At 49.3% G+C, this 256117-nt stretch overlaps 4 protein-coding genes across 5 annotated transcripts; 3 read left to right on the top strand and 1 right to left on the bottom strand.

Annotated features, from left to right (window-relative positions):
* The first annotated feature begins 15256 nt into the window (after positions 1 to 15256).
* NTN1 (netrin 1) lies at positions 15257 to 112425 on the top strand. The gene is made up of 6 exons (XM_005141423.3): positions 15257 to 16440; positions 67333 to 67521; positions 83283 to 83432; positions 86516 to 86569; positions 104649 to 104723; positions 112025 to 112425. The coding sequence occupies exons 1-6, from the start codon at positions 15417 to 15419 to the stop codon at positions 112351 to 112353; spliced, it is 1821 nt and encodes a 606-aa protein (XP_005141480.2). The 5' UTR covers positions 15257 to 15416; the 3' UTR covers positions 112354 to 112425.
* On the bottom strand, positions 96652 to 219087 carry STX8 (syntaxin 8). Of its 2 annotated transcripts, XR_004550123.1 has the most exons (9): positions 219025 to 219087; positions 218570 to 218669; positions 214894 to 214988; positions 213142 to 213252; positions 204192 to 204316; positions 202525 to 202617; positions 156940 to 157041; positions 100410 to 100595; positions 96652 to 96765 (listed from the first exon to the last, which is right to left on the bottom strand). XR_004550123.1 is itself a non-coding variant. In XM_005141422.4 (8 exons), exons 1-8 carry the CDS (start codon positions 219039 to 219041, stop codon positions 119421 to 119423), a joined length of 711 nt encoding a protein of 236 aa, XP_005141479.2. In that variant the 5' UTR covers positions 219042 to 219087; the 3' UTR covers positions 118523 to 119420. The 2 variants fall into 2 exon arrangements, 1 of the variants encoding a protein (XP_005141479.2); XM_005141422.4 differs by lacking the exons at positions 96652 to 96765; positions 100410 to 100595 and adding an exon at positions 118523 to 119488.
* A 3615-nt stretch (positions 219088 to 222702) lies between these two features.
* LOC101872706 (TBC1 domain family member 24-like) lies at positions 222703 to 230216 on the top strand. The gene is made up of 7 exons (XM_005141399.3): positions 222703 to 222796; positions 224228 to 225263; positions 225544 to 225702; positions 226924 to 226987; positions 227653 to 227748; positions 228418 to 228694; positions 229535 to 230216. The coding sequence occupies exons 1-7, from the start codon at positions 222703 to 222705 to the stop codon at positions 229678 to 229680; spliced, it is 1872 nt and encodes a 623-aa protein (XP_005141456.2). The 3' UTR covers positions 229681 to 230216.
* Positions 230217 to 231736: 1520 nt separating this feature from the next.
* CFAP52 (cilia and flagella associated protein 52) lies at positions 231737 to 251508 on the top strand. The gene is made up of 14 exons (XM_005141398.4): positions 231737 to 231797; positions 232731 to 232930; positions 233620 to 233756; positions 234395 to 234523; positions 235543 to 235642; positions 236105 to 236221; positions 243160 to 243260; positions 244404 to 244574; positions 246327 to 246475; positions 247164 to 247309; positions 249288 to 249439; positions 250023 to 250125; positions 250294 to 250405; positions 251187 to 251508. Exons 1-14 carry the CDS (start codon positions 231746 to 231748, stop codon positions 251360 to 251362), a joined length of 1845 nt encoding a protein of 614 aa, XP_005141455.1. The 5' UTR covers positions 231737 to 231745; the 3' UTR covers positions 251363 to 251508.
* Positions 251509 to 256117: the final 4609 nt, after the last annotated feature.

The raw sequence follows: 256117 nt of genomic DNA, 5'->3' as shown, positions 1-256117 counted from the left end.
CAACAAGTTGCTGAGTCAGGCCTGGCAGAGTGGAATATCTCCGTATTTCTGTGGTAAATACCTGGAAAACGGCTGTTCTGTCTCAGATCTTGCAGCACAGATTTCTGACCAGAGCACAGTATTTATAGGCCAAACACTGCATTGCTGAGGGTGAGAGGCCATCAGTCACACTGTTTAGCTACTTGGAAATGTCCTAGTGTCAAAAATGCTCAAAATTCAGTCAGAAAAACAAGTCTGTGTGTAAAGGCTCATCCCCCAGCTCATGGCTGGAGCTTCACCACCTCCTGCTCTGCATCTCTGCCTCCTCCACAGCAACACCAGGAAAAGCTTCAGTGCTGTGAGGTTACAAACCCAGCAACTGTTGCTTCCTGCAAAGGCTTCTTGTCAAAGATGGGGCTTTTTCCTCACCCCTTCCTGCAGCAGCTCCCTTCTGTGGGACAGAGGCTCAGGACAGCAGGGCTGGGGATGCACCTCCCCTGCAGCAGTTTCAAATGGGTTCCTGCAGGCAGGAGCTTAGTCTCTGCCCCGCTGACCTTCACGTGAGGGTCCCCTCTCCACACTTAATAACACTGGTTTCTCTAAGTCTCCTTGTGTGTGGCTGTGAGCTCCATTGGCCAGGTTCAGTTACACCCCCCTTGATCCACCTCTGCCCTGAATCTTCTCCAACCCAAACCCAGCCCAGCTGCTGCCCTCCCACTTCTTCAGGAGGCACAGAATCAATGCGAGAGCCTGTCAGCATCTTGGGATGCAGCAGGCAGTGGCATGCAGGACTTGGATACACATCCTGGAAACAAGCAAGAAGAAGGAACAAAACAAGACAGGTAGAGGCTGCCCTTTCAGCCAAAGAGGGGCTTGGGTGTCCTTGCTCAGCTCAGACCAAGCCACACACTGGAAATCCAATAACTCAGCTCCCCAAAAATGCCATGAATTCACCAGTTCTAGGTGTGGGCAGCAACTGCAGACCACAGCCAGCACATCCCCATAGGATGTGTTTGCTGCTGTCCAGACTGCACATTTCCACCATACCTGGGATGCCTCACATAGCTATCAAGGCCATTGCATGCTGCTGTGCCTGTGGCTGCAGAGGCTTGGCTGCCACAGCTCTAGGTGTGCTCATTACTTCCTCCTCCCTGCATTCACATAATGACAGAGCTTCACAGCCCCACACAGCTTCAGAGGGAAGGGGAAGCAGGATCCACTGAAAAGGGAACCTGGTTCCCCCCATGACTTGTGTTTTTCATTTCTCTGGTGCAACCCAAAGGATACTGAAAGATTGCTCAACACCACCTGAGTCCAGCCCCTGAGAAATGAAAACAAGCTATAGGCTTGGATGCCACCACAGCAGATCTGACCCCAGATGTTCCCCTTCCACCTCCCATGCAGGGGTGAAAATATAACCTTAAATGACCTGATTCGGCCAAGTTTCGAAGGCTTCCTGGCCAGCTCTGGGGAAGAAGGGCTCCAGAGCTGTCACACTTTGGGCAGGCAAACCCTTTTCTCCTCTGCCCTGTGCAAGGGCTTCAGGTGCCTGGAGCAAAGCCACGTTAGCTCCCAGCTCTCTTCCACCTCCTCTTTCAGGTGCCTTCTTCCACAAAGAAAGTCTGATCCTGGTCTTGGGAGATCATGGCTCAGCTCCCTGCACTGCCACTGATGCCCTGGGGCACATGAGCAGGTCCCTCTGCCCTCCGGGCCTCAGTTTCCCACCCATGATGCAGCAGGTCTCATCCTGTCTGGTCCATGATGCAGCAGGTCTCACCCTGTCTGGTCCATCCTGCAGCCCTCAGGACCATTTCTATTTTAGCCTTTGACTTCTGCATGCTTAAAACCACATAGATGCTTGCTGGAAGCCATTCACGCTTGTCACAGGGTAAAACAAGATGAGAAGTCTGTGTAAAACTCTGATGCAGTAAAACCAAACATAGTCCTCACTGTAATATTGATAATTATAGTGTGACTGTACGGGAAGGAGCCACAGACTCCTTTTGCCCCATGGCACACTGCACTGTGGTTTGGGTTTCCAAGTGAGCTGCACATTGCTGTGCAAGTGGCTGGTGCTCTGCCCAGGACCTAGTTTGTAGACTGCAGTGGGTGAGGCAGAGCTGTGAAAGAGAATGTAGTACTCTTCCTACAGGAGAATCAGGGAAGGACAAGAGAGCAATGCAGAAATACGAAATGGGACAGAAACAGAGGACTGCCAGGGGGACTGCAAGGGACCCTCCAACTGCACCAAGGCAGAACTGCTACATAGCCATCCCTGACAGGTGTTTGGAGCCTGCTGAGGCAGGGGCATCCCCAGCACCCCTAGCAATGCCAGTGTGGCCCTGTCCCTACTGCTGGAAAGCCTTTCCTACTGCCAGCCCCAATCTCCCTGTTGCTAATAGACCCCATGACTTCACCTATTGCAGGTGGCTCATGGAGGAGACTGTTTCATCTTGCTCCTTGACAGCCTTCTCTTTGTGTCACAGCCTTTACCTTGGCTCAGTCCTCCTGTGAAACCTGACCCCCATGCTCTGGGTTTCCCAGCCCTTTGCTCAGCTATCTCTGTCCAAGCCCCAGGCAGGATGCTGCACCACGGGTATGCTTCCCCAGCACGGAGCTGAGGGTTGGTTGGCACAATCTCTCCTCATTGCCCCCTTGCACAAGAGCACACTTTAGCTGGCAAAGCTGATCAGCTGCTGCCCTTTTGCCTGCTTCAGGTGCTATGTTCAGCCTTTGCTCCCTGAGCCCTTGAGGAAATGCCCTGCTACACAAAGTCCCCTCACACGCAGCGAGCTGGCCCTGCCCCAGCCTTGCCTGAACAAAATCCTCTCTCCCGAAGCGGGGATCCTCCCTTCCTCACATTTCAGAGCTTCCTCCTCTGCCTCAGTTTCCCCAGGGCTTCGCATCAGGGCGATTCCCGGCCTGAATGCGGGCAAGGCGGCAATGGGAAGGGTAGAGAGCCCTGGGAAGGAGCCGGGTGTCCCATGGGCTGAGGTCTCCACCCTGTGTCCTGCCGGAGAACTGCAGAGACGGACGGGGCTGGTGGGTACCGCGACAGCCATGACCGTGGGGAGCCTCAGCCCAGCACCCTCGGTCCCAGCCGCCTCCAGAGCCACCACCACCCTCCCGGCCCCTGAGCATTACAGCCCCTGGTGAGCTCCTCAGCCTGGCCCACGGCACTGGAATTCTCTATAAGTTAGAAGAAAAACAAGGGAGGCAACATCGGGATCGCAGTGACTTCAGAGGTGGACGGGGGGTGTTCCAGGCCAGGCTGGACAGGGCTTGGAGCAAGCTGCTCCAGTGGAAGGTGTCCCTGCCCGTGGCAGGGGTTGGAGCTGGATGAGATTTAGGGTCCCTTCCAACACAAATCACTCTGGGATTCTGTGGATTTGGGTGCTCACTCTGGGCACCACAGGTTGAAGTCATGACCGTAACCGGTTGCCTTTGCTCCATGGTGTGACGGAGCTGAAGAAACTTTTTGGGAAAGCACGAAAGCTGGTTGTGCATTGGCAATGCTCTGTGCTAGCCCCAAACCGGGGTCAGCTAGCCACGCTCCTGGGCAGCCCACGCATCCAGACATGGAGGTGGCAGCATGTAAAGGATGCTGTGAACCTGCTTCCTCCCTGGCTCACAGTCCTGACAATCAGGGGAGCCCTAGGGTCCTGGAGGCAGCGCCCACCCAGCCATGCCACATCCCTGTCACCCCTGTGGTCCAGCAGGAGAGGCACATTGGTCGCATATTTGATGACAGACAAGTGAGGCATGAGGTGTAGATCTGAAAATTAGACCAGTGAGTAGAAACCAGAGGTTCCTGTGTCTCTCAGGTCTGCACTTTGCCTCCCCAAATACAGCTGCCAGAACACTTCTGCAATCCCAGCCCAGAGGAGCTTGAGGTGCTTGGGGCTGTTGGAGCTTTCCAGAGGCTTTGCTCTCAAATGAGCCTGCAGCAGGAGAAGGCCAGATCCAGGACAGCAAGGACAGGGGCTTCAGCCCATTCCCAAGGCCCTGGAGGGGTTCCTCTGGCCCGAGCAGGATCCATCCCAGTGCCGGAGCTGGCTCAGGCGGCTCCGTGCTCAAACTCCGGTAGATGGCAGCAGGGCCTCAGGGTGGGTTCCATAGCGCTGCTTTCTCCTGTTTTAAATGCGAGTAAAGCCACTGCCGATACATCTCAGGATGAGCTGAACTCGGAGAAGAATATTGCCTGGATCCAGGTGACAAGCCCAATGTCCTCTGCAGACATCTGAGCTACTGGCCCAGATCAGGAGTGGGGAGAGGGTGGTGTTTGTGGACAGGGTTTATCTCACCATGGGGTAAATGACAGAAATGGGATCAAGATTTCACCTCTGGGCATGCAATCCTGTCCAACGCAGCCAAAAGAGGCTCAAAGCAGGATGGAGCCGGCCTCTGCTGTGCAGAGGTAGCTCTGGCTGCCTTCAGGGATGAATGAGCCAGGTGACACATGTAAAGGAGACACCAAGGAAGCACCAATGCCATCTGAGGTCACTGCTGTCTTCGATGGGAAAGCTTTGGGGCCATCTCACTTCATCATAATGCCAGCAAAGGTATGAGGAAGACCTGACATGACAGCAGCTGGGAATATACAAAGGCTTCAGGGGACAGGGAAATGCCAGTGCCCATCTCCTGAACAACCCCCAGCACAGGCCCTTGCCATGCAAATTCCCCAGGAGAAAGCTCCCACAGGGAGTGAGCCCTTTCCATGCCAGGAATTAAGCTCCAACTCCAGCACATGAGTCACTGCTGAAATCCCACTGACTTCAACCTGAGATTTGGAACAAGGTGATCTTTAACATCCCTTCCAACCCAAAACACTGTGTGAGTCTTTGATTCAGCCATGTACTTGATGCTATGCGTGTGCTCCAAGGTCTTTTTTGGAGCAGTGGAGGTGAAAAGATGCTGGAAGCTTTGGGAAAAGCAAGCTGATCATAACAGCACCTCACAACCCTTTTGGAGATCGCCACCAGCCTGCTTGCCTTCAGACCCCAAACTGGAGTAATTCCCAGGGAAGTACTGAAGGGCAGGGAATGGGATGTGACAGGAAGCCAAGTCCTCTGGGGATAGTGATTCGCATGTCTCAGGGTGGGAAAAGACGGATGTGCTGACCAGGAAGCTGGCAGCGGAGGATGCCTGAGAGTTGCCATGGCCAGTTTGGGTTCAGCAAGCCAGTCACCGGAATGGGGAGCTGCCTGCAAGCAGGCAGTGACACAGCAGGGCTGTCCCACGGAGACCTCCCTGCCCGGAGCAAGCAGCCCAAACCACAGCGTTTTTCTGAGCTCTGCTGGAAACCCCATGTAACATTTCTCTTGGGCTGCAAAACTGCACCATGTTCACCAAGGGAACACACAGCTTTGTGGAGCTTCATAACAAGGTATAAAGGATGTTGCCTCTGCCATGTGACTTGGCAAACCCCTGGGGCAGCCCCTCAGTTATCCTCCTTTGGAAGCAACAGGGCAGAAGGAGCAGGGCAAGGACAGAAGCAAAGCAAGTGCAGGATCTTTCCAGGCAGGAGGCCCTGACAGACACTGCTGCTCTTAAATCCTTACACTACAATCAACTTTGCATCCCTCTCAGTAGCTAGTTTCATCCTGATGCATTAATTCATATTTATGGTAAAGCCACTCCATGCTCAGGAAATCCTCCAAAGTCCCATCAGTGTTTCTAGGCTCAGAATTGCAAACTTAGGTGTTCCACGAAACGATCATAAAACTAAACCCACTGCTCTACCAGAGGCCAATGAGGGTGTACATGTTACAGATACCTCCATGCTGTCCAGGTCTCAAGTCTCAGCAGCACGGAGTTGTGCACCTTCATCTGCACATTTTGGGGTGGCACAGGGACAGCTTATACCATTTATAAACACTCACAGCAGTAACACTGTACTGCATCTGTCACTGTACACCTACCAATGCCACCAAGTGATCAGGAGACCTCTGTGAGGAACAGCAGGAGGGAGCAGTGATACAGGCAGTGAGGTCCCTGTGCAGCATTTGATGGATGTGAGGTGGTCACAGCTGGAATTCATCCTCTCATGGGCAGCATCTGTGTGAATTGGTGGAGGTGACGGGGACAGGCAGAACCCTGAAGATAAGGCTGTTTTCCAGCAGAATCAAAACCAGGCACTGTGCTGGGAGAATGGTTTTGCTTTTCTCTAGCACATGACAAACACTGAAAAACAATAGGGGATTATTGAAGCTATGGAGGGTAGGGATGGAACATTAGCGTGCCAGGACAGAAAAAGCAGCTTTTACCTCCTCCTACCCCTTGTTACTAAGGCATCTTGGAACATGGGATGAGAACTGCAACCATCACCTGGCACAAGTTTAGAGCAGCCTTTTCTGCTGCAGACAGCAAAGAGCTTTATAAAGGTCACGAGTGTCATTCTGCTGCTGAATGCTGGAGAAACTGAGGCCAACCCAGAGTCACCCACTTGCCTTCTCTCACCATTGCCTCAATCCCCTCCTTCGTGTTCCTCAGCCTCTCTCCCCTCCAGCATTGCCAGTGCTGGGGCACGCTGGGGTTTGCACTGCGGGGATCAGCTCGCAGGCAGGCGCCGGTGCCGCTGAGCAGCAGTCGACAGCAAGGAATTCAGCTCAGAAACAAGCACTCCCAGATGCTTTGCCCTTGAGGAGGAGCCGGATGAGACAAGGCAGTGGCCACCGCCAGGCACTGGCACCACCATGCTGGGACAGGGGCCTCCCGGGTGGGCTTGGGGTGGTGCAGACCCCCCAGATGTGAGGACATTGTGCTTGCTCTAATCATAGATTCGCAGAATCCCAGACGGGTTTGTGTTGGAAGGGACCTTAAAGCTCATCCAGCCCCAACCCCTGCCATGGGCAGGGACACCTTCCACTGGAGCAGCTTGCTCCAAGCCCCTGTGTCCAACCTGGCCTTGAACACTGCCAGGGATGGGGCAGCCACAGCTTCTCTGGGCACCCTGTGCCAGCGCCTCAGCACCCTCACAGGGAAGAATTCCTTCTTAAGATCCAACTTAAATCTCTCCTGATTTTGATGCATCCATCCCCAGTGGCCAAACTTTGTATGAATTCAACACCAGTTATTGACACTGATAATAGCTGAAAGTGTGGACACAGTCCCTAGATAAAACTCCACAGACACTGGGGTGAGCAGCCCTGTGTAGCCATGAACCCAGCCCTGGAATGGAGTGGTGCCCAGGGCTCTGTGTCCTCGGGAGGTAGACACAGGCAGGTTCCTCTGATGGAGCTGCTGGCCTTATCCCCATGGCTGGGGCTCACACGATGCCTTACTGCCTGGCCTGAGCCGTGCTTCCTCTGCCTTACCACAGGTTCCCCTATTAAAATGTTATAGCCACTCGAAGGCCACTTCATCCCAGCTTAATACATACTTAATTATAATTAGGTTAGGATGGCTGCCAAAAGGAGACCCAATGCTGCAAAAGCTCTCTGGGTAAGGCTCCTAAACCCATGTTTCCTGCTGTCCTGCCAGGGTGACCTGTCCTCACAGGGCTCACTCCCTTTGCAGAGGTGAGCAGAGGGTGCCAGGAAGCCCCTCAGCTCTCACCATGTCCCATCTCAAGTCAAGAGAACACTTTGCTTAAGGAAGGTATAAACCCAAAACCTGGATTGGTGTTTGCAGAACTCTTGTTGCCCAGCCCCATGGTTAAACCCAGCCTTGCTGGCTCAGGCTTGCTGACTCAGTCCCAACAAAACCCCCACCTTTTCCTTAAGGAAACAATGGCTTCTGGAATATATATTTCTTATGCATTTTTAAACAAAGATAAAACCCCAAACAACAAAACACCCTCTTCATGGGCAGTGTTAAACCAGACCCTGTCCCAGGACTGCAGCAACTGCAAATGGAGCTGAGCCCTGTGAGCCCACTCATCACAGCACAACAAATGCTGGAGAAGAGTTACTTATTTGACAAAGGGAGTCACTGGGTGCTGGAGCTCCAGAAGCCCTAGGGACCCACGTTTCAATAATCCTGCTCCTTAGGTAGCTGAAGTACGCCCAGTCCTGCCTGCACTAGCCTTGGCCATGCACCCTTCCCCCCGATGAAGCTCTGCCCAGATTCCATCTTTACCTTACACCAGCTTAAGAAGATCAAATTCCTTTTCACAGCTCTATTCTGAATCAATGGGGAGGAAAATTCCCCACAAGAAGATCAGTATTTCAGCTTCCCTGTCACAGGGCCTTATAAAATGATGATCTTCGGTTCTCCTGAATGGTCTCTGTCGAGGCAGAAAGTCTCTACATGGGCCATCTTCTTATGCCTGACTCAAAGCTCCCACACCAGACTGATACCAATAGCGTTCCTTGTGCCTAGCAAATATTTCTCCAATGCAGGTGAGGTACTGCTCGAACTAGAGAGCAGAGACTGAGGTCTCTGCTCAAATTAATTATTTGAAAGTAATATTAGTTATTTGAAAGGGACATTGCTCACTGCAATGTCCCTGCCCTGAGCAAGGCTGTGGTTTTACTGTCCTAGCTGCTTTGTCTTTCCTCTGGGTACCATTTGGCCATAACAGTGACCAGGTTCCCTGTCCCCCTGAGTTCCCTGGGCATAACTCTTGTGCTTGTGTTGCTGCTCAGATTTTGCTAAAGCAAGTCAACGCAATGAGTAAAAGGATCAACTTTCTTTGAGTAATTCTGGTCTGAACTCAAAAAGAAGAGACTTTGTTGTTTTCCTCCCAAAGGAGCAGCTCGTGCTGCCCAGGGCTCCTTGGAGCTGCCACATCAGGCAGGGAAGCGCTGCTTAGCTCTTGCCTTGGCTTTGCTCCTTCTCTGCAGGAAGTAAAGAAACTTTTCTTTGCTCCCTGCAGAGCCAAAGCGCTTGCAAGGAAAAGCAGAAATAATAAAAGAAGAGCTGTTGAGAATGATTGATGGCTGTGGAGGTCAGACTGCACCCAAGAATCCCACACTGGTGTCTTTCCTACTCCGTTTGCTGCCTATTGCCCGTAAATGAGAGCAGGGATTCCTGCCAGGCTCTTCCTCAGCGCTGGAAGACAGCAGTGTTAGGATGGAGACATCCCTGTACCCAAGGGACACCCAGGGTCAGCAGCTGCTCAGAAAGGTCTGATGTCCACTAAGCCTGGGCTGTCTCCAAACAGCACAGATGGGAATGTCAGAAAGCCATGAAGCCTTTTACTGTGGGGTGTAGAAAGTCCTTTGCAAAGTATGCATTTGCTCCCAGATCTCTTGAGATCTAGGGGGATGCTTTGGTCATTCAGAGTCAGGCTGGACGTGAGGAAGAAGTTCTTTACAATGAAGGTGGTAAAACACTGGCACAGGTTGCCCAGAGAGCTGGTGGATGCTCCATCCCTGGAGACATTCAAGGCCAGACTGGATGTGGTTCTGGGCAACCTGATCTAATTGAAGATGTCCCTCCTCATTGCAAGGGGTGGATGAGCTTTGAAGGTCCCTTCCACCCAAACTATTCTATGATCCTGTGATTCTATGATCATCTACAAATAAGATCTGCAGAATGGATTCTGCTGCACCCCTAAAGATGTGCAGGACAAACCCTGATCACTTTAGTCCTACAGTTTACTCTCTGGTGCCTTCCTGAAGCCCCACAAACTCGACAGAAGTTCCTCTGGATGGAACATTTTACTGAATAAATGCGGTGTCCCCATCCCCATGCAGCTGCCCACCAGCTTTTGTACAAGAATCTGTCTCCTCCAAGCCAAAACCTGGTTTCCTCACTCCACATCTCCCATATCTCAGCCTAACAGCAGAGTCCTCCAGACCCGTGAAATTGAGGTTATGCTGCTGTTGCCTGGAAACATCCAGGGTTTATTCCCTCCACCGCTGCAGGTGCTGCTACACCTCCATCAGCTCATTACAGTGAGGTTTCTTCAGCTGTTCTAGGGCATTGCCAGTGGACAGAGCTTCCAATCCACTTCTGGTACTTCTTCCAGTTGAGCTCAGAACGCTGCTGTAAGGTCACTGTGCTCCTCTTGTCCCTCTCCCTAGAATACATTGCTCAGAGAATTAACATGACTTTGGAAAGAACTTGAAAACGTAGGGTAGCCTTCTTTGGGATGACGAGCAGCTGAAGCCTGGAGGGTTCCTGTGCGTTCCTGGGCTATGCCATGTAACTTTCACTTTCCCCCCTTGCTGATACCTCGGTGTACGTCCAGCGTACAGAATACGGCAGCATCTTCCAGGCTAAGCTGCATTATTTTTTGTTCTGCTACATCTTTCCCCATCCAAACTAAACCATTGCTTCTGCAGACAAACACACACATAAATCACAGGCTTTAACAAGTTTGCCATCAGAAGTCTCTGTTTGCGTGGGTATCCTTGTCCCCCTTACTGCTGCGGTTCCCTGCAGTGGCTGAATCCACCTGTGAGTCCCCAGGAGTGGGTGAGCCCTCTGGGGACCTGTTTGGTACTCGGGAGCTCTCCGGGCTGGTGGGTGGCAGGGTGGTCTGCTGAAAATGAATCAGATATTACACACAGAGCTTTCTAGTCTGCCTGCCCTAAAGAAAACATTTTGCAAGAGAAAATATAGTATTCCAGAGGCTTATCTCACTTGGTGGCAATTCTGGGTGTATAATTGAAAACCGAGTTGATCATTAGAGGTTCACAGGGATGCTGAATAGCCCAGTGTTCAGTGGTCTCCGCCAGCCATGGCCAATTTACATTAAAGGCTCGATTCCTCCTACAGTGCACTTCTCAGCCCCTGGGAAACCTCTTCGTTGCTTATTCCTCCTCTGCAAGGACTGTCTAGAGTAAGGAGAAATCCTTCCCGGCTCTGCTCGCCCTGCTGCCAGCACTTTTGCCCAGGCTTTCAGGAGGCTGAACCGGGATCTCAAAGGCCATACGTTTGCTGCAGGAGATTCAGTATTACCCGCATGCCCACCTCTCCCCCATCAAAAAATTGATAGTAACGCTCGATTCACCATTCCCTAAATTTTCTTTTCTTATTTCATAAAATTTGCCTTTTGGAGGTTTGGGATTTTTTGGGGAGTCTTTTGGGGATTTTTTTTGGGGGGGGGGGGTTGATTGGTTTGGTTTGGTTTGGTTTTTTCTCTGCATGAGAGGAGGCAGATATGTGCTCTTCCGGGAACTGAAGGGAAAATTGGCTTACTAGCCGAGGATCTACAAAGCAATCGTGTGCTTATGCGCATATTACACTTGCTTGGGAGCAAAGCGTAAATATTAGAGCAACAATAATTACAATAACTGCCTGCCGAGAGCCAAAGAGCTTTAGAGCTGAGGATTAAATGTCATGTTCAAACGTTGTGGTCTGTGCTGGCAGAGGGACACCGGGCCTGGGAGAGCCAGCGCTGCCGCCTTGCCTCCAGTTGATCTCTTTCTTCCCTTTGGAACTCAGGGAATCGGGAATATCCCGGGAGCGGGAGAGCCCGGCCGGGTGCAGCAGGGCTGCTCCCTCCTCCGCCCCGGCGCCGAGAACGGGCTGTTCCTCCTGCCCCGGGAGCAGCCGAGCCAGGACGAGGGGCAGCGGCACCGGCTCAGCCCTGCCCGGAGCTCCTCGCCCTGGCGGAGGTCAGAGATGCGGGGCCGGAGAAAGGGAAATTGGATCGGGACGCCGCAGGGGCCCGGCCGCTGCCCCCCGCACCTGGGATGAGGCTGGTGGGGACGCGACACAACAGCCCGGGCTGTCCCCGGTGCCCGGGTTTGAAAGATAACGGAGATGTCTGAAAGATAGCGGAGATATTTTCACACCTCAAATAGCCACCCCACCCCACCCCACCCCCCCCCCCCCCCCCCCCCCCCCCGGCCTCCCTCCAGCCCCCATCGCCTTGATTTAGCCCTTGGTAATTAATTTGGCATTTCAGAATAGCTACTGGGCTGGATAATGGCCTCATTCATCTCCCCAGCCTAATCTGAACAGAATCTGGAAGAAAAGCTTTCAGAAAGACAGAAACTGCCATTCGGCAACTGCTCAAAAGAACTGTCACTCCAGGGGAATAAATCGCTCCTGATTATTTCAACCCGGGTCTTCTCTGCTTTTCCAGCCGCTCCCGGTCCCCTCCGGGGGAAAGGCCCCCAGATACTTGAGGAGGCAAAGATCTAGTCGGGTTTTCCCCCTCCCTCCTCCAAAACCCAAGGCCGGGCTGTGGCAGGGGGAGGTGGGCCGGGGGCAACGCATTGTTCCCGGGGAGGCGGACGAGCTCCGGCACCCGAAGCGATTTGACTTTTAAAACAGGCTCCGAGGGCTGGGGACGCCTTTCCCTCCGCCTCGCTCCTTCATCGAGGCTTCTCCCGGCCAAGCGCGGGGGAAAGGGCCGCTCCGCTTCTCCCCGGCAGTGCCCCGCTGCCGTTCAGCCCCTGTGCCCGCGCTGCGACCGGCCCTGCCCCGGGTCAGGCACTGGAGACGCCTTAGATGCTCCGTTCACAGCGTAGATAGCGGAGATGCTCCGGTCTCTCTGCTGGTACCAGTAATGCTCCGGTGTCTTTGCTGGTATCAGTGATGCTCCGGCTCCGTTGCAGGTACAAGAGATACTAAAGATGCTCCACTCCCAGTGCATGTACTGGAGATGCTCCGGTCTCTGTGCTGGTACCGTAGACAACAGCGATGCTGGTACAGTAGATACCGGAGATGCTGGTACCAGAATTATCGAACATGCTCTGCTCCCAGTGCGGGTACAAAAGATGCTCCAGCCGCGGTGCTGGTACCGGAGATATTGGAAATGCTCTGCTCCCAGTGCAGGCGCCAGAGATGCTCCAGCCCCAGTGGGAGCTAGAGTGCAGGGAGCTGTGGTCCCGCAGCCAGGGCAGGGCAGGGGAGAGCTGGTGCTTAACGTCAGGAAAATCAAACCCGAAGTGAGGAGCAAGCCTGGTGAGGGCCACAGTCCGGTTCCCGAGAGTCCCCTACTCCATCCTCCCGGAAAGGCCCCAGGCCCCTCTGACCGGCTGGGGAGGACAGACACGGGACCGGGCCTCGGGGAGCTGCGCCTCGGTCCCCGCAGAGCTGCTTACACGCATTTAATAGCTCGATGGCGAGGTAATTAGAGGAAAGCCTTCGTAAATCACGTTAATGGCCGCAAGAGCCATTACAAACCCCGGAGGTTGTGAAACACCGAACAAACCCAGCGAGAAGGGCAGGAGAGAAGCGAGAGCCTCAGCCCGCGCCCCGTCAGCACCGGCCCCTGGCTCGGCAGCTCCGGGCGGTTGTTAAATTAACACCCTGCTAATGGGATTAAGCAGCACCTCGGGTTTGTCTGGCAGTTTCGCGTGGGTCAGGTTTTCTTAGTGTCGTGTCGTCGTCCGTCCCGTTCCGTACCCGCCCCCCCCCCCCCCCATTATTTTGTTGTGAGGGACTGGGGGATCTTTAAAAGCCCTCCCGGATTTTGAAGCAACGCTAGAATTTCAGCCCTGCTGCCGGCGTCGTTCCGGGGCCTGCGAGAGGGTCCCGGGAGTCCTCTTCCCCCGAGGAGAACCGCCTCTTTCTCCGGGGACATCGCTGGTCCCGGCGCAGCACGGACACTCGTGGCCGCAGAAGTGCCGGAAGGGCAGAGCGGGGCTCAGAAGCGGCGAGAGGTGATGTTCATAGCAGGCCCCCGAGGTGCGGAGGGGGGTATGTACGGTTTCGGATCTGGGGCTCCCGCCTGGGCAGAGCGGGAGGCTCCGGGACTGGGCTATCCCGGGGGATCGGCCACCTCCAACGGGGTCACTCGGACACAGGCTCGGGGAAGTTCTCCGGGGCTGGGATACACCGGCACTATGCGCGTGTGTGTCCTGGGTGCGGCTGAGCCTCCGGGCGGCTCGGGTGAGACCAGAGGGACCGGGACGCCCCCAGTCCCGGACAGGCCTCATCCCCATACACTCCTCCATTCCGCCGGCGAAGGAGCAGCAAGGGCGTCGGGAGTAGGACAGAGGGGCTGTTTCCCGGGGAAGAGTTAACAAATCCCGGCAGTGGAGAGGCTGGGGAGCAGGTCCGGGAGGGGTCGATGGGGGCAGGGAGGCTGCGGAGCCCTGCTGCCCTGCAGGGAAGGCGGTTGCATTGCCAAAGACGCCCCGCTGGGCTAGCAGGCCCGGGAGCAGATTAATCAGGCACTAATTCAATTTACAACAACCACTTTTATTCAGCTCGGTGGCAAAGAATTCAAAGCGGGGAGAGAGACGGGCGGAGGGGAGGGGGCGGAGGCCGGCCTGGGGCTCGCCGCTGCCCGGGCCGTCGCCGTCCCCTCAGGCCGCCCCGCCGGGACTCGTCGTGGAGGGGACCGCGCCGCCGTGCCAGGGCCCGGCCGATTGAGTGACACGGAGCGGGCAGCGCTCCGAGCGAGGGCACCTCCGTTGGAAAAATAAAAGTGCCCTTTTAATGAAGGAGGGAGAGAAGGGGGGCGAGCAGGGCGGCCGGGAGCCGCGGCAGGGAAACTGCTCTGCTCCCTCCCGGCACCATCCTGCTACCGTCCCCCGCGGCCGGCATGTCGGGGTAGCGGGGATCGCGGGGAAAGAGCCGAGCCGGACGGAAGCAGCCGTCGGGCACTGGGGTCCGCTGGGGCTGGCGGGAAGGGGATCCCGGGGCTGGGGCACTGCCCTGTGCGGGACAAGTGCTGCCCTTTAACCCCTTTCTCGCTTTAACGGGAAAAGCTGCAAACCGACGCGGAGCGGTGAGAGGCGCCGCGCAGCCCCCGTGCCCGCTCTATCCCTGGGGGAAACCGCCTCTTCATCGTGATCAGACTGCTAAAATAACCTGCCGGGGCTCGCCAGGCCCCTTAGTCCCGTGTCATGCCCACGACTCCAGATTTCCCACAGCTAAACTTCCACGGCATCCGGTTGCCGTTCCCGGGGTAGAGGGTACCGGCGCCCTCGGAGCAGGCAGCTGCCTAGGCGGCTCCAGGCTCCGCAGAGGACTGGGGCTCTGCCCGCGCCCCTCCCGGCCCAGTCCCCTCTGGCCTGGTAAAGGGGAGGCCATCAGCAACCAGGTGTGATCGGGCCCGATCCTGTCCCTCTCGGCGTCCCCGCAGGTAGGCAGGAAGCTCCTCCCGGCGCTTCCCCCGTCCCCAGCTTCCACGAGGGGAGAACGAGGGTCTTTCCCCGGCTCCTCGGGGCAGCTCGGGATTCCCGCAGCGGCGCTGGCGCCCATCGTCGCTGTATCGGGCCAGGCTCCGTCCCGCTCCCATCCTCCCCACCCCCCCCTCCGCCCTCCCCGAGGCCTGTGCGTGTCTCTGGCTGAGCCGCCAGTGGATGTCGTTGTTCTGTTCCTTGAGCGCGATGTCACTCCTTTAGCATGACCTCAAACGCGGCGGGGGCTGGGACCGCCAGTCATCCTCCGTGCGAGGGCCGGGGCGGGCGCGGGCGGGACCCAGCCCCGCCGCCCGCCGCACTTTTGTGGTGCCGCCGCCGCCGCGGGCTCCCCTTTCTCGGCGGGGCTGGCCGCGGGGCGGGAGATGCTCCGCGCTCTCTGAGCCGCCGCACCGCGTCCGTCGTCCGTCCCTCCGTCCGTCCCCGCGGAGGCCGCGCAGGATGCCGCGGAGGGGCGCGGAGGCGGCGCTGGCCCTGCTGCTGGCGGCGGCGTGGCTGGCGCAGCCCCTGCGCGGCGGCTACCACGGCGGGAGCATGTTCGCCGTGCAGACGGGCCAGCCCGACCCCTGCTACGACGAGCACGGGCTGCCCCGCCGGTGCATCCCCGACTTCGTCAACTCGGCTTTTGGGAAGGAGGTGAAGGTGTCGAGCACCTGCGGGAAGCCGCCTTCGCGGTACTGTGTGGTGACGGAGAAGGGTGAGGAGCAGGTCCGCTCCTGCCACCTCTGCAACGCCTCCGACCCCAAGCGCGCCCACCCGCCCTCCTTCCTCACCGACCTCAACAACCCGCACAACCTGACCTGCTGGCAGTCCGACAGCTACGTCCAGTACCCCAACAACGTCACCCTCACCCTCTCCCTGGGCAAGAAATTCGAGGTGACCTACGTCAGCTTGCAGTTCTGCTCACCGCGGCCGGAGTCCATGGCCATTCACAAGTCCATGGACTACGGCAAGACCTGGGTGCCCTTCCAGTTCTACTCCACGCAGTGCCGCAAGATGTACAACAAGCCGAGCCGCGCCGCCATCACGAAGCAGAACGAGCAGGAGGCGGTCTGCACCGATTCGCACACCGACGTGCGTCCCCTCTCCGGCGGCCTCATCGCCTTCAGCACCCTGGACGGCCGCCCCACTGCCCACGACTTCGACAACTCGCCAGTGCTGCAGGACTGGGTGACGGCCACCGACATCAGGGTGACCTTCAGCCGCCTCCACACCTTCGGCGACGAGAGCGAGGATGACTCCGAGCTGGCCCGCGACTCCTACTTCTACGCCGTTTCCGACTTGCAGGTCGGCGGGCGATGCAAGTGTAACGGCCACGCGTCACGCTGTGTCCGTGACCGCGACGACAGCTTGGTGTGCGACTGCAAACACAACACGGCCGGCCCCGAGTGCGACCGCTGCAAGCCCTTTCACTACGACCGGCCCTGGCAGCGAGCGACGGCCCGGGAAGCCAACGAGTGTGTGGGTGAGTCCAACTCCGTGGGCGCGAACACGGCGGCAGACGCGGAACAGGGATGGGGAGAGGGCGCCGAGGTTCCCGGAAGAGCAGGGAGAGAGAGGGGAGAAGGAAGGACCCGATAAGGGACGGTGAGCGAAGGGCATGAGGACATTCAGGGAGCAGGTAAGGGACCTCCAGGGAACGGGGAGCGGGCACGAAAAGGCGAGAAAAAGCACCGAGGCATCCAGGACACGTCAGGGATGGTGAGGAAAAGGCATGGAGGCATCCAGGACCCGTCAGATACCGGGAGAGAAAGGCACGGGGACATCCAGGGGCACGGCAGCAACGGGATGGTAAAGGCATGGGGACACCCAGGGACACTGCGAGCAGTGAGGGGACATCCAGAGACGGGGAGCAGGACACGGACACGAAGGGGCATGAAAGGTAGGACAGGGCGAAGATACTGAGGTACTCGGGAGCTTAGGGCAAAGGAGGGAACAGCGAGGGATGCTGAAGAGAGGAGTAGGGGACATGAATGTGCTCGGAAGCGCAGCTAACGGGACACAGAGGCTCTCGGCAGCGTAGGCAGGGGACACCGAGGTACCCGGGATCGCACTAGTGATAACACCGAAGGACCCCGAGGTGCAGAGCTGGGGTCACGAGGAGCTGAAAACCATCGTCAGGGGACCGCGAGGTACTGGAATTTGGGGCAAGGGATACCGAGAGTCCCTGAGGCGTAGGACGGGGGACACCGGAGGAACCCGGGAACGCAGGACGGGAGCATCGGGTACCTATGCAGCGCAGAGCAGGGGACAGCGGGAGACTCGGAAGCACAGGGCAGAGGACACCAAGGAGCTCAGGAGAGAGGAGAAGGGACACTCAGGAGCCCGGGAAAACACCGCTCATGTTTTGGGAAGCATTGGATAGGGTCTCCCTCCCATCCCGGGCAGCTCCCGGCCGGGGATCCCGCGGCGCACAGAGCGGGGTCCGGTCCTGGATTCCGGAGCTCTCCGGAAACCGGCTTTCCGAGGACACAGGCTCACAGACCGCCGCTAAGCCTCCAACTCTCCCGAAGGGCTCCGGGCTGGGACGGGACGGGGACGGGCTCGGGCTCCGGTCTTTCCCGGCAGGGAAAGGCGGGCGGCTTCGGGAACTCTCCCATCGCTGCATCTTCAGGGCGTGCGGGCGGCCCCGGAGACCTGAAAGAGCCCCAGGAACAACTGAGAACAGGGGAACAGCCCGTTCGCTCCTTCTCGGGAGAGAACCTCGCGTCCTCCTGACTGTGGGCTAGCCGCATCCTTCGGGCTGTACCCGAAGGGAAACGGGGGTACCTCGCCTCTGCTAGAGGTGGGCAAGGGTGATGAGTTTGGGGTGCTCCTCTCCTCGAGTCCTCGCACAACCCGCCGAAAACTTCCCTCCGGTCTTTCACCCCCGGCTCCCCAGCGGGCCTCCCCTGCACCGCCGGTCCCCTCCTCGCCGCGGTTTACGGGGCCGGTGACAGCCCCGGGACCAGCCGGGTGCCCGTGGCCGTGGGTGACCCAGCATCGAGCCGCGGAGAACGGCCCCGGCACCCGCCGCCACCACCTTGTTTACACGGAAAACACGTCCCCGTCTTTCAAAATAATTGCAGCTCTGACGATAGGGGAAAAAAAAAACAACAACAAAACCTAAAAAAACTCAATCGAGAGGCTCGCACTGAGTTTTTCTTTTTTTTTTTTTCCCTTTTCTTTGTCTTTGTTTTGTTTTGTCCTTTTTTCCTCCTTTCCCTAAATCACAATCAGATGTGTTCCTTGCAAAGGGAGCAATGTCTTCGCCGGCCCCTTCAGCAGTGCGGCACGGCCAAGCCTGGGTTATCTGGAGGGAGAGGGGGACCCGATCCCACGGGTGGGAGAGATGCGGGGTCCCGGTCAGGAGCCTCCTCTCCCCGCCGGGCTGCGGCTCCATTCGGGGCCCCGGGGGGTAGTCGTATCTCGGTGAGTGCCTCTTGGGTGGGTCGATAGTGCCGAGCCGCAATTTATCCCCATGTTGGCTTTTCCTCCGCGCGGGCGGGGTCCTGCTGCCGGGATGGGGCTGCACGTCGGGCCCTGCGCTTCCTCTTCTTCAGCAGCAGGTCCGGGAGCAGGAGGGGCTCAGCTCCCGCACGGCTCGGTCCATCGCTCTCTGTGTGCACAGTTCCCGCTATCGCAGATGTCATATACATTTGGTAAAATCCCGGGGTGCTCTTGCACCCTCGGTCCACTCTACAGGGTCCTGAAGTGCTCCTCAGAATGTTCGGCTCTTAGGCTGGCGCGACGCACTTACCGTCGTCCTTCTCCCTTCCAATTGACTTCCAATAAAAAGGGAACAAGTTCCCAGTTTCCAGTAAAATGTGTCACTTTTGTGCCAGGCTTCGCAGCTCAGACCATGCACAGTCCTGGCTGCGGCAGACTTTGCAAACCAAAATCACTCCTTGTTTTTTTGGGTTTTTTTTTCCCCTTTCCAGCTGACTTTGCTGGGAAGTGAATGTTTTGCAAAGATGAAGCTACCGTAAAATAATTATCCCCAACCCGTTCCCCAGGGCCGTACCTGTCAGTCTGCAAAACCAAGCACGGCCGAACAACTGCGTGGCCCTGCCAAGCCCACACTGCCTAGAATAATCCCCCTAGATAAAGATCACAATAACCCTATTCAGCTCCCACCCACTTGCTCATGACCATCGGCCCACCCCGGTTTCTCTCCGAAATACAGAGACAAGGTTGGACTTCGCAGTCACCCGAGGGCTCAGGACATGGCTTCCGGTGGGCAGAGGCAGGGGATGAGCCGTGGGAAGGGGGGAATGTTGCCGACCAAATGTTGGAGGGATCTTCAGCCTCTTGAGAGGGAAGCCAGAGGATCACGGAATCATAGAATGGTTTGGGTGGAAGGGACCTTCAAGGCTCATTGAGTCCAGCTCCCTTGTGATGAGCAGGGACATCTTCAACTAGATGTAGAAGGCCAGAACCTCCTGAGCAGCTGTGGCCAGGGGGGTGGTGAATTATCCAAATGAGCTGAGTTTGCCACAAGAAGTGCTCTGAGAACTGATTGATTATTTGGATTTGGTTGTTTTGGTTTGGTTTTGTTTTTTTTTTTTTTCTCTGAATTTGCACTTCTTTTTTTTTTTTTTTTTTTTTTTTTTTAAAACTGGTCTTTGGGTTTTTTTCAGGCAGGGAGAAAAATGACAGAATGTGTTTGCTTTGCTTAAAAATTTGGGTGTTTTCTTTGGTAAGCCCCTTCCCACTGCCAAACCCGAATCTTTGTTCCTATTCATGCTTATTTGGGGCTGGGAAAGGAACGCACTGGGGTTTCTGACAAAAAGTCAAAATTTCCCACGGGAACGTTTTTTGCCAGCCAGATCTAATTTTTCTTTATCACTTCTTGCTGCCTGCAAGAACCCAGGCACCACACATGGAGGGGACAGGGCTGGCCCAAGATGCTCTCCAGGGACCTCTCATGCAGGACCCCAGCCAGCAGAGCTTTGCACAGATTCACATTCCCATCAAGTTTACCTGGCAAATAACTCATCCACGTAGAGCTTGGCCTTACAGTCCAGCTTTGGCTGGGTGCCTGGGAGCTAACATGCTCCAGGGAGGACACAGCTTGGAGACAAACTTGGAGGTCTGTTCTCCATCCTTCCTCTCCCCAGTGCTTGCTGGCTGGCTTCATTTGCTCAGTGTTGGTCCAACCCAAGCCCTGTGTCTCCAACCCAGTTTGTCCTGATGAAGTTTCCAGCTCCCCTTTGAGAGGAGATTGTAGCTGGAAAAGTCCTGAACTAAGATGCTGTCAGAGCTCAACTGCCGGTGAGCTGGTGTGGACACATGAAAACGCAGGCAGAGCTTTGGCCAGTTTTAGAGACGCCAATAAAATCGATCAACAGCATTCCACAGTTCCTCATGAACCACAGTGTTATTTAGAATGCTGCTTTTGGATACTCCCTTTGGCTTGCACAAAATACCTTTGCATTTGCCTTAGCTGGAGAAAGCGCTGTGAGACAAACCCAGGCTGCAGCCCACTGTGGCAAGCTGAGAATGACCTCCAGACTAGATTCCCAGTGCCGGTAGCTCTGGGGCTCCGCAGCCCTTTCCCCCATGGGGCCGGGAGATGCACCCAGCACCTGCACATGTGCGTGACATCAGCCGCGTCTGCAGGTGCTGGGTTCTGCTCGGATGTTAGCCCCTGTGTGATGCCCAGAGAGTGTTCAATGATCCCAAGTGCAACTGCAGTGAGAGAAAGGAAACACTGTGTGTTCACATATGGGATTTGGCACAAGCCATGCATGAAGTCTGGTGTTAGGCTCTGCTCCGCAGTGTGTGCTGCAATTGGGTTCCCAGGCTGGGATGTGGCTCATGTCAGAGCAACCCGCAAGCAAGTTTCTCCTCCAGCTAAAAGGAAACTTACCTCAGATAAGGAGGGGACCAGGAACTGCTAAGAACAGTGTGCCAAACACTTCCAATGAAAGACTTCCTTCCAGACAAACCTGGGGCTTTCTCATCTCAGTGGTGGCCCAGGGTATTTGAAGGGCAGAGCTTACAAAAACAGCTTGTGGGCTCCCTTCCATCCTCATCAAAACCAGGGAGATCAAATCCTTTCCCAGCTGTCGGCTCTTCTCATTCTGGTCCTGCAGAGGGATTTAAGGACTGTAGGATTTCATCTCTGGGGCTTCCTGGTGTCAGACAGACACTTAGGTAGCTTTGCAAATCCATTTGTGAGGGATGTGCGAGTGTCCCAAGTGCTTACCTTCTTCCAGAGGGAGGTGGAAGGATGCAAGTACTGTAAAGCAGCAACAGTCCTTGTCTGAGCAAAGAGGCTCCAAGTAGGATTTTCAAAGTGTCCCTGCAGGATTCCCAGTGTGCCAGTGAAGGACCCTCAGGGTGTAGCATCCTCTGCCAGTGGGATGAATCCTGCTGCCTGGGCTGGGCAGCACAGCATGACCATGTCTCTAGATTGAGACAGCCAGCTGCTAGGCAAATTTTGGAGGTGCTGTGTGGTGATAGTACCCATTACCTTCTGATAACATTAGGGATACTCATAATTTCTGATCTCCAGGTTTGCTTTGTGCCTCAGTTTCCCCATTTATTGAGAGTAAAGGGGAGCTGTGCAAAATGCTTTGGATTTGGGGTAAGGAATGTGTGAAGCAGTATCGTAACATCCTTATGTTAAGGGAAACATTGCAACAGGGGTAGTTTCACCAGCGGCGTGGCACCAGCCAGCACCCTGTGCAGGGGGTCTTCTTGTGGCACCATGTGACATCCGTGGAGCTGCAGGTCCTCTGCTCCCCAGTGCAGCTCCTGGTGGTTGTTCTGCATGGGGAATTGCATGAGCTGTGGGTAACGCTCTGTTGCTGAGCAGATGGGTGCTGTAGCCATAGAAATATGGGCCCATAAGCTGCTGAGACTCCTATTGTAGACTCCCAAGGGGGTCTTGCATGGGCAGAGCTTTCTCACAGGCTTTTATTCTCAGGAAGCTTAAAGTTAAACTGATTTCCAACAGAAAGGTTTTTACACCAACAAACAAACAAACAAAAAAGCACAGTTAAGGCTAAAACAAAACCAGGCTTGGCACTCTGGGTTGGACACTTGCCTTCCCTTGAGCTTGTCCACAGCTAATCTCTGCCCTCCTCTTTCTGGGCCAAAGCATGTCATCCTTATTCAGCCTATGCTGTCCTCCTTCAGCAAGCTCCCTGTGACCGCCCGGGGGGACGTGCTGCCGCTGCTCCCAGAACAGAGGAAGAACCATGTGAGGACTCTTGAATCTCTGGTGCCAGCAGGGATCCTGCTTGTAAAACACCCAGGGTTCTGGTTTTGAAGTGCGGGCAGCTGGGATGCATGAGCCTGACTCAATATTCTTAATGTATCTTCCCTTCATCCTCATTGATGGGGGATGGACTTTCTAAAGGTCGCTGCCTTCTTTGGCCTCAGGTCTCTCTGGTCTCCCTTTTGAGAAGCTCTGATTTTAGGTGCAGTTCCTTTGGAGGCTTCTGTGCTTATTAGGATCTATTGCGTGTGAGGGTTGGACTGTGCAAGCAAGCTTTTACTGGAGAACTTCTGGAGGATTTTGGGGTGCTGTGATGAGTTTGTTTCCCAGCCTGGGTCAGGGTGACTGGAACTAAACCATTACCCTTCATAACACTGCAGAGGTTGTACATCATTTCACCCTGTGCTGTTGTCTAACAGCAGAAAGAAACCCAAACCAGCCCCAGGACCCACTGAGAACATCCAGCCTTTCCTAGGAAGCACCAACAGAAGTGCCTGTACGCAGGACACATCGGCCCTCACTATGGCAGGGTGCTTCACAGTCCCCAGACTCATCCCCACCCTTTTCAGTACTTAAAAGGGGCCTATAAGAAAGATGGGGAGAGATTTTCTAGCCTCTGTGATAAGAAGATGGATGATGGATTTAAACTGAAAGAGGGAGATTCAGGCTGGACATGAGGAAGAAATTCTTTACAATTAGGGTACTAAAACACTGTCACAGGTTGTCCAGAGAGGTGGTGGATGTGTGATCTCTGGCGATGTTCAAGGCCAGGATGGATGTGGTTCTGGGCAACCTGGTCTAGTTGAAGGTGTCCCTGCTCATTGCAGGGGGTTGGACTGGATGAGCTTTGAAGGTCCCTTCCAACCCAAACTATTTTGTGATTCTGTGAGTTATTTGCAGCGTGTTCCTGATTGCACCAAGCAGATTGCCCAGTTTCTCAGGCAGCAGCAGGGGAGGTTGAGGTTTTGCTGCCAGGACCAGCCCGTGCAGGCAGCTTAGAGCTGGGGAAAGGGTTCTGCGGTGGCAGAGCCCAGCAGTCACATCTGCTCAGTCCCCAGGGTGTCTCCGGAGTGGTGGCTGCCGCTTGGCCTTTGCTGCTGCAATCAGCAGGGGACATTTCCTTTGCATAACCCAAGCTCCCATCCTGAGCATCCCTGCCAGATCCCTGCTGCTTCCCGCAAGGCAGAGTGGCAGAGCCAGGGAGCCTGGCACCAGTGTGGGGCTCAGCCTTGGCTCTGCAGCCCGGCGGTGCAGGAACACATCTCTGCAGTCCAGCAGGAATCGAAGCACAGTTCCTAAAGGAACAAGCCAGATCCTCACCCAGTGGGCACAAACCAGGCTCTGTCCAGTGGCAGCACCTCCTCCAAAAGCCATGCTTCAAAAAGTCCCTTGGCCAGGACTGGGCTGCCTGGATGAAGTGACAGGCAGGCTTTTAGAAAGATATCTGTGTAATAGCTTTCATTTACGGGGGATTAGGATGCCCTGGGGACTGATAAGGAGAGAGGGAGGCTTTTCCTACTCTGAGCCAGTGCAGCCGTGGAAGCTGTTGGGGGGTCTCGGCTGCTCCTGCTCCATTCCAGGCAGGAGCAGCCCCTGCTCACAGCCTTGATCCGCGGCACGAAGGGGCTGAGCCACACGCCGGTTGAGTTTGTGTTAGGCTCAGCTGAAGGCAGGGGATTAACTGGTGCGGAGGAGAAAATCCTGCCTTTTTTTGGGGGTAGATACTAAAGAAACAGGCTCTGCCCCAAGAGATCATGGGTCCCCACGCTGGCAGGGAGGCAGGGGCAGGAGCACACAGCTCAGCTGTGAGCCTGGTTTAGGGATTCATTTCGAGCAGCACTAGTTTTAGCTGAGACTGGAGTTTAAAAACTGATGAGACAGAGAGACTGCTTTATCCTGGAGCTCCACGGGGCTGGTGCAAGCTTGTTTCATGCCTAGTTTGTTCTTTGTGACCTGCTATGGGGAGCTGCTGGGATGGGGAATGCTTTCTGGTGATGGAGAGCTAGACACAGATCCAGCAACAGTGCATGATGGAGTGGGAAGAGCATTCCCCAGTTTCTCAGGGCACTAAGGAGTGGGGGGATTTCTTTCCCCCCTGTTCCAAATGGGAAGTAAAGAAGGAAATGCAGGAGGATGTTGCTGGCTCAGTGGTCTCCACTTCATGTGCCTGCTTTCTAGGTTGTGTGCCATGTCCATGATGGGTTGTCTGTGAGATCCCAGCTGCTCTGTCCCTGATCACCACCCTTACACATGCCTGCATACTCCAGGTTCACAGGTTTGGATGAGGAGATGGATAGCAGTCCATGCCATCTTCCCTAGTGTATTTCAGATCCCTACAAGGCTGCACTTTGTGGCTTAGTGTGAATCACTGTGATCTGCGCTTCCTTTTAAATAGAGTATGACAATTTTGATGGCAGCTCCATAGGGCAAATTAATGTCCCTTAATGTCAGTCATCTGGCTGCTTAGGTACCAGTCTTAGGCAGTCAGACCTCAGTGGAAGGAAAGAGCAAGGACAGTGCATCTGATCAGAAACAGGGTTTTTTTGTGCACCCCCTGGGGATTGCCCAGTGCCCAGTGCAGCACTTTGGTTTGCTCCCACAGCCCCAGAAGTACTTCACTTCAGGTTGTAGCTTGGTATTTCTGGTTGTTCAGGAGATGCTCCGGGAAGAACCAAGCCACACATGCAGGAAGGTGAGGAGGGGTGAGGGTGAGACAGAGTGGTCAGGCCAGACCTGAACATCCTTGCTCTCAGTCTCCTCTTTATGGCAGCTCTTCCCTACACCCTTCTCCTCATGCAGGGAGGCTCCTGCTCTTCCTGAACCACAGGCCCTGCAGCATGCAGTAATGCACAGAATCCACCAGGAGGTGGGAATGGGGCAGAAGGGATTGTAAAGGTCAAGTTGGCATCCCCAAAACAGAACCCAGCCTTTCAAGCTTGTGTGAAGAGCCCAAGCAGAGAGGAGTCTGTGGCACAAAGGCTGCTCCACCTGAACAGAATCATAGAATCCCAGACTGGTTTGTATTGGAAGGGACCTTAAAGCTCATCCAGCTCCAACCCCTGCCACAGGCAGGGACACCTTCCACTGGAGCAGCTTGCTCCGAGCCCCTGTGTCCAACCTGGCCTTGAACACTGCCAGGGATGGGGCAGCCACAGCTTCTCTGGGCAGCCTGTGCCAGCGCCTCAGCACCCTCACAGGCAGGTTCAAGCCATTCCCCTTGGCCTGTCCCTACAGGCCCTTGTGAAAAAAACAAACAAAAGAAGCCTGTCCCAGAAGCAAATTCAGTCCCGGGGGGCTGTGACTTAGGTATCAGGACACTGTGAATGGAACAGAAATATAAATGACTGGTAGGACTGCAGGTAGAAAAAAGTGTGGTTCTAAAAATCAGCCATCGTTGTACAGGAGATGAGCAGAAGAGATGAGCATCCTCAGGATGCCAAAGCCAGCTCTTCCCTCCTGGTGCTGGCGAGAGGCCGTTGCTTTCCAGCCTCATCTGATAAGAGGTACAGAATGAGCAGGCAGCTGTCGTGTGCCTTGCCTTCCTCTGGCGTTGCAGGCTGTCCCGAGCCAGGCTGTTTACTCCATCGTCTGCCCGCCCTTTTGCAATAGGGAGTCAGTTCTGGTTAATGTTGGAGATTGTAACGTGATTACCGAAAGTCTCATGAAATTAAATCACTTTGCTTCAAAGCGGCTGGGGAGGGGGGAGTGCCTCTGGCAGCAGGGATGGCCGAGCGGATATTGAAAGCAGACTGGTAGCCAGTATTGCACTGCACACAATTGAGCTCTGACAGTGTGAAGGCAAATACAAACAGCAGCTTGTGTTTGCACACAAAGGCTCTGTGCACCAGTATCACCAGCCCTGTACTTTACACCCTTGGCTCTTGGGCAAAATGTCCTGGGAGGGTAGGAAGGAGGGAAACTCCACTGAATATTTAGAAATGAATTGAACTGTGCAAACATGCCATTGGGAAGTTCTCAGTGTAATGCTTTGGATCAGCTGCCCACCGGGGTTGGAACATAACTGCTGGACTTGAAAGGGGCAACTTTCACGCTGAAGCAAAACTGGACAAAAGAAGATAAATGAAACGGGCTCCCGGCGGAGTTTGGTTTGTTTGTTTTTGTAACTCAGCTAATATTCCTGCATTGTTCAGCCCAGTGGCCCATGTCTGTCCTTCACACGCTGCTCGTAAATTGGGGCTGAGCAGGCAGCACAGGCAGCAGACAGCATGGGGCAGCGACACGCTGAGCTCCTCTGGCTCAGGGCCCTGGGGACCATGAGGTTGCCCTCTGTGGCCGTTGTGGGACAGGGAATCAGATGCTTTGCAATCTACGGGGTTGCAATTACGTGGACCTGTGCCAGGAATGTCTGAACCTGAGCGGTGATGCACAGCCCTGTTAATTCCCAGGTGAACCGGGATTTAGCCCCGGGCACTGCTGAGCATGGTGCATTGTCTTGCCTAGCAGAGGGAGGAGCAAGAGGACCTGTGGACTAACACGGCTTTACTCATTCTGCAGCTGAGCATGGCACATCCTAATGATTTCCATGGAGCTGGCAGCAAATCTGCTGAGATGTGCCCAAGTGCTCCGAGACAAACTGGTACCAGTGCTGATGTGTCAACCACCTCCACTCTGTGGTCCAGCAGCAGGGCAAGGAGCAGTGCTCATCCTCCCCACACCTTGTGTCTCTGTTGAGCTCAGAGCCTGCCTGGGGTGAGGGGGATACTGATTTTGTGAAATCACAGAACCATCGGGGTTGGAAGGGACATCTGGTCCAACACCCTGCAAGGTGTTGGCCATCTAGAGCAGGTTACACAGTAATGACTCCATGAATGGATCATGTGTGCAGCATCAGAGCATTGCAGGGGCATGAAACAGCTCCAGTGAACACAGCCTGGTTGATACAGGCACTCAATCTTAAGGCAAAAAGACCCCCAAATGAAAGCCTCTTGAAAATACACTTTTCCCCAGGATTTTAGGCAAAAAATACCCGGTCTAATACACATTTAATGTAGCAGTATTTATCTAGTTAGCACTGAGGAGGCAAAAAGCTTAATAACCAGCTGCATAATAATTCTGATTAGCTCAAACAGCAAAAATGATGTCTTTACAACATTAAATTGTGCTCCAGAAGATTCCCCTTTCACAAGTCTCTGCAAACCCCCCAAAGATTCAGCAAAATAGGCAAAGTGGCTCCTCGGAAATGCAGCCCCAGAGGAGCTGTTTGTGAGTCTCCACTTCACAAAGTTCCCCCCAGTCAAAAACAAAACCAAACAAACCCAACAAAACCCCAGACGTCTCATCACGTGCTTGGGGCGACCAAAGAAATCCCCTGATTTGGGTGACCAATGAATGTCCCCCGTGATGAAAAGCGAACAATTTGTCGGCAGCCCATGCACTTGAAAACGAATGATCCAAATTATTCAGCAAGTCTCCCTGGATAGTGAATCCATTGAAAGGGGATCGAGACAGAGTCATAAATTATTCATTACCCAAAAGAGAATGAAATGCATATAATCATCATCATAATAATAATAACAGTCGTAAGACTAATAATAGCAACAAGAATTCAACCAGCTCTGCTAAGAGAACCAGGGCAGCATGAAGACTCACAGACTTATTCTCCCCTTATTGCAGCACCCCTTTAGAGCAGCTGTGATACATAAAGGAATGTAAAGTGGGTCGACATTTGCAATAAATATATTTATTGCCAATAATTTGTCTCACTTGCCTTGAGGAGGGGTGATGTAGTGTTTGTACTCCGGTCCTTGGCAGTGAGAAGGTCCATGAATTCACACACATCACTGTTAATTGCAGGCTATAATGAATTTCTCAGGGTCCTGGCCTACTTTGAGGAGTTTGTGGAAGTGGCTGCAGCAGAAGCATGTACTGTACCACTGTCCCTGGAAAATTTATAGGTGTCCATGAACTGAAAGAATAGTGGAAAGTGCTGGCCTCATATCCCCGGGATTCGAGTCTTCCTGACTTGAATGGGACCTTGATTGCAGAGTCACCCAGGATCTATTGAGGCAGTAAGAGAGCTAAGGAGAGGCCACAACACTTGTCACACAGCCTGTGAGTTTCCTGTTGTCGCTGGCACGCATGGTTTTGGCTGAGAAAACCCCACTGCAGATACGCCGTGTGCCTGAATTTGGTGCGTTGCAGCTCTCCATCATTTTGCTGCCCTTGGGACCAGAGGTTTCCTTTGGGCATCTTTCATTTGGGACCCTCTTCTTCCAACCTCCCTGAAGGGATTTTCTCCAAGGGGAGCATGTTGCTGGGCAGTGCCTGGGTGATACGGAAGATCCAGATACATTGATATGCTCGCACCGTGTTGTAAAGCGCCCGACTACAACTTTGGCATGCAAATGAATTCCCATTTGCAGCGAAGGGGCTCAGCCGTGGCACTCAGCCATCTCCCAACGGTTTCCCACAGGTTGCCCCATGTTTGCAAGGGGGGGTTGGAAGGGCTGTAGGGTCCCATCACCACCATTTGGTTTCCTCAGAGTTTTCTCCACCTGCTGCATTCAGCAAGGAGATGGGAGGTGTTCTGCTGCTTCATGCAGGCAGGGAATACTGGCACTTCTAAGGCTGGGAAGCATCAGGTTGGGCCAGGAAGGAGCAAAGCTCTTAACCCATGGCACTATTAACTTCGGGTGCTAGGGACCATGCTCAGCATCCACATGGTTTAGGTTGAATAGGCCAATGCTGCAGCAAAATGGGGCAGGTTTGGCAGGACAGAGCTAGCCCATGGAGACCACTGTGCCTAAATCCATAGTTATAGAGCTGGATTTTCATGTTCTGGTTGAATGAATGTGAAATCCAGGCTCAGCCCTGCTCAGGTGGGAGAAGGTGTGAGAGGGTGGGTTGATGGGGGAGAGGCAGAGGAGGGTCAGGGCTGTCTGGGGCATGGTGGGATGCCTGTGACCTGAGCCTGGTGCCAGTGGCTTGGTGGTTCCTGTCCCCACGGCCATGGTGACGAGCAGCTGTAATGCAAGAAGGAGAAGAAAGAGTTCCTGCTGGCATTTTTGTTGGAAGTCAACTGTGGATTAAATAGAGCACGGTTTTCATTACCAGCTCCATTTTGGTACAATAAATCACAAACTAGAAAACACACTTCTGGCCTAGATTCTGCCCTCAGTTATGAGTGGCAGTAACTAGAGGCAAAATCTAGCTTTAGCATTGCAGCCCATATGTTCACCTTTTGGAATTAATTTCTTCTGGTAATTTCTGCGTAATTATATGGCATTGAAGGCTGATTATATGCTTCCTCTCATGGGCAATTAATATTACTGATCTAGTGCCAAGGGTGCACTTTGCACTGCACAAACCCATGACAAGGGACAAGCTCAGGCTCCAGTGCCTGCTGCAAGGTGACAATCTGGACCCTGTTACCCTCAGTGAGGGGATGCTGCACACCTCCCCCAGAGAGTCCTCGATGGAGATGGGGCCACCAGCTATAATTTAGCACAGACCCAAGCACTGGCTGTTCAGGCATAGAAAGAACATGGAGCATTTGTGCAGGGTCCAGCTACTGCTGGGAGGTCAGCTCTGCTGAGGAAAACCTGTAATTGCAAGAGCTGCTGTCCAAGGACGCAGCCCCGCGGGTGAGCAGAGCAGCTCCTCTCCCCGCAGCAACAATCTAATTTATATCTCATAAGACAGTTTTATTTATCTGAATTACCAATGCCGTTTCCCTGCCAGAGAACTGGCAGAGCTGTGCAAGCTCCCTGGGGCTTCGGCCGCAGCCCTTCTCCTGCTTGAGACAGAGGGAGTAGAGAGTCATAAAAGGAACTTCTCGCATTGGGTTATGGTGCCTATAAAATTAGCCCTGCTAGAAGCTGGCTGCCCATTTAAAGAAGCAATTTAAATGGATAATAAAGTCACCCCAACCCCCCATACCCCCCCTCCCAGCTTCTTTAAGAAAGCTGAGTTTAATGAAAGGGAAAGGAGAACAGCAATGGATTTACTTGAGTCAGGTTTCTGCCTGCCTCAGACGCTGTTGCTGTAGCGTTTGGGTTTGTTTGCTGCTTTCTGCATGCGAATGGCTTGAGTTCCAACAAGGTGGAGAGAGAGCAAGTGGGAGAAGGATCATTCCTCATGTCACTGCTGGTTTCCATGAGCTCTGGATGAAGCCGTGCTCCCCCTCGGTGCAATTTGTTCTCCCCACCTGGGTTTGTGCAGAAGGTTGGGCTTAGCCACCCGTGGGCTTTGTGCACACTGATGAGCTTGTGCTGCCAGATGCAACGGCATAACCTGGAACAGGAGAGCTTGGAACCGGGCAGGGAAGGTGCAGCCTGCAGAAGTGTGGGGAATGCAAGGTCACCCTTGCAACCCCTCCTCTGCAGAGGGAGGGCTCCCAGAGTCATCCCCCAGCATTTGCAGGGTGGTGGTGCACAGGTCACACAGCCACCAGCTCTCCCACAGCTCCAGCTGCTTTTGAGGGTCCTTAAATGGGAGAAACAGCAATTTCATCTCTCTTGCTGGTGCCTGGGGCCAGCTCTGCATCCCAGGCTGCAGGGAGACAAAACAGATCTTGGCCGTGGTGCCCGTTCTTCATGCCGGGCAGAAAGGGGAAATTAATAGGAAAGTGTGGAAAAAGGGGGATTTTTTTTCTGCATCTCCCATGTATGCAGCAAAGAGCAGTTCTGAGAATCAGATTCACGTCATCAAGGAAGTTCAGCCTCATTGTATGCACATTCCCCAGGTTGGATGAAGCCTTGGGTGATATGGTTTAGGTGTCCCTGCCCATGGCAGTGGGGTTGGAACTAGATGATCTTAAGGTCCTTTCCAACCCTACCTATTCTATGATTCTATGATTCCCACTTCTGTGCAAAGTATTTTGTATGTCCCTCCATCATGTCTGTGCTTGGGAACTTAAAATAAGCTCCATCCCAGGCTGAGATCCCAAGGAACAAAACACTCCCCAAACCAGAATTCGTCATTAGGTTTCAGAGTGAACACTCCATTGCAAAGCTGAGAGCAGCTTATCCCTGTTAGTGCCACTTGTTCGCTGTGACAGGATCATCTGTTCTCAGACAGCTTTCACCCACCTCCCCAAACCCCATCCCCAAGGCTCACAGGCTCACATTTTCCCTTACTCCACTCTTTCATGACAGCAGAGAGAAGGTAGGGAAAGCAGGGGCTGAAACCCACAGAGAGCAAACAGAAAAATGACCAAACCATCTCATAAGAGAGAAAAAAGCTGGTTTCACCCCACACCAGGACTGTGCAGATGGGTGCAAAGGCTTTGCATGGTCTGAGTGCTCTTGGGGGGGATGAAAGTAGTCTATCCATGCCTTGGGGCTTGCTGCTGGGGAAGCAGCCACATGCACTGAACATCTCCCCAGGCTCTCAGCCCCTGAGAAGCCTCCTCAGAGTTTAATTTTTGGGAAGCTTTAACATCCCAGCTTAGCAAATGCTGAAAGAAAGGTCAGCTAATCCTTCACAGTGTCTGAATGAATTCAGACCCAGGAGTGAGATTACTAAACAGGGGGGCAGGAGGCCGGGAGAGCCGCATGGATACAGGGACCCTTCCCATAGTCTGGCTTTCTAAAGAAATGGACCTTTTCTTTCAGTTCTCATTACCCATTAGGAGGGGACAGAGAGGGGACAGACATGGCAAAAGCACCCATCTCCCCTCCCCCAGCCACAGACCTGCAGGCCAGCAGGGCTTGGTGATGGAGCACCCCTAAAGAGAGCTGAGCAAGGGCCCCCGGCCATGGGGTGGGAAGCTGGAGTGCCCTGCGGACATTGAGCAGCATCTGTGGCCCTAGCATCCCCACTGGATACCCTACTCTTGGTCTCAGCTCAAGCATTTGTGAAGAAACCCCCCAGACCAGGGTCTTCATGTTGGCTGCCTTTGGTGGCTTTTTACCTATGTCTTTGGAAGTACCAAAGTTCCAGTGCTCCCTTTGCCAGGGCACCAGGCACTCAAAAGCTCCAAACATCCACAGGGTGATGCTAACTGAACCCATGGATGTAAAGCAATGCGGAAGTTTCTGTGCCCTCATCACTCATCACCATGCTTCAGGTCCCTTTTGTAGGACACACAGGGAACCCAAGGGACTGTGCTGTGCCCAAGCCCAGCTGAGCTGGGTGCCCCTGCACCATGTCCACAGGTGGCAGGTCCCTGGACCATGATGGGAGCTGTGGGCAGTGCGGGCAGCCCCATGCAGGGCTGCATCCACACTCCTTTGTGAGCCCCTGGGTGATGACATGACAGGACCACTGAGGTTTTGCTTTTCTCCTGCAAATCAACTGTCCTTCTCATTGTTGGAAGAGCAGAGCCCATTGAATGCAGGCAAGCAGCAGCCCCCTGCGGTGTGGATGCACTGTGGATGAGCCATGGTAACCTGGCTACAAGTGTGACAACACAGACACCCAGATCCCAAGCCTCCCTGGCAGGCTCCTGTGTCTCCACAGACTGGGTATTCAGGCCACAGGGTTTTTTCTCTATTGGCCCGTTCTGCATGGGGGGGATTTACTTTCTGTCTCCTTTGGTAACTGCAGAATCAAGCATTTGCAGTGTGCAACTTCCATCACCACAATGGCAAGCTGGTGATTTAGCCAGGAGCCCTTGCCTAGCAGTGGGCCTTCATCTTTGAAGTCCAGGGACCAGCTAGGAGAAAATGGAGAGGGTGCTTTTTTCAGGCAGTTTGTGATGACTCCAGCAAGGTGGGATATTCTATTACCATGAGCAGAGCACCCAATACCATCACATCATGCAGATCTGCCAGGTTCTGCCCCAGTCTTCTGCCTGTGATACAGATCCCTCACATGTGATACCTGTCAAAAACCATGGAGACAGCCTGGAGAGTCCAGAAGCATCCATGAGAACCTGCTGGGAGAAGTGCTTGCAGGCAGAAGGCAGAGGCTCAAGCAGAGGGAGAAAGGTGTGGGGCAATCATGAGCAATAGGGTTAAAAACAGCCCCAAGTGTCTTTTGGGAAGGTGTTTTGCACTTAAATTGTGGGGACCTTTCCAACTGTAGCTGTGATTTAGTGGCAGTGTCTGTCCTGGGGAAACTGAGGTGGGGGGAGGGACACAAACTGATCAATGAGGGCAACAGTGCAATCAATGAGTCTCCTAGTCCTCCTCTCTTCCCCAGTCCTGCACTGGTGTTACTCCACTTACTGGAGTTTGATAGAAGAGGAGAGCAGACTCATCCTCACTGTGCTGGGGATCATTAAATTGAAGGTTGAGGTGCACGGCACTTCAGGGGAATCACATTAGCTCAGCCTGATCTCAGACTGAGCTGGTTTTCAGGTACAGCTGAAAATTCCTGCCTGCATCTTGCTGTGCCTTAACAGCAATGAGTTCAACCACAGGCAACAACAGGAGGTACATAGTGAGTCCTCTATCCCGAGACAGAGGAAAGAGGTGAGGATGGGATTGAGAGGGGAAAAGGAGAAGAGGACATCACTGTCTTTGGCATGATCCAGGTCCAGGGTGAGCATCCCCTCCTGTTCAAGCCCTGTTCCTGCTCTGAGCTCATCTCTGCCTCCCTATTAATCCCCTATGCAGCTACAACGTTCTCTGCAGACGTTGCCCCCAGCTATTCAACTGCTCTCCGGATCATTAAACATATTGAGCAACACCAGTCCTGTGACTGGTTAATTAGTAAAGAATTGACTAATTAGTTAATCGTGTTTACTGAGGGCTTTGAAAGTGCTCACTGTTATTATTTTTAATTATGACTGCGCCCCGGGCCCTGTTCACCTCCCTGCATGCCAAGTCTCACAGGGTTCACACTTTGTCTCTGCTACCCAATGCTGGTTTTAAGATGGGAATTTGCCTCTTATCCTCTGGTTACCAGGTTTCCTTAACAGCCTCTTGTGAGGGATTTTAGAAGAGCCCCTCACAAAGTCTTCCTATACCCTGGCACACTTAATTCACTCTTTCACAGCCATCTTGTCCACTAAGGTGGCAGGATTTGCTCTTGTGAAGCCACACACAGCAGTGCTTTTGTGCACAGCTCATTCCTCATCCTTTCCTGACTTTAATCAAACATCAGCCAACATCCAGACTTGCTCTCCCATCCCATCCTGGGAGGCTCCAATCCACAAGGCCATGGACACTTCCAATTTGGAAGTCTCTCATCCTATGTGAGAGAAGCTAAAGTTTCCCAACAAAAGGAAAGCAAGATTCTTCCCACATCTGACTTCAAGCTGGACACATGGAGAGGACAATTCTGGTGGATGGCAGGAAGAGAAAGTCTATTGCAAGGATTTCATCTACTGAGAAGAAAGCGAATGGGTTGTTAGTGAGGGGAGGGTCCTGGCAGCTCTGGAAAATCAGCAAGATCATCTTGGAACTTTCTTCATCTGTAAAAATGTCATCAGCTTGTTAAGTAATGTCATAAAGAGCCCCAGTCACCTCTTATCACTGTGCAATCTGGAGAGGAGTCTTCTAGCACCAGCTGCAGAAATAAGATCCACCTCCACATAGTACTGAGATAGAAGAAAATCTGCCACTTGAGCAGACAATAAGCTATAAAAGTCACAGAGCGCTGCCAGGAGCAGGCTTTGGGAATACTCTTGTCCCCATTAGTTGAGTATGGGTAAGGTGGCCAGCCAAAATACATTGGATGGACATTACTCCAGGATTTGGCTGCTTGGTACTGCTGCCTTCACCCAGATCCCTGCAGTCCCCAGGTTACATGGCTTATGCTCTTCTATAAACCTTGTAGGGATGTGCTGTCAGGACATCTCTAGGTAAGCCCTTGATAACACTTCAGTGACCATAGCTATCCTTGACCTGTGCCTATGGTGATGTTGATGCAGAACCCTCTGGACATGTTGGTTGGGAAGTGGGAAGATATTTCCCCTTGCACTCTGAATTTGCTTCTTGGAAATTCTTCTTCCCTCATGGCTGCTAATGAAGAACAGAGCAATTAGGTGCCTAAAATGAGTATCAGTTAAAATGCCAGCAATAAGTGAGGATGAACCCCAGCCTCAGGTTCTGTACCTGACCCTTAGACCGGCCATACTGGTGAGAAGGACCTGTTTCCAGCCTGAGCAGTATCAGAGTCCCTTAGAGGGACAACAATGTGGCAAGAGCTGGATAGTGTATTTACTGCAATTGAGATGTTTCTGAACCAAAGATGACAGCCTTGTAATTAGTTTTAGTAGCATATTAGTAGTAATAGAAGTTTAACGGCTTCTTTTGCTTCTATGGATCACACACCTGGGTTATGATTTCAAGTTTTTTATATGAATTAACTAGTATGGGATAGGGGCTTAAAAGTGATTGAGACCATTTGAAGTCCAAACACTTGATCCTCAGTTGTGTTCCATTTTTTCTACTCCTTCTTAAATGTCAGAGGCTGTAAGGTCCCCTAGACTGTGTCTGTGCTAGGGCCCCAACTCGTTACATCCCTTAAGAGCAGCTGCCTGTAGGGCTGTGCATCAGGGACTGGACCAGGGGCTGCATGGGGTGCATGCAGGAAGGGCTGGAACTAAGTTTAGTGTCTGACCTGCTCTGCACTGTCCTCCTCTCACAAACCATGTCTCTACTCCACAAAGCTCTTCTTGCAGTCAGTGAGCATCAGAAAACCTTTCCCATCCTCCCCACTGCCTCTGTGGTGGGATGGGGAAAACTCCTTTCCTCTGGAGTCTTCCTGACAGGCAGGACTCCGGCTCCACTTCTCAGCCAGGATGGTTGATGGGGTGGCTGGAGTGGCACATTCAGACATTTCCCCTGGGTGCCAGAGGCATCCCTCTGGCCCAGCCCAGCGTTGCCTCAACGTTTCCATCCGGGAAGAGAGCCTGCTAAATCGCTTTCTCTTTGGAAAGAGAGAGAAGCCAAGGAAGTCTGGAGGGGAGGGGAGACAAACACATCTGCACCTGGGAGATGTCATGTTTGGTTTTTCAACTCAAAATGGGCAGTGACAGCAGCTCCGTGGGGGTGTAAGTAGAGGGAGCAGAACAGATTTATAGCTGTGGGTCATGCTCAAGCTGAGCCAAGTATTCTGCCTAGCATCAGTTTTATGAACAAGATGAAGTGCAGAACCTCAAGTGCAGGCGCCCTGTTAGAGAAGAAATACTGGGAGAGCAGGAACAGGGAGTGCACTGCGAGAGGCCATCCTGCCCTGCTCCCTGCTTTGGGTCTGTCCTTCCAAGGATGGATTTGAGCAGGTTGGGGATTTCAGTGACCAAGCATGACCAGGCCTCAGCAGGTCCTGGGTTTGATGCCACAAGCCTGTAGGAGTCATGTTGTGAGCCATGAGCACAGCAGCAGAGGCTGAAGCAAACAGGAGTCAAGTACCCCCTTGTTTCAAAACAAAATAAAATCCACAGCAATTCTTATCTCTGCAGGAGGGAATAACACTAGACAGAGAACTGAAACCTCTTAGACAGCTCCAAATTCAGCACCCTGTTGGGCATAAAATTACCAGTCCAAGGAGATGCGGTAGAGATTGGCACAACACCACAGAGCATAAGGATCCAAGTGATGCCAGGGTTTCCCTTTCTGGCCAGATACCCAGACTGAATCTCTTGTAAATTCAGAACCTCATATGAAAGATTAAGCAAAATATCCAGAGGCTCCCAGTTCTCACTAAGATAAATGTGGTACAGACCTTTCCATAGATGTGGGCAAAATTGTCACTTCATCACAGCCTGGTACTGAAAGCTTAGTTTCAGCTGGGCTTTGACACGTAATTGATGAATGATGCAATGGTGTGTTGCGACTGCAATGCCCCCAGATTGTCTTCTTTGGCAATACCTTTTGATGTACTTCTTCAAAGACTGAGGAAAATCATGCCCTTTCCCATATGAAGCAGTGACCAGTAAATATGAGAAAAGTACCTCTGGGTTCAAGGCTGATTCTCCTTCATCCTAAGTCTTTAAACTGAGGCAGGTGATGTGTTTTGACTGATACTGATTTTTGCTGTGATTCATTAGACCTCGTGGTGCTGATGTAGATATTGTTGTGGGAACTCTGCCTTTTGATTTAGTCCTAGAGTTCTTTTTGGTGTTTAACATCAGTGTGTGAACCTGTGAACAAGGCCTCAGCAGATGGAAAGGACAACACTTAGCAGGGTTAGTGTAGTGGTACACTTTGATCCTGTATTTTAGTAACTGGTTCAGAAGTTCCTGCCAGAAGAGCAGTATCTTGGTGCTACCACCAGAGACAGTACTAGAGCTCAAGGATTCACCCTGAAACAGCTACAGAAGGAGCAAATATCTTTAAAATGAGAAATACCTACTGAATACCTGCACAAAGCACAGAACACGTGGGGGTCCCACAGAATGCTAAAAGCACCCACTGAATTTTCAATAGCTAAAGCATGGCTTCTCACCCAGTGTGGTGGGGTCAGGAAGCTTCTGACAGTGTTTGACAGCTCTCAGTGACTTTTGGGGGTCTTTGCTCCCTGCAGCCTCTGTTTGGGTATTTGGAGTCAGAGGAAAGCAGTGGTGGCAAGGGCAGGAGGAAGCAATCTCACTGGCATTGTTGCATGTCAGTCTGTACCAGGGTGACATAGCTATGGTGTTTTCCACCCCTGCCTGTATAGGTGAGCCCCTTGGCCACATCCTTCCAAGCAAACCAAACCCCAGCCCAGAAGAAGGCATCTCAATGAAGTGTCTGTCTGTGGGTCTGTCAGCTTCATCCTTGCTGAAGATGCTGGGCAGAGGCCAGGAGCAACCTTTGTTCATTGACTCCTTCTCTCCTTTGCTCCCCTGGTTTTGTGGCTCTCCTGTTTTCAGCACTGCTCCTCTCACAGGGCTTTCCTTGGCCTTTCCCTTTACTGCCCTGTATCTGTTGGTGTGGCCTTCTGAACCCCACAACTTCCTGTAGAGATATTTCTAGTCCTGTAGATATCCTGAGATATTTCTAGTCCCTGGATCTTGGCTTTCCTAACTCCTCCCTATACCAGTTCTTCACGTAGCCAGCCTTGGGTCCAAGAGCTGCCTGGGGCTGTGTGTCCCCAGCACCCAAGCCACAGGAACCAAGCTGGGTGTTGAAGCTGCCTCAGAGATAATGTTTCTATAGATGCCCCATAACCCTGTGCCCTGGGCAGGGCTGAAGTTTCCCTGTGAATTGTGGCTCATCTCTGAGAGGTCAAAACTGGGGTCCTCTCTGTGTGGTCTCATTGTGGGAGTCACCCACAGCTTCCCACATGCAGAAGTGGCATCTCACCATGTAGAGTTGTGCAGCGATCAGCTTAGTTGTTTGCCATTGAGCGCTCTATACCCATGCAATATGCCAGGCAAACGAAGGGCATCTGTTGTTAATGAGTTAAAAATCCTACTAACTTTGATGCAAAACAATGTGAAACTGCCATTATTTATTTATGGGCTCTAAGGGCTTGTTGTGTGCTGGGTAAAGCTGATGACAGTGCTGATGGTAGGCTCTCCTCTGGAGTTAATTGAAGCATCCCCATTGATCACAGTAGGAGCAAGGCAGAGCCCTGAAGGGGAAATGCCAACACTGGGTTACCTGCACTGCTCTCACTGGACCAAGCACAAACAGACCGATGTGTCTGAGCAGGGCCTGCTGTACAGACCACAAGGCACACAGCTCCCCAGGTGGTCACAGAGGTTTCCAAGCCAGCTATAAGACTTGACAGAGTGGTTTTATTTTCCAAGGAAGCTTTAGTCAGACCTCAGTACTCTTCAGCTTCAGTAAAAGCTAAAGCTTTTACTCTCTGTACCACTGTGGTGCCTTATCAGTACCACTGACCTTCTGGCTCAGTGAGGCCAGCAAGAACCTTCATTCAGAGCCTGCCAACGTGTTCTGGGGCCAGCTGAGGAGGGCAACAATGCTTCTCCAGCCCAACCGAGGCAGGTGATGATGCTCCTTTGGTGGCTTGGGATAAGCCTCTTATCCTACCCTTGCAGTAGGAGTTGAATCTGGCTGGGGTGGGAGAGGTTTGCAGCCCCTGAACCCACTCATACAGGAAATGGGGCAGGTAGAGTCTGGTTGGGGATGCAGGGAGCTCACTTCTAAGCCTTTGAGCCACATCCTCTATCACCACTTGGAGTGGGACACAGGGATGGATGGATGCTGGTTGAGCATGATGCTCTGTGCGAACATGTGGGACTCTGTGCAGGAGGGGGTGACTGAAACTTGATCCAAGTCAAACAGAAGGAGGTAATTCCTCCACCACTGTGTGCAACCTATGGAGCTCCTTACCGTTGGATTCAGTGGATGATAGAGGGTATCAGGGCCTCAAGCTGAGACTGTGGAGACTGTGGGTTTAGGAGCTCTACTGACATCTGAGGCTAGTTTGACTTTTTCATTGCATTTGTGCTGTTAGGGAAAATTGAGCATTGTCCACACACCTTGGGGCTGCGGAAGGGGCCGGCCAGCTCTGTTTGTTCCTCAGGAGCAAAACCCAAAGAGGACCCTTACACAGAGGAAAGCAATAGCAAAGGGGGGATGTAATGCTAGATTGCATGGAACTCCTGGGGTGGCATTGAGCTGATCAGCTCAGGCATTAGTATGCATTGTGCTGCCCATTCCCTCCAGCTTCTGCCTCCCAGGAAAACCTGAGCTGCCCCTTCACCATAACCCTGGCATTTGTGCTGGTTTGGAGTCATTGACAGGTTGCCCTTTTATTCACACGGTCAGCTCCCCAGGAATCTTTCCATAGGCATTTTGATCCCATAGCATGTCAATGGTGGCCCGGAAAGGGATGGACACTGCCCTTGGATGCCCAAGGTCTCGGGGAGCTGAAGGTCTATTCAGCAGAAGAATACCCCAACCCAGCAGGCGGGACATGGGAACCCTTAATCCCAAATAATTTTTCTTGCTGGCATCCTTTTTTTGTTTGGAATTATTACTATTATGGGCAGCAGCAAGGCGTGGGCTCACCGCCTGGAGAACGATATTATTCACCTCCTTTTGTGCATGGTACCATGTTTGAATTGAGAAACAAAGCCAAGCAGCTTGTGCCTCCTGTTGGAAGCCTTCCTATCCCGCTGGGGATCCAGGACCTTTTCATCTCAGCCCATAGACTCCTTAGGCTTCAGCCTCTTCCCATCTTTAAGTCTTTAGTAAATATCATAAAAGAGAAAATAAAGGCAATCCCCAGGGCACAGGAGTTTTACCTTCCGACATTAAAAAGAGGAAAAAAAGAGAAAGCAGAGATTTAGTCTAGTTTTATCATTTTTCATGTAGCACTTGCAGTGGGTAAGCAGTATTTAGCCCCATTATGCAAGCTGGAGGCACTTTGGAACAGGGTCTCTTTTACTGTTTGTGTATGTACCCAGGCTTTCGGGGATCCAGACCCTGTGCCTGTGGCAACCATTGTCAGATGCAGCCATGAGCAGGAAAGCAAAGCACTGCCAGGAAAACACCAGCTTGGATGCCCCTGCCACAGCAATGCTGGGGCTGGAGGCAGGGTGAGAAAGGGGGAGATCATCCCTCCTGGAAACCAGCTGGTTGTGTCCCGATGCTGATGGGAAGGAGGTTACATTGCGGCTAATAAGGGAGCTCTTTAAAAACATTCAACTTCTTTTAATTTACTGTTTCAAATTGGATGTGAATGTTTGGAGGAAACTCTTCCCTTTCCATGAAGTTTTTGATTATCTGATGGAAGGCTATTCAAAACAGCACAGAAATATTTCCCTTTTTTGTTTTAAGTCCAAACTTTTGGCTTGGCTTTGCTTTCAAAACCCCAAATGAAACCATTTCAACCTGAACTAAACCCAAAAATGTTTTTACTACATTTAGATGATTTTCATTGGAAAAAGAAAATGCTTCCTCTACGAGTCTCAAACAAAAGGGTCACCCATGTGATTTCTGTCTGAGGCACATACACTGTGTCATCAGTTTAAGGTCTGACACCCAGGTAGGTTAGCAAAAGCCATAACTCCCCAGCTCTGGTTGTATGCTATGACAACAACAGCAGTTGCACAATTTCTTGTTTTTTTGCTATGCAGAAGAACTTCACGGCAGTAGGTTTCCTGGCACAGATTTTGGGGATGGCACTTCTTTGTATGAATAATGATATTCACATATGGCTGTTGGTCATTCTTCACTCTTTAACGCTTTCTTTTCCTTCAAAGACATTTCCAGGCCAGGCTTTCGGTTATGTTTTTCTGAGATGGAGAAAGAATCTGTCTGCAGAGCAGTTAGTACCCCCCATTCTGTTGTGCCTGGAGGGTGAAGGAGGTGCTGAGTGGCTCCAAAGTGGCTTAAAGGACCTTTGGAAGGTTCCTCACCCGCAATGCCATGTCCTCTTTGCAGAAACATGCCACCCAGGAGTTATTAATCTCCTCTCCAGCAGTGTCATTGAAGTGGGGACTGGACCCCCGCTGCCGGACAGTTTTCTGCAGGATATATGGGGTAGATTAGGGATGGAGCAACAGGTACAGACTGCACTGGGGAAGGCTGTGAAACACAGCAGCTGATGGAGATCATGGTCCCACAGCTCACCGATACGCAGACCTTGAAGTAGGCACACAGGGTACAACCCAGAAGCCAGAATTTGTCCATGCAAATAGCTGTGTAATTAGGAGCTCATAGAAAAACAACCCATTCCCAAGAAATCCCTGAGGAACTGAAGGGCTTAAACTCCCCATGACTTATTTTCAGTACCTTGCTCAGCTGGCGTAAACCCAGGTCTCCACTGCTGCAAATACAACTGGAAAAGAAATGAGTTTGATGCCCTGTTTGCTTAGAAAAGCTGCAAGAAAACACATCTTGGTCAGAACACGAGAGCAAATCAATGCTTGCTGTCTCCCATTATCTGGCACTCGCGACTGTGAGTGACGGACACCGTCAGCAGCACTGTCCTGCAGGACATCTGCAATGTGTGGTAGTGCTAATAACAAAAGAAGCTGTGGTTGCTGTAACTTAAGCAGTTTGCCTGGTATTGTTGGGCTGATTTAAAGCTTTTCACTCGGGGTGTGTGGGCGAGGGTTCGTGTGTGTGTTTACCAGTCCAGTGAGGAATGTAGTATGAATGGCTCCTCTGAAGGTTTGGATACAGCTCACTACAGCTCCGCAGGTTCCCCGAGGACTCCAATAATTGGTACATTTGGTTTGCTTTTCCTCATTATTTCTAAGTTTTCCAGCCCTAACGCCAAAGGAGCCTGTATTCTATGTAATCATTACTCAAAGCTTTGAAAACGTTAAGTAGGAAAAATAGACCGTTAAACAACTAAGAAGCAAAGTAACAAGTGTGAATTATGGCTCTGCCCTGTGGTTTGACTGTGATGGGTTTGTTCCACCCATGGAGAGATCTTGGAGAAGGATAGGCTGAGTGGGTTGTTTTGCTTAATCTCTCTGCTGTCAGAGTTGCAGTCCCCAGAGAACGCAGATCTATAGAGAAATGTGCCTACCCTTTGAAACACAGTGCACATGCCCAGCTCCCAGCAAAGGACTTTTGTTCTGCTCTGATTTATACAGTTCTCTGGGGCAAAGAGAAGTGGCTGTCATGGTTTCAAGGATTACTCGCTACTGGAGGGAAGGGTGGACTATGCAAGAATAATTTGTTCTCTTGATTGGGCATGGAATCCCACTTGCCCTTCCCCCGTCTCCATCCCTCTGCCCCTGCCCCTCACCTACAAGGGGTTGTTGGCTCCCAAGGTCCTGCATGCCACAGTTCTGCCCCAAGGTTGGCCAGAGCCAGCTCTTCTCCCTTCTGGCCTCAGGGTAGGGAAACACCTGACCCAGGGTGAGCCCCTTCCCCTTGTAATGCCAGCCCCAGGGAATGATAACCTGGGAAAGCTCCTGCCCTCAGCCAAGGCTGAAAAGGGGATATTGAGTCCCCGCATCTCACCAAGAGCAGTGCAGAATGGCTTCTGCAGACAGCAGCTCACTGCACCCCATGAGACACCTGCCCAAGGGCACAGTGCAGCCAGCCCGAGGTGGCTGGTTCACTCCTATGCCTCTGAAGGGGAATTTGGTGTGCCTCACTCAGATGTAACCCACACAGATACCAAAGCACAGGCTGCAAGGCTTTCACCACATCCACAGTTGGCTTATCCGCCTAGTGCGCTCAGCGCAAGCTCTCTGTGATGAGCATCTAACCATACACACAGTGCCTACCACAGTGCAGCTCAGCCTCCCTGAGGCTTCTTGCTGCTACTTCCATGCAAGGACAGCCTGTGGGTCTTCTCCCTGTGTATAGGGATGTCCTGGGGGACCCTGCAGGATTTGAGCCCCCGTGGCCACCCCACAGAGAACAGAAGCCTCAGAAGGCTCAGTTTATCTGTCCAAGGGTCACTTGACAACAGAGGCAACTCACTCATTCCAGCAAAGGACGTGACTTCACTTATGTGCTCCCAGGATTTTTGTGCTTGTTTGCTTTGTTTCCCTCCAAGGAGGAGGAGGAAGGTGGTGACTCCACATGCATGGGGCCAGGCACCTCTGAACCCCAGCACCAGGAGCCCTTTTCATGCTCTATAAACTTTAGTGGAAGATCTGCTTCGCTTAGGGGGGCTGTTATTTTTCTTCTCCCCCCGTTATGCACCATGAAAAGACTCATTAAAAAGTGAGCTCCTCATTCTGATTAATCCTTCCAAGCAGGCAGAGGTGACACATGCTAATGACATTTCCAGCCGGGCTTGTCCCCTGGGACGACTGCTGCTATTGCAGGCCTAGTACCGCTGAAGGAGACAGCATGTTGGACGCTGGAAAGGTTGCTCTTGGCTTCAGCATTCATTTGTAGTGGAGAAATGCCTGCAGGAGCCAGGCAATTGCTGTCTCTCTGGCAGGCCAAGAAGACTTTGTTCTCCAGATGCATCTCACAGACTGTCCTCCTGTGGACATAGGCTGCTCCCGGCCTCCGGAAGGGCTCAGGAAGACAAGGAATGGACATCCCTGGCACCAGCACAGATCCCCGCGGCACGTACGGAGCTGCTGACTGAGGACTTCTCCAAGGCACCGGCGCGCCTGTCTACACCAGGTTGTTTTGCTAACCTCAGACTGCTGCTTGGCCCCTGCCAAAGTGTGGATGTTCTTGGAAAACACCGGGCTAGAGAGACGCCTTTCCAAAACAACAGCTGACTTGAGGAACCGGCTGGCCATTGGCTTAGTAGGCACTGATTGATCCCCAGCAAATGGGGGCAAGGTGTTTCTCCTTGGATCGCATGTCATTCCCTCTTCCATCTTGGCCTGGATTTGGCAATGGGCAGTCCTACCTTTACTCCAAACCCCTTTCCACTACTTTCCCTACAAGCCAAATCTGTCTTCTTTTGGAGGTTGTTGGATGCAGGTCTAGTGTAAGTGTTGTGAGAACCCAAACTTGAAATCGTACTCTGTCCCATCCTGTTGGAAACCAAGATATCGCTATCCAGCCAGAGAAAGGAAGAACCAGGGAAGCTCCCAGGCTGGCTCAAGGGCATGCCTGGTACTACTCAAGGTGTGCTGGGTGGAGGGCAGACCCTACTCAGGAGGTGCTGAGCATCCTCAGCTGAGTTGACATTTCCGCTCTTGGACCCAGCTCCACAGCAGCACAAGGCAGAAAACTGTCAGAAGAAAGCTCTTGCATCATGCCAGCTTCCCTTGCCCTTAGCAAACAGCCAGCGCTTAGTGCAAGGAGTGTTTCACGTAAACCTTGACATGTTCCAGTGAGGTGCGGCCGGTCCTGACTCCAAACGGCTTTGCTTTTCCTCGGAGGGTCTTGGCTATTATGGCCAAGAAACATAAGGGCTCTGTAATGCTTTGTTAGGCCAGGCACAAGGTGAATTTGTTGAAAGAAGGTTACCATGTTATATAAGTAAGAAAAGGGGAGTTGTATTTAAACTGGCACGGGGCAGTTGTTTTCACTTAAACAGAGCTATGCACAGAACATTGCTCATGGCTGCTTCTTCAGTGAGGTCTTGTTCATTTTGGCCAAAGCAGCTCTGGGTCAGGGAGGCAAAGCTGAGGCCCATCCACAGGAAAGGCAGGGCAAGAGGAGAGATGCAAAGGGCAGGACAGAGCAGCCCATGTTGCTGGAGCTGGGAACTCTCCTGGCACGAGCAGGCTCCTGAGCTGCCAAGGCAGGGTCCTGCCAGGGCCAGTGCAGGGCTGAGTCCAGCAGCTGCCCTGATCTTCTCCCTCCTGATCCCAGTCACTCCCAGCTTGGTAGCTCTAAGGATCCCTTGCAGGCAAGCAAAGCTGGAGCATTCCCAGCACTGGCCTGGTGTGAGATTGAGACGAATTCAGGCTCCAGCACAGTTTTACTACATCAGGGCTTTCACCAGTGGAAGGTGTTGGAAATGAGTAGGAGCTGCACATGGAGGTGGCAGAGCATCCCTGGCTTGGCTGCTCGGCATCATGAGTCTTTGCGCACACATACCGTGGGCAGCAGAAAGGGGTTACCCCTAACACAGAGCCACAGTAGAGGGGTGCTTATAGATCCTTTCTGCTGCCACACTGAGGGGTTTCTATACAAGCAGGGCAGCTGCATACTGCTGGATTTGGTGGTGTAAGTGGCCATCTTCATAGTCAGCATCACCTTTCTGTGAGGCAGTTCTTGGGGCTGGGGCTTGGCTCCGCCTGCTTTGCTTCTGCATCCTCTGCCCGCCTTGTGAGAGTGAAGCCTCTTGGCCTCAGGCAGCATCTCATCTGCCAAGAGGCTTTCAGTCATGTTTGGGGTCTTGGGAGGGTGTGGAGCAGCAGATCCACAAACCAGATCAACCAATGAAGGATTATCGAGAGCTCACTTGCTAATATATTCATAGAAAACCTGAAGAAACGAGGCCTAAGTGCAATGCAAAGTGTATTGCATTCCGTGTGCAATACAAAGTGTATTGTCCCTAAGTGCAATGCAATGTGTGTTGCACTCCTTGTTTCAAAAGGTTTACCATTTACTTTCAAATTGCAAAGAGACCTGCAAAGAAGTCTGTCAAGCTCAGAGCCATGTGTCAATGTCTTTCAGATGAAGCCTACAAGGTGTCTCCCACGTATAGCCATGGAGATGCTATACTGTGCTAAAAGAAACATTTATAGTTAAATGGGGAATGTAACCAAAGATGGAAAAAAAGACCAGATTGAACTTTGCCAAAAAGAGTGGTGAAAGGCCCCAGTTGTGAGAGGGGATGGGGCAAGAGACATTTTTCTTGATGTAGTTGAGAAAGGGTGGCAAGAGCACTGACAGCTTTGCAGACAAAGCCCCCAAGGCCATGGGGATCTGTGCTGGACCTTTCCTACCTCTTCTTTTGGGGTCCTGGCACAGCGAACTGTGAGATCCTTGCCTGCTTTATCTTGGGTGGCTGAACGAGCCCATGTTAAAAGGGGATGAACATCATACAATAGAGTTCGACTTTGTTCCTGTGCTGTGCAGTTCATTCAGAGGGATTACAGGCGCTTTTCAGCCTGTTACCACCTGGAGAGACAAATACAAGGGAGCGCTGGTTGGAATAGGCTACCCACCGCGCAGCCTTCCTTCTGCCAGAGCCGGAGCTGCACAAGGTTAAAAATGATCCGGGCAGATCTAGGCTGAACAAGCGCTCGGAGCAGAGGGATGTGTTGGGAGCATGGGGACGCCAGCCAGCGCTGCCCAGGCCTGTTAGCAAAGGGTTTGGAGACAGCTGAAGGGGCAGCTTGGGGTTCAGGGTGAGATGTGGGCATGAAACTGAGCTTCACATCCCTCTCAAGGGAACTCTCTCCTGAATTTTTTAAGGAAAAGTGACTTGCCTGTGGAGCAGAGATGAAAGTTGATGGGGCTCAGTTAAAGACCTGTATGGTCAGGATAAGCTGCTCTAGTGGAAGGTGTCCCTGCCCATGGCAGGGGGTTGGAACCAGATTAGCTTTAAGGTCCCTTCCAACACAAACCAGTCTGGGGTTCTATGAAAAAGCCCCCTGTGCCCCTGTTCCCTGATGTGGGTATAATTATGGCTGCAGGGATAAATGTTGACAAGTATCAGGGCATAGGGGCAGGTATTATGGACCATGTCTCTTCTCTGTGCTGATGTGTCTCCAGATGCAGTATTGCTGTGTGCTAGAAGGCAGGATGGAATCGCACCTCCTGCACTGGGGTGGAGGTAGCAGGCAGTGCTCCTCCATTCCTGGTGTTGCTGGAACCAATGGAGAACACCCCAAAGGGCTGTCAGAGGGGGAAGCTAGAAGCCCCCTCTCTCATATTCCAACATATCCATGACAAACTTTCTCACATCCAGCCATTCTGGAAGTGGTGTTTTGTCCATCCAGGTGGAGTCGCTGAGCTGAAGTTTGAATCATGTTTATTTGGGGTTGGTTTGCCTGAAAGAATAAGCTTTTGGGTTTATTAAAAATGTGAGCTGAGTGTCAGTGAATATGAAGGCTGTTCTCAAGGACTTGTTGCTGATGAAGCTTCGCTAGAAGCATGCGCCCTTATGTCCTTAAGGAGATATACTTGCAATGTCCTTGTAGCTCTGTGCAGAGGGCAAAAGGGACAGGAAGCAGAGGAACCTACCCCCCAGGGCTGATGCTCCATAGTCCTTAATCCCATGAATGGCTCCTGAATGAAATGGCCTGGTTTGGATACCCTATTGCTTGAGCCTAGTGCTGAGGGTTGATGCTGCAGGGCAGCCTGCTCGCAGGAGGGAGGTTCCTGCTCCCCCCCTCAGCCAGGGCTGTGCAGGCTGCAGTTCCACACTGCTGGAATTTCTCCTGCCCACACACTGCTGGACACAGCCACAGAGAGTGGGTCCAGAAGTGGAAGCAGTGATAAATGACCAAGAAGAAGTGAAAAAAAAGGGAGAGAAAAGAGACCCAAAAATTGTTTCCCAGCTGGGATGCTCTCCATGCAGCTGTGCAGACAGAAAAGGACCCACCTGTGTCCATGCTGCTGCTGAAGATATAATTTCCATCACCTAGGAAGGCATTAGGATCATTGGTAGGACTTCTGCCTAGTCTTCAGCACACCATGAGAGTGCCCAAGCCCAGAACAGACACTAGGGGTATTCCAGCCCCTCTGCCTACAGTGCCAGCACTGTGCTGCAGTCACAGTGGACTGGTCCATCTGCAGGAGCAGCTCCTAGGATGAGCCATGTGGCTGGAGAGGTCTGCTGTCTCCCATCAGTTTCAGTCCAGGGAAAATCATGCCCCAGAGCCCAGCAGTTTGGAAGCCTGCCCAAGCAGCAGCCAGCAGTGAGTAGCTGTGCTGCAGCACACCCACTGCTGGTCCCCAGGCAGAAACCTCCCTACCCCATCCTTGGGGAAGGCTCTGAAGTTGCATTACAAATGTCATTTGAAAACCCCTCAATTCTCACACCTCCCTTTCACTGGCAAACCCAGCCCAAAGGACCTCGTGCGTGCTGCCAGCCCCAGCGCTGCTCACCAGGAGAAGGGAGAGATGTTCCCTGGGAAGGGCTGGGCGTGCTGGGCCGTACCCAGAGCCCAGCGCATGGCTCCAGTTCAGCTCTCACCCGCAGGCATCTCAGTGCCAGGCTGCAGGAGAGACTCCGATTTCAGATTACAAGTGTCAGTTTAGTTTAGCTTGTCAACAAAAGCAATAAATAAATCCCTCGCACTTGTACTCCCGAGATGGTGCAGCTGGAACGAATCTGCCTTGCTGCTTTCAAAGGGAGGAGAAGGGTTTTTTCCATCTGGGGGAACGTGCTGGGCCATAGGTGAAGAAGACTTGAACTCCCAAGGGGGACATCAGAGAGAGCTTTGGGCTGATTGTCCAAGCCTGGTTTTAAAAGCATCAGCGTTTGACCTGGTGAAGATAAGTTTGTTTCTCTGCTTGTGACTGGAGTTTCCCAGGTCTTTCAGGTGAAAACACATCTGCTTTCCAAGTGTAGTCAGCACTGCTGGCTGCCAGGACCTCAGTCCAATGCTCTGCATGGCAGCCAGGAAACGCTAATGGCCAAATTAATGGCCAACTTAAAAGAGCTTCAACCACTAACATAGGGCTGAGAGCCACATCCCCTTTACATCTCAGCCTCTCCTTGCTGTATCACTCTTGCTAGCTGGATTTGCTCCTGACTGCGCCTGTTCCTCTGTCTCTGACAGCAAGGTGATGTTCAGTGAGTGTCACGGGTTCGTTTTCCTCACCTCAACCCCAGAGTTCCCAGTTTTGTGGTTTCCAAAGACATTGTTTCCTAGTGTAGGAACATCCCTTTAGGCCCTGAGCATTCGCTGACATCAGCACGAGTGCAGTGCAGCCACCGGTTTACAAACCTCTGGGTTCCAAGGGAATGCCGCGTGTTCCTGCCCATGCTCTGCTGTCTGGTAATGCTTATAAAATTATGTGTATTTCCTGCCATGGGGATCAGGCTTCAGCTCAGGATTATTTCCAGGGCTGCAGCAAGCTTTGTGCCAGAGATACAAACTGTGGCAAACAAGTATTTAAAAGCCTTGTGCTCAGAAATGGGCAAGCCGCAGACACTTTGGAGGTTTGGCTTGGGAAACGGGTTGCCCAAAGGAAGGCAAGAGAATTAACATGCACATGAGAGCCCTGGGCTGCTCTAGGGTTGGGGGTGTGGGGGAATGTTCATCCTGCCTTGCTCCGAGTCTGTAGCTGGTGGTATGGTACCTGGTCCAGGTGGGACAGTGTCACCCATCACCCCTTCGGACATGGCTGGGCTTTCCCATGGACATAACTGGTGGTTTACATTGTAGCTGGCCCAGAAATGCAGCCAAAAACTTCCATGAGAGGCATCTTGAACATCAGTCGCTGCGGCAATCAGGCTTCTGGAGCTAACGTGTATCTGGGCTCCCTGGCACTTCAACGCTTGCTTTGGGATGAGCAAAACCAGAGGCAGGAGTTTACTACAGGCAGCTTTGGCTGTGGTGGGAAGGGAGGGTTTTGGCTGGTCACCTCTGCTCTGGAGGGATCCCCCATCCCAGGGTATAACTGTGCAGCCCAGCACCACTGGGAAGGGGAGAGTGGGCGAGCGCCTGCGGCTCCAGCCAAGCTGGGAACTGCAAAAGCTTCTCTGTCCGGAGGTGGGCTTGAGCTCAAACTTGTTTGCTTTTCGTTGCCAGAGCATCTGCTGTCCTGCACTTCCCTTCCCCCTCCCCTCCAGGGTTTCAGGCTATAGGAATGTTTCATCTGATCTCCCACCCCAAAACTCCCTTCAGTTTGATTGTCGGTGGCTTGATTTCCCTCCTCTGGTTGCCTTGAGGTGATGTTAGCTTTGCTGTGTCCATTCACAGTGGAAAACCGAAAAGCTGCATTTCCCAAATGCCGAGATGGGTATTTCCAATGACCTAACAGGAAAATGAGTGTCTCTTTACAGCTCAATCACTGTGACTTTATGAGCAGCTCCAGCTGGTCCCAAGCTGCTTTAATCAATTGATAATTTGTTTGGCTGGGAAATGCCCATAGCTGGGTTGGGATCAGGGTCTGGTTTGGGATTGGGGTCTGGGCTGGGATCAGGGTATGGGCTGGGATCTGGGTCTGGCTTAGGATGTGGGTCCAGATGCTGTGCCCATTGCTGGGGTTCAGCCAGGCAGCACTGCAAATTGGAACATGGGTCTGTAGCAGCTGTGAATGTGCAGTGCCCATTGAGGAGCCTGCTCACCAGGAGCACTCGTGAGGCTGCTGGGGCTCAGCAAGTCAGGCTGCTACAGGGAAAAACAGCTTTTACCTGGGCAAGGGCAGGACCAGATGTGCCTCTATAGGAAGTGGCTGTGAGATGCATCATCTGACTCCTGCCCAGCCGGCCACACCAGCACTACATAACACTTTCTGCTGAGCTCAGGGATGGAAATGGAAGGTGACCGCAAAATTCCTACTTCCCAAGTCAGACATGGGTTTAAACACTGGTCTGTGTCTGCACTAGTACATTAAACCTCTGTCATTGTGTAGCCTTGGGCTGCTGGTGGCAGAGCTTGCTGCAGGGTGGAGGACACATCCAGCCCCAGGGGTGGCATGGGAGGCTTCAGGCTCCCCTTTCCCTTACTGCCCCACCATAAACTCTCCTTGAGCTGCATGGTTCATCAGGAAGACATTTGGGAGCTCTCTCCTCCTGCTTCTGCCACCTACAGCTGGCTTGGGCCATGAGGAGCCCATAGCCCACACAAGAAACGCTCCTCAGTCTAAACTGCTCACAGGGACTTCGGGACAAAGGACAAGCAGGAATGTCCTCAAGGATGGAGACTTTGGGGGAAAAGGAAGCAGCTGAAGTAACACAGCCCCAGCTCTCGAGGTGCTCAGCATCCTCAGCCCCTAGCAAAACCAAGGTTGTTCCCATCTGCCAGGATCAGGCCCTTCACTAACTGTGTTCTTATGGAAAGCCTCTTGCTGGGCCCTGTGAAGTCATTCAGGCTCATTTTGTGGCCATGCTGGAATGCACTAACCAGGAGTTGTTTTGAGGTCAGAAAGGAATAAGTCTTTTGCAGACAATTGATGTTGTTATTAAAAACATCCATGAGAGAGAGGAGGGGGGGAGGTCTCTTTCCTGTTTGGGAAAGAGTTTCTCACTGCATCCATCAGGCAGAAGAATTCCGTATGAAAAATTAACCTAAAAAAAAGAGTTTCTGGGGCACACGCGCCTGAGAATGAACCACAGCAGGATCAGAGGTTTGGCTCAGAGCAGCATCCAAGATTCAAGCAGAGTCCAGATTAAAGCACAGGGCTCCTCTCTCCAGCCGGTTGCTGTGACTAGAGGAAATGCAGTTTCCTTAAAGGAAATGCAATTTACTCTCTGCACACTTGGGCAAAACTCACCCTTCAGCTGAGGCCCCAAGCAGGTCTCACACCAAGACAGGCTTGGTCTGAGCCTTGCACAGCCACTGGGACTGCAAGGAATGTGGGGATCGCTCCAACAAAGGGAGGAAAACTCCCTCAGGATGACAGGATTAGGCCTGTCACCCTCCACAGCATTCATGTCCCAGCCCAGGGCAAGCAGCTTTGCCAGCCCCATCCCACAGCAGTCGGATGTCGCCCAACTGTGACTTAAAAAGCACCCACACTTCTGTGGCCCAGGGGAAGCTGCAGCCACCCTCTCACCCTAAGAGCCAAGCCTGGCTGCCCACAGCATTAGCATGACATGGCCCCTGGCACGGGGCTGGCCTGGACCCGTTTTCCCTGCGTTTTCAGCCACAATGACGGGTCGTACATCCAGAGACCCTCCCATGGGGCCTTGTGATGGACAGGAGGGAGGACAGTCTGGGCATGAGCTGACAAGTGTCCCTAGCACGTTGGATTTAAGCTATAGGCATAACTTCAGGGTGATTTATGTTCATGGCTGACTTAAGGATTTGTGGGAACTTGGCTCCATTCCTGCCCATGCCCAGGCTATTCCATGTCCATGTAAAGCACCTAGTCATGCCTCCTCCTTGTTGTCACTGGTCAGGGACCAAGCTGATATCCAGGACAGGATGAAGCCATCGAGGTGGTGGGATGGGCAGCTGTAGGGTAAAGTGGCCCATCCCCAGGCTCGAGTGGCACAAGGACATCTATTTAAACCATGACATAGTCTCAGTGCATTCTCTTCACCATCACCAGCTCTACCACTGCCCGGTGGTTTCCTGGGGATGTCTACACATCCGCAGCTCCCATCTGAAGGGATCCAGATGTGCAGCCTGTGCCAGGGGCAGTCTGAGTGTGGAGCTAATTGCCCGTGATAAGCTAATTAAAGAGCTCTGATACAATCTGCCTGGCAGGTGTAGAAGCATGGGATGGTCCCAGCCCTCCGCGGGACAAGGGGAAAAGCGGCTGCTGGGACACCCCAGGCTCCATCACCCCCCTGCACTGGCCCCCGTCCCCTCCTCCCCTGCCCTCAAGAGGCTGTCAACACCTTTGCATGGCCATGGGCTGTCTCGTTGTCATTGCTCAGTCTCTCCTCTGTCCCAGTGTGGTTTTTGGCAGTGACCCTGGGGTTACGGGTGTGAGTGCTGGATGTGGCAGGAGCTTCATGGCAACAGCTCACTGGAGAGCAGAGAGCGGGTGTTGTGGTGTTAGGAAAGTGGGGACCCCAGTATCTTCCTCCCACCCCCAGGGAACCCACTGCCGGACACATCCATTCCTCAAGTCTTGACTAAAATGAAAAGCAAAGTTTCCAGAGCTGAAAACAGCTTTTGCTGCCCTGAAGCACATGTGGCTTCATGTGTTCAGGCGTTCACATTAAGATCTTCTCCAAAGACTTGTCCAGTTGCCATGAATGCTGTCATGTTTGGGGATTAATCATCCTCTTCAAACAGTTCTGGCCTTTCCTGGGCCCCCTGCCCGGGTGAAAGGAGCAGCCAGGCTGGCCGAGGCCATGTCTCAGGACCACGACATGCATGGGAGGCTCACCCCAGCAGAAAAGCTGGGAAATCCCTGTGTTTGACTAGCTTTGATCTGGATTAAATCCCTCAGAAAGAAACAGAGGAACAGCTCCAGGAAGGCCGGGCTGTGTGTTTTGATTTTACACCATCAAAGTTTGCCCTAAGTGACCCTTAAAAGTGTGCAGGTAGCCACAGGCTCTGAGCTGGGCGGTGAAGCACTGGTGTATTTCCAGGTGCATCATCCTTGCCCGAGGGGGCCTGTAGGGCCAGACCTGATGTCTTTGCTTCAGGTTTGTGTAGATGTCTGCCTGCTTCATCCTTGGTGATGCTAGGTCAATGGGATCGCTCCCAGCCCCACACCACCTCTGAGTGGGCTGAGCTGTGCTGAGCCAGGAGCTGAGCACGGGGTGTCCCCTGGTGCTGGCAGTGTGTCAGTGTTCATACCCACCTATTCCCTTTGTCCCGTACCACCAGGCATTTTTGCCATCCGTGCCCCCAGGACGATGCTCAAGCACTGACTTAAGGAAGAGGAGATTTGACTAAGTCCTTGCTTTACATTCAGAGAATCACAGAATCCCAGCCTGGTTTGTGTTGAAAGGGACCTTAAAGCTCCTCCAGCTCCAACCCCTGCCACAGGCAGGGACCCCTTCCACTGGAGCAGCTTGCTCCAAGCCCCTGTGTCCAACCTGGCCTTGAACACTACCAGGGATGGGGCAGCCACAGCTTCTCTGGTCACCCTGTGCCAGCGCCTCAGCACCCTCCCAGGGAAGAGCTTCTGCCTAAGAGCTCATCTCAGTCTCCCCTGTTCTGGCAGATTCAAGCCATTCCCCTTGGCCTGTCCCTACAGGACCTTGTCCAAAGCCCAGCTCCAGGTACCACCCCGTTTAGGTACATTGCCCAGTAGGTCCCATGACCACAAAGATACTTGTATTTTCAGTATTCTTTCTGTAAGAAGCCTAACACCTCTGCAATCCAACACTCTAATCTTTCCGTGCCTTGATTTTGTCATTTATAAAAGTGGATAGCAGCTGCTTGTGAGGACAGGCACATGCAAACCATGAAGGTCCTTGAGATGTTGGCATCTCAGGAGCACAAGGGCTGTTGAACAATCAGGTGACAGCCTATCACTTACAGCAGCACAGCCCCATCTCTGGGGTGAGCTTTCAGCCAGCACAGACTATCACTAGTCAGCTGTGAAGCAGGCAAAAGGAAAAATAACACATCCCATGGCAATCAGAGGGAAAGTGAGAAGGTGAAATACCATGTTCCAGATGGATATGTGTGTGGGACACCCGAGCTGACAGTCCTTCCTTTGCAGAGGGTGGGATATGAACTTTCAGTGCTCACAGGTGCTGAGGTCTTGATGTTAAACAGTGCAGGACAAGGCAGGACGGTCCCATTCACACACGGGACCGCAGTGCTGCCTTCTGCAGGGACCCCCACAGCAGGCAGAGGATGCTGTGCTCATACCCCCCTGACCCAGGAGCCCAGGCAGCAATCAACACTCCTGCCCAGAGCCTGTTACAGAAAACCATTAGCAGTAGCACTGCTGCCCTGATAAGGCAGGATGAGCCTGTCAGCTTTTGATAAGCCCCCATCTCCAGGAAAACAAATCACCAGTGCCTTGCAGGGGAGCCCTGGGACTGCCCAGCCTGGCTGGGAGCACCCAGCAGGGATCTGCCATCCCACAGTGGTAGCAGTAGCAGGCCAGACAAGCGTGTCCCAACACCTCTGTGAAATACTTTCATGTCCTTGCGGATGATAACGCTGATTGGGAGGTCAGGCACATGAACTGAGGTTTTCAGATCCCCCGGTAACATCCCAGTGATAAGATAGCTCTGTTTACCGTGGTGCAGCCGCGGGCACAAAGCAGAGCTCTGTCCACAGCCCTGGAGGTGTGAGTCTCGTTGAGCAAACACCGGCCCCCCAGCTCTTCACACCTGCCTGGCCTTTGGAGCCCTGCCCAGAGCCGGTGCGGTGTCCAGGTTCATGTGGGATGGATGCTCGCCACATCAGCCACCAGGATTCGTGTTCAGGACTGTGTGGCTGCGGGGTTAGTTCAGGTTTTGGGAGACTTGGAAGCAGAATTAAAATCTCTGTTGAGGTTTCCCAGGTAGAGCTGAACTCTTGTAACTCTTCTGACATCTTTTCTGCAGCCCCACAACAATTCTGGCTCTTGTTACCAAGAGCTCTCAGCCTTTCCCACAATAAAACCCCTCCAAGCACACACCTGCTTCCAGAAAGGGAAACTGAGGCACAGTGGTGTTAGGCAGCTTGGCCAGGATTATGCTCGGCTCAGTCTCAGGGCCATGGCAGGACCTTCTCTGCATCTGGTGGAGTTAATCTGTGTGCCAGAGTGCAGGGAAGGGGATGGTGCCGCTGTGTTTGTCACATGGGAAGTGTGTGCGCATGTGCTGGTGGAACATGCTGCACTGGGGGATGTGGTGGTGGCAGAAAGGAAGAGCTGACTCTGCTGCCTTAGCATTGACAGCTACTGAATTTTGGGGTGTTTGTGAAGCAGGAACAAGGGCAGAGGAGAGGGAACAAATACATGTGCCAGTGGTCAGCTTCACACCTTCCTCCAGCCTAGGGACGGATGGCCCCTGGTTTCATAGTCACTGCAAGACTGATTGAATAGGAATTAATTTGCAGCAATCATCTACTGCATTTTATTAGCATAAAGGGGCGTTGTGTTGGTGCCTAGCCTCAGGCTCCTGGAATTGTGTTTCCCATGTACACACCTGCCTCACCAGAGCACTTTGCATATTTCCAGGGGCTCAGGCCCTTGTCAGGGCTGTTTGCTGATGAACCAAGCCAGCCCCCAGTGATTAGGGAGCCTCATTGCCAGAAAAACAGAGATCCACCATGAAGCATCCACTTATTTTGGACCAGTGGTGTTTGAAGATGCTGATTCTTCAGTGCAAAGCACCTGATGCAAGAAACCAGTCATCCAAAGCACTCATCTGTTTTAGAATCATAGAATCATGGAATGGTTTGGGCTGGAAGGGACCTTAAAGCTCATCCAGCTCCAACCCCCTCATCTAGTTCAGGGTCACCTTCCACTGGAGCAGCTTGCTCCAAGCCCCTGTGTCCAACCTGGCCTTGAACACTGCCAGGGATGGGGCAGCCACAGCTTCTCTGGGCACCCTGTGCCAGTGCCTCAGCACCCTCACAGGGAAGAACTTCTGCCTTAGATCTAAGCTGAACTTCCCCTGTTTCAGTTTGAACCCATCACCCCATGTTCTATTGCTCCAGTCCCTGATGAAGAGTCCCTCTCCAGCACCCTTGTATCCCCCTTCAGGCACTGGAAGCTGCTCTGAGGTCTCCACGCAGCTTCTCTTCTCCAGGCTGAACAGCACCAATGTTCTCAACCTGTCTTCATACAGGAGGTGCTCCAGTCCCTGAGCATCCTTGTGGCCTCCTTTGGACTTGCTCCAACAGTTCCATGTCCTTTTTATGCTGAGGACACCAGAACTGCACGTAGTGCTCCAAGTGGGATCTCATGAGAACAGAGGGACAGGATCACCTCCTTCGACCTGCTGCCCACACTCCTTTTTGATCAATTTTGAAATGCATTATTTCATATATCATGTCGAGAAATGGGTGACTCTCAGTCTCAGCTCCAGCAGTGTCGAGTGGCTCATGGCTCTGGTCTCTTGCCTGTGTGTCCTTTTTGACAGAGCCATGGCTTTGCAGCTGGGGACAGCATGGGTAGAGGCAAGTTTTCTGCCCTTCCTGGTCTGACCTGGCTGGGCAGGAGCACTGTGCCTGGGAGCATGTCCTGGCCAGGGAAGGAGCCGCAGAGCAGAAGAGGCTCAGCACAGGCTGTTGCCCTCATGGACAGCCCCTCCACAGCAGCATGGATGCTCGGCCCCACTTTGCTGTGTGGAAACGAATGTGCTGAGCTGCCAACTGCTCCCCTGAGCCAGCTCAGCCTCAGAGAGAAACCAAAACCCTTCCCAAGAGCCATCATCTGCCAAGCTTGTGTTACTGTCTTACATGTCAAGTGGCCAGGCTGAGGTTTGTAATTCATGGGGAAGGGGAGGAGGCCACAGCAACCTCTACCAAAGCCACCCCGTGCTCCATCTCCCAGGGCTGGAGCACCATCTGAAGACACTGGCAGGACCATCCCCTTGGAGAGACCCTCTCCCTAGGGCTTTTGTCCACACTGTAACACAGCAGCTCTGTGGGTCACTAGTGGCAGCATCCGTTCCTGGCCCCAGTAAGGACACTGTCTTCTGGGCAAGGGTCCCCTTTTCCTTGCTAGCACAGAGCTGGAGAAGTCTGAGGTTGTAAATACACAGGTGCAGCCACTGGTACTGCCCAGGGAGATATGCAATGTGATCCTGGCAGAGAGGAGGGAAGGCAGCATCAAACCAATGGCCAGGAAAGGATAAAAGGATCATTAAAGGGGAAAGCAGCAGGAGAAAGCAGTGCTCACAGCTTCCACAGGGAAATCCTGTGGGATCTGGTCTTCAGAGTGGTGTTTCTGGTGCAGCAGCACAGGGACCTGGACTCCGTGTCACCTCAAAGCAGATGGTGCTGGGTTTGTGGGGAGATGAGTGTCCATGGGTTATGCACAGTTTCGTGATGGGCTCTGGTGGCAGCCCATAGCGGGTCTGGCTGGGGCCAGTTTAACAATTCCCCTGGCCCTTCTCCAGACAAGATTGGGAAATGATCAAGGGTTAAAAACACAATTTGTTCCTGAACACGCTTTGTTTGTTTTAAACAGCCCGACCTCACAGCTTGAATTAGCACAACCAGAGGGGCACTGACACACGAGTACCCAGTCATTTTAAAGCTTGGTCTGCCCTGGAGGAATCACAGCCTGAGAGAGTTTGAAACTGTTTCATGTTGCTTCCACCCCTTGGGTGTCAGGGCACCACGGTCAAGCTTCCCAGTTCCTTGGGGCAGTGATGGAAGCAGAGTTAAGGCTGTTTGTATCCCTGGTCCTTTTAGGCTGAGCAGTTTTAATACAGATTTTAAAAGCTCATGACTATTTGCTGGTTCGTTGCATTATCAGGCCTTTTGCATTGTGAGCAACCTTTGCTCTGAATGTGAAAGTTCTTTCAATATCTGTTTCTGCTCTGGCATTAACCCTCAAGTGGCTGATAGACTCCTGTATCAGAAATATAGCAAAACATACAGGAATATGTGCTGGGCTGGGGCAGTGATGGCCTCTGCACCATGTGTGCACTAGATGTACTGGCTCCTGTCCTGGGCTGATGCTGGAGCATCACTTTGAGGTTTGCAGTGCTCAGATCCCTGTCACCATGTGCCCTCCTCTTGAGCTGCAGAGCTCTGGTTTTACAGAAGCACAAAAGTATTGGTGAGACCAAACACTTGTTCTGGGATGCTGCTTTTGGCATCTTGAAAAGCATCTGCTCAACATGCTGCAGTTCATAATTCACTGAGGTTAACATACTGGGCAGGTAGGAGGTAAGCACCATGGCATGGGATAGAAAGGAAAAAGGTCTTCTTGGAAGTACAAGCGTTGCAGCAGTTGGAGGAAAGCTGCTGCTGAGATCTGCACCAGATAAGAGGGAAACCACAAGGCCAGAGCCTAAGTGGATGAATTGTTCCCAAGTGGATTCCCCTCAGACTCTAAACAAACATCGACACTTAACTCACACCTCAGAGCTCGTCGGGGTGGTCAGAGGGGGGCTCTGGGCTTCCCCTGGTAACCCAGAGGTTACCGGGTGAGCTCTGCCCTGAGCTCCTGCTTTCGGATGGTATCTGGATGAATTACCGGATGCAAACAACTCATTTCAAAGTATTTACAACTTTAGGAGGCTGGATTTGGATGGTGAAATTGAATAAAGCAAGCTGATGACAGCCTGGTATAATCTCCAGGGCTGAAATAAAGAGTTCACTTCTCGACTTTTTCTTTCTTAAAGGAATGAAACATTTAGCTCTTCCCAGGCTGAAGCTTAACTGTGAACTTCCTGCACAACCTGATTTGCAAAGGAAATCTGATCAAATCCCACAGCTCCTAAAGAAAAGGGAGCTCTTCCTACATCACCCAGGATGTACCTGTGAGCACCACTGCTCCATGGGCCATACTGGGACCTCACCAGTGGAGCCTGGCACATGCTCTGCCTGTGTTCTTTCCAGCCACTGATCAACCGCCAGGTGAGATCCACTGGGAGCTCCCACTCCACATTCAGAGTCCTTGAGGCAGGCTCATGATGTAGACTACAAGGCTGAAGCCCTCATCTCCAGACAGCTTTCAGAGGGACTCTAAATGGAAGAAGGCTTGAGTCTGCACTTAAGAGAAGCCCATGTCCCTTCCCAGCACACTCGCTGGAGGAAACAAGAATGATTTACAGCACATCTCCAGGCACTTTGAGTACAACCACGTGTGCTGCACCAGGGGCTAGGCTTGCTTTGTGATTTTCATCCTGTATTGAGTAAGACTGCTTTTGTCTTGGTATAAAATGCCTTGGATGAGAGGCTGTCACAAATCTCAGCATTTCAATGCAAACTGGCCCACAGGTTTCCCATCTCTCCTCATTGTCAGTCAGCTGCCTGGTGGCTTTCAAGGAGCCATCACAGGTCACTGGAGATGCTTTTGAGGGTTCAAGGCAGGAATACAGGAATCAGTGGGACCCAAGCAGCTGTTTGCCACGTGTGCCTGCGAGCAATGGAGAGATCACCACTGCTCAGAGACTGTTAAAATCTGGCTCATAATGAACATCTCAGAGCTGTAAATCTCCCTGGAGTAAGTCTTGCTCTTGCTCCTGTGAGGTTTCCTGCAGGGTCAGAAATCCCATGTGGACAGGCAGGGAATACCTAGTGAGATTTTGGTGCTCCAGTCCAGTCTGGAATTAATAAATGTGGAAGGGGATGTATCCATCAACCTCTGCTGTTTTGCATTTGCTTCTCCTACCTGCTCCTTGCATCTGCTACCAGTTTACCCTTCCTGCTGATGGTCTGCTGATGACCATGGCAGGGAAAGAGTCCACTGAGGAGATCTGATGTACAGAGGTGAATCTCCTACTGCAGGCCAGAAGGAGCACTGGCAGTTGGCACTGCCACACTCAGCACCTGAGAGACCACATCAGGCCAGGCATCTACTGTCCTGTCTCCACAGCTGTGGTGTTGAGCTTGGTTTGGTCAGTGAAAATCAGATCTTAGAGAATTTAGCTGCAGAATTTCACCAGCTGTGACCAAACATGTCCCCTATTTTCAGTGACTTAGAAACTTGGCCAAGCTTGAGCAGTTCTTAAGAGAGACAAAAAGACACATCCCTACCAGGGAGCAATGTTTTTCTTTTTAAGCCTTGGCTTCAGATATAAGAGCAATAGATTTTTCTTTAAGGGAAGTCATCCCCAGATTTGTTAGCATTGGCACAGGACTATTTTTCACAAGCCTTGTTTCTCATTAACAGCTGAATCATTTGAGCAGGAACTTTTCTAGAAGCATTCAGCCTGACACGGACAGTCGCTCCCAGACATTTCAGCCCAAACAGGCACTTTGGCATTTTTTGGTGTGAAAGAAAGCAAGGATCTTACCATTGGAAATCTTGGGAGGTGTAAATGTTGCCGTTACAAACTTGGGCTTCAGCATTGCAGAACGTTGTTATACTTCGCTGGACCAGTGTTGACATGGGGACATCTCCAATCCCTGGGGCACACAAGGGTTTGGGAACTGAACAAAGTGGGACGTGAAGGGCACTTGAGGTGTGCAGTATCCACAGGGATGTCCTGTGTCACCATGAAGCCACCTTGTCCAGAGCTTTTCTGCAGAATTGCCATTCCTCAGGTTTTTCACACATGGAAAAGCCTCATTTTCCCAACCCCTGTTTCGTGCCACCAGGAGGATTTTCTGAGTGTCTCTCCTTCAGGATCCCTCTCTCTCTCTCTTCACCTCCACTTGCAGTCTGCCCTTTCCTTGCTTTCAGGGGAGTTTCTTGTGTGTGGAGAGGGGTGAGAACCATTTGGCCTCTTGGGGAGCAGGTCAAAGTGAGGGGGGCTGCCCAGAAGGCTTTCAGCTCCAACAGAGGGAGGTCTCTGGGATGGACCACCAAGAATGGGGCTTTCCTTTCCACCCCTTCCAGTGTACACGTGCTTTTGGTGCAGCCAGGTTTGCAGCTCTGGTTTCATGGACAATACCAGCCACAGCTGCCTATTTTGTGCTGTGTCCACACTTTCCTTCGTTTTTTTGCTCTGACTGTCAGGAAAACCTGGGCCCTGGAACAGACCCTGCATGTCCCCCTCACAGCACAGCACCAGGGTGGCTTTCCCCTTCAGTGGGTTAGCTTGAGCAAACCAAACCCATTTTGACCCTGCTCCTTACCCAGACTCATCAGTGCACACAAAGGAATCTCCCCAGCTCGGGCAGTGTCCATGCGCCCCAGGGGACATCCCTGCAGGGCTGCACTGCCCAGGATCACTCATAGGGCATAGTCCTGGCAGCCTATGTGGGACCCAAGGGGTCCGGCAGCTTGCAGCTGTGTGGGACTCATCCAGCAGCTCTAGGTTCGTGCCAGCTGATCCCAAACCTCAAACCAGCCAGTGTGAAGAAACGTGATGCTGTGGGGGACCTGGGACACCCTCCTGCTGTCTCCTTCAGGGCTTTCTCTTCACCTCTCAGTCCAGCAAGCAGACGGGGCTCTGCTGGCTCTGGCTGCTCATCTCCATTATCCTCTCTCTTTGATTTAAGGGTAACTGTTTCCTTAACCAATATGGCCCTCACAAATACTGTTCCTGCGGATATTTTTCTCCCCTGGGAGCAAAGCCCTTTCCCACATGGGCACGGGCAGGGTGCCCCTCTCAGCAGCTGGGACGATGCACTTGAGGCTTGCTCAGGCAGAAGGGAAATGATGGCTCAGGCTGAACTAGCAATTTCCTGACAGAAAAACTTATCTGAGAAAAAGACAGTTTTAAAGAGACTGAGGTTCCTTGTAAATTCAAGTCAAATTTAGAGATCTCTTTCAGCCCCTGGCTTCTTCGATCCTCCCCTTTCCCTTCCCCCCTCCCCTGAATTATTGTTCACAAAAATTAAAACAGAATGTTTTGGGGTTTTTTGTTTCTTTAAAAAGCAATTTGCATCTTCAAAATTGCCAAAATATAAGTTTTGGAAGGGTGGGGTCCTTTGAAAAGGCAGCATTGTCATTGCTGAATGAAAACCACTGAGAGGAATGTGTCCTGGGAGACTCAGGGCACTGGGATGTGAGGCCTGGGGGACAGGACAGCAGCACAAAAGACCACAACTACGGTTCCCACCGCACAGCTCCACCAGCTCCCATTCACATATCTCCATTAGTTCTCCCAGATGGAAAATCCTGCCTGCCTTGACCTTCTTCGACAGATTCATTTGGCCGAGCCACAGTTTTTAATGTGGAGATGCTTCTGCTGTGGTTTCTTCACCCATATTGAATCCACAGCTTTCCTCCTTTCCGCCCCAGCCTTCTCCAGGTTCCTAAACATCTGCATTTAAGTGATATCTGGTTATTTATATCATAGCCTGGCGGCCCAGGTAGAGACTGTTTGATGAAGCTCTCTACATCTGTGTGCAATAAAGTTAGTGAACAAAAGGCTTGTGAGGTCCTTGGCAAAATAAGAGAAAGAAGAGAGCAGGAGACAGCAGCACCGGGCTGATCCAAGCTTTTGGAGCCAAAACCTTTTATTGGAGAGGTCTCAGCAGCTGGCACATGCTCTTCCCGTAGCTGGGGCTGCAGCCCATGCAGGGGTGTCCTCTCCACTGGCTGATAGCAAAGCATGGGGAGCATAGGAGATGCCAGTACTGGGAGGTGATTTTTATTGCAGCTGGCGCAGGCATTCATAGAAAGAAAAGATGGGTTGCTAAAGAGCCACTTACTGTGGCAGAGAAATTCAAACCAAGAAGCAATGGCTGGAAATTAAAGCCAGGCAAATTCATGTTAGGAAGGAGGCAAAATGCTTTAGCACAGCAGGGGATTAACCACTGGGCAAGGCAGAGGGTGGGCGGGAGCCGCATTTCCTGAGCTACTCTGTCCAGGGAAACGTGGCTGGGAGAGCCGCACACCCTGCCTGCGGCACCAGCACCACATGCAGATCTGGAGCTGGGATCCATAAGCATCACGGTCTGCTGATTGGTTCCCGTCGTTCCTAACAGCCAGCTCCAGGCAACAGTGGTGTGACCGGGCATTGTCCACATAAGCATCTCTGGGCCCCCACTGCCGGTTTTCTCTGAGGGGGCAGGACCAGCGTGATGGATCCCATCATGACGTGTACCAGCATCGTCCCCAGCAAGGACTTTCTGACGCGGAGATGGGACATTAAATTCATTGCCTTAATTATTTCATTCCTATGTCCTATTGTCAGGAAAAAATAGGATGGCCATTTTCCTTCTGTTGGACCAAGCCTCTTCCACTGGGCATCTGCAAACACACCAGGCTACATACAGACTGAGCTGCCAGCTAGCCCTGGCTGGTAGCCAGCAGTGCACAGCACTGGCTACTCAGCACCCAGGCATTCAGGGTGAGTCCAGGAGACAGTAATTTCAACTAAAACCGCTCTCTTTTAGCTGGTTTGGCACCTTCTGTCTGCACGAACAGGTGGATTAGGAGGGGGTGAATGATGGAAAAGCATCATGTGATAGGGTTATTAGGCAGTTGTTGCCCAGCGGATGTCCTCAGAGCCCTGTGAGTGCAGCTGGAAGGAAGGGACAGAGCCAAGGCTAAGCTAACCGAGCCAAACAAATCTGAGCAGTCACAATGAAGAAGTGGCCATCACTGCCTGGCTCCTTGGGGTGCTTGTGGGGAGCTCACAGGAAGGCCACGTGCAGGGATCCTGGCTATGGAGAGGGGCTTTACCAGCCTATACTTTCTCCCAGCTAACTCACTTGCTCCTGAGGCTGCACAGATGAGGTCCTCTTCTCTGGATGAGGACAGGGACAGCTGTTTTGGGGAGCAAAGTGTGGCTTCTTGTGAGGTTCAGCTTATTCTCTTCCCCAGACACTGGATTTTCCCATCCCTGGAAGATCAATGTAAAACGGATCCCAGGAGCAGGGCTGCAGGAAGCTCTGCACACTCTACTTACTCCTCCACATTCCTGCACAGCTTCGGCCTGGTGGGACCAGTGGAAATAGTTGCAAGGATCTTGAGAAAACCCCAGGAGTTTTGCTTTCTTGGCTTTGAGAAAGCATTTCTGCTTATCAAGCAGCCCAGGGAAATGTGAAGATTTTCACTGACTCTTCGGGTGGGCTCAGCTTTGAATGTTAAAAAGGGATTTGCCAATGCAGTCTTGCAAAACACTCAAGTATCAAGTCCAGCGCTCCTAAAAAAAAGAGTTTTAGGAGGAAGTGAGCTTTCCTGCTCTTTGGAAAACATGCGTTTCTACCAGATTTAAGGAAGAATGAGGTCTTCTGTGAGGCCATGCCACCCCCTGGAGAAATGCCTTCTCATGCTGGTCAACAGGGACTAAATCCTGTGATTTGCAGCACCAAAGGCAGAGCTGTTAGTGAGCCTTGAGGTTTTGAACGATGGAGATGTGGTCACAGGCTACAGCAGGGAGGACAGACCCTCAGGCTGAGGGACTTAAATCTTCCTTTCCTCTGCTTGAGCTGAGCCCTGAGGCAGAGCCATTGATACAGGTGTTGCTTTGGTGTTTAGCTGCATCCAAGAGGACATCCTTCGTGCTGCAGGCCTGATGCAGTTGGTCTGTGCCTGAGGGAAGGCTCTGTAGGGAGCCCTGACGCCTTTCTGTAAAACAAGTATTGGGACTCCAGAAATGCCACCTCCTTTCCAAAAGATCAGCTCATGTGTTCTGCAGGGCAAAAATCACCTTCAATCCCCCATTAACCTGCAAGAGGAGAGACTGAGATGAGCTCTTAGGCAGAAGCTCTTCCCTGGGAGGGTGCTGAGGCGCTGGCACAGGGTGCCCAGAGAAGCTGTGGCTGCCCCATCCCTGGCAGTGTTCAAGGCCAGGTTGGACACAGGGGCTTGGAGCAGCTGCTCCAGTGGAAGGGGTCCCTGCCTGTGGGAGGGGTTGGAGCTGGAGGAGCTTTAAGGTCCCTTTCAACACAAACCAGGCTGGGATTCTATAATTCGATGTTCTGTACAATGCTGTCTGTGGTGCAGCCATCGTGGTGACAGGGTCTCCTTAGCATGCCATGAGAAAACAAGAGCAGAGCTGAGCACTCCTGGCAAAGCACAATGTGCTTTTCCTGAGAGTGAGATGGAAGGGGAAGAATCTACAAGGGGGTTGCAGAAAGCACCTTGTGCATGCTCCTGCACTTGTTTTAGCTGCAAACAGGGTATTCACAGCATCAGCTAATGCATCTGGGTCTAAACTGCAGTAATTCCCTCTGCACGCAGGAGCTGTGTCTCCAGTCTCCTTGATGGCTCACTCCTGCTCTGGGAGATGACAAGTGCACCCACGGGCTGGTGGGCTCGTCTAAGGCAAGGCAAACCACAGCACAAAGTCCTGCCCCTGCTCACTGTCAGGAATCTCACTTTCTCACGGCAGGCAAACTGCTCCCAGGCCTCTCTTCTCACCGTTAGCTCACTGATGGCTGCTTCTTCTGCTCTGCCAGCATTTGGTGGGGACATGAGTTGGGCCTCACTGTGTTAGCCAGAGGAATTCCAGTAGCAAAGCACAGAGGAAACAGCCTCCATCCTACTGGTCGGACGTGCCCAGAGGATTTTGCTCTCCCTTTTGCTTTCATGTCGTGAGTTAGCTGGGGATTGTTCCTGATAAATAATCCGGAACTGCACTGTAATTTTCTGGTCTGAAATTTGATAATTAAGCAAATATAACATGTCTTTGTCTTGGGTAAGCACCATAAGGTAAACAGGAAGGAATGAGGGATTAAGACGTCTGTACTCTAAAGGAAGGTGACAAGCCCAGAGCCATGACACCTTTGTGCTGAGCCGAAGAGGCCCAGCTGTGGGTTGGCATTGCACAGTTGCATTGTTAGGGGGTGAAGAGCAAATAAAAGCAAAGGGAAAAGAAAACAAGCTATAAAATTCTCAGCAAAGCACAGAGCCACAGCCTCTGCCTCTTGATGTTCCAGTGACAGCTCTGGGGAGAGGCAGGCGAGGGGTCGAGCTTTTGAAGTCCTGTCCTTTGCAAAGGCCCCCTGTTAAAACAGTCCTTGTGTTGACATTAGGTTGCATATGGTGGGGACTCTCCAGGCAGGTTCAGTCACAGCACATGCAATCAATGCAGAGGGGAATGTTTTGGTGTTTGATGAACTGGGCGTCAGGCCTGCCCTGTCCCAGTGGTGGGGTGAGAGCTGTAGAGCCAGAGGTGAGGCTTTATCAGGCTGTTCAGGGATGTAGATATGTAACAGAACCTGTGCTATGTGTACCAAGCACAGGAAGGAAAGACAGGGAAGAAGTTACCTAGGAAGGCCTTGAAATTATACCTGGGGTTCAGACACACACTTGTCAGGACTGGTGAGAGAGGGAATACTGGGAACATCTGCTATGAAGGGGTTTCACAGATGTTTGGAGGGGATTGTGCCAACAGTAGCATGGTGGAAGTGTTCAAGACCAGGTTGGATGGGGCCTGGAGCAAGCTGCTCTAGTGGAAGGTGTCCCTGCCCATGGCAGGGGTTGGAATTGGGTGAGCTTTAAGGTCCATTCCAACCCAAACCATTCCATGCATCTACGATTCTATGAAGCACCAGAGTGCAAGAGCAGATGAGAAGGAAGATGAGCAGTGCTTGCATGGGAAAAAGCGCTTGCCACAAAGCTGAAGGAGCAGTTGAGGGCTTGTGCACTGCCATTTCCTAATCACAGATAGGCTCCTTGCTCTCACAGCTCTGCCTGCACACAGCTTTTAATCCACAGTAAGAATGGGGAAAGGCAAAAGGTGTATTTGTCACAAGTCACAGTGGTGAAACGAGGTCTCAGCAACCTCAGCTTCCCCTCGAAAAAGCTGGACTCACCACAGAACTGACGAAGGAGGGATGTGGGTTAGCAGTTGGCTTCCCATAGACAGAGGTGCTACCAGTGCATCCCATCCTTTGACATCCCAGTAGGAGCCTGAGGGTGCCCAGCCCCATGCACACAGGCTCTCCTGGGGCTGGCACCTCCATGGCAGGTGCAGATGCTGATGGTCTCCTCTCTTTGCCTCTTTCAGCCTGCAACTGCAACCTGCATGCCCGGCGGTGCCGCTTCAACATGGAGCTCTACAAGCTGTCCGGGCGCAAGAGCGGCGGCGTGTGCCTCAACTGCCGGCACAACACTGCTGGCCGGCACTGCCACTACTGCAAGGAGGGCTTCTACCGCGACCTCAGCAAGCCCATCTCCCACCGCAAGGCCTGCAAAGGTACTGGGTTGGCGGTGGGTTGGCTGGGACCACACAGCTCCTTCTTCTTCAGCCACTTCCTGCTGCTCCTGCTTCGACAGCTCCTGCTCTCACCAAACTCCTCCTGCTCCTCCCTCTCTCAAACCAGTCCCTTGAAAGAACTTTTCTCACCACCGTGTTCCTTGCCATCACCTCCCCCTGGTGTTCCCATCCTCCTAGTGAGGACAAGGCTACCAATACACAAGAAGTCCTCACTGCTAAGGATGACTTCAAATTTTTTCAGGTTTTATCATTTAAAACTTGTGCTACATCCACTCCAATAACCACAGATAACTTGGTCATCACCCATGTAAGGGCAGAGTTTCATAAATTCCGAGGTATGGGGTTAGATGTAGTGCCTGTAAATCCACCCATCTCCTGCTCCTATCCTCCGCTCTCATCCCAGTGCTGCTCGGGGACAGGCAGCGCTTAACCCATGCATACAACATCCCACAGTGAATGGGGGGAAAGATGAGAACAGGAATCAATTTCACTTTGAGCTCCACAAATGGAGTTCTTTGGTGCTTCCTCTTCTCCTGCTATGGCCATCAGGGTGAGTGGGGCTTCAGCTGGGGCTGGAGCTGCAATAAGAGCAAATTCTGCAAGTGAACTCTTGTAAATCTCGGATGTCTGCTGGAAGAGATTTAAATCCTGAACCTGAGACACAGCTAAAAGAATCAAGCAAACATTAAAAAACCAGATTAGAAGATGCTGGGGCTTCCTGCAGAAAGCTTCATCTCTTTTCTCTCTAAAGACTCGTTTCAATGAGAAATGGAAAGCTTTTTGTCCTGAGCTGGGTATTTTGGACTGGAAAGCTTTGGGTCTTCAGCATTCCCAATTTTTTAATGAGAACACTTCTTCATATGTTCATTTAGCTTTGGGGTATTTTTTGGTTTATTTTGGGTTGGGTTTTTTTCCACTGAGAACAAACACACTCTGCCAAAGCAGCAAAAGGAATCACAGCTTTAGATGGACCAACTTCCCCCTTTTCACCTTATAAAGACTATCTCAGTGAGCCCTTTTCAACCTGCCCTGTATGGAGGCTACTGACAGCTCCAGCTCCAGCCAACAAGGCTGGTGGGATGTGAACCCAGCCTATGGCTCTGGAGGATGACAGGAGCTGCCCTTTGGGAAGAGCTGCTTCCTAGGCCAGCCCCAACATCCATATCCCATCCGGATTCCACTCTGGAGCAAGCTGCCAGCCACTCCCGAGTGGATTCGTGTCCTAATAACATTCATGTTTGTGCTTTCCCGGCCAGGCTGCAGCTGAAGGAACAGTGCATTAGACTGAGGCAAACAAAAGGAGATTGTGAAGGCTTCCCTGGAATGGGCCAGGCAGTGCTGCAGGAGGGCATCCATCACCCTGGGCAGCAGCATGCTCACACTGGCGCTTGCTGATGACCAGAGCTTGATTCTCATTGACCTTCCTGCTCCCCAGAAAGGGTTTTGAGGTGGTGGTGGTAATTCCCTGCCCTCCACAAGCACAGCTCACTTCTTCCCAGGGCTCTGGTTTATCCTGGCTGCCTCCTCAGCATGGGAGCTCCTGGGGATCTGGTGGGATTTGTGGGAGAAAAGTGCTTCTTCCTAGCCACCAGATCACTGTGCATCAGTAGGGATCTGCACCGGGGCACAGTCCAGGGAAGGGATGCTCAGCTGGAAGGTAGGGCAGATCCCATCTCCTGTCCATCACCAGCCTTTTTAACCTGGGAAAGGCAATCCCTGTCCTGTGTTGGCAGTGATGACCACAGGTACCCATCTCTGTCTCATTGACTTCAGCATTTCCTAGGACCTTCCTTGCTCCTGCTTTTTCCAGCTCTCCTCTTCAGCTAGGCAGCCCATTACCCATCTCCTGCCCATTTATCCTTGCTGTTTCCTGGCTGGTAGTACAGTGGTTGTACCCAAAAACCACAGCCGGGTGCAGGTGGTACCTGTGGGTGGGAGACCTCAGGGCCATGTTGTGCCTCGGTTTCCCCAAACAAGCATGCAGGAAGGTGTGCGCTGGCCTTCAGGAGACACTCGGCACTGCTGGAAGGGTGAATTTCCCAGTTGCTGGGTCATTCGCTCCATTAAATGCTCCTTGCAATTGTCCTTTTCCCATCTCCTGCCTCCTGCTCTTGAAATCTGAGACCGCCAAATTTAAATAGCTCTCCAGCCCCCCATGGTTTCTAACAAAAATGTGGCTATTGGAGCTAACAGATACAAAGGTATGTAATAAATATGCTGATGCATGAGCAGCTCCCCGACCCACAGCCTATTAGCACGATTTCACAGTAGCTGGAATGGTTTATTGTTGGCGTAATCCATCGTCCTATACAAAAGCGAGCGAAATGAAGTTTCCTGCAGCAAAGGCATTCCTTTGAAACTTCATTTTCCTGGGCTCTGCTCTGACACAGGGGATTTCATGTTCCCTGTTTTGCTTCCCGGATTGAGGGTTTGTTCTGAAATAATTGTTGGAAACAATCTTTTAAAAGTTGTTTTTAAAGACATTTCTAAAAAAAATCTTTTAAAACCCAAACCCTGCCATGTAACAACCTCACCATTTCCCCATTGATAACAGTATTAATCCATCATCTCACCGAGCCATCTGCCGATGGGCAAACTTCTCCCAGAGTCTCATCTTGACCAAATGTGTTTAGAATTAAGGAATTAACCATCCTGTAGCATCTGCCATCTCCTCACAGTTGCCTCATGTCTCCTCTCACACAGCAGACTGTGTTTTCTCTGTAAGACTTGATTCTTTCAACCATTGCATTGCTCCATTCGTGTCCCACATTTAAACAAATGCATCTCCTAGAGCCCTGGTGCCTCACGTGCCGATCAGGAGCTGCCAAGGAAGCATGCAGCATGCTTACCCCACCGGCAAGCATGCACAAGCTCAGGTGAACTTACTGCAAATGGTCCATGAAAGAACTGCCAAACATATTTTGGTATTAATTCAGCCTAACAGACACATCCAGCTAAACTGCCTTTCCTCTCATCTGTGCTTCCCATCTCTCATCCCATCCTATGCACTGGGTTATGTACCTCAATTCATAAAGCATCTAACATCAGAAAATCACAGAGGCATGACTCGCATTATTTCCAACAGTTGGGTTTGTTATTTGTGCAAAACTAGCAGAAATGTTTGCACAAAGTCAACTTTTCTTTTTTTCTTTTGACTTGGGGAAAAAGAAAACGCTACAGAATTTTGTGTGTGTCACAGGGCACAGTGTGAGGCTCAGGCAGCAAAGGGGGAGCAGAAATAGGAGCTGAGCAGTGTCCTCCTGCCCTGACAGAGGGCTGGGGGCTTTTCTAATGGCCAAAAGTATAATAATTTTTAATTAAAAGATTTTTTTTTTATGATCAAGGGTTGTCTCAGCAGCACAGGTGAGGGATTTATGGATTACTGTCACCCTGATGGTTACAAGCACTGGGGCCGTGCCATGTTCCTCCCCTGTTCCATTTATTTCCTTGCAAGCCTGATAAACTGTTGACAGTCCCCAGCAATGCCCTGTTGCAGAGCCAGCAACAGGCAGAGCAGGGCATGGAGTCTGCAAACCACATGCAAAGGAATTGATGACAGATGGAGCGGAGATATTGCATGAAGTGGCAATGCTTGGAATGTGCCAGCGCCTGCCAGGCTGGAACTGGGAGCTGAGGGAGGACTGTGCCTGTTGCGGGTGGGTGGTCAGATGAGCCCAGGGACACCAGTTACTCAAGCAAGGGCTCAGGGGTTTTGTGGTCAGACCGCACAACTGATCTCTGCATGGCCCCGGATGGGGACGCTGGGGCTGGAAGACTCCAGTAGTGGTGCCGCTCCTCCACCGAAGAGCATGGATGGGCTCATCCCAACAGAATGCCCTCTCCTCTGGCAGAGCCATCAAATCCAAAGCCCAGCTAGATGAAACTTTGCATGTTCACCTTCTAGAACTCATAACAAGGGTGGATTCCTCTTTTCTTGATGATTTTTTGTGGGAGTGTGAAGAGTTCACAGAATGCTGAAGCCCTGCTTTCCATTCCTTCTACTTTCCCTCTGCTCCAAATGATGTTGTGAATGAAATTCCACATCTGAGTCCTGAAAACCCCTGACTGCTCCGCTCTGTCGTGGGCCGCTGGGAATCAGGGCCCCAGTGTTAGTTCTTTTGATTAAATTCACCCTGATATTTGCCAGATTATTGGCACTAATGTCATTCTGTTGGAAAAGAGACTGCAGGATTTTATAGCCTGGCTGTGAAACAGCTCTGCACTTGGGGGAAAGGATTTACACACTTTTTGATGAAAAGATGACAAATGATATGTGTTATGAATTCATTTGTGCTGAGGCTGCCAAAGCAAACGCCGTGTGGAGGGGCAGGATTTGGCACCTGGAGAGGTCACATTTGTTAGTGCTCAATGTTTTGGTAGAGAATAGGGTCTCCAGTCTCCCCAGTGCTGAGCCTGGCACCTTTCCATCAGCGTTGGAGGATTATTTAATGGCTTGTGCAAAGAAAAAAGGAAAGCACCCCCAGCCTACCTGCCTGTTTGTCATATCCCAGAAAGGATTAAGATTTGACATTTGCTTTTTGAGACAGTTTGGGTTCAAGCAGAGACAGTTGAGTGCTGTCTCCATGGGCTCAGTCTCCGGCCCTTGATTTCAAGGGTGCAGATGCAGGTTTTCTTCAGGCACCTGGGAGGTGGTGGGTGGAACTGGTGCAGCTGAGCTCCTTTGGCTGCTTGTGCTGCCTGGAGAGCAGAGCCCTGGTGACAAGGACAGTGGGACGAGTCCCCCGTCTCTCTCACTGACTATAGAGGGAGCTGCGTGACCAGCTTAGAGCAGAGAGCTCATTTCCACGAGGCTGAAGCCAGGGGAGATGTGATTTCTTCCCGCTGCCTGGAGCCCCGCTGAGAAGTTGGGGTGCAGAAGGCAGCCGGGGTAAAACTCGCATTAGACAGCAGAGTCTGAGGACGGGCTCGCTGCCACCAGCATCCTGGTGTCCCGCTGTTGGTGTCCCACGGGGCATGTCCCAATATATAACAGGAAGATGAGCCTGTCCGTGATGCATGTCTGCAGGTTTTAGTTGTGGTCAGCATCCCTCCAGCCTCAGAGGTGTTCCCTGCCACCACAGTCCCCAGTCCACAGTTAGATGACAGGTAGGTAACCTTACATCCCAAAGACATTGGGTGGCCTGGCTGAAACCCCTTAACCAGGGGTCCCTGGGCCAGCACGGCCACCAGTGGTGGCTCCTGGTAGAACTCCTGACCTCAGTCTTTCCTTGTCTGCAGCAAATACCAGCTCCCACAGGCTTCCTCCTGTCACTACAGGGACCCTATCACTGCTGGGCGTCATTGCAGGAGACCTACCCTTGGTGTCCACCTTAGGAGGAGGTAAAGTGCATCCTAAGAGAGATGTCCTCTCCCCAAAGAGGCGTCATTTGAGTGCCCATCTCTAGTCCAGCTCGTCTGTGGTTTCACAAGGCAATACTTTCTATTAATTCATCCCAGGGAGTTGTCCTGAATTATTAAACTTCCCTTCCTCTTCTCCTTTTCTTCCTCTTGAAGATCAGACAAAGTTACTGTTTAGATGAGAGATGAGCCAGCTTGTAGTGCTGGCAGGGCTTGTATCCAGTTCTTGTGTCAAGTCTTGGTCACTTCTGAAGAGAGTTCAAACTTTCAAGGCATTGACCTGTCAGACACAGACTTTCTTTTCTCCACAGGACATGGCTCTGTGAGAACAGTTTTTTAGCTGTATTTCCATACCGCATTTGTTAGTGGCTATGCCTTAGTTACCCCCTTCCCCAAGGCCCTGTATTTCTTTGTATTGACATTATTACAAGTGCTAAGCACTGATTTATGGTTTCTACACCTGAAACTTGTCATCAGCAGCCTCTGGGCACACAAACTGGCTGAAGAAAGTTTCTAGAACCGCAGCTTTACACTGTCCCATGCACACAAGTTGCTGGTGGAAGTGTCCTCAGGCAGCACAAGAGGCTTGAGTGCCACTGCCATAAAGTGCCACCACCTCCATTGCACCTCCAGGACCTAGAGCAGAGCTTCACCATTCACCCACTTGGGCTGGAAGAGTCCCAAAGCAAAGAAGGGACATGGTTATTACAGAAACTCTTGAACTGTTTAGAGTTTGTAATGTGAAAACTTGGAAAAGGACTGGTTTAGGGTTTTTTAACTGAAGACTTTTGCTCAGCACAAGACATATACATGCCCGTGACAGCTTTTAAAAATCCATGACTTTAGTGACATATGAGCAGCAACATCAAATTAAGCAGCCACTTCTGTATGAGCTGGAGTGGGAAGAATTTGCAGTGTTGCAGCAGTGGAATATTCCTGTGGCAAATCCAGCAACTGAGATACTTTCTAACAGTTTCAGTCCAGATGAGGCTCCATGTGCCAGCCTTCATCATGCTCTTCCTTGCACACACGCCTTCCTGTTCCAGGGGCTTTATAATTAAGTCTGATCCATGTGAGCCGTCAGTGAGGACCCAACCAAAAGTTGGATCCATGTGCAGTCCTTTCCCCCAGCCCAGGGAAGCTACACCAATCTCCACACAGCACACAGGGATGATGCCATGCACTGGGGAGCACATTTAGGGACCACAGATATCATGTTCCAGCTTCATGTTTGTAGCCACTGGTGAGCTGAAGCAATCAACTTTCTGCTCCTCCATGTATCTGCACCTGGAAGTGATCCAGTATTGGGGCTGGCCTCTATTTTGGTGCAAATTAACTGGGACAAGGCTAAAATCCTGATGTCCAGTCCTGCTAGAAACTTACCACTGATTTCTTCCTTGCTCTGGTTTTACAAATAGAGCCACCTCCCACAGTACAACAGCATTTAAACAGACAATGCGTTTCTGTGGAATATATTCAGGCAGTCTGGGATTGAAGCCTGGATGCTCAAAGGAAGCACAGAGGACTGGTGCAGGGACCCTGCCCTGGGGACTGGCAGAGCACCAAGAGACATTGCTGTGGAGATAGGTTTGCCTGTGCCTGGGGATAAGATCAGCGCTGAGGCAGGGGTGCTGCTTGGCCTGGCACTCTGTTCTCCTCCGAAAAGCCACTTGGGCACTTTCAGAGTCCTCAGCAAAGCTTCCTCTGACAGAGGAGCGTCCTTTGGGCAGTGCCAAACCAGGAGAGACAAACTTGTAGTTAAAGGCAAATTTGAACCAGGGAATGGGAGCTGAGGAAGGGGCTTCTGAGAAACCTTCAAAGAGGCTGGGAAGGCATCTGGATGTAAATGAGACAGCATCTCACCAGGCAGGGGCTTGACCTCTGTTCTGGAGCCAGGCTGAGAGAGCTGGGCTGGGGCAGCCTGGACAAGAGAAGGCTCCTGAAGGGGAGACCTGAGAGCAGCTCCAGTGCCTAAAGGGGCTGCAGGAAAACTAGAGAGGAGCTTGGGACAAGGGCCTGTAGGGACAGGCCAAGGGGAATGGCTTGAACCTGCCAGAACAGGGGAGACTGAGATGAGCTCTTAGGCAGAAGCTCTTCCCTGGGAGGGTGCTGGGGCGCTGGTACAGGGTGCGCAGAGAAGCTGTGGCTGCCCCATCCCTGGCAGTGTTCAAGGCCAGGTTGGACACAGGGGCTTGGAGCAGCTGCTCCAGTGGAAGGTGTCCCTGCCCGTGGCAGGGGTTGGAACTGGAGGAGCTTTAAGGTCCCTTCCAACGCAAACTAGTCTGGGATTTTATGACCTGCAGCACAAACCCCAGAGCACAGCTCTGGTGTGTCTGCTCGGCACTCCCAGAGCAGCCAGGAGCACTCGTTCCCATGAGAGATGCACCCAGGGTCCCAGCGATGCCCCATGTGTAGCACTCCTGCACATGCTCTTCCTCAAAGACACCCACCAGTCGCTTGTCTGTGCACATGAGTAAGACCAAGACTCAGACCCCACCTCCCAGGAGAAGGACAACAGTGGGTGATCTAGTTTAGAGATGCATCTCCACTGAACGGGAAACCTTCATCACTTTTAGCAAGGGAGGGAGGAACAGCCCTTCAAATGGGTGAGCTGAAAAAGCACACAGAAAGGGTAAAAGTCATATCAGAAACAGCCAACACTGTGTTGAGAGGTTAGAAACAGACACTCTGCTGACTTCAGGGACTCAAGACATGATCAAGGAGGTTCAGCCATAGACCCTCTGAAGGACCTTGAACTCTCCATTGCAGCCTGGGAACTTTTCCCCCAGCACCTTTAGAGGAGAGATGGACCTCGTATCTGAGTCCCAAACCCCCAAACCCAGGTTAGAGACATGGATGATCCAGCTCATTACAAAAATGTAGACAGTGTTAATCCCATGACAGGAGCTCTGCATTGTCCTTGCAATGATGGTGCCGTAGAGGAGATTTACTGGCTAAATCTGGGGCTGACCACCTTCAAAACTGTGGTTTCAGACTGGTTTTTCAGCAGAAACATTCCATAAGCAATCCTGAGGGGCAGGTTTGGACAGTGGTTTCTCAGAAGTGTCAGGGTGCGACACAGCAGAGGAGAATTTGCACCCTATTAAAAAAACCCCAAACAACAAACAGATATAGCACAGTTCTCCATCACAAGTCTCAGACTAAGAACAAAAGTTGCTAAATTCATTTGCGCAGCCAAACCTTCACAGATCTCCAAGACACAGGAGGGAAAAGGAATAATTTGTCTTTCCCTAAATGTTTTCAATCTGTTGAGATAATTTCCTGTCTCAGATCAGCTCTTGACAGTGAAAAGTTCTCCAGGCTCTCTCCTGAACATTAAACCAAAGTTCAGTCTTGCTCATCCGCACACACTCTTCTGATTTTAAGTCTCCTAAAACAAAAAGGATATTTTTCTGATAGAAAAAGGGATCTTTTCCAGTTAAACGCACACTTCCCAGATTATCACAGTCCAGTGCCCCAGGAGCTCCCACTGCAATCTTTCCTGAGCGCGTGGAGTGCTGCGGGTGGCTTTCTCTACTGTGGATGCTCTAGTGTTTCATAAGGGCAGTGCACACTGGAGGGATCCCCCCTTCTCTCTCACATCTACCCAGTGGTCTCATTTTGTGAGGCTTGTGGCAACCTCATTATCTCTGAGATTTTTTTCTCTGCTGACAGATTTTATTGAAATATTATTAGTGGTAGAATATGCCCATAGGAACCTCATTCCTCAGAAGCCAGCCTAAAAATGCATCAGGAGGAGAAAACTTTTGTCTTTCCCCACCCCCTCAATAAGAGCATTTTCCAGCCCACTCTTTCTCATGCACTGTCTCCCATGAGGGCAAGTTGAGCCTTAGTTTGCTTTAGAGCCACAAAAAACACTATGCCCAGGAAATATGCCTCTCTAAGCTCCTCTCTGATTGGGCAGAGCTGCCCTGGTGGGTTTTGACATTTTTTGATGGAAAAATAAAAGCAATGACATCCTCCACAGCAAAAGCCAAGTCCTATCAGCAAAGCAGGAAGAAGGAAGCCCCAGTACTTCACCCCTGGGTGTCTCGGCATCCCCACCATCTTCTCCTGCAATCACCTGAAAGGTGGAGCTCTGAGACGACAGGAGAAACTTTAGCACTTTCTCAACAAGAGAATATTCAAGCCTTCTGGAAAGCACTGTCATAACTGTCTGAGTCTGTATCACTAATGCCTGCCCATAATGCGCCTGCCCAAAAAGTGGATTTATTGTGGTTCAAAGCCCTCTCCGGATTAGCGGCGACTCTTGCTCACTGGAGGCATTGTGGGCCCCGTCTGTTACTTGTTACGGAGAAGACAAAGGCAAGGTCTAATCTGTGAAATTTGGCCCAAACTACAGGGCGCCAAAGCCCTTGGCTTCCCTGAGTGCCAGTTCAGGAGGAAGAAATGGGAGAGCCCTGAGAAGCGGCGCAGGAGGAGGGACACTGTGAAACACCAAGAGATTATTTGGCTTTGCCTGATAAAAGGGGGAATTCATTTTCTGCTGGCAAAGAAACCTTTAAATCTCCAAGAGAATGTGCCGAGGGACATTGTGCGTGAACATGATCCTCTGGAGAACTAAATACAGTTCACAATATCACAGACAAGCTGACGATCTCATTGCAAAGCAGTTAACAGTTAATATTGTAAGCCATTATTAGTATTCAGAGTTAACACAGAGACATTTCAACCTCTGCTTCTGGTTAGCAAACTAGCTGGGGCCAGGCTGGGTGGGTACACACTGAATACCACCGTTTCTCTTCCCCATGACACAGGCCTCTGGGATTTGTGGGATGTGCCAGTTGTAGCGGTGAGCTCTGTCATTGAATATGGTCTTGCCCATCCCTGCAGGATCCTATCCCCAGAGGCAGCACAAACCTCTCCGCACCACTCAGATGCACAGATATCAGACCATAACCCTTCCTGCCCACAGACAGATAACCAGGGTAGGTCTCCAAAGGAAGGAGCACCTCTTGCTTTAAATTGTTTCTCTAAAGGCAGGAGCCAAACAAAATCTGCTAAAGAAACCCTGCCCAGATTCAGTCTTTGGGACATCTTCAAGCCTGGGATCACCTTAGACATGGATTGCAGGTACAGGAGGGCAACTGAACTCACCCCAGCAGTTCCACACACCTTGCATTCCCCAGGGTGATGTGTTCACTGGAACCAGGATTTAAAGTATCCAAGTTACTAAAGAAAGCAAAGCAAGAGAAAATAATTCTACAACTACACAAAAGCTTGCTTAAGTAATAATGTCTGAACCAACCTCTAAATACTAAAGCATAAGACTAAGTGAAATATATTTACTGCAGCAGGGTTACATGGGCTGAGTTATTGAAGTGACAGGAAAATTTAAATTCAGTTGTTTTGACATTTTGCTGCATCAAAGCATCCACACCAGAAGCTTGATTTTGGTGCTTTTTTTTTCCAGTAGAAAGCTTCTGAACCACATTTTTTGCTCCAGTTGGAGTCTTTGGATGAAAGAAGGAAAGCAATCAAAGGGAGGCAGTTTGGCCTTGATTTTGGAAAAGCATTTAAAAGCATGGTTAAATATAAACACATACCTAAGGCACATTTGCTATAGGGTACTTATTTTCATACTTGAAACTGACTGTGATTTCCTGAAGAAGGTTCCTTCTCAGAACAGGAACCTTCACCGATGACTACTGCAAATTAAGGTATTTTTTTCTGGTTTAATGCATTGCTGGTTTACTGCTTCATGCACGGCACAACATAAAGCAGTCATGCTTTGGGCTTTTAAATCTGTAAGCCCTGGAGTTATCATTGCAGATACTGCGTGACAGGAGGGAATCTGGGCATCCCGTGATATCAAGAGTTTTTCTGTTGTTCAGATGGGTTTTTCATCATTCTGAAGACCTCCCAAGGAAGCAGCTTCCCCAAAATAGGAAGATGCTAATTCTCCAAAAATGCAGATCCTTTTAGGTACATTCTCCAAAAAGGTCACACTTGAAGAGAGCTAAGCCAGGAGATTTAGCCCACTGTTTACCTTTCAGCACACGTGTGTGTGGGCAGATCAGCAGCCGGGAATACCTCCGATCAAAACTCAGGGATGGAAAAACATTTGCATTTTTGTCATGCTATTTGTCAACCTTCAGCGGCCCAGACACACCAGGGCATTTCGCACCCATCCATGCATGGTCCTAAGACTTCCTTTCAGATAGTTTTTAGTCCCAAACCAGCCAAATCTCAGCTGAGGCACAGAAATGCACCATGGCCTCTGCTCGAGCGGACGATGGCCTGCCTCAGCAGATTTGTACATATAATAGTGGCTTGTCTTAGAAGCTTCAGACAGAGTTATAAAACTCAATGACAGACAGTTTTGCAATAGCATGCCCCCAGGGGAAATCTCTTCCTAACTGCAGGCAGTTAGTAGCTGGCTTGGAGTGGTTATATCCGTATATATATTAATCCCAGCTAATGTAACTACAGATGTTCTCATTCATAGGCCTATCTAATCCTGTTGGGCCTTTGCCATGGTGTCTCGTAGCATGAGTTCTACGAGTTAATTACGTGCAGTGCAAAGAAGCATTTCCTTTTATCATTGAAAAAGGTTGCCTTTTAAATGCATTGAATGTCCCTTTGTTCCTGTGTTTTAAGGACCAGTGAAGAGGAGCACCTGTCTGACCTTCTCGGCGCTGTGCATTACTTGGCATCCCTCCATCGTCTCTTGGCAAGGCATTCCTAATCTTTTCCATCTCCCTCAGATGGGTGCCTCTCCGTGCCTTTTACTCTGGTTTCCCAGCTGAGGACGTACTATTGATTTCTATAGTGTCATGATATTACATTCAGCGGTACTCTCTACCCTTTTCATAATACAACCTACCATCTTGTTGCTCTTCTGAGCTCTGTTGCAATCAGCCAGATGTTTCATTGACTCCTAGATCTTTTCCTGGAGTGGCTGTAGTTAATTGGGATCCTTCAGCATGCATAAGCCATCCTGTTTCCTCCTTCCAATTATGTATCCTTCTGCACACTGGTTTTTTTTCTGCTATCCTCTCACCCAGTCGGCCACCTTGTGTCAGTCTCACAGACCTACATGGTCTCCTCACATTTGGACGAGCCAAGTTGAAGATTTTACCTCCCTTCTTTCCAGGTCATGGCTATTGTATAAGAAAAATCACATTTTCTGGACACAGGCACCCCCACCACTGCCCTCATTCCTCATTAAAGCCTCACTATATATTCCCATTCTTTGTTTTGTCCTCCACAGCCAGGTTTTTAAGCAGGAAATAACTTCATTTTCCACCAGTAATTCCTAGTCATCTCTGCCACAGGCACTCATCACAGATTTTTTCTTAAAGTTTTTATGAAAGAACTAAATCCTGACAGTTATTTCCCTTCCCCCTCATTCTGTGCAAACTACCAGACTAAAGTTACACCATTTTCTTGCAACATCATTCCTGTTTGTTCCTCTCAAATCTCACTCTCTGCACCATTGCATTGTCCTCTATGGGGTGATCCGTTTAAGCAAAGCGTGAGGAAACAGAGGACAAATCAGCTGATATCCACCTTATTAGCTCTAAGGGTGGCCCAGGCACCCTCCTTTGGTCGTCAGTGAGGTTTTTCTCAGCTCTGCCTCACAGTCTCCTCTCTGTTTAATGCAGGGGACTGCTGATACTTTGTATCACAGTGAGTGATGAACAAACACTTGCACCCAGGAAGTCCAGGCATGAAAACATGTTTTGTGAATCTAAAGGTGTCTATCAGAAAGGCAGTGAGGATGTCAAAGGGGTGTTTGTACCACCTTTGTGACTCCAGGGCAGTCTTTCCTTAGTTTGGGGTTACAACGCAAAGGAATTTGAGCTGTGCTGGAAAAATCAGCATTAACCACCAGCAGCCCATGGCTGGGGAAGAAGGAAGAGCCTGTAATTGCTGGTTGCAAGTGTTTGCACTGGCCAGGGAACTGCAAATTGCCTTTAATTGTTCCTAATTGCTGGCACTGGTTCAGTTCCTCCAGGATAGAGACCGAAAATGTGCATCTGCAGACACTGCTTAGATCCTCTCCTGCCTCCCCATGCCAGGAGGGCTGAGCTACTGCTGCTTCAGAGAGTTTTCTGGAAGATGGAGAAGTCAACATGGGGTCAGGCATTGAAGGGGTCGGAGTGGCACTGCCCAAAATACTTGTCCCAGCCTCGCAGAGTCCTGTGCTGCAGTGAGGAGCTGGGAACCAGTGTCAGAAAGCACATCCCTCCACCCAGAGCAGGTTTAGCACATGGTGTGTTGGAAGGACAGCAGCCTTCAAGGAGGGGTTTCTCTTGGTGAGGTCCTGGACCAAGGGCCAGTGATTCCCAGCTGCTCTGCCACTTGTCTGCCTTTGGCCATATCACAGGTGCCCATGGGGACGTGGCCAACATCCGTGCTGCAGACCCCTTGCAGGAGCCCAGCCTGGGGAGAGAGTAGACAACCTCAGACAGATACGTCTGTAAAAATAACCATGGCAGCTTTGGACAAGCTGTGCTGAGGCATTACCTCATGAGGGAAGGAAGCAGCAGCATTGCTATTTATTTATGTGGTGTCCAAAGACTACTCTGTGCTCTGCAGCCCGTCCTCCAAGAGCCTGATTCTGTAAATCTTACTCATCACAAAGGCTTTTTTTCCCCTTTTCTCCTCCTTTTTCCCCCTCTCTCACCCATGTGGTCCCACTGAAGTCACTGCAATCCGTTCACATGGGGGAGGATTACTCACAGGATGGGGGTTTGCAGGCGATGCCTGAAACCAGCACGCGCAGCCCCAGTGGGGACGTCTGAAACATGAGGCATGTTCCTCCCCATCCTCCTGCCCTTTGCCTCTTCTTGTGTAACCCTTCCCTGATTTGCTTATTTTTGTGTTAACTCCTGCCTCTCTGCTCTTCTTTAACCCTTTTCTGTCCCGTTCCTTCTTCAGGCTCTTGATTAAGGTATTTTTATTTCCTCTCCCCCAGTAATACTGAAGCCATCCCCTGGGGCTGCAGTGTGCAGGCTTTCCCACCCAAACATCCTCTGCTCTCTGTGCCCATCACCAGCCACACTGATTCAATGTTGACACTTTTCCAATCAAAACTGGATTTGATAGAAAAGTTTTCCACTACCGACAGGTTTGAAGTGCCTGGCTCCAGGGCCAGCTCCAGGGCCAGCTCCAGGCAGGGGGTAAGAGCAGGACTTTTACTCAAAAACCCCAAATCAGAAGTGCTCAAAAACCCCAAATCAGAGCTCCCCTGAGGGGCAGGAGGAGAGCAGGAGCAGTGCTCCCCCGGCAGGGTTCTGGCTGGCTCATTCCCGAGGATGCTGTACAAGAAAAGGAAAGCTTTCCTGCCTTTCCCTGCCACCGCTCAGCAGGGGCAGACCACAGTCTGGCATGGCGCTTGCAGCTCTTAGAAATAAGGGCTGTTAACAAATGTGCAAGGCCATAATCCTTTTGGAGCAGTGATGATAACAAGCCCTGATGGGGTTTTTTAGCTTCTTTTTTTTCCCTGTAACAAACAGCTGCGCCGGTAAGTCCCACTGTGGGAAATGAGATGGTGAATGTTTTCAAGTGCAGTATTTACATCTCCTGCCAAACCCTTCACATCTGCCCAGCTCTGCTGTCAAGCCTCCATCCATCTGGCCGGGAACAGCAGGTCCTCCAGCCCGCCTGCATCCCACAAGGGCATTTCCTTCCTGCACACACAGTGCCAGCTGCCAGGGATGCTGCTCAGCGGGGAAGGGCTCAAGCAAGAGCACTGAAAGGAGGGTGGTTTTGTGGGTTTTTTTCTGCAGCGCACGTGAAATGAATTCCCAACATCTCTAAAAACAGTTGTTTTCTGCCTGAGGTCTCGTGTGTGGAGGGGTGATGAAATGCTCCTTGATTTTGTACCTCTTCCTTACAGCCCCACCATAGCTCCAGGGACCCCAAGGGAGTTTGAAGTGACCGGGGTGTGGGCAGCGGGTGTTGTGGCTCCCCAAGCCTTGCCTGCTCCCCTCCTCAAGTCCCTCACACTGTTGATCACAGCACCCGTGGGACACAGCCGTTGCAGTGTGCAGGGGTGGGGATCCTGAAGCGGGTCCATGCCGTGCTGCCTCCCGGCAACCGCCCTCATTGCCCTGGGAAGGATGTCTTGGCTGTGGTTCCATCTTTGCAGTGGGACCAGCTGCGGCTCAGCTGCCCCCTCTCTGGCACTTTTCCCTCTGCACCAAGTGATGACCACACACACCCCTCTGCCAGATGCCACCTCTGTTTCAGATCGGCACAGTCCTGGCTGGACACGACATTTGCTGGAGCTCTGCACCACTGAGGAGAAGGCGGAGCCGTGCCAGGAGCACTGTGGCAGCCCTGTTCCCTCCAACACCACCTGCACCCGTGCTCTTCCTCCCTGACTGTCTTGTTGTGTGTTCCCCCCACAGAGTGCGATTGCCATCCCGTGGGTGCTGCTGGCCAAACCTGTAACCAAACCACAGGCCAATGTCCCTGTAAAGACGGTGTCACCGGCATCACGTGCAATCGATGTGCCAAAGGCTACCAGCAAAGCCGATCTCCCATTGCCCCCTGCATAAGTAGGTGGAATTGCTCTTTCCGTCTCTGTAGATTAGAGATATTAACCTGTATAAATCCACAGGAGCCACTGCCCGGGCTGGACAGCTACTAACCCACCACATCTGTGCCATCAGGCAGTGCTCAGGGGGGGATGATGGGCCTGTGACCCCTGACCAGCTCTACTGCCCATAGGGCATATCATCCAAAATTCACCCCTAGCTTCCAAGTAGCTCATCTGCCTTCTGTGTGGGTTGTGTGAGGGAATCTACAGCCAAATTGCCAGTAATCTGATTTTGCTTCATGGAGAGAGCACATTTGCTTTGGGGTACCACATCAGGTCCGGATGCTGCAGCAGATCACTACAAACCCAAAATCAGGCTGCGTGCTACACTGGTACAGAGCTCAAATCAGAGGACCTGCTGGTTTTCTGGCGCTGCCACCACAGTCACGCAGCCAGTGGCACCTGGATTGCTAGAGGTGATCTTACACTCACACAACCCACCCAGAAACATAGGCTGTTTTACTGTGTGCTTTTGTGGGTTTGCTTTTTAATTTGGCTTCCCAAGGCCACTATCACCCTCCACTCTCACAACAACAGCATCAAGCACCAGATACAGCTCCCAAAGTCTCTGTTGCAGCACCTGTTCTGCAAATATCCGCATTCCCATCCAGTCCCTCTGAGCACTCACTGCTGGGACAAGGTGTGCTTCAGCCCAGTGCTCCTCTCTGCTGCCTGTTGGTTTTGCTGTTATTGGATCATTCAGTAGCTCATGCACCTCATGCGAGACATCACCTGCCCTGACGAAACAAACCACTGGAATTACAGTGCCTGGGATGGGCTGGGAAGGAGGGGCTGCTCCCCCCGAGGCTGACTCCCTGCTGATAAAGGAGGCAAGAAGGCCCAATGGGAAAAGAAAAGTGAACGTTGAAAGAATCAAGTCTTTGTTGGGAACCCACAGTCTGCTCCCGTGCTGTCCCCTCACAGCATCTGCCTCTTGGGTTGGCCATTGCCAAGCTATGGGGCAGATACCCTTTCTCCACCTTCTCCTGCTAAAGAAAACATACATTCCAGGGTGGTTTTTGGTCACTAGAGAGTCATTCTTCCCTGTTTTGCAATGGGACAGCAAGAGCTCAAACCAGATGCTTGTTTCCCCAAGATGCTACAGTCACGGCTTCAGTATGCTTTGCAGCAAGTATGCGCAAAGGTTTATCATTAATCATTCCCCAGAGCCATGGTAAATCAGAGAGTAAATTGTTCCTTGCATCACCTCCCTTGGGATTCATCGCATTAAATAAAGACAGACAAAGAATTTCAACACAGTCCAAGCAGGCGCTTGGAGCTGGGCTGTGCTCACACAGCCTGTGCTCCAGGATGCTCACACCAGGATGTGGTGTTAGCCTGGCAGGGCTGCCCTGCCCTGGCCCTTCAACCTGGCCACCAGCCTGGCACCTGCAAGAGCCCCTGACTGCTGTGTCTCTGCAAAATGTCCTTTCCGAGGGGCCAAAACCTGTGTTCAGGTGTGTTTCAAGCAACACTCTTGCCTGGCTATGAAGCTGCTGTGCAGTTGTTGGGAGTTTGATCTCCACACACAATACTAAAGCAGTTTAAGTGAGGATATGAGCAACACATAATTCTCTCATCCTAGAAAAAAACAACCAGTATGTTTTCATCCTTGAAAAATGCATCCTATGTGATGGGGGATGCACTTCACAGACATTTTGTACATGCTTAGTAGAAGGCACTTGCCCTCCATCCCTTCCCACACTGCTATCCTGGCTGGCACGGGGAGGCTGCAAGTACACTGTAGCTAGCAAGGGGCTGTCTACCTTCTCTGCAAGAGCAGTTACTCTCTGATTTACCACTGCTTACATCTTCCTTGTCCCAAAAAGATGTCCCAATAGTCATGCAACAATCACCTCATCGGGAATGAACTAGGCACCAGGGAGGTCTGCTTGTACTGCAGCCTACACCAGCAAGTACGAGCACCCATCCAAATGGCTGTGCTGGCTGTTCATGTACTGCCTGACTATGCACTATGTGTTTCACATGGGTTTGGACCTGTGCTAAATTGCATGAGAGCTGAACAGTTCAGGAAGTCATCTAATGCTAACTGGGCTGCATCCCTATGAGCTGCCATCATTGCAATTCAGACAGACCCCAGCAATCCCTGCCTCTATGACCAGGCAGGTTCCTGAGAGCAAAAGCAGAAAAAGACTGATGCCAAGCCCCAGATAATGCTGAAATTCCACTTTCAAAACGGGCTGGTGTTGTGTTCCCCTGCCAGGATTCCCAGGGATGCACAGAAATTGCATCACTGTGCCCTAAATGCACAAAAGATGTCAGTAATGAGATCTGTGTATGTGCACTGGGGAAAGGAGATCATCTTGCCAAAGCTGGGACCATATAATGTGCTCCATCTGCAGTCCATCCTTTTTAGCATCAACAAACACAGTCAAACTTGGGCATGAATACCCAGAACATTATATGGTTTCAGCTATGCAAAGCCAGACACAAATCAAAGCCAGGGACCATTGCATTGGCACCAGATATGTTTCTGTTTCCTTTAAATAACACTCACATCACAGCATATAGATGCATGCTTTACCTGCATGCTACCTCATGCAAGAGGAGGGGTAGCACTGCATGGGCAGAAACAGCAGCTGGAAGGGACAACTCAGGGACAAGGAAAGGCAGCAGTGCTCCACTGTCTGCTGGGGCTGGGCACCCTGCACCCTCCAAGCCCCTGCAACAGCATCCCTTACCCTGGGGTACACAATGGGAACTACCACTTGCAGCAGGTTGTGTCTGAGACCATATCAGTTCTCTGGCTGGCTCTGTCTTCTTTTATTTGCAGCCAAAGCTAAAAGTTTTGGTTTTCCCACACCCTTCTTGAGGCCCAGTTCCCCAGCAGGTACAGGCCTGGCTGCTGCTTTCTGGGGCTCTTGCAAAGCTCCTTGCTAGAGGACATAGTTGGAAAACACCTCCCATGGTTGGGAAGGGAAAATGAGGTGTGTGCAGGGGCCAGGCTCTTTGGGATCTGGAATAATACCTCCTACTTTTATCTCCTCTCCTTTCCTATCTGCTTCTCGCTGTCCTGTGCAGAGATCCCTGCCGCTCCCCCCACCACGGCCGCCAGCAGCACAGAGGAACCTGCAGGTATGTTGTCTGTTCTTTTAAAGCAACTTGATGGTAAATGTCTTTTGAGCCATCATCTGCCTGAGATGAAATTGCAGGTTCCTTTTATGCCCTAAACATCCAAGTGTTTGAAAGGCGTTTTCAGCATCCCGGGAGATGGGTGTTTCTAGGAACACATGGGAGCGTAGAGAAGATGCAGAAAATTTTCCCAGAGGAGCTGTATCTATTACTCAATGTGGAAGCAATGTTTGATGGGAAAGAGGTAAGGACTCAAGACCACCACTGGTTGATGGTTGAAGTTTAAGGGTTACCTTCTCAAGAGGCTATCAGTTTCACTGAGTACTGGTGGAGAAGCACTGGAGAAACAAAAATCCTCAAAAGAGAACAAAAAACCTAAGCACTGCTTGCTGCTGCATGGAAGCATTGCCGTTATTTGCCTGTTATTTCTTGTGTTAAGCAACCTTAGGTGCTGATGTGACTTGCATATGCTATAGCACTGTGTCTCATGACTACCTTTGTGTGTCCTTGGTGTGGGACACACTGTGGTTAGTGGCATTGTTGGGGCCAGTTGTGCTCAGAAGTGTCTCAAGGCCAGTGAATGTAAGAGCAGGAGAAGCTTAGAGCCTCTTAGATTGGAGCAGGAGGTCCTGCAGCCTGGGGACAGCAGCGCAGCCCTGATGGATTTGGATCACCATATATATTGCAAGCTGCAATACAGAGGATAGTCCTGAGAAAGCTTTGGAAAATCACAGTGTTCTCCCTTGTCCTTGCACCAAATACTACCGGTGCAACTGAGGCTCAGCATGTCTCTTCATACACCCCATCTCCACTGCCACAACTGCACCAACACCCCACCATCGTCCCCTCCTTATTTACACCCTTAGAGAGGCTGATTCCTGCCCCACTGTGTCACTGGGGACTTTCCTGTGCCCAGTTCTCTCAGGTCAGATTGGTCTGAGCAGGGGATGATGGCAGGAGCCAGAGGCCTCAGGAAAGGGTCACTCACCTCGTCCCATTGTGATGGATTCTGAGACTATTTGAGCAGTGCTGGGCTGTGAAGGACACGGGGTGTAAGGGCTGTTTACTCTTGTCCCACCAGTGCAGGAGGGGTCATAAATTAAGGATTTTGTACAGAAAGTGATGGGTATCACCTTGAATTGAACTCTGAGCCAAGGCTTGTCCTGTGGCAGGGCTTTTTATGCACGCTGTGCCTGTTGCTGTATGCTCAGGAGCTCTTCCAGAGATGGGAAGCCCAGGGAGCAAAAGGACAGAGGTATCCAGTCCTCAGTGCCATGGGAAAGCAAAGTGCAGGGTTTTCGGTAGGACTGATACAGAGGACAAGTTCTGCCGCTTGTAAACACAGTAGTGTTTCAGGGTCTTGTCTTAGGCTGGTATGAGCAAAAACCAAACTGCAGCCTTGGGTTTGTGCCTATTGCTTCGTGTGTGCTTCCTAAAGAGTCTTCACTGATATGTATGGCTGAAAAGAGCATAAAGACACAGCAAAAACCTTCCTCAGCCATGCTGCCAGGTCAGGTGCTGGTGGCCAGTCCTTTTGCTGCTTTGCTTTATAAATTAGGTGCCAACATGAGGCATGTGGTTTGGTGAGTCCATCACAATGAAGTACTGGGCTATTAAGAAGAGACTGTCCCACCTAATGATCTGAAACCAAGCAGGGGAAGGTCTTGTCTTCCTTACAGCACTGTTTCCTGGCAGTGTGAACCTCGCATACCCACCTCCATCAGGATAAATCTTCCCCATCTCCTGAGGAGCTTAATTACAGCCCATAGTGAACGTCACCACCTCCTTTCCCCCACAGAGAACTCCCTCCTGAGTTCCTGTTCCATCCCCCGTCTTTTCCTGTCTGCAAGGGACCCCGTGTGCAGGCCCAAGCCACTGGCATGGGCAGGCACACTCCGAGTCTTCTCATGACCAAGTAAGAGCTGGCAGCTCCTGCAGCCTCTGCAGCTCCTTCATTCACCCAACACTGCAGTCTGGGGCAATGTTGTAGGTGCATCCCAGCAGTGCCACCTGAACGTGCTGGATGCATGGGGCAGAGAGGGTCACCAGATTTCATATGGGCTCCTGCTATTCAGCAGGGACTTGCAGACTAAACGTTTGGTCTCATGGCCTGGGAACACTGAGGTTTTGTGCTCCACACCAGGATCCTTCTGTTCCTCCCACCACAGCCTCCCAAACCCGCTCTGTTCCCAGTCTGCTGCAGGGATGGCAGAGCAGACCTCTTGTACCACAATGCCACAGTCTCAGTCAATGAATATGGATGTTTGGCAGCTGAGGAGATGCAGAGATGTCTTCTTACAGCCCTTTCTGCAAGGAGCTTGGCTCCTGAGGTGAAGACCTGTGTGTGGAGCTGTAGCACCTCCATGCTTGCACTTTCACAGCCCCAACACTCACACCAGGGACCTCCCAGCCAGAACCTCATCCTTGGTGGAGTTTCATTACCTTGGGCTCCTTCCTTCCAGGGGCCTGAGCACGCCCCTCCCAGTGTAGCTGCCCCAGCCCTTTCCTAAGGCAGGACTTGGCTTGTGCCATCCCCTCCCCTGCCTGAAATGAGGTTGCATGGCCTGGGATGCATTTCTTAATGAGTGAAAGATTGCTTTGCCTATCCCTCAGGTCACTTTTGCATGCAAAAAGTTAAGCCAGCTGATGGCAAGTGGTGACACTTGAGCAGTGTCCCAGAATTTGAACTGGCCAAAGGGATTTCTCAATGTCCTTTTGTTGCTATTAGGAGCTCATTTATCTGGCCATGCTGCTTTTCATGAGTCCAAAGAGGCCTTTCTGAGGACATTCTCTATTATTCAGTCTTTCAATGCCAGTCCCCATATCCTCCTGCATCTTTTCAGAGCATGACCATGAGAAGGGCTGCATGCAGTCAAGGTCTTGGAGGAAGCAGCGTTTATCCACATCCATCAGCTAACAGTCTGGCTCAAGAGGAAAGAGCTGCTGAAGTCCCAGCCCTGCTGTGCCCACAGGAGAGGACAGGTTTGAGGGTGACACATCTCCCACCTGCGTGTTCCATGTGGGTACCAATGCAGCTGCAAAAACTGCTCCTTTCTGTGACCTCTCCACACTGTTCTGGGCAGATGCCAACTGGGGCAGCTGCATTCTGCCTCCCCAGATTCCATGTGCCACCTCGATTGGGCACAGCCCTCATCAATGTCTGCCCTGAGCTGATGTGCTGTGGCAGTGTGACCTGCGGCAGCCCTGGGCTGTGAGTCACAGCCACCAGCCTGGTGCCAGGCACGGTGCTGGGCGGATCAGTGCAGGGGCTGATGCCCCCACATCGAGGGAGAGCAAGGCAAAAGCACAGAGCCTGCAGCAACAGGACCCCTAGGCAGAACGAGGGCATGCACAGCCTATTGCAGGCACAGAATGCAGACACTTTGGTGAAGAGCAGGACCCTGGTGCAGCAGGTGGGGAGAGCTTGGTGCTCTCTGCATCCCATGCATCTCCCTGGATGAGTGCCAAGAGGGCTGGCTATAGGGATCGGAAGTGTGTTGATCAGGATGTGCCCTTCACATTAGACCAAAGCTTTGGATAGGTGTCTGTAATACTTTCCAGCCTTGCTACAAAGGGGACATCTCACGCTGGTGCTGCTGCCATGGTTGCAGCCCCCAGTCCCGAGCCCCCGCAGATCCTGCCAGTGAACAGCCCCACTGGGGAAGGAGCAAGTCCCTTAGCTCTGCGTCACTGTTGTGGAGAGAAGGGTTATTTAGGATCTGCTCCAGCCCAACCAAGTCTGCATAAGGCCAGTAGCTGAGAACATTTCAGCAGGGATAGAGACCACCCTTCAGCAAAGGAACCTCTTGCTGGACACCGGGAGAGGGTTATCTGTCTGTGGGCTGGGAGAAAGTCGGGTGTCCTGACAGCCTGTGAGCCATGACTTGACAACATCTCTTGGATCCCCATGTTGCTGGAGAGCTGGATCTCCCTGATCCCTGCCCAAAGGCGCAACCGGGGAGCAATCCATCTCACCAGGAGCTGCTCATGCTGCCTCCCTGTGAAAGCCCAACGGAGGCCAAGCCAAGTTGAGCAATCTGATGGGCCCAACATCCGATCGTAATTCTTCTTGCAGTGATTTTTATTGGACTTTTTAAGTACCATCTTGTCCAGGGAGCTTGAACCCTCCATATTTCAGCCTTTCCTCTCAGTGGGGAGCATCAGACAGTCTTGGTTTTTGGCCTTGCTCAGCCCCCACCACCACCCTGAAGCTTCTTCCTGAAATTCATGGTATTTTCTTGACAAATCCTTAAATCAGTATGTTTGGGAGACAGAAATCTCAGAGTATGGGAGCAAAACGGTTCTACAGACGGAGAGACTTTGAATGCAGACATTTCTGGGAGAGATGCTGCTTTATTTCCTTTGCTCATAACAATGCAGAACAGGAAGTGTTTTCCTCTCCAAGAGCCGAGTTAGCACCATCACCAATCACCACTCCAAGTCAATGAGGGATAACTTTCAGAAGAGCACAGGCCAAAGCTGGCCTTGATACAAGGGGTGGAACAATGTCAGCTGTGGTGTGGGGGGTCCTGCCTGGCTCTGCTTAGCTCTCAGAGGTCCAAATCAAATTTGGGGAAATGGTCCAAAGCTGAATTGTTTAGATGAAATGCATTCATGCTCACCCATGCCAGGAGATTGGAGGATGAGGACGGAGTGCTTCTTATTTTTGTGGCCAGGGGAGAAAAGCTCTTGCTACGACCCCATCCTTTTCTGGTCCTATTCAGGGACACAGAAGGGGCCACAGGGAAAGGACAAGAAAAACATAACAGCGGGGGGGAAAGATTTACTAATTGCCAGTCAATTGTTGTCTTATCTGAACTGAATCCAGATCGGCTTGGAAATGATTATCTTAGGTGGATGATTTCAGCTCGTGGGCTTAAATGAAACCAGGTGATTGGACTGATGCAGTCTTGTGTGATTTTCCCCTGGAAATCCATCTCTGCAGTTTCAAAACCAGATCTGGGTTTTCCAGCAGTCATTTGGGCTCAAGGTGTTGCTGGGCCCTTTTGCTCCTCCTGGGGAGGAAGAGGCTGGATATAATTGCAGGAAAGGGGAAACCCCCTCTCTTAGCAATCCCTGGATGTGCATGGACCTGAAGCAGCTTGGCTGCGGGCTGCAGCTTTCCCAGAATGCAGAGGCAGAGCAGAGGTGGGGAGGTGGGTGCATGCAGTGCTAGGTGAGGATGATTAACACCTTCCCAAAGGGAGAAGGGCAGTCAGGTCTCCAGGCTCTGCTCTGGAACAATCTGGAATAGTCTCAAGGGAAAAAAAAGAAAAACCCCAACCAAAACCCATCCCCAACCCCACGTGTGCTGCTGGAGCCCTTCCTGCTCCTGGGCCTGCTCAGAAAAAACACACAGAAAGGTTACGGCTTCAGCCCAGGAATATAGAAATTCTGTAGGAAACAGTAGAAAACATTCCCTTCAACTCTCCACCCACTCATGCCAGATGCCAAACCCCACCACATTTTTAGGAGCTTTTGGGTCAAGGCACTGTCCTCATGCCACCCACTCCATCCCTGTGCACCACATGTCATACCCCACACAGACCTCCTCCTGCAACCTCTGTGGTTCTCTCTGGAACTCTTGCCACCCTGCACCCATGTCCCAGATTTGGGAGCCCCCCTGATGTCCTCCCATCCTATGCCATGGCAGAGCTGGAGACTGTGCATGCTTCCCAGGCCGCAGGTGGCTTTTCACTACTTAGAGGCTTTGGGGTGAAATTTCCAAATTTTAGCCAGAATCTATCCACCAAGACACAGGAATGGGGAAATCTGGCCTCTGATGAGCTGGTCCTCCTGCTGCAGCATCATTTGCTGGTAGTCAGAGTAGTCCTGCCCCAAAAAAAGGTTGATTTTCTCTCATCTGAAGGTTGAAAGCTTTACTTTTTTTTTGCCTGCCCATGCCTAGATGAATCAAGGTGATGCCTTGTATTTGCACGCACCCTGCTCCCAGGTACATGCCATTACCCCTAGGGCAGTCAGTGGGGTGAGCAGCAGGAGCAAGGCTTGCTCATCCCACAGCAGAAGGGCAAAATGCAGATTTCAGAGGGTGGGCACAGGCTCAAAGCTGACCTTGTAGACAGAGATGGAGGAAAAGGGGTCCCTCAGGCCTGCTGCCACCAACAAAGCACCCCAGCAAAACCTCACCAGGCACTGTTAGAAGATGAGTTAAATCACTTGTTCCCACCGCACGTACAGAGGCTGTGATCGAATTTCACAGTTTGGGTGGTGGGAAGCCACCTCCTTATTTCCAGCCTTGCAGTCAGCTTGTACCCATGCATACCTATGAGAACATGACCTTTTTGGCCCAACAGCTCCACTGCCAAGCAGAGGTTGTGGACCACTGTCCCCCTTCTCACGGTCACATAAATACTGTGAACATCACTGCAGCAACAGCTTCAAGGGAAAAGTGTCATTAGGAAAGGATTGAATGTACCATAGCTTCTTTTAATGAGCTGCAGCAGCTGGAAACAAGGAGTCAATGCCATGTGAGCCTCCAGCTGCCTCCACAACATCTGCAAGGGGTGCGAGGTTTGCTCAGAAAATGACAATGTGGGACAAGCTGCTGGAATCACTCAGCACCTCCAGTCAGGATGGGACACTGGGACAAACCACTGCTCCCCAACCCCTTCCTGAATGCTTATCTAACCTGCTGAACCAGTTCCATCCCCAGGTGAAGTCAGGCTCAAAGCTCTCCCCAGTGTTATTCCCACAGGGCCAAATGCAATGGGTGCTGTTGGCTTGGCCAGAGAGGACCTGGCTCATCACCCGGTGCTTGGCACAGGCGTATGAGCACAGCTCTTGGGTGAACTCTCAGAGGGCTGGAGGGAGTAAGTCCTGCACCACACTGAATTTCCCATTTTCCCTTCTTCCCAGAGCACTGAGCAGGCCAGGAGGGAAGGTGGCAGCCCTGTGCCCAGGCTGCACCATAGTTTTGCATTTGGATGGCAGCACTTTCCCACGGCATCTCACCAACATAGCCTTGGGGGTTGTGTCAGAGGGGAAGGGGAAATGCCCCTTGAAACTCCATCTCCCCCTGCCTCCCACAGCCACGGGCACCCATGGGGTGATGGCTGGGTTGGAGTCTCTCCCTTGTGCCATGGTTTTGTCTCAGAGGTGGCCCTAGACCAACCCTGCCAATGTGCATTGAACATTGCAACCCTCCAAAATCCCAGATAGACAGTGCCAAGGTCTGTGCCCAGGCTGGGCTAGCTGGGCACAGCACAGCCTCTCAACCTCCTCCAGTCTCCACACCTGGGTGGTTGGCCCGGCTCAATGCTGTGCTCCCAAGGAACCTGCACTATTGCCTACCTGATGGAGAAAACAATGCTCTCCATGGAGCAGGCTGCTATGGGAGGCTGGTTCTTGGGGGCACTTGCTTTATCAGAGGCAAACTGGAAAAATCAGACCAAAAAAACAGCTTACAATAGCACCTTGAAATTTAACATGGAAGGGACTATCGAAAGACACTGCATTAACATTATGTATTGAGAAGAAAAAGCTTGAGGAGGTGTCTGATTTCAAGCTAGATTTGTCTCCAGACCAACAAAGGAGATCACAGTCTTAACTGCAGAACTGCATGCAGACTACCAGCTAGCCTTAGTTTTCCTTTGGGTTTGGAGCAGCAACTCATCTTGGTCAACCCCCAGCACTGATATTCAACAGAGGAGCGTGTACAGGTGTGCGCACACTGGTGTTAGCTCTGGCACGTCTGGAGGGGATCAGCAGAACAAAGCTGGAGCCAGGCGCAGGACTTGGCACAAAGGCTCCCAGTTGCTGACCAGGCCAAGGAGGAGCTGCCAGGCTCTGTCCTGGGGAGGATGCTCCCAGAGCCAGAGGTGCAGTATGGCCAGGAAGGGATTTGCATTGATAGAGAGAAAAATCACAGCTCTTCACTCCAAGGAAGAGTGAGCACAGGCTCTGCAGAGAGCTGGGAGCATCCCACAGGCTGGGAAGAAAGCTCTGTACAGCAGTCTGTGGTACAATCGAGAGGCAAAATTCTCATTTCAGTCACCCTGGTGTAAGTTTGGGATCAGTCTGGAGGTCTCCAGCTTTGTAGCCATCCAAATGAGGAATTAATTCAGCCCTGCATGGGTATTCTCTCACTTGTCTCAGGCTGTAAACAAGGTGATGGATTGACTGCATGATTGATTGATGGATTGATTTTTTGAAGCATCCAGCTCCCTCCTGAAAAGAGGTCTCTCATGGTGACCCGCAGTAAATGCTGTGAGCACAATAGGGGTGAGGGGCTTCCCATGAGGAAACTTTTGGTCACTTCAAAATATGTCAGAAAGTCTGTGAATACACACACACACACACACCACCTCAAAACGAAACAAACCACCACAAAACTTCTGCTGAAATACAGATAAGTTTCATGCACTACTGCATCATGATTTTAAAATCCTATTGCAGGGCTTCCTGCATCCTCACATCCCTTCATCCCACTTATTCGTACATCCTTTCAGCCCATACCTCTCTATTGCCACATCCCTTCATCCACACATCCCCAGCCCTGGGATGCTGCCACCATGGGGACCATTCTTCTGACATGGGGAGGACCGGAAGCCCTAGGCACCAAAGCCAAGCCATGGGCTTCAGAGCAAAAACTTGCAAGCCCAGCATCCCTGTCAAGCCCCTCTAAAACAAAACTAATGATGATGATTTTGAAGTGAAATGAACTGATTGTCTCCCCATCCTGGGATGTTTCCAGATGCAGATTCCCCTTGGCACAACAAAGTGTTTGTCCCCAGACCCAGCCCTCCATTGCCATGCTACCCCTGGAGCGGAAACTCTGATTTGCCCCAGCTCTGGTTACATCCTGCCCCCCCCCCCCCCCCCCATCCAACACAGCACCCGCTTGGCCAGGAACTGCTGTCAGGCTGGGAATTTATAGAGTGATCAGCACTCCTGAAGACAGATGGTTTCCTATTAACGTGTTAAATCATGTTGGCTGCAGCTCTCAGCAGGGCCGTGTCCCCAGGAGTGCTGGGAGCAGCAGCCCTGGAGTCCATCACCCATCAGTGACAAGGGGACACATTTGTAGTGGGGAAGCACCGAGTGGGGATGAAGCACTACTGGGGCCAGAACCCCACATCCCCATGTGTCCTGGGGCTCAGTACTGGGTTTGCTGCTATGGGGAGAGGGGTAGGAAATGTGCTGCCAGCCCTGGCTGCTCCCAGGAGAGAGACAAGGAGAGTGCAGAGTCAGGGGCAGATGAGCCATAAAGCTCCCGTATTCATGTGGTATTTTCCAACGTATTAGTGTCTGGCACAGCTGGGTTCCCCCCATGGTGTCACCAGTGGCCGTAGCCTGCCTACCCACTTCCTTTATACCTGGGAAAAACTGGGATGCTAATGAGGCCATGGCTGCTATGGACACCCATGTCCAGAAGCACCATAAATTACTCAGGCCCATTCCCTCCCATCCCAGAACTGGCAGCAGGCAACTAAGAAAGCAGGGTGCAAACCACCCCAACCCACAGTGGGAACTGGGTGGTGCCTAGGAGTGGTTTCCCCCCGAGGTCAGCATCCAGGGGACCCAAGGCTGCACCAAACAGGTAGAGCCCTATGTGTGCCCTGGCAGCATCCAAACCATGTCTGGACCTAGCTGCTGCAATAGGACACAGCTTGAAAGGGGGTGCCTGAGCACAACCAGCCCCAGCATGGGCAGTTCGTGGAGGTGGTGGGCAGCCCCAGCTGCACCCTGTGGGTTGCTGGTGCCCCACGAACCATGCTGGATGCTCTGAGGGTGAGAAGAGGGCTGTGGGCTCCAGTGAAGCACCCGCCACCGCTTTCCGCCCGCTCCAGGCAAGAGGCTTTAATCTAATTACATGCTTTATTTGCGCCAATTTGTTTTTCAATCAATCTTGTTCAGCCAGAAGAAAGGAGGCTACTGTGGGCTTATTTGCACCTTCTTGTTCCAAGGGGGAGGTTAATGGCAGTTGTCCTTGCTGGAGATGCCTGCAGGGCTGTGGACCTGGCTCTCCCTTTGCAGCAGGCAGCCTGGCCTGGTGCAGGGGTGGGATTTAGCCATCTTTTACCCCAGCCCCACACAAGTCCCCAGTTCAGGCACAGGTACTCACGCTGTCATGTGAGGATCCTTTGCAGACTGTGGTGTGCAGCATGGGGGGCAGGCAGGGCTGCAGGCAGGGCTGAGGATGCTCCTGCCAGGTGGTCCCAGGGACTGCTGGTGCTGCCCTGCAGAAAAGATGTTGTATATCTATTGCCAGGGGGTCAATAGCGTGAAAACAACTTCACTTTTAAAAAGTGAAAACATCTCACCACACTGCTGCTGCCCAGAGGGGGATGGCACAGGTCCCTGCTGCAGCAGCTGCACTCCTTATGGGACACAGCTGGCTTCAGTGCCCCACACACACATATGCTGGTGCAAAGTGCTCCTGAGCCTGCTTTGGAGACCAGAAGATGCTCCAGTGCCTGAGCAGGTGCCTCTGCATTCATACACAGGGCAGACATGGTCACAGACCCCTTTCCAAGGCAGCCCCATGAGCTGATGGGACAAATCTCTGCCAGCTCCTTTTCCCAGGGCTGTGGGAACTGTGGCTCCAAGGCTGCTCTGGGCCACCTCAGGAGGTCACCAGGAGCAGACAGCAAAGTCACACAGCTGTGGGGTTAAATGCAGCCCCATGGAAGAGGTTTGCTTTGCACATACCCAGGCACTCAGGATTCCCATCCACAGGCTCAGGAAGGGACAGTTTCAAGTCTGGGGACCATTTTGCTGATCACACAAGATGCATGCATGACTTGAGCAGCCCAGTCCCAGCTCATCCCAGGTCCAAGGCTTGCAAACAATGTGCTTCCCCATTCCAGTTCCTGGCTGTGTGGGAGAGATCACCAAGGCCATCCAGCCAGAGGCACAGAATGAAGAGCACTAACTTGCACATTATATTTGCTAGGGGCATCACGTATAGTAGCTGGGTCATAGTTTGGTAGGGGGAAGAAGAGCCAATTCAGTCATAACAGACACCCCAGCTCTGACCATTGGCTGGACCAGGGGGGAGGGCTGCTGAGAGCTGCAGCGGTGTGCAGGAGAAATGATCCCACTGCTAAAGTGAATAACGTGGAGGGGATTCTCTACCTGAAATTTGCTTTTATATTAAAGAAGCCTGCTCAGAAACAGAGACTCCCACGGGAGTCCAGCCCAAATTAAATTACAGCATCAATCCCCCACAGTCAATGCATATTTTGCAAGCCACGTATATTGCAGCCCCTGCCACTAAACATAGAGGGACAAGCCCATCCATGCTCCTTGTGCAAGGAGAGGGCTACTCCAGAGCATCTTCTCCTTTGGGATGCATGCAAGTGCCAAGAGCTAGAAGCTTGGAGAGAGTGTGTTTGGCCAGCAGAGCTGGCATTCCCCAAAATGTCACTCTCTGAGGCTGATGGAGATGTTACAATAATTCTCTGGGATGGAAGCAAGGGGCAGCTTTATTGCTGTGGGACTTGAAACAGCATTTCATGGTCATCTGGGGAAACATCCGGAAGTGCAAAGGCATCCCTACCATAACTGCTGCAGGCCAACCTGCCCTCACACTGGGCAGTGATTCCATTTTATCCCATGTCACCCAAGAGTGTGGCTTCCAACTGTTGTGGGATGCTTCAAGATGGCTTACAGGAATATTTTCATGTCCAGTTTGGGCACAAACTGAGCATATGCTCAATCCCAGAGCAGGGGAAAGATGTTTCTGTTCCTGCCCTCCCCACAGCCTGGCTCTCCCAAGGCACATCTCTTCTGTTCCATGTGCTTTTCCCCCCTGCTCCCAACCACAAGCTGAAGATTTGGGGTTCCTGCCTGTAAAGGGGTTGGAAATTTATTCCCACAGACTCAACAGCTTGGAGGAACACTCAGTCCCTGGGGATGGGGCAGCATGAAGCTCTGCAGATCTGTGGAGTTGTGAGCTGTTGTACACATTGTCCTGTGCATCCTACAGGACTACAGGCTGCAGCAGGTCTCTGGAGCACCTGGAATAGTTTTGTAGTTGTTGGATGGGATCAGGAAACATCTTGATGCAGGCGGGATGCACACCAGGGCTTTGGTCAAGAGCACTGCTGGCTCAGCTGTGAGGTATGGGCATGGACCACAGCTGAGGGCTGGGATTCCCAGTGAAGGGAGAGTTCCCTTGGGTCCATCCTTAGCATTGCTGTGATGCCAGACCTCACAAAAGCACAGCAGACATCCATTTTCCTCCCCATGGGCACTCACATGGATTTTATAGCAGATTATAGACTCTTATTTTCTCAGTCCTGCTTTTGCCAGTGATGCGCTCATGGATTTTGGATTTCACATTTGGACCTCGACTTTCCTTTAGTGGTTCAGCCTGGCTGCACATCCCACCCAGTGCAAACTGGAGATGGGGACACCCAGGCTCCCACCACAGTGCTCCAGCAAGGAGCACAGCCCCTCAGGAGCATGCAGTGAGAAAGCAGACAAACCCCCTTCACCCCCAAATGCTGAGGCCAAACATTCAAGGCTGGGTCTCCCCTTCTAAGCCATACCACCTCCACTTAGGATCTCAGCCTGCAAAGGTATTTAGGACCCTACCTGAGGGAAATCAATAGGAATTTAGCTGCATAAATTGGGATTAGAAATCCAATTCCCCTTGGGGATCTAAGCCTTATATCTGCATTTTGAGTTAGGTACCCAGGCCAAGAAATGTGGCTTTAATCGTTCTATCATGTCAGAATCAAGGGGCCTTTAATTTCCGTTACCGACATGTGGCTTTCGCAGAGGCTTAGAGCTCATTTGGAACTGCAAGCGCAGCAAGACACGGTCCCCATGCAGCAGCTCCTTGGGAATGCTGCTCAGCTCCGGCTGCCTCCATCCTGCCCAACACCAACAGCAGGAGTGGGTGCTTCAGCAAAGAGTGAGGTGAGCGGGACTCAGCACCCTGCAGGTTTCAGTCTCACACTAGCAGCCTCCATCCTGCCCAAACCACCCCCAACATGGGGAAATGTAAAAGATTAAAAATGTGATTTTGAGAAGAGAAAAAAGGAGGCAAACCAGAGAAGGTGTTTAGCTGTGAAAACCCTTTGCTCAGCCAGGGAATTAGTTATATCAAGGGGATGGGCTGAGCTGCAAAGCTGCTGAATGCTATGCTGACACATTTTACTAAGCTGCAATGGACACAAAACAGCCGCCTGCCACCTGCTCCCAGCCCTTGTGAACAAGTAGCTCCAACAGCCTCTTCCCAGATCCTCCTGCTCCGAATATCTGGGATATGCACAAAGTTTGTGCTTTTCCTCTGGAAGTGGCCGGTCGCTCCCAACCCCGGAGACCTGGCAGGGAGGTGCGAGATGTCCCCACCATGGCCCACAGCACCTCAGGATGTGGTGATGAAACAGAAAAGCATCAGGGTCTGTTCAGGCTTTGGGTTTGTGTCTCTGAAGTGGGGATTTGCACCAAAATACTCCTGCAGCTGAACAAACGCAGGCAGGAGAGCGCTGGGAGCAGGGGAGGAGGGTGTTTGGTTATCACCACTCAATTCCTCCCACACCATGGTGCTGTAGCCAGGGGTGTTTAAGCCCTTCACAAGGGGAATGGCCAGGCCAAATGCAGGCTAGGAGGGACTTGGAGAAGTTCCAGGGTCTGTTCAAAGCAGACAAGCCCTGCCTGGGACCAGCCAGGCTGAGGGGAGCAGGGCAGGACAGCTCTGGGGTGAGGACCGACCCTTGTTCTGCACCCACACATGCAAGGGACATCTGTGTGGCACAGGATGGGGCAGAGAGCAACTGGAGCTGAGCCCATGCACCAGTCCTTTAGGGCAGAGCCAAGCAGTGTCCACCCCATTATTCCTGTAGGACCTGGGATGACACCAGACACTTACCGGCCCTTGCTTCAAGTACCAGGTTGTTCCCCATCCCAAGAGCAGCCTTCACTTCCTCAGGAAGCCGCTTTTTATTCTCAGCTTGGCCTTTTGATCAGACTCGGGCTGGTCTTCCAAGAGCAGGTTATTCCAGGCTGATCCTGTGCAGCCTTCCAGAGCTGGGCACAAGGCAAGGACAGGATTCTCCTGCAGTCAGGACAAACAACACATGCTTTAGGACTCAAGTTTTGTAGCAGAAGCATTTGAGGACACATCTGCAAGTCTCACATCACATATACATCTCTGGTACACAGTCACCAAAACACCACTTAGAGGACTCCAGGATCCAACTCAATCCTCTCCTCCCATTTCAGCCAGCTGCCCCTTCCTCGCATCACTTCCCCAGCCCTTAAGCTTGGCTCTGCTCTCACCTTCCATTAGGGGATCAGCAGTTCAGCAAACCTTGCCCCAGAGCCTGAACTGCTGAACTATCACCTGATGGACAAGAGCAGGGTCCTTTCCAGACAGCATTAAAATGATATTCCATAAAAACCCCTCCACACACTTTCCCTAAGCCAGCAGTGCTTTTGCAGCACCATCACCCCCAGATGCAGCTCTGCTCAGCAGCAAACTCAAGCTCAATCAATGCTTTGCCCTTCAAAATTTCTTTTGCCCTCCCAAAGAGGCCCTGGAGGCTCTCCAAGCCACCCAGGAGGCAGGAGAGCTCTCCACGTAGGAGACAAAGGAAATGAACCAGGGCAAATCCCCCACCCATGTAAATCAGCCCTGGCATCTGGTGATTTACACTGATCTACACCAGCTGGCTCTGGCCACATCAAGTTCAATTTAAACCAGCTGAGGCTCTGGCACAGCCTGTGGGCTTGGGAGAAAGAGGAGAAAGGGAAGGCAGAGCAAGGCTTGTGTTACAGAGCCAGGGTCAGGCTGGGCTGCAAACCTGGTTCCAGGCTTGCAGCCCGGGGGCAGGCAGAGGCTGTGGGGAAGGGGCACCAGAGGAAGGCCATCATCATGGGTGGTGCCACATCACCCCACAGCCTCCCTGGCTGGGAAACAGAGCTGGGCTTCTAGGTCTGTCGTCTCAGGCAGAGTGGAAATGTCATGGCCGTAGTGTAAAGGTTGGGAAGCTCAGATGTGGTTAAGGATGTTTCTGTGAGAAGAGGTTGCAGAACAGGCTTGGAGTGGCTCTTGTGAGTGGTCTGGATTAAAGTCCTGAGCGGTGATTTCTCTCTGATTGCTATTCTGGGGGACTTGACCTCACAAGCAGTGCTGTGGGGCTGGGGGATGATCTGCTCTTGATGGGCTCTGCAGCCAGGCTAGTGGAGGCCCACATGCAGATGCTGGGGCTGCTGCCCACCCATGCCTGTCACTGGCGCTCAGAGCCAGCTGCTCCCCACAACTCTTTACCTGACTTAGATTTGGGCAGGGGAGCAGAAGTCTCCAGCCAGAGCTCCCAAGCACTGTCCCTGCTCTGGTGGTTGCTCCCTGCCTGCCCATCTTGTGCCAGCCTTTCCTGCAGATCAGCTATTGCACAGGGGCTGAGATGTGACAGCAGTGATAAATACCTACAGAGCTCCAGGTTTCTTGTGCTGGAGGAGAACCATCATCACGTTTATCATAACCTCCTTAGTGTCCTGGAAGCATCAGTTTCTGTGGTTGGGCAGAGTTGTGCCATCTGCAGGGCAGAGCAGAGCAACCAGATGGCCTGTGCACCAAGCAAGTGAGCAAAAGGGGCTGTTAAGCCCCTGCACACACATCTATCTCCCTTGTAGACCGCTCCTTCAATGTTTATGGCCAGGAACATCTTACCAGTTTGAATAGAGAATAGTTCTGTTCCCGGGGCTCAGTGACACCAGGCAATCACATCCCACGATATGGTGGTATCATGCCACGTAGCCATAGCTGGAACTTTGCTAGCAGATCTCCATCATCTGAACTATAGATTTTATGGAATAGCCACTATTTTCTCAGTACATTTCAAGTTTTGTTTCATGTTTAGGGTTGTGTTTGATGAGAAAACCAAAGGGGAGGCATCAGCTGCTCAGTCATCAGTTCAGCTCCTGGATTTCTAAGGGCTTTGGCTGGGTTGTAGCTGGGCAAAGATTTTAGATCCTCTTAGAGGTTTCTTCCTTCTCTTAGAGGAGGAAGGTGCTCCTCTTCCTAGCAGAGTTTTCGCTTCTGGCCCTTGCTGGGTAATACTGAAAGAATGTAAAGGCATGTATTACTGTGAGTGCTCTCCTGAGGATGGGAGCAGAAGGATGGTGCTGAGGTGACACTGGCCATGCTGAGACAGGCTGAGGCACACGTGGATCAGAGGTGCTGGTGTAAAGTGATACCTGATAATGTTGGGATGTGGGTGTTCAGCCTCTGGGGTTCCTTTTCTTGTTGGTTTCCTCACTCAAGACGAAAAAGAAGATCCTGTTTTGCTCAGACTGGGTTTGGCTCTGGTGCCAATGGTGAGGGTTGGATTTGGTGTCCATTGGACCTCCTGGAGCATCTCCCCATGTTTCTGAACCCATCTCCCATCTCAGGGACACCTCCTGTACTGAGGCTGGTGAGCTGAGAGGGCACAGAGCGTCCAGTGCACTCAGACATTGGTGCCTCCTTGCCTGGACTGGCTCTGAGCATCCACCACTGGAGACCACCTTGTCCAGCACGGCCCCATCCCCAAGCTGAATTTGCCCCACAGCCCCTGTGCATGCAGCAGAGCTGCAAACAGAGCCATCATCAGGAAATGCTGCAGCTGCTGCAGCTGTGCAGCCACCTCCAGGCCCTGCCTCAGTTTCCCTTTCCAGCCTGCTTAGTGTCAGCTTCTCTCAGAAGGAACTGCTTCTTGAAAGAGCTCTTATACATAAGAAAGAAGCACATAAGAAATGGGGCCTTCAGCCCTGCTGAGGCTGTGGCAGATGCCACCCTTGTGTGTGCCCCAGCCATGCTAAAGGAGGACACACAGGGGATACTGCACAGCTTCTCCCCCAGAGCTTCAGGTCATGGTCCACTGGAGAGCATGGGGTATTGCACAGGCAGGGTGGGTCTGGTCTGGCACTGCCAGTGTGGCCTGGGGCAGGATAAGGGCACCCTGTGTGTGCTGGCCGTGGGTATCAGCAGCATCCCACATCTCCACAGCATCCCACCCTGCTCACACAGCCCTCGGCACTGCTGGGGCATTCCATAAGGTTTTCGGTCCTGGTCTCCAGTGGTGGCTGTGGAGGAAGGAACAATGGGCATCTGGGAGAGATGGAGGTATTCAAGGACTATTGCTGCACCGATGCCTCCTGCTGCAGCCAGGTGTGGGTTTTCTGTGGTGCTGGGGGCTTCTCCTTAGCACCCATGGATGTTAAGGAGACATGGGATGTGCATGGACAGCATGTCTGTGAGCCAGCCCTGGTTCTGGGAGCTGGCACAGGGTGGCACACCTCCAGCCACCGTGGCACTGCCTGCCTGTGATGCCATCCGGCTTCATCCCACATGGGAGCAGGTCTCTGGGAGCAGCAGCAACTGGAGCAGGTCTCAGCATCCCTGCAGCAGCTTGGGACTGTGGCCCACATCCAGCCCCGTGCCAGTGCTGCCAGGCTGCTGTGCCAGCATTCCAGCATTCCCCGCCTGCCCGCTGCACCAGTCGCTGCACCTCTGGGGCACAGCCAACGTGTCCCAGCAGTGGGGGCCCATTAGAAATGAAACGTTCCTACTGGGGTATTTTATTTGCACACTTCAGTAGAGTGGACACCAAAAGGCTTTGCTAATGCTTCATGGGCTGCTAATTTCCTCTCTGACCTGCATTGTCGGAAGGTGACCCCAGCCCGAATCTCTCGGCAATGAATGCCAAAGGCTGACACCGGCCCGGGTTAGGGGTGACAATGGGGCCTCTGTGGGCTCCGGGCAGTCTCCAGTTGGGAGCTGAAGAACAGGGGGAATTTGTGTGGCTCTCAAAAGCTCTGGGTGGCACAATAAGGGAGGCCCCCAGGGTCTCCCAGGAAGACAGAGGCGGCCCAGGGAAGCTGGGCTGGGGGAGGCGGGCGGGAGGATGGTTTCCTTTGTGAGCAGCTTTCTTTAGAAAGGAAGGTTTTTCTGAATGCCCCCTTAGACGACCCAATCGGGGCCTGGCAGATGGATATCACGGGCACGCTGCTTATTCATGGCAGGCTGCAGCTTTGAGCTGTCCCGTCCCCCCCCAGCCTTTTATTCATTTTAAGGCTAATTTGTTTTGTTAATGTTTTCTTGCCCTCCCCCTCTCTCCTGTTGCAGATTGTGACTCATACTGCAAAGCCTCCAAGGGGAAACTGAAGATCAACATGAAGAAGTACTGTAAGAAAGACTATGGTGAGTCGCCTTTCTCGGCTGCTGCTTCCCAGGGACCAGGCATTCCAAAGGGATGCAGAGCAGGAGCATCTCCTTCCCGGGTGTCCCCACACCCAGCTCAGGCAGAGGCTGCCAGCTGGTACCTAAGCATAGGGGGACCAGGGAGCCCCACTGTGCTGCACAGCCCCTGCCTGTGCTGGGGTGTCTGCATTTGGGATATGGCATTTGCTGGGTTTGGAGAGGCAGCCCTGGGTAGTGATGCTCGGTGGAGCCATGATGCAATGTGTTACTTGGGAATATGAGTCCCCATGCAAATGCTGACACAACTCCCAAATCAGGGTCCCTAGCATCCCCATCCCACAGTGCTCTCTAGGTCACAAACGTACCATGTCCTTTCTGTTCTCACTGTGCTGTTACATGCACCAGCTTTAATAACTGTGCTTTGCCATGGGGACAAGCAGCAGGCAGTTCCTCTCATCTGGATCCATTCCCCCTGTAATTCCTGGGCAAATTCAGAGGTTGGTGCAGTCTTGGGACATGCTAGGGAGGCTGTGAGATCCCCGTCCTTGCTGCTCCCCATTTCTCTGCTCCTGGGAACATTTTCAATGTGGCTCCACTCCCAGTATGGCCACCAGTGGGTCCATGCAGGAGGTGTCCACGCTGACCCTAGCAGGATTTACATGTTATCTCTATGTGTGTATATTTTTATGTATCTATATTTTCACTGAACACCAAGGGAAGAAACCTCCCATCTGCATCAACGCATCCTGGAGCAGAGACACCTCCTCCCTCCCCTAAATGCGCTCCCAGCAGCGGCTCAGCGTGTCTGGGAAGTGTTTGTGAGAGCAGAACAAATTCCCATTTAACAGCCCATCCCCGGACAAGGCACTTCCCGGCAGGGCCGGCCGAGGGTTGTTCCGTGCTCGCTTTGTGCTCTGGCACCTCCCTGCAGGCTCAGGGGAAGGCTGAGGGGCTGAAGGCAAATGTTTTATTTGCATTCCCATTTACTCTTCCATTACTCAGATGGCAAAAGGGTTGTGGAGAGCATCCCTCGGTGCCAGGGCTTGGGTGCACTCATCCCCATCCAGAAAGGTCACACCGAGGTCTGGCCACGCTGTCAGGAGCCACCAGAGATTCATCAGGTGTTGGGAAGGTCCAAATAATGCCTTTTTCCTTGGGGAAAAGGGCTCAATTGCACGATAAAAAATAACTGCTAGCACATGAGGTTGTTAAAGACAGGAGTGGGGCTGAGCCTATTAAAGCCATGGGGGTTTCATGTGTTGATTCTCTGCTGGCTACTAAGGTCATTTGTACCTTAGTAGGCAGCAGAGAATGTGTTTCCCACACTAGGCATGTGCATCCCTTCATTTGCCCACCTGGCTTCTAAGGGCCGAGCTCATGTTGAAGCATTTGGTCTCAAGAGGAGAGAAAGCAGCCACTTGATTGCAGCAAACTCAGACCTGTCATGATCCAAATTGGTCCCAGTGGCTCAGAGGCTGGTAGGGCCATGCATCCCCTGGGAAGCATGCTTACAGCCGAGCAGTGTTATCTGGCCCTGTGGCTCTGGCGCAAAGGCTGCAATGTTCTGGTGGCAGTAGCACATGGGCTTTGCTCAAGGGGCAGCCCCAGCCCCAGTTTGGTTTTGCTCCTTGCCTTGTGTGAGCTCACCAGGGAGATGTTTCTTGGGGGGTTGGATGAGCGCTCACCTTGGCTCTGTTTGAGGCTGTACTGTGGGCTCAGGTGCTTCAGCAGATGCTAAGGAGATGAGAACAGCTCAAGAGCTGTCTCGGGCAGGAGATGCCTCCAGAGCAGTGGATACTGGTACTGGAAAGAGCTTTTATTTCCTCTTTTATCACTCTCTTCTGCAAAGGCACAAGGGAGACAACACCCTTTTCAAGGGCTGGTTTCAGATGAGCTGGCACAGGCTGTCCCAGCACAGGAACTGGGGTGCTTCCACCCAAGCCCTCCTGGCCCCGGGAGGGTCCCCAACCAGCCCCGCAACCACCATGGGTTTGCTTTTCCAAGGGCAAATTGCCCAGCGAGGCAGCAGGAGAAGGGATGCTGCAGCAGAGCCCGGTCTGGCCGGGGCAGCCCATGGCTTTGACAGAGCCAGGGAGAGAAGAAAAGGTTGAAAAGGTGCAGGGAGGGATAATAAAGACTTCGGGACTGACACCCCAGCAGGAAGCCAATTAGGAGGCTCTTTTCCTCACCGTTACACTGGCATCGCTGGGCTGAATGTCCTAAAAGACCCTAATTAGCTTGAACAGAGTTACTTCTACCGCCGCTCAATCGGGAAGCTATCATCCGCCCCGCGCTTCTCAATGGGGCTTTTTAGCTCCCCATTTCATTCAGCGATTCAAAGGGGATATTTTCCCTTATTTATTTTTCTTATCTGTTTGTTTCGGTTGGGTTTGGGCTGGTTTGGTTTGGGGTTTTTTTGTTGCTGGATTTTTTTTTTCTTATTCCTTTTATTTTAAATTGGGCTCTTTCCTGCGGGATGGGTTTTGGTGCAAATATTTGGAGTGGAGCAGGACACAGGGAGGGCAGGCTGGGAGGTTTCGGGGGGGCGGGCAAGAACAGAAGCAGAAAAGCTTTTCCTGGTTTATTCTGGCTGCCTGGTGGAGCGCAGGGGTCGCTCAGCTCCCACAAAACCCATGGGTTACAGAGGGGGTTTGCTGGGTTCTGGGCAGTTAAATTTAGCCCAGGGCAGCAGTGGGGGGTCCCTGCTGAGGATGGAGATTCCCCCATTGCCCAGAAGGAGATCATTTTAACAGGTGATGCAGGAGCATCCCTCACTTGCTCAGATGCTGCCGTTTCAGTCTGATCCTTGGGGCTTTTCCCACTGTCGGTGGTGTGAGATGGGCGGCAGTAGTAAAGGTAAACCTGGAACTCTTTAACCTTGATTTCCACTCGATCTTGAGCTCTCTGCACTGCAGCAGGGCCTGATCCTGCACAGATGATGCCAGAGCGTTTTGGTGGGTGCCAGCACTGTGATCCCAGTCATTGCTCCCATGCCCCCAGTGCCACACCAGGGAAGGATGGGGGTGAGGAGCAGGATCCTCATCTGAAAGGTGAGATCATCTGCTCACTTTGCCCTTTCTTGGAAAAAAGAGTAAAAAAATCCTTCCTTCAGTGGAGACTTCACTTAGTCACCCCCTTTGTTGAGAGGAGCTTGGCAGAGACTGCTGGAAAAAGGCAAAATGAGTTTTCAAAAGGCAGCTTGAAAAGAGAGAGGGAGGGAGAAAAATCCCTGAATCCACAGAAAAACCCAAGGTGGGGAAGCACTGTCCCTGGCTCATCCCCGGCTCGCAGCCCCTTCCACCATCCTGCAAGGTGGAGAAATCCCATTCCCAGAGCGGGGAAGCAGTGAGCAATCCCTCCTGTAACTGCATCCCAAAGGGAGCACCCTCCCCCCCGGCACTGCAGGGAGGGACTGTGCCCAGGCCGGCTGGGATTAGGGGCCATAAATCTCCAATATTAAACCAGGAGGAAACTGGTGACCGGAGGCAGGAGAAGGCACCAGGAAATGGATTACAAGTATAAAAATGGGGCGGAGGGGGGATCCCATTTTAACTCTTTGCTCCAGTGATGAGCTGCCCTTTCTATTCCCAATCCCAAGTGGCACTAGGATCACCTTTTGCTGCTGGCTGGAGTAAAACCTACATGGGCTCTGCTCTGGTTGCACAGTGAGAAAGGGACCTGAGCCTTGGGGAAGCCCTGCTCAGGCTGGGACTCCTGTGTCCACAGCCCCTGTCTCCAGCACCCATCTCCATCTGTCCATATGGGAAGACCCTCTTGTCTCTCCCAGCTCCTGCTGCCACCCCAGTGGTCCCATGGGATCTCTCCCCTTCACTGGAAGCTTCACAAAGCTCCAGCTCCCATAGGCAGGTTAGAACATAGGATAGGTGGGTTTGGCCAGTCCCAGGTCAGCTTTGGCAGGGGAAATCTTGAAATAGAGACATTTATCACAAACCCCAAAAGTAAATTAAAAAGAAATACACTTCTTTTTTTTTTTTTTTTTTTTTTTCCAGCCTCACTCTTTTCATGGCAATCTCATGGTTTTTTGGGTCCCTGACTCATGGTCTCTGAATGCTCTGAGGCGCTGCTTTTATTTAAGCTTTCACACTGCTGCCCTCAAACATGTCCTTTCAAAGGGTTGATTTTTGTTTTTATTAACATCAAATCATCCACCCCTCTGCTTTCATCTGCAGCATCAACCCCTCAGGTCTTTCTTGTGGCTGGAGGCTCCTGGCCAAGCCTCAAGGAGCTGGGGAGCAGGGTGGGCCCCAGCTGCATCCCCTCCTTGCAGCCTGGGGACCACTTGTCCAGCTTTTCCTTGCATCACCTGGGCTGGTGAGGCAACATCCAGGCAGGATTTGAGTTCAGCAGCTTTGGTATTAGGTGGGATGGTTTTAATGGGGCAGCCCCAGGCACTTACCAGGACCAAGCACCTTCCCCTCGCCTGTTGAGCCCCTTTGTCCCAGCTCCCCATGACTGGTTGACTGAGGGGTTCTTTAGGGGTGGTGGGGAGCAGAGCAGGGCTGCAGCTTCTGTTTTCTTTTGTCGTCGTCCCCCCCCCCCCCCCGGGTCACCATCCATTCTGGGGGGGGACACAGCCAGGGGAGCACCACCTCCGCCACCCACTTGAACAACCATCATCCCCTGTTAGATCCTGTCGTCTGGTTGCCCATAGACACATTCAGGGATGTTTTCCAAGGGATGCAGTGACAGGGTCAGTCCTGAGCCTCAGTACAGGAGTTCAGTGGGTGCATCGGCCACATGAAAGCAGTTCACCATGGGACAGGCAAAGCCAAGCTTTGCCCTAGGAGATGGCAGGTGAAGGAGCACACCATGCAGCAAAGCCAGCTTTGGAGTGGTGGGGCAGCGCTGACTCCCCCTGACCCCCAAAACCATGACAGAACTGAAACCTCTCACAAGAAACAAGTGCCCGAATCCCTGGGGCTCCACGCAGAGATCCGGCTTTCCGAAACTTCCCCCTGGCACCTCCGCACATCATCACCAAAATCCCCAGCCTAAACCTGGGCTCTGAAAGCAGGCTCAGGGGAAGCCGCATGTCCCGGATGCGAGTTGTGGGCAGCAGCCGGCGTGAGTGAAGGCAGCTGCGGCTGTGCCAGCCAAGCTCCGCGGCTTCACTCCTTCCACTTCATTAATAAAAGGGGAAAAACAAATAAGAGACGGGGGCCCTGACATCCAAACCTCCAGACTGCGTTTGAGAGCAGCGTTTCCTGTGCCCGCCCTCCCCGTTCCTTCGTTCACTCTCTCCATGCTGTCAGGACCCGGCGGGTCAAAGGTTTAAGCTTTTTTGGAAAGATTTGTTTCCAAAAAAGAAAACTTGGCAAATCCTCACATTTTGTTACCTTCGCACCGGGGCGGGAAGCGCCCGCTCGGAGCTCGGGGCTGGTGTTTGTAATAAAAGCATCTGGCGCCCATGACATGCTCTGAAAAACACCCACAGAAAACCCAACATCTCTTTTGCAATGTGTTAAAAAGCTCTGCTGGGCCGCAGAGCCCCACTTCCTGCCAGAGCCTAAAGTCAGTTTGCACATTGTGGTTTTAAAGAGAGAGTGATGCTCCTGCACTGCTAGTGCAGGGGTAACACGGGGTTGTTACGAGGCAAACAGGAGAGTTTTGCCTGATTTTTGGAAGTTTCATCTTCAGTTGATTTCTAGAAGCAAGACTGGACCGGCTGGGGGCTGGCCCAAGGGTTGAGGCAGGAGGTGGACAGGTTACAGCTCACGGGGCATAGAGAGAAGGGGGAGAAAAGAGGAAAGCTCAAACATTTGGCCAGAAGGCACCAGACTGCACGGAGCAGCCGGCTCTTGCCTGCTCTCCCACCACCACCTCTGTCTCTACTGGTGGGAACCCTCTTCCCACAGTCAGCAAACAAACCCAGGAGAGCTGGGGATCACTTCCTGGTGAAGATGTTTTTCTGGGAGTGGATTAGCAAGGAGGAATGTGTTCAACCTCCCTGGAGGATGCGATCTCAGCCGATGGCTGCTCCCATCCTCCTCTGCCACCCCTGCACCACGATGGACCACCAGTGGGAAGAAGCCCAATAGCATGGCAGGACCTGCCTCCAGGCTTGTATCTCTTCCTCCTCACCATGCTATAGGACCAATCACTCCCTTTCCCACATGGTCCTTTATCTGTGCTTTTTACCTGCAATGTCTTCTTCCACAGTAAGCAATTGACAATCTTGACTCAAGAACATTTCCTAGAAACATGTAAGCAGTGAACCTCCCTGTTTTCAAAGCCTTTCATAGGTCTGAACCCATTTGGTGTCCTGCTCCAAGGCTGAACATTCACAGGAGCTCTCTGCTTGCACGGCCCCAGGAAGTTGGGCTGGAGGCCCTAGCAGGTCCTTCCTACATCTACATGCCAAGTGCTTGGAGGCATGGGCCAGTCCCAGTGTTCTGCTCCAGATCTGGGCTTATCTTCTCTTAAAACCAGGGGCTGCCTTAGGGTCCTGTGCACACGCACCATCCGATGAGGAGGAGTGAGCAGAGGGGCTGGAGGGCTGGCCCATGCAGAAACCCATCCTCAGCAGCATGAGCTGCTCACTGGACATGTGGGTCCGGAAGAAAGCTCATCCTAGGTCCTATGCAGAGCCTGGGATTTTGGTACTGCTGATGGGCACAGGAGCCTCCCTGCCCTACCCACATGCTTTGTGCACAGAGCTTCAGCCCCATGCCGCTACCGCGGGCTGGAGGAACAAGCTGTTCCTGGGTTTATTCATTTTCTCTACTTGCTGCTGCAAGGCAAGAGGCAGGGTCCAGTGTACAGAAACCCACTGATTGTGAAAGACTTTTCCTATTGGTTTAAGAGTTCATAGGTGCTGGGGCAGACAATGATGCACCAACAGCCCTGGGGAACTGCTCCATCTGCGCTTGCTTTAGAGCCATACTCTGGGAGATGATGGTCTTCCCCAGGACCCACATAGGAGAATGAGGCAACCTGCTCTCCACTACTGCTCTGGGTATCCCTGTGTCATTCCCAGTGCTCCTGGCACAAAGAGAGCCATGATTCCTGGCATACAGCTGCTCCCAGACTGATGTTCCCTCCTGGGGTCCTGCACCTCTTGTGGTCCTTGGGTAACCATGTCCATACTCACTGGGTACCCAGAGTCCTTATAGCAGCAACGCTGAAGAGCATCTCCCTAGGTTGCTGTCCCCAGCCTGGGCTCAGGACACAAAATCCCTTTCCCTCACACAGCCTATTAGACCTGAAATTCATTTTCTTCTTGCCAGCTCAAATTAGAACATCTTTTCCTCTCGCTTCATGTTGTGTTTTCTTTTTTCCAGCTGTCCAGATCCACATCCTGAAAGCGGAAAAAAATGCCGACTGGTGGAAGTTCACAGTCAACATCATCTCCGTCTACAAACAAGGGAGCAACCGGATACGGCGAGGAGACCAGACCCTGTGGATCCACTCCAAGGACATAGCGTGCAAGTGCCCCAAAATCAAGCCCATGAAGAAGTATTTGCTGCTGGGCAACAACGAGGACTCTCCTGACCAGAGCGGCATCATTGCAGACAAAACCAGCCTGGTGATACAGTGGCGGGATACGTGGGCTCGGCGGCTCAGGAAGTTCCAGCAGCGGGAGAAGAAGGGGAAGTGTAAGAAAGCCTAAAGGAGGAGAAGGCGACGGGAGAGGGAGAGACTGACTGTGCATGCTGCTTTGTGTAGAGCTGGGGTGGGCAGTGGCCGGCAATGGGGCAGCAGGAGGATGGTTGCACTGTCGGGATGGGCTGGGGGGGACGGGAGGGAGCAGAGGGCTGGGGGCTGCCAGGTTTGCACTTCATATTCCAGGAGAAATCAAACCAAAACCCACAACAACGAATCTCACCCATGGATCCACAAGAGGCTGTGGCTGTGGGTGTGCAGCATCCAGCACCCCCAGCCTCAGTCTGCCCTGGTGGCTGAAGAAATCAAGAGACACCAAACTGCCTTCCAGATGCTAACATCTGCTGCTTCCAGAGCTCAGCATGGGAACATCGAACCTGTAAGAAACTAATCAACAGCAACACTGGAAATTAACTCCTCGTCCCCCCAAAATGTATTCCCAGTTTAGGTTGAACAAGATAGTTGTTGAAGAGGAAACTCAACAGAGACCTGTTGCTGAGGACAGACCCAAGGATCAGCTGATAGGTTATTTGAACACTCTTTGATATCCAGTAGCTGTAACAATCACTTGCTGTGCAGAACCTCAGAGCAGCCGAGGCCTCCAGCCGTGGCGATGCTCCAATCCCAGGTTAGGCACAGCGAGAAGACCACATTAGTGGGCAGCTTCCACATGGGCATAACTTGGGGAGCAACTCCTTGCTCCAGCCCCCCACCCTGAGGAGCGCTGTCCCTGCCACACCAAAGGATTGTGAGCCCACAGGATGCCCTGGCACCCTCCCAGACACTAATCCACAGTTGAAGAGCTAATAACCAGGATCCCCATAGAAACAACCAGACTTTGCAAAAGAGTACACTGGCTCTGTTCCCACAGGGGCTCTGGAAGACCTTGCCCATTGCAGCTCCTGAGTCCTCCTTCATGGCCCAAGTCCTCGTCCACCCCTGAGACTTCCTTCACGGGCTTGGTCCTCTCTTGCTGCTGTCACCAGACCGATGAACCCTCCCACGACAGAAAATCCATGTGGATGACACCGAGGTCACTGGTTCCACTCACAAACTCAGCCACCTCTCCTGAACCCACCAGCTCTGCCTTCACTTCCTCTGGAGCTGCAGCTCCTCAGCATCCCTGCATAACATGGCCAGCCCACTGGGAAGACTAAGGAAGTGGGACAAGTGCCAAGGGACTCCCCCTATAGAGCACAGAGCTCTATGGCTTGGCCAAGTTACAGCAGAGACCTGCCCCAAGCGAAGGGGTCTCAGCCAGGCACTGGATGTGACCCACCTGAAGCTACCCATTGGCTCTTTCTGCTGGGGGTGAAAACCAGCAGATGTAAATGTCTCCATCTCTCACCACTGACGCACTAAGGCAGGGGACACCCCACCTCCACCTCCCACCCCATGCCCCAGTCCGAGCACTACAGCATCTTTGCCGGGGCACAGTAAAAGCAGGACTGGCTGTTGTTTGTCACCTGGATACTGTGTCCCTGTGCCAGGCTGCTCCCCTGCCACACCAGCCCCTGAGGAATGGGGTGCCTGAGTTCATCTACTCGATGGAGACAGGCAATGGCCAGGGCAGAAAGGCAGGGAGGGCAACACGGGTACCTGGAGGAGAAGCAAACACTAGCTGCTACAAAAGGCAAAACCTCCCTGATATTTCTCCTTTTAGGAAACTTGGAAACATCTATTTTATTACATTTTCCAGTGGTTTTGCCTTGTTTTATAGCAATTGACAATATTTATATAATGACATAAACCACCATAAAGTGAGGCAGCCGTGTAAATAGGTGTAAAGTGGAGGGCTCCTGGGGAAGCACCGGCCGATGCTGGGCTGCTGGAGACACCACCCGGAGGGAGCAAGCACTGCTGAGCCTTCCCCTGCAGCCACTGGAATCAGTTTGGGTATTAGCAGAGAAATCCCACCCTGGGCATCAAGTGATCCCCCCACAGGTCCATGTTCTCTCCCCTTACCCAGAGCAAACTCCGTTTTCCTTCCTGCAGAGCTCAAGGAGAACCAACAGTTTTTCTGTCAAGGGAACCCAAGCCACCAAGTTTTGAAAGATGGAATCTGATGCAAAATGTCCAAACAGATGCTTTAAGTCCCAAAAGTGGGATTTGGATGCTCTGCTGTGGCGAGCATCAACTGATGCCAGAGACACCCCACACCAGCTGGAGACATCTTGTCCTTGGTCAGCAGGGATGCCTTTGGACCACAGGAGATCTTCAAATGGCCTAAAAGCAACCAGATCCAACTCATCTGGAAAGATGGGACAAAGCCATCGGACATGGGATTTGGGAAATGCCCACTGAGCATGCCTGGACATCCAATGCTTACTCCCATTTTCCAGCCTCACCAAGCACAGCCATCCTTCCCCAGCACAGCCTTGACACCACCCAAATCCACCCAGGGACAAGACTCAGCCCCTTCCCCAGTCCCACTGGTTTGGAAGGCTGCAAAAGAACCATTCCCCCCCTGGCCCCCCACCATGACCGGACTCCTCCAAGCACTGACACAACCTGGGAAATCAGAAGGAAACGGAGTTTGCACAAGACACAAAACAACTCAGAGCCCACCACAGCCAGAGCCACCCACAGAAGTGAAGTCCCCATCCCTGTTCCTCCAGGACTCCATCCCTTGATCCCTGCTGGAGTTTTGTGCTTTTCAGCCAGAACAGAAAAGCTCCTCTTCACTCCATCCACAATCCCCCAGTGCCCCTCACATGCTCCCAGTAACCTTGATCTGCAAAGCTGCTGGTGTTACTGGTGCATAGCCCATCCCATCTGGGGGAGGCAGAGCAGCCCCTGTTCTGGGTGTCCAGGGATGCAATTCTTCCCTGCAGCCACCCCTGCTCCCACAGCAACACCTCTGTCCAGTCTCCCAAAGAGGGACCAGAAGTCACCCCTGAACACCCATCTCTGTGCCCAGGGGTGCAGCTCTGTCAGGTACAACCAGCACAGAACTCAGCGCCCACCCAGTGCCCTGGGACGGGAGCTCCGGAGGCGGAGGGGCTGTGGTGCCTCAGCACGGCTTTGGAGAGCAGCTGAAATGCCAAAACAAGCACCCGTCGCCGGCAGCACCCAACAGACCTGGTTTCGTCTCCTTTCTGTTCATTTCGTGCCCATGCCCTCTCCCTGCCACTGCCTCCTCTCCCCTCTCAGAGCCCCTGTTCCTGGTTTGTTGTTTTGGTTTGTTTTTTTGTTATTTCTGTTAATATCTTGAACTGTAAATGTTGTTTAGTTCTGACCATTGCACACTGCTTTGGGCGATGTTTCTTTACAATGCATACTAATATATTATGGTTATTATATATGAATATATTTAATGACACGTGAAAAAGTTGTGGATTTTCTTATTGTTTTTCCAAGTTGTTTTGTTGGGGTTTTTTTTTCCTTTATGTTTGTTTTCCCTTTTTGGTTGTTTGTTTTATTAGATTGGCTGTAATTGAACCCGAAGGGGCTTGTAACTGTTCAGCACCCACTTGGTAGAACTAAAGTCAGAAACCAGTTGAATAAACTCTTGTAAACTGTAAAAGGGTCTCCATTTCCTTCCACTGCCCCAGCGCAAGGGACAGGGACTTGTGCAGGGAAGAGTCAGTATCCCCTTCCTCTTCCCAGGTCTCTGCCAATGTCCCCCTGGCAGGGCCCAGGCTATTTCTGACCATCAGCCCCATCTGTGTTTCTCACCAGCATCTTCCACCACTCCCCATCAGTGGCCACATGCCCTTGGGGATGGACGGATCACTGCAGGCTCCCAGTGGGTGGCTGGGAAGGATCCCACGTGGGCTCTCTGCGAATTCTGGACCGGGTATGTCCCAGCATCACACTGGGCTCCCCTTTCTTCCTCTGCCCGCTAGAGGAAACTGTGGGACAGAGGCAGGACATGCTGAACCCTGCGGAGCCCTGCACAAAGCAGGTGGACAGGCATGGGGACAGGGGACAACCAAAGCCTGAGCTCAAGGGAGCTGCCAACCCCAGTCCAGACCCATTTTCTGCTCCAGCTTGCCAGTGCTGTCCCTTTCTGCCCATCTGCTTAAGGGATACCAGGCTCCATCACCCCATCTCCAACAGGACATCAGCGGTGCCAGATGCTACTGAAGTAGCTGGCCCAAGGGACTAGGCAAGGGCTGGTCATACACACAAGCTAGAAAGCTGAAGGCAGGAGGGAACTGAGGCTGCAAAACACTTCCAATGTGAAAAATACAGGCAAAAGGTCCTGCAAAGTGCTCTGGGGTCACCCCGCCTGACCCGCAGCCTCAGCAGCACCCATAATTTATGAATCCGAAAACATCTTGGAGGTCAGAAATCTCAGATCTTTATTGCAGAGACAAATGGGTCACAAGTGTCACCACCTCTGCTCTGGGGCTGTCACCTGTGGCTCCTCACAGAAGCAAATGGGTTTCCCAGATTGCTCTGGCTCCGTGTCCTCCAGGTGGTTGTTCAACAAAGAAATGGTGGCTCTGGAAAATGGGAAAGAGCCTGTTCCCACTGAGGGCTGGACCCAAGTGTTTGCTCTCAGCCTCATCCCACTGTGCAGTGTGGGAGAGCTCAGCCAAGCTCAGCACCAAGCTCACACCCAACCTCCAGATATAAGGGCACATGAAAACACCCAGCAGCCTTTTGAGATCATCTTTACCCTCAAGTAGGAGAAAAGGACTTCTTTTCGAGAGCACTTGGACAGGGAAGTGCCTCTCACAGGTACCAGACCTTCCCACAGCACTTTCTGATAGAATACTGACTGGAAGCAGCTAAACTCCTGAGCACATCCTCAGAGACAGAAATGAAGGAGCTGCAAGGGAAGGCCAAGCTGGGATGTCTCTGAGCACGTTCCAGGGGAATGGGGGGACTTTTACTTGGAGAAGCCACAATAAATGCATGACTCCAGCAGCCCCATGGCATAGATTGAATGGGCAGCTTGAGCACCCTTTGCTCCATGCCTGGAAGTGAGGGCAGCCAGCAGCATGGTGACTCCGTGACAGGCTTTGGTGACCTGGGCTCACCAAGCCTGCTCGCTCTGAGCCAAAACCCCATAGCTCTGGTGCTTTAACCTTCCTTTTTCTTTGGTGGGGCAGGAGACAGAAAAGCTTCCCCCAGCACAGCAGAACACTGCCAAATCCACTGGTTTTTAATAAAACTCCTCACCCACATAACATATTAAATGTTACTAAAGGGCAAGTCTGAGGCCCCCATGGTGAGACATTTCAGCAGAGCAAAGCCTCACGTTTCTACCTTTCCCCAGCGCTAACAGGAAAAATGTGTTTGAGGACCCAACAGGTCAGGAAACATCGATTTAAAGCCTCTGCCAGAACAAAGTCACTGTGTCACATTGATCAGGATGAATTATGCATCATCCTGTGTGTCCTGGGAATTCAAACAAAACCTTCATTCCCTCCATAAACGGCAGCTTTAATTAGAAACCCGAGTCTGTAGCTTCATCTCAATAAACCACGTGTCATTCTCCTGCTGTCACCAGAGATCCAGGGGCTGCACTGGAGCCCTGAGCTAAATCCTGCTGCAGGGCTCGGGCACAGGAGAGTTTCCAGTGTTGGTCCTTCCACAGAACTGCAGGAATGCACAAGTTCTGAACACAGCTCCAAGGCTCCTGTTACCTGTTGCCAGCTGGAGTCACCTTGCTTAAAGCTCTGTTTCTAATGTAACATCAAGCGATAAACAAGTAAAAAACCTGTTGTGTCCTCCTGAAAACCATGAGAACATAAAACTGCAGTTTTCTCCCCTCTTCTCCTTTGAAGGCTGTAAGATGAAGCATCTCTCCAAGGAAAAGAAAGTAGGCATGACCTGGACTGGACTTTTAAAGGCTTGAAGGATTTTCTCTAGCAAAGCACATGAGATGCCTGTCCCTTAAGATGTAATGCAGCACCAGGACACACTGGCTTTCCACTTCCCAGATCAGTGCTAGATGTGCCACCACTCCAGTTGGGCAGGTGGAAGGCAGTGAAAGGGAAATGAGTGCCAAGAGCCAGCTGAGAGCTGCAAAGCAGCACAGTTGAGGACCAGCCCAGGGCTGGCAAGTCTTATGGATCCGGAGGAAATGTAAGTCATGATACACATGAAGTCTGACAGGAATTGCCTTTTTCCTTCTCCAAACCAGCTCTTAGGAAATTAAAATGTTGGAGTAATTGTTCATGTAAAACATGAGACGGTAATAAAGACCCAGTCAGATAAACTATAGAAATGGATCAGCTTTTATTCAGTATTTATTGCTTGCCCTGTCAATTCTGAAATCAAACTGAGGAGTGTAACAAAATAATTATTTCCTTGGCCAGAAGAGAACCTTCAATCCGTCTTTTTCATTAGTTTGTAAATAGGGTCTAACAGAGTGAAAAGTCATAAAGAGGCAGCCCTCGATTGCTGAGGTTAGTACATTAATGCAGCACATCCTATGTGCAGAGCACAGCAGAGAATGTGGAGAGCACGCTGTCCTCATGAGCACGTACAGGGCAAGGCTCTCCATTTGGACCCACCTGGCTGGAAACCTGCTGCTGTTCACATCTATCCATGGAGATCAACACCAACAACTCTCCCCCAAGGACTGACTCACTCACCAGAGTTTCTGTGCATCTTGTGGGGGTCTCGTGCCTCTCCGCGAGGCTTCCCATCCTGCAAGAATCCAGATGCAGCCATTCCCCAAAACACCTATTCCTCGAAAAATGTGGTTTCATCCCTAGGGAAAGTATGAGAAATTGGAGGAGCTGCTGTACCCCCAACCCACCCCTGCATTTCAGTATCTTAAAGCCACCCAGCAGCAGCAGCCACAGCCATGGACTGGGCAGCAGCACCCTGACACCAGCATGTGCTCAGCCTCAGATGCATCAGAAGTGCAGCTCTTGTGGATCCAGCTGCAGCCTCCCCAATGCCAAATGAAGGTGGGAAGAGAGTCCCTTCAAATCACGTAGCGCTCTTCAGCTGTGCACCGAGGGGAGAGCGGATGTCTGCCGGACACAGCCTCATTCTAATACCGTTGAGTTTATTTCAATCACAGGTCTTTGCACAAAGTTGGTCTCTTCTCCAGAGTCCTCCGCACTCAGCTGTGGAGCAGCAGCTCCAGTGGGCCCCACACCCACATTAGTTTGCTGGCCAGACAGCAACCACAGCAATCGCGATCAGCAGCAACACAATCACCACCAGCATTCCTGGAAAAGATGAAACGACGTCAAGGTTGCTGCCTTCATCTTGTACAATTGGTCTTCTGCAATTAAATTCTTCCTCTGAGCCTTGCTCCTCCTCCCAGCTGAGACTGATTTCCCCTCCTGCTCACCCAGTGCAAGCCCCGTCACAGATCCCTGCATGCTGAGCAGAGATGTGCGCCCAAACCCCACGTTAGCAGAGCAGCTCCTTCTCCTCCTGACCCTTCACGTTGATTTTTTACCAGTGCCTGCAGGGGATCTTTCTACTTAAACATCTGCCTTGCAAAGACCAGGGGATATGTGTAACTCACAGCAAGGCCAGTTAAACTGTTCTAGAATCCCTCTGTACCATCCCACTGGGGCAAAGGATTATTCAGAAGGAAATCCAAATTGTATCAGGAAATTGTTTCCAATACAAACTACTCTTGCTTTCACACAAAGCTATTTGCAGAGCAAAAGCAGGGCTTTCAGGCATGTACCCGACTTGGGAAAATTAAGACCAACCAGCATTAAAGGCAGTGTTGTAACAGTGCTCTGCACAGGCTCTGGATGTTCCATCCTTACCCAGAACAGTATCAGTTCCTGTGCAGAAGCTAATGACCAATATAATCTTAAAAACCTTTACAACTACCTTCTAGCTCAGGCACACCATGCTGCTCTGGAGGACGGTATTTAATATGTATGGATCACTTAGAAGACTGATCCAGAAAACCAGCAAAGCAGATTTTCTCTCTCTCAAGTGAGCAACAGTGATAAGGCAACCCAGGGGTCAGACACTGCTAGAAGAAACTGATTCTCCTTAGTTCCCTTTTCTTAGGGGGAACTCTCCCCTTTCTCTCCCCTTTCTTAGCATGGAGGAAGAATTGTTTCACTGAAAATGGAATGGATCTCTGCAGTCCACTCCATCACCTCCCCAGGCAGCCCCAACATGTGAACTCCTTGGCTGGACCAAGGCACTCTTCTGGCACTGGCATCATGCTCACAGGCATCCCTTGGGGTTAAACCACCTTTTAATTAGGAGGCTTTTGTTTTCCTTTAGCATCTGCTCTGTGCTATTCCCCTGTCCAAGCTGCGGGAATATATTAAGACTCCAAGAGCGGAAAAACTGTCCCTTCATTTGGGCAGCTCACAGATGACTGTTACTCAACCACTTACAATATTTACAAGTCCAGCTCATGGCAATTAAAAAAGGATGTATTAAAAAAACCTCCTCTTTCCAAGCTGGAAAAGGATATTAGACCTGGCTTTTTGTAAATAGTGTCATGTTTTCTGTGCAGAAACTGTTTCTCTGCCAGGACTCCGGGATTTTTTTCCAGGGAAATCAAAGTCGCCACAAACAGTATTTTTTCCTTTTCTGCTCAGTTAAACCCATTTGTTATCTGAAGGGAGCTCGAGCAGCACTTCACCCCACTGGCTCTGGCAGGTCTCAGGTATTGACCCTTTTCCTTCCAAAGAAGGCAGCAGCTCCGTATGCTCCACTTGGGATGCCGAAGGATTGCGGCAGGATTTGGCACTGCAATGACAAGCTCTTCTGCTAGGCAGGGACAAGTTCAATTGAATGGTTTATACTTAGTGCATCCTTTGGGGTAGGATGGTATGGGGTAGTTTTGTTTAGAGGGCACTAAACTTCAGGCTACTCCTGGTTATAAGTACTCATTAATCACAATCAAGATACAGTAAACCAGCAAAAATGCTCCTGTCTGTTCCTGCTGTTCTCTGCACCCACAGTCAGAGCTCAGGGTTGGCCCCAATGCCAGCAGCCCCCAGGGGCCATGCTGCACAACAGACACTGGAAAGGGAAGATCCCTGCCAGGGCACCCAGAAGCTGGGTTTGTCCCAGCAGCACTGCTCAGTGCCAGCTGCTTCACAGCTGAAGTCCTTTAGGAAGAACCCCAGGGGATGGTCCCATTGCTGGTCTCCTGCAGAGCCTCACTCCATATCCTCACCCAAGGTCACTGTCTGTGGAGCATATTTGACACAGCTGGATCTCAGACCATATGCTACACTCGCTCCAACTCACTGGAATGGGTGAGAGAGGGGTGTCTGGTTTCCCATCTCAGCCGACCACTCAGCAACACAAACTGCTAGAAGAATACATTGGGAAGATGACCTGGACTTTTACCACCTTTCTAGTCTCACACTTTTTTGTATCATATTATACATTTTGTAGTCCTCAGAAGAGCCAGAAACAAATAATTTGCTTAAATTAGGAAGAATTAATATCTGATAAAGCTGCTGCACTCAGATTCCCTGTTATGTTTTGCACTGGAGGGAAAAGGTTTAGAGGGTGCAAATCCTTAGCACAGTTTCAGTCTAACAGAGTTTATGGACTTCAGCAATTAAGAGACAACTGAGATCAGTTGCTTGGAAAATAGTTTATAGGTGTGAATTAGTAATGATACAAAGTGGAGTTAATGGGGCGTAATTATTCTTTGACAACTCCCAAGAAAAGCCACACATAAACCCAGAACTGTTACCCAGCAGGAACAGGGGAAGGTGGGGGACTAGTAAAATATTGCTAATGGGCAACAGCAGAATGAACAGGAAGCTTAACAGAATGTTCAGGGCGACAAGAGCAGGACAGCAACAGGAAATAAACTTCATTTTATTCCTGGAAAGAGATTGGTATTAAAAACCTGGAGCCACTTTTCAGTTTCCAAAAGCAGTGGTCAAGTGCTTCCTCCCCATGTGAGGGACAGAGAAGCAGCAATGGCACATGTCAGTGCGGTATAACTCAGTGTTAAAGGCTTATCTGATCCATGTGATGTGCACAAAAAGAATAGGATCATATAAATTGGCAATAGCACACAGATTTCAAAGTACCTCTTGCATGATAGAGACCAGATGTTACGCACATTTTTCCACCCCCCATACTACAAAATAGCAGATTAGAAGGATCTGAAGCTTTTAAACCTGAGTGTTTCACAGAGCACAACAAGTTTTCCTAACAAAAGCAGGAGATAGGATCTGACAGGAATTATGCATTTAGGTTCCCTGCTTGCTTTGCCTTTTTCTGCTCAAGTCCTATGAAATATAAATATCCCCCTCAATAAGAACTCCTCAAAGAGAAGCTGAGGAATCAAAGCCACCAACAATGTAAACAGGAGTAAGGGGGAAAAAAAATAAAAGATTCCTGTGCCAAAGAAAACAAATTTGAAATGCATTTCTCAGGGAAAGGTGGGAAGTGAGAAATGAATTCTCTGTGCAATTACAGAACAATTCATTAAGGCAGGTTGGAGGAAGTGCAATACCCTTGAAGCTCCATCTGCTAAAGGGTCTGTGAGGGTGCTGCTGTTCCAGCTCGGAGGAGCAGCACACAAATACAGAGGGCATGTTCTTGGCTTACTCCAAGTTCCAGGCTCCTGGGAGCACCAGCACTCATGCTGCTTTGCCAGGTTTTAATCCTGGCATCAGCTGCAGCTCTGCTCATCACCCTGATCCCAACCCGACTCCTTGGGCAGCACAGGGGTTCTCATTCCAAACTAAGAAAAGCCTTCTCCAAAAGATAGTTCACATTTTCAGAGATAAGAGGGAAAGGTTACAACAAAAGTAATTTATTTCTTGGTTAAGATGGCTTTACAATCTGTCTCACCTGTCTGTCCAGCCATGAGACCAGAGGATCTGGGGTTCACACCAAACCTCATCTCCCTGGGGCAGCACAAGTCCCAAGTCTATTACCTCTCCCTGGGATTTATCAGCTTTAAGGATCACTGGCTTGGGGCTCATCACGGACATCCCTCCTGCTGTACCTGACCTACTCCTACATGAACAACTTCCCAGCTGGGGGTCACTTAGAAATGGAAATTATTCCTTGAGATCTGAATCTGCCTAAAGGGGTTAGAAGATGATTTTCCACCCCAGTTTGCAACTGATGTCCAGGGGTTAATGATCTGTGTAAATACAGGTGATGGTTGAGGACTCTTAGTCCCTTGCGTCTGTTCTGCCAGTTAGTAACTATGTCTGCCCTGTCGGGACCATGTAACTCAAGGGTTTAAGTTCTTATTAGAAATAAGACTTCACTTAAAGCCCGGATTCTCTGATGCACTGCCAGGCATCCTCAGAGATGACAAATACCAGTCACACAGATGACAAGCCCAGGAAATAATTTCATTTCCCCCTTTTCATCCTAACCTTTGCTGTTTACCCATTGCAGAGACCCCAGATGTGACTTGGAGCAGCACCACGCTGAGCACTGTGCAAATCCACATCACATCCCTGCCCTCGAGAGCATCCCTCTCTTCTCAGGCATCCTTCTCCTCTCAGTACAGAGACCACACTATAGGTGCTGGGCACATGTTCCAGCCCACACAGTGCTGCTGAAACCCTGGATGTGCTGCAGATTTGAGAGAGGGCAGAGAACCACGAACATTTCTGGTCTGTAACTCCACTGGTGCACAGGGTGCCATGCACTAAATAAGCCTCTTTGCCTCAAATAACCGTTATGAATCCCAAACAACACCGATGAATTGGTTTCCTCAGAGAAAAGCGGATACCTACCACCAGCCAGCAGCCAGCTTTTGTGCTTGAGATTAATCACTGAGACTTTCCAGTTCCTTGTGCTGACTGCTCAGATGGAGGCAGCTGAGGCTCAGTGAGCTGCAGTTTCCTTTAGAGCATTTTTAATTCCTCATGCCCATGAGGCTGGAGCCCACTGGGGCAGGAATTCCCACTCAAGAGCATTGCTGCCAAAGCGGACAAGCCTGCACAGCACCCAGACAAAGCAGCCAATTGTTGCTTGTCAACTGGTGCTTCTGCCAGTTTCTGACAAGGCAATATTTACTGTGAAATATCCACTTATTGTGCTGAATATAACTCCTGGGAATCTGAGAATGTTTAGGATCTGGCAGGGGTTCAAGTGCCTTTGAACAGGCAGGCAGGAACTTGGTCATAAATACATCGTGTTTTGACAAGTCCCTCTTGAATAAGTGTCAAAAGATTTCTGGTCTGCTTCTATCAGACTACTGATTTACCATTACGATTGCCCCACGGCCACAGAGTGGTGGCCATTGAGATGTAATGTGTTATCAATTAGAGCCCGCAGGTTCCTACAAGATGCCTTGCAGTACAACTTCACACTGGGCAGCCCCCACAGAGGACACAGTTGCACCTTCCTCCTCAGCATCCCCTGCTCCCCTAACAAGATCCTGGTTGCATTTTCAGAAGGGCACACTGGCAATGAATATTCCAGGGATTGAGAAGACTCTTGTTTAATGGCACCAGGAATGTCAGCTTCAACTCCTCTCTTTCAGCCCCCTGGCAGCAGGACACTCCTACACAGGCTCTTTACGTAGCTTCATTCAGCTGCCCAACATCCCAGGCTAGAGCAGCAGGTAGGTCATCACCAGTGTGCTCCAGCCAGAACCCTGAAATTCCAGAGCAATGCCTAGACTCACATCAGCACTCCCATTCAGCTGAAGGTAGGGATATGGAAGGAGTAGGTAATGGCTGATGCACCCAGGGCTTCACAGGTCATGTTAAAGGTCTCCAGCCGCAATGCTGATCATAGAATCACAGTATAGTCTGGCTTTGAAGGGACCTTTAAAGATCATCCAGTTCCAGCCCCCCTGCTCTAAGACACCTTCACTAGACTAGGTTGCTCAAAGCCCTGTCCAACCTGACCTTGAACAGGGATGATCTGTCCTTCTGCCTTGGAGGCATCTTCCAGTTGAAAACTGATCCACTCTACTACTCTTTGTTTAACCCCAAACCTATCAGTAATGGACAGAAGATATCCACATCAAGATAATCACCCACTGCTACCTCTCTGAGCATCAGCCCGGCATGGGCTGCCCCTGGACATACCCATTCCCTAGGAAAAATAGCCTAAATGCTCTCAAAGCATTTTAGAGGGCTTATGAAAGCAAGTGTGGAGAGAATCTGCCTATGATAGCAGAGGTCTGGACTCAATGAGCCAGGAATTCTCTTTCAGTCCCTGCTGCTATAATCAGTGCACAGAGTATTGGATGCTCTTTATAGATAGGAGAAGTAAATAAATAGGAGCATATGCTAAAGGGTGATGTCTCCTTCTCATGGGGTGCATAGCCATGGCTTCTCTCAGGTTCCAAGCAGACTGCTCTGGCAGCAGGGCAGCACCTCCTGGCCAGGGAGCAGCAAGAGTCTTTTGGGCATGGACTTGACCAATACGATCCCCATCTGTCACCCCCAAATCCACGTCAGCTGGAAACCTGGAGATTGAGGCAGCCGCTGTCCTTTGGAGAGCACTGTAGTTTTGTGGACCCAGTGCTCTTTCTGAATATTGAGGGCATTCAGAAAGCAAAGACAATCACGTTTTGGCTGCCTGCTGGTTCCTGGATAATTGAAGTAAATACTGCTTCCAGCCCATTAAAAAACATTTCTAAGGCACATGCATGTGTGTCCAAGTCACCTGCCCCGACTTCAAAAGCTGAATGGTTATGTCCAAAAGCGTTTCAACAATGTCTAACTTGCAGCCAGAAAATCCCATCCAAAAAATCACAGAATCATAGAATCCCAGCCTGGTTTGTGTTGGAAGGGACCTTAAAGCTCATCCAGATCCAACCCCCTGCCACAGGCAGGGACAGCTTCCACCAGAGCAGGTTGCTCCAGGCCCCTGTGACTAACCTGGCCTTGAAAATGAGAGGTGCCCCTCTGTGATCACCAGCACAGTTGCTGTGTGCTGAGAGGAGGCTTGGGGAAAGCAGCCCTGCTGCTCTGAGCACCCCTCAGCACCCTGATGGTGGCTGTTTCTGGGAACAGGAGCTTTGCCTGGGGTTTTCCCTATCTTGTATGCTGATTTGGTATAGTGTCATTAGCAATAATGAGGAAGGTTCAGCACTGGTGTCTTTTACAGATTATAAAATAATATTAGAGAGAATGCTATGACTTTAAATAGCCTGGTATAGCATTACATTATCTGGAAAAAGTGGCTTATTTTATGCCAAGAAAGTTTATATTCCCACAGAACTGTGTATCCAGAAGTTTATGAATAAGTCTTCTTTTGTAAGTGACAAGGAGCGCTACCTTATAAACACATAATAGTTGTTTTATAGGGTAGGAGAGAAGCAGGGAAAATATGGGAGTTTCAAGAAGAGGCTGTGGAGTCACAGCTGTTTTCATGGAGGACTTCTTTGTAATGTCATAGTTTTAAAACAAACAAAAAAACCTTAACAACAAAACCAACAAATTTTATCTGCTTTTTCAGTCAGTTCATTCAAAGTCCCTGTCACTGGATAGATGGCAAAAACCCTGCTCAAACCTGTTCAAACCCTGATTTTCAAGGCAGCAGAGAACCAACTTGGAAGGCTGGCTCCAAATCTGAGGCACATACCTAAAGCACTAGTTTTACATGGCAAGCACCAGAAGAAATCCATCTTGCAGTTTTTTATGTTCCCTAAAAAAGGCCAAACACTTTCTCCCCAAAAGCTATAAAGAAGTCCTTCCCTCTAACATTTTCCTCGTGTCGAGCAAGATGGGGCATTCAATTTGTATTGCATTAAGAAACACTTTAGCATAAATCCCACGCTATTAAGCTGGCTTGTATGTAAACACACTCCCCGATTCCTACACCTGCATCATTGAAACAACCTCTCCAGAGGCTTGTTCTTTATTAGTTTTGTGACAGCCAAACTTTTTCTTGGGCGACAGGCCTGTGTAAAGCGCTGTGGACACACATTATCCTACGCCCCCACCCACCCCAAGGAACCTGGACCTTATTGCTTTTGACCTTCCTTTTCAACTGGTCTGACTTGAGAAATGTAACACTACAATTGTACCTCTCAGCTCTGACATCAAAATCATTGGCAGTTCTCAAAGAAATCAAGAGCAGGCTCTGTGAACGGTTATTAAAGGCTCCAAACGCCCATGTGTTTCACTGGGTCTGGAGGAGAAAAAAGTAAGACACTTCGCAAAAAAGCTGAGCTCTTTGGAAACAACAGCTATTGCATTATTAATTCCTTATTTGGAAGAAAGAAAAACCCAGGTCTTTGCTATGTAAGACGAAAAAAACTCTCATTTTATGAGTTATTCCCCATTTGGAGCTATGTATGCAACATCAGATTAACCTGAAGAAACAATTTATCAGAGTCAAAGGTATAGACTTAATTTATACAGATTAACTCCTCAGTCAACATGATTTCACATATCAAAAAACTGCATTTTTGTTCTTTTTTTGTCACACGAGCTTGGAGGTATGCTTCCCCCTCAAGCACAGATAGGAGTCTGTTGTGAACACAAGCCTTTGATTAGGGCACGAAGATACCTTACATTACTGACATCAAGACCTGTTGGCAAACAAAGTGTGGCTAAATAACAGCAAGATAAAACCCACCACCATCCAAAAACAAATGTCAGGTTCAGTCCCAGGAGCAGCATGGATCAAGTTTACATCCAAAATACTTATTGCTTCTGCAATCAAATAATCCCAAGCATTTGGGTCCCAAACCACATGCGCAGCAAAGCTGAATGAAAGGAAGTGAGATAAGTGTTTCTCTTAATCCATTGTTGCTCCACTTCAACTTGCTTCTTTTTTAATCTATTTTTTGAAATTACAAATGTGTGCCAAATAGTGTATTGAACCATTTCCAAGCACAACTGCAAAGAAATCCCATACTCCTTCAAGAAGGGACACATACTGAACAAACCCAACCTCACATGAACCACAATGGACAGAGGAAAAGTTCAGATGAATTTGGTCACAGCCTTCAACTTCTCTGAATCTTAACCCTTAACTGGTCTGTGTGGAGCTAATCTCCTACCTTTGGCAGTGGTTGGAAGATTCGGACCCAACAGTTAAAGATGCAGCCTTGGGTGATATGGTTTAGTGTGAGGTGTCCCTGCCCATGGCAGGGGGGTTGGAACTGGATGATATTAAGGTCCTTTCCAACCCTAACTATTCTATGATTCTATGCTGCATAAAATAGACATTTAGCCATACACCTTTAAGTCTACACAACTCATTAACCTCTTGCATTGACCTGAGAACCAGACTAGAAGAAGGGCAGTTGAAAGACACAAAGGTTTCGTAAGGAAATTTAGACATATAAATAATACTGCCTTCTGAGTCACCAGAAGCGAAGCTCAGAGACAGACAAGACATTTGTTTGGATGTGAAGACGAATCAAGAGTATGGCAAGAACTAAACTGACACTGACACAAGTTTTAACTTTCAGAGAAGTCTGCAGGAAAGGGAACACTTTGAGCTAAATTTGTATTACTTTAAATAGCAGAAGGTAGATCACAGAGGACAACCTAGGAGAAACGGTTCCATGTACCTCTGAGATAGAATTACTGAACTAAAGAGCCTTAAAGCAATTTACACATATACCTGAGTAACATCATTCTGCAAAAAAAATGATAATAAAATCATTTACTGGGTTCATTCTCACACAAAGAGCAAATGAAAGAGGCAACAGTTTGTCCAAGTTACTTCCCACCCCCAAAAACACGAACTTGACCCTTTATACTCACTGGTACACCAAGGAAAAGATCTAAGTTTAACAAGGCTACAGGCAGGTGAAAAGGAAGCCCTCATGCAGCACACACTGTCCTGTGGGGTAAATGGGTCCAGAACCATGCACCCATGCCCAGCCAAAGCTGACAATTGCGGACAATTTAAGACCTCATGTCTCCCCAAGACACCTTTTGGTGTTTTCCCACATAGCATTTCTTTTACTCCCACTAAAACCCTGCAGTCTCTCCCCATCCCTGTCTGCTGCCACTGGGCACAGATGTCCAGTCATGGAGAAGATCACCCCCCTCCCAGCAAGCCAGGAACTGGAAACATTCTCACGTTTTTAACTTTCCTTCTGTGAGAGCAACTTCACAACCTTTCCCTGCTTGTCTCCACACTGCATCATTAAACTACTTCAAACCCCAAAGTCACCAGCAAATGGTGACTGGAGATTATTGTATGGTTTATTACCCTCTCTCTCCCCTTTTTTATTAAACAAGCACACACACCTTCCAGTTCTCCCTTCTCCAAACTCTCTAGCATCCTTTCCCTTGCATAAGCAACGCCAAGAAAGAACATCAGACCAGCAACGTGCTGCTTTTCTGATCAACTGTGTTAGAGCTTGAAAGAGGACTTGTGGAAGTTTCAAATCTCAATGTGCACTAAAGGTTTCCAAAAAGAAAGAAAATAAAATGAGCCCAAACTACATCACAAAGGTTCTACAAATCCCTGTCTTTCAGATGAGGTTCACATAAATGAGCCTGATCAAGCCATAGGTATCACCTGAACATTTTCGGTCTACCATCAGCTCAGCAAAAATCAGCAGGAAAAGGGTGAGAAAGTGCAGGTCTAACTGGGACATCTCTGGACTTACCAGAGATTATCTTTTCCATGCCATGAAGTGCAATGAACAGTGAGGAACAGAAGAAGGATTTGGCATGGGACCACAGCTCCATGAACTGTAATGGAGGGAACAGCCAGGAGCTAAAGGGTGTGAAGGAGAAGCAGGTGAAGCTGTCCTTGGAAGAAGGCAGTGACCTGAGAAAACCCAATGGCTACCATCAGGTGCTCCTTCAGCAGCACAAGTCACAGTTTTCACTGCATTAGAAACTCTAGAGGTTTACCAGCCAGACCCACACTGGTGACAAGAAGAGACCAAGGAGGGGCAGAGGGTTCGCTGTTGGTCGTGGTGCCCCCCTGACTGGTATTCCTCCTCACATTCACATCCATGCACTTCTCTGGCTCGGCCTCACTCACCAGCCCCTACTCTAGTGAGGGACGCAGAAGCTGCAGCCCAGCTGGTGAACTCCAAATGGTTTTCCTGAAAGAAAGGGTCTGCCAGGCAGCAGCGTAGCCCGGAGCCGGTACCTGCAGCCAGCAGGGAAAAGGCAGAAGACATGACAGATGATCTCAGCAGGGGACTGTTGTTCCTCCACTACTTTCTCCCATAAAAAACAAATGGGGAAAAAATAATAAAATGAAAGCACAGCTCTGCTGGCCTGGTGCAGGAGGGGACATCTGCCTCTATCCATCTGCCACCAGCCTGACACCCTGGGCTTTGTTTTTGGTAGGGTCAGTTCTCTACCATTATAGCTCCCTGAACTGCCTCACCAGGACACCAGTACCAGCACAAGGACAAAGATGGGAACACGGGGAGAGGGAGCAGGTAACCACTAGCTCTGCTCAGATGCATCAGTAAATTGTCCCATTAAGCTCTCAAATCACTTGAGAAAGTATTATCTTTTGCCTTTTCCTTTGTTTTTCACTTGAACAAATGCTGGGATTACTCACTCCCTAGCTACATGGGTATCAGAAAAAGCTTCCAGAAAGCTTCCGAAATGTTTAAAACATCAACAACCACAGTTACATATGGAAAGAAAAACAAAACCAAAAAGAAATAATCACAACTCAGTCAAAGGAGGGGAATAAGCTGCAGTAACAGAACTCCAGTTCTCCTGGTCTACCTGAACCCACAAGAGGAACCTCACTAGCAAGACACTGATCACGCAGAGAAAGTTATAGCAGAAAACAAAATACTATAGGGTTCATATGAAGTCATTTAAGGTCAGATTAAGTGTTCCTGAAGGCTGGACCATGTGTCTTCTATTTGAAAAAGTGCCCTGCTTGCACAGGAATTGGAAGAACTTTTGAAAATGGGATGCTGGCTCCTAAGTCCCTTGGATACTTGACCGCGTGGTCAGGAGGGTTGAGATTTACATACAAATTGCAAAGCTGCTAAATGGCTTCCTCAGAGCAAGAAATGGGGGTGGAAAAGAGAGAATATTTAATGATTAGTTCCTTATGGCTCCGACATTCTTGAAGCATATTTCTTGCAGTCCCTGGAACACTCCTGCATTCTTGATTGCAAAATGGCAATAAGTGATTTCCTTTAAAAGCCTTGTCTTTTATTGGAATACTAAAAATACCCCACTAGCCCCACTCCACTCTCTCTCTTTCCTGGACAGGCCCCATCAACCCTGATGTATTCTATTTTGAAGACGGCAATAAACATTTCAGCATGGGCTGTGCAATCCACTTCAGAGTAGATCCTGCATTTCCAGTGGAGCCCCTACTAGCACCATAAATCATCTTTACACAGATTTAAGCATGAGAAACTCCAGCTCAAAAGCAGCATGGATTTTTTTCTTTTTTTCTCTTTAAAAATTAAAACTGAGCACAAACAAGAATTAAACAATGGGCAACTTCAAACATAAAACCACTGAGATAAGCCCAGTAAAACAGAGCTGTTGGCATGGTTAGAGCCACTCTTTGCAGCGCTGCTCCACTCAATGCACTTGACATAAACCTACCTGAGAGAGGAGGCGTGGTGGGGTAAAGTTCAGAAAAAACTGTCTACACATCCATCACATCTGCACAAGCCTGGGTTTCAATCTGGGATACTCTGCCTGTTGCTGATTTTAAAAGCCACAGATGAAGATTAATTACATACTACGTCTGAACTGGTTACACACTTCTAAAACTCCTCTTGTTTTTCCAGTCTATATGGACTTAGAGTCTGAGCTGTTCTCCCACTGTTTTGCTCGTTATGTCTCCCTCCATCTGCTACAGATCCTGAAGAACAGTTCAAAGAGAGAATTTCAGGTATACGACGAAAACCCTATGATAGCACTTCAACCATGAGTTTATCATTAATGTTCTTGGCTGAGTTGAGAGCAGCTTCTCCATTAAAAGCAGTTGTGCAATCACGCTCAAGAACTAAGACCAGCTAAGTGCAGCCTTAAACATCAAAGTCTCCATGTAGTCAAGAGCCAGAAGGGTCATAATTCAGAGCCTTGGTGCAAGCTTCACAGTCCAGCAGCGGATGATCAGGGTTTCCCCAGTATCGATGTGTCTGTTGGGAGATTTGGCTGGATGAGGTGACCAAGCAGCTCCTAAGCCAACCCAGCGGCGTCGGCCCACGGCACAATTACTTCTTTCCACATTAAGGGAGTCTGCTGGGAAATCTGACCTCACCGAACAAAGCTGCTGGTCGCACCTTAACTCTGTTACAGCAATTGCCCTCGAGTCACTCCACAAGCTACATGCAGCTTAACAGCCACAGGCTGATGCCCCATGCACTGGATGAAATACAAGCTGCACCTTTCACTTGAACAGAAGCCCAAATAAAGGGGGGAGATGGTTATATTTCTATTTTTGATGTCCCAGAGGGAAGTGAACCTAATTTTGTTGGCAAACTCATTTTTGACCATGCTTGTGCCTGGGTAGTGTCATCACCTTCCTACTGCAGTCCCACAGCTGGTAAACACTCTGCTTCACTGGATACAATTAGGAACAGGCTTTGCTCAGCATCAGCCTCTCCTTCTTGGGTAAATCACACTTCATGGACCCCTTCCCCACCTGCAGCAGGTCTTAAAACAGGAGGGGCTGCATAAAGAAACTGCATGTATTTTCAGAGGAGTCATTCCATGAATTTAATCCGGGTGAATGTACTCCAACAGCAAGATACAATAACCACAGCAAGGAGATGCTCTTCTGGCTCTGAAGAAAGAGAAGTGGCATCATAAATCATAAAACCATCACGTGGAAAGGGACCCTGCCAAGTTCTAGTGCAACTTACTGCTCCAAGCAGGGTCAATTTATGGAGCTGGACTCGATAATCCTTATGGATCCCTTACAGCCTGGCATATTTTATGATTCTAAGACCATCCCTGCCCCATCCCCAGCAGTGTTCAAGGCCAGGTTGAACACAGGGGTTTGGAGCAAGTTGCTCCAGTGGAAGGTGTCCCTGCCCGTGGCAGGGTGTTGGAACTGGGTGAGCTTTAAGGTCACTTCTAACTCAAACCATTCTATGATTCTATGACCTGACTCATACTAGGTTGCTGAGGGCTTTGTCAGCTTGAGTCTTGTAAACCTTTAAAGATGTACAACTGCTCAGGCACCACACACACACTGGATTCTCCCCAGACAAAACCAAACCAGACAATCACAAATACATAGAGCTGCTCCAAGAAAGGTATTTATTAACCCGCTAAAACTACTTTGGGAAGACCAGTACACTGGACAACCCAAAAAGGTAACACTAAAGTTGGCAAGTGCTTGTCATCTCAAACACTTTCACATTTTTCCGTCTGGCTCTTCCAATACTGAAGAAGATCTTTAGATGTGACTTCATTGATTTTAAATTCAATGACAATTTGGACAAGTCAGTGTTTCGCCGAGTCTCTGCAGAAGTGTATCAGCTTGCATGTCAAATTCCTGACACAAATAGAGTTGTTTTTTTGTTGAGAATAGTATTTTCATAACTCAAAGAACAATCCTTCTTTTAGAAACTTGCTCAACCTTTGGCAATCCAACCTAATCAACATACAAAAGTGCAGAAACCAGCAACCAAATACTGCTTATTAATACCATTTACAGCTGCTAACAACTAGAAGAACCTTCTAAAAATGCCAAGGGAAACAGGGTGGGTGAAACAATCCCTCACAAACAACTGAGCCAATAAATACAGAACTGTGATAAGAAATGAGGTTTGACTTGCATAATCACTTTTTAAAGGTTTTGGAAAATGGAGCCTGAAGTGCAGGAGGCTGACAAAATACCACAGTTCAGTAGCAATGTGAAAGTTTCATGCGATGAAGTAGGGAATTCAATCCTTGCTGAATTCTTGAAATCATTTAGATGTTAACAGAAGTTTCTTCTCCAAAAAAAGAAGGCAAGGCATCTTTTAAAGCCCCCACACACAGATCTTTGACTCCTATATGTACTACACGAAACTATTTTGGTTTTGGAAGACTGCATTGCCTCATGTGTCAGGATGGCTATTTTACTTTATTTTTTCACTCCTGACTCAAGCAGAGCCAAACCTGCACAATTTATGCACGTGCAGCACAAGAGGTCCCCTCTCCTTTTGTAGTAAAAAAAAGAGAGAGAAAGGAGGAGGAAAAACCACAGGATCATTTCATCTCAGTTCCTTCCTAAAGCCTGAGAAGTTTCTAAGCTCTTAACTCCAGTTCTTCCCTCTCAGCCTTCGCACATGACAGCTACAAGCTGCCACAGCAGCTGCACAGTAACGTCTTCAAAGGGAAGAAAGAAAGAACTGCTCTGAGAACAAAGTGCAGGGGACAAAGTGGCTGGGGGACAGGAGCACGGCGGGGCTCAGCGCAGGGGGGGCCACGGCCGTGGGCCTCCCTCCACGTGCTCACGTGCCAGCAGGACCTGCCTGTGTCACGGAGAACAGCAATAAAACAGGAGAGCACCGGCAGGACGTGTCGGAAACCCATCCTCATCTATTTGGTTTCAGATTCTCTTGCTGGAGAATGTTTCCCTTCTTCAGCTGCAGAAGGTTATTACTGGGGGTTGACACAGAGGGAAGAAAATCAAATGAATAAAACCAGTCTGCATGAGGAATGTAGCCTGTTATCAAACAAACACCCAGAAGGAAAACACTCGGGAGCAAAGAGAAGTTGCTTGATTTAGTAAATGATTTTTTTTCCTGAAGTCTGATCCCACAGTTAAATCTACAGAGTCCATTCCCCTCACGCTGCTTGGGGGAAAAAACTCCACATTGCAAAGAGGCATAAATCGCCCTGGATCATTTGTCTGAATCCTGCTCCTGCCCCAATGAGGGATGCTCATATGCTTTTGCAATAGCTCTGTTGTGATAGTATTACCAGGAGTGTCCCTTATTAATCATGTTGCCACTAAAAGTCTCTCCAGAGTATTTGCTTAGTCTATACTTTTCCAAATTGTCTCAGTTCCTCTTTACTTATTAAAAGCTTGCTAAAGATGGCCACGGTTACAGCTAGCCTACGCTACTACAAACCTGGAAGTGAAAAAAGGGAATAGAGGGGAGAAATCACCTTTAACTACAGATTTTCCTCTACTCCTCAGAAGAAACTTCCCCCCAAACACGCTGTCTCGTTTCTCTGACCAGCTCAAGTTGTGAAGCCTGAGATCCTGCTAGTTAAGGTAGCATTAACATTCAAGAAACACTTTCCTGGATGTTACTATTTGAGTCAGGATCACTGGAAGAAATTTGGTATTGGCTAAATCCTTCAGTGCCTTGAAATCAATGAGCTTATTCCAGCCTGTAAAGTGTTCTTAAAGACATGCTTAAGTGCTTTGCTGGATGAAGAACAAAGCACTTGGCCCCAGTAGAACTGAACCCTGCTGAGGTGTGATGTGTTTCCAAACATTTCTAATTAACTAAAAGTATCCACAATTAAGAAAGTCCTAGTCACTTGGTTGACAAGAGAAAGGCAATGTTTTGCAAAGCATCCCGTGTTTCCCATGCCAGTAACATGCAACCCTTCACAATACCAGACACCAGAAAGGGAAATGTGTCCAAGAGTAGGTGGGTTATAAAGAGCAAGAGTCTCTGTGCATCCTCTGGGAATTCAGCAGCAGTGCTGAAATCCAGATCCATGGCTGGGCTTCACAAGGGCCCTGCCTCAAGAGATGGAGTTTGCTTGGGCTGACCACTGGACCCATCCCTGCTCCCCTGCACTTACTTTCACTGACACCACACAGCAGCCAGTCCCAGAGTGAGTTTCTGCTCACTTCCCATGCAGGCAGCCTCCATCTTCTCATCTAAAGATGGGCCTCAAAGGAAGGAAAAGCTATCTCTGCAGTGCAGGACAACACATTAGGTATGACAGCTTCCAACCAAGTTCACATCGTCCATGGCTCTGCATAAATTATCAGGAAGGTTCCCATTTATCCTCCAGATTTTACATTGTTTTGAGGACTTTGCTGTCTCCAAACCATTTACTCAAACCAAGGGGCACAATTCTGCTAAAATGACACTTTTAAACCAACCCTGTCTCTCTGAATCAGAAACAAACAGGTTTTTCAATGCACTTTCAGAATTGCAGCATGTGTTTCATTCTTATTCTCATCTGGCTTATACAAAGATGAGATAAATGATTTTTTCGTGTTTATGTTTCCCCATGAAAAACACAGATCACCTTGGTGTTATGCTAACAAAAGCTTAGCTTATCTAGGTCCAGGAGACCAGAGAGAAGCCCCTTCCTCTCCAGACCCTGATCCTGCAAACAGATAGGCAGGGTCCACCCACGGCCAGATGGACTCTGCATGGATGCAGTCATTCCCAGTCGGAAGTGAAGGCAAAGCCCCAAACTCTGTGAATCTGTGTAGAGAATCAGAGCACCTTCAGCAGGAGAACCCAACAGGGACTTTCAACATGTGGTCCACAGCTACTTATAAGGAGCCCAAGGACACTGGTCACCAGTGAGGCTACTCCAAGTGAGGTCTGAGTTCAGCTGGGGGGATCCATGAATTGTCCAGCACAAGAACGGAAACAAAATGGCTGGAAAAAAAAAATAAGCTAGGGCAATACTAAGAGGAGGGAACTGAACCTCCACATATGCACCAGTCTGTGGTAGCTGTGCTTGCTGCTCTGCATTCACACAAAGCTCTCCGAGATGATCTCATCTCTCAGCCATAGAGGGGAAAATCTACGCCACGACCCCTGCATTGTGTCACCAGGTAGACCCACACATGAACAACTCTAAAATAATGGTTTGGGGTTTTTAAAGGTTTCATCAAATCCTGCCTCAACCTTTCCAAAAGTTTCTGACTGCACACATGGCTTTATAGCAGAAAGAAGGTCATCTGCAAATGGTTAATGTAATGCACATGAGGTGCAAGCCACTGGGACTGCAGCAGTATTTGATTTGAAGCAAGCCACAGAACATGACAGTAATTTAAACAAAACCCATGCAGTTTATCCAGAGCTTCCCATCCCTCAGCCTCCCTTTCTGTGTCCTCTGTCCCAGTTACAAGCTCGCACAAGCTGACCGCATCTCATGGAGCCTCTATTGAAGCAGGAATTTTATTCACAACGTTTGGCTTTAGGAGGAGGCAAACTAAAAATAGAGATGAAGGGATGCTTATCCTTTTATGTTTAGCACAGCGAAGGTCTGGTGTGAGGGGATAATATAGTTTAGAAGTCACACTCCTGATGGAGCATCCTCAGTTTCTGTTAACACAAAGAAGTGGATGCAGGGATTTGCTTGCTAGCAACTCTTTTTTTAAACGTTGTCCCCTGTGGTTTTCATGGCTTTGAGGGGAGATTTTTAGCATGATCAGCTGCCAAGAAACATCTCCCAGTTAGCTGCTCTGGTCATCAGTCAGTAGCTGCCATTAGCACAGCAGTTTTTATCTGCAAATCCAATAATCCTAAAACTACCAAACATCATTTTCCCCCAAGATTAGTTTTGGTGGAGAAAAACACCCTCTGGAAGGCAAAAAATACCAAAACACTTCAGCTCTTGAAACACATGGAGCAGCCTAGAATAGTACTGCCCATAAACCCATTCTCTAGCTCTGCTCCTCACTCAGCCTGCCAGTGAACATGGGAAACCATTAACTCGAACTGCTAAAGACTCAGACAATCCCAGGCTACTTGTCATGCAAACAACCTGTGAGATTCATTCTCCAGGCAAGGCAGAAGGAGGGGTAAATGACTGAGTTAAGTAGATTACTGGGGAAGGAGTCACACTCAGCAGCCTTATGAGATGATTAAACCCTGGGAAATTCATATGCCAAATCCCCCTGCCCTGGTAGCACACATTCATCACCCGTTTCAGGATCAACCACAATCAAGAACTTTCTCTGGCAGTGTTAAGTATTCTTCTCCCAGTGAACTTTCATTTTGCCCTTCTCCAAAAAAAGGAATATTACGTTTAAAATTGTACAGGGGAAAAAGCTGTGGCAGTGTTCTGCAGCTCAGCAGCTCACCACTGAGATGACTCTCAGAGAAGCATCAGCGCTTTCAAAGCAGTGATGCTGCCAGCACCATCATCCACACAAGCACTGAGCAGCTCCAAGCCATTGCTCAGTGGGTGTACATGTGGCACTGCCAACAGCAGCACCCTAGAACAGCAGAGGGGTGTCTGCAAATAAGACAGCAAGCAGCAGCTATCTGCCATGTGCATTTAATAAACCCAACACAGCAGAGCAGTTCTGGCAACCCAGAGGAGAAAAAAACAACCCACAAATAAATCAGATTTGTGGCCAGAGAACCAGCTGCTGGAACAGTGATGGGAGCTGCAAGAGCAAGTTAAGACCATGAGTTCCCTGCTGCAGGTCTGTGCCCTCGTGGTAGATGGGCAATGCCTATCTATGGACTTCACTATGATCTGCCAGAGTACGTGGACTGAGGCTGGGAATTCATTTGCCCAGGGTACTGGGTGAACAAGCAGCGATCATTTTTTTTCCCATTAAGGACACTCTGTGTCATGTTCCCAGAGAGGCTGCTGTACAGATGCTTCAGACAGGCCTTTTTCCTTTCAAAAGACACCGAGTTGAACACAAGTCTCTACAGTGTTATTCAGCAACCCTCCATTACCCTATAGAATTGCAAATTCCCTATTTTCTTGATCTATATAAAGCAAAGGGCATAACCCCATCATGCTGGAGAAGGTGAGTGTGCTGAGAGCTCTCCCTCCTACCTGAGGTATTTTTACCAAAGAGATGTCTTTAAAAATATCTCTCAGAGAAAGTCTCTTTTGCAAGAAGTTAGACAGTTGAGGACTACTGAAGTGCTGTCTAGTTCAATCAAAGGAAACTCCACCAAAAGAGACTATTTTATGCCTTTGTATCTCAAAGAAAGCTATGATGAAGTGCAGAAAAGCATGAGATGAGAAGGGCTAAACTCAGAAAGCTGTAAGAGGTTTGATAGCTGTGAAAGAAGGGAAGTAATAAAGATCTAACAGTGGTGATGGGGACACTTGGGAATCACCATGAATAACAGTGGGTTTACCAAGCCACCAGACAGAGACTAAGATGGATTCCTTCACTGCAGAGGACAGCTCAAGACATCTCAGCAAAGTAACAGGGAAAGGAGCCCACCTGCAGACTCTATTCAGTGTGGAAGCCTCAACCTCCTGAACATCAGCCATGTCCACACATCAGTAGATAAACTTCACCTCTTAATGCATGAGCTCACCAACCCCAAAGGGGTGCCTGCCAGCCTGCAGCAGCAGAGGGTTACTGAACAGCAGCTCCCAAAGGAACAACTTCTCCATCCCACCTGCCTCCCCCATGCTCCCAACCTGCAGAATCCCACTGTCTGGACTTGGTACTGCTCCACACAGCAAGCTACAACCAACATCCAAAGGGGTTTCCTGATCTCGGACTCTGCATGTGACAAGCACAGCAGACAAGGGGCTGTTCCTGCCCACTGCATCCATGCCTTGACCTCAGGTGGCACTGGGAGAATGTGCCTTTGCCTGTGTCCATGAAACAATAAGAAACACCCAAGCAGCCACTTCTGCAGAGCAGTCTGGGAAGGACAGACCTTGCAGGGCACTGTGAAGCAATTCACAACTTATCCTCACCAAAGCTTGACAAATTCTGGATCATGCCCCCGAAATCCAATGGCTTAACTCAAATTCCTCTAGCACCTCCAAGCTGAGGTGCTCCAAGAGCAGGGGGACAGTGATGATATTCCAGACAGTGTACAAGATGGGGACAAGAGCACTGTCTTCCACAAAGGACAATATATATAGCAAGGAGCTACGTCAACAGGTCAACCACTGCAGGATGAAGCCTGCACTGGCCTGGCAGTGAAGGAGAGCAATTCCTCACATCAAGCCCAGTTCCTCCCTTCATTCGTTAGGGCCACAAGGTTTTTTTTAGGACTCACCTTCCAAGAACCTTGTCAGAAGAGCACAGACACTACAGGGAAGGCAGAAGTGGTCACACAAGTCCACCATGATGAGAAGCCTGCCTAGAAGTAACACCTTTCCTGACTTCCTGATGCCCCATTTCTTTCTTGACTAATGCTGACTGAAGGCTTTAAAAGGAGATTATCTCAGAGTTACGGAGACAACGTGGTATCTCAAGTGAGCTAGACTACCACTAAAAGCAGCCACTGAGCAGAGCAGAGCCAAAACTAGCCCTTAGCTCACACTCAGCTCTCCCGCAAATCCTGCCAAATTAAGCAAGGAAGCAGACGACTGGAGCTTGTACGTTGTAAAACTTGTTCAGTCATAACCCATAAAAATACCTGAATGCCCACCTACAGGCAGGCCTCACCTCCCTTTTGGGCACTGCCACATCAGTCAGGCTACAACCAGCTCAGCCTATTAAGCCATTTAATACCTAAATACTCCCCAATTCCCAATTTGACGACTTAGCCATCTACTTATTGCCAGAATCAGCAGGACAAAAGATGACCACCAAAAAGTCATCAGTACCCAATGACCTTCCTTTTACACAGTAGCAAATGAAAATCAGTTCAACTCTTTCTTCCTTGGAAGATGGTCTCTAGTGTTTGGTTCCTCTGGCAGCCAAAGCAAACCTTGCATCTTTGCAATGGGAGCAAAGCACCTGGACAGCCCAAGAGAAAACTCACTAGTTACCAAGTACCAGAATTTAACCTTTCTGATCTCAAGAAGGCTTATACAGCATGTAACAGTAAGCCCCCAAATGCACCAACTCTTCATTTCAAGCAGAACTTGAAGACGTAAAGCATGACTCTCCTCCTGCATGGAGTACACCACAGCCTTCAGAGTAGCTCCACATTATAGCAGGCCAATGGATTTAGTCCAGGCTAGAGCAGGTCCAGCTGCAGAGAAGTCTCAGTGAAGCACAGGAACAGCTTTTCATCAGTGGGCAAGGCTGACTGATCTGAACTCAAGATATTCCTTTTCAAGAAAGTCTCTCTCATAGACCATTAACCCCTAATATGCATGCACAAACATGATATGAATGCTTAAATGCAGCTAAGTACACAGGAGAACAGAACTTACTCTGCATCCATTTGCATTACTGCATTCAGCTACCAAAGCAATGAGCACCTTTGAAATACCAAAGGTGATGGCAAAAAAGCATAAAACACTTACTTATGTAGGAAGTTGTACAGAGGACATGGCAAAGTAGCCACGCATCCAACGGCAATATTAATAATGCTGCTATTGCCAAAGTAACCAGTAAAGCAGAAGCAGCAACACTGGGAAAGATGAGCAGAAATCAAGGAATTTTAATTTCAGGAAAGGGCTGAGGTGCACTGTTAAGTCTGAAACCCCACTTCTCTGTCTCCCCCAGCACGACCTGAAGCTCTAACAAAAACCGGAGATCAGCTTCAAACTAACTTCTACCAGTGCCCAAGTGAGTATCTTGTCAAAACACCCGCCACAACTACAGTGTTTCTGAATCAGAAAGCACAGAATGCAAAATTCACAAGAAGAAATGAAATCCTCTCATCTCAGGAAGTTGGAAATGTCAATGTTTATAATGCTGAAAACACACTGGAAAACACTTGGTATGAATCATTTGGCACTGCCAGTGTTTTTGTAGAAGGCCTAAATATTGGCCTTTTTTCCCCTCACTTTTGAGTCTTTACTTCAACATCAAGGTGGGAAATCAGTATTTTTGCATTTTATTTAAATGCCAGAAAAACATTTGCTGCTTCTCCAGCAGGAATGAGTCACTTTGGCTCTAATAAGGTACTTTTCCCAAACTTTTTAGCAGTACTGTTGCCTTGCTAATGCTCTAGAGCTAAACACAAACCATTGTCTGCTGGGATCCCCAAAGACATTCTAAACACTGCAGTAACTAGAAAACACCCAACCCTGCAGGAGCTGGAAATCTTACAGTGCTAAATAAAATCATCAAGGGCAGGGAGAAGCAATAAAACTGGGAATCTCATTCATTATGGAGTTCATACTTCCAAATTCCTTGAAGATTTGGGGGAGTTACACAAAGGTGCCTGTTACATTAAAAATCTAACCCTCGTGATATGGAATTGCATTGTTTAAAATACTTGTCTTTCCTCATGGGCAACCAGAAAGAAGGGACAGTGTGAAGTGGCAAAGGTCCAAAAAGCAATGTAAAGTAAAAATTCACCCTGCTCCTGCCCATGCTGGAGCACAGGGAGGGGGCAAGAGAAGCAGTTATCACTCACACGTAGGGAACCACTTAACAGTGGTTGAATTGAAGCCACCATCCTGGAACTCCTCAGCTGAGGAATTAAAATGATTTTACAGAAATTACTGATAGCAAAGGCTATCCCCATTCCATTCTGCCTCATACAACACCTCCAAATCACAGCTGGCAACCTGGCATCTCCAGCTACCTCTGCCAAGACCTGACAGCCTTCGCTGGGTGCCCTCCAATGTGTGTAAAAAGTTCCTTAGTCTCAACATCCATCATAAACTACTGTCTGGCTCTGCATCTCCTGACCGTCTTCCTCTCCCATCCCAAACTGGTACCAAAGCTTCTCCCTGGGTTTATTTCCAGTCTTCTAAAAAGTAACAGAGCAACATGATGAAGACCAAGTATTTCAGTTTTGATGCAGACATGAGGCTTCTCCAGATGCACACTAAAGGCCACCTTGGCCACTGAGCTGGGACCAAAGCTGGCACCATGTCTTTGTGAGTTGATGGCTGTAGAGCCTGTAGCCTCAACTAACCATAATACCTCAAGACACACCTCAAAGTGGAAGAAACACTTCACCAGACACTTGCTAAGACCCACAAAACTTCATTTTAGAAGTGCTGCATTTTCTGGTTCAGATGAGCACATTTTGCTCCTTATTTCTGAACCTTTGCAGCTGACTCTGCTAGTGCAGGGAGCCTGACCTGACAACAGCCTGCTCGCTACTCCTGTCAGTGCCAGCATTGAAGTTTTCTCTCTAGCTGTCAGATAAAAGGAAAACAAATCAGTGTTGACCAACATGATCAAGAGATCTGAAGACCATGAATACTACAAAAGACGGTGGCATTTATTTGCAACCACTGTGAGCAAACAGGGAGCTGATGACAACAGCAGGCACATTTGCTACACCGCAAACTTGAAAACAATCCCATTACTTTCATAGAATCATGGAATGCTTTGGGTTGGAAAAAGACATTGAGATCACCCAGTTCCAGCCCTCTGCCACGGGCAGGGACCCCTTCCACTGGAGCAGTTTGCTCCAAGCCCCTGTGTCCTACCTGGCCTTGAACACTGCCAGGGATGGGGCAGCCACAGCTTCTCTGGGCACCCTGTGCCAGCGCCTCAGCATCCTCTCAGGGCACAACTTCTTCCTTATATCTAACCTAATCTCACCTGTTTAAGTCTGAACTCAAGCCACTCTGGGTAGGTTTAATTCCTTCAGGTGATATCCACTATCATCACCCACTGCTAACACCACCCCCCAGGAGCTCATCATCTGGCCAGCCCATGATGTTTCAAAGCTAATATTTCTCCCCTTGTAAATACACACATAGGCATTAGCTACTAAAGAAACAGTGTTTGCCCTTTTTTGGTGTAACCTCTGACCCTGCATCAGGACGAATGAAGGATGCTGCAGGACACGTTCAAAACTCTCCTTATCCCCCACGAGTTGCTGTTGTTTCCCATACCAGAGGGCTGGTTGGTGCTGGGTCCCTAAGAAAGGCTTTTTGCAGCAGGAGAAGGGTTCAGTGCTGCACACATGGGGTGACCTCTTGCCGTGCCCGGCTCGCACTTGCTACTGTCTTCAGTTTGGCAACACAGCACAAAAGCAGTGTATCTGTGTATCCCCCTCCCACCCCAGCCCCTCTTCACGGGGGGCCGGAGCTTCACACATTAACAGGCTCCCTCAAGACAAAGCCTGCCAGTTTCTTAATTAAGTCAAAGTGAAAGACAGCCTAAAAGCATCCCACTTCCATTCTGAGAGTACCTTCAGTGTGGACTTCAAACACAGGCACTGCTCTGCCCATCAAACCACGGCCTAAAGAGCCGATTGACGATTCTTCTTTTGTAAATGGGGAATACCATGCTTCCAGCCCAGCCTCTTCAGCCTCCTCTCATCTTCCCTCCAATTTTAGACATGTCTCTGGGTTATAGAGGAGGAAACAAAGGGGCTGCTTGTGCATCAGAAGCCCTCCAGAGGGTCTGCATTTCAGTCCACCCTTCTGCAAAGCAGGGCAGTGCCTCAAGAGCTCTTTAGCAGTTTTTCTCTTATTAACATTTCCATGAGTGATCAAAGAACATATTAAAAAATATCTAAGTACAATTCCTGCTATGGAACAAGAATATATAAAAACTGCTCAGGCGCCTTTCCCTGATCCACTGCATTATTACTGGACAAGTGTCTCTTAATGAAACCAGCTTTTATTGCCACTGAACCCATAAAACTCTCCACAGACTCATCCCACCAAGCCCCTGTTACCCAGTACTTTTTCCATCGCTGGGACGGGGATGCTCTATGTTTCTCCCAAACAGAACCCAATTATTCCCTGGCAGTAAGTCACCAGGAGCAGGAATTGCTTTGATTTTGTTCTTTTGAGCAGCTGCTCAGGGTGAGGCAGGAGATGGCTGCGGCCACGGCTCTGGGATGAATACTAAAGAAGCACTGAGGCATCGTGTCCTGCGCAGGGGGTGACAGGGCACAGCTTTCTCCTTGGAGGAAACAAATCAGGGAGCTTCACGTGTCCAAAACAAGCCTTTTCCTTCCCCTCTTTGGCTATTTCCATGCCCAAACCCTGCCAGGATGAAAGCTGCCATGCACCTGAGCATCCTACAACAGCTCCACTGTGGGTACTGGAAGCAGGAACTGTGTCCACCGCCCTGGCCCCCATCACAATTCCTTCCCTGCTCATTAGGAATGCCCAGCAACATCCTGCAGACAAAGCCACTGCAAACAAAGTGTGGGGAGGAAGGGGGGAAGGGAGAGAAGAGGATTTTTTTTTTCTTTTTTTTTTTGGAAGAAAGGAGTGCAGAGGAATTCTTCATTCACTGATCTGTAGAATACATTAATATCCCCAAGTGTTGGCACAGCCTCCAGCGCTCGGGGGACCAACAATGCAGGCAATGACTCCGAGTCTGGGATCTTCAAATAAACCACCCCTGCTGTCATGGCCACCGGGAAAGAGAATAACAGCAATATTAACTGACCTTCATCTCGTTGTTTCTCCAGACCTGACTGCTGGACCTCTGTTTGCCTGTTACTAGGATTTCTTGGCTGAAAAATGTGAGCATTTCCTAGACGATACAAGAGGCAGTTTATTAGGTAAATAAACCAGGCCCTAAGCAGTCACTTTTGCTTGATAATGAGGAGGGAAGGAAAGGACCAGACCTCCCTGCACCACCTAAAATAACCCCAATCAAGGCTCTGTAGCTACCACCACATGCATATTTTTGAACAGACAGTTAATGAACAGGAGAAGGTCATCTCAGCCCAGCCAACTTGTGAGCAAAACCATTTGCTCACAGAACTATAGGCCATAAAAATCCCAGCAGGCACTGTCTGTATGGCATAAAACTGTCCATCTATGGAAGCAGAAAAAAGTTTAAAGTAAGTGTATTCTGTCAGGCTCCCAACAAAAGAAAGGGAAAATGTTGATGAAGGAGCCTAGCAAGGAGGGCTGGGAAGGGGAGCACAGGGAGTGCCTCCCACTGCTCCCTCTTTAGCTCCTATCCAGGCACCAGTGATAAATGCAATTAAACTTCCAGGCAGACAACGACCCAGGGACAGTTTGGCTGCCACACCTCCTGCAAAAGGCTACTGCAGCACGTTACAGGCAAGTTTTACAGCATTTCCCAATGCATCTCTCTGATAAATGGAATAACCAGATGGGTTTAGAAAGCACGGCTTGGAAAATGAAGTTTCTACTGGCACTGTCTTCCTTGCCAGAAAGGCAATGCTCTGGTGTGTGCTTTTTTTAATATATGGAAGATAAGTATCACACAATAGCTACTATGTGTTATAACAGAAATGGGGATGTGGTACAAGACAACCATAATGTATCTAAAACTAGATGAGGCCCAACCTCACATCTGCAACTCATCGCACATCCCAGTGAGTCCCAGTACTCACTAGTATTCCACAGCAAAGTCATTCCCACAAGCTGATCATCCTGCAGCAGAACAAGACCCTTCCATCTATCCAAAGTGAAAAAGTATTTCTGAAGCAGAGGTTGCACATTCATAGAATCCCAGACTGCTTTGGGTTGGAAAGGACCTTAAAGCTCATCCAGTTCCAACCCCTGCCACGGGCAGGGAGCCCTTCCACTGGAGCAGCTGCTCCAAGCCCCTGTGTCCAACCTGGCCTTGAACACTGCCAGGGATGGGGCAGCCACAGCTTCTCTGGGCAACCATGACTTAAACCCCCATTCCCCATGGTTCTGAGTTTGGAGAAGCAGCTTAGGTAGTGATTACACTTTCCACCAAAAGGAGGGTGATGAAGCACATTCCAGGGGCAGCATGCACTCCTGGATCTGCTCACAGTGATGGGTCCAACCCAGCTCAGGGTTGCCAGACATGAAACTGCCCTTCTGTAGCTGTACAATCCTTTGTGAGCTGAAGTCTGTTAAGCTTTTTCCCTGGAGTCCCGGCAGGAGATCAGGTGGCTACAAGTGCTCCTTCAGGTGGACCCTCACCCTCTGCAAGGTACCAAAGGGGATGATCCCGTTTTATCCACCGCCCTCCTCTGCATCAGGTCTGGTGATCCCACAGTGGAAACCTCCCTCTGCTCTGCAGCTCACATGGGGAACACAAGCAGGAGTCCCAGCAGAGCAGGTGGCAGGGCAGTGCTGCACACACTGTGTGAAGCAGCAACCACAGCCCAGCTCCTTGCCGCTGCTTCTGGAAATCTCTGTGAGACTTCTCCCACCCAAGGCCCAGGGCCCCAGCACCAGGCCGAGCCACTTCCCACAGCTCCCAACACAGAGCTGGAACACCAACACTCACCAGGTACAGTGGCAGTCACAGATACCACTGGGTGGTTCGACCCAATGCATGGCTCTGCATGCTTTCCCAATGCAAAACCATGGATCCCAGATGTGCACCATGGTTTCATTAACATTCCTGCTGGAAGTGTAGCTCTTGCCATTTGAATGCCTCAAGACCAACACAGCCTGAGCAGCACTGATTTTCACCTCAGGTAAATATCAGTGACTGCCCTGAGGGCAGGTGTGTCTTAGGGCTCTTCCCATTAGCTCGTGGAGTTTTCCTCCAGCCAGAGTTAGCAAGACTGCAGGAATCCTGCTGTTTTTTTGCAAAACAATAAAGATTTGGGCTCACAGCTCTTAATGATTTATATCTCCAAGTTTTGGTGGGATCAACATTTTCTATGCATCTCGGAAAGCCCTGAAGAGAGAGCATAACCACTAGCAAACTAATTTCTCCATTGACCACATCCTCCATGTATTGTTGTGTCCCTCAAGTGCCCGGGGCCTGTGAAGCAGGATTCCAGATGCTGGACCCTCTCTCCACCAGGGCACTGTCTGCAACAGCGTTGTGCTTAGAACAGCATCCCTGGTTGGGGTGGATTTAGGATAACAAGAGCAAGAGCGGGAAGAAATGGCTCACTTGGGGATTTGGGAGCCAAAGATTAAGGTAGAATTTCAAAGTTGTGAGAATTAATACAAACAGTTAACCCGGATAATTTCTCCCCTAATTTAGTTTTAATGTGGCACAGAATTCCCAAACTGGAACACCGTTGTTTCAACTGCTTCAACTCCAGAGCAATTCTTTTGTCACTGAGCATGTTAAGAAAGAAAAGGCAGAAGGAAACAAGTTTGAGCCTCTTTGGTAATGTACAAATTAACACATTTCAGCACCATTTTCAGAAATATAAATTAATGATTCAATTCTGCAATAGTATCCTTGGAAACTAAGCTGGAAGCACTCATCCTTGGGTATCGCACACAATTCCCACTTTTTTCAATATCCAACTGCAACCAATTGCTTGCCCTTTTGGTGTGATGGACAGCCTGGGTGAGTGGATACCCAGGGGCTTATTTCACCATCAGATTTGTACATTCCTGCTACATGGGATGACAGCAGCTCTAAGTCTCCTGATAGGTATGAACAAGCACTGATGAAGTTCAGTCTGTTTGAACAGCTGCATATGCAAATGTAATTAAGAAGATGTTGACTGCCTTTCGCTCTCCCTGCTCTCCCTCTCTCCTTATCCTGGCTCCTAACACGGAGTGATGCCATTTCACAGCTTTGGACCTGAAATCATGCCCAATTCCTGTTCCAGAAACACCACTCTCCAGCCCCAGCCACCATCCTTTGGGGTGTCCATAAACTTAGGGCTCAGCTACTGAACAGCTGCTTCCTTTGCAACTCTGATTCTCACACATCGATGCAAATCCCTGAGCAGGGTAGTGCAGCAAAGATATTTTCCCTACCTTATTTTACACTGATCAGTGTGATTGCACTTCATCCCTTATTTATACTGTGCTTCTTAGACTCAGACAATCCCAGACTGGTTTGGGTTGGAAGGGACCTTAAGGCTCCTCCAGCTCCAACCCCTCCCACAGGCAGGGACACCTTCCACTGGAGCAGCTTGCTCCAAGCCCCTGTGTCCAACCTGGCCTTGAACACTGCCAGGGATGGGGCAGCCACAGCTTCTCTGGGCACCCTGTGCCAGCGCCTCAGCACCCTCACAGGGAACAGCTTCTGCCTAAGAGCTCATCTCAGTCTCCCCTCAGGCAGGTTAAAGCCATTCCCCTTGGCCTGTCCCTACAGGCCCTTGTCCCAAGCCCCTCTCCAGCTTTCCTGCAGCCCCTTTAGGCACTGGAGCTGCTCTCAGGTCTCCCCTTCAGGAGCCTTCTCTTGTCCAGGCTGCCCCAGCCCAGCTCTCTCAGCCTGGCTCCAGAGCAGAGCTGCTCCAGCCCTCGCAGCATCTCCATGGCCTCCTCTGGTCTCGCTCCAACAGCTCCATGTCCCTCTGGTGCTGCTGCCCCAGAGCTGGATCAGGGCTGCAGGGGGGGCTCCCCAGAGCACAGCAGAGGGGCAGGATCCCCTCCCTGAGCTGCTGCTCACACTTTGGGGGTGCAGCACAGCACATGGAGGGGGTCTGGGCTTGCTGTACAGCCTTAAGTGAACCATTTCACTTGTGTTTCTATCTGCAAAAGTGAGGTACAGAGATACTGTGGGGACCACCACAGCCAGAAAAAGGTACATAGGAAGAGGTGGCCCACAGGCAGAAGATCCAGACTTGGGTTGAATATGCCAACCCACGTCTTGGCTGGAGGATGGAGAAGGCTGCAGATGTTCTAGAGGTTGTCAGTGCCACAGAGCAAACTGTCATTAAATGAAGCAAGCTGGTGAATGAAGCCAGGAGGACTGATGCACTCAGGGCTCCAGTCTTTCCCTTTAAACTCAATGTTGTCTGGGATATGTATGCCAAAACCAGGTGGACTGAGCTGCAGCTGCCTGTCCAGCACTAGAGAAGAACTACAGCACCTGCAGAACTGTGCCATGGAAGGGAAAAAGGCATGTGAGCAACCACGAGCCTATTGACTAGCCCCAGCAGGACGGAGGCTCCACAGCAAAATGGAGAAAGACTAATTAGAACATGAAACTAAATGTTAAACAGGGTGGAAAACAATGGGACTGTCCTGAAGGCAAATCAGACCAAACAGAGCTAATCAGGTTAGCCTGAGAAGATAATGAATTTTCTAGACAAAGGAAGTGTGATAGATCCCATCCAAGCAGACTTCAGCACAGCTTGTGATGGACTGCCATGTGGGAAACTCCTAAATGAAAAAGATGGGGATTAGCAGAAGTGCAAGGCCCGGAAACTGGTGAGAGGAGAAGCAGCGTTGAAAGAAGAGTCAGAATGGATGGAGGTCACCAGCAGAGCTCCTCAAGGAATGGTCAGGATACTGATCTTATTAACTACTTTTATTAATGACCCTGGCACAAAAAGCAAGTGTGTTACTGAAATCTGCTGATGACACAAAGTTGGAAAGCAGCATTCGCACAGATGAAAGCTGGGACAGCACATAAGAAAAAAAATGGGCAACTTTGAAGACAAGTGGAGGAAGGTTGAAATCCAGTGGGATGAAAGAGGAAGCCACACATCTCAAACAATAGCTTTCGCTGTGAGGTGGACAGAAAATCAGCTCAGGTGGAAATTGCTCAAGAGTGAGAAAGGCCCAAGGAAACAGCTCGGAACAAAACTGACTGAGGCACCAACATGGTGCAATTGAAATCTTTTCAGCATCCAGATAAGTGCCAGAGTCCCAGTCAAGCCATCACGAGGAGGCTCCAGTGGTGCTGGGCTGGTTCTCATGCTTAAAAAAACAAAATGCTTATATAGGAAGATGTGTAAAAACGGCCTTATAAAAAGACACATTTACTTAGGAGATTAAATATGTAAAGACACTTGTTCAGCCCCACAGAACAAAGGCTGGGAGGCAACACCAAATGATCTCCTAGACACGCACATTTGGGGGAGTGAAATAAAAGAGGGGAAAGATCTATTCAAGACACCAGAACAAGGGTTGCACGTGGGCAACATGAAGTACCCCGCCAAGTCCGGGCTGGAATAAGTTTATGACCACTGCAGTCTTCTAATGGGAGTAATGGGGGGGAAAAAACAAGCTTGTTCTCAGAAATTTATCTTGAAGGGATCCTATGACCCAGAAGACTCCTCCCATACTTTCCAGCTAAACAGACACAGAGCTGACACCACCAGTCAATACCATGCTCCTCACCTGGAAGAAAATACATAAAGCCACTCCAAACACCTTTTAAAACACCAGAACTGTTCATGACAACTTAGGTCCACTCCCTTCTGTCAGCTGAACCCATTTCAACATCTCAGCATGAGCAATTTTAAGCCAAATATTTAACCTGTGAATACAGTGTGTGCAAGGAGGAGGCACTGGGGAGCAAGGACCAGGCTGCTGGGCATATGCCACCAGCAAAGGCATCATCTCCCCATTGAGGGACCATGTTTTCGTGTATCTGCTGAAACAGAATGAACACACTGGGATGTCTCTTCACCCTGTTAGTCATCCCCTGAGCTCCCCACCTGCTCCTCAGGGACTCAGAGCTAATGAAGCCAGGGAAAAGCATTTCATATTATGGGGAAACAAGATGGCAAGACAAGAAACAAACCAGAAGTCTTAGATGAGCAATGAGCTGAAGTTACTGGACCAGTTCATTTAAAAGTTGTTCCATTAACATAATTAATGAAGCCACATTTCCCGCTGTGTCCCTAAACTAATCTGCTTTGAAGCTTCTCTGGTGTCTAATGAGACTTGAGCTCACCCTGCCTTCCCCCCTCAACAGGGCCCTTAATTGAGTCTCTCTAATGAGGATAGGTGCCCACGGAAGCTTGCAGTAACTCCTTATCTTTGCGACCTCTATCTCCAACTAATCTCAGCTTCAATTAGACAGTGGGTTCAGAAGTCAGTAGGGCAAGGTGGGAGGAAGAGCACGGCCACACACACACAATGGGGCTGCAAACCCAGCAGTTCCTCCCCAAACCAGGCTCACCTCCAGCAGACCTCTGCTTCCTCTGCTGAATCGAACCCATGCCCTCACGGTGAAGGAAAACGAGCTGTATGAGGGGAAGATAACACTGCAGAGAGCTCAGAGAAGAACTACAGCACAAGGGAGGATGATGCACAGGGTAGCAAGACTAGTGGAAAGTAGAATCATAGAATGGTTTGGGGTAACAGGCAAGGAAGGGACCTTAAAGCTCATCCAGCTCCAACCCCTGCCACGGGCAGGGACCCCTTCCACTGGAGCAGCTTGCTCCAAGCCCCTGTGTCCAACCTGGCCTTGAACACTGCCAGCGATGGGGCAGCCACAGCTTCTCTGGGCACCCTGTGCCAGTGCCTCAGCAACCTCACAGGGAACAGCTTCTGCCTAAGAGCTCATCTCAGTCCCCCTCTGTAGCAGTTCTTTCAGATCCTGCAGCGAAATCTGTTGGATCCTGGCATTCCCTGACAGGCTGGCAGCAAGCGAGTGCTGCAGGAGGAGAGAATGAGGAGGTAGAAAAGCCCTGATGAAACTCTGTCTTTTGTTCAGTCCCCTCAGCCATCTCCCTGGGCTGCTTTGCTCTGGGTATGATGAAAATGCCGGTGTGTTTTAGACATGCACAATCCACCAGAGATGAACCCAATTTAACCAACACATTTATTGTTCTTCTGTTAAAGTCTCTTTTCAAAGCTTCCTCACAGGGTAACAGCTCAGAACAAGCTTTTCAATGTGTAACTGCTTAGAATGGAAGAAAGTAAAGGAAGGGAAAAAAAAAATCAGGAAAAATGTGTAATTTGCCAGGCCAAGAGAACTCATCCCATAGAAGCAGAGACAGGTGACTCAGAGTCAGTGCAGTTGTCAGAGCAACACTTGGGAGGAAGATCAGTGTAACTGCTCCAAGAGTCAGACTGCAGGAAAAGTTGATTTAATGGCACGTTGCACCAGCTTCTCCACTGAGAACAAACTAAATGGATGAGGACTTGCTCATCTAAACATACAGCGAATGTCAGAGGAACAAACCTAAGTAACTACCACTCGTAATTTATGAACCAAATTACATCCACGGCAAAAACCCTGTAACTCAGACCAGTGATTGTAGAAACTGGCAGAAGAAGGTCTCAGCCTTCATGAATCATTCTTTTCTAGAGGAAACCTTATATAATCCAAGCTACTCTGTTTAAAATCAAACTGAATCTTCCTAAAAACCCTATTAAAGGCCTGGCACAGCTTTGTCTTTAATTCAGGCATTTGGCGATTTGCTAAGATTAAAAAAACCTTACCTGGTACCAACCAACTTTACTCAGTATCTCCCAAAACCTGCATCAGAAGGCAAAGGGGAGATGAGAGCATCTACCTGGGGCTGGGGAAGGTGATTAGATTGCAATGCCATCTTGTGGAATAGGAGAAAAAGAAAGAAACAAACTTGCTCAGGCACTACTCTGCAAGCTCATTTCCCAGGACACACATACTGGCCCTGCAGCAGGTTGCTTCTCATTTTCCTCATTTACCTGGAAGGTTAGAGAGATCCATGCAGAGCTAACTGCAAAGACATGGTCTGCTTCCCTCACACTGCTTGGAAGGAGATGGGTAAGTCAGAAATAAGAGTTTGCTCTTTTTTGCTTGTTTTTATCATGACAGTCATAATCTTCTGTCTTGCTTCCCCAGGACACCAGCCTCTCTCTTCAGCTGTGGGAGAGTCACCTAAAGGACTCACTTGGGTAGGCCCATGGCAGGGAGTTGGAACTTTAGGTGATGATGATCTTTAGGGTCCCTTCCAACCCAAACTATACCATGATTCTATAGCTCTGTGATCAGGAGTAGTAGGACAACTCTGATTCCCCAGATCACCTCCCAAAGCCATGGTTCACAAGTCAGGTTTAGCAGGACCTGGAGAACATTTCCGTCCTTGGCTGCAGCCACCTCTGCCTACATCATATCTGAGAATCAGGCTCCCAGCTGTGTCCTCTGTTACTAGAATCCCTGTATCTGATTCAGACACAAACACTTCAGGATGCTCTTATCATAACCAAAGCCTGGCTTAACCATCCTCTCTGCAGGGAGCTGACTACCTATGTCTTTAGGTAAAAAAGAAAAAATACAAGCTACAAAACTCAAGGACGGGGGACAGTTACCAAAAAGCACCATCCAGATAAACCAGGATGTAGCTGTGGACAGCAACAGACTTCCTCCTCTGGGATGAAGCCAATTGCAGGGAGAAAGAACCATGGACTTCTGGAAGACTCCTCAATGTCTCTCTTGTAGTGAGGGGCTCAAAACTGGACAAAGGATTCAAGGTGCAGTCTCACCAGTGCCCAGTACAGGGGGACGAACACTGCCCTGGCCCTGCTGCCACACTGGTGCTGATACATGTCAGGACGCTGGGGGCTTCCTGGCTGCCTGGGCACAAGCTGCTCATGCTCTGCTCCATCAGTCAGCAGCCCCAGGTCCTTTTCCACCAAGCAGCTTTCCTGCCACTCTTCCCTAAGACAGGAGCATGGCATGGGGTTGTTGTGAACCAAGTGCAGGTCCTGGCACTGAGGCTTGCTGAACCTCAGACACTTGGCCTCAGCCTATTTCTGAAGTCTAAGAAATACATACACCCAACATCCCTTCTAAATGTCCAGCATATGTGGAAAAGAAATAAAACAATGCCAAACAGCATGCAAACATTTGCCTGCAAATGACCAATTATTTTCAACAATAATTTCACAAATGCAGCAGATTTGAGCATATCCCATGATTAGTCTTCTGCTGCAATTACTGGGAGTTGCCACTGACCTCAGTCTGGGGCTGCCTGGGGCCACCAAGTGAGATGGGTTCCAACGGGGCAGCCTTCACTGGGCAGAAGCAAGGGGTGGGACTGTCAACAGCTCGAATCAGGAAGAGAAATAAGCTGCAAAGGGAACAAACCACCTCAAACAATCTGAAGGTTTCTGCCAGGACTGAGTAGGGCCAGAGGTGCAGGCGCTGCTCTCGGCAACGTCTTGCACCAAGTGATGCTTATGCTGAGCAGGTAGCACTAGGCTGGACGGCTGTGATATAAATCATGCCAGTCACTGGAAACAACCTCCAAAGCTTGAAATAATGTTTGCATGAGAGCAAGATGTTGAAACATTGATTGAAATTGGGTTTCATCAGCAATATTTTGATTTTATTATTATACTGGCTGCTAACAAAGACACACCCATCAATGTGTTGCATTCTTCCTTGTAAAAGGGTGATTATTCCACTGTTCAAGCCAGGCTGCTCCACTTGTATGCATAGCCAGTGGCTCCAGTACAGGCATTCACCATTAAAATAAAAAGACACTTTGATTTCAAAAAGGAGGCAAAAACACGGAAACAGGCACATGCTGGAATAATGCAGAGACCAGGTCCAAGCAAATATCTGCATCCTGGGGAAGGAAATGGTGGGCAAGGGGGGAGATGAAGCATTTCACAGCAGTTTAAAAACCAAAGGAGCATGCCCAAACCAAAGAGTTACTAAGGATTTTATTGATTTAAATTCCACATTAGGTGAGGGGGAGGGAATTACCTAGCAGGTGCCAGTTTTCCCACTGCTTGGCTTTGCTCAAGGAACAATTGTACATACACGAAAGGTTTTTCTGATCTTAATATACAAGCTAACTTTCAGTGCCAGGGATAAGGGTGGAAAAGGGACAGGAAGAATGCCATTAAAGCCTGTGTCTTCCAGCTTTATTGTTCTTAACCTCATGCTCAGGCAGAATACAGCTGCTATCTGAGGCAATATAGTGTTTACATATGCCCAAATTGTTATGCAAACACAGGAAGACCTATTGGAGCAGAGGGAACCGGCATCGAGTGCAGTGCTTCTCACCAACCCTTGCAGAAAAAATGTTTTTCAATGTGGAAAGGGTGAGAGAGGTCACCCCCAAGGAATCCAGCCAGGATCCTCCCAGCCCATCCTCCTCCTCTCAAATTCCCCAGCAGCCAGCATGGGCTTCAGAGTTAAAGAGACAGGCTCATTATCCAGCAACATTGTCATTGTCTAGGGGCTGCATTTGCATGAAGAACCTAAAAACGGGCTAGAAATACGTAAGGAGGGAGAAGCTGTCCCATATGAAACGGGATTCACTTTGTGCTTCTCTGTATTCATGCAGAAAATAAAAGCACGGGAACTAAGGGAAGACTCCAAAGGCCCACAGGGGCACTCTGCAGCATTCAGGTGCAAGTGGTTTTAGATTAAATCCATCTTGTATCAACATTCAAGATCTAAAATTCAAAATTTGGTCATGAACTCTGCAGCCACAACTTCAATTCTATCTGTAGTTGCTACAGGAAACATTGGAGACAACTCTGGGAAGTCAACTTCATCCTCTAGAAGAAGTCACAGATTTCCATCAATCTTTATCATCCAAGCTTTCAAAAAGTTATCACTTATGAAGAACTAAATAAATCCCTGAAATACGTTGCCACTGCCTGGAACATGTCTCACTGCCAGCCAGAGCTCAGTAGCTTTTGCTGCTGGACCATCACACTACAGAATAAAAGCTCCCCATCAGTCCAAAACAGCCACGTGATCAAGTCAGCTCTCAACTTTCTCTCTCCTAAGCTACATGAACCAAATTTCATGAACTTCTGGCCAGAAGTCAAATTTCTACAGAGCACAAATTACCCCTGCTAGCAGTTTGAGCCTTCTAGTATGGCAAAAATGAGCCACAGACACAGAACCAGACACGCAGTAAGACACAAGTGTCTCACTACCACCACCTTCCTACAGACTTCACTCCTCAGTCAGACGTCCCCCCAACATCAAGGCATTTTCTGCTATTACCCACAGTCATTGCTGTCAATCCCCAGCTCTTTATTCCACAGAGGAAACCTGCATTCACTCGCCTGAGATGAACACCCTCTATTTGGTTGTATGGAATAGGGTAACAATTTAGCTTGACCAGCTTGCACACAGAGTCACCAGCTGTGATTTCATATCTGAATGCATCTTGGTTGAGAACACATTCCTGCAGGACACCACCAGAACTGTCCCTGTGGCATCACTCCTCACTATGACCAGTTTGCAAGAGCTGGCAGTAGCAAGTTTTGTTAAAGTTTATTAACATGTACTGCTCTCATTTCATACAGTTCTACAATTTCCAATCAGAATATTGTGCAACGCTGCTGTCAAATACCTTAAGGAAATTAACTGTATCAATATGCAGCAAATGCAGTGAGTCAAACCTACGGTATCAGCTGTTTGGAGATGTGGGTTCTTCTCACTCTTCAAATAAGCTGCCCTTGGGGGGAGCACCTTGCACATAGCCTCTGAGCGCTAAAGCTACTTTCCCATCATTTAAAAACAGGGCAGGATTTGAGTTTAAGTCATTTCTTACCACAGGACGCTGATTTCTTGTCCACCATCTTCACATGCCGTGTCTGGGTGCGGAGCTTGTCATCTGTGTTTTCCACCAGGTTAGCAAGGTCATCGATGATCTCTAGGGAAAGAGAAACACAAGCATTAATCTCTGAGCCCTGCAGCATCACTGCTCAAGAAGCACACTCCTGCTGGAGGCTTCAAAATGAAAACCAGCTGCATCCTTCTGTCCTCCAGTATGCCAGATCAGTGCTCCACATGTGCTGCAAGGTCCAAATCCTGGGAAATACTATGCAAGAGACCTCAACTTCAGACTCAGTGCACTCCTCCACTGCAAGAACAGAGATAAAATGTATAGCCTGAAACAGCAGGATCAGTCTAGGTACCCACAAAAGCAAACAGTAACCAAAGTAAGAGAATTAGTGCATATGCTATATGGAGTCTGCAATTGCAGTCCCTGGAACAGAGCATCTCAATACTTGGCCATTGCATAGTCATTGAAACAAGTCCAGAATCACCACCTTTAAGCACATTTGGTGCAGTCCCAACCAAGCAACCGAAGAGGATGCCCCATCCCTGACAGTGTTCAAGGCCAGGATGGACACAGGGGCTTGGAGCAAGCTGCTCCAGTGGAAGGTGTCCTTGCCTGTGACAGGGGTTGGAGATGGATGGTCTTTAAGGTCCCTTCCAACCCAAACCAGTCTGAGAGTCTATAATAATACAAAGTCCTACCTTGGCTCATTACTAAGCTGTACAGATGGCAGTTCTGCCTGCAGCCCAGATGATCTTCTGTGAAAAGGAAGAGGAGCAAAATTTCTCCTACATCTATTTTTAACAGAGAAAGGAAAAATTTAAGCCAACCTCAGCCTCATGCAACTGCTGACTTTAATTTTGCCCTGGAAACCAAAGCAGGTAAAAGGCCTGTGCCAAGAGTGGTTGGTGGGTTGGGATTTTTAACACTGAAAATTAGAAGCCACATTAAGGTACCAAATTTCTTTCTTGCTGACTGTTACGCTCTAATTTTCTTGCAATGCACAGCCAGGACTTCTTGCTGAGTGCATGAACACATCACCTTTGAGCTGCCTTCTACTCTGCAGGTAGGAATGGCTTCTTTTGTGCATGATAAATCAGGAGAACAGCAGCCAAAACCTGAATGCCACTGCAAGGCACCTTGCTCTGGTTAGACTTCTAGCACTTTCCCCATTGCTGATCACTGCCTTAAATCTAGTTTGTCTTTTGGGACCAGGCTGTGGACAGCAGCCATGCCACCCAGCACATCCCACACTGCATCACTGTGCAGCAGCACTGCTGGAGCATCCAGGTTTAATGCACTGTAAACAAATGCAGAAGTTAGAGCACAGTGTTCAGTGAGCAAGATACACTACTGTTGTGTTCATTTTTATGCATCATAACCCTGTCTCCATGCTGGTTAAGGATTAAAGAAAAGAAGTTCTATCAACAGGACAGAGCCCTTATTAATTAACCTTTTGCATATTCCTTCAAACAAGAAACTTCCAAAGTATCTTTTCTAGAAAAGAGAGGTTGACACAAAAACCAACATTCCTTGGATTTCCAAAACTTCCCTGTGACAGTAGAAGAAAACCTTGGGCTTGCAAGGGCAGTGCCAATAGGAGTCATTAGTTCTTGCAGCTTCTCAGGAGCACCCATACATCTTGGCTGGCCATTGTCTTTATACTAGCACTTGAAAGGGGACGGTTTCCTCCACAACCCCCCTGCCTGCAGCAGGTGTTAGCTGTTGGAAGGTGTGTTAGCTGGGCAGGGTGCTTACGTCCTCAAACCTTACCAAGTGCCAAGCACTGTAGCTAGATACAGAGATAAAACCAGTTTGATCATAGGTACAGATAACAATCCCCAAATATCAAGTAATCAGAAGTTCCGAAGGCACAAAGGGAATTTTTGTGGCTTTAATTTCCCAGAGAGTTGGGAGACTGAAGCATCATCCTTCTGATGCATGCATTTTAAGGCCGCCTCACAAGCACTCTGTCATCTCCAGCGAATCCCTATGTAAGACTGCATCAGCATCTACAAAACCTTGTACTTTGAAAATACAAGAAAGATCTTTCTTAAAATACAAGCTCCTCATCCATGTCCCAGAGCCTAAACAATCACGTATTCACATGAAGGGAGGGCAGAGGGCAACCATCAGCTGCTTCTCTGCATGTGCAGCCTCCATTTTATCCTGTGGATCTAAACCGTTCAGCACTCCTGTGATTAGGCACCATCACCCCATCAAAGCTGCTCTATTCCAGACAAAACTCTCCAGATTTGTGAAGTTGCTTATAATATCAAGATGTTACTGTTCATCCTACACCAGAACACATTTTCCCAAGTGATGGCAGGTGCTGTATTTGAACTGCAGGATTTGCTCAGTCCATAGCTCAGATATTAACCCTCCTCTGCCTCCCACCCAACTTTCCCAGATCTAACATCTGCAAAACCAACAACGTTTTGGGAAAGCTTTATCTGCCTGTGTGACTCAGCACACAGGAAAGGCAGCACAGAGCTGCTGCAAAGGCAGGCGGGCTCAGGAGTGTCCCTGAATTAAAGAAATCTGCCGAAAGTTCCCATCGTCAAGGACAAAGTGATAAGGATGCTTGGGAAACAAGAGACTTTCCTTTGCCAACATTGACCGGACCCTCCTTGAAAAACATCCTGCTGAACATGCTGCAGCTAAATGAGAACAAATGCGAGGAGGAAAATTTTCTGTCATCATTTCAAAGCCCAAGGCAATGCAATTTGGATTATGTCAAGAGCCTCTCCTTTCCCATCCCCCTGTGCCAGCCATTGCCCTGTCACACCAACCAGCAGGAGACATTTCTGAGCCAGAGAAATGGACGGTGCAGCTTGGGAGAAGCAGAACAAGGGAAAATGGCTTTAACCTGCCCGAGGGGAGACTGAGTTGAGCTCTTAGGCAGAACTTCTTCCCTATGAGGGTGCTGAGGCGCTGGCACAGGGTGCCCAGAGAAGCTGTGGCTGCCCCATCCCTGGCAGTGTTCAAGGCCAGGTTGGACACAGGGGCTTGGAGCAGCTGCTCCAGTGGAAGGGGTCCCTGCTCGTGGCAGGGGTTGGAACTGGATAAGCCTTAAGGGCCCTTCCCACCTACACCACTGTAAGATTCTATGATCTATAGGTCTCTTGCTACAGTCAGGTTTCAGGGGAGCAGACCACTTCACCAAGCACACAGCCCAAAGCTCAGCAAGCAACCAGTCCTTTGGTGCAGTGTGCAGTTACGACCAGAAGTGCTGGGGTGCTCAGGAGGTCTGAGCAGGGTCTTCTCCTTCGCAGCTGCACTGGGGCTGGCAGGGGAAGAAAGCACAGGGAGGTTCCCACCCATCACCAGTCAAGTCAGAAGTCCATTCAAGCAGGATCCCCAGGCCAGAATGCCCTTGCTACCAAGACCCTGCACAGGAAAACCCATCCACACCTCTACCCCCACCAACATTCTGTTGTGGTTCAAAGCAGCTCTTCACCTTCATGTTACAGAATTTCTCCCCACTCTAAGGCAAAGGAATCCCATGAAAATGCACGCTGTATGGGACAGGACTGAAAACTAGTCATTAATTTCTACAGGCAGAACTGCTGCCAGAGAAAACCGGCTCCTCAGCTAAGAAGGTCTTCAGAGTGCTGACAATCCAATGGCAGCTCTCAGTAGGCTCCAAGGACCACAAAAACTCCCAGCAGATGATCCACCTGCAACCTCCTTTGCCATTCAAGCTGGCAGTTTCTATCACCTCCCATTTTCCTGGCTATGCATGGAATGATTTCAACTAAATAAGCCTGGAAACAGAGAAGGAGCGAGGATCCCGGGATGCGAGGGAGCAGATGGGAGAAGCTGGCTAACGGCTGAAGGGCGGCAGTGGCCCTTCAAAGGATATTTCTGGAACGCTGCACTGCAAGCCACATTTAAACTCGTAACACAGATTTAGCTGAGGTTCTCTCAGTGAAGCAAGATCTTGCAGCAAAAGGTAAAACCTACTGCACAACCCTGGTATTACAGGATGAGTAATTTAAGCCCAGCTGAAATGGGAGAAGTTTGAGAGAAGTCCTGAGAAGGGCTTGGGGATACTGGTGGATGAGAGACTGGAAATGAGTGGGCAATGTGCACTTGCAGCCCAGAGGCCAATCCTATCTTGGGCTGCATCCAGTGGGCCAGCAGGTCAAGGGAGCTGATTCTGTCCCTTTACTCTGCTGTGGTGAGCCCCAGCTGGGGTATGCATCCAGTTCTGGAGTCAGCCCTCTCCCTCTCCAACATCAATCCTACCTTTTGGGGAGAACAGAGGGATTTACTGCAGAGAGCGTGAGCAAAGGGAGGAAAAGCTCCTTCTGCTTATTAAAAAAAAAAAAGTTAAAAAAAATTTGTGGGTTTAATATTTTGCATTAAACTTAAAAAATATTTTTGCCCACAAACCAAATACAAACCCCATTTAATCCGATCTGAACCTGTTGCTGCATCAGCTGTCACAGCCAAAGAATTAAAGCTTCCAAGCAAAGCATTTACAAACAAGTCTTACTGTTTTGTTTCTCTGGTCATAGCAAGTTGAAGACCCATCAATGCCTACGGTCAACTTTTAAAGACTCAGGAATCCATTGATGGACCTACATCAGCACAAGACTACTCAGAGATGTGAGCATGTCAATGTTAAATATTGCTTTTCAAAGTTTTATTGAAAATGAAAAGTGAAGTGACTGCTCCAAACCCTGGATCATAAGCACTTTCTATAAGCTCTACTTGCTTGACTTCACCATCTCAAATGATACAACAAAGATGATCTTTACAGTATCTCTGAATTAAAGGGTTGCATTATAAATCACACTAGCATCACGTCTTGCTGCTACCAAATTCTGCGGTTCCTCCATGCGCATGTGTGTGTGTCCAGAAGGACTGTGCTAAAAGCGACTACCGAAAGGTAAAATCCTTCCCTGGAACTGCAGTGCGACAGACACCTGGTAGCAGCAGTACAGGTGTATTTATGGACATCTTTAAAATCACACCTGATAATAGCAAAAAAATAAAGATTTATGCAAAAGACACCAATAGAAGACAGGTGATATAAAACTGAGCAGAAAAAATTACATACAATAATAAGAATTTACCAGAAAAAAAACCTAATTCTTCATATCCTTTTTCCTTTGAAGACTTTGCTGCTGCCATGAAAATCAGAAACATTTTGGTTTAATTCCTAAAAGCACTGATGCCTTCTGTAGAAACCTGGCTCTGCTTCTCTCCAGACACGGCATGGATAATCTCAAAGCCTCCCATGAAATAGGAATTCCATCCGTTAGAGCCATAAGTCATCTTGCCGGGAAACAGCTATACATCATGCTACAGCCAGTCTGCTGCGCTAAGGGCTCGTGCAGGGTGGGAAAGCAAACCCTGAGCTGACCCCAAGACAGGGGCTGGAGCAGACTCTGTTGGGTCCAAATGGCTCCTTTTGCTTTTCTCCTCTATTCCTCCTTAAACAGGCTGCAAGCTCCAGGCACAGGATTTGCCCACAGCACCACACAAGACCACAGCTCCTCCACCATGAGCACCATCTGCCTTTCCCATATCCCCAACTTCTCTGTTGACATTTCTAACAATGCTTCCTATGGGTCTGAAATGGGGCTTCTCTGGCAGCCCCATCTTCTCTGTCAACTCAGCCATCAAAGTCTTTGTACAGCTGGTCAGAAGTTTTCCAAGGGAGCAGTTTCCACTGGAAAACTGTTTGACAGACGATAAAAACAGCACATCCCCAAGCACTCAGCATGCCTGGACCTTCAGCGTTTCACTTCCCTGATGACGCCTCTTACGTTGAAACCCATCCCTGACTGCCTTGAAGTGAATAACCAGCTTGCCACTTGCAAATGAAATTCTCAGTTTTGACAACAAAATGAAAAGCCCAAACATTTACAGAGAGCAAAAGCACCTTTTCCAGCCCATCCAGCCACTCCATCTTCCCTCCCTTTCCAACCCTGGTGCCAAGACCCTGCCAATGCCCAGGCAGCCCCACACTGCTCCAGCAATGCTCTATGCAGAGGAGCATGTCAACTGCTAGGTCATGAGATCACACCAAACACATAGAATCAATATTGCATCTTTCTCTGCAGGGACTGAACAGCAGCAAGCTCCACCAGAGCTCCAGCACACACATTAATGCTGCACAGTTTAATCACAAAAGGAGTAACAGAGAATCCCAGACTGGTTTGGGTTGAAGGGACCTGAAAGCTCATCCAGTTCCAACCCCCTGCCATGGACAGGGACACCTTCCACATCTGAAATAACAAGTCATGATGTGAAGCACAGCACACGGACATGGAGCAGATGACCCTATCCCAACTGCTATGAATGCTCACCAGTGCACCATGAACCAATGAACCAAACCTCAGAACCCTCTTTGCTGTTTCTCTCATTAAGGAGCTCATGAGAGAGAAAGTCAACTCCTTATGGAGAAGAGGGAAGCAGTCTGCTGAGGGAGCGAAAGCCAGGCAGTGACAGTGGCAGAGCCAGGCAATTGTGAAGGAACACCACGGTTTATTTTGCAGGAACCCATGTGGGTTTTTTCCTACTCTGTCTCCACTCAGGAGCAGGAAAATGATGTGGTTGCCTTTCCATCCCATCTCTCTTTGTTTCTGCCCATGCTCCACACAGCTGCACCACTTACCAGAAGGTGTGGGATTTCTTGTTTTTAAAATCATTCTCCTTGACTCATGGGGACCTTGGGAAGGATGAACATCTCTTCCCATGAAGTAGAAGAGGCTCCTGCTCAGCCAGAGTTCTGCTTTCATACAGGTTTTTACACTAACTGATTTGTTTGTTTTCTTTAAAACACATAAAAAGCCACATTTGGTTTTGGCAACTTTGTCTTTGAGTTACACTTGTTCTGTCTGTGGAGTATAAAAGCCAAAAGCCAAGTGAAAGTGGCATATTTCACTTGAGAGAAACAGTCCTGGTGTTGGAGAACAGTGCAGCAGGACAGTGTTGCTAACCAAGCATTTCCTTGGAATTGTTTGGATTTTCCTTGGATTTAAATCTACAGATCATTTGATAGTACTTATTGATGAATAATGCATCTCCATAGGATACCCACTGCAAGTCATGGAACTGCAGCCAGCCTTAAGGCAAACAGACAGAAAAATAAAATCCCTAATGTTTTATGCTACACAAAAATACAATAATAAGGCTGGAGCTTAGTGGAGAAGCCAAACAGGCTTTCCCTCCCTCTTTCAGGTCTCTGGTGCCTCAGGAGAAGAGCTAGATACCAAAGAAATGAATCATATACTGAATGCCAACCTCTATATGTCCAAACCCCATAATTACATGTTAATAAGAAAGCAAGCATTGTTCAAAATGCCAGTGGTATGAAATGAAGATTGCAACTAATGTAAGCACCTCAGAAAGTTGAAGAACCTTAGCATGACGTGCCAGCTGTAATGTCAAGGCAGAGTGAAAAGAGAAAAACACAGTAAAAAACACAAAGCCAAGAATTTTAATTTCTTTCCATCACTGCTGGCCCTGCCTGGGTTTTGCAGCCTCTCTCCATGCCACAGGCAACACGTTAGTGCAGTCCTGGGCTTCTCCTTGCTGTTCAACTCCATTGCAATACTCAAAATCCCTCTGGTTCACATTCCTTCAAATTAAGCTCTGTGCTGCCCAGCACAGCAGGATACCGACACCTTCTGCTGTGATGAGTTGTGCTTTTCAAGCGAAGACCAAGATTCCTCCAAATTCAACTGATGACAATCTCTATGGCAGAACTTCATATAAGTATTAAAACCCTCACAAAATACTAATTTCCTCAAGGTAGCAAACCATCTTGTTCCTCTGTGTTTCAACTGTCTCACTCTTTAGCTCTTCTAATTTAAGGGGTGCTTGATAGTCCTTGGGGACAGTCAAGTTCAGAAGACCTCTCCTAGCCAGAGAACTGCTGGGAGCATGCTTTATGATGTGCCATGTGTACATCACAGTGCCAGTGCTGCAGAGAGGTAAGAGGGGATCTCACTTCCCACTGCTTCCCCAGCAGCTCTGCTGGGGTCCAGGCACCATAAAAAGCATTGCACACCCTCCCTTGTTCCTGCACTTCTGGGCAGCAGCTCCGTGGACAAAGACAAGGGCAGCCAGGCTGCAGGGCCTCCAGCCAGAGTCAGGCAGGAGCTGGCAGACTTGGTTTGTGTCCAGGAGGGCAGGCAGCAAGGATGGTTCTTCTCCCCTACACAGTTGGTGACCAGCTCCAGCCCACCTCCAGGCTCAGGTTAGCAGGCTGAGGCACTCAATGCATCAGCTCTACCTACAGGAGGTCCTTCTTCTCCCAGCATACCCCATGGACTCGAAGCCACACCAGCTCTCCACACACAGGAATCCTTGCAGAGGAGCAGGATTGCTTCTGGTTCTCCTAGTTCTTGACAACAGTGAAGTCTTTCCAGTCTGTGGAAAGACAGAACTACATGCTCCAGAGTTCTACAACCTCTGTCTCACCTTTGGGAAGTGAAGAGCAGCCAGAGGACCCAAGGACCAGCTCATGCCTCCAGCGTAACCTTTTCCTAATGGTTCACCAAACCTTCAGCATCCTTAAAGCTAAAACTTGCCAAAATGAGAATAAGTTATTTGTCCTGCTACAGAAAATTTTACTGTCTGCTCCAAGGACTAAGGGGACATATCCAGGACCACTGTTTCCACACACCACCATTCACACCACAACCAAGCAGCCTCACCGATCTGTAGATTGAGATGAATTCTTAGGCAGAAGCTGTTCCCTGTGAGGGTGCTGAGGCGCTGGCACAGGGTGCCCAGAGAAGCTGTGGCTGCCCCATCCCTGGCAGTGCTCAAGGCCAGGTTGGACACAGGGGCTTGGAGCAAGCTGCTACAGTGGAATGTGTCCCTGCCCGTGGCAGGGGTTGGAACTGGATGAATGTAAGGTCCTTTCCAGCCCAAACCAGTCTGTGACTCTGTAATTCCACAATCCCAAAGCATTTAAGATTATATCTGGGTCACCCTTTGACACTCCCACATAACTCAGAACACTTCATCTGCTCAAAAGGTCTAGAGGCAGCAGATGGTGATTTGAAAATGCATGGCAGTGACAGAGAACCATCCCAGGCCATCAGCTGTGGTAGCCCTCACAGGATCATTCACAGCTAAAGAACAACCCTGAGAAAACAAACAGCGGTATCGAATCCAGCAAACACAGTTATTAATTAGAGCTGTTATTTTAAAAGTGCACACTGAGTTTTCCCCTTTCCAGCTGCTTATTTTGCTTCGTTCGAACAAAACCCACGGACATTAATTTTAGCTGTACTTAATTGAATAATTTCTCTGGGGAATAGTTCAGGGACAGTTTTAAAGCAGCCTGTTTCCAAGAGCCATTACTAATTGGCATATACCACAGCATCAGCGTGCCAACCAAAATAGTATGCTTTAGTGTTACTGGAACTACTCTCAGTCCAGATGTGTTGAGAACTCACAGTGATATAAGGCAAGCAATAACTATATTCACGTATTTTGAGTATCCTTTCCCAGTTATCTGGAAGGAGATAATAGTCTCCTTCACTAGAACTACATGAGTATAAAGCCATATCATATATTCATCCCCTTTACTCCCAATAAGTGACCTTTCCTTTGATTTACTGTTTAAAGCAAACCTGCACTTACCTGTTATCAAATGAACCTTACTATAAAAAGAAAATCCCCTCTCACAAGAATTATAAAAGGTTGTCTCTAATGTACAGTGTTCACTGAAGCCCACACACCCTGGGCACTGCATTCATGGCAGCACACCAAGCCCTCAGCACTCCTTGGACCTGCAACCATCGCTTACTTTTATTCAAACCCAAAACCTAAGTGCTCCAGCAACATAGAGAGTTTTAGGCCAGACTGTCAAAACTTCCGGCAAGATCTTCCAGTTACAGGGACAATGTAATTAAACTATTTTTTCTAGAGACCTGACTGAGAGAAAGCAAGGAAATACCGCTCACAGGTAAAATCATAATGAATTCTGCATCTCTACGAAAGCCTGCAGCACCAAGAGACTGAAGCCTACTTACATTTCATGTAACAAAACCCTGCCAATCAAAACACTTTTCCTGTTATGATTTATTTCATGAAAACTTATAGCACAAAATGGAAGGACAGAAGCTATTTCAGACCCCACATTTGTTTGTTTTTCCTTTATCCAAAACCTAAGCAGGAATTTAACATCTTGCCTTCAGAAATTCTTCGTAATATTCACTCCTGCTTTCTTTTGGTCACTGATTCTTCCCAAGTTTGTACACCATTGCAATACTTTCCCACAGCTATCAATAGTTTTAAGTACAAACACACATTAGTTGTCATAATTCCTCTAGGAAAGAAGGTATAGCAATTCCCCATTACACACCATTTGTCTGCTAAACACTGCAAGGTGAGGTTTCCAGTCAATTTCTCAAAAGAAACCCATCCCCCAGAAAAACCCCAACCCCAAAAAGCTCAAGTTATGCACCATGCAGCTGTGGTCGCTTTAAGATCTACTTGACCACTACTGTACCACTTTACCACTTCTGTATTTCTTGAAGTGTGGACCCATCACAGTAATGTAACATAATCACAGAATTATAGAATAGTTAGGGTTGGAAAGGACCTTAAAATCATACAGTTCCAACCCCCTGCCATGGTACTCTTGTGAGTACCAAGGAAGCAGGCCTTAGTCCCACTGAAAAAATAGAGAAACAAAAATCCAGTGAGACAGAGCATCTCACTCACCTGGGTCCCAGCACCTCACCCAGATAAGCCACCCTTCTGTCAGCTGATAAAAATCAATCCTCACCCATTTTTGCAACCTTGTTAGTAACTGTAGTCAATGAGTCTATGGGAGGACCCTCCTAAAAGCCAGCATGTTGCCTGCTAAGGGTTTACTCACAAGAGGTGCTCTCCATAAATCCACCCGTGCCTTGCATGCCATGCGTCAGCCCCACAATACATCATGACTGCCCGAGCCCAGCCGGCCATCAAGAAGGGGCTGGGAACATCTCTTTGATGAAGCGGGGCTGTGAAGGATGCCACAGCACGCTGATGGATAACCCCCGAGCCCGCTCCTTGCTCCGCACAAAGGCCCCGTCACTTGGGAGTCCCGGCAGAAGTTTCCCAAGCACCTTTGAAAGAAACCCCCTCATTTCTCAAAACCTGCCCACGAGACAGCCCCAGCTCCATGGCAGTTTGAAGCAATGGTTATAAATGGCTGATGTCAGTTTGTCCCCAGGAGAAAAATCACCAAATTGTTCAGCCTTGCTGGGAGCGCGGCTGAGTGGAATCGCCCCGCTCCATGGAGAACGCCTCCAAAGAAAGACATCTCAGAATTCCTGAGCTGTCTGCAGACTGCATGGCGTGTATAAGCACATTCCAACTCAAAGAAACCTCAATCCAAGAAGGAGGACCAAACCACCTCTGAAGCATTAACTCGATGCTACTTCTAACCAAAGAGAACATCCCACATTTTTCACATTAAAAAGCTTAAGTTAGTGAAACACTTCACTGCTACCATGGTCCCCACAACTGAGAATTATTAGACCAGTGGACATTCAGTGCTCTTGGTTTCAAAGCAGATTAAGGAAGACTGGAAAAAATGACCAGCAGTGTTCTTGCATAGCTGGAGACCAAAAATGTATTACATGGATTGCAGTCTGAGGAGCTAAAAGGGAATATAGCTCAACATGTTGGTGTGATGCTGACTTCAGTGATTCAAGCTTAAGTGTTCTGCTCCTTCCAGAATCACTCACTTCATGAACGGGCAGAGCCATTCTCAGGTGGTTACAGCCAGATCAGTGACCTGCCACTCACCAGGGGGCTTCTCAGGGTGACAACACAGTGGCTCTCCCCCGCCATTAACCTTCCCCCTTCACAGGAAGATGAGATTTGTTGTTTCTTTTGGGGTTCTAACATTAAAAGGCCCATCAGAAATGTGATGAGCACCCTTCCCCAGACAGACCAACCTAATCCTGTGCTCTGCCTCGAATGAGCAGCTCAAATGCTGAAAGCTCATCAACCAGACACCTCTGCAGAACCCCAGCGTCACCCAGCAGCAGATGGAAAACATGGTTTAAAAAAGTTGCACTGGTCAAGTCCTGGCTGCTACTCCCAGGGAGGATTCCACTAGCCTCAGATGGGCCTCGGAGTTCACACAGTATTTGAACAGTCTTCATATGCAGCCCTAAGGAAGATGCCCCGCAGCATGCCCATACCCAAGCAATGATGATCAGCAGCAGCATGCTGGGAACACACAAGGAGGGGTCATGGGGCCAGGTGAGGAACGGTTTTCCTCACCAGCTCATCCTTTAGAACCACAGCAATTGGTAAGAATCCCAATGGAGTTCACCAACACGACACTCAAAATGACTATCCACCTTTACGAGCTGCTGAAGGCTCATTTCCACCAGCCCAGATATTGCCTCTCTTCTCCACTCTATATATCCACAATTAAACCTCTTCTAAAATAACTGAAGCCCACCTGAGCATTAAGAGACTTGTTCAATTCCACTCAAGATATTTAGAGAAGAGGAACCTGTAGAACCATGTATTAGGGAGCTGTCAAGCCTGCAAAACACAACTGCCATTTTAATAAACATTCAGGTTGGTAACAAGCCAACAGAGCATCGCAGTATTCTCCACAAGAGCATCATGCTGTGGACAGCTGCATGGCATTATCCTCTTGGATCACAAATGAGGAGGAAAGCCACTTTAAAATTGGTCTATCAATCATAGGAGGAACCAGAAAACTTGCAAGTGCTTCATGGTTATAGTATTGAAAGCAGCTGATAAAGCTAAGGTCAACCCAGGCATCTGGGACTAATCTCCAGCTGACATACTTCATCAGGCTCTACTGGAATCAATGGTAAATTCACTAAATTAGCAAGAGGAATACATCATCTAACACCATGCTCAGAGCTGAGCAAATACCAGGCATGAGAAGCCTGGCAGGGAAGGCACTCCTTGATGTTGCTCAAGTAATTTGTGTCCTACCTGCCCAGAAGTCTGAAACAGACCAAGAGCAGGGAAAAATGTCTCTGGAGTTGATGGCTCAAAAATATTCCATTCCCAGTCTGCAGTCATGGAAGAAGTTCAGATTACTCAGAGAAGTGGTTAAAACAACAGAAAGGGTGGAAGAAGAACTTCCACAGATAAGATGATCTCAAGTCTACAAGTTCTGGTTAGCTTTAGCTAATGATTTTTTTTCTTCCCACTTCCTTCCACCAAAAGTTGTGCCAACTTTCCACATGCCCTCCCATGGATTTTCTGCAGATGTGGCTGAATACTTACTGTTTAGCGTGGCTCTGTGCCCATGGATTTCTGCAGAGCAAGGAAAGGCTTGCAGAGGGAGCTATACAGAAGGAGCCCTTATCCAGCTGCTCTGCTCCTCTTATGATTTTCCCCTTTCTCCAGTTCATTTGTTGGAAGGACCAAAAGTGATTAATTGGCAAGAGCTGCACAAAGCCAAGGGTTTAGTGCCACTAAACAACGCGTCTGTAAGACACTTCAGAAGACCGTGGCTAAACACCGGCTTCATCTCGATGCATGAGTTCTGAATTCCAGCGTGACAAACTCCAGCACAGGAAGGAAACCTTAAGCCTCCACTTTATCAAGCTACACAAATACATGGTTTATCAAACTGAAGAGATTACTGGTGCTTGTTGTGCTTCTCCTGCAACTGTTTGCAGAAGCTGGCTGGCTGATGGCTCCCAAATATATGGGAACAAGTCAGCACCACCTTATGCAAGGGTTTGCAGCAAAAAGCGCTTTGTTTCCAAAAATAAAAAACAAAACAAAAAAAGAATGGGACTACACACATGGCAAAAAATCACCTCCCAGCCTGGTGTGTGCAGGCCCAGAATTAGGATTCTCAATCATTCAACTTACATCCCACTTTAAAACATAAAATTAAATCCCCTGGTACTGCCAAAGGCACTTTTAACTGGGGGACGGGGGACATGGACGACAACAGTTTCCTAATTTTTAATTAAGAAAAATGCCAGCCATTTCTGTCATTTGTGAAACCCATTTCTTAGCATCCTTGCACTAATCTATTGTTCCACCACACAGTGAAAAGGCAGAGATCCTTCTGATAAGAGCAAACACCAACTGAATATACAAACTGTGCCTCTTCTACCTACAAAATTGTTGGGCTACAGAAGGTCCTAAAGCTGATCGGAAGAGAGCAACAATTATTAACCTCATGTAAAAAGCCACAATCTTTTTACTTTACACCACCAGTTTTAATAAATGATAACGCAAAGCTCTGCTGCATCTCTATCCCATTATATTTATCAGGGCAACCTGAACAAGACCTGCCCTATAAGATCTGCCCTTTTTAAAACACTTCGAGCCTCCCAAGTGAAGACATCTGTAGTATAGGCTCCTAACGTCTGCTCCTTCCATATGGGCAGGAGAGAGCTATAGATGTTTTTATCTTTTCTGTCAAAGGACAATGAACTCTTGCTCTATCAATTTCAACCCAGATAATTCTGAACCCCAAATGGATATTAATTGATAGACACATTGTATGGATCACCACGAGCACAAAGGATCAGATTCAATGGCCTGGCTGAAGCCATTATGTTTCCCTCTGAAAAAAATAGTTTGGACATGAAACAGTACAATTACGTCCTCTTCCAATGCTTTAGAGAAGCCCCATACTCCGGTCAGGCCCTTCACCCTGCAACAGGGAGGATGACGAAGAGCTCCACCTGGGCCTTCCTCCACACACTCTGAAAATAAAGATAATCCTATTTACAGCCCCCCCTCCTGAAACTGGGAGGGTCAGTTTGTCAAATCAGAAACCATGAGCTATTATTCTCCCCTGTGAGGTTGCTGAGGCACTGGCACAGGGTGCCCAGAGAAGCTGTGGCTGCCCCATCCCTGGCAGTGTTCAAGGCCAGGTTGGACACAGGGGCTTGGAGTAGCTGTTCCAGTGGAAGGGGTCCCTGCCTGTGGCAGGGGTTGGAGCTGGAGGAGCTTTAAGGTCCCTTCCAACACAAACCAGACTGGGATTCTATCTTTATACCAAGGAATATCAGGAAAAGGCAGTCATTTCCAAGTGAACACCCAGTTGTCCCCCCTTCACTACACATTTAGCAGAAGCAATACCCCAAACATTCTTTAACCCCAACTAACGGCATGAAGCTACATCATTTGATTATTTGCCATTTTGTAACATCTTATGAAGCATTTGGTAGGGGCAGTAACAGGTACACTGAAAGCCAGGTGGTACCTGCAGCCCAGCCAAAGGTGACACATTCCAAGTACTGGGATTTCCCATCCCCAGCTAACATCAGTACTTCAGGACTTCAGATGTTGAGTCTGGGGCCTCAAACTTGAATGATTTTTTTTTTCAAACCCTCTTAAAACACATTTAATCCCTTGTTTTCTTTACGAGAAGAAAGGTTTCACATCTGGACTGTCAACCTGCATTCCAGAGCATTAGCCTGGCAAATGAAAGCAGCTGAGCTGTAAATCTCCAAGAAGAGGACTTGTCATGGAAATCGAAACTCAAGAATTAACAACGAGACCGGTTCAGCACAAAAGCCAACATGAAAAGCCCAAACAATGCAGGCAGCCCCAAGACAACTTTGGGAATGAATCCTGCTGTCTGACAGAGCAAGCCACCCTCGGCCCATCACCCAGCCTTGCCTGGCTGTAACCTGGAACAGGCATGTACGAGCCCACTTGTGAGCAACCATGAGTTACACAGTTGAATTTAGCACCTTCTCCAACAACCAGCCCCCAGTTTCCTGAGCAGGCTGGGAGTTGCAGGTATGTCCCATGAGAGTAAAGCTCAGTTGCTGGGAACTCCAAGAGAGCTGAGCTCCGAGCTCCTTTGGACCACCACTGTTGTTGGCTCTCTTCTGGCCCTGCATAGCGGGACACAAGCAGTAAGATAGAAAGTGAGAAGCTCCAAAGATTTAAGTACTTCCAGCCAGATTTCAATAGAAATCCAAATGTCAGCAACATAGATACAAAACTGAACCTGTGGCAAAAAGGTGGAGAATGATGAAACTGATAAAAACAGAAAACACAACATCTCCCCAGCACTCCAGGAAAACCTCACCTTACTGACGTGCTTCAGCTAACGTCATAGAATTGCTCATGCAACATCTTTTTATCACTGCTCTACATATTTATTCCAATTTTCGGATGTAAAAGTGAGCTGCTAAAAAGAATGCCATTTTTGCTATCCTTTTTTGTTTGTTTGTTTTTTTTTTTCCTTTATAGAGAATGCAGTTTTGGAAATAACTTGAGCTCTTGAGCAGCTTGTAGAAAGGACTGTCTGATTCACAGAAGACATCTAAGCAACAGCAGTGGGGCCAGTTGACTCTTCTGTCAGTGCTCACTTCACAAAAAACTCCACAGTCTAACTCAATTACTTTTTATAGTTTATACTAAAGTACTTTATTAAATCTCTCTTCCTACCAACCATACAATGCAGAGCTTTGTGTGACAGGCTGTTAAGATCATTCCATTCTTTCAGCTCTGGTTTCCTGATGGTGTCTTTTCTGATCCAGGCAACACCAAGTAGGAGTTCATCTCTTCACCTTTGCTGCTGAACACCACAGCCAAGTCCTCTTACTTCTTCCAAACACTGTATAAACACTCTTTGCAATCAGCTCAAACCAGTTCTTCTGTTGAACTAAAAGCATTACCACAACGCTCTGCTGCCACATGAAGTCTGACAAAAAATACCCTTATCCTGTAACAACCATAGCTGTAATGAAGCCAGCTTGTTAACTTCTACAGTTACTAGAACTGCACCAAGTCTTTCCTGTCTGGTTCCTAAATGAACAAGAAAACACATACAGTTCTGCTCCAAACTACAATACATACTATGATACATGTACTATGATCATAAAATCACAGAATCACAGACTGGTTTGTGTTGAAAGGGACCTTAAAGCTCCTCCAGCTCCAACCCCTCCCACAGGCAGGGACCCCTTCCACTGGAGCAGCTTGCTCCAAGCCCCTGTGTCCAACCTGGCCTTGAACACTGCCAGGGATAGGGCAGCCACAGCTTCTCTGGGCACCCTGTGCCAGCGCCTCAGCACCCTCACAGGGAACAGCTTCTGCCTAAGAGCTCATCTCAGTCTCCCCTCGGGCAGGTTAAAGCCATTCCCCTTGGCCTGTCCCTACAGGCCCTTGTCCCAAGCCCCTCTCCAGCTTTCCTGCAGCCCCTTTAGGCACTGCAGCTGCTCTCAGGTCTCCCCTTCAGGAGCCTTCTCTTGTCCAGGCTGCCCCAGCCCAGTTCTCAGCCTGGCTCCAGAGCAGAGCTGCTCCAGCCCTCACAGCATCTCCGTGGCTTTCTCTGGACTTGCTCCACCAGTTCCACATCCCTCTCATACTGGGGGCCTGACCTGAATGCACAACTGTAGGGGGGTCTCCCCAGAGCAGAGCTCTGCTGTACTTGATACCTATAACTTCATACCCAAAGAAAAAACACTGTACAAGCACTGTTATCTCCCACATTAGTGCTAGCAGCAACCTGGGCCACCAAAACAGCCTCCTCTATTATTTCTGTGCTATTACCCACCAGCTTTTCCCTCTGCACTCCCCGTCTCATGCTCTCCATCTCCTGTGCACTGACTTGAGAAGCTCCAGGCTACACCTACACGTGTATCTGTGTCTGATTACTACCAGGGACATTGGAAACAAGTGGTCAATGGAACAAACAACAGGCACTGCACCTGACTCCTGCCTTCCCTGGGGGTGATCCTGCTGTGACAGGCTGTGTGTGTCCCTGCTCTCAGCATGCAGGAGGGTACCTGGTGTCTTCTATCTGCAAACCTTTCAACAGAAGACACTACTATAAGATTAAAACCAAGTTGAAGGAAACTCCTTTATTGTGGGTTCACATCACGTCTTATCAGGTTTCACAGCTCAGAGCTCAGACTCCAGCAGCCTGGCGTGTTTGTTAATCACTATTCCAGCTGTGGCTGACTGTTTCTGCTCACCTGGTTTTTGTCACACTGAAACAAGACACACTGCTATATTCTGTGACAGGCATTTTCGTTAGAGTAACACGTTTCTCCTTCATCACTCAATATCAAGTCCTCAGCATAATTAAAGAGGCTAGCACAAACCAACTGCCATCCAGCATGTACAGATACCCCATTCACTACCCATGACACCAAAGATGCGGGCTTACTCCTGGCACAAGTCTCAATATGGATTAGAAAAGAGATGTATAAGTCACTACAAGAGTATCTGCTCCAGCCTGCAGTTCAGAAGCAGCTATCTAAAAGTTCAAGTCAATGCTTCAAACAGGGTGAAAAGTGTTACAACAGGCAAAGGACAATAAACAAGTTAAGAACTTGCTCAAAGAGTGCTAACAGCATCATGGCCTTATGTTCCTACATTTGCTATATAACACTGCATGGCTGCAGCTCAGAGTTAAAGCAGCTAGAAGGAAGCCCGCCAGGCCAGTAGGGCAAGCTGCAGGTAGCACACTCACACAGCAATGACCAACTTTGGGTGGCATTCCTAACACCTAAAAGGGCCAACAAGAAACCTGGAGAGGGGCTGGGGACAAGGGCCTGTAGGGACAGGCCAAGGGGAATGGCTTGAACCTGCCAGAACAGGGGAGACTGAGATGAGCTCTTAGGCAGAAGCTCTTCCCTGTGAGGGTGCTGAGGCGCTGGCACAGGGTGCCCAGAGAAGCTGTGGCTGCCCCATCCCTGGCAGTGTTCAAGGCCAGGTTGGACACAGGGGCTTGGAGCAAGCTGCTCCAGTGGAAGGGGTCCCTGAACTAGATGAGAGGGTTGGAACTGGATGGGCTTTAAGGTCCCTTCCAACACAAACCATTTATGATTTTGTGATTAAAGCTCCAAATCAGTGACCAGGATGGCTCAGCACAAGAGCCCTCTCCCAGGCATCTGCTCCTGTACAGACCGATGGCTCTACTCATACCTCCTATCATACCTCTGGAGTAAATGAAATCCAACCACCAAAACAAATGCTCATTTTCTGATGTTTATGGGCTGAGGTAATGGCTCCAAGCAAAACCCATCGCCTTCACAGGGCAGAGCCCCTGTTCTCAATGTGAGCTTTTGAAGTCCAGCAAGAAAAAAAAAATATAAAGAGGGTTTTGTTGTTTTGTGTGTGGGATTTTCCTCCCTCCCTTCTTTTTTCTTGAACGATGCGATACAACCAGCTTGATACACAAATTAGAGGTGATCTCATCAGTCCATTAGCCCAGCTAAAGCAAGACCATCACTTGCAGGGGATGTGCTGGCTAGATACTACTGATTGGCCTTTGAGTAGCATTACTATGGGGGTACAAATGCAGCCTTCATTACACAGGCAAGGCATGGCTCCCAGCTTTCAATCTGCTGCAAACAGCTCCGCTGTATTGAAAAGTGGGATTTTAGAGCGCCTCACACTCGCTGCTCTGGTCTTCAGGCAGAGACTATGGCCAGTCCTGCCTCCCCTCCTGAGGGAAGGAAATGACCTACAGACATCACATGCATCGCCGATTCACACGGAACAGACGCCTTGTACAGAGTGTCAGGCCCTGAAAGGAGGAGAGGAAAAGCACTTGAAAATTCACTAAGAATAGTAAAATGTGGTTTAGAAGCTTTTGCCTTTCATTTCTCATAAACCAGAACACCATCACATCTTTCCACCAAGTTTCTTTTGATTTCTTTGTTGTAGAACTAACAATGCTTGAAAGCCAGCAAAGTCTCATTTCTAAGATGTTTCTGTTTTCAATCGAGCAGCACAACTATTTATTTTCCTAGCCAGTGATGGAATTAAACAATTTGTCTTTGAAAACTCTATAAGCCTTCACCCTGACAACCCCCCCATCTGCTTTTCAGATTAAGGTACTTTGATTTTTACCAGCTAAAGGTTTATGAACTGCTGCATAAACCCAATTACTCTCACAGTAAATTATGTAAAGCTTACATGTTAGTTTTTAAATGTTTCCCTGTGGAGCACTCTGGAGATGCAGCAAAGGAAAAGGCTCGCAGGGCATTCCGAACTACAAATGCGTAACAGGGAAAACCACGGAGCTTCCAGAAAGTCAGAATAAAACCACCTCAACATAGTTAAGTGAGGATGAGACAAACCCCAGGAGATATGTTTCAGGGTAGGACTGTTAAAAAAAAGGGGGAGAAAATAAAGCTCCATTTCAGTGGGAGGGAGTTCTTTAAAAACAGATTAAGTTTCATCTGGGGCAGTATTTACTCCTTAGCTGATCTCTGCCTCACCTCCTGATTGAAAACAGGGATAGAAAAGATCTTCATGTACTTGCTTTCACTAAATGAATTACAGAATGGTTTGGGTTGGGAGGGACCTTAAAGCTCATCCAGCTCCAACCCCTGCCAGGGGCAGGGACCCCTTCCACTGGAGCACCTTGCTCCAAGCCCCTGTGTCCAACCTGGCCTTGAACACTGCCAGGGATGGGGCAGCCACAGCTTCTCTGGGCACCCTGTGCCAGCGCCTCAGCACCCTCACAGGGAAGAGCTTCTGCCTGAGATCTAATCTAAACCTATCCACATACCATAGCAAACTCATCCCATCCCTGTGGCAGTATTGTTAAAATGCTTATTTCTCTGGAGGAGAGTTTTGCTCCAGAGGGTGGGAGGAGGATGTGGCTGTGGAATTGATCTATAAGGAAAGCTGATATTGGGGCAGCAACATTGCCTGCCCTGCCCCTTTCTCTGGCCAGTACCAACTGTCCCAGAACTAGTGACCAGAAAATGAATGGGCTGCTGCCAGCATTATGCTGTGCTTATTGCCAAGGACTCATGGTATTCTTCTAGGTCAGTCTTGGTTTGGAGGAGCAGTAGTGAGCTCAGTTCTTCCAGGTGCTCTGTGTGGCTTCCCACCCAGGGCCAGAGCAGGGCACACCAAGCAAGGGCAGGGAACACCCTCTTACAGAGCAGCTTGTTCTGCACAGTTCTCCTCCTGGGATGTTTTGTCACTGCTGCATTCAAGCACCAAAAGAACTGTGTTAGAAGAACATTGCCGTGATTCACTGGCAATGTCTGCTCTGTATGCGCCTGTGGTGCAGAACACTGACTGACATGACCAGCATCACTGCCAGCATCCCAGCCTGCCTGTTACCAGTGCCACACAGCTCAGCAGCAGCCACATGAAGTGACTGAAGTGATTTAGATTCATTAACTAGGGAAGAGCAAGGAGCAGCACTCCCACAAGTGTGATACAGCTAAACCAAGCTGATGCTTTCCTTTGGGGCCTTCCCTGATTGACTCCAGAGGTTCAGTGCTGTGTCCCATTCAATGTTACGGGAATGCCAGGGACAGCACTCAGCTGAGACAGCACAGGGACCAGACCTCCAGTGCAGCACCTCCATGGCCTCCTCTGGCCTCGCTCCAACAGCTCCAGGTCCCTCTTGTACTGCTGCCCCAGAGCTGTTTCAGGGCTGCAGGGGGGGTCTCCCCAGAGCACAGCAGAGGGGCAGGATCCCCTCCCTGAGCTGCTCTGGGGGTGCAGCCCAGCACACGGGGGGACTCCGGGCTTAAGGGCTCACTGAAGCTGGGTCATGGGGAGCTTCTCCTCACCCAACACCCCCAAGTCCTATCAGCACTAAGTATGTGAAAAACCTGATACAGAATATGAGGAATTGAAACCACTCCAAAGTTTTCTGCAAAAGGAAATACAGAGCTTCTGAGTTCATAACTTAGGAGAGATTTGTGAATTGCAACACCCACATCAGTTCAGTTTAGCCACTTGATAATCTTAACAAAACATTTTAAATAAGCTCTATTTCACCTTGGAAGGGTGCAACAGCCATAGGGAACATTTAGCTATAGAGGGCTAAAGATGCTTCCAAAAAAAGCCAACTCTTCCACAATGCTACTCAGAGGCTTCTGGAGCGGGCACGGCCCCTCCTGGGGTCCCTGACCAGGAGCTAGCCCGGAGAAGGACCATGGAAAAACAACAGCACAACCCCACTGCTAGAGACATGTGTGGAAAAATAGAATATGAAGACTACAGTAAGAAAAAATAGGGAATAAAAGCATTACAGAGAGGTCAAACTAGGAGCGGAGTCTCCCTCTTTCATTTGTAGATTTTAGAGTCTTTTCCCTTTGGAAAAGAGCAGGAAAGTCATTCTTCTGCAAGATGTTTTAATTTACATTCCCATTCTGACATCTCATTCACAGGCCCACCAAAACAACCCAGGGAAAAGGTCAGACACTGTGTAAGAGCTATTAAGCATTAATTAAGCAGCACTGAAAAACAAGAAACATCCCACACTGCAGCCACGCTAACAGCCCTTCCGAGTCACCATGGACCTCATTCACTCTTTAGGACTTTAAGTTGCAAATTTTGATTCAGCTTTCACAGCACAAATAGCCACAAGAAAAGCCACCCAGGCCCCTATTTGCTACATCAGGATTATTTGATATGAAGGTCACTTCCTCCAGCCCCAGGCAAGCTGCTTTACCCCCTCCAACAGACAGAAGAAAGAAGTACAAGGAATACTTCTATCAATTCCAGGATACAACAAACAGGTCAAACAGTGAGTGCGCAAGAATAATCCACACTTCTAGAGGAAGATAAAAGCACTAAATACTGAGAAATGGCCCGTGTGGCACCAGTGGGGTGCAACGGTTAATTTATTGAGACAGATTAATACACCCACAAAACCTACAGCGTTAAGGCAGTTCTGACCTCTCTACATTGGCTGCCAATATGATATAGGTCCAAAAGAAATTACCCTTTTCTACTGCGACAGAACAATAAATTGGCTTCTATGAATACAGTGGTTAAAGAATCCAAGTTCCTGACCTTGAATGTTTTACTAGTAGTATGCTGTGCTGTAGGGAACAATCAGGATGACATTTGCTGAAATGTGTGGGATTTATGATATAATAGGTTGCACATATGTGCCAAAAGAGAAAAAAAAACCCTCTTAAATCCAAGCAAATCAAGATTAATTAGCTATTAAAATAGCCAAGAAAACACAGTGCAGTACAGGTGGCACAACAAACCCTCTCACTTTCCGAACACGGTGACTGACGTTGTTTTTGAGGTCACACTGTCCATGTATCGTCCATCACACTCTCACTGGGAAAAGCAAAACTTGCAGCTCCTCTGTAAAGCCCTGCTCTTTGTAATTGTGCAGCTTTGCACTTCCATAAACAAACGGCACGCAGCCCTTTTATAGGAAGTCCCACTAAGTCCACAGGAAAATCCCGTATCGCCTGGCTTTGATCATCAAGACAGACTGAAAATTAGCACCGGTATTTTTACAATGATCCCTGTATGAAGGGAGAGGCCACGCCACACGCATTCACCTCTCACCGTCAGATTCACTTGAGCTCCCCCCTTTTCCTCCAGCCCCAGTGGCTTTTTGGTTTATTGCTGCTAATTGCAATTACAGGTGTCCAGAAAGCAGCAAATGCCTCGTACCTCCCGTGCCGTGCCCACAGCCCCATGCTTCGCTGTGACCGGGTCCCTGCAGCAGCCCCGAACAGGCGTCAGGATCACAAAGCAAACATTCTTCTGCAATCACAGCAGCCTGACTTCTTTTCTCCTGCCTACTGCCCCAGGAATGCGAACAAGTCATTAATACCCTGCAATCTGCTCAGTTTCCCTCTTAATCCTCATTTCAACCAAGCCTCTCCTTGCAGGAGATCATATCAATATGTCCCTAGCAGTCAAACAATGCGGAAAAGGGCCAATGTTATTATGAGCCTGAGGTGGAACGACTCGATTCCCAGCAGGAGATCAATTTGTACAAGGAAGCAGCCAGCTCTTCTCCAGGAGGGGTAACCACTTCAAATGAGTCAGGCTCCCTGCTACAACAAATACCCTCGCTGGGATATGGTCAGCTAGCAAAAGCTCACAAAGGCTGCTGGTCTCTTCCTGCAGGTCAGGAGAGCAAGGCATATACATCTCCTTTCCTCCCACACACATTCATAACCAGGACCCCTTTACACAACATTTCATGTCCCACAAGGTATCTCTCGACTCTGATCGGGGATCATGTCATGGGAAAAGATGCCCTGTGGCCATGGTCTTACAGAATCACACACTGGTTTGGGTTGGAAGGGCCTTGAACACTGCCAGGGATGGGGCACCCACAGCTTCAGCTGGATCAGGACTGCAGGGGGGAGTCTCCAGAGCGCAGTAGAGGGTGAGAATTCCCTCCCTGAGCTGCTGCTCACACTCTGGGGGTGCAGCCCAGCACACAGGGGGGTTCTGGGATGCCAGCACACACCACCAGGTCCTGACGAGCTTTTCCTTACCTCAAGTCCTTCTCCTCAGGGCTGCTCTTATCCAGCCTGTGTTTGTTTTTCATGATTGCAGAGCAGACTGACTTGCTGGAGGGGCAATGAGGACCAGCTGATGCAGGGCCGCTCGGGTACCAAATCAGTAAAACCTGAGCAAGAGAAAGTCCCTCCTCTGCAAGCATTTGGAAGTTGCCTTTCATACTTACTTAACTCTTCATTCAGCTGTTTATAGGATCTTTGAGCTATTTGTTAAAGACTCAACATCTGCCACTTAATTGGAGAGCAGAAAAACTCCTTGATCCATTCTTGTAGCTACCCAAGTGCCACCCTGAGCAAACTAGGACTTGACTTAAATGGGAAAATTGCTGCTTAGTGAAAGCCTCCCACGTGAACACCCTGATCCCAGCTAAGAATACTGAAAGACAAAATTAGCATGGAAAAGTTTTAAATCCTCACCAAAACTGTTTCTGTAGCGGCTTTCCAGTTTAGGAAATTGTGAAAGGGATGCAGTGAAAGCAAACACCACTCCATCACCTGAGGATTTTCCAAACACATCCTCATTGATTTTCATCATCCAAAAACACAACCCAAAAAAGAATTTCTCATTCCTCAGGGTGAAGAGGCTGCTGAAGGGACTGCAGGAGACCAGCAACGGAGTGGTACCTACACTCAGCCATTATAATCCTGCTACTCTCAGAATTGATGGACATATTAATTGAAGGCAGCTGCAGGGAAAACTATCCCAAGGCCATAAGTCCTTAGTTTTCATAGATAATTACATTTGCCTGTGGCCTCGCAGGGAATCATTCATGTAGGGAATTTTGAGGGGTATTAGATTTAAATACAGCAATCAGATTTGTTAATCCATAGGACAAGGCAAACCAAACATGGTTTCATTCAGGGAATTGTTTAGACCTTCAACATTGACATTAATTCAGCAGCAGGAAAAAATTAGCAGCATAATGCATGCTCATGTAGGTTAAAAGTTATTAATGGTAACCTCCTTCCCTCCCCCAGTGCCTGTAAGGAGACTGCAGATCTCTCCATGGCTGCCTAGACTGCAAGTCTATTCCCTGGCTGCATCTTTACCTATCACCTAATCCAGCGGCCTTTCTAAAATACAGAGATTTTTTGACAGAATGAATTAGAAGAACTGATACTGGGGTTTGCCACTCCAAATGCAGCCAGTTTCTCCTTGTTACTGTATTACACATTTTAAAACCAAGTTTTAAACACGGTTGAGCTGGTTTTATTACTCTGAAGTAACAGCACATTCCCAGATAGAAACCCTAGAGCAACTTGGCTGATTCCCTTCCTATCAAGCCCAAACTCTTTAGTAAAATGGACACCACCTTAAAAGCAGGTAATTTTTAGCCCCTTTCTTCCCCTGGAAGCTACCCTGGAATTTCCTATGAGTTTGAAAAAAAAAAATAAAAAAAAAAAGAAGTAATTTTCTTGTCTGTCCTATTTATGGTCAATTTATTCCCATTTCTACTTAAACCAATATTCTTCTCTGCCTTCAATAGTGTTTTTCCCTCCCCAGTATTTTACTGCCAAAACACGAACAGAAAGTAAACCCTATCTCCTATCCATCCACATCTGGCCAGACTACACAGCCCTGCCACTGACCTCCACAGCCTTCACTTCTCTGGGCCTATTTTGCTCCAATTTCTTCTTCTGGAACAAGAACCCGAAACTTAAGAGCCATTTTCTGCTGATGCTGTCTCCAGGCACAGTGATTCCAGCTGCCATGGTAGCCCCAAGCACACTTGTCACCTGCTCCATATTATACTGGTTTACTCCCCATCAAACCAGCAAAGATTTGGGCAGATCTGGGACAAGCTCAGGGCTGGGCAAAGACAAACCCAGGGCTTCAGCCTCACAGCCACGCTTTAGGAACTCTACAGTCATCAGACAATGATCCGAACCATGCTGAAGAAAATCTGAAGGATCAGGCACAAGAGGTTATCTCATGGCATTCCAAAGAATCCCACTGACCTTTAGCAAACTAACTGCCAGAGAAGTTGCTAAGTTGCCAGAGAACCAGCTAAGGTTCACAAGCACCATAACAGGGGAAGTACCTTTTTGGGGAGTCAAGAAGCAAAGAGAAAGGTAGAGAGTCCTGCACAAAGACATACAGCGAGCCCTGGGGCAAGCCAAGAATGAAGTCCCAAGTTCCAACCACCAGACCACAACTATTCAATGGCAGCCAGGAGTGGAGTTGTTCCTAAGTCTACAGGAGAGAGCACCTTTGATACCACAGCTTGGATTTCTCTAAACCCACAGGTTACTGCTGAGAATCAGAAATTAATGTGCAATTTGATATCTCCTGCTTTGGTGAAGTTGCACCTACGCAGTCGTATTTTTCCTTGTTGAGGTTTGGAGGACGGGGGTTGTTCCATGGAAGCTGGAACAAATTAATATTTCCTTGAGAACTATTATTTTAAGGGAACAAACCAGCAGATGGGAAGAGGTAAGCCAACGTCTTCTATTTTCTTTTAGTTAAGCGTCTGACAATACACAGTATATTTTATTCAGGATCTAGGCCCAAACACTACAAGGTGATAAGCTCCTTGTTGGGCTGTTACTGGAAAGCATCCCAGGTTCTGCAGTAACATCCTGATTTTTGCAATAACTACAAGCTTAACACCCATGTCACAGCCATGACTTAGAGAAAGACCTTTCCCAAAGAACGGCATTTGAGGTATCTGCTTGCCTCTCCTGAAAACACGCTTCAGCTAGTGCAGTACCACTTGTTTGTGTAACTGGAGAAGCGTCAAGCCCTCTCCTTCCAGTGATTTAAACTCCACCAGTGTTAGAAGGAAAACAAAGAACAAAGATGCTGAAATATCCATCATCCTGCAGAGCGCCCACTGGGAATAGCTGAAGGAATGCAGTGTGCCGTGAGCCGCTGGCCCCGCTTCCAGGTTACCGCCTCCTTAGCGCACACAGACTCCCCTTCTTGTGCGTATGGCAAGGACTAGGGAAAGAATTCACCTCAATGGCTCTTCCAGACCATCCAGGGCTCCACATCCCTGTGAGAAGCTGCCCGACTTGAAGGCATCACAGACTGCTGGATGTTGGTACCTTGCTTGGTGCTGCAGGACCACAGCAGGTTCTGGACCCTTGGCTCACAGGCTGCATGGGAACTGCTGCCTCTGCAGAGCAGGCAGAGAGGCATGTATTATTCTTGTCCTGAAGTTGATACTTCAGCAACTTCAACAAATTCAGCAAACCCAAGAACAGGAGCTGTTTGCTGAGAAGGGGTGCCCCTGCCCATAGCAAGGGGTTGGACTTACATGAGCTTTAAGGTCCTTTCAATCCAAACCAGTCTGTGATTCTGTGATACTAAATGCAGAAACCTACACAAGACATTTTTCTCTCATTTTCTAAATTTGGAGATTATATAGATGTATTTTATTAATACTAGAAACTACACAAATGCCAAGAAGGAAACGCATTTCCAATGAAAATCAAGATACCAACTTCCCTCTTGCTTATTGAGGAAAGGAAGCACAAGCAGGGAGATAATTAAAATACATTAGATAAATACAAGAGAAACAGGGTGGTAAGAACACTGAGTGGAGCCAAACAGGGTCAAACACTGCCCTTGGTAACTTCACCACTTGGTAACCTCATGCCAAGCGCAGAGCAGTTTCAGGATGGCCACAATCAGACCTGAATGATGCAGGAAATGGCTACACATCTGGCCACTTATTCCCCATTACTAGAGTCATGCTGAACTGAGCTGTTCAAATGAGAAGACATGAGTGCAGAATATTAGTCTTTCCCTTGTTTACCTTACTGCATTTTCTCATTGGAGAGGAATCCATCGGTGACAGTCAGAAGTAACTTAAGGGAAAAATTAAAATAGTCAGGGCCATTTCAGGAGCAAGAGAATCACAATAAGCAGAGTCATGCTTCTGAAGGTGCTGAGCCACAGTGCTAGGGAGAGACGCAAGCATTACAGCGATACCAGAACTTCATAGAATCCCAGACTGGTTTGGGTTGGAAGGGACCTTAAAGCTCCTCCAGCTCCAACCCCTGCCATGGGCAGGGACCCCTTCCACTGGAGCAGCTTGCTCCAAGCCCCTGTGTCCAACCTGGCCTTGAACACTTCCATGAAGTTCAGCTCAGTGCCTTGGCAAACACACCCCAGGTGTATTAAGTGTATCTTATCACTGGGATGGAGAAAGAGACCCAGGAGACACATACCCTGCGCTCCCAGGATAAGACCAGAGGAGAGAGGTTCTTCACTACCGAGTATCAGATGTGCTTGACCTGTGTGAGGTCCCCTGCAACAGCAACCCTGCCAAGCACAGGACTACAGGACCATCAAAACTGTAGCCACTTGCTGACCCCATGCTTCAAAACCACTTTGGAAATAACATATGTGCATTATTTCAGGCAATATTTAAAAGCAAGAAGAAAAGCAGTGTCATCTTCTGACAAGGGATAAAATCTACCTTTTGATTTCTAACTCTCCTCTTTAAATGGTTTATTCTGTGCTTCTCTCCCACATGGAAAGGATGAAGAATTATTGGGAAGGGTGGTGGTTCAGGACAGTTTAAGTGTGCATGAAACGGCTGTTCACTCTCAGCACACCACTTGTGCTCTAGCGAGACTGCCACAAGCCCATGACACCACTCATCTGCTCAACAAGGTTTCATTAATCCAGCTGGAGAGTCCTTTTTAATTCCCCCAGGGACAAAGGGAAACTTAGGGATATTTTTCATGTTTAGGATATGGGCACAGGCACAAGGAACACATAAACATATTAAATTGTTGGATTTCTCTTCCCCTACTCCTCCCTCTTTTTTCCCAAAGTGAGTCTTCCAATCCCTAAAACAGATCCAAAAGCAGACTGCATGTGACTTGTGTCAGCAAGCACTGAAGTCATCCACCCCTCTGAACCACCGCACAGGAGTGCTGTGACAGACCAAAGTCCCATGAACAGCCAGCCAATATTTACTAACTCATATCTACTGATTAAGTGAATGAGCACCACACTAAGAGCAACAAGAGATGGAAGTTGAGGCTTGGTGAGAATGTGTGTCCTATCACCAACAGTGCTTGGCACAGCTGTGCTGAGATCAGTTCCTAATGGGCTGGCACATCACGTTTCCTACAAGGACAGCCTATTATAAGGAGATCCTTCAGCCTTGAAAACTTTGGTTGGAATTTGTTCTGTTCGAGTGTGGCGAGACACCAATGCTGGAGGCCAGGCTGAGAGAGCTGGGCTGGGGCAGCCTGGACAAGAGAAGGCTCCTGAAGGGGAAACCTGAGAGCAGCTCCAGTGCCTAAAGGGGCTCCAGGAAACATGGAGAGGGGCTTGGGACAAAGGCCTGTAGGGACAGGCCAAGGGAAATGGCTTGAACCTGCCCGAGGGGAGACTGAGCTGAGCTCTTAGGCAGAAGCTCTTCCCTGTGAGGGTGCTGAGGCGCTGGCACAGGGTGCCCAGAGAAGCTGTGGCTGCCCCATCCCTGGCAGTGTTCAAGGCCAGGTTGGACACAGGGGCTTGGAGCAAGCTGCTCCAGTGGAAGGTGTCCCTGCCTGTGGCAGGGGTTGGAGCTGGAGGAGCTTTAAGGTTCCTTCCAACCCAAACCAGCCTGAGGTTTTGTGAAATGCCATCACAGCTGCACTGTGACCACTCCACAGAAGCAGTGAGAAATTTGCTTTGCACTTATAATAAAGTTGTAAGATTTCTTTTAAATCACCTTTGATTATTCTATTTTCAATTTATGTTTCCTTCTGTGGGATGCAACTTTCCACCACTTTAAACTTCTCTTGTCATTCTCTTCCAACATGAACTGCAGTTTGATATAGAACCTGTTTGGAAGCATACAGCAGATACAGGGTTTATTTCCATTCCTAGCATAAGGGAACTCTTTGTTCCCTTTGTTTGAAATGTGCCTCTTCAACATCTAACTGCAATATGGGGAAACAGATCACAAGGCATCCCATCCTGAACACTGACACAGGCAGTGCAACGCAGATTAAAGACACTGGTTTCCCTTCTCCAGCACCTTGCCTGGGAGACAGAATCTTTTTCAAGTGTAAAGGGATGGTGGAAACAGTCCCCAGCTCACATGTTCCTCTCTCTCACCTGCCTTCTGTTTTTTAAAATAGCCTTTGGGTGAGAAGGTGATGCAGCATCATAAAGCTCACCCACAAATTCTCCAGAACTGTTTATGGACCTGCCAAGCAGCAAAGCTGCAGCTCACAGGGGCAGTGGTTGCCTGCCAGATGCAGCAATGCCACACTTGTGACGCACAGGCTTTACCTAAGCCTTTTTTCACTTACAGGCTTTACCTACTATTACCACTGCTAAAAAGCCATAATGAAATTAGTAAGTACAAAACATTCATAACATGAAATGAGAAGGGGTAAGGGAAGCCCAGCTGCCATCACCCCCTGCCCCAGAATTCCTGATCATACTGTTTTGGAAAATTAAAAGAAGGAAAATCCAACACCCAGGTGCCCCTTTTCCGGAGAAGCCTGGAGGCCCCAGAGGAGGGGACCAAAGGCAGCTCCTGCAAACCAGAGCACCCTCCACACCTTCAGCTCTGCTGCGCTGCAGGTAATTAAAGGTCCTTTGTGCCTCATCATATGAGGGGCTCCACAGTGAGGAAAATGAGCTTGCTTTCTATGAGCAGCACCCCAGAGGCACAGCAAGCGCTTGCAGAAGTCCCAGCAAGTTTCTCCTTGCCACCAGACAAGCAGCACCAAAGCACCTCTCCTAACAGACATTACTGTGCACCTTAGAGTTACCCACCCCACCTTAGTCCTGCCGTATCTACACATCAGGAGACTTGGACTTCAATAAATAGATGCCGAGTAAACACCCTGCAACTGCCCAGCCTGCCCTGGAGGGAGGTAATACAGAGCTCAGTACAGAAAACAGGTTCAATCTGTTGTCTCTAGTTCTGGTCTAGCACAAGCAAACTTTGAGAACAGAACTTGGGGGGGGGGGGGGGGGGGGGGGGGGGGGGAGGGGGGGGTGTCAGAAAATGAATGTGGGACTAACAGGAAGTTACTGGGAGTCATTTATCAAAAAGTCATTTTCCGTCAACACAACACCTGGATGTGAGGAACCTCTCCTATCAGTGTTCTTCTGTCTCCTCCATGCTAAACATCAGTCCACTTCAACCTCTCTGCTTTAATAAGCACCCACCATTGTGGCTGAGGCCTAAGAAGGAGGAACACATTGACTTTACATGCAAACCTTCAGACCTTCCCTTACTAAAGTCCTGTGGTCTCCAACTATGAAAGTGATTTTCCTTTCATTGAAAACACATCACCCACACTACCCATCAGCAAAACTATTCCAGTTCCTATTGTAACAAAGCATCAAATAGAGCTTTTCTGTAAGAAGTGAAGTCACAACAGCTTAACTAGTGGCAAGTCCTACACTTAAGCTAAATAGGCTCTATTCAAACTGAAGCACCGCTGCAATTACCGATGATTAGTGAAGTACCACGAAACAGTGGGAAAAACCCAAGTGGTCAACACTGACCCCAGCTGCCACACAGATGCACCAGGAGCAGCAAACACATAATCCAGCCCAAATTGGCACAAACTCTTTGATCATTAGCACATGAATGTGCACCCTGCTGCAGGCTTCCCTCTCCACCCACAGGATGGTGCCCTGAGGCAGCTTGGTCCTAATAATAATTTCCAAGTGAAAATACTTATTTCTAATGGATGCTATTACATAAAAGGTAAAACTAAACCCCACCAGAAGGAAGCTTTCCTCGTAGCTTATCTCCTTTTCTATTCATATAAAATACCATGTTTGGGAAGGCCACTTTGGACTTCAATTCATATTGCTAATTTTCTTTGGCAAAACCCCCATGTTATCTACAATCACCCAAACTGAAAACCCCATGAATGTGACAAAAACACTGCTGCATGGAAACTGGGTAACACAGGGAAATACAAAATGCTGTAGCAGAGCTCCTGCGAGCAGAGCTGCAGCAGTACGATTCCCAGGTGGGGTGCACATCAAGAGGCAAAGCACACCAAAACAAAGAGAAGCCATCTCAGCCCCCAGCTCACTTTGGGCACTGTCCCAGCCTCCCTGCCTGGAACATCCCTCCCTGTGACACCGTCCTGGCTGCAATGCTGATGGCATCTCCTGCTTTCGCTTCACACACTCTGCATTACCCAGCCTGTGAACCCAGGAAAAAAGTCAAGTTCTACTCACCCCTGCAAGCCCAAGGCACAGCTCACTTAGGGAGATACTAGCTGCAGAAAGTGAGGTGGACAAAGAAACAGGTCTCTATGACAGCATCTTCAAGGAGGTTCCAGAACTCAGCCAAGTCACAGTGGATTTTCCCTCAAACTAAGGACCACCCTGGAGGCCAGCATCTGTCCCCTCCAGCAGTACATGGCTATGCTACAGCAGAGATACTAGACTTGATTCTAACATTCTACGCCTTCTGCAATACAAAAGCCATTAGAAGAGTTTCAACATCGTAAAATAAATCAATCCCAAATTTCTTCCCAAAATCACCATTTTTCCCACTATCAAAAGCACACACAGAGAAAAAAAAAGCACCCTTCACAAACAACCAGTAAGAAACAAAACTCTTCTCTCCACCCCCAGAAGTGAGGCTGCTCCACAGTCTCTGTGAAGGGAGGAACCAGACACAGATCACCTCTCCCCAGTGCTGCTGCAGAGCATTGCAGGTTGCAGTCAGGTTCTAACACAAAGATCTGCATGGCTTTGTCAGCAGTAGCTGGGCGTCTCATGTTGCTGTTCTCTTTCGGAGACCTCATAAAGGTCAGAGTTACAGAGAAGAAAACATCTGGAGAGTTTTCTGCCAGCCGTTATCTCCTTTTTATACAGGGTCTGCCGAAAGCGGACCAAACCTGCCGAAATCTCTGGCAGTAGTTGCCAGGGATTCCTTTGGCAATAGAAGAACCAATATTCGTTTTGGCATTTCTGCTGACCCCAAGAGGAGATGGACCTTCCCCAGGCAGCCATAAGGAATCCTGACTTCTCTGGTACCCTGGGCAGCCTGTCAGCATCCTGCTTCAGAGCCAGGAACCTCATCACCTCTCTTTCCCAGGGCCAAACCCATCACTTCGTCACAGACCCAGGTAACTCTGGAGTTCCTACACTCAGTCCATAAAAGGGCCATCAGAAGTTTCAGACTAAAGATCCAGGACTCAAACCAGTGTTCTTCAGCAAAACTTGACTCTGTAAGAACATTTCCAGTAAAACGCTGATATCAAACACCACTGGAGTCATTTCAGACCAATGTCATCTATGTAGCAAAAAGACTTGGTAGTGCCCCAGTACTTTGATGCCAGCCTGTCCACACTACAACACCGACACAAGTTGCCCAGTTGCGTTTGATGTTGTTAAAGGTCTTTTCCAATCCAGTTGATTCCATGATTCTATGATTTCAGGATGCTTTAAGATCTCCACCACTGTAACAGAATCCCATTGTTATGTCACACTAATTACGTTTATGACTAAAAGGCAGCTTTGGGCACGTGCCTGTCCCCAGCCTCTGATCTCTGCCTTTACCCAGCTGCAATGAACCATGGACATGCACCGTACTAATGGGTGGCCATGGGGCTGATTTCAACATTTGAGCAGAGCCAAGTGCCACCTGCCACTTTCCAGCTGGATCTCACAGCACATTTTACAGATATCTAAGCAGTATTCAAACAAGCAAGGAACCCACATTTCCCATTCAAGCACTGCACAACAGAGACCCATCTGCGCACAAGTACTTAGCGCAACCAGCTTCATCCTGCTTTCTGTTCCTGCTACAGGCAGAGCACTGGAAGACATTGCGGTTCATTTTCTGGTTCTGAGAGGTGCTGATTACCAAAGTGATTCCATATGTTAAGTTTATTTATCACAGAACAGATCAGCAAAGAACTGAAGCTTCTGCGCAAATGCCACACACAGATCCATGTTTCAGGACTGCTCAGTGGGAGAGTGGGGCTGGAGCAGCCTCAACACCAGTGTGGAAAGGATTTTCCCAGTACTCCTGATGTAGATGGTACCAGCCTCCCCACTGCATCCATCTCAGCTCTCTCCTGCTGCTGCACACACCTTTGAACCTTTCACTGCACATCAAGCACAACCGCTCCAGGCAATAGGAAGGGTTGCCCTGATCTCAACCCTCCTCCATCTCCACCTCCAGGCTCTGACAATTAACCATATATCCTCGTCTGCCACCTCACCCCAACTCCACACCTCTATCCAAACCCCTTTTCAGACTATATCTACATGGCATTAAAGAACTCTAACACAAAGAGACTAAAATCCCTCCATGAAAAACAGTTCCCATAAACCCTACAGGCAAAACTCTGGCACTTAAATTCTTTAAAACCAACCCCAACACTACAAAATTCCATGACAAATCCACTCTCAGTGCTGCACCTATGGACCGTTTGTATTGTCTCACCCCAAGCCCAGCTTCTTTGGGAGCAAACAATGCTGCTTGATACCTGGAGTTGTGTTTAACACCAATTTAATGTTGAATGGGTCAGCACTGGTGAGTTTGGGCTCAAGAAGCCATCATCACTAGACAACTCGACGACATAAGAATTGGCAAAGAGAGGACAGGACAGAGGGGACAGTTTCTCCATGCAATGACAGGAGCAAAATTGAGCTGGAAGCACATTTGGCAGTAATGGGAAAACCAGGAGAATCTGCTTGAGAGCACTGACCAATCCGCACAGTGGTGAGTAAATCCAGTTCAAAGCACTCTTCACATTCCAGCAATACCTCACAATAACAACATGCCCAGAAACATGCTTTTCTTATTCTCTCTTGTGTTGTAACCAGTCAGGTTCTGACCCTACAAGTTTTCTGGGAAATCTATTAAAAGTCTATTAAGCATCCAACAACCCACTCACCAAAATCACCATGACACAAGAGCATATGGTTTCTACCAAGCATGACTGTCTTTTAAGCCTGAATAGCACCTTCTTTCCAATAATGCCTAAGCAAGCGAGTTACCAAGTGATATAGGACACGGCAGTCATCTACTTCTTTCCACCCATAAATCCTCAAAAAATCCTATAAAAAGGGGAAGGGACAGAGGAAGCACAAAAGTTAGAGTCATTTAAAGTAAAGTGTAAACTCTCAAGCTGCACTGCATTGCCATAAATAGCAAATATTTTAAAATAAAACATTATTTTTAGTCTAAGTGGTGCTTAACGATTTGGGAATAAACTATTGCCCAGAGACAGTGGTATGTCATCTGCTGAAAATGCTGAAGCAGCAGTGGCCTGTTCACACTGAACACCAGCTTAGGGGAGCAGGCAAGAAAGCGTTTGGGACCCCAATTCCAACACGCAGTTAAAACCTTCACTGATTCAGCCAAAACCCAGAGGGATAGTACTTAAGGAGAATGAGGCAGATATCGTAGAATATAACAGAATCACAGAATCCCAGCCTGGTTTGTGTTGGAAGGGACCTTAAAGCTCATCCAGTTCCAACCCCTGCCACAGGCAGGGACCCCTTCCACTGGGGCAGCTTGCTCCAAGCCCCTGTGTCCAACCTGGCCTTGAACACTGCCAAGGATGGGGCAGCCACAGCTTCTCTGGGCACCCTGTGCCAGCGCCTCAGCACCCTCCCAGGGAAGAATTAATCTCAGCTCTTCTAGCAATGGCTGTTTTCATAGGACAATTTATTTCCCCCTTCCTTCTCTGTAAGCTGCAATTGTAAGGTCAGGATATGTAATTCCAGCTGCTCACAGACAGGTACATGATCTCCCAGAAAGGGGCTGTAAAGGAGAACAGGCTGGACTTATGCCTTTCTGCTTCTTTACGACGCGTGACAGCCAACCACCCTAAGGAAGTAGGAAAGCAGGCTAGGAAAGTAAATCTCCTCTCCATGATCTCAAATTGAGAGTTTTTTGAACAAGGGGAAAAGCTAAATTAAAAAAAAAAGAAAAAAAATAATCAGTGTTGAAATAACTACAATTACTGCTCAGGTTTTTTTCTTTTTTAATAGTGTAAATCAATACATGAAGAAGCAGACAGAAAACTCTTGTACCCCTACTGGAGCTCTCTGTAGGCCCTGCTGGAAATCTTAAGATGAGATTTAACAAAAAAGATGCTTAAAAATCATCATTCTTATAAAAAAATCCTGAAAAAATTAAAAAAAAAAAATTTAAAAACCCCACCTTTTTCCTTCACGGTAATTTCTCCAGCATTTCTAATCCCTGTGAAGACAGATAAGGAAGACAGCTTCCCGCTCCCCAGAAAGGTGTGGGTGAGGTAGGGATTGACACACTTCGGAAAAATCCATATAATTGAGACGACAAATGTTGAACAGTTATTATATGGCTTGAACTCTTCAAGGAAAAAGACAAACCATGTCAAGAGGCCACACAGCCCCATCGTGGTTGGGTGCAAGTACACAGGAGCCCAGTTGCATTTCAGAAGCACAACGTTTTCATCCTCATCCAGGCTGAGCCTTGCTGGTTTTATCTGGTTTTATCTGTTTCTGTAAGTGCTGCATCAAACTGTAAAAAAACCCAACAAATCACTGAAAGAAAAAGTACCATCTCCCAGGAAGTGCAGAGAGTGAGAAGGAGTCTCATGTCTGGAGAAGAGAAGCTGTGTGGAGACCTCAGAGCAGATTCCAGTGTCTGAATGGGGCTACAAGGATGCTGGAGAGGGACTCTTCACTGGGCCTGTAGGGACAGGCCAAGGGGAATGGCTTGAACCTGCCAGAACAGGGGAGACTGAGATGAGCTCTTAGGCAGAAGCTCTTCCCTGGGAGGGTGCTGAGGCACTGGCACAGGGTGCCCAGAGAAGCTGTGGCTGCCCCATCCCTGGCAGTGTTCAAGGCCAGGTTGGACATAGGGGCTTGGAGCAAGCTGCTCCAGTGGAACGGGTCCCTGCCCGTGGCAGGGGCTGGAACTGGATGAGCTTTAAGGTTCCTTCCAACCCAAACCTGTCTGGGATTCTATGATTATGTGTACGTAGAATGTCACAAAATTATACACACAGGCTCAGCAGCATGACCTGCTACTTGAGGCCATTTTTTCCTTCCCATGAAACGGCCTTCTTTGCTTAAAATGTTGAAAATATTTAATGACTCAGGCTCAAGATTCCCAACTTCGATGTCTGCTTACATATGAACTAAAAAAATAATAAATAAAACCTAAAGTTATAGCCAAAATAGCTCAGTCATTTCAGAGCAATGCTGTTTTTCCCACATTAAGATGCTCCAGTGGTCTCAGGAGCTGCAGTAAGACCCAGAGAAGTTAGAGGGAGATAGAAAAGGACATAGAAGAGGAACTAGTTGAGCAAGAATGCCGGAATACTGATGGGCAGTTTCAAAAGTGAGGATTAGTCATTTAGAAGAGGAGATTAAATTTCAATTCAATAAAAGCAGCATAACTAGAAGTCTGAAGGAAGCCACGTTGTGGAAGAGATAGGAAAGAAAGAGCTAGAGAAGGTCACAACAGAATACCAGAAGTTGTCTCGGCTATCTCCTGCTCCAACTCAGCTCACACTGTCAGAAACACTACATGTTTTTAAAGATGTCCCAGAGCAGGGACTTCCCAACCTCCCAGCACAGGCCACTTCACTGCTTTTGGGAGGATTTTCCTGCTCCTTTTGACCCTGACTCAATCCTATTACCAAAACCTTTCCCCCTCCCTCCTGGAACCAGCTTGCTTCATTCTTCAAGAACCTTATGTTCCCATCTCTGCCTTCTCTTCTTTCAATTCAGCTACCCAAGCAGTTCATCTTTCCTTGTGGGTTATACCTCAATGCTTTAAATCAGGCTTTTGCCTATCCTCAGGGGTTTCTGCCCATGTCCATTTTACCTTGAAGAGTTCTGGCTCAACCTGCATGCTGTCTCCTCCTTGGTCTTGAGCGTAATGAAGGATCTTATAATCTCCAACCAACACTGGCTTGTACAGCGTCTTTTCCATGATATTATACTATCTGTTCATCTTTAAGAGTTGACCTTATACACTATATTAATCTTTAATTCAATTAAACCTTACAGAAGAGCCATCCTTCACAGGCAGCCTGACTGAATTGAACTCTAGCTCCTTAAGATCATTTGGAAGAGTTCTAGCATTACTCCCAATGTAGCTGCAGACTTTCTCACCTTTTTATTACACTGTGTGCTTCATCATCCATATCCTTACAATAATGTTGAACAGAACCAGACAGACCCATGCAGCCACGCTCAAGACATACTTCTGTTCTAAGTATAATTACCTTATCAACGACACATCTACTGAACATTATTTGTTTGAACACATGCTTCCATAAGCTACTTATAAGAAAGTCTCATGAGACAGCATCAAAGCTATTCTTAAGTCAAAATGACACCTAATTCTTATCCCCTACTCATAAGGCTCTTCCACAGAGTAAGTCCATTCTCATTTGACACAACTGACTCTTACCAAGGAGCTGTGTGAGAGCCACTGCAGACCTGTCATCTCCTCAATACTTACAAGTACTTTGTTTTGCTGTACCAGAGTTCAACTGCTAGAAACCCATCCCACCAGAGCCTGGAAGGGAGCATAAAGATGCTTACTCCTTCTTACCTCTGCTTTTACCAACCAGCCATGAAGCCCACAGGCAAGACATCTCACACCTCTCTCACACTGCCCATCATCCAACACCAGTAAAATTACCTGTCAGCCTGCACTGCAGAGATCCCTGTGTAGGTGTTCTCATCTGGCTGCTGACCCAGGCCTGGAGTTAGAGCCACACTATAGCTTCGCTGGGTTTTCTATTTTCTTTTTAAGAACACCAGGAAATTTTACAGATAAATAACACTAAAGCAAAGTCATATACTTAAAAGGTTAGGAAATGCTATAAATAATACTGGTTCATGTAGATATTTCCAGTCCAATGCAAGTCCAGTGTAACCTTGGTTTTCATTACACAGCTCCTTCAGGAGGCAGCAGAGGCAGAGCTTACTTCCTTGACAGAAACCGAGTATTTTGTTTTCATCTTCTCATCACCCAACACAAGGCTGCATTCCTAATGGACTGCAGACAACTCCAGCTCTTCTCTGAAGAGTTAAAGGCTTCCTCCCTGAACTTTGCAACAATGGCCCTCCTGACGGTATGTACAAGTGTATTGTGATTTTGACAGCTTCCTTGGGAAATGAAACACCATCATCCCCAAGTTGGAAGGAAAAATAAGGAAATTAGTAGTTAAGGTTTATTTTGGATGTTCAGGAAAAGAGGGTTTGAACCTCTTTTTAAAAAGCCACATATAAAGCAAACCTTATCTATCCTTCCAAATATATTTTCATGTATTTCAAGGACATGGTTTAGTGGGGTACTTGGCACCACTAGGTTTACAGTTGGACTCAATGCTGTTTGAAGTCTCATACAACCTAAATAATTCTATGATTCTAAATTCTCCAGTACTTCACAGGGGATGGACTAGATGATGCTTACAGGTCCCTTCCAATCCAACCTACTCCATGATTCACTATACCCAGAGCACAGCCCACAACAACATCTGTTAAATGCCAATGCTCAAAACAGACCCTACGATGCCAAGGCAGACATGCAGAAGAGAATCACTTCTGAAAAAGCTTGGGTAAGATGAGTTAACCACCCTCACATGGAGCTCCTGTCCAGGAGCTTATTCACTAACATTGTCCCATGCCTAAAGCAACAAGGCAGAGACCTTACAAGTAGTTTTTGTCACCATATGTGCTTAATTCAACCCTGGAAAAGATCAACTCCTGTGCACAAAAGGAGGCAGGACCTCCAGAAAACAGTGTGCAGTTGTTTTAAGCCTAGAAATACAGGCAAGAAGTGTCATCTAACCTCAAATATGGCATTCCCCAGCTTCTGAGTGTTCATATTAGACTAAATACTCCGCTATTTAGATTGCTCATGACAAAAAGCTATGTTTTGACACACGTGTTAATTTTTCCCTTAAGAAGGGTTAAATCCAACTAAACAGCATGCAATAAAGGCTGAACATTTCCCCAGTAAAACTGAAGCTGTTTCTATGCCATACAACAAGCTCAGGAAGCAAAAATCTATCCGCATAGTCTGAGGTCAGTCAGGATACAGATGGTTATTTTATATCTGAATATTAAAAACATGTGCTTTTCTGTAGAGGTTTTAGAGAACCTGAACCTGATGGTGCTCAGCCTGTCCCAGGGAATGCTGAACACCTTCAAACCCCTGTGACAGCAGACTCGCACCATCTCAGAAGGGGTCAGGGCGGGCAGGACTGTAACTCTCTCTGATGAAAACATACATTGTTTAGACAAGATGAGGAACATTTTTTCAAATTTCATCTTTAATCATTTCTTATTTACAAACTAACCCTAACAATGATGTGATGTATGCACAGCCCCATTGGTTCCAGCCTCATAAGTCAAACATATTCCATCCGCAATGCTAATTAGTTTGTATTATAGCAAAAATGTTCTTAATAAACAGAAATGCAAAACGACTTCAGGGTTAATTTTTTAATAATGCAATAAGGCAATCACAAGAACAGAGTCTTCAGGGGAATCATTTTCCTGTACATACACACAACCACTGGGCACTACACTCGTGGGGGCACACTGCCCTAGGAGGTGAATTGCAGCCCTGCTGCACAGAAATTGCTGACACTGTTTTCAACAAGTCCCTGCATCACCAGGAATACTTTTACTTACTCCCTTTGACTTTACAAGAATAATTCTCTCTTTGTGTACAGAACAACAGCTATAACAGGGCTCCAGTCTCAAGTGGAGTCTCTAAATTGCATTTTCATAGAATGGCTTGGGTTGGAAGGGACCTTAAAGCTCCTCCAGCCCCAACCCCTGCCACAGGCAGGGACCCCTTCCACTGGAGCACCTTGCTCCAAGCCCCTGTGTCCAACCTGGCCTTGAACACTGCCAGGGATGGGGCAGCCACAGCTGCTCTGGGCACCCTGTGCCAGTGCCTCAGCACCCTCACAGGGAAGAGCTTCTGCCTAAGAGCTCAGCTCAGTCTCCCCTGTTCGGGCAGGTTCAAGCCATTCCCCTTGGCCTGTCCCTACAGGCCCTTGTCCCAAGCCCCTCTCCAGGTTTCCTGCAGCCCCTTTAGGCACTGGAGCTGCTCTCAGGTCTCCCCTTCAGGAGCCTTCTCTTGTCCAGGCTGAACCAGCCCAGTTCCCTCAGCCTCTCAACTGTTTTGATGGAAGTGTGTCAGGCTGATGAAGTCCAATACCAAGCAAGTCTCTGGCTTTGACTACTGAGCTGGCACCAAATGGGAAGCTGGGCTGAGTCCACCTTGAGGCTTATGTGCCACCCACCATGAGCAGGGGTGACCCAGAAACCTCTGTTTGCAGAGCTATTTTAAAAAAAGTTTCAATTTTTGGTTAGTTTTGGAAATTTGATTTTGACAAGAAATTAAAGATGTTACATAACCATGCCATTAGAGCATCATTCTGAGAAACTGTTTACTTAAAATGATCCGTTTGGGTTAAGAACATCTGGGATATTCCCTCTGGCTGTGTACATCATTCTCTTGACCAGTAAAAGGATGTTAACAGTGCTCTGGTTTTGCAGCTTATCTCTTTATGAACATATTTATGCTCTGGCATAAATTTGAAAGGAGCCAGAAGCCAAAGAACTCATCCTCAATGGCGTGCACCAAGCAGAGAGCAGGATGGTAACAATGCCAAACACAACACATTTTGCAAGCTACCAACATTGACCACGCGTCGCCGAGTGCCGTGTTCTCATGCAGGCATGTCACAATGAGAAAACAACATCTCTACAAGGGTAAAACAAACAGCACCCAGAATTTCTGAGAGCATTCTTCCAAAACTATTGCACTGGATCTGATTGCCTCATCCACAGGCCCAGAAGCCATTTGCACTTTTTTTATGTAACAGATGAAAGGATTACAGAAAGCTTTCTGGGGCTGAATTCGGAACTAATGATGGGAAAATTCTTTTGTTAATCCCCCATCTCACCCCACTGCTCACAGACTACTGAGGCTGGAAAAAAAACTGCTATCTCCTGGTACCCTGCTTCTACTTTGCTTGTCAGTGCAAAATACTACACTCAGGAGGTTTGAGTAGACCCATCAGCAGAGCCATAAAATCTCAAGGATGGAGCTACACTAAAAATCTGAGCATAGAGTAACATGAGACTTCAATTAAACCTTGGACACACTGCAACGAAATCAAAAGATATGACACATCTGCTCAGGGTGGGTGTTTGCAAAGCAGCCACCTCCACTGCACCCAGGCTTGCTTTAGGATCAGTGGGGAAAAACAGGCTTTTCCAGGCCAAGCTGAAGGGATCACCCCTGGGCAGTCCTTGCTGGTGTTTGTGTTGGAAGGGACCTTAAACCTCCTCCAGCTCCAACCCCTGCCATGGGCAGGGACACCTTCCACTGGAGCACCTTGTTCCAAGCCCCTGTGTCCAACCTGGCCTTGAACACTGCCAGGGATGGGGCAGCTACAGCTGCTCTGGGCACCCTGTGCCAGCACCTCAGCACCCTCACAGGGAACAGCTTCTGCCTAAGAGCTCATCTCAGTCTCCCCTCGGGCAAGTTCAAGCCATTCCCCTTGGCTTGTCCCTACAGGCCCTTATCTCAAGCCCCTCTCCAGGTTTCCTGCAGCCCCTTTAGGCACTGGAGCTTCTCTCAGGTCTCCCCTTCAGGAGCCTTCTCTTGTCCAGGCTGCCCCAGCCCAGCTCTCTCAGCCTGGCTCCAGAGCAGAGCTGCTCCAGCCCTCGCAGCATCTCTGTGCCCTCACAAAGCACTGCAGGGAACTCAGTGAGGCTGGCATCAGTCAGCCTGCCCCAGGAGAGGGACCAACCCCTCGGGGGAGCACAGCGACCGCTGCGGCCGGCCCTGCTGGCAGGACGCCTTCCTGCAAACCTCCAGCACAGCTCCTTGCCACTGCCTGTGAGCCCACCAGGGAAGTAAAAATAGATACCACCAAGTAATCGCACTTCTAAAAGCAGAGTTGAATCATTTTTCAGTCATTTAACAAACACAAAAGAATTTACATGTACCAACTCTGCTCAAGAAGTAAACTTTGCATAATTAATCGGGATGCCTCCAATAGTTGTGCATCTGTGAATGCACAGCTACACCAACTGGCACTCAGGGGAAAATGCCTCGGGCCACCTCAGGGAGCAAGTATCTCAGCTGAGCAGGGAGTCTGAGCTGGCAGGGGAGGGGAAAAAGCAGTGTGGAAAATCAGTACAGTTACCCAGCTCCCTAAAGCCTGTTTCATCAGCTATCAGACATTATCAGCTACTTCTGAATTAAGCCATACTTTATCTTAATGCCAGAACAGGCTGAAGGCACCTAATTAGTTGCAGAAGGTGGGAATGCCCAAAGCAGGTCAAGGAAGTGGAAGTCAAGTGTCCTGATGAAATCGGGAATTTGATGGAAAATTTGACTCAAATAAAAATAACTATTGATGGAGCAGCTCATGAAGATGAACTTCCCCTCCTGCCCCCAGCACGGATGATGCCATTTTATCACTCAGCATTAGGAAGGAAAGAGATTCCAAGAAAGGTGAAATTACAGGGCTGTTATCCTCATCAGCAGTGACACGAGATCGGCACAGTGCCTGAGAAACTGTTCTAGATAGTTAAGCACAGGACGTAAAAGAAGACTGGCAAAGAGAAAGTAGCCCCTGGAAAATACTGCTGACATTTCAGCTTTTCCAGCGGCAACAGAACGCCTGATCATATCCCCTTGTATCGGCACACACACAAAAAAAAGGGATTGCCTAAAGACAGAGAAAACATGGGGGTTCCACTTGCTCAGTGGTGATGAGCGATCTGGTCCCTTACCTAGAAGGGTCAGGCTAAACCCTCATCACTCCATACGGAGCAGGTTTCCACAGGAAAGTTTTCCACCTTTTGAGAAAAGAAAGAGCTGCCTGTAGCTCAAAAAAGAGCTCACCTGAAAATGTGAGCAGTTTTGCTCTGGACTTTATAATTATCTGTGAGCAAAACCAAATCAGCGTTCTTTGTGTTATGTGTAAGAAGGAGGGTTAAAGCGTTCCCAACTTCACAGCTGTCTCAAGGCTTCGGTGCTAGAAAAGGTTGGCACGGTCAGGCAGAAAGGCAATGGTACAACACACGTTACCTTCAGGGTCCCAAAACCAGAGGGATTTGAAGAACCTTCCCCTACTTCCAACAGAAGAAAATGAGACACAGAGCATTTATTTTCCTGACGAGAAAACAAGGTTTCATACAGAAGGAGTGAACATGCTCATGCTCCTCATCTGCTTTCTATTTAGAGCAAGAAAAAAGCAATTAATAAAACCTTTTAATCAACGATTATTAGAAGAGTTCTGAAACAAAGGTTTCTAATTGAAAATGTCATTCCTCACACAAGGCAGAGGATCAAAATATGACAACACCACTAAGCAGTTTCTCCCAGCTGCACAAACTATTTCTTAACCATCTTAAGACTAATAAACAAAGACATATTCTAGACATTTCATATCCCTCATGGACTTAGCCATGAATGTAAGGCAAACATGAGAAAGCTGTCTTCTTACTTTACTCTTAGTTAGAATGGAGCTCCCAAGTAGTACATCACATTACATGGCTGTTAACATGGGAACCCCCTCAATTCTGAGCATGCAGAGAAATACAAGGGGGAAAAATACAGGTCCAGGAAGAAGCCGATTTAAACATACCATTTATTACCAAGTAAAAGGACATTTACCTTCTCAGTGGTTAAGTACAACACAACCCAAGGATAAACCATATGGCTGAAGCCTTTGTGCAAGGGAGAAAGCTGGCAGGACTCCAATGCTCTAATTGAACTATTACCATATTGTAAGGAATGAAAAGTCAGAAGACAGGAGGATCTGCTCTCCTAGGAACAGTTTATGTCATGCGAACAATTAAGCGGGTAACAAAAAGCGAACAGGAGAGCAACTCCACCATTTGGATACTGGCTCGTTTTAAAGAGAACAGGTACTCTTCTAGTTCAATATTGCATTTAATTTGATCCTACATTCAATGCCATGAAACCTTTCAAATCCAAATCCTCTGCAGCAAACAATACACTTCCTCAATCACTGGCTCAAGACTTTTCTATTTAGTTAATAAGAAAAGGCATGGAGGGAGAATGATAAAGTGAAACTCAGCAACACACAAAAAAAACATCAAAACTGTCTTAAAACTGAAAACTGCAAAAATCGAGGACAGAAGTTTTGTATTTTGAACAAATAATCACCAATCTTTTCTTTCAAAGGCAGGCTTGATAAAAATGTTCCAAGTGTTAGCCATTGCACATGCACAACAGGGCAACTGGTGAAAAACAATAAACCCACCAGGTCATGAACACATAGAATCTGTAGTGGCTGTTTATACTGTCCTGTTCCTTTGTGGGCAAAAAGCAGTGCAGTTGTATGAATCACAACAGTAACATGAGTCTCTGAATCTTGTTCTTACCATTCTGCTCATCCAGCTCATTCCCAATTTCCTGCCCCATTTGCTTTTGCCGAGATATGATTGAAGAAAGCGCATCAAGTCCAGCATCTTGCTCTGCACCAGAAAAAGAAAATGACATGAAAAACATTGCTGATATGCTAGGCTATGTACCATAAAAATGAAGGGAAAGATCTAGTCTGTGCTTAAAGAGTTAAAATGGATTAAGAAAAATACATCAACACAACATGAAAATGAATCATTATAGCAACAGCACTCAATGTGAATGATGGGTAATTCATTTGTCTGCTCTGGCTGAGGGTCCCCCCACCAAAAAAAAAATCCAAGAATTCAACATTCAGCTGTTACTCAATCCTAAATGCAAGAGATTTTCTGGCACACACATAGAGATCCCTGATTAGCCTTTTTCAATTTTCCAGGAAACTTTTAACACGAATAAAAGACAAACAGGTGATGCAAACACCAAAGAATTCAAAGAGATTCTTAAGACTGCAAGAGGATACAGAATGCATGGAAGAGAGCCTGAGACATAGGGGGCACAGGAGAAGCTGAAGTTCCATGTGGTCCCACCAGCTCTGCAGACACTCCTTTATAAAGAACCTCAGCACCTCTGCTGCCCCAGATGGCAGGTTCCACAGAGCCCTTAGGATAAGGAGAGCTGCAGGTTTTGCACTAAGCTGTTAAGAAGCAGGACAGGAAGAGCTGCTGGAGGCTGGACTGCTCTGACAAACTGCAGAGCAGAAATGCTGCACAAAGCAAGACTGCAGGCTAGGAGGCAAAAATTGTGCAGGGTGGCCAGAGCACCCTTCCCTACAATGGGATACCCATGGGGTAGTCAAAAAATGGAGTCTGATGTTTCTCCTGGATCATGCTGTTAGCCTGAACTGTAGCTATAAATGTGGTTTCATGTGCAGACTGAAGTGGGCCTTATCTGGAGACTGATTTCATTTGATCACTTCCAAGAATTTAACTGCATAGAAATGACCTCATTAACCACCTCATGCCCTCAAGCTGAGGTTTTCCAACACTTCCAAAGTTACACATTCCTTACAGATGCTAAGGGCTAAAATCTAACCCTTTTTAGATTAGTTAATTCCTACCTTTCTCCAATTCAACAAGACACATAACATCTCCTAGCCTGAAGCCCAGCAGTAATGCCACTATACTTAGGGCAATTAACGAGACCCCCACTGAAAACCAAAACCATGAACATGGTCAAAATCAGGGACGCCCTGTAAAATCTTTCACAACTTGATTTACAAAGATGGTTTCAGTTAAGAATATTCATAGAACCCCAGACTGGGTTGGGTTGGGAGAGACCGTAAAGCTCATACAGCTCCAACCCCTGCCATGGGCAGGGACACCTTCCACTGGAGCAGCTTGCTCCAAGCCCCTATGTCCAACCTGGCCTTAAACACTGCCAGGGATGAGGTAGCCACAGCTTCTCTGGGCACCCTGTGCCAGCGCCTCAGCACCCTCACAGAAGAACTTCTGCCTATTATTTCAAGTGCAATTCTGCTCCAGCAAATACAGAAAATAACCACCTGAAATGACGATGTTTGACATCTGTAGATAATAAAATTTCAGCACAGGTTATTGTATTGACTTGCTAAGAAGGGCTCCTCTCAGAGAGGTAGTGATGCTTATAAAAACCAAAAAGACTATTGTACCTTCTATGATCCTTCGCTGCTGCTGCCTGAGATCGTCACAGCCAAGCCCTCTGGTTTCCTCAGATTCTTCCAAGAGCCATGGGTTAGTGACACCTCGTTTGACTCCTCCCGTCATTAGGCTCGATCTGAAAATAACATCAGTAAATAATTTTCAGCACAAATTCATCACATAATCTGTGCTGTAAGACTTGCTGACAGAGGCGGAAGCAGAGGTATTTGTTGCACTCCACGTGATTCTCTGCAATCATAGAAAAAATGAGACCAAAAGAATCCCACAGTCTCCAATACCAATGCATCCTGCAGGCTCCATAACACTGCCTTAGGAGAGGAAGAGCAGTAATTTTGCAGTGAAAAAATAAGCTATATGGTGAAATACACCATACATTGTATAATATATCCATAAAAAATATTGTTTGCACGTAGAACAGACAGCATTCAAAACTGCTAAAAAGCATTAGGGTCCCTGAAAATACACATATTATTGAGGTTATGTGCTGTGATAAAAACATAGGTAAAAACATAAGTAAAAACCATCTCTTCATAGGAACACCTCTGCTACGAAGAGAGCCTGGACAAGAGTCCTTAAGGGGAGACCTAAAAGCAGCTCCAGTGCCTAAAGGGGCTACAGAAAACCTGGAGAGGGGCTGGGGACAAGGGCCTGCAGGGACAGGCCAAGGGGAATGGCTTGAACCTGCCAGAACAGGGGAGACTGAGATGAGCTCTTAGGCAGAAGCTCTTCCCTGTGAGGGTGCTGAGGCGCTGGCACAGGGTGCCCAGAGAAGCTGTGGCTGCCCCATCCTTGGCAGTGTTCAAGGCCAGGTTGGACACAGGGGCTTGGAGCAAGCTGCTCCAGTGGAAGGGGTCCCTGCCCATGGCAGGGGTTGGGGCTGGAGAAGCTGTAAGGTCCCTTCCAACACAAACCAGTCTGGGATTATATGAAACCACAGACTTACTAAAACACTGAGGTACAGCCTGAAAGCTTTCAACTGCAAAAGGATCAATATGTCAATACAGATGCAAATCAGGTGAAACTACACATTCACTGCAGTCCTGACCAAACCTAAGAAAGAAACATTTCTGCAACTCCAAATCTGCAGATGGACATCACACAGCTACTCTCCTGCACTTCCAGCCTGGCAGCAAGACAAGCAGGCACTCACTCTTAAATGTGTAGTCAGGCACTCAGTCTTAAATGAGAGAATAATCAAGTTATGGGGTTTAAGAGTTATGACTTGTGTTGTTCATGTTACAGACACTTCCCTGGCTATAGCAGAAAACAAGCTTTTCAAGTCCAGGGCACATAAATTCAAGTAGCAAAATGAAATGACACTTAAATATTTTTCTCATACCAGATTCCTGGTTTCTGGCTTTCAGCTTTTCACTGGAGTCTCCTACAAGAAGAACATCAGATGACAGATTCTGAGGCCCTCAAACCCGAAACTGCAACTCAGATGTGGGGTAGGAGACACTGTACAACCAGTTCCTCAACAGCAGGACACAAGGAAAATGTTTGTCTTTCTGCCTGGCTTTTCTTAAGCCCTGTACTTTAGTCTCATTTTACCTCTGCCCTATTGTTTCCCAAAGCACTTCCACAAATCAGGCAAGGAGCTTTTTTAGGATCTCTCAAATTCCCCAAATGTTTTAATTACACTAAGACCTTTTTTTCTTTTTTTATTTTTTTTTGTAATTTTGGTTTGGTTTCTGGTTTTGTGGTGGGTTTAGAGCCAGGAGGGTATCGTGGTTTCTTGGGGTTTTGGGGAGAAGGGGTTTATTCCTTTTTGTTTTCTTTACACTGAGTCCAGGTGCCTTCTCCATGACATAGACTGAAACACTGCACAGCACACGCACATACACTCAAAATCACTCTGTGGTCCAAACCCTGTATCAGAAGAAGTTAACACCGCACAAGTGTCAGTGTAAGAGCTGATGCACCCTGCGGATATCCAGAGGGATGACTGCAGGCTTACAGCAAAACCCAGAACTTGCGTCTAGGCGTTCTTTAAGGAATTACAGTGAACTAGAGACACCTCCTGGCCATGAGGGGATCAACACTGCTGAAAAATTCATCACCACGGGAGTTTTGGGCCATGAATTACAGCCATGTACGCCCTCAGCTGTGTGCAGCACACCACACAGGTCATACTGGAGCCCCAGACAGATCCATTCAAGAACGCTCAACCTTTCCCCACGTAAAACTTTAAGATGCTAATTCAACTTCACCTCTAGGTAATGGATTTACCTGAATCAAAAAAGGAATCCCAGAAGCCTAGGGTGGAAGGACCTCAAGGATCCTCTGGTTCAACTTTTCCTGGCAAAACATGACCTAGGCTAGATGTCCCAGCACCCTGTCCAGCTGAATCTTATAAGTGTTCAACACTGGTGTGTCCACCACTTCCCTATGGAGATTATTCCAATGGCTGATCATTCTCTGTGAAAACTTTTCCTCCTGTGTTCAGTTGGAATGTCCCCAGGGGTAACTTGTGCCCACCACCCCTCTTCTCCACATCACTCCCTGGAAAACAGGAGTCTCCATCTGCTTTGTAGCCACTCTTTAAATACTGAATATGGTGATGAGGTCTTCCCTGAGCCTTCTTTTTCTGAGGCTGAACAAGCCTTTCCTCATACAGCTTCCCAGTCTTTGGATCATCTCTGTGGCCCTTCTCTGCATTCTTTCCAGCCTGTCAACCTCTTTTCTTGGAGAGCAGGAACACAGTATTTCAGGTGTGGCCTCACAAGCACTGAGAGAGTGGGATTATTTTTTAATTGGTTGGGTTTTTTTTGCTACAGGACTAAAAAGCCCTTATTTTAAGTCACAACATCTCACTTAAGTATCCTCATGGGGCTGGAACACCCCTGTGGAGCAGAACCCAGGCTGTGCCAGCAACCAGCCGGCCTCCAAGGGCAACATCCAGAAGAAGAGCTGGGATCCTTCCATATTCCAGTCCCCTGCACCTCCACTAAAACTTACGTATCTATCAAGGTAGGGAGTCAGGCTTCATAAGACAGATACACACCCTTGAAATCCAGCTTTACACCTCACCTAGCATCCTTCATTGTTTTGGGGGACTAAACACATATTTTCCAGTCACATGACAACTTCTACCAGGTTCACAGGTAAAGCAGAGGGCACATGAAGCTCTTTGCTTGCTAAAGACAGCACAACCATTTCTGCCTGTTAAAGAAAAAAGCCAAGGCAAGCAAAATGGAAATAATTTGCACCACTCGCTCTCTCCCTCCCCCCAGTAACCTGCCCTATTCCTGTAGGTTGGGTCATGACAATCAGTCTGCTTGTTACAATAATCTTTTTGACATGTTTGGTAACTACCTTCCCACACAACACAGCAGAACTTCCTACCTCCTCTGATCTTACCACGTCTCGCTTTGGTGGTGTGAAGATTAAAGCTTATCCAATTAGCCACCCACTGCCTCCGCCAAGTTAATCACATAAATCTTTGAAAGCGCCACAGAGCAGTGGAGTGTGCAGATAGCTTTTGATTATAGGAGCAGATTTAACTAATTACGAGGCTTAGCAATGCACCCAAGTATAAAAGATGATGGGGTTTTAAATCAGGGAGCTATGTCACTGCTGAACAAGGGAGGGCTTATCTTCCCAAAGGCATTGTTTCACTGATAATTCTTATAAAACTTCCCAAGTAACTTAGATTAGTCAACCAGCACTTACTTTAGACCAAGGCCACACATCAAGGCTTACGGGTTTAGAAGACTGATCAGCAAGACTGAATTTTAAACAAAACCTGGGTCATATGACAATTGGTTGGATGATCACTTGAACATTCCCTTAATGATACAGTTATACAGGAGGGCTCTTTGAAGTGTCCAGGGCACCCTAGCTTGGCTTCATAGGTCAGTCTCCAAGGCGATGGCAAAGAAGCTGGGGGATTCTCACTTAAGATTCAACTGCTCACACTGGCAGGCTGTGGACTTTAGGAAGCTCCAAACTAGTGAATAAAATAAGAACTTTAACGTACAAAACACAAGCTCTTTTCCCCTCCAAAAAACCCCTAGGAGAAGCCATATGAGCGCAGGCACTTCCAAACCCCCACTAGGTATCTTCCCAGGTGGAGGCTCCCGCTGGAAGCCGGCAGAAGGGGCAGCATTCCCTGCAGCTGGCAGAAGACTTCCTTAGCTTCCCCCAAATAAGAGCTGGTGTTCTCATGTTCAAGAAAATGCCATGTTCCTCTTGACACCATTTACTACTGGTCCCACTGGCATCAAAGACAGGAAGCTGGACAAGCCAGCTCCACGTGGGATGACAGGCAGTGATGTGCAGGACACAGTGACCTCAGTGTGGCCAGCTGAGCAGTGAAGTAACAATTCTTCTGCACTGGGCACTGGTGAGGCCGCATCTCAAATCCTGTGTTCAGCTCTGAGCCCCTCAATCCAAGAGAGACCTTGAGGGGCTGGAGTGGGGCCAGAGAAGGGCAATGGAGCTGGTGCAGGGCCTGGAGATCAAGAGAGATGGGGAAGGGCTGAGGGACCTGGGGGGTTCAGATAGAGAAGGCTCAGGGGGGACCTGATGGCTCCCTACAAGTGCCTGACAGGAGGATGGAGCCAGGAGGGGTTGGGCTCTGCTCCCAAGGAACAAGGGATAGGACAAGAGGAAACAGCCTCAAGCTGCACCAGGGCAGGTTTAGATGGAGCTGAGGAACAATTCCTGCCCCAGAGGGTGCTCAGGCATTGGAACAGGCTGCCCAGGGCAGGGCTGCAAGCACCATCCCTGCAAGTGTTCATACACAGTGGAGACAAGGCCTCAGTGCCATGGGTTAGGGGTGGCCTTGGCAGTGCTGGGGGAATGGTTGACAATCTCACAGGTCTTTTCCAACACAGCTGATTCTATAACTGTGCCTTCACAGCACCTCCAGAATCACTGCTTCTTGACCACAACACAGGCACAGCAGCTTTGCACCACAGAACAGGGGGCTTCCAACCACCTTGTGCTCATACAGGACAGCAGGCATCTGCAGAGGAGCAGGACCAGGCAAGCTACAAGCTGGAAGTGTGTTTGCACCACTGTACAGACACACATCCTGGAGCAACATGTCTGCTCAAAATGCTGGGTATTTTGTGGTAAGAAGCTACACAGAGGAGTTACCTCTACACCCGGGTAAGCATTCCCAGGGAAGGTCACCTTTGTAACACAGGTCGTATTTCACAGCAGTCTTGCTTTCTTGACAAAACCCTCAAAATATATATTGCAATGAACATTTCCATCAGAGATTAGTATTGTTTGTAACCATCTTCTTTCTACACCATCCCTTATTTTCTGTACACGATTAGACATAGCACAATACTAAATACATCATAGAACAGCTTATATAGTCTTCATTAAAACGTTCTCACCCCTACAGTCCACTTGTACTCTTCAGGAATTAGAGAATTGTAAGAAAGAATTCTTTCTAGAATCATAGAACAGTTTGGGTTGGAAGTGACCTTAAAGCACAGGGTGAAATCCATGGGAATTTCTGACCCATTCTTCCCCCATCTGTTACAAAAACCTGCACAGATCTCTTTCAAAGGAGAGAAAAGGGGAGAAGATACTGAAGTTGCCTACAGAAAACTAATTACAGAAAATTTAACTGACCTACTCAAGTGAAGCCACGGAAACAGCACAACCTTTCCCCTGGAAAATTCCAGTTGCATTTTAATTAAGGCCGACAACACCGGAAGGTGAACTAAAGCTATAGCAAAGTAATGTAGCGTCCTGCCCTGTGTTCTAGCCCAAGTTGTCAGTTAGGATAAATACTAAGAGCATTAAGGCCACTGTACTTCTCAATCAGAAATAGCTTTACAGCAGTTTTCAAAGGATGTAAAACTCACTGAATGGTGACCAAATATAAACGAAGATTAATTCTAGTGAAACCCTCACAGCTATAGGCCATGGGGACAATAAATATGTGATCAGTGGTGCAAGAAGGTTAATGAAAGCAATGACTGCTGGAAGGAAAAAGACTTCTGAAAATGTGTGCTGTCACATCAGAGCTGGATTAGATATAGAAAACCAATACAAAACCAGAGAGAAGTGTCACTGCTAGAACTTAATCAAACAACATGTGCTGATTTTTCTAATGCAGTGGGAAAAGCTGGCTTTCAGACTTTGCCACTGACTGAAATCCAAAGCAGGATGTTCCAGAGGTCTGCACCAATTCTAGATAAAACCAGTGCTGTAAATAGTAGTTTAACCCTATCAGAAGCTGTTGCCTTCTGTCCCTGCAAGCAGTGGGGCAAGCAGGGAGACGAGATCCGTCCCCACACACCCACATGTGGGCCAGGGTCAGGCTAGACAGGTCTGACTCACTGGCACAGGATTCAGGCGCTGGTTATGTCTCTGCCTGTACACTAACACTACTTGTTAGACCTACAAGGGAGAATATGGAAGGGGTGTGAATTCACCAAGCAGAGAATATTTGGCATAGTTTTATCCATTTTTAATTAAAGAAGTTAAAAGAGAACTACAAAACTTCAAGCCTTGTGACACCAGCAAGTAAATACTGTCTCTGATGTTATCTGGTGCTGGAAAACACTGGTTTTCCTGGTCATTTGTAACAGAGCTTGAAATTATCACAAGGTTTTGGACATCTGCCTTGACACCCAAGCACCTCTAGGTCGACTCCTCACCCTCTGCCTGCCCCACAGCAGCAACACACCAATGCTGCATGGCCTCAGCCAGGAAGGCCACACTCCAGAAGGTCACACCTGTTTATGGACTGCTCAGAGCAGGAGTCTCACAAGAGCTTTCTCACATCATGAATCCCTAAAGACATTTTGCGTAATGCTATTTCACATGTTTTGGTTGACTCTGTGATAAGTGTAAAAGCCAGAATCAACCCATCACCTGGACTTGCACTGCACCCTGAAAAAACATGGAATGGTTTGAGTTGGAAGGGACTTTAAAGCTCATCCAGTTCCAAGCCCTGCCATGGGCAGGGCCACCTTCCACTGGAGCAGGTTGCTCCAAGCCCCTGTGTCCAACCTGGCCATTCCTCACAACACCTCCATGGCCTCTTCTGGACTTGCTCCAACAGCTCCATGTTCCTTTTGTGCTATTGCCCCAGACACAGGACTGCAGGGGGGATCTTCCCAGAGTGCAGCAGAGGGGCAGAATCCCCTCCTTTGAGCTACTGCTCACGTTACGGGGGTAGAGCACAGCACACCGGGGGGGGGGGGGGGGGGGGAGGATAGTTCTGGGCTGCCAGCACAGCTAAACCCAGCCAATTTGCAGAATGCCAAACCTAGAGCTGTCACTGGGCTCAAAGTCCAGTTTCACTGTCTGCAGCAGGCCTTGCGCTGACGTTTGGTTACACAAAGGTAACATGTGCTTTGGCTGCACCACACACCTCACTGGAGAACAAAAGCAAGCAGAACCAAACCTCTGCACCATGTTACTGAAGGGGCCTTCATGAAACATGAATATACATGTGAGTATAGAAAACTATCAGTTAAACTTTGAGTATCTCTTCTATGTGCTCCAAGAAACACAAAGTAAACAACCTAGTAAAAAAGTCTTAAATTTCAACACTCATAATGGGACACAATGCTCACATTGGTACCCAGTTTTTCACTATACAATAGCCTCAAAACTGTCTTCTGCCCTTTTCAAGAGCACAGCACTGAGAAGAAACTGGTTCTCAAAGATCATCAGGGAAAAGATGAGAAAAGAACTTCAGAGTTCAAAACACATGAAGTTTTGTTTTATTCTAAAGAGAGCTATGAGAGCTGACACACTCCAGAAAGATAAGAAACTTTCTCAGGAGGGCTCTAACACTCACCCTCCAACAAATAACTTTCCATGTGTACCAAATTCAACACTGTGTCCAGAACAGGTCCAGTGATTGGAGTGCTTTAGGAAATGCCTCCCACTTAGAAGCACAAGCTAAAAATTTGCAAAATGATGTATTTCTGTTACATGGCCCTGCTGCAGAAGAAGTTGCTCTCTTCAGAGGCAGAGCTCACTGTAGAACAGGGCAGCAGAGGTGAGGAAGGTCTGCTCAGCCGCATTGTGTGACCCAGACCACACACACAGCACCATGCAAGGCATGCAGGGCACAGCAGAAACAGCCCCTTCCATGACCCACAGCCAGACTAAAACCTCTGCCTGCTGCATCAAAGCTTCCCCCACTTCAATAAAAAAGGTGCCTGGACCCAACATCTGCAATTCATACTAGGCTTACAAGAACATATACTGATTTTTAAATATGAGGCTTTAAACTAAAGATTTGCCAGTTACAGCCAACACTCAAGAGTTATTTCACTGACCATGGAAGTACAGCAAGTTCCACAAACTCAGAGACTTAGCTCCACTTCTCTTCTGCAACTGCTTGTGCAAGTCCAGAGGAGGTCAGAGATGCTGCTAGGGCTGAAGCAGCTCTGCTCTGGAGCCAGGCTGAGAGAGCTGGGCTGGGGCAGCCTGGACAAGAGAAGGCTCCTGAAGGGGAGACCTGAGAGCAGCTCCAGTGCCTAAAGGGGCTGCAGGAAACCTGGAGAGGGGCTGGGGACAAGGGCCTGCAGGGACAGGCCAAGGGGAATGGCGTTAACCTGCCAGAACAGGGGAGACTGAGATGTGCTCTTAGGCAGAAGCTGTTCCCTGGGAAGGTGCTGAGGCGCTGGCACAGGGTGCCCAGAGAAGCTGTGGCTGCCCCATCCCTGGCAGTGTTCAAGGCCAGGTTGGACACAGGGGCTTGGAGCAACCTGCTCCAGTGGAAGGTGTCCCTGAACTAGATGAGGGGGTTGGAACTGGAAGCTTTAAGGTCCCTTCCAACCCAAACCACTCTGTGGTTCTGTGGTACGATACCAACACTAAAAAAACCATGCGATTTCTAAGCAAATGAACCCACAGCTTGCTACATGTACATGAGCTGAATGGATGCATTTACTATTCTGTTCACACAATCAAACACAATCACATTGCTCACTTGAGGCAACAGTGCTGTACCTTATCACATCTGGTTCTGTGCCTTCATTCTTGTAAGATGCCTGAAGTTGCTTCTGTCGTGTGAGAAGATCATCCACCAAATTCTGTCTCCTGTCCCCCTCCAGCTGTGTGCTGAGGATACTTGGTTAAGGACCAAATAAAAAACACTTAAAAATGTATTATATAAAATACTGTTACACATTCTTTAAATAAATCAGAACTCCTGATCACCAGAATTAACTACAGTAACTATTTTAACCCAAAAAAAGGCTGCAACACCTAACAGAAGGACAGGTCATATTTTTCTGAACAAAATCTGCAGTTATTCTAAATGTGTTTCTGGTTTACATATCTCAAAGATGAAGTTTTGTGCAGGATCACAGAGTGATTTTCAGGCCACCATCTCAAAGTAATGAGAGACTAGGAAGGCTATTTGTTGCTAAATTAGCATGAGGATTATGAACTCCATTTCCCCCTCCAAAATCCAACATAATTTTTCTTTCATTTATTATAATGCAATCAATCTCTTCTATAACACTGATAATGTGCAACAGTGATGCGCCAATTAAGTTTGGGGAAGGACGAGTCTTAAAAGAGCTCCAACTTATACTATGATCATATCAAGAGGGCAGGGCCAAACAGAACAGAGCTTTTAAAGTCAGGAGGGTACTCACAGCTTATTTTACTGGAGGCTCAATACACAGACCAGGTGAGCAGCTCCCAGCCAAGTGCTCAGTAAACAAAATTTTACTGTTGCATGTTTCCATTTGAAATTCATCAGCAGAACACCCCAAAAGACACTGACACAGCAGAAAAACAATCCATGCTGTACCTCTGAAAGACAGGATGCCCTGAACTGCTGCAGCTTCCACAGGAGACTTGTGTTTGCTTGTTTTTAAGTAATCTTAGTGACATTCTGAAGGACTAACTATCTTCCAAGTACTGTTGAATAGATTATGCAATAGCTGAACTGATTTGTGTCTTTTTTCTGCCACAATATTTGTCTGCTTGAGAGCATTCCCTGGACAGGAAAGTTTTACCCCTAGCCATCAGCACAGTTCTCAGGTGCCTGTGCTCAAAAGGGATTTCTGCTGTAGCAAGCTTGAAATTAAACATTCATTCATTAAACCAGATTGCTGCTGAATACCTTCAGGGATAGAGGTATACTTCCTTGATGCTTTATCCTTCCAGCATATGGAAAAACCAGCAAATCCAAACCATGCCCCAGGGTAACACTGCTAGAAGAAAACCTGTGATTTCTTCCTAAGGCCTGTTTTAAAGCATTTTGACACCATTCTTAAGATGCATTTCTACTGCTCCTTAAGCCAGTCCAAGTCAGGGCTGCCACATCCCTGCCCACAGAGCTTCATCCTTCCTTTCTGCCCTGGCACCCTGCAGGCAGCAACTGCACCAAGAGGTGCACATTTTTTGCTAGAGGAGTGAGCTGATCTCTGAAAGTAGATCAGCAATGTCGGCACAGCACACAGGCAAGGCAATGGCAGCTCTGAGATTATTCAGACCATGTCGTTAAGCTCCTCTCCAACACAACCATACCCAAAGCCCACCACACCAGGTGGCACGAGGCTCCCAACCCTTCTTGCCCTATAGCTGCAATGAAAATATTCAACAGGAGCACATACGAAGTTTTAGTGACAAAGTCTAAAAATGGAATTAGAGAAAACCCCAAACTGTGTGGCAGAGCAATTACAGCCTATTTTTTCCACTCTCTCCCACAGTCCAGAAAGGTCAGCAAGTTGATGTTTACACAGATACATTTGGTGTGTTGATACGGCCCGAAGCAGTAAGTCCTTCAGCTGATCAATCTTCTCTTGGAGATTCTGCAGCAACGACCTGATAATCACATTGAGCTGAAGGGGAAGAGAAAAAAGTTTTTCAGTTGCAGTTATACTTGCATAAAATTTCACACTACTATGTGCAGGTGACAACACATTTAATTTCAGCTGTACTGGTGTGAAGGACTCCATTCCAAACCAAGAAAGCCTGACTCAGAGCTACAGGGGACGAGCACAGCCAACTGGTTTGGACTGCCTAAAAAGTAATGAGATAAACAGTGCTGGTTTCACAAACATAATTCTAATGCATGAATGCTGTTTAATATGGTGAGCTTTCTTTCAAGTCTTTATAAACATGCTCCTTTGTATGGGCAAAACATTTCAGCCCACTAATATTTTCCAGTTAGTTTTCCAGCTCTTTCCTCTGATCTTTCATACAAATGCATGCAGCAGCTTCTCCTGCCATAGTTTCCTTCCCAGCTCCCCAATTAATGGGAAGGTTGCTGCAGGTTCCGACATGCCCTCCACTGAACTCTCCGAATCTTATGCTAAAGACCCCACAAGAAATTCAGATTTCCTCTGTTTCCCTTCTCAGCAGCACCTGACCCCGGACCCTTCCTCACAACTGACCTGCTCCACACTTGGATGCATCTGTTCTTACTAAAAACATAGTTAAGTCATTCACACTCTTCCCTGCTGCAAGCAAACCTGAGGCTTGCAGGAATCCTCCTCCTCCTCTCTGCCCACCTATTCCCAACTTAGGCTGAAATAATCCTCTAGGTTTTTCATCCTCAAATGTTATTTCTTTTCATTACAGTTATGTAGAACATACTAGGAAAAAACACTGTAACTGCAATGAACTATGCAAGCAATCCTAATTAAGACTTTATGTGCTTCTTGTTTACAAGACATCAGCCCTCAGACGTTCTGTGCGATGAAAGGCTAACAGAGCAAGAATATTTCCTTCGACTTGCCCTCTTGAAGATGCAGAGGCAGCAGCCAGACACCAACATCTCTCCAAGCTGTCACCCTGCTGCAAGGATCCATCAGCTGAACTGCACTGATACTGCACAGGGCTGGAGCAGGAGAGCCTCAAACCCCCGACACTATCAAAAGTTGAAATCCCTGACTCAGTGACAGTCATTCTCAAACACTGCCAAATATGATGACAGGAAGCAGATGCAACCACACTGAGACAGCCTCATGAGTACGCAGCCAAGACCCAGGCCCAAAGTAGCTGAACACTACGGCAACGTTTCCAAAGCCAGGGTGAGGTGTATATGCTTTTAGGGCAGTTGGAGCCACTGCGTATCCTCTAGCTCTGCAGGCGGGTAATGAAAGGTCTTCACATTTCACATGTACTCACAGCCAGGTGGAAAATGATGCATTTAACAAACCCAGCACAGCAAAATAACATCAAGGTGTATGTGCCTAACACATGGCCACCCACTACGCCTCTGGACAAAAACTGCAGTGTTCTAACTAAAGATTTTGCTTCCATTTGAGAAACAGAAGAAAAGGAAAAAGAAACCAATGGGAGTTGTAAGATCAGCTCAACAGAGCAACTCGCCACCAGTGAAGTGCTGCTGGAAATCTTCCCCTACAGGGTTTTGGGTTTTTTTCCATTTTAAATATTATCCTCTGGTTTTTGCTCAGCAGGTGTTTTTAGCTGTGCTCCCAGCAAAATACTATGAAAAGAAAAACATGTTTACATTCTCCCTACGAGGCAAATGTTGTGCACAAACACTTTTTCCTCCATTAAAATATTCAGGAGTCACAGAACGTGACTGCTCAGCTGTGGGTTTCTCAACATGCATGTCTGTTATGAAAACAACCCTCTATTGTTGGAAACTTGTTTATAGTAGAATCACACACTGGCAAATATTCATCTTTAATTGTTAATGGATTAAAGGCAAACCAGGCTTGGAAAACAGAGAGCGTGGAACAAATGATTTTATGAAGAAGTAAGTCAGCCATGTAATGTTTCCATAAAACACAACCTCAGAGAGCTATGGGACAAGAAGGGTTTCAAACAGCCCCAATACAATATTTTGTTAGAGGGTTGGGGAACACAGCACCAGCTGCAATGATGTAAATCGAGGACTTTGTGCCCTATGAACACAGACACATGAAACAACAAGCATTTAATTAGTCTTCTGTTGCTTGAGTGTATCTGTACAATATCTGATTACTTGGGCATCTCAAAAGCAGGGCGTTGAACCACCACCTTGAAACACTCCTCTCAATTCTACTGCTGAAAAAAACATTTACTCCAAATTCCACCTATTTGGGCCTCCTGAAACCTCTTTTCACTTCATGCCAAATTGGGGCATTCATTAAAAAGCGGATTATTGGACAAAGCCTATGCAGTTTTCTTCAATGCATTTGCAAAGGAACTATTTCCAAAAGGACATTTGACATTAAGAGTTATCAGCAGAGACTGGCAAAGAAGAGTCAGTGATCACACAGTGCGTTACAACCCTGCTACAGAGAGGGACAGAGTCTACAAAATAAATCAGTGGGCTTTTAATTCTGCAAATTATTACAGAAGACCAATTCAAGGGCTCACACGCCTTTTCCACTTAAGGCAGTCACGGGAGAAGTTAATGACATGATCCTCAGGGGGTGCGATCAAGCAGGCTCCTACATTTCTGGAGGGGAAGAATGAGACTTTTAGTCCTAAAGAATGCACACTCCTGAGAATCTTCTTATTTAGTTTTTTTTTTTTTAATGGGAATTGTGAAAAGCTGAAGACCATTGTATTTCTGGGTGAGCCTAACTTTTGCTTCTCGCTTGTATTTAACTCCAGGCTTACATTTTGTTAGAAGTGTAGCTTTAAAAAGCTGAAAAATTAATGTTTCATCTGATTTACAACCACTACAGAAAGGAAGCAAGCCAGCCTTGTGGGAAAAAAACTACCTATGCAATACCTACACAGAATGGAGTACACAGAAGCTGATGTGCATCCCAACATCTTTTAGACTCAGCATGTCTGAAAAAGCTCTGCTCCTGGCAGCCACAGCCCTGACCCATCAGCAGTGCGTGCCCAACACTCCCACAGCTTTTCCTTCTCTCTTTGTGTGAAACCAGCATCACTGCATGCACAAAAGATTCATTAGCATTAAACCCAAGATTACTGCCGTGACGCTGAAAAGCCACCTTTAATTTAGAAACTGTATTCTTGCTTCCTTTATGAAAATCTCGAAGAACATGCCATTAATACTAGGTTCCTGACACCAAACAGAACTTTTCACCTGAGGCTTCCCAGCAGGCAGCAGTGACGGGCACAGCTCAGGCCCTGGAGCGAGGCAGGCAGCAGAGCGTCGCCTTCCCGCAACGCACCTTCCAGGCAGCACCAGCTCCCCTTTGCGGCCAGGGAGGGGCGGGTTCAGGACTGAGCTTCCTCAACACATCCAGCTCCTGCCGATGTAATGCTCGACCACTACTGCACAGAATCATGGTATTATTTGGGCTGCAGGGACCTTAGAGCTCATCCAGCTTCCAACTCCCGCCACGGGCAGAGACGCTTTCCACTAGAGTAGGTTGCTCCAAGCCCCGTCCTTGAACACTGCCAAGGACAGGCCATTTAGAACAGCTAAAAGCAAAACCTGGGTAACGTGCTTTCACAAAGCCCGGAGCCGTCGGCAGAAGAGTACCTTGGCCGAGCTTTCCCCGTTCCTCTGGTACCGGTTCCGCTCCTGGATTTTCTCAGCGACCTCCTGGGCGACCTGGCAAGTGGCATCGTACAGCGAGAGCCTGCGGGCGAGAGCGCCGCATGAGGCCCAGCCCCTGCCCGGCTTCTCTCTCCCCCCCGTAGCACAGACCTCGGCCTCGCTCTGCGGAGCAGCCGCGTGGTGCGCCCCAGCGCGGGGAGAAGCCTCCCGCACCCCGGGAGCTGCCCTGCAGGGAGCTGTGCCCCCCACCCGCCGCACAGGTGCAGCCCTCGGCCCGCCGCAGCTCAGCCGCCACCGAGCGCTGCTCTCCCGGCACAGCGGCACCGGACCGCAGCAGCGGGGGTGCGGGCCCGGCTCGCAGAGCACCCCCGGAGCGGGCCCTGGCGGGGGTGCAGAGGGAACAGACCCAGCCCGCGGCACCGCGGCCCGGTGCTCACCAGCGGTCCGGAGCCATCGCCGCCAGCACGGAAGAGCCGCGCGCTTCCGGATCGGGTCACGTGACAACGGCGCCCGCCGAGGCACAAACCTCTCCGTCCGTAGGCACCGAGAGAGAGACAGGAATAGGAATACACGGGCGGGGTGTGCGTGTGCTGTATAGGGCTGTAGAGTGCATATATACAGAGATGCAGGAGTATAGGGGCCATGGTGCACAGCTCAGGAGTGCAGAGGTGCACGATGAAGAGCCGCAGGTTGCATGGTACAGGGGGGATGGTGCAAAGCTGCTGGGTGGGAGCCGCGGCTGTCCTCAGCCTTGTCCTGGCCCTCCCGCTGTTCCTGTCCAGGGGACCCCTCGCCCTGGCTGGTTCCAGCCATGCCATGGCCCCACTGGGTTGTCCCCAGTGCTGCAGGCCCCAGTTGCAGCACTGGGGCTGCTGGGCAAGGCCAGGGTGATGGGCAGAGCCCTCACAAGTACCAACCCCTCATTCCCAGATATCTCCTACGCTGACTGCATCTCCATGGCATCACCTTTAATCTACAGCCAGCGTCCCTTTGGGAACCTCTGGCATCTCCTGGAGGCTGGTGGGACCCCCTGAGTATTTGAAGCTTTCCCTAAAGCCCAGAGGGGTTGAGATTTTGGGAGCACGTACTTGGTGATGCTGGGGATGGACAAAGGCGCAGGCACTAGGCTGGTCCCAGGGTGCCACGCTCTTCCAGCTTTGCTACTGAGGAAGCAGGAAATTCTTTATATTCCAAATTCTCCATGTCAACAGCAAGCTTTGAAGTTGGTGGCAGCTTCTCAGGGCACCAAGCTTCTCTTGCACCTGTTTCACGTGAATCACAGAATCAGCTCAGTTGGAAAAGGCCTTTAAGATAATGGACTCAAATCATTCCCCCAGCGCTGGCAAGACCACCACTAACCCATGTCACTGAGGGCCTCATCTAGACAGGTTCTGGACACCACCTGGGAAAATGCCACTGGGGCATCTGTGTGTTGCTATTGCAGTAAGAATATGGTCTGGATTAAAATGTACAGCTATAAGCATGGCAGCAGGGGAACCTGCACCCAAACAGTGCCAGGGGAGCTTTGGTACAGAGAACAACTGGAACAGAGAAAACCAGGAGGCAGAGAAAGTGTGGGGACACAGTCAGTGTTCACCAGGCTTGGGTATCCCTGAACTCACAGGGACCTGGGAATGGTAGGAGAATGCTTGGGTCAGGAGCAAAACTGCATCCAAACCTGTTGTGTCTTCCTCATTTTCCAGGAGCTCTTTTTCATCTTGCAGAGAAGCACAAAATACACTGGAAGATGCAAAGATCCAGCCCAACAACCAACCTGGCTGCTTGGTGCTAGGGTTTTCCCAGTCCTTGTAATTCTGTGCGATGACAGCCTTGGGTGTCCAATCAGTTTATTTCTGAACAGTGAAGTCCAGAGGGACGAGTGCTGGGAAGTGGGAATCAATGCATGGCATCCCAAGCAGTGTTATCTCTGTGTTACTGCATGCCAGGATCCCCACAATGAGACACAAGCCCAGAAAGGAGTGGACTCTCCTGTGGAAGAAGTTGGGGTTTTGCTGTGTCAGGGTAATAGCAGCGTAACGGGGAGGATGAGGAGGCTCCGCGCCGATGCCCCAGCAGTCACCCCTGGACCAAGTCCTGGGACCCACCCTGAGCACAGCAACAGCCCAGAGCTGTGTCTTCCCACGGCTGCTTAGCAGCAGCCCATTCCCTTCCCTTTCCCTTTCCCATTCCCTTTTCCCTTTCCCCTTTGATTTTCCCTTTCCCTTTTCATTTCCCTTTTCTTTCCCTTTCCTCTTCCCTTCCTCTTTTTCTCCCTCTTTCCCCCCCCCTTCCCTCCTTCCCTTTCCTTCTTCATCCCTCCTTCCTTCATGATACCCTTTTCCAAATCCTCAGAATCATTCCCTGTCGCTGCCCATCTCCAGACAACAGTCGCTGCCTCTCCTGTCCACTTTGGTGTCCCTGTCTCACTCATCCCTGTCCTCTCCAACAACAGCAGTAGGGATGGGCTGCCAGGAAGCATCGTAACTCTGCCGGTGTTGACACTGTCAACATTTGGGCTGTGAAGGGCTCTGCAGGAGTGGGCAGCAGGCGAGGGCCCACTTCTGCAGCAGGCAGGGGACAGTGGGGCTGCAGGAGCATTCAGAGCTGCCTTGGCCTGGCAGGGAGAGGCAGCTGCTGAGGCAGCAGGACACACTGCTGTAGAGGCCTGAGCAAAAGGCTGGAGCTGGAGAGAGAACAAACAAGCGCTGGGCAGGGGGGACCAGCACGTGCTGTGGGGATCCCTAAGAGCAGAGTGAGGGGCCATCACCTGCCCTTCGGGTGCAGCACGGAGCAGAGCCACACATGACCACAGAGACACGCTCTGGGTGCAGGCTGGGAGCCTCCCACAGGGACACAGCTCCCCGCTCCCTCCCACCCAGAGCAGCACCCTGGGGGGGGCCCTGCCGACACCTCCTGCAGCTCCCGCCAGGACAGCGCTGCTCCCATCAGATCTGGGATGGGAGAGGAGGTGCTGCACCCAGAGAGGGGAGCATCCGCCCGGAAACCGCTGCTGCTCTGCACATGCTCCCAGGCCTCCGGTGCCAGCAGATGCTCAGGAGGGTGCTGTGGATGCAGGCAGACCCCACAGACCTGCAGGCAGGAGGTGAGGCAGGAATGAATGCCCAGGGGCTGCTGTTATCCCAGGAGAAAAAAATAATGGTCAAGGGGTTTAAGGAAAAAAATCTTTAAAATAAGGTGCTGGTAAAAATGCCCACTTTGAAGTGCAGCCTGAACTGTGAGCTCTCTAGGAAGCAATGTCAGAGCAGCACAATGCTGCTGCAGCACCTCTCAGCTGTTAGAAGGTATTTTTCCTTCAACACAGCTCTTTTGTCTGGGAATACAAGGTACAGTTTGTAATTCTGCAGTGTGTTTGGAGGCAAAGTCAAGTCAATCAATGACAACCATTTCAAAGGAGACAGATTTGGAACACTGAAGCACCACAACTGCTCCTGCAGCTATCCCATTTTGTGCTCCTGCTGAGCAGCAGAGTCCACCGGAGGCACAGGGCGCTGTGAGAGCCCATCTGCATCACCCCAAACCTCCACTGGTGGTTTTGCCATGTGCTGCAACCACAGCCCTGGCACACCCATCCCCAGAAAGCATCCCTGAAGGCACACAAGGAGCTTGCAGAAGGGCATCATTTACTCCTTGTTACACCTCTCTTGGCTCCTGGCACTTGCTGCTCATGTACTTCTCTGTCCAATTTCCCCAGGACCATCCAGCAGGAAGCGGTTGCAAACCCAGTTGCTGTTTTCTTGGTTCAAGGACAGGTGATTGCATCACAGCCCCGGCCCTCGCTGCACCCTTCCTGTCCTGTGACGCTGACCAAGGGAGTGAACCCCAGAGTGAGAAAGTGGAGGTTATTCTTGGGGATAATAACTTATTAAGTTTAATGGCCGTGTTGCTGGTTTGATGACTATCTCATCCCACGGGGTGTTTACATCCCCTCCTCAGCCCCGCTGTGCAGCTGGGGCAGGACAGGGTGACGCGGGCACCGCTCCACCTCTCGCTCTATTTACACCAAACAAACACCCTGTGCCAGCGAGCTGGCGCCCACCTTAAAAGTGAGGGCAGGTGCCGGGGACAGCGTATGCGGCAGCACCGGAGGCAGGGCCATGCTGCAGGTGGGGCTCAGCCTGCCCCGCTCCCCCGGGGGGGCGGACGGCGGCTTCCCCACGGATGAGGGAGATAACACAGGCACCGGGGAAGGTGAGTGAGCTGCAGCCGGGCACAGCCACATGTCTTGTGCTGGGGAAGGTGCAGGAGGCTCTCACAGCTCCATGCGTGCCAGGGCCACATCCCAGAGGAGAGGCACTGGAACAGACCCAGGTTTTCTGCCCCAACAGCCCCAGTGTGTCCCAGAGACACCTGCCAGTACCCTGGGCTGGACTTGGGTTGATGCTTCTCGGTACCAGGGGCCAGGTAGCATCCTCTTGATGCATCCAGCTGTGAGCCCAAGCTGAATCTGGGAACCACGGCAGTACAAACAGCCCTGCTTTGACTCCAGTGTTTTAGCCTGGTTTCTGTGACTAGTATGTGTGACTGTATGCAGGGTTTTCTGTCTTCAAAGCAGGGTCAGTTTGAGCAGCAACTGGTTGAAACTGCTGCCCTTGCCCTGAACCAGAACTGAACCTGATCTGCTGGCTTTGATGATCTTGAGCAGAGGCCAAACTGAGCCTGAGACCAAGAGCCAGAGCTGGACCCCCTCAACATGCCACCACATGCTACCACGCATGCAGCACACAGGGCTGGGACCGTGCTGTCCCTGCATGTGCTTTTTGGGCCAGGCAGAGAGGTCTGGTCAAATCCATCTTAGACTCCCCAGCCCAACTGGGCACATCCGAGATAAATCCAGCAGAGAACTGATAGGTGCACTAATTAACTTTAGCCTTGATAGTTAATCACCGCCCGGTAGAACTCATCCACATGAACAGAAGTCCTTGTACTGGGTTTAGAGCTCAGCTCTCTCACAACCCCAGGGAAAATGCTGCTCACTTTTCTCTAGGAGGAGCCCAAACTCCACTCTTCCCAGATCAGGGCTCATGGCTGCACAGTACAGGAGACAGGGGTTCCATGCAAACCTTCTGTTTCCAAGGGGCTTCCCAGCTGCTCACCAGCCCCTGGATAGGTCTCTCCAGGTGCATGGGGGCATGTGGGAAACGAGGACCCTTTGGTACCCAGCAGCCCATCTCACACCCCTTAGGGACTCCTCTTGTGCAGCACCTTCTCTCCTGCACCTGAGCAGCTGGAGGTGTCAGGAGTCTCTGGCAGGTAGCAAAGGCCTGAGGTCACTTTGCCTGCTCTGCCTGGTTACAGGTTATAGAATGGGGAGTTGGGAGCTTTTGAAGCGGTGCAAATCCTCTCATAGTGTGGAGAAGCAGCTCTGACACCCAGCTGGTGCATGGCCTCACGCTTCCCTGAGCCCCTCTGCCAGTGGTTTCACCTGAGCTGATGTGTGCAGGCAAGGGCAAAGCAAGCAGCTCCATCAAGGCAAAGCCTCCTGAAAACCTTCCTGTTGCACCAGGGATAACTGTTGAAGTACAAGGTGTGGCTGTAGGACTTCAAAGTGCCATAAGCCAGGGTGAAGTGCTGCCAGCTGGGGAGGTGAAGCATGCTGAATAAACGGTCTTTGTCCTGCAGAGATATTTGGCTCATCACCAGTCACTGTTGTGATCACATCAGAGGCTGACACCTGGGACATCGACATCTCCTCTTGTCTGGGCTGTGGACCGTTTGTGGACTGGGACAGGATGCCAGACCCAGAGCAACAAACACATATCCCCCGAGACATCCTCAGCAAGTCCCCGAAGGAGCTGAAGAAGCTGGCAAGAGAAGGGTACTGGGCAGTGAGCCGCGCTCTCAGAGCTCAGGTCTACCACCAGCTCATACAGCAGGTCTCCTGCCGACTCATCACCCCAGATGCTCTTGTCTACAGGGACGTGGCAAGCCGGCTCTTTGGGAAGATGAGTGTGAGCACCTACCCCCTGCCCGAGTTCCTAGAAGGGTGCTCCATGCCCACATACTGCCTCAACCCAGAAGGCATCACCGCCTTGAAGAAGATCCTCATCTGTGTTGGCAACCTTTTCCCTGACATAACCTACAGCCCAATCCTCCCCTCGCTGGTGGCTCTGCTGCTGCACTACAGTGAAGATGAAGCCCAGTGCTTTGAGAACATCTCTCGCCTCATCGCCAGCAACTCTCCCCACACCAGCTACATTGACCAGTCCTTCCTGGCCCACCAGGCCTCCTGCATGACTTTTGGGGATCTGGCCAACAAGCACTGCCCAGCAGCCCACAAACTCATAGCCAGCACCTCTGAGAATGTCTTTGAGGTCTACTCTGAATGGTTATCATGGCTCTTTCATGACCTCCCCTTCAATTATGCCATCCGTGTCTTTGATGTCTACTTGCTGGAGGGGCAGAAGGTCCTGTACCGCATTGCCCTGGCCTTGCTGAAGCAGTACAGGCTCTCGGTGACCTCCACCGAGCTGGAGGGGACTGACATCAAGGCACACCTGCAGGCTTTTGTACAGAACATTGCTGAGCATGTGACTGTCGACAAACTCCTAGAGAGAGCCTTTGGCATCCGGCTATTCTCCCGCAAGGAAATCTGGCTTCTCCAGATGGCCAACAGGAAGGCATTAATGGAGAGGGGCATAACCATGGTGCAGAGCAGGTAAGGAGACCTCTCTGTTTGCCAGCTCTTGGGGCTAAGTAGACAAAATAAGAGTTACAGTGGAGATACAACATGTGGGGAGCTTCAGGTATCTCTGGAAGCTTTGGCAATGCTGGGTGCCTCACAGCTGCTCATGGGGGACCCTGTGAGGAGGCACTGCACAGTCAGAACTAGCAATGTTAACAGAAAGCTCATGATGCAAAAAGCATACATGGGGGCTGCACCCCCAACAGCCAACAGCACCCCAGCTTGGCAGTAATGCATGTCCTCCCTCACACAGGCAGTCCTTCCACCTGGCCATAGACATGCAGAACTTCAGCTCCAGCATTGTAACGGCTCAGGAGATGCGCATCATCTGGTCCTGGATCCCTGAGCGCTTCTCCCTCTCCCCCCCACTGCTGCTCTTCTCCACCTCAGAAGATGGGTGCAGCCTGCAGAGGTAAAGCATCATCTGCCCATCAGGTCAGGTCGGGGCAGATGGGAGAACTGTAAAACTGGGTAGAGGTTGTTGCTGTAGAAAGGAGAAGCATGTAGTGTCCCTGGGGGACTTCTGTGGTCTCCTGGGGACACTCTCATCCAAGTCCAGCCAGGACACCATTCCCAGGGCTCCACCTCCCTCCCAGCACCATGGAGCACAGGGCAGCTGCTGGGTGCTGCAGTTAGTGCTGCAGCTCAAAACTGAGCTGGAAAATGAGTTTGCCATTGAATTCCCAAACTGTGAAGCAGCAAAATCCTCTCAGTGGGCTGAGCCTGCCTTGGCACAAATATTTTTAGGCAGGAAACCCAAGCCTGCTCCTCTGAAGGAGCACATTAAGCAGAGAGGTTGCACTCAGAGCAGGCCAAGCTCATGGCAGGGGCACACAGTACATGGGCATATCCATGCAGTGAGGAAGACATCAAACCCTCTGAAAGCAAGATAAGAGGGCCCAAGCGTCACGGCCAAAAATGCAGTAGAAAGACCAGTGTCAGCACTGGAGACAGCCCAGGGCCCAGTGACACCCACTGCCATGGCCAAGGAGCAATGGGTGTGGTGGGAAGCGGGATCATCCCAGTGCTGCAGTGCAGCTCACTGCCGAGCGCAATGGATGCTGCCCAGGGCTGGGTGCTGCCCATGCCACCCTAGCTCTCAGGTGGTGTTTAACGGTGGGGCTGTGATGGGAGTATCTCCGTTAGCACCACAAGCGTGCTCCCACGGCCCCAGAGAGGCAAGCAGACACCCATGGCCCAGCCATGCACCTTTCCAAGGCAGCAGTGGGGTGCCAAGGCCAGATTGTAAAATACATCCAGATTAAAAGCAAGCTCATTTGGTAAACTCCTCCCATGGAGCATCCCCCTCAGCCTGGATCCTGAGGGTAGGGTGGGAGGATTTGGTGTTTGTATTTATCTGAGCTATTACCTGCTTCACCAAGCAAAAGCAATGAGAAGCCCCATAAGCCAACTCCCTCTGTTCCTGCGCAAACACTGAAGCTGCAGAAGATACAGGACGATGAGTTTCTGCTGCTATTCCTCCGCAAGCTCCCCTGGGCCAGCTGCCAGCACAGCAACAGGCTGAGAAGAGCCACCACCGCTCTCCACTGCCCTTTACAGCCTGGTGCTCAGCACATGCCCTGTCCTGCATCTCTGACCTCCACCTACCCAGCCTCCTTGTTCGTCTCTGCAGGTTTTACACATGCTGTGAAGGCTACGAACCAACAGTGCTGCTTATAAAAACCACAGAGGGGGAGGTAAGTATTCAGGTTAGATATAAGAAACTTCTTTACTGTGAGGGTGGTGAGGTGGTGGAATGGGTTGCCCAGAGAAGTTGTGAATGCTCCATCCCTGGTGCTGTTCAAGGCCAGGTTGGACAGAGCCTTGGGCAATGTGGTCTAGCGCAAGGTGTCCCTGCCCATGGCAGGGGGGCTGGACCTGGATGATCTTAAGGTCCTTTCCAACCCAAACTGGTTTATGGTTCTAAAACAGGCGACCACCTTGGCACCATCCAGGGGCTAGCTGAGGACAAGGGATTCATAGACCCCTGTCCACAGCCTGATGCCATTCAGTTGATACAATACTTTGAGGCACACATTTACTGCTTCCTGTCGCCAGGAGCTGGACAGGGCCCAGCAGGAGGCTCAGCACCATCAGCCAGCACGCAGCTCCCTACGATTGCTCTGCTGCAGAAGAGCAACCCCCAGATCCCACAGAGCCGCCCCTCAGGCACTGAGGCTGTGTGGACTCACATCCAGGCAGCAGTGACCGGTCAGTGCAGGATGTGGCAGAATTTGGCTCTCCAGTTCACCCAGGGAACTCTCAGAGCTCTTGTCCTGCATGCACATGCCAGAGCTGGTGGTGGTGCTTCTGGAGCTTGCTCTGGCTCCGGTTGCTGACTCCCCCTGTGCTCTCTCTCAAGGTATGCGGGGCATTTCTCTCCTCCGACTGGAGCGAAAGGAAGAAGAGTGGGGCAACATCCAGCTTTTTTGGGACAGGGGAGTGCTTTGTGTTCACTGTAAGTCACTTTCATTTCTGGGCTTATGCTTATGGGTCTGTTGGTTCATTACTTTTTCCTTTACCCCTCTGACAACTCAGGGCATGGTGGCACCAAGCTGCTTCCCTACCATGGTCCCGCTGCTGCCCCTTAGCTCTGGCAGGAGGCAGAAGCACAGAAATTGCTGTGCTGGATCAGAGCAAATGGGGAACAAACTCCTGCCTTATGGGAGCGGGCCTGCCCTGAGCCCCTGAAAGGTGCAGCAACCCCCGGTGGGTCTTGGAGCACCTTCCAGATCGTGCAGGGCAGTGTGCATGGCAGGACTAGGTTCTGCCCTGTTTGCTCAGGGCAGCTCCCGGATGGAGCTATATTCCCAAATCAGCCCCTGTGTCCCTCAGAAGGAGCAGGTTGACTTGGTCCAAGAGATTCTGGAGCAATGTCTAGCAGTATCCCACCAGTGTCCATCCAGCATCCACCCGCAGCTGAGTACTGCAGGTTTGCCCATCTCCAGCAGCATCTGGCAAAACCAAAACCAGCTTCTCAGCCACCTCGAGAGCAGCACTGGCACTGCCAGGATGCCTTGTCTCTTCCTGCCCCAGGTCTGGACCTGGCATTTGTCTCCCAAACCACGTGGCCAGGCAGCACTGTCTTCCCAAGGACAGGGCTCACCACATTCCTCCTGCTTTCCAGGTACGCCCCGAGATGGAGAGATACGAGTGGGTGTTCATCAAGAAGCCGGAGCTGGCCAAAGCCGTACCACGCTCACGCCAGCGGTCACCTTCCCCTTCTCCTGCATCTCTCCTCAGCTCCTCCCCAGATGGCCGTAGCACCAGCTCCAACCATCTCACCGTGCCCACACCACAGAGGAAAGGCCGTCTCTCCCCATTTCTGGCCATCAGGCATTTCCTTCTGCCTTCCAAAACAGCCTCCATGTTCATGTGCGGGTCACGGGAGGGGATCATTATCGGTAATTCTGGAATGGTGGACACCCACTTGCTGCTGCTGGGGGCTGAAAGGGCTCTGTTCCAGATTAAAATCTGCACTGTCTCTGGAGGCCAAGACCTCCTGGTTTAGGGTATCAGTTTAAAGTCAAGGAAGATGAAGTCAGCTGCCTCTTCCTCAAGTTAGCAGGAGGGTGCAAAGCTGTGCAAGGGCAAGGATGCTCCTTCTGAGAGCCCTACCTCCTGGTGAGGTTTGCACCCTTGAGGCTGGTGTGTCCTCTCCCAGCCCTTCCCTCTGCTTTCTGTGGGATGGAGAGGAGGTGCAGGAGGGGATCAGTCCAAGGAAGGGCCAGGCATGGTCACCGGGGCAGATACACCAGCTGCCTGCCCATGCTGCTGCCTCCTGGGTCAGGCTTGGGCACAGGGCTTGCATCTTTGTGCCGGCCACCACCGGGGTGGGTTGGCAAAGGACCACAGCAAGTCAGAAATGCCTGCAGCACTGCCAACTGCCTCTGACCCCCTTCCAGCCCTCAGGAGGGGGATCAGAGCAGGCCTGGCTGTGGCAGTTCAAGGAGTTTTCCTTGTTCCACAGCGCTCAGTTTAATAATTCAGCCTGTGCTACCAGGACAACCTTCCGCACTGGCTGCCTGGCAGAGTGCTCTCCAGGGGCTCAGCCTCCACACTGGAATCCCAATTGACAGAGAAGGCAGCTCAGGGCATCCCCAGCCCAGCTATGCACTGTGTCCGAACGACAGGAACCCGAGAGATGGGCACAGTCCTGAGAGACCTCATTAGCTGGGCCAGTGTCCCTGCTTGGGCAGTGAGGTGGGAGAGAGCCAATACCAACCATCCTGTTTGCTTTGCAGGTGGAGGGGGAGGCCAAGCTCTGTCCCTTGATGCCAACCTGCTGTGGGGGCGCACGGAACACTGCGAGACCTTCGACAACCCTCCACTCTGCCAGGAGAACTTCAAGGTGCAGCTCTTGGAAGTGTGGGGCTTTCAAAATGCCTAGGTCCTGGGGGAGGCAGCCCCTCACCACGGCACTCATGGGGATGGGGAACCCTTGCCATGCTGGCCGGCACTGGCCTGCCTGCTGTGGTCTCTGCCAGCAGTGCCACAGGCACCTCCACGCGGCATCCTCCCCTTCACGGTCAGCTGAGGTGGTGCGGAGAGAGGGCAATGTGATGCCAGGAACAGGACTGGGGGTGCTGCCTTTGAGGACATCTGAGATCCCCTCCTGCAGTTTTAACCCAGCCTGCTCTACCCATTCTGTCCCAGTTGAGGATGCTGGAGGGGAGCTAAGCCAGTTCAGTGTTTCTCACACCACGCTGGCCTGTTCAGAGCTTGGAGCTCAACAGCAAGCCAGTGATACAGCAGCACAAAGTAGATTTTATAGGAATTTTATGCCTGGGCAAAGCCCAGCACCAAGGTACAAAGCTCACCAGAAACACTCTCAGACCCCACCTCCCTCTGGTCCTAAGCCCATCAGCACACAGAATTCTGTAGCTGCTGCAGGTTACCAGGACTCTCTTTGTCCATGGTTGAAAATGCTGATCAATGATTAGCAAAGTCCTACTTGGTGTTCATAAACCGGCAGATGACAAGAACCCCCGGCTGTGCACCTCTCTTGTCATTTTTGTATTAAACTGAAGATCTATATTGACCACAAAGGGCTGATGTGGGACTGTGAGCAGTGAATATGTATGAGCCTTGACCAACCTGCCCTGACTACACAGGGTCAAGGGGCCCCTTGGACAAGGACAAGGGGAGATGTGCATTTTCAAATATGAAATGTGAATGCATACACATAGCTCAGTCAGACAAGGCTGGGTCAGACAAGAGTTGCCTCACAGGAGGGTCATTGACCCTAGAAAGATCATCCTGGCTACACGATGACAGTGTCTCCCACATCCAAATACACTTTCCACTTCACCTATTCCACTTCTTGAGCTGTTCAGAGGAGGAGCTATTGCTGCTTTGGTGCCTGCTCTCAGCAATGGCAGGAGGATGTGGGCAGGAGCAGGCAATGGCAGCAAGTTCACACAGTGCCAGTCATGCGGCAGGCCTAGGAATTGCTTGTAGCCTTCAAGGGGTATCCAGGAAAGATGGGGAGGGGAGAAACAGCCCTGCGCACCCCTGTGGCCAGCCTTCGTCCAGAGCTCACATGAAAAAGCACCGCAGAATTCCTTCTTCCCTGCAGTTAAAGAGCTCTGCTAGCGTGTCCTAATTATTTCTCTTTCTGTGACCATGTACGAGACTTTCTGCCTGGCTGAAAGGTTCCCATGGGAGCTCCTTTCCCTTCATAGAATCATAGAATCATGAAATGGTTGGGGTTAGAAAAGACCAAAAGCCCATCCAGTTCCAATCCTCTGCCACGGGCAGGGACACCTTCCGCTGGAGCAGCTTGCTCCAAGCTCCTGTGTCCAACCTGGCCTTGAACACTGCCAGGGATGGGGCAGCCACAGCTTCTCTGGGCACCCTGTGCCAGCGCCTCAGCACCCTCACACCCTCATCCTGCACCAGAGTGGCTGTGCTGGGAGCTGGGAAGAGGCCAGAGCGGGTGGGTCGTCTCCAGTGTCTCCAGCAGGGATTAAACCTCGGAGCAGGTGTAGGGGTGCGCGGGGCAGGGGGAGGGCTGAAGGCTGGGGATGGGTTTCCTGTTTTCCAAGCACAAGGCACAAATCCCGCAGCGTGGCTCCTCGGGCTGCAGCAGGAGCACAGCGCCGCGCTGGGAGGGTTAGGGCACGGTTCCGCTGGAGCGCGTGAAGCCCTTGCAGTTGTCTGCGTGTGCTGCCTTGCTCTGAGCTGTAGGACCGCAGTGAACCCGGCTCATTCACGGACGCAGCTCACTCCATTCCGCTGAGCTTCCCAACCCACACCCGCCACTCCTGACCCCATCCCCGCCTCTCCTCCCGGACGCGCTCCTCTCCCCCCGCGGGTCCTGGACGCTCCGCCCCTCCCTCATTCCCCGTCCCGCCCCCTGCTGCCGCCGCCCTGCAGCGCCCCCTGCCGGCCGTGCCGCGGCCAGCCCCGCGCGTTACCCGGTTGCCGTGGCGCCGCGTGCCGGGCGGGGCGTGATGGCGGAGGAGGCGCGCTCGCTGGAGCTGCGGGCGGCTATCGGCTTCAACGGTACAGCCGGGGGGGAGCTGAGGGCTCCGGACACGGGGGGTACGGGGGCACCGTGCGGCAGGCGTGGGGCTGCGCTGGGGCTGTGGGGCTGTGGGATGGGCCGGGAGCAGCAGGGTTCTTCCTGCCCCCGCCGCCGCTCCTGGCTCTTCCCGCGTCCCGCATCCCGAGTCAGGCGGAAAGGAAGAGCAGGAAACACCTGAGAGGACAGGAGTCTCATTTCGAAGCCAAACCTCACCCAGAGCCCTGTTCGCGCTGAACGTCCTTGTGACAACGAACGGGCCTCAGGCGCCCCAACTTTTGCTGCCACCCCCTCGGGCAGCTCGTAGGCGTTTGGAGTCAGGTCACGGCAACGGGGCTGATGAAGTGGGCTCCCTAGGTCCGAAATGCACCTGGAGATCCCTCTGTGCTGAAGGGCTCCAACCTCTTGGCCTGTTAGATGTCCTGGTAGCTGTAGGTGTGACCCTTGAGTTATACACAGGGTTGTTCTGCTGCTCAGCTTTGGGGGCACTGGGATGCTTTTGGTTTTGCCCTCCTTGTGAGAGAAACTTTGGGGAACAAGTGATTTCCCCTTAGGGAGCAGGATAAGCAAAGCCACTGTCATGGAGGTGCTGGGAGAGGCCAGCCTGCTCTTGGGACTGCCTGCTTCAGCCAGCGGAAGAGAATTTGTCTGCAGCCCCAGAGCCATTAACAGCCAGCAGCAGGTCATACAGAACCACATATAGACTGGTTTGGGTTGAAGGGGCCTTAGAGCTCATCCAGTTCCAACCCCTGCCACAGGCAGGGACCCCTTCCACTGGAGCAGCTTGCTCCAAGCCCCTGTGTCCAACCTGGCCTTGAACACTGCCAGGGATGGGGCAGCCACAGCTTCTCGGCACCGTGTGCCAGCGCCTCAGCACCCTCACAGGGAAGATCTTTCTCTCCTTTCTCTCATAGGGCATGTACCCTTCGGCCTCATCTGCCACCCCAATAAGCAGCACATACTCTATCCCCTGGGCTGTACTGTTGTTGTTCAGGACCTTGACAGCAAGAAGCAGGTTTTCTTGCACGGCCACACCAACAACGTCTCCTGCGTTGTTGTATCTAGGGATGGAGTATACGTCGCTTCTGGAGAAGTGGCTTTCATGGGCTTCACGGTGGGTAATGCTCTTTTTTTACCTGTATAATCTTGACCAAAGAAAATGGAGTTGGCTTGCCAGCAATGGGAACACCTTTGGTTTACTTCAGTTGCAATACAGATGTGGGAGGATATTGCAGAGAATGGGCAATAATGGCTATTCCATTGCCTTCATGTTTTTGTAAAGTGTTAAGCCTTCAGCCTAGGACTGGGATAACTAGACTAAGGCGCCTCCTCATTTCGGTCTTTTTTATCCCAAGAGTTGTCTGCCTGTGGCAGCCTAACTCTCATTAGACATTAATTAATAAGTGGTGTTGTGTTTAAATGGAGTTCCAGAGCTGCCTGGGGCTTTTTTGACAGGTAATTAATTACCTGTGGTTTTAGACCTCTAAAGTTCTTTGTGGCTTAATTTTTGCCTATTTAGAAGGACCCTGAGATACCTGGAAGGAAGCAAGTGTTAGTGTTCTCAGTATTTTAAAACCAAAGTAAATTTTTATTCTGACCTGAAGTAAAGCCACTCAACCATTAAGTTGGAGTAATACTTCTTACAGCACCTAATCTGCAGCAGGTTTGTGTCACTGGAGCCCTGGCTGGACAGAAGCTGACTGGGCTTCTTCTAACAGCTTTCCTGCCATAGAAAGTTTTTACACCTAATCCTGTGTGTAACATCAATGTTCTGGCTTTGCCCCCTCCTGCTTTGCACCTCAGGCAGACATCATCCTGTGGCATTTCCAGAGGAAGGAGTTACTTGCTCGGCTATCACTTCACAAGGGCAGGGTTGAAGGACTGGCATTTTCTCCCAACAATCTGTATCTGATCTCGCTGGGAGGACAGGATGACGGCAGGTAGCTATTTCTGCTTCTTGGCACATGATTTCCACACAATTTCCAACAAGTTGTAGGGCATGGAAGAATGTTCTTGAGGAGTACTCGCTCCTCCCCCCTTCTGGCCATCTGAGTCTTTCCCCTGCTTGATGTCTCTCCTCAGTGATACAGCTCTGTCAGGTGGGTGCTGTGGGCAGAGTGTGGGGTTTGGGTAAAGATGAAAGTAGCAGCTAATTCTTAAGCCGATGTCATCACCCAAAAACCTCATGGAGCCTGCACAGTTAGCTGGCTTAATGCACTGCCCTGAAAAGCTTTGAATGTCACTGGGGGCGTGCTTTGGCACAAAGGCAAATAAGAGTGGAATGAGAAGTTATTTTAAATCAGATTTTACAAGTGGCCTAAGATATGATTTGAATCTTGCTCAGCAGAATAAATCTGACAAATGCACATACCTTTGCTTGAGGAGCAAGGGATATAAAGTGCAATTCCACACATTTGTGATAAGGCTTTTATCGGTTGAAATCTCTACCAAAGGACTTTCATTGTGTATCCTGGTGGGAACAGACTGCAGGAAAATAGGTTTCGTCTTGCTTTTGGTTTGAAGTATTTTAAGTAATGTCAAAAAGCAAGGCTCTTGTCAGCTCCTCCTTGTCCTGCAGTGTAGTTGTGTGGCACGTTGACCAGAGGGAGGCCATCTGCGGGAGCCCTGCCTCGGCACAGAACTCAGGGAACGCGACCGTCGTGGTGTGCTCCAGCTGCAGAGATGAGATGTTTGTCACTGCTGGAAAGTAAGGGTTTCTTTAGATGAAAGAAAGAGGGGAAAGAACGTATGGACCTATTTGCTTTTAGAAAGAGTTCTTCCTGACATACAGGGTAACTTAAGCGACTGTGTGCTTTTTGCTTGTGTGGGTTTTCTTTTTGCTCTGAATGAACCCACAAATATCCATCAGCTTGTCCCTTTAAGGCATTTCTGCTTGTTCTACATAGAACAATATGTTTTAAAAGCAGCCCAAGGGACCCACATGCATCACTTCTGTTTCTGATAGCAGGAGTTTGTACTCAGCATTCCCCATGCAGGGTTTAAAACATTTAGTTGCTAGTGTTTACACGAGAAAAGCAGTCACTGAATGGCTCTGAACAATGGTTAATCGATGTAGAAACAATGATATCTTGCAGGTCATTGGATCATCTCCTGTCCCCACCAGATGCAATGTACAATTGGTCGCTGGCTTGGAACAAAAGTTGGTGCAAAAAGGCACATTTGTATGGATCTGAGACAGCCCCCATGTATCTACCCTGACATTTAAATGTGTTGGGGACCTGCACCCCTCTTTAAATCAAGGGAGGCTTGGGACGCTCTTGGCTGTAGTTGCACTTATGAGTGCTGGTCTTTGCAGTTATAACACTTCATCAAACATAAGGTTGACTGTGTGGGAAGATTTTATCTTGGCGTCTATTTTGTCAATTAAACTGCAAGAAAGTAGTTGAAAGTGTCCCAGACCATTCTAGGAACTGAGATTTCCACAGTGCATGTCTCTTTGGGAGGTGAAGTGTCAAGGTTGTTGCATACTCCCCCATAACCATTCTGTATGCATTTGCTGAACCTTTTAAGATTTTTGATTTACCTGGAAAAAGTGACCACAAGAGACAGTAGGAAAGACAGAGACTTACTTCTGCTGTTTCTGATATTGTTCTTTTTCTCCTTGTTAACATTTCAGAACAATTTAGCCTTGTGAAGGCTATTTAATTCTTGTAGTAGTGAAAAAAACTGCATCTGGATTTGATCCCACTATATTTGTTCTTACAGTAACACTATTCGAGTGTGGGAACTGGATCTACCCAACAGGAAGATCCGCCCCGCTGAATGCCGGACAGGGCACCTGAGGAGAGTGGTCACCTGTGTGAAGGTAAGCTTCAGCCAGGATGATTTGGCTCAGCTGAGCATCTCTCCCAGACTAGAGAAAACCCACAGACTTTGATAGTAACACTAGAAATGCCAGTCACAACTGCATGACAGCAGTGAAGTAGCTGAGTGTTGGCTCATTGCAAGATGGTCTCCTACAGTTGCTTTATCCTGGGAAAGAGTGTTTTGAATGCTTCAAAAGAGAAGCAGCATGTGCTTTAGTCACAAGCTCCAGGACCCAGAGAGTCACATTTTTGATTAAAAATATTATTTAGATTTGGCTAGAATGAAAAGATCTTGCATTCAGATCTTTCAGTGTGATGGAATGAAAACACTGGCTGTATCCTTTCAGATTAAATCTTGGCAATACCCTGAAATGAAGCTATTTCCACAGGCCAGCACTAGGCTTGGGACAAGTGTCTAGCTATCTCACCATGATCTCTTGGGTTTTTCTGCTTTCCTATAGATGGCAGATGATGATAGTTATTTTTATATTGGCACATCAAGTGGTGATGTCCTGAAAATGAATACAAACAACAAGCTGATGACTGACTTCGGGCCCCAGAAGAAGATGTTTAGCTTGGTGAGTCCCAGCTCTGTGACTTGATTTTTTCCCTTACCTCCTTTTGTTTGTAACTGAAAGTAGGGCAGCCTCCAGGAGAACCGTTACATTGATTGCCAGACTAACCCTTGTTCTGTGCTGTTAGTTCTTTGTAAGTGTTGAGCCAGAAGCTTGAGACCATTAGCTTGCTGCAGTTTCATTTGGCTCAGAATTTGAGTTTTACCTGAATCTTCCATGTCATCCCACAGAGTCTCTTATACTAAATCTGGTAAAAGCCATAAAAAATGAAAAATGAGAATAAAGATGGAGCAATTCCTGAGTTGTTTTTTTTAGGGAAATATTAATTGGAATGAGACAGAGGACACTCCTAGGAGGACTGTAGATGTGTTTATTTGAGAGGCTTTCTCACACTTGCTGCTATAAGGTATTTTATTCAGATCTTACAGATTTGTTAAATTTCCTAGGCTGAAATTTTCCAAGACCACTGTTTGCCACAGGAAGAGTGTTTTGGGAAAACTTCAAAACACTACAGTTGCTCTTAAAAACCAAATCCCCCTAGATTTTTTGTGTTTGTTCCACAAACCATTCCTCCCCCTTTCCTTCAGGAGGATGTCTTTTTGAAGGTCTGACTCTACCACTAGTGAGGCAGAGGTCTTACTGAAAAAGGTAGTATAGAGAATAAAGAGTTTATTGTAGTGCATATGCATAACTGGGTTACATGGTGTACATTGCTTTTATTGTTTTTAACTGCTGAGTGCTTGACTTCATAACCCAACAATCTCGTAGTTTAGCTTTTTCTGTCTGTGACTGGGTCTCATGAGTCTTAGTATGAGGATCCTGACACAGAAATATCTCTTGAATAAGGAGTTTTTTGCCTTTCATTGTACAAGAATTCTGCATGCAGGGAGCTGCAATGATAAACAGTCAGCACCAGCTAGTACACTTGGGCTTGAGTTCTCTTTATTTGTTGCTATAAAAGACTTGTTGTAGCTTCTCAGTTTGTAAACACTGGCATAGTTTGCCCAAGGAGATGGTAGATTCAAGGCCAAGTTGGAAAGGGCTCTGAGCAACCTGATCTGCCTGAAGACTTCCTTGCTCATGAGAAGGGTTGGACTAGATGAGCTTTAAGGTCCCTTCCATCCCAAACCATTCTGGAATTCCATGAGCAACCATGAAAATTATGGTTCCATGATTCCCTTGAGCTATGGGGGAAGCAACGTAGGTGGAAGTACCAGATGTCCTGTTAGGAATGCCACGGGGAATCTGTTCTACAACGAAGCAGATCTTGTTTGAGAGCAAATACAAGACTAACAAGAATTTTAAGAAAAATTCAGCAGTCAATCCAAAAGAAAAAGCTGCTTTGGGCTTGTTTCCCTATATCTGAATTTTCCTTGTGCCCACACAAATACGTGCAAACCACATACGTGCCCGTTCAAAATGTGGTGTTTCTCATGTTAGAAGTACATGCCCACATCTCTGGGATAACTCGGAGCCACTGAATTCTTTGAAATATATTTCAATCTTTACCCATTCCAGAAGGCTGGAGAAGTTATTTCCCCCACCTGCATTGCAGGAATGTAAGTAACTACATTCTGTATACATACTAAGTGACAGGAATGTATTTTGTTTTCCTGATGGAAATTGTAAATCTGCTGCACGTCTATACTCTTGCATACATGTTCCACACCCTGTTAAGCAAGTCTTCCAGCAGTCTTCCTGCCGGGCTCTGTATCCACACAGGACCTGTGTCCTGGCTGATCTCTGCTGTCTTTCATGCTAAGGTCTTGATGACTGAGTATCACCTCCCCTGTTAAGTGCTTGCACACTTGGAGTCCTTTTACATCTAGCAATGTGCATACTCTGCCTAGAGTACACAGCTGAAGCCACACAAGGTCCTGACCCCCCTTGCCTTTGCAGGTGAGGGTAAGGTGCCAAATGCAGAGAAACAAAACTTCACAAAAAAAATGCTCCTGAGACATTGCTCAAGAAGCAATCAGACAGGGACATTAGCAGGATGCCATGCAATTTGGGTGCTTGAAAGAGGTCCTCAGGCCTCTTGGACAAAAGCAGAGCTCAAAGCCAGACCACAGGCCAGTCTAGGCTGTGAGAGGCTTGATCATAAGGCAGATCCATAGGAACTGAGCCGCAGTTTGTGGCAGAGGTCTTTGGAGCATTGTGAACTTCAGTTGACATTGCTTCTGACAGTGAAAAGCTGAACTAAAACAGGACCTTTGACTACACAAAACACTGACAAGATGCTATGGAGAAAATCCAGAAGAGGATCTTGTGACAGCCTCCTGCTAGCCTTATGGATGAGACCTGAGCAGGAAGGCATTAATCTGACTTAAACGTAGTGCTCTGTACCAGCAGCTACTTAAGATACAACAGTGGTCATTTTGGGAAAAGGGAGAAACAGACGTTTCTGTTCAAAGCTCAGCACCATCATCCCTTCCCCTCTTGCTTATTCCTCACTGCTCTCTTCCCTCCCTCTTATTAATGCAGTTTCCAAATGCTTTCTGTGAGTCTATGATACTTGTGAACAAACATTGTCCTCTCTCTCTGAAAACCTTTTTTCACCAGTCACATCAGGGAATTCTGAGGCCATGAAACACCAAACCTGGAATCCACCACCACCCCATGATGAGCATATATTTAAAGAAAGAGTTTAGATACTGTTTGGGTAAGGAGAAGATGTTTATTGAAAATAAGTTTGGTCAGCCTTAAAGGAACTTTGCCTTTAGATGTATAAGAATGTGTTTGTTATGAAGACATGATCTGAAGATTTTGTTTGTTTTGAAGAGGAGTGGCAGAATAGTTCACTGGTTTGATGAAGCAACTTGTTTTTCTCATGAGAGATCAGAATGGGACAAGATCAGATATCTCTGAAGGGAAGGGAATGGGCAGGCTAGATTTTTGCTGGTATCTTTATAATCATACTTCAAAGCAGTGATTTCTTTTGGTAAGAAGTAAATAATGAATGGTGATAGTTTTAACCTCCTACATTTGCCTTTGCATTTCATCTACAAGAGGTCTGTCAGTATATAAAATAGACCATTCACCATCTCATTAATGTGATCTGCTTGACCCTGTGACTAACAAGTGCATCTTAGAAAGCTCTCTGTTCCCTCATGGTGATCCAGAGAACAGACGGGACAAAAAAAGCAGGACAATGATGAAGTTAAGGTTGAAATCAAACTCTGGTGATTTTGAGAACCTGACGATGAATTTGGCCACTTCTATTTTGAGTTAAGTTTTGGTTTTCTGTCTCAATAATACCCACTTTCCTCTCAAACTGAAGAACTGAAGAGAATACCTTGGCAAATCAAAGCAGTCTTGGCGGTGCTGCAAAACCTCTAATTTATCAGCAAGCAGCAGGGAGCTGCAGATAAACTCTGTAGTCAAAGGTTTGATTTTTAATGCCACCATCTGCCACAATGCTCAGCCCAAAGGGCAGTTGGGGTGTGAGTCTTGTACAGGAAAAGCTGCAGACCAGTAGATCAGAAGTCAGTTGGTGGGGCTGAGGGAACAGGGCAGTCTCAAAATGCTGCCAGCAACTCATAGGAAATTTTGGTGAGCATTGTTCTGCTCGTGGAACATGTTTCTAATTCAAAAGAAATCTTTTGTTCTCATGCTTTTGCTCAGAATATTTGCATGAAACCTGGCTTCCAGCCAGGTGGTGTTGTGACAGCATGGCATAAAATCTGTGCTGGAGGTTGTGTTTTCCCAGTGATCAGCCCTGATACTGCAGGAGACTGTGGACTGTCTCTGGTGGAGACAGACTAATGAGGAAATCCAGTGCAATTAAATTACAAATACAGAATTGGGGTTTTTTTATCTTCTTTTACTTTTTTTTCCGCACAATCCACATTTGTTCCTGAAGTCAAACAGTCCTTCAGCTGATGTGCAGATGGGTGCAAGGATGCTTGGAATGCCCAATTACCTATATCATAATTATTAGGGGGTTTCCTTCAAAAAGTATAAGTAAGACTTTAAAAACAACCAGTTGCTGCTATTTGATTGGATACTTGAACCAAAGCATTTTTCCAAATTCATCAGACCTCGTCTGTGACTTTAGAACCATCCTTTCTGGGTCTCAGCAGCTCAAATGTCCATTTTGTTTTCTTTCTTCCCTTCCTCTCTCGCCTTCCTTACAGCTTCAGTCCTTTCCAGATAGAAAACTAGCATTCTCTGGCTTTCATTCTTTTAAACACTCTGAAAGTGTTTAATCCTAAAAATTCACTTTGGGGTTAGGCCAGATGAATGCTTGAATAAAGCAGGAATGCTGGGTGGTGCTGGTCAGGGCTCAGATTTGATCATGAGGTGCCAACTCCTGTATTTGTTCAGAAATCACAAACCAAGCCCATGACAGTGACTCCTTCCCAAAGAATAAATAGAGAATTATTCTGAGTTGCCTCTTGGTTATTACTTTTTGAGCATTCACATCTTCGTGCTTTCACAACATGGAATGCTAGAAAAAAATCCATCAGGTGGAAGTTGTTCTTTTCACATGAACACATTTTTCTCCATGAGCTGGGGCTTAAAGAAGAACCAGCGTGATGTGAAAGTGCTAGTCTCTCAGGACACTTGGCAAGACTGCTCATTAACTTAGACAGTGACCAGTGGTGCTGGAGTCTCTATAGGAACTTCCAAATTCAACCTCAACAGACTCTTTACAAGTCACAGGGAGCCTGGAGCTGCTCCCAACTGGCCTGTGCCTCTTGTGCCCATTTGCTTCATGCCAGAGCTTAGTGTTCAGTCCATATTGGGATGGCATAAAGATACTTTATTGCCTTTTTTTTATTATTAATTTCCACTTCACTCATGCACACGTTCCCCCATGCTAGCAGGGATATTTTTTGGAGTAAGAGTACCAGGATTTAACCCCACAAAGGTAGTTCCACCCCTCTAGCAGCCAATTTTGGGGTCTCTCAGGTTTTCAAGAATCAATCTGTTATCTTGTATACAGAGGAGTAATATTGCTTCACAGAACTGAAGCAGAGACTTGACTTTTCTTATACTTGAAATTTTGTGGCAAGGCTAAGGGCAAGGTTGGTTTGTTTTTTATTTACTGTAGTCAGTTACTTTGCCCATGAAAAATCATTTCTCCTTTTTCTAATGGCTGACCTCCTGTTGATGTGCTCATCTCAGTAAATAGAAGCATCAACTCATATTGATGATGGACTGCCTAATTTGCAAAGCTTTTCTGTGACAAAGGTATTTTATTACTAGTGGGTGGGAGAGGGGTTTGCACCAATTTGGTGGCTTTCTATGATGGGGCTATGGAACTGATGGACAGGGCAGAGCAATTGACATCGTCTACCTGGACTTGTGCAAAGTGTTCAACACTGTCCCACACAACATCCTTGTCTCTAAATTGGAGAGACATCAATTTGATAGCTGGACTACTCAGTGGATGAAGAACTGGGTGGATGGCCGCACGCAAAGAGTTGTGGTCAATGGCTCAGTGTCCAGTTGAAGACCAGTAACGAGTGGTGTCCCTCAGGGATTGGTTATGGAACTGGTCTTGTTCAACATCTTTGTCACTGACGTGGACTGTGGGATTGAGTGCGCCCTCAGCAAGTTTGCTGATGACACCAAGCTGTGTGGTTCTGTTGATACGCTGGAGGGAAGGAATGCCATTCAGAGGGACCTTGACACGCTTGTGAGGTGGGCTGATGCCAACCTCATGAAGTTCAGCCATGACAAGTGCAAGGTCCTACACCTGGGTCGGAGCAATCCCAGGCTCAGCTACAGGTTGGTCAGAGAAGAGATTCAGAGCAGCCCTGTGGAGAAGGACTTGGGGGTGTTGGTGGATGAGGAAATGAACATGAGCCGGCTGCAGTGTGTGCTTGAGCTGAGAAACCACTCATGTCCTGGGCTGCCTCAAAAGGAGTGTGACCAGCAGGTTGAAGGAGGTGATCCTGCCCCTCTACTCTGCTCTCGTGAGGCCTCACTTGGAGTATTGTGTGCAGTTCTGGTGTCCTCAACATAAGGAGGACATGGAGCTGTTGGAACAAGTCCAGAGGAGGCCACGAGGATGATCAGGGGACTGGAGCACCTCCTGTATGAAGACAGGCTGAGAAAGTTGGGGCTGTTCAGCCTGGAGAAGACTGTGTGGAGACCTCAGAGCAAGCTTCCAGTATCTGAAAGGGGGCTATAAGGATGCTGGGGAGAGACTCTTCATTAGAGACTGTAGTGATAGGGTAAGGAGTAACAAGTTCAAACTTAAACAGGGTAAGTTTAGATTGGATATAGGGAGGCAGCTCTTTACTGCTGAGGTACTGGAAAGGGTGCTGAGGTACTGGAAAGGGTTGCCCAGGGAAGTTGTGAATGCTCCATCCCTGGTGATGTTCAAGGCCAGGCTGGACAGAGCCTTGGGTGACATAGTTTAGTGTGAGGTGTCCCTGCCCATGGCAGGGGGGTTGGAACTGATTGATCTCAAGGTCCTTTCCAACCCTAACTATTCTATGATTCTAAGATCTTTCAGACAGGAGGAGAGGCCCTGGGACATAGAGGATCTGTCCTAAAAGCAGTTGGAAGAAAGGACACTTGGTCTGAGTTTTATCCTCTGTTGTTTCCCTGTCAAGTAGATGAAGAACCAGGGAAAGGCAAAGTGGAGGCACTAATAGAAAATGTGTGTTGCTTGCTGGGATGAGGTTAGGATATGTAGGCTCCTTCATGGTTCCAGCTGCTCTGAAGGATCCATGATGATGCCATTTACTTGTTTCACATACTGTAGTAGTTCATGTATACCTGTAAGTAGTAGCTCTTTTCTCCCTTCCCCCTCCAGAGGGTCACTCTTTAGCCTTGATCAGTAAAAGGATAGTGATAAAGCCATATCTGTGTGACACCAGCACCATCAGGAGCACGATGGAGGCTCCGTTTGCTATTTAGCATGGCTGCAGCAATAACAAAACTCTGCTTCCATCCAATTGTGTTTTAATCCTGTTCTCTCCTAGGGAGTCACAACTCTGGTTTTGCTGAAGACAGGAAATTCAATAGTCGGCACCGGAGAAGGGATTGTAGCTCTCTGTAAAGGCTCAGACTACCGAGTGATGAAGTGAGTTAGCAGATGGGAGAATCAGGAGGGCAGAGGTGACACTTCCCCCAAAGGGTCACAGTATAAGAGCCCACTATCTCCACAGAAAGACATAATCCAAGCAAATCTGTTTTTTCAGTCCTGCAGACAGAGCAGACAGCGTGGTTCCAGCATAATGAAGTTGGAACAGACTGAAACTCATTGCCTGCCTTTGCAGAGAAGCGAATTCATCATTCATTTTAAATGACCCTTGTTTCCTTTTAGGCATGAGGAATCAGATCCTAAATTGATACAAAGTAAAATTATGCCAGCTGAGAAAGAGTAGTATTTGCCATCTGCAAAGGGTTTGTTGGAGAGCATGGGATTGTAGATGAAGGCTCTGCTAATTTTATAGGCTCAGATCTGGCAATGCTGGAGTAGGTGCAAAGCTGCAGGTGTCATTTCCACACATGTGGTTTGCAAACTGGATTCACAGCTACTGTTTCTACATTGTTTGAGTAGCCAGCTTAAGCATACAGTTCTGCAAACTCAGCTTCATACAATTTAAACTATTCCCAAAAGATCTGTACTGTCTGGAAGTATTCTTGAACATGAGATATTTAAGTGCACTTGGGCAAAAAATATCAGCAAAGATGCTGTTTCTTTAGGCCCTGGTACAGAGAACAAGATCTCCTAAGCATTGTGTTTGCAAGGCCTGGCAGAGTAGCAAGTGGGAGAGGGAAGATCATATGACATGTTAACAAGTGACTGGCTTTAACCTGCCCGAGGGGAGACTGAGCTGAGCTCTTAGGCAGAAGCTCTTCCCTATGAGGGTGCTGAGGCGCTGGCACAGGGTGCCCAGAGAAGCTGTGGCTGCCCCATCCCTGGCAGTGTTCAAGGCCAGGTTGGACACAGGGGCTTGGAGCAGCTGCTCCAGTGGAAGGGGTCCCTGCCCCATGGCAGGGGATTGGAACTGGATGAGCTTTAAGATCATTCCAACCCAAACCAGTCTGGGATTCTGGGACTGGGAATGAAATGTTAGTCCTGAGCACTTTCTTGTGTAATGGTATCACAAACTAGTATGGAGCTTTTTGGGGAATGAAAGTCAAATCAGGGGGAAAGGGAAGATGGAAACAAAGTACATGAAGGTCAATGTCAGGCCAAACTTCTGCTTTCTCTTAACAGGAAAATTCAAGTTCAAGGTGGTGTCACTTCCCTGACGTGCAGAGGTCAGGGTCACCAGTTCTTTATAGGGACAAACAAATGCCAGATTTATCGAGTTAACTACACTGAGTTTAAAGAAGAGCTGATTGCTGCCTGTCACAATGAAGCCGTCCACGATATTGTTTTTCCTTTGTGAGTATAACTGCCTGGGATGCTTTTAACCAACAAGAACCCAAAACTCATTAACATTCTTACAGTTTATACTGTAACCTATCAGTGAAACACATGGGTGATGGTGAGCAGCTGCTTGAAAGCAGAAGGCAGCAGCTGAGTATTGGAGGTGGAAAAATCATTGATTTACAGAAAGAATTCTAAATAAAAAGATGAGAATTATTTATGTTTAGGTAATGGCAGCGATGGTAACCTGCCCCTTTGCTCCTAGGGTTTAGTGCTGTGATATGTGGGTCTCTTAGTCTGCCAGCAGTGTGAATCCTGAAAGTGCTTTCATGTACCCTGTTGCAGCTAGAATTTGTGGAGGTGTCTGCCCTACTATCCACCTATCACATCACCTGAGACAGGACTAACAGGGCTGTTTAGAGGCTTTTTGTGTCTCTCAGCCTCCCTTATAATTTCATGATTGACAACATGGCATGTTACATTAAATTTGGGGTTTGTGATTGGAGATGCTGGGTGTGGTGGTGTGTCTTCTGCCTCCTTTTGTCTTGTGAACAGACAGAAAACATTCCCTCTTTCTGTATAGAAGGACATGTTCCTTTTAAGAAGCTCACAGTGGATGGGTTGTTTCCTCTCCAAATAAAGAATGGAAACTTGGTCCCAATGCAGGTTTTTATTTTTGGCATGTTGTTATTGCATCACTTCTTGACACAAAACAAAGGATCATGTCTTACCAAGGTACAGCAAAGTGCACAGTGCAGGATGTCCTTGTCCATACTGTCACCAGCCTAAAAAATATGCATCCTTCTGATGTAGTGAGGAAATCATTTGGAGCTTTAGGGTGACCTGATGCTACTGGACCTGACTGGTGCATCTGTGCCTCAGAGGTATCTGGATGAAAGTGGATTTAGTGACGATTGCAACAACTATGTCCTTGCACAAATGTTTAAAGTTTCTATCTGTTAACAGTTCTTAACAAAAACTGATTGGGAAATACATTCTTAATTCCCTGTTCTGGCTTATTTGGGAATACTTGGATTGCTGATGTTCTCCTGCTTTAGATAGCTCCTACGCAAGGTGGGCTTGAAAAGGGCGACACTTTTGTTGTACCAGTTTTCTCTGTCCTGGTTCATCTTTCCAGGCATTGATGGTGGTGTTGAACAAAAGCTTGTGGTACCTTTCTAGATACCACTTTGTGTCATGTCCCTAGGACATGTGGTTTAGAGCTTATTTCAAAGCATTCACTCCCATAGCTTTTGGAATCCTGCAGGGTTTTTTTCTTATTTGAACATGTATAACAAGTATGTTACAAACAGGCTTTTGCCATTGCCCCTATTGCCTTCAGCAATGTTGAATAGGAATCATCTAGTAAGCAAGATAAAAAATGACATCTGTACAATATGAAGCTGCTGTTAAATCTGGGCACACAGCACTTCTATACTCACTTTTGTGGCTATAATATACAACACGTGAAGTTGTTTAGAGATTGAATATGGGAAAATGAATGTCATAAGTTAAAAAAAAATAGTTATTTTAGTTTCACTTTAAATGTTTCTTAAAATTAATCCTTGAGTAGAAATCAGAGCAGGGGTATTTTATGTGAGAATCCTATGAAAAAGACCTTTGACTTAACCATGGTGCTGCCTATTGGGAAGATTACAGCTGCACCGTAGCAAGAGCAGAACTTCAAAGGATGATTTAAGATCTGACAAAGAAAGAAGCATTTTCTATATGCCCCTCCTCATTATCTCTGCTCTCTGAATTCTCCAGTGGAATTTCTGACTTGTTTGCTACCTGCTCTGGAAATGATATCCGAGTGTGGCACACCCCAGAGAACAGGGAGCTCCTGCGAATCGTCATCCCCAACGTGATCTGCCATGCCATTGAGATTATGAGGGATGGCAAGAGCATCATTTCAGGTAGTGGTCAGTCCAGACCCGTGGTCAAGTGCAGTCCTCAGGTGTTGGCAGATGTAGTAAGCATCCATGTGTTTGAATGAAGAGGAGATTAAATTTGGAATGGGTTGAAATTCAGTTCATCTCTTGACCCAAAGGCATCTTTGCTTGCTGCTGGTCCCATGAATGCTGCTCACAGCCCCCAGTATCTTGGGGCTGTAGTTAACGGTGTATGTGGAAGGCAAGGTTTGGCCACCTTGTTTTGGATGTGAATTCCAACAATTCATCCTTATTCCAGCAGTTCAGTCTTATTCAAAAGCCCTAATTCTGAACTATTAAGCTTGGTGTGTGCACCAGCTGTGTCTGTGGAGCACCTTTTGTGTAAAGTTCCCATCCATTACCATATGCAAATTCTTTACACAGAACTGCAGCAGTCCTAGAGCAGCAATGCAGTCTCCCACTGTTATCAAACCAACTTGTCTATAGACAGAATCAAACAGAAATCAGAAATTGAATGTTAATAGTTTATTTGGGACTGCAGCTTTGTGGGCTCACCTACAGTAGAGTGGTTTTCACATGTATACTGGTGATCTAATAGGCTGGGCCTTATACAGGAACTCAGTGAGAAAACAGGTTCATTTGGGAAGGAAAGAGAGGTAATAATATGAGGAAATTCTGGGCACCTGCATAACCTCTTCTGTATATCCATCAGCTTGGGACGATGGGACAATCCGCGCCTTCACACCTGAGACTGGACAGCCAATGTATGTGGTGAACCATGCCCATAGCTTGGGAGTGACGGCAATTGCTGCTACAAATGACTGCAAATGGATCATTAGTGGAGGAGGTGAAGGGCAGGTAATTTTTCCTTAAAAGCCTGGAGCAGCTTTGTGCTCTCATCACAGGCCCTGTGAGTTTCCTGTAATGCTCAGTCAGTACATGAACTCTTCTTAGCTCTCCCTTGAGCAAAGGACTGACTTGGAAAATACTGGCTTTGGATATCTGCAAAATTCTGCTCTCAGAGGGCAGAATGTAAAACAGTGCTCTGGTTTCTTCTGGCAGAGTAGTTCTGGAAATCCTTCTAATGCAGAATATGCTCTTCATCCTTTTTGCTCATTTGCCTCTCCCCTGTATTTTGGCCATTGTTAGTCATTGTTTGCAAGCCTCTGTCTAACTGTATTGTAGCACAGATTTTCCTTCTGTCATTGTTTTGGAAGCCCTGGTCCTGTCCAAATTGACCCATAAGAATTCGTTTAGTAGCACAAATTTCCCTTTATATTGCTATAGGGTCTGTGGGGTAACATCACACTGTGCAGTTCAACAATCTTTCTCCAGTCATACAATACAAACACCATGCATTTTGGCTACTCCATGTACTTCATATAGCAGTAGCCCTTTTCACTTTATTAAAGTGACATTCCTTTCCTTTTTAAAGACAGGTTTTATTTCTATTAGAAATAGATAATTAAACTTGGAAGGCTCATGTTCAATTTCTTGCCTTGTTTTGGACTTCCTCTGCAGCCTGGCAGACCCTGGAACACGACACTGAATTGTGTGTGGATTCCTGATAGCTATTTAACTGCTCTGTTCTTTGTTTGTGTCCCCTGATCTCAGATGCTCAGTGTGCTGTGCTGGAGACGGCATGGGAAGCCTTGAAGAGGGAGAAATTGAACTTAGGTCTTCCAAATCTCATGCTAATGTCCTAATCATTGAATGATTTTTTTGAATCATTCTGCACCTCAGCTCTCCCCCAGAGCAGTGATGGCATCACTGCCTTATCTCAATGCATAAAGACGTTAGGGATGATGAGCAACTTCGACCCTTCACTGAGAAATGAACAGTGAAGTACCTTGGATGATTAGTGCTAGAGGATGCAGAAGATGAAGGACCTAGATTCTGTATGAACACCCTCAGAAGGGCACAGGCTCTGGTTAGTTCATCTCTGAATTGAAAAGACAGCTGAGGCAGAACTTAAGCTAAAGGTTGGCAAAGAAGAAATGAGAGCTGCAGGGGAATACTTGCAGTATTCATTTGAAACACAGAAGAGGTGTTCTGAAATGCTAATGGTTTGGTCAAAACCAATCGTTGGAAAGCTGTGACTTTCAGGGTGGCTTAAAGGATCTGGATGCTCTGATCATTAAGCAAGAGGGAATTGGACACCCAGATCCCATAGTTAACTCAGTAACAGACTTGAGAAGGTGGAAGGTGAGCTCCTCCTGTGTTTCAGCTCTACATTTTCATAAGGATTTGACCTTAGTGGAATGCAAAAACGAGTAGATACCATGAAGTTTGTCACTTGTGGGGCAGTAAATGCAAGGTGTGAAGGATCAAGTCCTCAAAGCAGAAAGATACTTGCTGTTACCACCACGGTAAAAGAGGTGCTTTCAGGCCCATATTTTACATCAAGGCTTTTAAGAGCTGTTTGTATTTACTTATTGGCATTCTGTATAGCACAAACAACAAGTAGCTTTTTTCTGTTCCATGTCAGAAGTCTTGCTCCTTGATCTTTAAAGCACTGCTGGAAATATATCACAGACTATATGCTTTTTCCTGATGGAGAGATGAGTAAACTGAAGCATGGGAAAGTGGGAACTTGGCAAAAACAAGATCTGGGGTTACTGATTGGGAGTTCCTGAACCAGGGAACTATGCTCTCAAGAATGCAGTTTGCTTTTGTGAGTCAGCTGCATGAATGCCCATAGGAAAACAAGAGACAGGTGGCTGAGATGGAGTTGCTGTATGTTCTAAAAAGAAGAGTAGAGGGAAGCCGTAGGCATCCTCCTGAGCTCAGTTAGGACCACATGGTACAAGAGCAAATATCTGTTGATGGTTTTCAGGTGAGGGTCTGGGAGATCCGTGAGATGACTCAAAAACTGGTGGAGGTTCTGAAGGAGCACGTTTCTGCTGTCTCCTGCATTAAGGTGAAGAAGGATGACCGAGAGTGTGTCACAGCCAGCCTCGATGGAACATGCATCATCTGGGATATTGTGTAAGGAGACAGGAGTGCTGGTAGTGTCTCTGTTGGGGCTACCACAAAGTGAGGAGGAGGGGAAAAGAAGCATTAGGAAATAAAAACTACTGGAAAGAACAATCAAGTCAGGGAATGTAGAACTTCCAATGCAAGAAACTTCTCAGAAAAGTTTAGACAAACATTTGTCTCAAGTTCTTCACTTCTGTTGGCTCCTAATTGGCCAAGGGAGTGGAGTAGGTAATTTCCTCAGTTTCTCACTAGCTCTATTCTCCAGCACTTCATGATGAGCTGTTGCAGATCTGCAGGCTTTCTGCATTGTGGGAAGGATAAGGAAATTTTCTGCATTGTGGATAGCACCTGGAAAGCATCCTCAATTAAAGTAATTCATATGAGAGTAGATCAGAAACCTTATAAGGCAGCTGTGATGGGGAACAGAACTGTTAGAACAGAACCCTCATAGGTTTCATGAACCCCTGAACTCAGACCAGTACCTGAAAATATCCAAGTAGAGAGATCTGATGTATAGCACAGGCAGAGATCAGACAGGCAATGTTTGTTTTTTGACTCTATTGCTCTCTCCTGTTTTGGGGGTGTTTTGCAGGCGTTTTGTGAGAAAACAAATGTTTCTAGCCAACACATTGTTCAAATGTGTGTGTTACCATCCTGAAGAATACCAGGTCATCACCAGTGGAACAGACAGAAAGGTAAGCAAAACTGCAGGAATTGGGTTTGCAGTAATCCCAAAACACAGTCTGACGCTTGTTATGTGATGAAACTTCTGTACCTCACCAGAGGGTTGTGTTAGAGGGCAGTGCTGAAACCCATGAGCTTTTCCTGCACATCTGAGCCTTCCTCTCTGCTCTGCTCTCTAGATTGGATACTGGGAAGTGTTTGATGGCTCTGTCATCAGGGAAGTGGAAGGCTCTGCATCAGGTTCCATCAATGGGATGGACATCACATCAGATGGGGCATTCTTTGTCACAGGTGAGTGGGGGATAAAACTAGAAAAGAGGAGGTCATATTAAGACCAAGGATCTCACTAAAGAAAGAGAAAACTAGAAGGAGAGGTCAGCAAAAGGGGAAAAGAAAATGAATCATTGAAGAAGAATGCTTAGGAAGAGGATGTGGGTCAGCCTTAGGAGATACTGTGGTTCAGCTGTGCAAGATGTAATATAAAGGTGAAGACAAGGTTCAAATGAGTTCCAGGGAGTACAGGACTTCTCCTTGCCCTGCTCCTCATTTACGTCAGTGTTCACTGTGCACTTGAATGATTTGTTTCAATGTCCCACTCCAGCAGCCTGGCAATCTCCATCAGTTTACAAGTGGGAATAGCTGCAGGCTCCATCCAGCCCCAGGCTTGCATGTTCTCCACCACCGTGACATCCCTTCTGGAAACAGCTCAGAGGAGCTAGGGCACTGTGGATATTGGCTGTAGTTCAAGAGCATGGATTTGGTGTCAGTACCGGTTCTTGTAGATTAACCTGGTAAATGAGTGTTGGTTGAAAGCATTTTGCAGGTCTCCAAGTTACTTGTAGCAGTTGCTGGCCATAGTTCACTGTGACCCACTGGTGCAGGTCCTGAGCACTCCACTGGACACTGACTCTCTAGTTCAGTTGAAATTAAGTATGTTTTGCCATAATGCCCAAGACAATGTATCCCAGCTTTTCTAAATTGGTGCCTAAATATTCCTCTGCCTGTAATATGGAGGCAAAAAACAGCAGAACTCCAGCAGTAATTGTTTTTTCTTCCTCTGTGCCCAATGCAGGTGGCGATGACCATCTGGTGAAACTGTGGGACTACAAGGGGGGTGCAGTGACTCACGTTGGAGTGGGCCATAGTGGCAACATCACCCGTCTCAAGATCTGCCCTGGGAAGAAGAACATTGTGAGTGTGAGTGCAGATGGGGCCATCCTGATCTGGAAATACCCAGACTTGCACTAACAGCTGGCACAGGAGCTGCCAGGCTGCTGCTTCCTTGGCCATTCCCAGGGATCCTTTTCTCTTCCAGCTGAGGTTGTTTTAAGCATTGGTAGTATTTTTATACTCTCTGGTATGTATTTACCAGATCCTCTTGCTTTCATATGGTCTCTCTTCCGTACTGTCTTCTGTTCCTTCCTTTAATGAATCACTTGTGTTAATTTAGTCTTCTCTGTTCATTTTAATTTGCCTGGTCCTGGTTGAAGAAAAATCCCTTAGCTCCAACTCAGGCATTCAGGGTGGCCAGCTGATGTAGGTCCCAGCTGCTGTAGGTCTCTGCCCAGGGCGATGCGTGTATGCAGCAGCAGCACAGCACCTCCTCTGTCCTACAGTTAGACTCCCCCAGCACGTGTCCATGCACAAAGCTGTGCTGTTGTATCCTTCCTGCTGTAGGGGTAGATGATTCGGGGTGCAGTGGGAGGCCCAGGTTTCCAGCTGACCCATCAATTCACAGCATAGTGCTGGGATCAGAGCCCCTTACCACCAAAAATTTGGCTTCCAGCACCCTGATGCGATTATCCTGCTTTCTTCTGAGCTCAGGCCATGGACCTCACTGAAACATAGCCCTGCAGAACGGCTTGCATCCCCCTTCTTGCCTTCCTGTTCTCAGCACAAAAGCTTCATAGTAAGGGGTTTTTAACACACGTCTGGTTTGTGTTGGAAGACACCTTAAAGCTCATCCAGTTCCAGTCCATGCCATAGACAGGGAGCCCTTCCACTGGAGCAGCTTGCTCCAAGCCCCTGTGTCCAACCTGGCCTTGAACACTGCCAGCGATGGGGCAGCCACAGCTTCTCTGGGCACCCTGTGCCAGCGCCTCAGCACCCTCACAGGGAACAGCTTCTGCCTAAGAGCTCAGCTCAGTCTCCCCTCAGGCAGGTTCAAGCCATTCCCCTTGTCCCGTCCCTACAGGCCCTTGTCCCAAGCCCCTCTCCAGGTTTCCTGCAGCCCCTTTAGGCACTGGAGCTGCTCTCAGGTCTCCCCTTCAGGAGCCTTCTCTTGTCCAGGCTGCCCCAGCCCAGCTCTCTCAGCCTGGCTCCAGAGCAGAGCTGCTCCAGCCTCCCAACATCAATCCAGGCTTTGTCCAGCCAAAAAATCATGTTCCTGATAGGGCAAATACAGAGTTTAATGCACGTTCATCCTGGAGGGAGCCAAAGTGAGGCTGGTTCCCACCCAAACTCTCTGAGCCCCCGCAGCCTGGGTGCACAGCCTGGGAGTGTGCAGGGTGGTTTCTGCAGCACCAGCCCAGGCTTGGCTCTCCCCACCCCCAGTTTCGGTGCCTGCTGCAGAGCACATCATCCTCCTCCCAAAGGGATCATGGGTGAAGAGAGCCTGGAGGTACCTGTTCAGTGAAGCAGCCAGAGACTGTACATCTACATTAAAAGCAAAGCAAAACTGCTTCAAACAAAGTGCAGCGGCTCCTGCAGCTCAGGGATATCTGCTGGTGTTCAAAACCAATGGAGCATGTTCAGCAGCATGATGTGAGATCCCCAGAAAAGCAGCATTTCCTGGCCTTGATGCTGTTCCTCCTCAGACATACTCCATCAGAAGGCAGGGCCCATGCATCTTTAATGGGGATACTAAATAACTCAGTTTGCTATCTATAATTGAATTCTAGTTGGAGATGCTGCATAAAGAGCTGTCTGCTGCAGGGGGAAGCTTTTTCTCCCTGCCTTGAGCCATGAAACGGAATGTCACTGCTAGAAGGGGGGTGCTGGCGATTCTGTGATCACCCTCCCGCTAATGCTGCCATTAGGAGTAGCCATGTTTTGCCAGCAGCAGCACTTCAGAATGTCTCAGAACCACACTGGTTCTCCCAGCCTCACCTTGTCTCTGCTCAGCTGCCCGCAGGGTGTGAGCCAGGCAGCAGGACCTGGCTCTTGTAGCACGTTCACTCTCCGGCACACAGATGTTCCCAGCCAAGAGAGCAGGGGAGGCTTCAGGAAAGAAAACCTTGTCCTGTGGCAAAGCACAGTGAGCCTGTGCCAAGGTTTCCCTGGGGTTTGTTATTCCTGTGATCTGGCACTGTGGAAATGGATTCCTGCTGGGCTTGAACCATCTCAGCTCAGAACTTGCAAGGTTTGTTTTCCTGCAAACAGCCAAGTTCCTCCCTGGCCCAGCCAGAGCAGACATTTCCAATAGCTGTCCTATCCCCACATCTCCCTAATCAAACCAGATCTGTTTTCATGTTCATCCCAGACAGCTGGTGTCCAAGGCATGGGACAATGCATCCTATAACAACCAGGAATTTTCCATACTAGTGAGCAAGCATCTTCCCCCCTCTCTTTGCATCTGGCTATTAGATATTCCCCTTCCCAGAATTGCTCCATAGTCTAAGCCTGGTACACAGCAAATGGCAGCTTGAACAGCGGAAGCTGTGGCCAGGCCAGAGCTCCCCGAAAAAAGCATTTTGGGGAGAAACTGCTGACGCAACCCAGCACTGCCGGTGTACTGCAGCCCCCATAAATATTGGATTCAGCCTGAATAGGAAGGTATCATGTTCCAAATGATGTGAAGAGGGAAGATGACAAACATGATATTGCTGAAAGGAAGATGAGCACAACAGGCATTCCCGGTGCTCGCTCCAGCCTGCTAATTGCTGCAGATTGGAACAACCTGGTAGTACCTGTTGGGAAGATATTGCTGCCTGCTCTGGGGCTGGGCTGTGCTGCTGGCCCAGCACACTGGCATCCCGGTGCTGGGAATGGTGCTGCTTCATAAACATCCAAGCAGAGGTTTACATCGTTGGCTGACATGCGCTGGTGCCATTCCCTGCACTGACACTGCAGGGGCAGCAGGGACCTGGGAGCCTCTTGGTACACCTCAGCCCTGTGCTGCGGGTCACTGGGGCCCCACAGAGCCACTTCCATTATCTGATGCTTTCTAATTCCATCAGGTTTGGAGATTTTTGAGCTGACTTTGCTTCACTGTCATATTCTAGATGATTTCCCTTTCATGTGCTCACCAGGTCTCAGTTTCTGCCCATCCCCTTCTAACAAACACTGGTTTCTGATCTGAGTCTCTCCATTTGGCTCCTGCCCTTGTGATTTTCTGAGTTCCGCAGTCCTTCTCTGGGCTTTCTGTTGCATCCACTAGCAAGCTGCTTGGGATTTCTTGTTCCACTTGATGCAGCAGCAAGCCCTGATCAGGTTCCCTTTGTCACTCCCACCGCCGTTGTTTTAGCTCGGGTGAGATGCTGCTGGGCTTGAGTGTCCAGCCAAAGCCAACTGGAGAGAAATAACAAGTACTTTAATTTGCAACAAGCCAGGAGCTTTCTAGATTCAATAAACCCCGTTCTCCCCACACTGCACAAGGCATAACCTGCCTTTGGTAAACAATTCAGATAGATAGAAGAAAAAAATCCCCACAGCCTTCTGCAAATGCTCCAGTGGATTCCAGTTTCCATCTCCTCAGGCTCTGCAGCAGGACAGGGCTGTAAGCAGGGCCATGAAACTGCCAGGAGCCCCAGGGAATGCTTGAGACTTTGCTTTGTGGACTGGGACCTTTGTGTAGGAGAAGGGAGACTAGTTTTAAGGATGCCTTTCTAAAAGGAACATTCTGAATACTGGCTTTGTAAAGGTGGGTTTTCCCACCCTCTGGCCAGGAGGATGCTGAGAAATGAGCTTTAACCATGAGTGCAAAGAACTTGAGAGTCAGGGGTGCCCTCATGAGAGCCAGGCTCTCAGAGCACATCCTGTCCCCTTTAGGGTGGCTGCGGTCAGAGGAAAACTCCAGCTGGGAGCAGTCCTCTCTGCTCTGGGTAAGCAGCTCCTGAGCCTGCAGCACTCCAGGGCCACTGGTGGAGGAGCTGTCCCAGAGGAGCCACGGGCAGCTGGTTCCCCTCGTGCTCGATGTCTGCCCCACATCTCCCGGCCAGGATGGGTTTTGGCAGCACACAGCCCCTCTCTGCCCTGCTCCAGTCCCACCACACTGACGGCTGCCAGGGCAGCAACAGCCCTGCTCCATGGGAGGAGGGATCATGACAGCACCTCCTGGCCCTTCCTCCATTGTGCAGCCCCTTCTCTTCTGAAGCTGCCTCATCCCCAGCAGCGTCCGGGGCAGGCTCAGCTGCACCTGATGATGCCCAGGCTGCTGGCAGTGCCTCCCTCCTCTGCAGGGCAAGGAAGGTGAGGGGAGGCTTCCTGGCACAGCAGATCCTCCCTTGGGACCCGCAGAGATGTTGCTGGATGATGGCAAGCCCTGTAGGGATGGAAGAGAGCTCACAGCACCCACCAGGGACCCCCTTTGCTGCCCAGCACTGACCTTGGCAGCTCCCCAGGGACAGGAAAGCTACTGGGCTGCACTGGGGCCACTGCAGCCCCCTGCCCTGCAGCGAGGTGACACTCAGTGGCACCCTGCCTGCCTCCTTCCCATCCCATCATTCCCCAGCCCCATGGCCCTGGTTAAGGACAGCAGCTACACCAGACGTGCCTGGGCTCGTGGATCCATGGCTGGGCTGTGACTTCAGTGGTGTGGGGTGCTGGGACCCCTGAGCCGGGGTTGGTGCCGGGCTGTTGGCAGAGGCCAGCAGGTCCCAGGCTCACATGGGCAGACGGTGTTGGGGGAGTTGAGTCTCCCGCAGCCATATGAAGAGCAACGCACTGCCACTGGTTCACATCGAGCTGGACCCACTGCAGTCCCTGTCCCAGTGCCGGTGTGGTGCCATGGGACAGACCCGACGAGGCCGGAAACCACCTGAAAAACCACAGTGGGTTTGCTTG

Source organism: Melopsittacus undulatus, chromosome 11 (genome assembly GCF_012275295.1).
Source record: "Melopsittacus undulatus isolate bMelUnd1 chromosome 11, bMelUnd1.mat.Z, whole genome shotgun sequence".
NCBI classification, from domain to species: domain Eukaryota; kingdom Metazoa; phylum Chordata; class Aves; order Psittaciformes; family Psittaculidae; genus Melopsittacus; species Melopsittacus undulatus.
The sequence above is the reverse complement of the archived record's forward strand: the minus strand, read 5'-3'. Positions and strand labels throughout refer to the sequence as shown.

Excerpts from the sequence above, each read along its gene's own strand:
- NTN1 (XM_005141423.3), top strand. The coding sequence starts at position 15,417 with ATGCCGCGGAGGGGCGCGGAGGCGGCGCTGGCCCTGCTGCTGGCGGCG. Across the intron at positions 16,441-67,332 it reads GGAAGCCAACGAGTGTGTGG|CCTGCAACTGCAACCTGCAT; the intron begins GTGAGTCCAACT and ends TGCCTCTTTCAG. Across the intron at positions 83,433-86,515 it reads TCCCATTGCCCCCTGCATAA|AGATCCCTGCCGCTCCCCCC; the intron begins GTAGGTGGAATT and ends TGTCCTGTGCAG.
- STX8 (XM_005141422.4), bottom strand. Across the intron at positions 213,253-214,893 it reads GCCGTATCAACACACCAAAT|CACACAGCTGGAGGGGGACA; the intron begins GTATCTGTGTAA and ends AAGTATCCTCAG. Across the intron at positions 157,042-202,524 it reads TGAGCTGGATGAGCAGAATG|AGATCATCGATGACCTTGCT; the intron begins GTAAGAACAAGA and ends CTCTTTCCCTAG.
- LOC101872706 (XM_005141399.3), top strand. The coding sequence starts at position 222,703 with ATGCTGCAGGTGGGGCTCAGCCTGCCCCGCTCCCCCGGGGGGGCGGAC. Across the intron at positions 222,797-224,227 it reads TAACACAGGCACCGGGGAAG|AGATATTTGGCTCATCACCA; the intron begins GTGAGTGAGCTG and ends TTTGTCCTGCAG. Across the intron at positions 225,703-226,923 it reads GATGGGTGCAGCCTGCAGAG|GTTTTACACATGCTGTGAAG; the intron begins GTAAAGCATCAT and ends TCGTCTCTGCAG.
- CFAP52 (XM_005141398.4), top strand. The coding sequence starts at position 231,746 with ATGGCGGAGGAGGCGCGCTCGCTGGAGCTGCGGGCGGCTATCGGCTTC. Across the intron at positions 231,798-232,730 it reads GGCGGCTATCGGCTTCAACG|GGCATGTACCCTTCGGCCTC; the intron begins GTACAGCCGGGG and ends TTTCTCTCATAG. Across the intron at positions 232,931-233,619 it reads TGGCTTTCATGGGCTTCACG|GCAGACATCATCCTGTGGCA; the intron begins GTGGGTAATGCT and ends TTTGCACCTCAG.